Below are 261,283 nucleotides of genomic sequence, written 5' to 3' on the forward strand. Positions count from 1 at the left end.
GCTGGGTCCAGGAGGCAGCCTTGGGTGGGTTCGGGGGGTACTGGCTCCAGGTCCAGGGTGAGAAACAGTTCCTGGCTGTCGGGAAAACCGGTTTCTCCGCTTGCTTGCTGTGAGCTATCTACAACCTCATCATCATCATCATCTTCTTCGTCCCCAAAACCTGCTTCCGTATTGCCTCCATCTCCATTGAAGGAGTCAAACAACACGGCTGGGGTAGTGGTGGCTGAACCCCCTAAAATGGCATGCAGCTCATCATAGAAGCGGCATGTTTGGGGCTCTGACCCGGAGCGGCCGTTCGCCTCTCTGGTTTTCTGGTAGGCTTGCCTCAGCTCCTTCAGTTTCATGCGGCACTGCTTTGGGTCCCTGTTATGGCCTCTGTCCTTCATGCCCTGGGAGATTTTGACAAAGGTTTTGGCATTTCGAAAACTGGAACGGAGTTCTGATAGCACGGATTCCTCTCCCCATACAGCGATCAGATCCCGTACCTCCCGTTCGGTCCATGCTGGAGCTCTTTTGCGATTCTGGGACTCCATCATGGTCACCTCTGCTGATGAGCTCTGCATGGTCACCTGCAGCTTGCCACGCTGGCCAAACAGGAAATGAGATTCAAAAGTTCGCGGTTCTTTTCCTGTCTACCTGGCCAGTGCATCTGAGTTGAGAGTGCTGTCCAGAGCGGTCAAAATGGAGCACTCTGGGATAGCTCCCGGAGGCCAATACCGTCGAATTGTGTCCACAGTACCCCAAATTCGAGCCGGCAAGGCCGATTTAAGCGCTAATCCACTTGTCAGGGGTGGAGTAAGGAAATCGATTTTAAGAGCCCTTTAAGTCGAAATAAAGGGCTTCATCGTGTGGACGGGTGCAGGTTTACATCGATTTAATGCTGCTAAATTCGACCTAAAGTCCTAGTGTAGACCAGGGCTAATACATACACTAATCAAAATCAGCAAGGTTCCCCATCTGAGTTTCTCTGTCAATGTCCAGGGGTCCTTTGTGTTGCTGGGACACCATTCTTAGCTCAGATAAATCTGCAGTGAAGTCAATAATCAATAAGCCCAGTAAACCTAATACAAACGGCCAGAAATGGAGGACATTTGAAAAAGCAGCACTTTAAACCTGGTGACCAAAACGGTAACATTTAAGATGACCAACATTGATTTTGAAGGCAAGGAAGGATAATGATTTAATTCTTAAAATTTCCTTTGGAAAGAAAAACTGATTCTACTCAGACAACTCAGTAATTGTAACCATTTTCACCATAAATACAGGGAATAAATTAATGATCTAAATCCTCTGTATGTCCTAGCTACAAAAAATTGGTTGTGGTCTAAATATTCATTACTGGAGTTTTAAAACATTTCATCTGCAAATAGGAAGTTCAAATTCAGCCCAGAGTAATGGCACCTAAATGTAGATATTCTGATGACTACAAAGTGAATTTTTTGGTTTTAGTCTATTTCCTATTGAACAAGCATACACGTTACAAAAACCCACTACCCCAAACAGTAAGTGGTAACATTGCTCGCAGGAGGAGAAAGGCCAAGGATTGAGTGGGAAACAGGATGACTCCTCATTTCACTTTGAATATCAGATGTGTGACAAAATGTGAAACCCTGAACATATTTTAATAGGCCACAAAGCCAATTTGAAACTTTAAGTGATCCGTTGATCATCAATAATACTTAGCCCTGGTCTACACTATGTGTTTAGATCGAATTTAGCAGCATTAGATCGATTTAACCCTGCACCCGTCCACACAACGAAGCCATTTTTGTCGACTGAATGGGCTCTTAAAAAATCAATTTCTGTACTCCTCCCCGACAAAGGGATTAGCGCTGAAATCAACATTGCAGGGTCGAATTTGGGTTAGTGTGGATGCAATTTGACGGTATTGGCTTCCGGGAGCTATCCCACAGTGCTCCATGGTGACTGCTCTGGAGAGCACTCTCAACTCGGATGCACTGGCCAGATAGACAGGAAAAGTCCTGCGAACTTTTGAATTTCATTTCCTGTTTGGCCAGCATGGCAAGCTGATCAGCACAGGTGACCATGCAGATGTCATCAGCAGAGGTGACCATGGAGTCCCAGAATTGCAAAAGAGCTCCAGCATGGACCGAACAGGAGGTACTGGATCTGATCGCTGTGTGGGGAGACGAATCCGTGCTATCAGAACTCCGTTCCAAAAGACGAAATGCCAAAATATTTGAAAAAAATCTCCAAGGGCATGAAGGACAGAGGCTATAACAGGGAGTAGCAGTGCCGCGTGAAACTTAAGGAACTCAGGCAAGCCTACCAAAAACCCCAAGAGGCAAAGGCCCGCTCGGGGTCAGAACCCCAGACATGCTGCTTCTGTGATGAGCTGCATGCAATTCTAGGGGGTGCCCCTACAGCTACCCCACACCTGTACTTGGACTCCTGCAAGGGAGTCTCAAGCAACAGGGATGAGGATTTTGGGGATGAGGAAGATGATGAGGAGGGGGAGGTTGAAGATCGTTTGCTGGTGTATGCTGAGAAACCATTCTCCCCGACAGCCAGGAACTGTTTATCACCCTGGAGCCAATACCCTCCTAACCCAGGCTCCCAGACCTTGAAGGCGGAGTGAGTGTACCTTTGTAAATATAATACATGGTTTAAAGGCAAGCGTGTTTAATGATTAATTTGCCCTGAAGCCTTGGGATGCCTTCGTGGCCATTACAGCTACTGGAAAAGTCTGTTAACATGTCTGGGGATGGAGCAGAAATCTTCCAGGGACATCTCAATGAAGCTGTCCTAGAGGTACACCCAAAGCCTTTGCAAAAGGTTTCTGGGGAGGGCAGCCTTATTGCGTCCTCCATGGTAGGACACTTTACCACGGCAGGCCAGTAGCACGTAATCGGGAATCATTGCACAACAAAGCATGGCAGCGTGTGGTCTCAGTGTTTGCTGGCATTCAAGCAACATCCATTCTTTATCTCTCTGTGTTATCCTCAGGAGAGTGATATCATTCATGGTCACCTGGTTGAAATAGGGGAATTTTATTAAGGGGACATTCAGAGGTGGCCGTTCCTGCTGGGCTGTTTGCCTGTGGCTGAAAAGAAATCCTCCCCACCGTTAGCCATGAGGTGGGGAGGGGGGGTGAAGCGATCATCCCAGAGAATTGGGTGTGTGGGAAAGTGAAAAAAACGCACTCGCAATGAAAAGTTCTCTGAGCTCATGCAGTCCACTCAAACTAAAAGAGCTCAGCAGAATGTGTGGAGCAGACAAAGGCAGAGTCCAGGAAAGCACAAAATGAACGCAAGGACAGGAGGGACGCGCGAGAGAACAAGTGGTGGGAGCAATAGGAGAGGCGGCAGCATGATGAAAGGAGGCAGGAAGCAATGCTGAGGCTACTGGAGGATCAAACGGATATGCTCCGGCATATAGTTGAGGTGCAGGAAAGCCACAGACCGCCACTGCAGCCCCTGTGTAATCAACCACCCTCCTCCCCAAGTTCCAAAGCCTCCTCACACAGACACCCAAGAACGCGAGGGGTGGGGGGGAGGGGCCTCCGGGCACCCAGCCACTCCACCCCAGAGGACTGCCCAAGCAACAGAAGGCTGGCATTCAATAAGTTTTGAAGTGCTGTGTGGCCTTGTCCTTCCCTCCACCACCACCCCTCCCAGGCTACCTTGGTAGTTATCCCCCTATTTGTGTGACGAATTAATAAAGAATGCATGAATTTGAAACAACAATGACTTTATTGCCTCTGCAAGCGGTGATCGAAGGGGGGAGGGGAGGGCGGTTGGCTTACAGGGAAGTAGAGTGAACCAAGGGGGTGGGTTTTCATCAAGGAGAAACAAACAGAACTGTCACACCATAGCCTGGTCAGCTATGAAACTAGTTTTCAAAGCTTCTCTGATGCGCAGCACACCATGCTGTGCTCTTCTAACCACCCTGGTGTCTGGCTGCGTGTAATCAGCGGCCAGGCGATTTGCCTCAACTTCCCACCCTGCTATAAACATCTCCCCCTTCCTCTCACAGATACTGTGGAGCACACAGCAAGCAGTAATAACAATGGGAATATTGGTTTCTCTAAGGTCTAACCTAGACAGTAAACTGCGCCAACGCACTTTTAAAACATCCAAATGCACATTCTACCACCATTCTGCACTTGCTCAGCCTATAGTTGAACAGGCCCTGACTACTGTCCAGGGTGCCGGTGTATGGCTTCATGAGCCATGGCATTAAGGGATAGGCTGTGTCCCCAAGGATAACTATAGGCATTTCAAGATCCCCAACGGTTATTTTCTGGTCTGGAAAGTAAGTCCCTTGCTGCAGCTGTTCATACAGACCAGAGTTCCTGAAGATGTGAGCGTGATGTACCTTTCCCGGCCATCCCACGCTGATGTTGGTGAAATGTCCCTTGTGATCCACCAGTGCTTGCAGCACCATTGAAAAGTGCCCCTTTCAGTTCATGTACTGGCTGCCTTGGCGATCCGGTCCTAAGATAGGGATATGGGTTCTGTCTATCGCCCCACCACAGTTTGGGAAATATGTAGGTCATAGTGGATGGCTTTGCTCCAATGGGATTCCCTGAGTCACTACCCTTGATAGCAGCAGCTCAGTGATTGCGTTGGCTACTTGGATCACAGCAGTCCCCACAGTAGATTTACCCACTCCAATTGATTCCTGACTGACCAGTAACTGTCTGGTGTTGCAAGCTTCCAGAGGGCTTTTGCCACTCACTTGTGAACTGTGAGGGCTGCTCTCATCTTGGTATTCTTGCACTTCAGGGCAGGGGAAAGCAAGTCACAAAGTTCCATGAAAGTGCCCTTACGCACGCGAAAGTTTCGCAGCCACTGGGAATCATCCCAGACCTGCAACACTATGCGGTCCCACCAGTCTGTGTTTGCTTCATGGGCCCAGAATTGGTGTTCCATGGCATGAGCCTGCCCCATTGCCACCAGGATGGCCAAATTGCCGGGGCCCGTGCTTTGAGAGAAGTCTGTGTCCATGTCCTCATCACTCTCGTCACCGCGCTGCTGTTGCCTCCTTTTGCAGGTTCTGGTTCTGCACATACTGCATGATAATGCGCAAGGTGTTTACAATGCTCACAACTGCCACAGTGATCTGAGCGGGCTTCATGCTTGCTGTGGTATGGCGTCTGCAGAAGAGCAGGACAGCAGAGTTGCAGGTGTAGCGGTGGTTAGATGACCAGTTTTGCAGACCTACTGCACTGCCTGCTGCCAGGACACAACAACTGAGCGGGCTGCACGCTTGCCATGGTATGGCGAGACAAGAGCAGCTGAGCAGTTGCAGCGGAATCGGCCCTGCAAGACCACCAGGAGAGCAGAATGGCAGCAGAAGCGGTGGATGAGGATGGTCATATAGAGGACCTCTGAGGTGGATTCATAGCATCGGGAGAGCAGGAGAGCAGAGTGGCAGTGGCAGCGGAAGCAGTTGTTCGATTACGACGGTTTGCAGACCTACTACACTGTCTGCTGAAAGCAGTATGGCGCCCGCAAGGAAAAAAGGCGTAAAACGATTGTCTGCCATTGCTTTCACAGAGGGAGGGGCGACTGATGACATGTACCCAAAACCACCCGCGACAATGTTTTTGCCCCATCAGGGATTGGTAGCTTAACCCAGCGTTCCAATGGGCGGCAGAGACTGCGGGAACTGTGGGATAGCTACCCACAGTGCAACGCTCCGAAAGTCGACGCTAGCCTCGGTACTGTGGACACACTCCGCTGACTTAATGCGCTTAGTGGGGACACACACAATCGACTGTATAAAATCACTTTCTAAAAAATCAGCTTCTATAAATTTGACCTAATTTTGTAGTGTAGACATGCCCTTAGACTAGGGAAACTTTGAATGCTTCATATAACATCATGTGAGATAGAAAGCAGAGATATGGGGGTTACTGTATGGAAAATAAGATTAACAAATACTTGCCTGGGCTGTTACACTTGAATCTGCACACAGAATTTAAATCATTAGATTTCTTGTACAGCAAGCTGGATCCAATTAGTAAGCTACATGCTCTTAAGTTATACTTTGTATCTGGCAATGAATGGGACAGGGAGATTAATATAAAGAAATGACAAAGTACAAATTGAAATCATTGTGAAAGCAGGTGAATTACGTTTGATATAGAGAATAGGAAGGTACCCCGACAACTACAATAGGTCAAATAATGATTTTTTTTAACTCACTGACATCAGTTAGCTTATTTTTTAAACACATAAAATGCATAAGATTAGTGTCAGCATACAATATTTCTACAAAGATAGCAAAAATAATTTATTTGGGCAGGTGGTCATTAAAAATATTCATTGTCTTGGTGATTATAAAGGAAGATGGAGAAACAGATGCCACAGACAAGTAGCCCATAGCATACAGAGGCATTACTCAGTGAGATGAGAATCACACCAGAACATGTGAGTGGTAAACTTCATGGTAAAACAGGGCATCCATCCAAGCCAAGAGTTTGCAGAACCCATTGAAACACATCCTTATCAGCAGCTTGTAAATCTCTCTGGTATCAGGAATCCTTCAGCAGGCAGCCTCTCTCCACAGTAACTTTTTTTCCTTGAGGCATCCCACCATTATTTTCAGTGGGATAGCCTTACCATGAGTACCAAATATAAATAAGGTGCCAGCTTTTTCTTCACCATGTCCTCCCATGCTGCTTTAACTCATCTATGCATGTGCAACTGTGGTATATAACCTATCATTGAAACCAGCCTCTGTACCACATGGCTGGATGATAGCTAATGTAACACTTTTTTTTTTTTTTTAAAGGGTCCAGAGGCAATTCTGGCAATTACAGACTAGTAAGCTTTATTTCAGTACTAAATAAACTGGTTGAAACTCTAAGAAAGCGCAGAATTATCAGACATAGTTGAACATGATTTGCTGGGGAAGAGTCAACATGGATTCTGTAAGGGGAAAATCATGCCTCATTCATCTATTAGAATTCTTTGAGGAGGTCAAACAAAGAAGGGCAATCCATTGAATACAGTGTACTTGGACTTTCAAAAAGCTTTTAATCAAGTCCCCCACCAAAGGCTCTTAACCAAAGTAGGCAGTGATGGGATAAGAGGGAAGATCCTCCAATGGATCAGTAACTGATGGAAAGATAGGAAACAAACAGTACAAATAAAATGGTCAGTTTTCACACTGAAGAGAAATAAATAGCAGTGTCCCCCAGGAATCTGTATTGGGACCAGTGCAAGATAGAAAAAGAGGTAAACAGTGAGGTGACAATACAGAATTACTTGCGAGTTAAATCCAAAACCAACTGCGAAGAGTTACAAAGGGAATCTCACAAAATGGCAGCTAAAATTCAATGTTGATGAATGTAATGCACATGGAAAACATCATCTCAACGATAAAAACAACCTAATAGGGTCTAAATTAGCCATTACCATTCAATAAAGTGATCTTGAAGGTATCGTGGATAGTTCTGTGAAAACTTTCACTCAATGTACAGGAACAGTCAAAAAAGCTAACAATGTTAGGAAACGGATCAATAAGAGGACAGTAAATATCATGCCATTCTACAAAGCCATGGTACAACCACCCCAGGAATACCGCATGCAGTTCTGGTCGCCACATCTCAAAAAAAGATATTAGAAATGGAAAAGGTACAGAGAAAGGCAACAAAAATTATTAGACAACTGATGAAATAATTACCATATGAGGAAAGATTAAAGACTGGGGCTGTTCAGCTTGGATAAAAGATGGGGGGGGGGCGGAAGAGGGAGATAAGAGATGTCTATAAAACCATGAAAGGTGTGGAGTAAAAAAAAAAAAAAAAAAAAAAAAAAAGCATGTATCCAACCTTCTTTTTATTTAAAGCAGTCTTTATTTCATCTCTCCTGTTCAATTTTGAAATGTATAAGGCTTGTATTATTTTGTATACTGCTGAGAACAACGCACACAAACCCCACTTCACAGGAAGTCATTCAGAAGTCCCTATATCCCTGGTGAAGTAATAGTAAAACCTCCATGTTAAAATTTTAGGGATTCGATAATCAAGTGAGATTCTTCTGAATAGCTTGCCCCTGTAGTGGCTTGGGTCTCAGTTTACCATACTGGAGCAGTTTACCATTTGAATTAAATTAAACCAGTAAACGCCAAATGATTTTGCTTATGGTTGAGGTGTAACATTGCTCTAGTTTGGTAATCAATTTCAGGCTCTGTCAAGGTTCCTCCCCCACTCTGAACTCTAGGGTACAGATGTGGGGACCTGCATGAAAAACCTCCTAAGCTTATCTTTACCAGCTTAGGTCAAAACTTCCCCAAGGTACAAAATATTCCACCCTTTTGTCCTTGGGGAAGTTTTGACCTAAGCTGGTAAAGATAAGCTTAGGAGGTTTTTCATGCAGGTCCCCACATCTGTACCCTAGAGTTCAGAGTGGGGGAGGAACCTTGACATGGTGGCAGAGTGGTGGGATTAACCTGAAATCATTTTGAGATCCAGTTGAGATTTTTTTTTTGAACTAGAAATACAGATTTAAAAAAAAAAAAAGGAAGTCCAGAAGCAGCTGAAACTGAAAGCAGCTTGTTTTTCTCTGCTTTGTGGCCAAGCAGAGACAAAAGGGGATTATCTTTGTGAATTGCAGGTTTTCTTTGCCTGGAGGCAGGGTACTTAAGTCCTGCAGGGAAATTCACAGTCTTCCAACCCAGAGTTTTTTGTTTCCCTAAAAGTAAATAGAAGGAGGGGTGTTCTACCCATTTGCCTGGAGACAAAAGTGGCAGGGTTTTTTTTTTTTTTTTGGATTTTGATTTTTTACAAGGAGCACAAGTTTAAAAAGGAAACTTGTTTTTTCTTTGGGCTGGGTAAACAGGTTTCCAAGTAGTTGGAAGTTTTTGCTTTGATTTGGGCCCAGAGCAGAGACAAGGGAATTGTCTTTTTCTGTAGGCTGACAATCACTATCAGAGAATAGGTATTCTATTCCAGCACAGCAAAATTTTACAGCCAAGTTTTGTTTGTTTATTTCTAAACCTCGGGTGTAAAGTTAGTTAAAAACAGAGAGGTTAGAATGACAAAATCTGCGGCTAGACTACAGCTGGAATTAGCCAAATTTCAGGCTGAGGAAAAACAAAGGGAACATGAAAGACAGATAGAACTCATGCGGCTGGAGAAGGAGGTACAGGAGGCTGCCCACAAGAGGGAAATGGAGGCAAGGAAGCATGTGGAGGAGGAGAAGGAAAAAGAGAGGAAGCATGTGGAGGAGGTAGAGAAGATAAAGGCTCAGCAGAATATACCAACAAACCCTAGCAATCCTTCTCCAGGTACCACTTCCCATCCCAGAAAGTTCCCCACCTACAAGGCAGGTGATGATACTGAGGCCTTCTTAGAAAACTTCGAAAGGGCCTGCCTTGGGTACAGCATCTCTACCGACCAATACATGGTAGAGCTGAGGCCACAGCTCAGTGGACCCTTAGCTGAGGTGGCGGCTGAAATGCCTAGAGAACACATGAATGAGTATGAACTGTTTAAATCCAAGGCGAGAGTCAGAATGGGGATAACACCCGAGCATTCTCGTCGGAGGTTCAGAGCCCTAAGGTGGAAACCAGACGTGTCATTTACCCGACATGCCTACCACATTGTGAAACATTGGGATGCCTGGATATCAGGAGCAAGTGTTGAATCTCCAGTAGATGTGCCCTTCCTAATGCAAATGGAACAGTTCTTAGAGGGTGTTCCTGAAGAAATAGAAAGATACATCCTAGATGGGAAGCCCAAAACTGTAATCGAGGCAGGAGAGATTGGAGCCAGATGGGTGGAGGTGGCAGAGAAGAAAAAAACTGGTCGCAGTTGGAGCGGAGACCAGAAGGGACAACCCCAGACCACACCCTATTACCGGGGGCTGCCCAAAGCCCCACCTACCTCCCAAAGAACCCTCCAGACCCCTTATCGTCCCACCACCCCGTTCTCCAGCAACCCTCCTCGCCCCAGTGACCCATCAGCTGGACGATGTTTTAAATGTAACGAGCTGGGGCATGTAAAGGCCAACTGCCCCAAGAACCCCAACAGATTACAGTTCATTGCACCGGAATCACACCAGAGGTCCACAGGCCCAGATACCTCCCAGATACCCTTGGAGCGGAGGGAAACTGTGAGTGTGGGCGGGAAGAAGGTCACCGCGTGGAGGGACACCGGAGCACAAGTGTCAGCTATCCATGCTTCCTTAGTGGACCCCAATTTAATCAACCCAGAGATCCAAGTGACGATTCAACCCTTCAAGTCCAACTCTTTCGATTTGCCTACAGCCAAGTTGCCTGTCCAGTACAAGGGCTGGTCCGGAACGTGGACTTTTGCAGTCTATGATGATTATCCCATCCCCATGCTGTTGGGGGAAGACTTGGCCAATCATGTGAAGCAGGCCAAGAGGGTGGGAACGGTCACCCGCAGCCAGGCTAAACAAGCCGTGAGGCCTAGCTCTGTTCCGAAAACTTCTATCAGGACCCGGTCAGAGGTGATGGACCCGGACCCCAGACCAATGTCTGCAACAGCAGTAGTGGATCCAGTCCCAGAGACCCAGACGGAACCAGTCCCAGAACCGGAACCAGCCGAACAACCAACACCAACACCAGAGGGCCCCACTGACCCTGAACTGGCAGCAGCCGATAACCCGACACAAGAGGCTCAGCCGGAGCCTGAACCCCAACATAGTACACCAGCGGAGAGCGGTTCACAGTCAACAGAAACAGCTCCATCCCCTATATCGCTTCCAGAGGGACCAAGCCTAGGTCCACAATCCAATGAGGAACTGATGTCTCCAGCATCAAGGGAACAGTTCCAGACCGAACAGGAAGCAGATGAAAGCCTCCAGAGAGCTTGGACGGCGGCACGGAGCAACCCACCGCCTCTCAGCTCTTCTAATCGATCCAGGTTTGTTGTAGAAAGAGGACTTTTATACAAGGAAACTCTTTCTGGTGGACACCAGGAAGACTGGCATCCTCAGAGACAGTTGGTAGTTCCAACTAAATACCGGGCCAAGCTCTTGAGCTTAGCCCATGATCACCCTAGTGGCCATGCTGGGGTGAACAGGACCAAAGACCGTTTGGGGGGGTCATTCCACTGGGAGGGAATGGGCAAGGATGTTTCTACCTATGTCCAGTCTTGTGAGGTGTGCCAAAGAGTGGGAAAGCCCCAAGACCAGGTCAAAGCCCCTCTCCAGCCACTCCCCATCATTGAAGTTCCATTTCAGCGAGTAGCTGTGGATATTCTGGGTCCTTTTCCGAAAAAGACACCCAGAGGAAAGCAGTACATACTGACTTTCATGGATTTTGCCACCCGATGGCCGGAAGCAGTAGCTCTAAGCAACACCAGGGCTAACAGTGTGTGCCAGGCACTAGCAGACATTTTTGCCAGGGTAGGTTGGCCCTCCGACATCCTCACAGATGCAGGGACTAATTTCCTGGCAGGAACTATGAAAAACCTTTGGGAAGCTCATGGGGTAAATCACTTGGTTGCCACTCCTTACCACCATCAAACAAATGGCATGGTGGAGAAGTTTAATGGAACTTTGGGGGCCATGATACGTAAATTCGTAAATGAGCACTCCAATGATTGGGACCTAGTGTTGCAGCAGTTGCTCTTTGCCTACAGAGCTGTACCACACCCCAGTTCAGGGTTTTCCCCATTTGAACTTGTATATGGCCGTGAGGTTAAGGGGCCATTGCAGTTGGTGAAGCAGCAATGGGAGGGATTTACACCTTCACCAGGAACTAACATTCTGGACTTTGTAACCAACCTACAAAACACCCTCCGAACCTCTTTAGCCCTTGCTAAAGAAAACTTACAGGATGCTCAAAAAGAGCAAAAAGCCTGGTATGATAAACATGCCACAGAGCGTTCCTTCAAAGTAGGGGACCAGGTCATGGTCTTAAAGGCGCTCCAGGCCCATAAAATGGAAGCATCGTGGGAAGGGCCGTTCACGGTCCAGGAGCGCCTGGGAGCTGTTAATTATCTCATAGCATTCCCCACCTCCAACCGAAAGCCTAAGGTGTACCATATTAATTCTCTAAAGCCCTTTTATTCCAGAGAATTAAAGGTTTGTCAGTTTACAGCCCAGGGAGGAGACGACGCTGAGTGGCCTGAAGGTGTCTACTACGAAGGGAAATGTGCTGGTGGTGTGGAAGAGGTGAACCTCTCCATGACCCTTGGGCGTATGCAGCGACAGCAGATCCAGGAGCTGTGCACTAGCTACGCGCCAACGTTCTCAGCCACCCCAGGACTGACTGAACGGGCATATCACTCCATTGACACAGGTAATGCTCACCCAATTAGAGTCCAACCTTACCGGGTGTCTCCTCAAGCTAGAACTGCTATAGAACGGGAGATCCGGGATATGTTACAGATGGGTGTAATCCGCCCCTCTGAAAGTGCATGGGCATCTCCAGTGGTTCTAGTTCCCAAACCAGATGGGGAAATACGTTTTTGCGTGGACTACCGTAAGCTAAATGCTGTAACTCGCCCAGACAACTATCCAATGCCACGCACAGATGAACTATTAGAGAAACTGGGACGGGCCCAGTTCATCTCTACCTTGGACTTAACCAAGGGGTACTGGTAGGTACCGCTAGATGAATCTGCCAAGGAAAGGTCAGCCTTCACCACACATCTCGGGCTGTATGAATTTAATGTACTCCCTTTCGGGCTGCGAAATGCACCCGCCACCTTCCAAAGACTTGTAGATGGTCTCCTAGCGGGATTAGGAGAATATGCAGTCGCCTACCTTGACGATGTGGCCATATTTTCGGATTCCTGGGCAGACCACCTGGAACATCTACAAAAAGTCCTTGAGCGCATAAGGGAGGCAGGACTAACTGTTAAGGCTAAGAAGTGTCAAATAGGCCTAAACAGAGTGACTTACCTTGGACACCAGGTGGGTCAAGGAACTATCAGCCCCCTACAGGCCAAAGTGGATGCTATCCAAAGGTGGCCTGTCCCAAAGTCAAAGAAACAGGTTCAATCCTTCTTAGGCTTGGCCGGTTATTACAGACGATTTGTACCGCACTACAGCCAAATCGCCGCCCCACTGACAGACCTAACCAAAAAGAAACAGCCAAATGCTGTTCAGTGGACCGAAAAGTGTCAGAAGGCCTTTAACAAGCTAAAAGCGACCCTCATGTCTGACCCTGTACTAAGGGTCCCAGACTTTGACAAACCGTTCCTAGTAACCACAGATGCGTCCGAGCGTGGTGTGGGAGCAGTTTTAATGCAGAAAGGACCTGATCAAGAATTCCACCCTGTAGTGTTCCTCAGCAAAAAACTGTCTGAGAGGGAAAGCAACTGGTCAATCACTGAAAAAGAATGTTACGCCATTGTCTACGCTCTGGAAAAGCTACGCCCATATGTTTGGGGACGGCGTTTCCACCTGCAAACCAACCACGCTGCACTGAAGTGGCTTCACACCGTCAAAGAAAATAACAAAAAACTTCTTCGGTGGAGTTTAGCTCTCCAAGATTTTGATTTCGACATCCAACACATCTCAGGAGCTTCTAACAAAGTGGCTGATGCACTCTCACGTGAAAGTTTCCCAGACTCAACTGGTTAAAATCGTCCTTGAGATGTGGAAAATATTGTTAGTCTTTATGTACTTGGTAGCATATTTAGAGATGCATGTGTCTTATTAACTCTGTTTTCCTAGAGCTCCAGGAAGAAATCCCAGCCAGTGTTTCACCCTAGCTGAGATTTGGGGGGCGTGTCATAAATAGAAAGGGAAGGGTAAACCCCTTTAAAATCCCTCCTGGCCAGAGGAAATCTCCTCTCACCTGTAAAGGGTTAAGAAGCTAAAGGTAACCTCGCTGGCACCTGACCAAAATGACCAATGAGGAGACAAGATACTTTCAAAAGCTGGTAGGAGGGAGAGAAACAAAGGGTTTGTGCGTCTGTCTACATTTTGTCTTTGCCGGGGGTAGACCAGGAATGAAGCCTTAGAACTTTTAGTAAGTAATCTAGCTAGGTATGTGTTAGATTATGATTTCTTTAAATGGCTGAGAAAAGAATTGTGCTGAATAGAATAACTATTTCTGTCTGTGTATCTTTTTTGTAACTTAAGGTTTTTGCCTAGAGGGGTTCTCTATGTTTTGAATCTAATTACCCTGTAAGGTATTTACCATCCTGATTTTACAGGGGGGATTTCTTATTTCTAATTCTATTTTTATTAAAAGTCTTCTTGTAAGAAAACTGAATGCTTTTTCATTGTTCTCAGATCCAGGGGTTTGGGTCTGTGGTCACCTATGCAAATTGGTGAGGCTTTTTATCCAACATTTCCCAGGAAAGGGAGGGTGCAAGTGTTGGGAGGATTGTTCATTGTTCTTAAGATCCAAGGGTCTGGGTCTGTAGTCACCTAGGCAAATTGGTGAGGCTTTTTACCAAACCTTGTCCAGGAAGTAGGGTGCAAGGTTTTTGGGAAGTATTTTGGGGGGAAAGACGTGTCCAAACAGCTCTTCCCCAGTAACCAGTATTTGTTTGGTGGTGGTAGCGGCCAATCCAAGGACAAAAGGGTGGAATATTTTGTACCTTGGGGAAGTTTTGACCTAAGCTGGTAAAGATAAGCTTAGGAGGTTTTTCATGCAGGTCCCCACATCTGTACCCTAGAGTTCAGAGTGGGGGAGGAACCTTGACAGGCTCCCATCTAGATATGCTCATCTTGTAATTCATACATCTAGACAAGGGTTCATTTCTGGATCAGTAGGTCAGCAACATGTGAAATGTAATCCACACATGATCCAGCTACTGAGTAATTTATATTCTCAGTAGATACATCTGACTGCCCACCTTTTGGTTTCAGTTGTAAATTGTTCAGGTTTGTAATTTATCATGTAGCTTAGGTTTGCTGTCTATTGAGTTGATCTGGTTACAATTAAGTGTTCCATTCAAGGGCAAGAATGAGTCAGCCCTGGCCTCTCTTCCCTTTTCATTTTTAAACACACATGCTAAGATACCTTCCACCCCTATGTAACAAGAAATCAAAAGGGAGAAAACCAGATAAATTGAAGTATGATCAAAATGGTTACCTCACCCAGGGCAAATGCATCCAGCTGTCTTTTCTAGTGTTCCCACAAATGTAAATACTATGGAAAGGTAGTTACAGCTAAATAAAAGCCATTCCTGGAATGGATGTTAGCCATACTTGTAAATGGGACAAAGTCACGGAGTTGTTGCAGAAAAGTCAAAAGTATCACAAAACAGAGATGGGTGAACTGACTGGTTGAGGAGGCTTTCATGATACACAAATAACCTATTCTATAAATAGGAAGCTCCACAAATGTTGAAAAATAAGTATTATTTCCTGATGTGCCAAGATAAAGAAGGGCATATTGCTTTTGAAAGAAGTGTAATTGTGTATTTAAGTTTCTGCAGGACATTAGGGAGGGATATTGGGCAACTCCCGCTTCCTTGCTTCACTCTGCCTTAATAGGATAAAATATATTCACAGATGCAGACATAACTAAATCTTTCAATGTAAGTGACACACAACTCTTACAGAATACAATGGTAGAGATCAACCTCAGGACCCTAGAACAATGACCATGTGATTACTTTTCATCTGGCATAATGAGCTTAGAAAGACATTTGTAGAACTGAAATTTCAGTTTTTAGTTATTCTGAGCAACTCAAAATCAGACTTGCTCATCACTATCCCAGGCACGAAGGATACAAAAATATTGTGCAGTTGTTTTATGGCTTAATATCAATACTAAAACTCCATTTTATATTTGAAGCCAGCTTTATTATGCTGCATTTTCCCCCATTCTGTTTCTAGGGGCATTAAGTTTAATTGAACATTTCAGGTACATACTTGGGGTGGGAAGGCTCCGACACAAGTTTCAGAACTCAGAAATGGAATAATGTTAAAGCATAAAGCACAATATTTTAGGATGTCAAAAGGAATTTAAAAATTAAGTTGTACTGTACAGTTCCAATAGTAGCAAACATTAACCCTTGGCACAAATGTAAGAAAGGTAAACATATTTCAGTACAAAATAGTGTAGGAAACTTTTAAAAAAAAAAGTTCACAGGAAATCAAGGTGGGGGAAAGTTTTCCAACAAACAGCAGCATTTTCTTCACATTTTCTACCATTTGTGCAAATGCAGCATTAAGAAAACACCTTTATTTACAAAACAGAGGTAAGGAGACAGAAGCTAAAGCTCCACTTCCTTTCTTTTGTGACCTTTGCATCCTTCCAGATTCAGCAGTGTTCCATTGCCATAAAAAAAATGAGGTTTTGGTTAATCACAGAAGAGATCTGAGTGTTAAGCTCATGCATTAGTGCTAACATGCAACTCATGCTAGGGTTGTCAGCTTGTCAATTAAATCATCAACAGTGTACACAAGAAGTTTCATGTCATCCTTCTCACTCATTCGGTGCTGACCAACTTTGCGGAGGATCACATCCACATCTGTGCTGACAACATGATCTGCAATTTGCATGGATACCTGCCATGGGACATCTTCATCCTTCATGCCATGGATAAGTTTTATAGGGCAGGTTATAGGAATAGGATTGCTCAAGAGACAGTGGTTTTCTGCTTCTTTAATGAACTCGTATGACAAACAATAAAACCCCTCCTCGTTGTGTTTGGTTGGCAGCTTCCATTCACCCTTTTCTTCTATTTCTTTTTGGACCTATTTAGAAAAGAAAAGGCAAAAGAATATTCCAGACAAGTGTGATTCACTATTAAACAAGGCAACCAGACCCCTTAACTCTGTTTTTAGCACATTATTAAGAGCAAAAAAACCCAAAAAACCCCAAACTCTTACAAACTTATCCTTACCAGTTGAGGTCAGAAGGAGGAAGAGGGGTGTATTTGACCCATTCCTGTAACCCCCCTGACATCTGCAGGAGGGAAACACCCACAGTGAGCCTCAGAAGCCGATCTGTATCTCCCTCCGACAAACTTCAGCTATTCAAGGCTCTCACACAGCAGGCCTCTCAGCCATGACCCAGCCAAAAGACTCAGCAGCTCCCTACAACCGATTTTAGTCCTGGTGAAGTCAACCAAGGCTCTGAAGAGTTCACTAACTGTCAATGAGTGAAATACTCATGGGGAATAGGGGTTTTTCCACTCACTGGCCTCCAAAGGCTTGCCATGAGCTCTCTCCTCTATCACACCTCAGGAGCTCCAAAGAAAGGGAGAGGTGGAAATATTACCTGATCTGCTTTCCCCCATCCAAAGACCCCTGCACCCTCCAATCTCAACTGACTTCCCCCGAGTCTCCAGAGGCTCAGGGCTTCATTCCTTTGGAACTCCCAAAGAAGTCACCAAGGAAGGGGACCCAATGAAGACGGGGGGCTACCAGTGGGGGGGAGGGGAGAGAGAGATGATCTGAGGCCTTCCTTCCTTCCTGGGGAAATTCTTTGAGCGTGCAGGAGTTAAGGCTCACAAAAAAGAGACACATTTAGGAAGCCCATCAAAACCAAACCCTCCCACCCCAAAGCTTTTTGGTGGACATTCCTTCCCTCCACCCTTGAGATCAGGTTATATTATAAGGTATCGCTAGCAAGAGCCAAAAAGCTACTACGCTGGAGTTCTGCACTCAGATGAATACTTCAATAATTACTGTGTCAAATTTAGAGCCCAAATCCAGTTGGTTTCAAATTATGCAGAAAAATCCTACTTCAACCCCAGATCTAACCTACCAAATTTAAGTCAGGTTCAATTGAAAGTTCATTTGCAACCTTAAGAGTAGTTGTCACAACTGTACCTGTATTCCCACTCTGTGCTCCAGCAAGGACACCCATTTTAGTCTCCCAGACCCTCAGCTGTTACCTCTTCCGTTGAGAGACCCGTATCTCTCTTGCTCCTGATAGGGGTATTTCCAGGCTGCACAGCTCCCTGCCTACACTGTGAATTCCCCAGAAAGACAGACTACTTAAACAGGCCTGTGTCTGTGCTTTGCTTTTTCAGAGGCTATAAACAGTGTAATTGCCACAGTTACAAGTTACCACACAGCTTTTTCCTAAGCATGCACATTTACTCTTAAGATGAAAGCATTACAGAAGACCTATTAAAACAATAAAACCTACACGCAGGCTAATAAGCTTACCAGAGATCACCTCCAACTCCAACGAGGGCTCTGGTAAGCTATCGGTCCTTGAAACCCCACCAGAGGGTGTGTGGTTTCAAGTTCAGACAAGCTTTTACTCTGAACAAGCACTCACAGGCATACACCTTTCTTTCACTTGTGTCTTCAGAGACCACGAAAAGGTAATCAGTCAGACAATGGGTCTCCCCTCAGGGCACAGTTTCAAAAAGGTTGGGATAGGAACCTGCATTCACCTCCCCCCACGTACTTCCTAGCAAACCCATTTAACTTGGTTTGTCCCAAAAGTTCCTTTTTGTCTGGCATATCGTTTGAAATAGTCCTTTGAAGCTTATTACACTTCTCCAGGGTTTACACTGGCCCCATATTCTTCCCCAAGAGATGTCACGTACAATCCCACAATAATACATCAACTTTGCATTCATGACACAAAGGATTCCAAAGCTATTTCAACTTAACACAGTAAGATCTTCCAAAGATATTGCAGGAAACTGCCTTATCTGTCACAGTAGTGTTGGTATATGAAGTTACTTTCTAGCCTTTGACATAGAATAGCTACACTTACCTCACTCTTTCCCTCCCCAACTCTTTGCTCAATCATCCTGCCTGTCATTCAGACCCATATCCCAGAAGTCATTTGACTCAGACTTCTCTCTAGGTCCTCAGTCAGGCTCTCCCTTTAGATCTTCTTTCTGCACAACATCTTTAAAAAACAACCTTCGTATCCATCCACGAAGCTAAGACTTATCCAAGCCCTAATCATCTCACGTCTCAATTACTGCAACATTCTTCCCTTTGGCCTTGACAAATGCCATTTTTCCCCATTCATATCCACTCAAGAATGCTTCTTCAAATATCATTTTCTTAGTCTGCTGCTTTGACCACATCACCACTCTTTTCCCATGCCCCTCCCCCCCCCAACCTCCCAGTTCCCTTTTCTCTATCAAATATGAGCTACATGTCTTCACTTTCAAGGCTCTTCACTGCTTATCTCCACCCTACTTATCTCTCATTCACTATTGAAATGTCAATTCCTGCCTCTGATCAGTTCATGTTACCAGCCTCAATGGGCCACTTGTTAAATTTTCAAACCAGCATCTTTTTGCTTTCTCCTTTGCTGCTCCTGGTAATAAGTGCAGAGCTACCTACCTCTTATCCCCCTTCATAACCCTCCTCAGAACTCTTTGCCGTGATGCCTACAAAATCCTGACAATAGTTAGATTGCTGGTGTGATGAGACCACTGCCTATTATGCTGACCAATACTGTCTTTGTACTCCATCCATCTGATGTTTCTTTTTCTTATACTTAGATTTTAAGTTGCTTGGGGCAGGAATTATCTTTTTGTTTTGTGTTTGTACTGTGCCTAACACAATGAGTCCCTGGTCCACAATTAAGGCTCCTATATACGGTGGTTGTAACAAGTCTTCATTTTAACTAATTCTGACAATTTCACTCAGAAATTTCCACTATTTTGCAGGCTGTTAACTCATCAACTTTTACAGTCCATTTAACCATATGACACGAAATGCAAAATTTTCGTAAAGGGATTTCACACCAGTAAGTTTTCAAAATTTGCAAAAACAGAACATTTAAAGCCATTAGCATTTACCTCAAGGGGAAGTTGTTTAAAAGTTGTTACAAGATAGTCTGCAGCTACAGCTACTCCGACTAAAGCAGCCACCTTTTCTGGACGAGCTATTGCTGCATGAAGCATAAGCCATCCACCTAAGCTGGATCCCACTAGAATCTTAAAATAAAATTTGAAAAAAACAAAACAAAAGTCAGTGATTTTTTTAATCTAAAATTTACTTTTTTTTTTATTAAACCAAAATATTTTCAGTTTTGTTTAGCTACTTAACCCTGGGGCATAATCTTGCTGCCCTTACCCAGCAGAACTGCTGTCATTTCCAGTGGGAATTTTGCCCGAATAAGCATCACAAGATCTGGCTTTTAACTACTGTTTTTTGTTCGGTGGGGCAAGTTATTGATTTTTCAGACTGACCCACTGTAAACAAAACGAGAATTGAAATGTAGTTGAGTGTCAAGTACTTTACTTTTTATTTTTCCAGTTGTGGAAGTGCTTTAACATTTGATGTTTCTTTCTTCTCATTAATAAAAGTCAGACAGACAAACACCACACAAAACAAGTTTTAACACATTACAATAGTTCTAATATTCACTCTGAGCTACATTAGAATTACTTAGTAGAACTCCCTCATTAATTTAAACTGAGCTGTATGTAGTATTTGAAAGCGTCCATTGCCATGGTATCTATGCAATGGACAGCTTAACACTGACTTCTTGACTTTATTCTGTTTTGAACTAAAATGGTTTCTCCTCAAATTGTTTCATTACCTAACCTACTTTATTTTACATTTAGTGTTGTTCTACAATGTTATGTCCATTGCTATTAGCTTGTTGATCAGCACCTCCATCCCTGTGTAAGGTACTTCATGACTTACATGTTTTTGTTCCATTTGAAACAACTCAAACCAGAAATGACTATAAAGGTAATTCTTTTCTTTTTTATAGAAGATCATTCACAAGGACCGTTAAACTGTATTTCTGGCTATGTAATGCTTTAAATTGGGAGAACAGTTTCTGCTATATTTAAAAATAAAATATAACCTGTGGTCCATCTGTGAGTTCATCCAGTACAGACAAAACATCCTTCCTCCACTTTCCAACCGTACACTCTTGAAGATTACCATCCGAACTTCCACATCCTGTATAATCAAATCTGCAAGTTAACAGTCAAGATAAAAATTTAATATTACTTACAAAACAAGCTGCATCAGACAGTACCTACACAGAACAGGAACAATACTCTTGACTATTAATCAGAATTAAACAATTGCAATAAAGACAACATACCTCATAATCATCGAGGTTTGCAGAAATTTCAGTTGAGAGAGAAAGTTACTCTCAGACGTCAAATCATATACATAGGGATTTGCGAGCACGAGACAACTAGGAGATGCAGTGCACCCATGCACTAAACTAGCTCGTTAAATCTGCAAATCCAAATTTAACCCGGACATATGGACAGGACTGTCCTTGAAGAACGAGCCAAAGACGTACATGATTTTTTCATTTTTAGATTTTCAAGGCAAGCGTCTCCTTCATATACTATACATGGTTCATAAATGTGTTGTCTAGTACTGAGACTGTACATCCTTATTACATTCTGTACCTTCTTAAACAATGTTTCATCTGTACTATGCAACTCCTTTCACTAGTATACTCCTCTAAACCCACTCAAGATACTTGACCAATAGACACTAATCAGTATTCATAAGATTTAGCAGTGGAGACATCACAAATAGCATTCTATACGAGAGCTAAAACGAGAGCTCTGTTCTAAGGCCCAAATCCCGGGGCTCCAAGCAGGAGTCCACCAACACAGTGCCCCTTGCAGGATAGAGTTTAAGCATGCAGTAACTATTTAATTTATATGTATTAACCATAATATAAGTGAAGATTTCCAATTTCAAAGATTTTTCATTTTTATTCTGATACTCTATTTCATGAAGCATATCACTCAGGTTAGAACAGAGATAATTACAATTTCAATGAGTCATGCAAGTGTGCTGAAAAATTCATTTTACTGATTTAAATAACCTCTGCATAGAAAAGATGAACATATCTCCGAAACAGATTGGCGGTGACACCATCACAAGAAGCAGATATTCTCTTATATTGCATGCTTTCAATCAAAATCTAACAGGCTGAAGTGGGGGAAGAATTTTCAGCATCTTAGACATATTTTCACAGAATTCCTCATTCCTGGCTGCCATACTATAATACATGCTAGTTTCTCTAACCAATCTTCTTGACTGTACCTTACAAAGGCATGACCGAGAGATTTGCAGAAGTCCTCGAGTGCAACTGCTTTCTGCCCATTCATATTTGAATTAAGGCCTGGGAGGAAGACAACACCTGGGTTCTTGCCTTTTATCTTATTATAAGCTAGATTTGGACGATCAGGTCGACTAAGGAAACTGACTGATGACTTCTGTCTGCAAGCTTTAAAAAAAAAAAAAAAAAAAAAAGACATTTTATAAAGAAAATCATCATCAGAAATACTTAAGTACTTGCGGTAAGATACCAGAAAACATCAGAAATCATCTTGAAACAAAATATTTTAGTTTAAGTAAAATAGTCAATCACAACACAGTTTGGCAATTATGTTCAATACTATCTATTTGGACAATTTCAAATCTTCAGGGACCACACAGCTATCCGGATGAAAAAAGCAAGATGATATTCAAGTCATTCAATACTAACAGTTTCACTCTAATCAGAAACGTGATTGACTAACCCTTGCCAGTTTTTAAAAGGGTTTGCACACAACTGAACGTTACTGAATCTTGATTTGTTACTAATTTCATTTTTCCTCAATAAATTTAAACTAACCGGATAACTAAAGTTATTTATTTGTGCTTCCTTATTATTTGCCTCTCTGCTATTCTGAAGTAGGTTTTTCAAAACTAATCTTAAGAAGTGAAGTTATTATTTACAATGGTACCATAGGTGTGGAACAAACTACAATCAAAGGCAATCAATCCTCCACAGAGAACTACAAACCCAGACCATCTCCTGCCCAGAGTCCCACTGTAATCAATGTTAAACAGAATGGGGATAGGTTGGGAGAAGGTGAGAACAATGAAACAAGCTTTGGAATTTTCCAGCATAAGAAAACCAATACATGCAAGTAACATTACTGTACGGAGAGCCCAACAGAAAATCAATAAATAAAAGGTTAGTCAAACTTTAGTAGCGCAACGAACATCATCCCAGTAATGCCAACTTAGTCTGGAGACTACTGCTAGTTATTTTGTTCCTTTTCAATTGATTCTTCAATATTAATGGGGCAATCAGAAATTTGTATGGTAAAACACTTTTTTTTCCCCAAGACTCATAATTCCATCCTAAATTGATGCTACTTATACAGTCTCAACAGTATGTATCAATGAGGAAAAAAATCAAACACATTTTCCTCTTTTTTCAGCTTACTAATCAGAAAAACCTAGAAGTCTCAGAATTTCACGTATTGGAGTCTTGAACACCATGTTCTCAAGTTGCCCAATTTAAAAAAAACAAAACAAAAAAAACCTTAGAACTGACACTTGGTCTTCCTGTCACTTGTAGGTGTACAGACACTGCTGTTTGAAACAACAGGCTTGAGAGTCGATACCAGTGGGTTTTCATTGCTGAGTACAGCTCCTGTGAAATGTCGTTTTCTAAATTTGCTATTCAGTTCTTCATCCACATAACATAGGCTTCTATATCATATAAAAGAAGAAGCTGAAGGTGTGAAATTCTAGCATCTGAAAACAAGACACAAAATCTCTTTTACAGATGGGTAAACATTGTTTTTTTTTTTTTTAAATTATTTATTTTAAACTAAAAAAATTCAAATTCATTTTCTAAAAATAAAACTATTTAAAATTAAATCTGAAATTGACAACCTATATTAAGGCCTAAACTTATTAAAATAACTTAAAATCATTTAAATTAAATACAAAAAAATTGTATTCAGCAGCACATGTTTGCTGCTGAAGTTTTAAAGAAAGTCAAACCACTGAACTGGTGGGAGTCACTGGCTAAGCACCTGGAATCAGCGTTTGTTGAAGGGCTAAACCAGCTTTTGACAGCGGTAGCGCAATGTTCTTCATTTCAATATATCCAATTAGTTCAGTTCAATGACTAATTCCTTCATATAGTTTAAAATAAATAAATAAAAAAAATCAACTGGGAGTTGAAAAAACAGCAACGCTTGTTTTCCTCTTTCAATCTATGCATAAAACTAGTTGCAGATCTCGTTCTCTTATTAATTTTAAAATCTTGAAGGACATGTGGAGACCTGGAACAATAAGTTCCATTTCTCCAAATTTAAATAACACTTGCTTTGCTTAACAAACATATTTATTTTAAATTAAAACATGTTGTGATAAACTTTTTTCTTATCCATCGTTCGTTTTCTAACATCATAAAGCTGAAAATTAACAAGTTCTATATAACTGCTTAAATGAGCGCATACAGATAGTGTGTGCTCGTGGTCAGCAAAAAAATATCAAGTTTAGTATAATGGCTATATTTAGGTGTAAATCAATGTGTTTGAATGGTTATCAACCAATGGAAAAAACCCAACCTTTTTATATGAAAAATAGATAAAATGTATAAATATAAAACACTATTAAAATCAAATGACTTCAATCAAGGTTTCTTGCTTGCTGATTTAAAGAATAATTAAGATCTGTGATTTAAAATCAATCCACCCTGCTTGAAGAAATCATGTAAAAAGTTATAGAAAGTCTTCAGGCAACACTGCTGCTTGCTCTGCTACAGTTGTATTTGGTATTTGAGTCTGGCAAGGCCTAAAGCTATCCCGTGATTTATGGCTCAATCATAAAATGATTAATTTGGCAAAAGCAGCTTTTAGACATTGCTAGAAATATGACCCCTCTGCAAAGTCTGATCAACCATGAGAGTCTGTGCTGATGAGGTAACAACTGTGATTAGGAGTTATTGTTTCATTATCTTTTCACACGTTATCTTGCTAGATACTTTTAGCAAAGGAGATCTATGGAAACTCTAGACATTCTCCTCTCTACCACCTGAGGTTCAGTAAAGGTCTTATTAAGCCAACTCACTTTTGTAAATCTCCTCTGGACTCAGTTACTTCAGTTCCAAACCCCCCTGTCACTACTAAAATCATTTAATAACATCAATGGAGACACTATCTAGTTATTATGCTAAACGCTAAAATGACAGTCACCTGTCTAGGCCGTTTACATAATTGATACAACAAAGATTGCCTGCATCATTTCCCGCCACTGGGCTTTTGATAGTGGCAGGTCTGCTTTGTGCGATCAGAAACCAAGTTTGGCGGACCCTTTCTATCACTCTGAACTTATCAATGGCCAGAAAAAATGCTTGCTATGTATTAATACTACTACTTTTTAAGCTAGATCCCTGAGTTGAGGGGTTTTATTTCAATCAATCAATGTGTATTACAACCTCATGCCTTTTCTTCTGATTCCTCATATGAATTGAGCATGCTCAATGCTGGTCATTTTTCACATTCTCCTTTGTAATTTTAATATTCTGTATCAGTAAAGAACACAATTCAGATCCTTGGACTCCTTGGGAGCATTAAATTTTGAACAGTGATAGCCAAACACCTCATTTCAAATCCTTAAACCTTTCTAGAACCAACAATGAGCTGCTTGTAATTGACTATTCCATCTCATGGCACCTTAGCTAAGTTAACTGTATCTAATGGAAATAACTGTTCAATTACGTTAATTAAGTACAAATACTGACACACAAAATGATGCTTAATTTCGAATTTAAAAAAAGTATACCCCTCTACTAGCAACACTGTAGTTAGACAACCAACCTCTGAAAGGCAAGTTCAAGTACATTTATTGCTCTATGATAACTTCAGTCAGAGAATGAAATCCATCACTTATTTAAGAAGTTACAACAGCAGTTTTTTCTTGATTTAATTTCAAAATTAATAAAATGAAGCTCAGAAAAGCTTCAATGAAAAGACAGAATTGCCACAAGGGCTTTCTAAAAACTAAAATCCTTTATCATAAAAATGTTTCGGTATAAAAGGCTGGCTGAATATTAGAGAAAAATACTCAAGTGGTACAAACCGTCCCCAATGTTGAGAGATAGCACAGATGTACCAGTAAGTAAACAACAGTATGCTCCCATAAACTCACTGTCATTATGCAATTTCAGTAAGTTGACAAATTTGCTGACTCAAAATGAAATGGTTATTTTTGGTGAAAATTTTACCAGATTAATCACAGATACAAAGGCAAAGTTAGTTTCTGGAGATACTGAAGAGTACATACCACTAACATCCTAAAAATATTTTGAAGTCACTGTCATACTTAGAGGAATCAACTTGTTGCCAAACAATTTTAAACTCAGACTGAAGCCAGTCTTCCCCATGAAGTCTCTTAATACAGTAGTTATCTTAATAACAATAAAACAATATTTTCAAGAGTCCCACTGCAGCTAGATAAAGCATCCTCCAAGTAATACTGTAGAAGATATTTCTCCGTTTAGCAGAAAGAACCAATCCCAAACACAACAAGGAAAGTAACTGTTTGAGCTGCTGTTTAGAAGACGATCAAGTTACCAGTTAAATATAAAAGGCTTATGATTAATAGGTAGGGGAAAATTTCAGAGATTTAAAGCCAAATTTTCACATCCTGTTCACTCAAAAGTGAGTGGAAACAAAAACAAAAAAAAGTCAATTTTTAAGTTCAAGAAATGCATTCTAATAAAGGGAACGTTCCCTAGGCCACAGGAATAGGTGTATTCTAAAGGAAGCAAATTTACTCCTGATGGGAGAAGCTTCCTGTGCAGCCCTAACCCCTTCTGGTTATTACTGGACATGGCAATGTTGAGTGAAATGGGGCTGTAGCATGGAGACTAGGGGCAGTTGCAAGAAACTCAAGGGTCCCCGCTCCAAAATGGTGATAAATCATGGACTTAACATTGTGTGTCTAGATATTGCAACAAAGATGAAAAAAGAGACAGACAGTTAAGAACGGGGATCTGGTTCTGATACCATTTTATTAAGTCATAATGACTCCACTACTAGGTATCCCAACCCTATATAATGGGAAGAATAGTTACTTTTCAGCAACTGATGAAATACTGACACAAAGAAACTGGTTCAGGACTGAGCTTCACCCGTAAAAGCAAGGAAACTGAGTGATCAGTTCCTCAATGTCATTTAAATAGTTCTCTAGTTTCAATGCCATCTTTAGAAAGCCCTTATCATGTACCTAAGATGACATGATGGACTATAATGATTCCTTGGAGCCTTTATTTATTGTACAGAACCAGGATGAAACCAGCATTTTAGCTGGAGTTGTTAGATTGATCTTTCAGATAAAGATGACCACATTTGTCATGTCAGCTATAAAAAGCCTAAGCAAAAGTATCTGGTTTTCTCTCTCCACATACCATAAGAGCAAGAAACCAGTTATCAACAAGGATATGTGACAGAGGAGAAACCGAATGCTGTATGTCTGAACTGAAGGCTGCATCTGGAATAACATGTGTGAAAATGCATAGCACAAAAGGCTACCAAATTTGCATGTCATTTCTGTCCAGTAGGATTCTGATAAATTATCATTCCTGCCCTCCTCCAAGCTTTTAAGATGAACACTACCACTATGAACAATGCTGCTTAAAATTCATGGTATACAGTGAAGAGTACTTTTAACATAAGTATCTCTCTGTTGTGGTTGTCTTTTTTTCCTGTCTGTTTTATTCTATTTCTGCTTGGAGGTACAATAACGATAAATTTAATCTGTCAGAAGTGCATTTGCTTGGAAAAGAGTATATGGACACAATTTCTAATGACCATCTGCTAAAGAGGTACAGATTCCTCACTGTGTGATTTGGGGGATTTTTGCCCATACAAACAAATTGTTCTTATAGTTCATGTTGTCCCACTACCCACAAGTTACTGAGGTTTGAAAATTTCCACGGTTTTGCACATATTAGAACAGTTAAATTGGAGGGCCTAGTTAGGGTTAGACAAATCGTCTACATCAGGGGTTTCTCAACCTTTTTCCTTCTGAGCCCCCGCAACATGCTATGAAAATTCCAGGGCCCAGCGGGTGGAAGGGCAGGCTTGGGGCTTTAGTGCTAGCCACTGGGCAAGGGGGCCCTCGGCATAGTTGATTTCTACTTTGGAAGGGAGCAAGGCCTGCCGGGGCTTGGGCCAGCTCTGCACAGCAGGGCCCGGGGAAGGAGCACCACCTTCACTCCCAGACTCACCTCAGCCCACCTTGTCTGGGTTGCAGGGGCCATGCATCCAAAAATTATAACTTGGAGGGGGAGGGAGGGGAGCGCTCAGCTCAAAAAGTTTGAAAACCAATCATGGTGCAGGGAGAGGAGAAGCTAGGGGCAGTATGCAGACACGGGGGTAGCTCAGGGTGCATTCAGGGAGTAGCTAGGGGCTATGTGCCGGGAAGGTTGCGGTCACTGCTCCACAAGGGCTCTGGCCACCCTAGAGCTGTGTCCCCCGACCTGGGCAGCTCTTACTGGCTGCAGGAGCAGCTCCCAACCCCCTTTGACTGAGAAGCAGCCACAGCCCCGGGCAGCAGCTGGAGACGACAGGGGAGTACTGTGGCTGCCCACCCTATGGCACTGCCCCGCACTGCCTGGCTCCCCACCTCCAAGCTGGCCAGGAAGCAGGGCCTGTAGGGGAGGAGGGGTGGTGGGGAGTAGAGGTGGGGGTGTGGAACTGCCCCAGGACTACTCTGCTCTGGCACTGCAGTTTGGGGGGTTGGGGGGGCGCAACATCCCTGGTACCCACCCCTCAACTCCCCTGATGGGCTTGGGGCTTATACCCCACAGGGCATCGGGACTCAGGGCTAGTAGATCCCCTGAACCTGACTCTCAGTCCCATAACGGGCCACATACCCCCAGTTGAGAACCACTGATTTCCACCACATAATTATAAACCAAGTCAGATTTTTATTGGTGTATTGAATAAATAATTGTTAGTTTAGTTAGAGGAACACATACAGGCACACTAATTCAAGATGGCCACACAAGGCTTTTCACTTTTGAAAACACAGACTAGGCTGAAGGCTTCAGTGCCATTCAGCTTGATGCAAATTTATGGCTGAATTAGTTTTACACATTGGAGAGATTAAGAAAATGCTCATATACTGTATACTTCAGAAGACCTCATGGGTTTCTATAATATTTAAAATTAAATCCACTTTTTAGCAGCTTTTCAGTTGTCAACAAAGCAAAGACATTTGGGAACATTTCCCCTCCTATATATGATCTGTGAAATGCTAAGGTGAGTCTGAACCTTTTGACATATTAGCTCAGATTCTTAAAGCTATGTCATAAGCACTATATAATATTGACACATTAATAATGTCCAGTGACCAACCTTTCACTAATGAAAAACAAATGCATACCCAAATAAAATCTGCTGGGCCTCTATAATATTAATTCAAGGTTGACCTAGTGATGTAGTTCAGTAGATACAGAAATGCTAGGCATTAAAACAAGTGGGCCTTGACAGTATCACACCACAGAACTGTCCTGCAGCAACTAAGATCTAGCCTCCTGTTACCCTAAAGGCTATGTTCACAACATCTCCTTTTTACTTATACATGTGCACAAATTATAACTTGCAACAGATACACCATGTTGATAAGTAAGACAGTAAATATTGACCATTGCTCTTTAAAGCTGCTATAGTACTTTGAAGCAAAAAGTTAGTCAGTCATGTTTGAAGAATTGTTTTTTAAAAAAGGTTACTATCACAATGAAAAGCAAAAAACCCTCCACACTTTTTCAGTTCGCACAGTGCATTTAACAGCATTGTCTGTAGTGTGGTATATTATCTTGTTCTGTAGTCGAAAGGGTTGTTTGCACACCAAAGAAGAGACAGTACAAGCTAAAAAAAAAAAAAAAAAAAAATCTAGTGCTATTCTGGGCAGACAGAGAACCTAAAAGCAATGTTCCTCCCTCCATCAATTTTTTTTAAATTGGCCCTGAACCTACAATCTGATCCACCCAAACAGGCAGATACCTGAAAATTTGGAAAGCTAATCTGGGTTTATCAATTTCTGTACAGCAACTTCTATGTTCTCAACAACTCATTCAACTCAGCACAACCATAGAAGAAAGAAAAAAAAAAAAAAGGATCTTTGGGATACAAAACACTGTTCATGGTAAACAGCTTTGAATATATATATAGTTACCACACCTTGAGCCCTTTTTGTCATGACTCCTCCCCTTTACTTTCCTCAAAAGTTGCCCTGACAAATAGTATGAGATGACAACACATGAACCATGTAATTCATACTTTATATGGCTTTTATAAGTGCTTCAAATTACACAACACAAAGTAGAAATGACTGCAATTCAAAGGTGAAAAAGTGGTAAACAGTCAGTATATAGCACAAACACTTATCTATGGGAAAGGAGTGTATAAAACAGGGGAGAGGAAAGGAAAGAATTTTGGCCAAAGGAACATTCCAGTACTCGTACACTCCTTGTCCATACAGTGCTAGAAAAATTGCACCACTTTAACTATACTGGTATGGTTTAGCAGTATAAGTGGGGATGCAGTTACCTCAGTACAAAAGGTGTTTGTATTGGTATTGATAGTACCATGTGGAAAGGGGAATAACTACCAGTAAAAGAGATAAATTTGTTCACAGTTACTGTACATTTTGTAGCTCCAGTTTAAGTGGTATATAACAAATTATTCAAAAATCAAGTACTCTACAGCCTCTATATCTAACAGGCTCAGAGACTGATTTTGCTAAACTGGTTCAGAACTCCGATTCTGCTGAAACAATATGGCTGGATTGCACAGACTAAATTATATTTCAACCGATTTTAGAAACAGTTATACAGGTAACACTCTACTGATGGGTTTCAGAGTAGCAGCCGTGCTAGTCTGTATTTGCAAAAAGAAAAGGAGTACTTAATAAACTGGTTAGTCTCTAAGGTGCCACAAGTACTCTTTTTCTTTTTACTCTACTGATATTGGCTAGATAAATAATTGCACTTAAATGTGAGTTCTGAATTAAATTTAGCTAACTTCAGTTGAGAACAATGTAATTGGGTCTGTCTGTACAGCCTGGTGATAATACTTAAGTAGTAAATAAGCTAAGTCTGTTTCAGATAATTTTGGTGCCATTTTCCTGGAATGACAGATTTGATATATCTCAAGAAACACTATGTGAACAACTTAACATTTCCCCTTTATTGTTTTATTGCAAGGGCTTGCGCACTTTGTTTCAGTGAAGGCATGGACAAAAGCTTCCTAAGGGCTCAAGGCTGCTTTTAATATTTATTAAAGCAATCTACAGTCAGCTGTAACCAGCATACAGTATCTTAGGGGAAGTCTACTCAGATCAAGGTGGAGCATCAAAGGTAGTGGGAAGGCATGGTAAGCCTCACCACACCATGAACAGATGACAAGGCAATGGCAGAATGGGTCAGACCCTAGTTACATGTCAAAACAACAGGGTTTAAAAAACAAAAACAAAAACACAACTAGATAAGTTCATGGAGAATAGGATCATCAATGACTATTAGCAAGGATGGGCAGGACTGGTGTCTCTAGCCTCTATTTGCCAGAAGCTTATAATGGATGACACGGGATGGATCACTTGATGATCGCCTGTTCTGTTCATTCCCTCTGGGGCACTTGGTCACCGTTGGAAGACAGGATACTGGGCTAGATGAACCTTTGGTCTGACCCAGTATGGCCATTCTTATGTTATGTTCTTATATTCTTAAGGCAGGGTGAAGCATTCTCCAAGCTGAGACCTTCCTCATGAGCCCTCCAGCCCTGACATCCCCACCATGCAGCAGCCTGAGAAAGAGCTGCACTTCTGAAAAAGGACACTACACGAATGTATGCCCCTAGAACACCCAGCACGGCGGACCACAAGAAGATCGAGATTAGGGTTACCACCTCTGAGGTGCCACACGCCAGGGCACCCAGGATGACCCTGGAACCCGGGGCAGCTAGTAGTGTGGGCCTACTACTCCACAGACTCCCTCAGGCAGTTACTTCGAGAAAAGAAGCGCTCCTGGGAAAAGCCCGACGGGGGGCAACCCCAGTCTTCACACCAGGGCAAGAAGAACAAGTGACATCCAACCCTGGAGGGCCGAAGGGTGGTAGGGCTCCCCTCCCCCCTAAACAGCAGAGGGGGGTGGGGGGTCCACAGGGATCACGTGCTGACAAAGCTCCTCTAAAGGACCCAGGCCCCCTCCCCGCCCGCGGGCAGAGCGCGCCCAGGCCCCGCCCCCCAGGGCCGCCTGAGCCGGGCTGGGCGCAGGTAACGGCCTGGCCCCGCGCTTACCCGCAGACCGCAGCAGCAGCAGCGAGGCGCGGCCAGCCCCGGACCCCGCGCAGCGGGCAGTGGCCCTGCCCCAGGTCAGTCCCCGCAACCACAGCGCCCAGACCCCGCCGCCCGCCGCTGCCATGGCCCGCCCTCGTCGTTTCCCGGTAGCGTGGGGAAGAACTGAGCATGCGCTGTTACGTTCCCAGCTGAGCGGGTGCCCTCCAACGAGATACAGACGCTGCGTCGGCGCTTAAAAACGAAACTACGAGAAAGTGCGCAGGCGCTTGCGCGTGACCAAAACAGAGGGAGGACTGCGCAGGCGCCTCCTCCTGGAGGCGGACAGGGAAGGGGGAGTACGCGTGCGCCTTGAGGCCGAGCCAGGGGAGCTGACTCATTGGTCCCCTAGGGAGGGAGGGATCCTCATTCCTCGGAGGTGCAGGCGCCAATCAGCGCCAGGGAGAGCTTGGGCCAGCCCCAGGCAGGGAGAGTCCTGCCGTGCCCGGGGGAGGCGGGGCATATGCCTCGTTCCCAGCAGAACAAACCGGCTGCCCCGCCAGGTTGCCAACGTTCTAATGGCAGAAAACGGAACGCCCTGCCCCCCCCCCAGCCCACCCCTCACTTTGCAGCGGGCGGGGGAGTTGGGGCGCAGGCTCCAGCTGGGGGAACGGGCTCCGGGGTGGGGCTGAGGATGAGGGGTTTGGGAGGGGGCTCAGGGCTGGGGCAGGGGGTTGCGGGGCAGGAGGGGGGGTGAGGGTTCCCGCTGGAGGTGCAGGTTCTGGGATGGGTCCCGGGGATGAGGCGTTTGGGGTGCAGGAGGAGGCTCTGGGCTGAGGGGATCAGAGGGCAGGAGGGGGCTGGGGGCTGAAGCGTGAGCGAGGGTACAGGCTGTGGGCTTCAGGAATTGCTGACATCTATGTGGCTGCGGCTCCCAGGAAGCAGGGAGCAGAGGGACTACTGGAGGGGCTCCACGCGCTGCCCCTGCCTGCAAGCGCCGCCCTGAGTGCCGGCTCCCCAGCTGGCCAGCGAAAGCTCTGGACCTGGCACGCAGGGCTGGGGCAGTGCGCAAAGCCCCTCCGGCTGCCCCTCTGCCAAGGAGTTGGAGGAATTGCCATTGCTTCCCAGGAGCCTTGTGGAGCTGCCGGGCCGGGAGCCTGCCTGGCCAGCTGTGGGCGGCCAACCGGATTTTTAATGGCCCGGTCAGCTGTGCCGACCGGAGCTGCCAGGGTCCCTTTTCAGGATTTATATAAAATAAAGGTGGTAGTTTTAGTCCAGCTTTTAGGCGTCCGCAGTACAAAACCCACCACTCTATATTTGCAACCTTATTGGGAGTCTCAGCAGATGAATCAAGGATTACATAGGCCATAGAGACTAAACTAACATCTTTTGCCTTCAGGTCGAGATCAAGCATGGGAAAAAACTTGAACTTCTGCTGTTCCTGTTCTGTGGATAAATAAAAATTAAGGGCTGGCAATTCACAATTCTCAGACTAAGGTTTATTACAAAAAGAAGGAAGGTTAATGAAAGATACGCATATGCGATGTAGGCAGGTAGTATTCTTCAAAAGATAGTTTTTAGGTACAACACACACATATACTATTTTCCACAGTTCTTTTATGGAAAAAATTATTGGATCATCAGATTTCAACTACTTTTTGCATTTGTCAACAATAATAAATATATGCAATGGAAATGATTATAGTGATAAGAAAAGCAAGACTGTTTCATAATGAGAAATCAGGCCAATATTTAAAAATAAAAACAAGCGTTTTTTAAAACATTTATTTAGAAGTCTTAATTGCATCATGCAGGATACAAAAATCATTATTATAAAACTTGTATAACCATACATAAAAGTAAAATTAAGGTACAATCACAGAAAAATATATAATTATATAACTCAAAGCAACTATTTTCTGGTATTGGTTTTAAAATCATTAGATTACAAATTTCTTATAGCTGTAATCTGCACAGAAATTAAAGATAAAAATTATTCCTGGTGATAACAGTTCCATCTTTCCCGATTCATACTGTCAAATCTGTTGCACGTCAAAACAAATAAAATAATTCTAGAGCAATCATGTGACCTGTGCTACCACACCAAAAAAAAAAAATTTCATATCCATTCATGCCAGATATAGGATTTTAAAAGTGCAACATTTTCTGCAAGCATAAAGTATTCTGCTTTCAGATTTTCATTTGTTTAATCAAAAGCCACTTTCTCCTTTGCTTTTAGTGTGGTTTCTTTAATTAAATGGAACAATATGGCACATTCAAATCCAGAATACTAAACTAAGGAACTATTTGGAGATTTGCCTGAAGTCCAGGTTTCATTCAATAATAATTTATTTTTATATAATAGTCAAGGGCTAGAAAGCAGTTTTTAAATGGGAGAACATTTACAAGGAGCATACATTAAAAAATAGGTTTTTGCCGTGTTTGCTACTTAAAAGTTTTTATTTATATTACTGTTTTAATATGTGCTCTCACAACTTGCCTTTCTTTGTGCTCTACCCTATCATACGGCGAAATTCTACACCGATGTATACTTTGAACAGTCTCACTGTCAGAGGTCAATGGGAGTTTTCATGCAGACTTCAATTGGGCAAGGATTTCACCCATTGATTTCAGTGGGGTGTTCAATCAGCACATGTTAACTTTAGACTAGAATCATATCTATGGCAAGACTGAACTCCATACAACAGAAATTGTTACAGGAACCAGAGAGAGAATCAGTTCAATGCTTCCTGCAGAGAGAATGTAGAAAACGTATGGCAAAGTTAAGTTTGCTACTCTTGTCTCCATTCAGTTTTACCTTGTCAGAGAGACCATCTTTGTGAAGCTATTGCTTCTTTGTTGTGCTTTATGTAAATGACTTTATACATGCAGTTTGTACAACTGGTAATTTAAGTGTACAGAATACTGTCGCAATTGAATTATTAAAATTTAGGAAGAATTTTGGCATTGTTCCATTACACAAAGCTAAATCGCAGCTCATAATTTGAGTTCATTCTTACACAGAAATCATGTAAATCTTTGGCTCTGTAGTAATATTTTAAAATACTAAGACAAGAAATACATGTATTGTAGGCTGGTGTGTTTGTTTTTTTCATATTTTTAAATTTTTTTTATAAAATACATAAGTAAAAATTTTTAAAAGCCATCTAATTATCTATAAATGTCAAATACTGCATATTAAAAATATATGCTATTATACCTTTCTGTTCTGTTACTAAAATGTTTGCATACCAATGAGCACACACAAACAATTCTGTAAACTGTTCAGTTTGTATTTTTGAAGACATCTTCTATATAGAATTTGTAAGAAATTACTACTGAATCAATATACCATATTTAAGTTGACTTGATTACCCATGTTAGAACACTATGACACTTTCAATAGCTTTAGTTCTTTTGCTACTATAATGATCAACTAAAAGAAACAAATAGTCTTACTTTCACTTGTGTGTATAAAATCTTTTGATTTTGAGAGTGTGTGTGCACATCACAGGGAGAATTCTTGTGACAGTTACCAATATTGTATATGGCTTTTCAAATTCATTTGCATATGGCTAAATTCATGAATAAGGTTATTGCAATATGCCTTGTGAATGAACTTTTGCACCATTTTATTATAACATGAAGTGGGTGTAGCCTTCTGCTCCCGTAACTATAACATCCATCCATATCCTCATGGCTTCTGGCGTTGGAGCAACCATGTAATATATTCGGTCATGAGTCTTAACACTGAAAGTGAGTAATGGGTTAGGACTCTAAAATAAAAAAGAAGCAGCAAAATCAGTTGTATGACATGAGAGCAGTTTACTGACAGTGAGTAAAATTCTGTACTTGGAGACTGTCAAGGAAAAAGCCAGTTGAGCAATGGCTATTTAACATCTCATCCTTAGTAACTCAGGATTTGCTCAACCCCATCTGCTACCTCCTGCAGGAAACAGTTTGAGAGTACTCAGGCCTAATGCAGACACACTGTATGACTTACTCCTAAACTGAGCAGCAATATGTGAGACCAAACATTGCTTCATCTCTAAACCACAATTTCTCCCGTGCACCTGCTGCAGCAAGTGATCAGATGTCATTTTAATTCTTAAAGTCCACTTCTTGAGGTTGGGTTGAAGCAGCTCACAGTCCTTCCAAAGTGCAGATGCTAGTCAGGGGTACTCCTCCCAGAGCTTCAAAATCAAATCAACTCCCATCTTGGGCTAGAAACACAACTACATCCCCTGATTTAGGTCACCTGTAGCTGCAGATCTAGTAACCTAGGATGAAATCTTGGTCCATTAAAGTCAATGGCATAACACCCATTGACTTCACTGGAGCCAATATTTCACCCCTAAAACACCATATTCAGGAAGAACCTCTGTGTATGTGCCAGCAGACGCATTTTCAGCATCTGGAACTGGTGGCTGATACGAAAGGCTCCATGTGGTCATCTCTCGCCTGCTGAGTCCTCCCTAAACCCTAATGCTGCCAGATACTCTACCACCATCTCTCTCTTTTGAGACCACATCACTTGCCAGGTGGACTACATCTCTTCTGTCTCTTCATAGCTTGTTTTATATATGGAACAAACAAAATTATGTATGAGACACACAAGGTGGGTAAGGTAAGATCTGTTATTGGACCCAATTCTGTTGGTGATGGAGACAAGCTTTCAAGCTTATACAAAGCTCCTCTTCAGGTCTGGGAAATGTACTCAACAGTGTCACTGCTAAATACAAGGTGGAACAGATCGTTTACCATAAATAGTTAACACATCTGTTCCACCTTGTATTTAGCTGAAACACTCTGAATATGTTTTCCAGACCTGAAGAGCTCTGTGTAAGCTGAAAAGCTTGCCTCTCTCACCAACAGAAGTTGGCCCAAAGAAAGATAATCTCACTCACCTGGTCTCTCTAATATCGTGGGACTGACATGGCTACAAGAAGACTGCATATAATGCCAGTCATTGCCCTGGCCAATTCATTGATATGTTCTATGCTTTTCCATGCCTTGTGTGTGTGTGTAAGGGATTTTGGGTTTGGTTTTTTTAGCTCTTTGAGACATGAATTTTATCCTCCTATGTCTGTACAACATCTACCACATTTTGGATGCTATTATAGGATAATTAATAAAAATAACAAAAATGATAATGTTTACCTTATATGCATTCTTTAGATGATCATAATAGACTTCTTCAATGGCTTGGAAATATATTACTCCTTTTAATTTAGTTTCATGCTTGTCTGCAAATGAGAGAGAAACTGGGCTTTGAAAATTGAAACAAACAATCTACCGTAAGGGCTGAAGGGTTAATTGAATTTGCATGTTCACCACTGTATTAATCAAAGACTGCATGCTAGCACTTTTGTTTGCAAAATACCTCATGGAATTTTCAGCCTGCCTTTTCAGTTGGGTAGCATATTTATAGTAGGTAAAATTGCACACAAAGTTAAATGCAGTGTTCACCTTAATGTTTTTTTTATTAGATCATTGTTGCTAAAACATTACAAGAAAACTGGCAAGCTAACAGTGACGTTTCACCCCTCCTCCCCCCCAAAGCTGCCATGAAGACCAAATCTGGCAGACAATTTGATCCGGAGTTTTACTTCAAAACCACATTGTGTGAGGTCTTTTACTGTTTAAAAAAAAAAATAGTTTTCCTGTTACGGTAAACTCTCAGAAGCTGCAAACTAAAATTTAACTTGTTACTCAACAATGGTGCAAGCGGGTCTTTGGCATATTTATAATACTACTGGAGCAATGATGGCATTAAGAGACCAAGGAGAAGTTGACTCAGGGATGGCTTTAATTAGGAGACATTAAAGAGAAAAAGATTATGGACTGAATTTTCCGCACACCCTCCAACTGGCCTCCTGTTTGGGATTGATTCCTGTCATTTATGCAGACATGTTCACCATCTAAGTTCCATTACTTGTGCCTGTAGTTTCTACTTGCAAAGAGGGTAGGCTGCTTTCATCTCCCCCGCCCCTCCAAAGTCTGGCCCTATATGCGCATTTCGCATTTCACTTTAGACGTGAGTAACCATTCTTATCGTTTTGGAAGAAATATTCATACCAAAATATTAATCTGATGATGTAATGTTTAGTGCTTAGACAATGCTTAGTCTTTGTACCAAGAAAGTTCTATATAATTTTCAGGTCAAGAACTAACTACTTGTACATTTTAGTCTTTGTCCTATATTACAGGCTTCGGGGTCAATTCTCTTTCTGCTCAATACACCTGCAATCCTAAGGACATTATACCTTATGTTCAGTTATAGGCCATGTACTCTACATTTATAGCATCAATACTTATCTTGGAGATTTGCTGTATTGTTAAAGTCACACTGACAGTTTCTAATGCAGGGGCGGGCAAAGTTTTTGGCCTGAGGACCGCATCGGGTTTCTGAAATTGTATGGAGGGCTGGTTGGGGAGGGGGTGCCTCCCCAAACAGCCAGGCATGGCCCGGCCCCTGCCCCTATCCGACCCCCCCACTTCTTGCCCCCTGATGGCCTCCCCAGGACTCCTGCCCCATCCAACCCCCCCACCTGTTCCCTGACGGCTCCCTGGGGACCCCTGCCCCATCCACCCCCCTTGCTCTCGGTCCCCTGACCACCCCCGGACTTCCCGCCCCTAACTGCCCCCCGCTGCCCCATCCAACCCCCCCTTTCCTTCCTGACTGCCCCCCCCCGGACTCCGGCCCCATCCACGCCCCCGGTCCCTGTCCCCTGTCCCCTAACACGCTGCCTGAAGCATCGGTGGCTGGCAGTGCGGCTGCACCAGGACAGGCAGCCGCGCAGCACAGAGCACCCGGTCAGGCTGGGCTCTGCAGCCCCGCTGCCCAGAGCATTGCGCCGCGCAGCAGCGTGGCTGCAGGGGACGGGGGGACAGCCTCCTGGGCCAGGAGCTCAGGGGCCGGGCAGGATGGTCCTGCGAGCCGGATGTGGCCCACGGGCCATATTTTGCCCACCTCTGTTCTAATGCATACCAACAGCTGCATTTGTACTCAGCTGGTATGAGGTTTTCATTTAATTTTGTTTGTTGGCTTGAGTCCTGGAGACATTATGAAAAGTTTTATTTGATAATTGACACTACATTAGAGCAGCTGTGCTGAACTCGAAACTGAAACTGGTAACTATTAAAGTAACTATCTTTTAAAAATCAGTACCAGATGGGAGCACTATAGTATTTGTTAAAGGCCTTGCTAATAAACAAACCAGATATGCAGAACAGTAAAAATGAATGTTTCTGTTTAGTTTTTCCCACAACTAATATTGCAAACTATGCTGAAATATTATGGACATTTAGTGACTATAAGTACCAATTTTTCAAAAACATAAAATGGGTAATTTGTAATATATTCCTCTACTACCAATATTCAGCTCCATTCTGCCTGCTTCTAATGTAATGTCACGTGAGGAAATGGAACTGTTCAGTTTTTATATCATATATGTGTTCCTTTGCTTGGTAACAGTTATCACCTAGAGTAAGCCACTGCCTGATTTCTTTTACCAATGGAAGTTATATATTAATTATATTTCTGGGTCCATCCCAACTTTCACATTCAAACAAAAAGCCACATATATGTATAGTAGTACTGCAGATTTTTTGTATTTGCATCCGTTTGTATATTTCCAGTATTTTTATTTAAAACTAGACTATGTAATAAAGCAATTTAAAGCCTGTGATTTTTATCTTCAAAGATGGTAGTAATCTAGATGTAGCTGTTTCTGAAATTTATTTATTGGATTTCCTTAGTCTAGAAATGACAGAAGTTTGGTTGGTCTCTGTTTTAACTGCCTTTAGGAGTATGACAAGTAAAAGCAAGAATCTAGTTCGCATTTATCATTAAATTATGATGATGATCTTCATCATCTCCAGACCACAAGGAACATTGTTAAAATATGATGAGATATTACATTAAAGAAAGTGCGTTACAAAGGCAAATAATTAATCTGATTTTTTTTTAAATAAGTTAACACGAATCAAGTTTTTCTGTGAAGCCTACCAGAAATCAGGCCACCGGTGAGGACTAGGCTATACCAAAGTCAATTGTCACTGATTTTTATTTATTTAATAATTAAATAACACAAAACCATCATGCTGTACAGTAGGAACCTGACAGTCTTATTGTTGTTACCCTCCTCTGCCCTTTTCCCTCCCTTTGTCTGTTGCACTCATTTGTGTCTCATCTCAGATTGCAAACTCTCCAGAACAGGAGAAAGGAAAGAGACTGTGGGTGGGTGGGTGGTATATGTGTGTGTATGTAAATGAAACACCCAGCATAATTGAGCCCCTTTCTGACTGAGGACTTGAAACGCCTCCACAACACCAACAATAGTAAATAAAAATGAATAATAAAGAAAATTGTGTAAATGACACAACATAACAATAGGGTCTATGTGACAAATGCTGGGATGGGTGCACATAAGAATGGTACTGCCACAGAAGGACTCAATCCTGGATGAAGAAATACAACCTACCTGCATAATAAGAAAATGTTCTCTTGCTTCTATCAAAAACAAACCACCGTTTTTTCCATGTTTTAATTTTCCCTCCCATTTTAATCAGAAAGCCTCGACAGGTCTTCTCCGTGAGTGAGATGTGGTAACAGGTCTCTATGTTGTGACCAGCTGTTTCGATGTGACCTCGTAGATCGAAGTCTTCCTTTCTGATTGGCAAGTAGCGAGTCAAGGGGCGGGCCTACCACAGAGCAAAAAGATACTCCATAAATCTTTCATTTTTTTTCTTTCTATTTGTGGTAAGCAGATAAAAAGTACAAGTAGCAGCCATGTTCAAATTATGAAGGTAGCAAAGATTAAATTTGTGAGTTGCAGCCTTGGATTTTCTTAAGAGAACAGACAAATTTTTGCAATATGTACCTATGTAAACTGTTGAATACTGGCATAAAAAAAACCAGATTTTCAGCAGAGAACATAGGTTTCTTAAAATCATCCATTAAGAAACAGAGTTCAAATCACAGAAGAGTTTTTTGGGGGGTTAAAGCACAGACGTGTGTGTCAAAATGTCTGTGGCAGCTTTGGGAAAAGAAGAACTCTGTTTGTGTGAACTTGGACAAGTCACTTAACAGCTCTGTGCCTCAGTTTCTCTATCTATGCAATGGAATGGTATACATCTAACTCGTAAATGTTTTTCAAGTGCTTTGAGACACTTAGTATCACTGCATCCTTCTACATACAATGGTGGCCTTTTGTATTGTGTATATTTGGCACCCTCTGAAATTGTACATCACTATACTGAACAAGCTTGGGGTAGCTTTGGTTTCTGCAGAACATGCTGCTCCTTCCATTGTTTTTGGTGTTTAAATGTCAGGAAACATTGAAAAGAAAAACCCAGAATCCTAAAATTGGGTCTTTCTGGGTAACCAAAAGAAAAACTCATAATTGAAAAAAATATATATATACTGCTCATGAAAGATCAGTTATATCATCATGTCAATCCAATGTCTCTGCTTTGGGATCCATTCACCAAATATGAACTATTGTTTCTTTCATATAATGTTGGCAAAATAAATATTCGTCACTCAGTTGTTTTGAAGAGGCTGTGTATAGGAGGGAAGGGGGGAAATAAAATTCTTCTTTTCTGTTCTTTTCAGCAAAATATTTGGAAGAGGACAACTCACAATCCAAAATGTCCCATATATAAAAGTCATCGTGTACTCTCAGAAATGTCCATTATTCAGCAGAGTTGTGATACAGACTGCACAGTTGGGCCATGAGTGGATTCAGTGACAAACCTTATAGGATTAATACAGTATATTTACAATGCCAATATAAATGGGAAGAGATACCTAAATATTTATTGATTTAGATTTAAATAACTAAAAAGACACCTATCCAAGGCCCTTAACAGACCACTGACAAAATCTTAGAAATATTAAAATAATCAATTCAACAGGCACTCAAGCAACCAGCTACCTACAGAAACTCCTTCCCTTAAACACTGTGAAAAGCTTGCTATATAGCTGTTTCAGTGTGTAGATGGTAGATAGTCAACACACCTGTGCTCTTTGTCTCTCACGTATCTTGACTTCCTTTTCAATTAATTTTTGCCGCTGGCTAGTTTCTTCTTGTAATCTTTTTTCTAGTTGCTCTCTGCGACGCTTTTCTTCTTCCAGGGCTCGTTTTTTGGCTTCCATTTCCCGTTCCTATATACCACAGTGCACATGGAGTTTCAGATATAGGCTATGTAAAACTATACCTGATAAACTTAAAAGTAACCTGATCCCACCCAGAGCTCCTACAAGCCCCTTTATAATTCTCAGGGAGCCAAGAACATATGCAAAGTGGATTGGGAACAGGAATCAGAATCACATTTGAACAAGGTTGTCACAAGCACGGTTTTTCTAATAAACCTGGATAGTTTGGGGGGGGGGGTTGTCTGGGAACCATATCACATCAGAAAACCTAGAATGCTGCAAATAGTAAAGTATCATTGGTTCATTATATAGAGTATGATCTAAGTCAACAGTGAAGTTTATGAGAGGGACCACTGTCTGTTATCTGGAGCAATGGAGAACAGAAAGCATGGTAGTCTACCACACCAGTAGGCTACAAAACAGTTCTCACAATAAAATAAATAAATAAAATCCATGTGCACATTATGTCATGTTAAGTGCACTAACACTATGGTAACAGTATTGGTGTTTAAACACCGCTAGCAGGTTCCAATCCCAGAGTGATCAGGGCCATATTAAATAGAAAGCTAGAAGACAATATATTTTTATACAAAAGTACTGAGTTACATTAAAGCTGCATCTACATAATATAATCTCACCATTCCCCCCTACAAATTGGGGTGTAAACAGTTGTCCACCAACTTGAACAGGGTCTAATTGAGGTCAGTATAGCCAATCCTAGCTTTATCAGGGATTGACCCTCTGTGCCATCTAGTCTTTTAATTTGACTGATTCTGAAGGAAACTCATTGTTAAAGCATTAATATTTTCTTGTAAGAGGGTCAAAATATATTCCTGAATGCAGAACCACCTAGCCACTGTAATATGAAATGAAATACTACTTCTTATCAAACATTTTGCTGACTGGGATTTAAGTGTATTTGTTAACATTAAGAGACTGAAATAGGACTGTAAATCTTTTGTGCCCAATTTAAATGTAAGCAAATATAACTAACATTCACGAATGTCAGTTCTAAAGTGCAGTATTATTTTGTTTCATAGCTAAAGCCTGTTCTTCACTCATGAGTCACTTTAAAATTTGAAAATAGGGCTGATTTTATTTTAAACCATCTAAAATCATTACCTGAATCCAGCAATAGGGACTGGAATACATATACTAGTAGACTAGTGCCGTGCCATTTGAGAGACTTCGGTTCAGTTACAGGGGCTGGTCTCTTGCCTCCTAGGCTAGTAGACTTTAAGCAGCCCCATAAAGATGGGGGTTGTAAGCAAGTACTACTCATCAGCCATCCCTTTAGCAGATGAAGGAGCAACGTTGATTAGCTCTTAAAGGATTTCTGTCCACCTCAGCCACAAAAATGGTAGCTGATGCACAGAGTATCAGGAATGGCAGGATTCCAGTGGGACAAAGTTGGGGAAAGTGGAAAACGAATACTTCAGTGCTGTATTAGGCAACTGCAATTTAGGAATGGCCAAATGAAATGTGTATTATCTGAACAAAGTATCTATTAACCTCTGTCAAACAAATCTTTAGATTACCCTGAATTCAAGCAGTCGTGTCTTTTCAGCATGAGCTTGTTTCAGAAGTCTCTCCATCTCTTCTATTCTTGCAACATTTGAAGTGCTGGCACTGTATACATTAAAAAAAATATAGTTGAAGACTGAAGCCATATTTTACAAACTAACTCTGGAAATTTTTATCAACTCTATTATAAAATTACAGGTCCAATTTAGGGCCAAATACAAATAGTATATTAAGTATAGTATACTCTCAATAAATATAGTCTCTCATCCAGAATTGTCCAAAAATGTAGATCTGAGAGTCATTAGAGTTTGTGGGTTCACTGTGGTTTGCCATCCCTATAACATGTGGGTCGAAAGAGGCCACATAGCCCAAAACATAGCACTCATTTACTTCTCCCCTGCATTGACACCAGTAACCATCTAATTGTAAAACTGAAGTCCCTCTGGCCATGAACTGAGTGTCTTCTTTCAGAGTAGCAGCCATGTTAGTCTGTATCCGCAAAAAGAAAAGGAGTACTTGTGGCACCTTAGAGACTAACAAATTTATTTGAGCAAAAGCTTTTGTGAGCTACAGCTCACTTCATCGGATGCATACAGTGGGGAGATTTTATATACACAGATAACATGAAACAATGGGTGTTACCATTCAGACTGTAACAAGAGTGATCAGGAAAGGTGAGCTATTCCAGCAGGAGAGCTGGGGGGGGGGGGGAGGGAAGGCGGGGGGCTGGGAACCTTTTGTAGTGATAATCAAGGTGGGCCATTTCCAGCAGTTGACAAGAACGTGTGAGGAACGGGGGGGAGGGGGGGGAATAACCACCCTATACCGGAAACGTACTGACCGCTATACTTACCTACATGCCTCCAGCTTTCATCCAGACCACACCACATGATCCATTGTCTACAGCCAAGCTTTACGATACAACTGCATTTGCTCCAACCCCTCAGACAGAGACAAACATCTACAAGATCTCTATCAAGCGTTCTTACAACTACAATACCCACCTGCTGAAGTGAAGAAACAGATTGACAGAGCCAGAAGAGTACCCAGAAGTTACCTACTACAGGACAGGCCCAACAAAGAAAATAACAGAACGCCACTAGCCATCACCTTCAGCCCCCAACTAAAACCTCTCCAGCGCATCATCAAGGATCTACAACCTATCCTGAAGGACGACCCATCACTCTCACAGATCTTGGGAGACAGGCCAGTCCTTGCCTACAGACAGCCCCCCAACCTGAAGCAAATACTCACCAGCAACCACACAATAAAAACACTAACCCAGGAACCTATCCTTGCAACAAAGACCGTTGCCAACTGTGTCCACATATCTATTCAGGGGACACTAATCACATCAGCCACACTATCAGAGGCTCGTTCACCTGCACATCCACCAGTGTGATATATGCCATCATGTGCCAGCAATGCCCCTCTGCCATGTACATTGGCCAAACTGGACAGTCTCTATGTAAAAGAACAAATGGACACAAATCAGAAGTCAATTATAATAACATTCAAAAACCAGTCGGAGAATACTTCAATCTCTTTGGTCACTCGGTTGCAGACCTAGAAGTGGCAATTCTTCAACAAAAAACTTCAAAAACAGACTCCAACGAGAGACTGCTGAATTGGAATTAATTTGCAAACTAGATCAAATTAACTTAGGCTTGAATAGAGACTGGGAGTGGATGGGTCATTACACAAAGTAAAACTATGTCCCCTTGTTTATTTCCCCCCCACCCCCCGCCCGTTCCTCACACGTTCTTGTCAACTGCTGGAAATGGCCCACCTTGATTATCACTACAAAGGGTCCCCCCCACCCCCCGCTCTCCTGCTGGTAATAGCTCACCTTTCCTGATCACTCTTGTTACAGTGGGTATGGTAACACCCATTGTTTCATGTTCTCTGTGTATATAAAATCCCCCCACTGTATGCATCCGATGAAGTGAGCTGTAGCTCACGAAAGCTTATGCTCAAATAAATTTGTTTGTCTCTAAGGTGCCACAAGTACTCCTTTTCTTTTTGAGTGTCTTCTGTATCACTGAACTTGTGATCAGAAATTACCAAATAAAATTAAATCAGAAATTACCTTGTGAACTGTAACCTCTGAACTGTATCACTGAACTTGGCATCAGAAATTACCAAATTAAAATAAAGAGCAGGTAGTAGGGAGTATCAGTAAAAAAACACTGAATGACAGGACACACAATCATATATTCTGAAAGACTTACATTTCAGTACTGAAGAAAGGAGAAAAAGGCTGAAGGCCCTTGTAGTGGGGTGGTCACCCGTTCTCGGCCCAAAGGGGGTTAACAAGCCAGCCCTTGGAGAGGGCCGGGGCTGGGAGCCTTCGGCTGGGCTCATTGGGAGGCAGCCTCAGCTATGGCTACGCCCCAAACAGACTCAGCTGACTCCAAAAAGGGCCTGCTGGGCTGAAGCTCAGGAGACTCTCTCTGGCTTCTGAGAGGGAGGGACCTGGCTGTAGGGACCTAAGCAGAGTACCTAGATTGGAGCTGGGCTGGGGAAGGGCCTGAGGAGCTGGGGAGCTCCAGCCAGGAAAGCCCCAGGCTACAGCCTAGTATTAGGCCCAACAGGCACTGGGGTTGCAGGGGACAGCCCAAGGTTAGACAGAGGCAGCAGGTCCAAACCCAGCCTTGCCTGTGATGAGTGGCTTATACTGCAGTCTGCCCCAGGGCATGAGGGCTAGCTGGTGACTGGCAGTAGCCTAAGACTGAGGTGAGGTAGGGATAGGGGGTGGGGGTTCCCTGGGGATGGGAGACACTGCAAGTGAGGGCTTACTGCCAGGGGGCAGCACCCTGGCGTACAAGGGGCACCGGGCCTGGCGTTAGCGGGACACCGGCCTGCAGAGGGTGCTCCAAGGCTGGAAGTAGAGCCAATTCCTAGGACACCAGCAGGAGGTGCCACAGGGGTGAGTCCCACACACGTACAGCCCTATTGTAATCATTGAGTCCTAGCAGGTCTAGTTTAATTGTATGCCTAACTGGTGGAAAGTGGGTAAAGATTCATGAATTTCCATAATGCCCAGTTATATAAAATGATTTAAGAAAGAATGTAAAGAAGAGACATAAAGGCTGAATTAATTTTAGCAGAGAGAGTCTACTGATAACACAGTCGTGGGGTGGTAAGGAGGAGGAGTAGGGTATTCAAAATGAATACACCAAAAATGGTGCTTTGCAAATTAGGCCTACATGGTGAACAAAATAGTAAGAGGATGACTATTGCACCCATCACCCCTTTTGGGGACCCCTAAAAAGACAATTTAGGGAAGAAAAATAGCTTCTACTATCACTGCAGGTGCAGCAGAAAGATTTCTTATTGTGACAGCTAGACCTTGGCAAATAGTGGGGACACCTGACCGCTGCACCAACAACAAAATGGTGCTAGGCTCTGGTGCAATAGAACATAACTATCCTTCTTGGCCTGTAAAGGTTTCCTTGCTCAGTCTCTGCAGTAGACAAATGCTTGGACTACACTTTAAACTCACTGTGGGAGTGCACTGTTGCACATCGGACTGAGTAACCATGATCATAGCAGCTCCCTGTTCTACAATGATTCCCTATCCAAGGCAATTAACTTTGTTTGTCCCTGCTGATTTTGAAGACCCTTAAAAACGTAAGTCCTATTAGAGATCTTTTTAGAACTTATTTTAAAGCCCAACCCAGACCTGAATCTGAGCCAAGCACAGCCAACCTGAACATGACCCGAGAGTGTCGGGTTGTTTTCAGAACTGACCTCTCCCAAACCTGACACTTCACCCCAAATATTGGGGCTTGGCCTTATGGGGGCTGCCCCATGCCTGGGATCCTTCTCCGGCCACCTTAGGCCCTTGAGGTTGGTGCATCATCAGCTGCTGTCTTGCTGTGTTGTGCATGCTGCCGAGTGAGAGGCACTGCAACTCATCAGCACATTCACTCTGTAGCATATACAGAGTGCAGCGAGATGGTGGCGGTCAGCAGGAGTGGAGCATGCAGCTACCCCGGGGCAAGAGGAGGTAATCGGAGATGACCCAATCCTCCTGAATTCAGATCTGGTTATTTTGAGGTCCAACCCGACCCAATCCCAACACGTGTAGTTGGGTCCTGTCGGGTTCAGATAGGGTTGTAAAGCTCAAGGCTCTACACTCTGATACTTCAACCAGGAAAACTGAAGTTACTAATGGTTCGTGGGACCTCTTATTTTTATAGGCTAATGAACGACCTTTCAAAATTTATACTTCAGTTGTATTTTGAGAACTGTGGGACTTCAGGTATTCCATCAATTAACCTCTCTCCTTATCCCTAAACTAGCTCTTTTGTATATTTTATGTTGTATGTGACTTAGTAAACAGCAATGTTGAATTTTCCCCTAGCACTGGGACATGGCTGGCAATCATTTAAAAATATTCCATATACAGACCACTGTAATTCAACATGCCTAATGGTCCTGGAATCTGTCAAAGAAGAGGAAGACATCTGTCAGCTATGCGCGATCAACAAAAATAAACAAATACCCACCCAAACTTACTTTATCTAGTGAGAAATCATGTGATCCATAAAAGTACTGCATGCATTTGTGTGAGAGTGTGTGTGTGTAAATAACATATTTAGAAATTAGGCTGAGATTTCCAAAAGAACCTGAAGGAATTAGATACTCAAATCCCAGTGAAATTGAACAGGAGTTAGCCACCTAACTCTTTTAGGCATCTTTGAAAATCCCAGCTTTAAGCTTCTATTTGCAAGCTTGTCTGTGGGTAGCCTAGGTGCACGATGCCTGTGTTAAAGAGAATCACAGTGCAATAAGTCAATCACAGCAAAAAGCCAGACTCAGATACCATTACCAAGCTGAATTGTACTGTACAAACCGCATCATTGAGGCGCTGCTCAGCCTGAGTAAGGATATCAGAATCTGGCCAGCAGCCATTGCTTCCCTACATCAATATACATTAGACAGAAAAGTTTAAAATTATATTTGCAACTTAGTGCAACAACACATAATGAAAACACTGTCACAGGATCAACATTTCCTGCTTTGAAAACACAAACTTCTGTTAGGCCTCTACATCTATCTTCTATATTACAGTTGGCTGCTCTAAACAAAACAAGAGGACTGCAGCAAATATTGATCCTGAATATCTATTTCCAACAATTAACCAACTTCTTCATTACATTTAAGTTGGTAATACAATAGAGATATAAGGAGACTATTCCTCAAATTGCTCCATAGCATTAGTAAAAACTCCCAGAGCACTGCCACAATAAAACAGGAGCGCAATGGGCGGATACTCAAGGAGACAGATGCTAGACAAAACACAATATGGCAGCCAAAAAACTTTCCTCATGTTCAGAAGAAGTTCTAATTCTGTGACAATGGTCTATTTCATTGACAGGATTGCTTTCCCAAACTACCCAAACAGGGATTTGGCAGAAATCAAAGTGCTGTCACCACAATGGGATAGTCAGAGAAGAAAGGGTTGTCAACATGCTGTTTTCAGACCCCAGCTGCTGTGCAATTTTGTTTTTAAATAAATACAAGATATTGCTTTTATCTTTAGTGGTTAAATTGATAAGATCCTAAAATAAGAGAAGCATAGCCTAGAGATTAGGGCCCATGTTTGGGAACCAAGAACTCTTTTTTAAATTCTGATTTGGAGAGGGGAGACTAGATTGCTAGCATTATTGGCAAGAGATCCAAAAAGTTCAGCAATCCAAGCCCCTAATGAGGTAACATCTTAGATACAGACAGAGAGTAAACTTAGTTGCTGAATTATGGACTTGACAATGAATATCCTACGTAAGAAGTCTACAGCAATCAGAGAGGCAGTCTTATGCCAAATCCACTAAAACATGCAGAAAGTCAACTCTTCCATAGGTTTAATCCCAGCTGTGACACTGATTCTCTGTGTGACCTTCAACAAGTTACTTAACCTCTCCATACTTTAATTTCCCATCTGCAAAACTCAGGGATGAGATGAGAATTAGTTACATTGATTTGAAAATGAAAAACAGTATCCAAATGCTAAATAGTATTTCTGTCCAATTCTTGCAGATTTTCTTATCCAGCTAGTAAAAGCTTCTATCTTATCTTTCTCACCTTAAAGAGAAGTAATATATTTCAATTGCCCTAGGTATATACAGCTTCAATGATTATAACTTGTTCTAACAGTTTCCATTAAGAAAAAAATATGAGAAGTTAACATTTACCTGGAAATATTATCAGGGGAGCACGCAGATATGCTGGTCTCCATACTGTCAGAACTGTCTAAGCTTAATGTATCAAATGCATAGTCCTTGTAGCTATGATCGGGGTAATGGAAACTATTCAGATACACATTAGATTCAGATGCAGTTCTGCTGTAGAATTCAGGAGATTTCTGCCTTTGTTCTTCACATATATGTTGATGATTATACCCTACAGAGTGCAATCAAAGAAAAGAAAAGTAAGCTTACCTAATTTTTACACTTAAAATTCTCTGAACTAAAAATTAAATGTTTAGAAATAGCTGCAGAAGCATTTTGAACACCATCTTAATCTAAAATTGCACTGTGACCAAAGTAGTAATGTTCTACAGAATTTAATAGAATAATCATAAACATACAGAAGATTTAAGAAAATTGGATTTGCTTGTGACTGACACAAAGGAATTCACTTTCATCACTTGTGAGATTAGTTTACTGGCTAAACTTCATCAACTTTCAAATAATTTTTTTTAATATTTATTTTTTGTATGTGAATTACAGAAACAAAGATGCAAAAGCTACGCCAAAACCCTAAAACTAAGGTGTGACAGATATTGCAACCCCATAAAATATCTTTGGGGTCTATTGTATTAAATTTATGAATGGTTATATATGACTGTGTACTGCTCCATGGAGGAGGGTTATCATAGCTCCTCCAAGAACTAAAAATAGTGGTGAATGATAAAGTGGGTTGCTGAGACTGTAAACCGCTCCAGAGAGGTACCATCCTCTGGCGTGGTTTGCATATACTGATTCAAACTGGGTTTTCCAGAGACTCAAACAAAGAAAGGGCTTGTGGCATAAAAAGTAGAGTTTAAACAGATTTGTGTCTTTCTTTTGACTCAGCAAATAGGCAGGAGGGGACAGAGGGCACCTCCAACCCTTGCTGAAGGGATTGAAAGACTTTGACCTACCAGGGCCCCGGAGGATTGATGGGCAATTTCTGGTACATTCAATAAGCGGGTAGATCTGTTTATTGTTTTTATTATGGTGTCTCTGTAATGCTTTTCTCGTTTCGAGAATAAATGTGCTTGCATAGAAAGAGCTGTGCGGTAACTTGTAACTGCTGGCAATACACAGTTTGTAGTCCTCGGAGAGAAAGCAACACACAGATGCTGGCCATTAGGCAGACGGGCTTGCTGGGGTATCACCTTGTATGACGGGCTGTGAAGCCTTATAACTGCCAGTCAGAAGGGAGTGAGACATAGTTCCCCACCCAGACACTAGTGACAGATAGAGGCCTGAGAACTGACTTGGCATTCCTGGAGTGAACCACAGGCTGGGATGGGATGGGAGGGGGGACTTTAGGGTTGCCAATTTTGGTTGGATGTATTCCTGGAGGTTCATCACAAGACATAATGCTTAATTAAAGATTAATCTTTGTCCTGGACAAAGTCTCCAGGCATTAATTGTGGAGGGTTGGCAACCCTCAGGGCTATAAGCACAGTTACCCTGAAACTGTGACAAAGGGTAGCTAAAGTTAGGCATCTAAATCACCACCTAATTAAAATGCCCTGATTTTCAGTGGTGCCAAGTACCTGCAACTCCCACTAAAGTCAAATTTTGTATTGGCCTTAATGGCAACTGAAGATCAGGCCTTTAGTTTATATGCTGAAAATAAACAGCATATACTTTAAGTAATCCTGATTCACATTACTAAGGTATCTCCCTAAAACTTACTAGTACTACTTGAGATTCCCCTTACAAGACTGAAACAGACTTTTGTAGCCCAATAGCCTCATGAAATACTTCCTTCTGTGTGCATGTTTTTTTTTTTGTTTTAAATACCACTATAAAATCACAAGTAGTTCCTGCTTCCTGTGAGCATCCATCCAGCATGTACAGATGGTAAGCGTGCAAATAGAAACCTTAGTTCTTGCCCCGTGTAAACACACCATTTGTAATGCTTATTTTTTAAAACAAAAAGTCAGGTTAAATGATCATGATTGTGGAAACCGCATGGGTGGATTGGAATTATTCAGTTAAAGCATTTGCCTTCTTGGACACAGACATTTAATCTGTTTTAACCAAATAATTTTGAAAACTTTTGTAAATAAAGCTGCAGCATTTATACAGAGTGCAAGGGATCATGTTCATGTGATCTAGGGGTTTGTCTACATTATACGGCAATGCACACTACAGGGGTGTGAATTCTAAAGTGCAGCAATGTGTTGCACACTAACTGGCCCGTGTAGACCCAGCTGGCATGAACTAAAAATACCCTACTACACATTAAGATAATACTTCATTACTACATTTAACACATGCTAGGGAACTTTAATGCATGCCAGGAAGATCTTCACGGAGCAGTTAAGTGCGCAGCATGTTGGTGCCCTTTAGAATTCATACCCCTCTAATGCACATAGCCGCACCATATAGATAAGCCTTTGATTTATAAGCAGGAGGTGTAAAGGAGCCTGCCAGTTTGGTGCATAAAGATATTCTATAAAATCCCTTTTAATGCTTGTACAGTATTAAGGTATTATATTTGTCCACATTGGGTCAGAGATCACATTCTGTTTGAAACAACCGAAGAACTGCTTGCACTTTGATTCTTAAATACCTCAGACTACATTGTGCATAAACCTGTGATAAAATATGAGCATGAGTTAGACCAGGAGATGAACAGCACCAACTGGAATATATTAAAATCTCTCCTGAATCGAGAAATAATCTACTGATTCATAATTAATCCAGATAATTTTTCCGGGGATTTTGTCACATCATATTTTATATATTTTTTTTATTCGTCACCATTATTAATGACTTGAGAAATACGAATTGGGAATATTTTCCACAGTAATTTTTAGTAACATGCCTTCTTCCTCTGGTATTGTACCTACACATGAGTTGGTTTGGTTCTGGGATAGTTTCTCTGGCATGACAGTAAGCAGAATTCCATTTTAGAGAGCAAACTACTGTCACTGGAGCTTCATCAAAAAAGAGCTACAGTATTCTCGAAAATGTATCTGAATAGTGCATAGCTCACACTGAATCATAAATGGCATTACTTTATTAAGGAAAGCATGAACTCCACACATGTCCAAGACAACATACATTATTTCTCCATTTTAGTCAGTTACTGAATGTTTTCCTATATACAATTAAAGCTGATTTCCAAGATGCCAATAGCATTATACTTGTCATTCACGAAGAGATTAGATTTCAACGGAAGTTCAGCTGAACTAGTTAGTAGAGGAGAACAAAGTGACACATACACACACACTTCAGCTTTGATGGATAATAATAAACACCATGTAACAGTTTCTATAACAGATGTTACTGATTTGTATGTGTAGTTTGTTTTTAATAATAATTATGACAAGTGATGATATTTCCCACATTTGATAAAATTACCTTTAATACTTGTACCTTTGGAATGATTAATTGCTCCTTTAAAAGAGTTTTCAGTTATTCATTATGAAAAGAGAAGGAAACAGAAATTACTGAAAGGAGAAATATTATTCTAATGGGTATATTTTTGAGTCCTAGTTTACTAATATAGATTGCTAAAAAAAACCCTTAATTTTACTTTTAAAATTAAACATTTCCCATATTTCACTGGAAAAAATTAATCCTATTTTTTTTATATCCTGAATATAGTGAATCCTTTGAATCTTGTTGATCGTGAAAAGAGAGGGTTTTAAACTGTTCTTGTGAGAATGCTTTCTGTCACCGATGGTTATCTTCTACCCTCTTCACACGCAGAAAGAATGTAAGATTCATGACAGGTATGAAAACTCACAAAATTGTTTTAAAAATGCCATGCAGAAAAAAGGATAATTTACAACTTTGAATACACATTGAAATAAGCAGAGTATCATTTCCCGCGAAGAAAAATTGCATTATTATAATAATTAAAAAATATTGCTCCTTCAATTGAATTTATGCCAATATAACTCAATGGCAAACTGTATCTCTTTCTAAGTACAGTATGTGTTCACCTGCAGAAAATATAATACCATGTTCTCCTTTTCTCTTTGTGCCTTAGACAGGCAGTTTACTTTATCCCAGTACTAACATAGCTCAGCATCAGCTTTCCAATGGCACCAAAATACAACCTACCTACGTCCATTACAGCCCTTCACTGCTTATCCAGAATCTTTCTGTGAACAGATTTACTCAAGGTATATCTCCCTCTCCACCCCCAATACTGAAGTCAGGATGATAACCAAAGAAACTAAAATAGTCTCTGACAAGGGAGTAATAAGGACCTCAAGCTTATTATTTAATAACAAAATAAAATAAAAATCTGAAGATAGAGTCATGAAGGTGATATCCAGGATCAAAAATCAAGAGAGAAATATATACTACACAGAAAGCATCCATTGCTTACAGACACTTTGGCAATTAAGTTGCTCAACCATAGAGGCTGCTACTAAAAGTAGTAAGTTCCCAGTAAGATGTCACTACAATATTCTGCCCCTTTCCCATCCCTTCCTTGGGGTTTGCAAAAAAGCCTGTAAAAAGCAAACTGTGATATAATAACAAAAGAACAAAATTAAGGTGTTTTTTTAAAAGTAATAAGAACAAAACAAAATAATTTTAGTAACTGCGTAGTTAAGTCAAAGAATGCATATGCAACAACAAAACTAGCTCATTAAACACACCAAGACCAACAGTTGTTAAAAATCCACGAATCTAGTAACTCTGAATAATTGTGAAGTCACAGCTATTACTCAAGTTGCTTTCAAAAGAGACACTGTCAAGTATTTTTAAAAACTGATCTTTTAAAAAACTGTTTCCTTTATCTTCTTAGAAAGTTAAAAATAACATCTCTTTTCCTGTTTTTTTTGTTTGTATGTATGCAACACCTCAGTCATTTTTGTATGGAGCATATACCAAAATAGCACTGTTGGCTTTACTTTCCAGTCATCAGACATAAAACAGCCCAGCTGTGTGAACCTAGTTCTGTTTTTTTGTGCTCCACTTGTTTGGTTCTCAAGCACAGAGCAAAAACATTAGGCTAATGCACAGGCAGCGTCTCTGCAGGTATGAGAACTTTTTAGCTACCCGTGATAGTCATGAGTTTATTTTGAAAAGCTATTTTTTTTAAAAAAGTGGGAATCTGTAGAAGGCTCTACACTGCCTTTCAACAACTTTACAATTTACACAGATTTTGGTCCTGATCTACTTGACAGTGTCACTTTGATCAGTGACTTCAGCAAATACCTCAAGGATCACACAGACAGATAAAAGGGTGTTCTCATACCTTTTTTGGCTTTTCCTGAGTTTGAGAAGAAGAAGAAGAAGAAGAAGAATTAAAAAAAAAAAAATCATATTGTATCCATTTAAGAGGTTTTTGTTTTTTTTTAAACAGTGCCCATTATTCTAAATTAGAATAAGTCATGTCCCAAGGTCTTGCTCTTACAAGAGTGCTTAAATTATGTATCAATTGTACATACAACACAATAGAAATTAGGGATGAAAAAGACCACCTTCATTATCTTGGCAGCTGGTGATGAGTGCTCTCTACACAGCATGTTTTCCAGTGCTTTCCTTTCTTGTTTTTTTAACTCATGAGCAGTGCAGTTTCTACTACTTTCTTTGGGAGACCACTCCATAAATTGGTTAGATTTAATTACGTGGACAAGTCTCATATTCCTACTTTAATGGCTTTTTAGCCACACTACCCAGTATACACAGGCTAAGCCGTACAAGTGCATGGAGTCTCACTGAAGTTGCAAAGGCCCAAGTGTTCACCTTAGCCTTAGCTCCCAATTTTTCCTCAGAACAATCACTTTCTCCTTCTCTTTAGGTGGCTGAAGTTTAAAATCACCTTTACTTGTAGACACCTTAGTTTAAACAGGATATCTTATTTATCTATTGGTAGCTCTTAAATCAATTCTATGTATGCCAGAGTTGTACTTACAACACAATCCTTGAGAAATCTATCAAGAATGACAGCTAAGAAACAGTTTTTCAGTTAATAGTTTATGCCAAAGATATTTAAAATGTGACAAACTGCTCTTAACTCAGAGAATAATTAGCTAAAATAGTATTTGGAAGTCCACAGGGCTGGACTGTGACAGGGCAGGAGTGGAATGCAGCAGGTGCAGACTGGAACCAGAAGGTTGATAAGTGTGTTTGCAGTGTCTGCGGGGGATGCATGGGAAAGAGTTTTGCGACAGTGGCTTCAGGGGACGACGGGCGCGGAGCTGCTCGGTTTGCAGTCCTGGTAGCGCCTGGAGCATGTCCGTTTGGCACTCCATAATGTTTAAGAGCTGCTCTGTGGCTTCGTTCTGGCGCGCCGCGTTCTCCTTTCGGTATCTCTTTTCGCTGTCCTGCCACTCCTTCAATTCATGTTTTTCGACCACCGAGTGCATCATGACATCACACAAAAAGTCCTCTTTAGTTCTTCATGGCTGCTTTCTAATTCTGCGCAACTGTTCAGCCACTGATAATGAAGAGGGAGGCTGGGCTCCCAAGGTCATGTCTGAGAAGCCAAAATGCAACATTTTACACAAGCAGTATTGTTTGCAACACTCAGACCACTGATTTAAAACTCAGCCACTATTCACATACCTGTCCCCTAACTGGCTGACCCCAGGCAAGCACACATGAGCCACAAAACCCCCCAAATGGTGAGTAACTGCAGGGGCTGGGGAAATCAGTGTTCCAGGACTGTACTGTACATTGGGCACATGGCTCTTGGGGAGAGCCAGCCTTGTGTGTGTGTGTGGGGGGAGGGCTTATAATCATTACTGTCCCCACATTTTCCGCAGGCTGTGTTCATTACGAAAGATATTTCACTGCTGAGGGTGAGCAGGGAATCAAGGGAGGGTCTTCAAGACTGCGGCTTCCGCCCTGGCCCTTATGCGGCTCGCCTGTGTGTATCAATGGTGTCCCCCTAGTGACGACAGAGTGGCACGGGAAAGTTACCCTTAATGGGGCAAGAAACAAAGCAGCTCTGCCAAAGAACCTGAGGCAGAGCATTGCCCAGTATCTCCAAGAAAGTTTCCTGGAGATCTCGGAGGGAGATTCCCATGAAGTGCGGGAGTCAATCAACAGCCTGTTCCACCGCTCAGACTAGACATGTGGTGGGAGATAAGACTGCTTTCTGCAACCCTCCTACCCTCAACAACTCACTTCAGCGATTCCCAAATCAGATCCACTTACCAGGGGCCTCCTCTCCTGTTTGCACTTTGCCAACATCCGACTGCTGTGACTGGCTAGGCTCCTCTGGGGTAGAAAAGAGCTCCTGACTGCATGCATCTCTGATCTCCGAATTATCCTCTGCCTCTGGGTCCCCCTCCCACTCCACATCCTCATCCATATTTCCTCCTCCGGGCTCGGTCCACTCTCGACTGGCACGTGAGACATGGAATTATCCACAGTGGCCTTCGCAGTGGAGGTGGGGTTGCCACCGAGAATCGGGTCCAGCCCTTTGTAGAACTGGCAGCTCACGTGCGCAGCACCGGAGCAGCGGTTTGCCTCCTGCACCCTGTGGTAGGCGTTCCACAACTCCTTCACTTAGACCCCATACTGCAGTGTGTCCCAGTCATGGCCCCCTTCTGTCATGCATCATGAAATCTGTCCACAGGTATCACAATTCCTATGGCTGGAGTGCAGCTGGGACTGGACAGCCTCCTCTCCCCAAATGCGGATGGGGTCCAGCAGCTTGGCATTGCTCCAAGCGGGGGCTCACCTGGTGCATGGAGCAGGCATGGTCACCTGGAAAGATGCACTAAGACCACTGCACGTGTCACCGAGCAAACAGGAAAGGGACCTTCAAAATTCCCAAGGAATTTAAGGGCTGGGGATGACGATTGGTCACCTGAGGGCAGGGTAGTAGAGTTCAAACCGATGACCAGAGAGGCGAGAACAGGCATTGTGGGATACCTCCTGGAGGCCAATCACAGCACTGTAATCGACCAGGGTGTCTACACTGGCACCGTGGCATTGTGCCCCAGCGCAGAAAGCTCTACACCTCTCGTCGGGGTGGGTTTTTTTAGAGTGCTGCAACTGCACAGTTTCTGCGCACTAAGTGGCGTGGCAGTGTGTGCACCTCGGGAGTTACAGCACAGGAAGCTGCTTTACTGCGCAGGAATTTGCCAGTGTAGATAAGGCCTTAGTTATTTCCTTGTGAGGTCTAGTTTTCTAAATCAGGTTACTTGTCACTCACACTTTTGGTAGTCTTTGCAAGTAAGTCTATTTAGTATGAATAGATCTGAAAATACTTCCAAATGAAAACCATCGTCCTCTGGTCTTAAATTTATTTGCAGATGAGGCATCAACTGCCCCAGAATCAAGATATGCAAAGTTGCAGTTCCCACATTAAATTTAAGTCAGTCCTCTTGCCTATCTGTTGTGTTTTCTATTCCTGCATAAAGCCAAATAGCTTAACGAATATGCACAACATGGTCAAATTAAAGTGAATTTGAAAATGCTCCATTTCCTGACTTTGGTGACATTAAAATATTCATCTTTAAATTTATATTTTACTTTTTTTGGATTTTCAAATTTACATTTTTTGGGTAAGTGAAGTAGAAATTAGAGAGAAATAATTTTAGGACTATTTAATTTAATACTTCTTTAGAAAAACATTTCTGAATTAGCTTAGCTGTCAATTCCTCCAGAGACAGCTGAATAACTTTCTACAGAATTATACATATGCACACACAGATATCTCTGGCCTAAGAATTTCAGCCCCAAGACAGCTTGTAAGCCACTGGAAACACCATTAACACCTGAGCAGCACTTCAACTCTATTTAATATTGCAGTTTATGTGACACAGTACTATATTTATGGTATATGCTCCAAGCAGCAAGGATAAAAAGGCATTCATCATACAAGACTATAATTCACCACTGGCATAAGCATATATAATGCCAATAAATTGAAAGGGATCGTGCATGCTTATGGAAGCAATAAATTGGAACTATCAGGTCACCCACAATACATCTTCTTCAGCGCAGACACCCACTGGAACGTCAAGCCTTTTTTTAAAGGCCATGTACTTTTTACATATGCTGTACTAACAAAATGAGCTTTCTGGGGGAAGGGCAGGGGATATTAAAGATCAATACATAGTTTTATTGTTTTAACATGTCTAAAGAATTTTATACATGTTTTCTCTTGATCTGTCCACTTAAGCTGAACAGACAGACAATATTTATATCTATCTTTTATTTATTGGGGGGAGGGGGGAAAACAAACTACTTATGTCTGCAAAGCCACACAATATACTGAACAAAGAATTGTGAAGTCCTCTAGCACATTGCAGGATCATGTAAACCAGGAGGGGTGACATCACTTGTCAGATCTAAAATTAGACAAGAGCTATATTTTGGTTTTCACAAATGTCTATATATCACAACCTTATATACCACTATATAAACCTGCCCGCTGTGTGGGCTGTACAAGAATCTTCCCTTCTCTCAATTAATCTTTTCTGGGGTTCAGTGTTATTAAGAGAAATGGGAAAGATGTACAAGATCAACATATCAATCCCCCTACAAGAGTAGCATATAACTTTCCGAGATATTCAACAGCTGTTACTCTTTTTGGTAGCCAAAAGGGCAAGCTTATCTTTCTGATGAATTATGTTTATAAAAATAATGATTTTATTTAGGGGGAGAGCTGGCAAAGAAATAAAGGGATGATAGTAAGGAAAGGAAATCATAGTTATCAGAACTTAGGAAAGAAAGCAGAATAAATTTAACTTCTGCTCACTCCTGATTTGTCTTCATTCTCAACTATGTGTTTGTGAAGTTATGCGGAACTTGGTCCTTAGTTACACTAATCCATCCTCTATGGAATCAACCGGAGCCACATTTAAGAACAGAATTTGACCTGTCCCTAATAACAAATAAACTAAATTAAAAATTATGTTTAAATCGTAGGACATGAGTGAAAATTTTTACCCAATTTTCACTATTCTAAGGCAACACACCTTCTCCATGGATACTATTAAAGAGAATGTAAGTTCTACCGAATGGACTAAATTGTGCCTCTGTATTCACGGTATAGGTCTCCCCACTAAATTCTATTGGAGCCCCATTTGTTCCTGTATTCAAAGGTTTTAGCACTTGCCCCTCAGGTTTCCACACACCGAATGCTTGTTTGATGATGCATTTTTGTATTTCTTCACTGATTTGTTCAACATATAGGAGTATTTAACAAATTGTCTAAAGAAAAGTTTCTGCAAACAATTTAGTTGCCTATTTGTGAGATTAAAGAATTTTCCCCAAACCTTAAGACAATCTAGGAACAGAAAAAAGCAATTATATCCTTCAAACTCCTCCCACAAAAATGAATCTGAGCAAAAAGGTAATAAACATTAAAAATATCCCTAAGGAAGGAGAGTGAAGCAGAGACCGTTCTGCATGTTTTTTTGCATTTATTCCTAGATCCCCTCTGTTTTAATTAAATCTCCCACTTTTTAAAACCTGTGTGAGTGCAAGCAAAGCGTCTATCAACAGCTTTAGTTCCTTATTATGTCTCAACACATCAAATTAGGCCATCAAGAAATTTCCTCTTTCCCAATGAGAATAAACCCAATCCCCTAAACCTCTTCTAATAATTTAGGGTCTGCACACCAGCTATCCTCTCTGCCACCTCTTTTAAGGCAATAATTATCTTCCTGTGATATGGCAATCACAAAAGCACATATTATTCCAGATGGCATAGAAAAAAGCACCTTGCACAGTATCAATATACCTCTTTTTTGTATTCTCCATCTGCTTGAATTAGACTATATATTTTTAGTCTACACCACTACTATACTGACTAATTTCAGTGATTCTCTTCCCCATTCTCTCAGCATTTTCCTGATCTATGTATTAGGCAATTGTTCATATGGCACATATCATAGTTTGGTTGCATGCTGACAAAAGAAATTTGATTGGCAGAGTTTGCAACATAAAAGATGGGCAAGGAATTTCAAAATTAGTGGGTCTATCCTTTCCATAATAGCCAGCATCTTCAATTTGTAAAAAAGTATTTAACAATTCACAGTTGTTTCACATCACCTACTCTAAATGCAGTCTTGAAATAACTTTGCAAAAATCATTCCTATTTTTAAGAATTGTGATCTTCTAACTTAAAAGAATTGCTTAACATTTGTCTCTTACGTTTTGTAAGCCAAATCAAACAAATTATGTCACAAAAAATAGCAAAATCGTATGGGTACAAAATATTGTATTGCAAAATACACAACAGAGAAGCTTTCCAGGCTGACAATAATTAATCTGTTTTTGTGGCTGCTTCTGAAATACTTCAGCGTGGAAGTAACGACAAAAAAAAAATTACAGAAAGTTTGTGCAAGGCCCTCCAGATTACTGAAGCCCTAAGAGGCAAACCCAAAAGTGTGGTTCAATTCTGTAAGGAGACTACGTAAAAATGGTGCAATTTTACTCAGCAAATCTGCTCCATATGTATTCAGTCACCTCTGTTGATTTGGTCGACTACAAGCATTTTCTTAGGCTATAATCATGCTTTTAACACATTAGCCCTGAATAATCAACACAGATATGGGAAACGATCATGGAAAAGTACTGTGGAAAAGTACTACGGGTTCTGTTTTGGCTAATGCACAACTAAGACAATTGTTAAGTAAATTTCTACAGTAGAATATTTATTTTTGGTAATGATGCACATGCCAGAAAGAACTGATATTGATTCTCAGATCCCAGAAATGGTTGAGTTTGCAGAGTTAACAGAATCAAACATATTTTTACTTAAAAAAATTGAGCACGAATGAGCTCAAGCTGAGAGAAAATAAACAGAACCCCAAGGCTTGCAGGGACATGTTTCAGAGCAGTACTGTACACTGGATGCAGAATGGTCATGTCCTTATTCCAGAGTTGCACCAGCACAGCTACAACCATCAATATTTTTAGGCACACACATCTATGATAGATTAAAATGAACTGTAATCTGTTATAAATCTTCATCTTTAAGGGACAATCATAAACCCTAATTATTCCACCCTGGCAAAAGTATCTGCACATGAAGAGTGATTTACAAGATCAAGGCATTAGAGAATGTTCTCACACACACACACACACACACACACACGTCGTATCTTTAATAAGTTGTCTCCAAAAAAAAAAAAAAAAAAAAAAATCACTCAAGATACAGTAGTTGGAGTTACCCAGTTTACCCAACACATATTCTTCAATGCACCTTTCTTGTTTACTACAGCATATGTGAAAATTATGTACTTTCAAATTGAAATGGGAAATGCCAAGGAGCCATTGCCTGTGCTCCTGCAATATAGCTTAATACCATTCATCTTATTTTGCTGAAGTCTAAAAATTGTATATGCAGCTTTTTATTTTCATATTGAAAGGAAAATTATTACTTCAAAGTCCTAATATAATCTACAGCATTTACAAGTACACTGATTTGGGATTTACTTTCCAGAAGAATGAACATTAGATACCCATGAATAGAAAGTACTGGTAAGTGTTTTAAAATAACTTTACCTTTATGCATTCTTCTTGATTCAGACTCTTTGGTTATGGTTGCCAGACAGTGAGGAAGTACACTGCCACAGCTGTTGCTCTGTCCTAGTGGCAAATGACCCTGCATAAAATTTTGTGAACAGATATTTACAAACTGCACACATTATAACTTTGTACATCAGCAATTCCGGACAAAACAAACACCTCAGATGGATTTCATGACAAAGTATCAGCTATAAACTACTTTAGCTGTACACATTCTCAATTTCTGAAATATTTTCAAGTATCTTCTCCTCCTAAAATCACATGAAGGCTCTCGTTGCTCTACAACGATTCATGGTGCCACAATCTAGATACAATTTTCAGTTTCATCTCCACCTTCTAGTAAGACCATGAGGAAAAATCAGAACTCTAAATTTTCTTTAAAAATCAGTTTACTTTAATTTGAAATTGGAATCACTATTATAGAATAATCATAAATTAACTGTTTATGCATGCATGTTTATTGCATGACATCACTACAGGTTTAAATTAAGGTTGTTTTGGTGCCTTTCCATATCTTAACATGTTTGGATTTCCTTTACGTTTAACTCTGAATTTATTGGTTTGTAACATCTAGGTTTATCTACACTGAAAAGTTACATCGGCATGGCTATGTCTCTCAGGGTGCAAAAAAACCCACTGTCCTGGGAGACATAGTTAAGCTGACTTAACAACCGGCATAGACAGCGCTATGATGATGGAAAAATTCTTCAGTCAACCCAGTTAACACCTCTTGGGGGACATGGATTACCTACGCAGATGGGACGATCCCTTCTGTTGCTGTAATAAGGACATGTCTACACTTACCTCCAGAGTGATCGATCCAGCGGGGGTCAATTTATCGCATCTAGCGAAGACGTGATAAATTGACCGCTGAACACTCTCCCGTCGACTCCGGTACTCCACTGGCGTGAGAAGAATAGGCGGAGTCAATGGGGAGTGTCAGCAGTCAACCTACCGCAGCGAAGACACCTCAGTAAATAGATCAAAGTACGTCGACTTCAGCTACATTATTCACGTAGCTGAAGTTGCATAACTTAGATCGGACACCCACCCCTTCCCCAGTGTAGACCAGGCCCAAGTGTCTACACTAAAGCTCTACAGCGGAACAGTTGCAGAGTGTTTTAGAGTGTAGACATAGCCTTAGTTTTGGGATAATTACAACATCCGATGAAGTGAGCTGTCGCTCACGAAAGCTTATGCTCAAATAAATTTGTTAGTCTTTAAGGTGCCACAAGTCCTCCTTTTCTTTTTGCAAATACAGACTAACACAGCTGCTACTCTGAAACATCCTTACGTTACTCAACCTTAGCTCCTTAACTTTTCATAGGGGACAATAGAAATGGAAAAGCTATATATCGGCATATTACTTACTTTAGGAGTAACACTTCGTCCGAGAGTAGCGCTACTGAAGTGTGGCGATACAGAGGGAGTGGTTTTCTTGCGGGGTAGAGTATCACTCAAATATGTGCCCTCCTTGTGCTGTTTCTTTCTTTCTTCCAGATTTCTAAAGTGCTTAAAATATAATTTGCAACACTGTTTTGACAAAATGAACTGAACTGTTTGGTAAATTATGTTTCACACAGAATATAATGAAATCTACAGTCTTGAAATTTCACTGTAAAGAACCTGTCTTGTTTTAAAGCTAAATATTCTGTTTCACATCTTGTCCAGAATTTATTTATATTATTTTATTTTAAAGGCTGCTGCAGTACTAAAAACATATCACTAGTCATAGAAATTTACATGGTGCATGGTAAAACAGTAACCAATTGTCCCCAAAGATAAAAACGATCAACTATTCTCAATTTAGAATAGCATTAAAGACTCTCTGAAGCTTGTGCAGTCCTTAGGGTTCTCATTTAAACACTTATCATTAATGAGTTCTGCCAGTTAAGACATATAAATGGCCAAATAAAAGTGATTTCCAAGATTCAATGGGACATAGAAATACGTTACAAGTTCCATTTCTTTTTATGGAGATTGTGGACCAAATTAATGACAGGGAGATGATTTTAGAAATAAACAACAGTTTTAATTCTTCATCCTTTTAAAACTAAAAATTTGTTTCCATACAGGTGAGTTGTTAAGAGATTCATCTTAAACAAAGCTCTCAAAAGCTATCACACACATAGAATGAAAAATATTTTGTAAACAGAAGGTAAAGCTTAATGTTAAATCATCACCAATTTGAAACTGAATCATACTGTACATAAAAATGGGCCTGTAATTTGACATCAGTACTGACATCTTAATCAGTTGATTAAGAAAACATTGTAAGAAAAGGAACACATTGCTGGCCCTGCACCCAATTATTGTTTTAAAAACACATGGAGTCTAAGGCTCTGTCTACACAGCCAACTGAACGACAAAACTTTTGTTGTTCACAAATGCTTAAAAAAGCCCCCTCCCGAAAGACAAAAGTTTTGTCTTGGCAAATGGCAGTGTAAATGGCTCGTTATTGGAGGAGTGCACTCCTGTTAACAATACGAACCTCGCTCATAGGGGGTGGAAGTATTTTGTTGGCAAAAGTGTCGACAAACTGCGTTTAGACTGTCCGACTTTTAATGACATGGACGTGTTGCTAAAAGCTGTGTAGACAAAGCCTAAGTTTACAAGTGGCATCCTATTAGGCAACAGAAAAATAAACCCCTCCAAATGCTAATGAACTGGTAGTTTAAAGGCAATATATTTTTGAAATCCATTGTTGGACGGTAATAGAAAACCCTCCATTTAAATATGACGTTAGAGCTAACCACTGGCACTTTACTGTTGTAAGAGCTTCCAACAATTAAGATAGCTCTCAAGTGTCAGCATTTTCCACTGTGTTATTCGTTTGTTTTAACAGCAAACAGACATACAATATGTACCGTACCAGGGGCTATTATGAGATCTTTTCTCATCTCATTGTGCATGTCTCTATCACTAAACACATTTACAGACCACCACAAGAAGAGACTATTTATTCGACACCACTCAGTAATAATTCATAAACATTTCAGCAAACCCTTTAAGTACAGAACTCTGCGAGTCTGAATCAATTATGGATTCTTAGATAATCACACCACATGAAAAATTCATGTGTAAATGACTTCATTGCCACCATAAAAAAATCCAAGATGATCAGCTTTTAATTTGTTACCTGTTGTTGCCTGCGATGTTTCTTAGCTGGAAGAGGAGGTGGTGTATCAGATAAAGGAAAAGGATCTACATGTGTAACCATGACCTCAGGCCAATGGACTGATGGAAGTTGAGCAATAGAGCGAGGAGAAAGAGAGTGAGGAAACACAAATCCAGAACAGAGAGATGATCTTAGCTTTATAGGAAAGAGAGAAATTACACACAGAGTTTTGTACTAGGAATTACTCAATACACATGGCACACACAAGCTGCAGTTTATAACAATATTTCATTGAGAGAGTTCTGAATGAAAGTACACATTATACTGGAACTGGTAAGATAAATATTTAAATATTTGAAGCAATGTAAAAATGCTAAATACCAAGTTTATTGGTAAACTATAGCAGCACAAAGATAGGAATTTTTTAGTCATAAAGTTACTCCATTTTTACACAGAGTTGCCTCTCTATTTTTTAAACAATGTAAAGGTTGATATCAAGGCAAAAAGTGACAAACACAGCACAAAAAAGGCCAGAAAGAACAGATTGGAACAACAAAGAAAAGTGAAGGTATCGATCGGTACCCAAAATATTAAAGATAGATATTACTTCTGTATAGATTCACCCCACAAAAATGAGCTACAATAAGATAGGAAATAATGCTTCACCTCCATCATACAAATTATCATTATTATATGACTTGAGTCTACTTTTCCAAAGGATATGCTACCCCTTCCTATTTGAAAGGCAATGATGTCACTTATTTCTGACAGGGGCATTCTTCTTAGCCTCTAAAATCCCAAATCCAAAACCAAACATTTTATAATTGGAGAATTCCTTTGGCCTTTCTATCAGACGAACATCTGACCCTTCATCGCTATGTCTACAGTTCGTTTTAGGGTTAAACTTATTACACTAGAAATTTTTTTAAAAAATAGCTGTGAAAGAATGATGTAAACAAAGGGAAATGTCTCTCAAACAAACCTCTTTATTTTGTGGCTGGCTCGCCAGCACAGCCGTGGAAGGCTCAGTGGCAACAGCGTCAGCATCTGTGGGGGGCTGAGTGGAAGGGGATCTATTCGTGGAATTGCCATACAGCTCACTAATTTCACTTACACTGATATAACCCTAAAAGGAGGAATTCAGAAATTAAACACGAAAAAGGAGTAAAAGCCAAAAGACGTGCAAGAGTGTTAATGTATCCAGTACAATGAAGGTTAGTTTAGAGTGATACAGCCAAATATCTGTGGTCTTATCAAATATTTCATTAAAGCAGTAATAACAATTATATTTTTAAAATACTGAATACTTCAATTTTGAAGAATGTTTTTAGTCATTCTAAATACATTTGTCTTACCAAAAGGCAAATCAACTGTAAGTGAGCAAGACACTTTATCAAAGTAAAGCCATCAGTGCTTCTTGTTTTGTTTTGGTATGTTTAAATTTGAACCACTTAGCTAGAGCTAAACATAACACTAGCATTTCCTCCAAAACAAAAGTCTTATTCATGGATGCTTAATGCTTAGGATTTTCCTCTGTTCACTTTTTTTTTAAAACCCATCCCTATTTATTTCCTGATACATCTTTCAACTAAATTTGTGGGGCCTGGATGGCTCATGGGATTGGTATTATGATGTGGTGGTGTTATTCTGTAAATTACTCTAATAATAGTCCCTTAAATTAGTAGTGTCTTAAAGTTGCTTCCCTCTGATGGCTGTTTGGAGGCTCATGTAAAATGGGTATCAGTCTGGTTCCTAATGGACAAGAGTCCACATCTTAAAAGTAGCCATTGCAATTTGAATCTCTATAAGCAATCTTAGATAAGGAGGGTGCAGGGCTGACTGAAAAAGTATGGAGGCGAGGCACAATGGCAGGACAGTTGATGTACATGTTCTGATGTCAAGAGAAATTCAGTGTCTAGTGCTGTCAAATAAATTCACTTCAAAAATAAAATACAGCTTCAATGCGCTGATTATTAAATCAGTCAAATGCCACAGCTCTTGATCTGTGGAAAAAGGCCATTTTACAGGGGGGAAGTCACTGCTGAATTAGTGTCATAAAAAGTAGACAGAAATATATTTTTTAAAAAATGAAACAGTGAACCACTTTTAAGAGGAACAGGTGGAAAGAATGGAATATGGTTATAAAACTGCACTGAGTCATTAATACATGAAAAGATGTCCTATTTTGGAATTCAGATGATCAGAACAGCTACAACTTATTGCTACCGTAGTTCTGCTTTTAAAAGGGATCTTTAGGAATGAGCAAAAGAATATTTTGGTTGCAGAGAGAAGCATTGCAAAGACGCACTAGAAGATGGAGGATTTTATTCACTTAATCTCAAGCCAGATGTTATTCAGGAAACTCAAGTGTGATTCTAAGTTAAGGAAGCTGCCTTAGAGATCTGACAATTTATTCAAAATGCTAGTATTTTCTGTTTACAACAAACTGCAATCCACAGACACAGAAACTTCATTATGATGAGTTAAGATGATAAACACATTGATTCAGTGTTGCTAAGATATGCACTGGCTGAATCACTACAAAAAATAGGGACTGTAGCTCAGTTTCCTTCGGACTTCTTCCCCAGTTTAAAGGCTGTGGGTTGTGAGGACTCACAATGGTAACCTCAGAGCTTTGGAGCTTCACAAGTGCAGCAAGGTCTAGGTTTTCCTTCACATTACCCCTAACTTACTCAATACCTCAGCCAAAACTTTTGAACCTCTTCCCTTTTGACTGCCAACAATGATTAAATAAATAGAGCTACAACAGCTCAAAGTCTTCAACTCAGTGTTTAAATGATGAAAGGCTGAAATACACATTTATAATGGATTTTTTCTATCCCAAAAAAGGAGAAGTCAGTGGCAAAAAAATGTAAAATATATGATATAAGAGCAAGAACACTAGAACTTAGTCGCACTTGTCCTTAGCTGTTTCTAGATCTCTCTTTTCTTGTGTCAGTTAGGTTCAAGCATTTATTTAGAGAAAAACAGATTCTCTAACAAATGCAAAATGGTAATATATCCAGGGCAAAAGTTTAATGAATGGGAAAAACATCTGTGAAGCAATTTTTTGGCTTAATTTGGATTTCCAGAAGTAACTCAGCTAAGTTTCCTAATCATAGCAAGAACAGAATATTGAAAATCACATGAACCGTGGATTGCATATTTTACAAGATTTGCCAAACTCTAAATCACTATTGCATACAATGTTAATAAACATTAAGCTTACCAGAGGTACAGGAAAAGCTTACCTCTTTTAGACTGCTGGGACAGACAGGAAATCCTTTTCCTCCAGAAAGTCCAGAGTATTTCTTTTCCAGATTACAAAGATTCTCTTTTTCCTGTCAGGAATAGATATTGCATTTATTTCAGAAATGAATATTTATCCACCTAAAATGAATACCAGTTATTTATTTAAAGGGTATAAGGAAACCCTCTGGTGTGGCTAGAATTGCAATAGCAGTTTCAATTTTATTTATTTATAGCAGAACTGAAACTCTCCAACAGTTCCCAACAGACTCCTTTTGGCTTCAGTGAGCTTTGGATCACACCCTATGTGTCCAATCGCAATTGCCAAAGATTGTAAAAAGTGACCAGTGATTTGGGATGTCTGAGTTTTGGGGTTTCCAAGTTGACACAGTAAAGAAGCCTGACTCTTAAGGTCTGTCTCCAGCATACAGGTGAGATCAAGGTGTTCTCAGAGAACAGAATCCAATCCCTCTTTGTGGTCTAAACCAAAATGTAGCCCCCCAGGAGAAAGATACATTTTTTCATTCTAGAATTTTATTAGCCAGAAGCTGGTCATGGCAAGTAGTCTGATTTTGTGGCCAATTACTGACCCATTATATGTTGATGGTTTGGGAGGTGCAGAGGTTGTGCACATTCCCAGATAGCCTTTGATGGGTGAAATGTTGGCATATATATATATATATATAAAATCCTAAGACAGAGGAACAGCTTTTGTTTACTATATTTTTAATGCAGAGACCTTGTTCATTGTGAGGTAATCTTTATAAAACCTCTTATAAGATGAAACACCACTACAGTTTTTAGTTAGGAAACCGGCTGGTAATAATAAGGGTGGTTTTTTTTTTTAATGCTATTGGAAAACAGAAGCCTGTTGAGATAATTTTGTTTTTCCAACTTCCATATAACAGTTGGATTTTTTTATATTGTTGTTTTTTTAAAAAACGTCTTACAAAGAAAAGAAAATGCTTACTCTTTGCAGCATCATTATTAAGTTATTCTTCTCTTTTACAAAATGATCTTGTTCCCTCTGCGACTGCTGGACGATATGATTGGCTTGCTTTTTGAGAGCAGAAATCTTCTCCTAATATATAAATATAATAACCACATTTTACATATTTAAGTTTGAGAGGACAATATATGCAGCATGGATCTTGTTCAGAGAGTGCACATGCTAGCAAATATAACGTATATATTTCATCCATAAACTTGGCAAAACAGAACTGTGATAATTAATAACTATTTCTTAAAGTTAAGACTGTAACTACTGGAAAAGAATTTTTAACTATTAAAAATGTATGAATCCTTAATGTAGTACATGGAAAACTGTTAAAAATGACAAGCTATCACTTCAATTTGTAACGCGTTTCCTGGTCCTGCTTGGAGTCTCTGTAGGGAAGAATGCGATCAATCAATCTGCAGAGAGCCAGCCCAGAGTAAGATGGGTTGAGTTGTGCCTGTTTTTTGGGTTCTTGTGTGTCATTATTCTGAATTCTAAGAAATAAAGTAGTGTTATGTTGCTACCTTCCAGCAAAAGTATTTATGCTCTAACTGCTGTGTGTGTGTGTATGCATATGGAACGTCCCTATCTGTGAAAATAAATAATTGTTTTTTTCTCTTCTCCACCTTACAGTGCTATGCTATGAGGTGTTTTATCACATGAGCAGAGGACTTGGAACCAGGAAATCCTGAATTCTAATTCTGTATCTAACCTCACTTCTTCTGAAGTCTTGGACTCTTAATATCTCTGCCTCCACTGGCCCCTCTGTGAAGTTAGGATAATAATAATACTTGCCTGAGGTTTAATTACTTTAAAATGTTTAAATGCTTTGAAGATGAAATGCACTAAGTGGCAAGTATTATATAGAAAGTAATACAGAACTAACAAAGAAATTTCTAAATGACAGCCAATCGCTCCATTAAATGGGGGGAGGATTCAGTAGGAAACAGACACTATAGAGAGTGGCTCCTTGTAAGTGCCATAGATAGGAGAACAAGGCAAGATCAGCTGGGGCGGGGGCGGGGGGGAGACAGACATTCTCAATCTACTTTATTGTGTTGAAGTAGAACAAGTTATATTCTGCCATGATGCTGACATTTTACTGCATTATTTTCCATTTGTTAAAATACAGATAAGAGATGAGCAAGATTGAAGCAGCAATCAGGTTCATTTATTGAGGTTGCAACAGTCAAACAAAAGCAATGATGGTTTGAAATTTTTTATCTCACTATACTCTAGGTTGTTCCACAATGAAGGGGAAAATTAAAACATAAGATCCTGAACACTACTGCCCTCATTTAAATAAATACTTGTTTCATTACCTGTGCCTTGCCACATTGTTAGCTTATCCAACTCTGGTTTCATCTCCTACACTCCCTACTGCTTCTTATTGTCCACCAAAGATTCTGGCTGCTTCTGTCTCTTAGCCCATCCAGTTTTGTATGTTTGCCAAATAGCTCCATAAAACCATAAAACATCTGAAGACCCACCTGGTGCAATCAAATATTTCAGCATTAACACTGCAACCTCACTCAAATCTATTTCACCTGTTTGCGTCCCTAGGTTGGTAACTTCTTTGGCTTTTACATGCATAGGGCATTCAACTCTTTCTGAGTAGGCACTGTAGTGCACAGAGTAATAACGAACAGCAGTAACCATTAGTGGCTCTTCAACTGGTAAGCATAAAGCTGACATGGGGAAAGAGGGTTTGAATAATTTTTCTACCTTATACAGACAGAGCTGGGGAGGCCTGCATAAAAACATCAAGACAATACACAGTAGATGATCTGGGTCTTGATATATTGTGATTGCACCCCAGTATAAGGCTGATATCAGGGGATGTGTCAGAGGGTGACTGGCTCTTTAAGGGGTGGTGGATCCAGCCCGACCTGCCTCCACAGAAGTACAAAATGAATAATGCCACATGATAGGCAGATCATGTGACTAAAGTCAGGCCTTTGGGGTGCAGATAAAAGAGAAGCCTTTAGAGAGTCAAAGGGAAGAGAAGGGAGACTCCCTGTAGGAAGCCCTGGGAGTCGCTACTCGATAGAGAGCAGGGAGAGATGCAGAGGAATAGGAGGGCTACAGGAGTTGCTTTATATATAAAGACTCTCCCTAGCTCCTAGGCAGAGGGGCTGCAAGCCTGACAACATCGGGAGCCAGATAAGAAGACTGGAGCATGGAGAGCAAGTCTGCTACAGGGAAGTCTTGGCAGGGATAGGACTAAGACCATTGCACAAAGGGTCATGAGCCAGCTACGAAGGCTCTATGGGAGTTCTTGTGTTTTCCTGTGAACTTTGTTAACAAACCCAGACCCCAAGGAGGAGTGTTCATTGACACCTGAAAGTCTGTGTCGAAGTTATTGGGGAATCCAAGAGGGGAAAATGAGGTAGGAGCTAACCCAAAGCCAGACTGGGTAGGTGGTCCTGCTACAGGTAGAAATGCAACTTCTCACCTCTTAGTAAATTTATCTTTAAAGGTAAAGAGTAAAGTTAATAAAGGTGATCATGGTAAAGGTGCTGCTTCTCATCATCATATTATCAGAGAACTTCCTATATAACGTAGCAAGAGTGAATTCCCTAGTGCAGTGGTGGGCAACCTGCGGCCTGCATGCGGCCCAGAGCAAGCTGATTGCAGGCCGTGAGACATTTTGCGGACATTGACCGTCTGCAGGCATGGCCCCCCGCAGCTCCCAGTGACCGCGGTTTGCTGTTCCTGGCCAATGGGAGTTGTGGGAAGCATGGCCGCAGGTTGCCCACCACTATCCTAGAGGATATAATGAATATCTGGCTCTCCTACCTTTTAAGGATATAGCCTTGCTTGGGATATTTTTTGTGGTTGTGGTTATTTGTATTTTTGTTTTATTTTATTTTGGGGGTGAAGATGAGTTTGTATTATAGGACTTTGTTCTTTAGTTTAATTTAATTTTTGGAGGGCAGTGTGATTGGGAAGATGGGGTTGTCATCATTATGAGTGTCATTCTTGCTATGATGCTTTTTGAGAGAAAGGTTTTGTAATGTTTCCTATGGACAGTCTACCCCTGGATTCACCTAAATCCCTTTTATGTGCACCAGCAAAGAAACAGGTAATGGTGAAACAACAGTGCTCTGAATTTAAAAAAAAAAAAACACATCAAGCAAAGAGTTGAGTTTTAATCCTTTTACCTTTCTACTGACAATGCTACGCTGATATTCAGCTACTTCACGCAGGAGCTGCTGTGTCAGGTTCTCTTTCTCCTCATCTAACCTGCTCTCATGTTCAAGTTGCTGAAACTCCAGATCTTCAAAGTGTTTGCTTTCTACATCCAACAGATCAGCATCCTTTAAAGACAGACAAACAAACAAACACACATGCAAAAATTTTGCATTTACAGTGATCAGAGAACAGTTACTTAACAGCATTAAATCTCAGGAAAAACTTCCTAACTGTAAGAACAGTAGGACAATAGAATAGACTGCCTAGGGAGCTCCTTCACTGGAGGTTTTCCAATGGAGGCTGGATAGCCATCTGTTTTGGATGATTTTTTAGACATAACAAATTCTGCATCTTGGCAGAGTGTTAGACTAGATGACCCTTGCAGTCCCTTCTAACTTGGTTCTATGAATCAGTCTAAAATGATTATTCAATTTCATTCCACAAATCTGTCTGAACAAATACAAACTTGATTTCTTTAGTTAGCATTACCATCATCATAAACAGAAGTAAACATGGCTGATCTTTACTTTGGGGTTACTTCGTCAATTACTGCCAACATCCCACTATTACACAGAATTCTATTTCACAGGAATTAAACATGAAAAGATGGAATCACCTGTGCATACACACATTTGAAAGAACTTTCTATTCAGAACAGGTTCTTATAACATGCTCATCACCAGAGTGTCTGAGTGCTTTCCAATAGTGGATTAAACAAAGTGACTGACATCTGTCATGTTTATTCTTTCATCCTCTCCTCAAGGGAAGAAGTGTATGCAGTGGAATGTTTTGTTTTGGATTTTTTACATATAATATATATATATACACACATTGCTATCTATTTGTTTATCTTAGAGAAGGCAAGGTCAAAGAAGTGCACCTTGCACTTGGAATGGAAGGTGGTCAGGTTTATGATGGTTCTTAGTTTTTAGGGAGTTCATTCCACAGTCTTGGACCAGCCCCAGAGAAAACTGCTTCCTGCACAGATAAGCTTTACCCTAATGGCAGAAAGTCCCATTGTCCCAGAGGAGCACAGTTGTTGGCCACAGTCTTCATCCCAGAGCCTCAGTTGATGTTTTAGATATGCTGAGCTCATGCCACGGAACTCCCTGAAGGTAAGGACTGAAACCTTGAATCTGATTTGATAGTCTATGGAAAGACAGTGTTGAGAGCAGAAGACAGGTTTGATGTGCTTGCAGTAGCCAATGCTGTTGAGGAAACATGCTGCAGCATTTTGTTCAAGTTAGAGTTTCCTAAGTGCTGAAAACTTAAAGCCCAGCTATATCACATTGCTGTAGTCCAGCTAAGAGTGAACAACTGAGGCCGAGTCAGCATCCACCAGGAGGGGGCTGAGTCTCCTAGCCCATCAAAGATGACAGAAGGACAGAACATAGTGGCAGTAGTGCACTAACAGCACATTGGTTCATTTTGTCTCACTAACCCTTTCAACAACCACATGTGCCCATTGAATAGAAGATGAAGAAAAACAATTTCCAAATGCTAGCCTCAGAGATCTGAGAGAAAAGAACCCCACAATGCCATTTTTACAGTCTTTTCAGTACCTAACTATACTTTAACTTAGACTGTACTTTAACTTTGTTATGTTACAGGCAATAAAGTCAAGTTAGACTGTGTAAGTGTTGAATAAAATGCAACAGTGCCGCTGCAAAGAATGAAAGAGTAACTCAGATATGTAAATCAATTGTGCAGACACATAACCTCAGGAATGACATTTTCAATGCATGATTCAGATTATAAACTAAATTATGTATTGAAGAAAATAAGTACGCACAACAGCACACAGAGACCAGTTGACAGTGTGGCAAAAAAGCAACAGATAATTGTGTCAAATAGCAATGAGAGTTAAGTGCTAATATAGTTTATCCTAATTACTGAAACCACGTATTTGTCTTTGCTTGTTCAGTTACAAGGTGATGCTCTAATGTCCATCTAAACATCACACTTCTTATCAGCTTTCATATCAGCCAACAGGCGCAGGCTGTTAATTATGTGTGACTGGGCTACAGATTTTAAAATAGTACAAAAAAAATTTTAATCCACTGTTTTGCATTCTACTCAATTGTCACCATGCAACATATTAATTAAGAATGCACTGAAACAAATACTTAACCCTCACAACTAAGCTGCAAAAAGTTTGCAGATGCTTCTTTGCATATGTGAGATAGAAAATATTATAATTAACTTAGCTGTAAAAAAAAAAAAATAAAAAAGGTTGTGCAATCTTGAAACTTGCTACTGACCCTCTTCAGCTGCTGCTGTAACTGTTCCCTCATGGATTCAGGGCAATTATCAAGCTGGGTCTTCTGCTCGGAGTAAAGCTCCTGAAGCCTCTCTAGTTTTTCCCTTTCAGCATCAAGCTTTATTTTTTCCTGAAGTTTGAACCAGAAAATAAAGAACAGAATTACCTTAAAACCCAAGCAGTTGTTAGCAATTATGATAATGAACTCTAAAACTCTAAAAAGCCTCAGCATGTAGTTCAAAGACAGATATTCACTGTTAGTAGAAATTGCAATGATAGGGTGTAAAGTTGACATAAAACAAAAGTTAATCATGACAGTGAAGTAATTAATTCTCTTCCTAGTCCTTGTTCTTTGTGCATAGGAGTTACATTCCTCCCACTCCCATGCTCAAAAGGCATTGGCTAGCCCTGTCCTATCTTTCAAATCTAATCTAAATCTTTCTTATCTAGTAAAAAATGGTTAAGGAAGCAGCAGGCATGTTAGTCTGATAATGATAGAGTGAAGTGAAAAATGTTTTTTGCAAAGAGCAGGGTGAAATATTATATATACTCTGGTTGTACAGGGAAACTGGAACTCTCAAGGTGAGTAAACTACCTGTCTACTTCCTGAGCACAGGTTAGCAAGCAGTAAAAAGGTTAAGTGATGCAGATTACGGTGAAGAAATACGTTTGGGACAGGAAATTCTGTTTCAGTAGCTAAAACATATTGAATCTGTTCAATTAATCCCACAGGAAACTGTACCCTGTTCTCTAGGATGCATATAAGGCTGCTTTACATACTCCTCCCTGAAAACTCCAGCAGCATCCCTAGATATATCTTCTTTTCATCTCTCCAGTGTACATAACATTATTTAAGGTAACTAACTTCAGCACTGGCAAACATAGTTGGTACATTCCCCTAAACATTCTTGTAATGTGTCTGGAAGGAACAGTATGCCTGACATGCCATAGAAAGCGGCTGCCAGAACATGTACGTTCCAGAAACCTTGATAGGGTAAATTAGTCTCTAACAGAGGATACCCATCAAGAACCATCTTCACCTATGAAGACAGCCAGGTTTCTTAACACTATTTTTAGTCAGCTGCTGCTCACAGACTCACTCAAATATTGTTCAATCCCTGCTTCTTCTCTTCCTCTTTGAGCTACACATGGGCTTCTCATTTCCCAGCAGACCTCCATGTCTTCTTGATATTTTAGGTGCCCTAAATGTTCCAGCCTCTTTCTTTGAGCCTTCCAAGGACAGTTGAATTCTGGACTGCTACAATATCCAGTTATTTGTTCTCTTCTCCATCTTCTTTTTCTCTGTCTTCTGAAAACGAGTGCCTCTTTTCAGCAGCTCCTCACACTCAGGTTTTGCGGTCACTGTACATGATTTGAACACCTTGAATAGACACGTCTCTCGCCATACAAGATCTTCTGTTTCATGAGCACTGAATGCTCTTTCATATTCTCTTCATTATTACTAAAACAGTCCTCAAACCTTCACAGTACCATCGAGATGAGGAAGCAAAATTATTTTGTTTGATTAATCTCCTTATATTCTCCTCTCCTCTAAAACGGGGAATATCACTTTCCCAAGACAGGTTGTTGGTTTGTTTTTAATGTTTACAATCAGGTCTTATGTGAATTGAAATGCTCGTTTTGGTCATTTCTCAGGCCATGCTATCAGGCCACCGAATTGCCCAGAAAAATGGACAATTTTCACAAACTCAATAAAAACCGAGAGATTGAACCATCCTATTCAGTCACCTGGACTCCAAACCCTCATCCCTATTCTCAAACAACATAAGCAGAGCTCACTGACAAGTACAGAGCAGTCCCAACTTGACTGAGGTCACACAATGACACAGCAACATATAGTTGAGAGTAGAACCCGGGAGACACGACTCCTAAAGCTCAATCCCTCATCTATTTATTGTCAACTGTTCTGAGATCAAACTCATTCCACACAGGCCACCAAACAGTCATCAAATTACTGCTTTGTCACTACTAGCCCAGAATGAGGCAGACAGTATCTGTCAGGATTTTGACAAGGACAGTCGGGACCGAGGTCAGAGGATGGTCAAACCTGAGGTTGAGAGTAGCAGAGGAGTTTGTAGTCAAGTTCTAGGCTGGAGTTGATATCAAGGATCAGAGTCCAAATCAGGTTTCAGAGTCCGGGTGAAGAAGCGAGGTCCAAATCAAGCTGAGGTTGAAGCCAGGAGTTCAAGAACTGGGAGCAGGAAAGGTCATGACAGCAACAGGAGATCACTGCTGTTGCCCAGACACTTCCCGGAATGCCTCTTGGGTTTACATAGGGTGGGGAGCCAATCAGGAGCCATGAAGCTGCTGCCTGTCAGACCCCTTGAGGCGGAACTTCCCATGGTCTGTATCCACAGTGAGTAGTGGCTCGTGGAGCATGAGCTGGTTATAGCTGCTGCTGGGTGGCAGCATGGTGGTGTCTGCTACCTGGTAGCTATGGAGGCCTAGGTTTGAGACCTGTTGGGCCTTGCAGTGGCTCACATCCTGAGTCAACCCTTCCCCCCAACACAAAAGGGAATCTAAATATTTCACAAATCAATATCCAGGTCTTCAAAACCATAGCTGTCAGTTTCACATTAGTCCGAGACACAATCAGATTGCTCTTCTCTTCCTGATCCCACCCACATAGCAATCTACAGCAACAAGAATTACTGCAACCTTGAGCATAGTTTCATTACTCCAATAATAGCTTCCTGGAGATCCAGGCAACCTAACAATCACACGAGCTCATTCAATAATAGGCAAGTCAATCTAAGTGTGAACAGCTAACATCAGCAAGTATATAACTCACTGAGGACCATACCAGAAATATTATTACTTCCATCAATAAACCAGTAAGGTATTCCTTGAAGACTGAAAGAAAATGATACCCATCTCTTCTATTTATAACTCAGGAAGTTCTAACATCCCAGCAGACTGGTTCACTTGTGCAATCATAGCAGGAAATGTCACCTTAAGCATTTACAGGCATTATACGTTTTGCAGCCCTTTGGTAAATTCCACCAGCACTACTGACTTTGCATTGGTTTAGTTCACACACTGATAATCTGATGAAGAAGTGAACTGAATAATAAGTTATCTGCATTTCAATAGTATCTTCCTCCTAGGATCTGAAAGAGCTTTATAACCATGGATTAAACCTAATGGCCCTGTGAAGTAGGTACTACGGTCCAACATACTGGATGTGATACAGACTGTTTAAGTGAGCCGTCCAACATTACAGTCAGTGACAGAGCTGTCACTAGAACCCATATGTTCTGGCTCCCTGTGCTGCCACATAAACATCCTGACTCTAAAGGATTGCTGAGATTTTAAGAGAAGGTTTGGAAAACTCGTAGGAGAAAGATACAATTTAAAATGGCATTGACCTAGCTAATAAATGTTCTACTGTTATTTTATACACTGTGGTACTCCTCCCACCCTTCCTGTGCTCTACTCCAAAAAATTTATTACAGAGCAAAGTTATAAATGTGAGTTAAAGCTAGCTTCAACAACAGGGAGAGCCACAAAGTCAACTTCTGTCTGTTAAACATCTTCCCCACAATTCCAGCTGCTTTCCAAACTTAAGTCTTCATTCCATAGCAAAATTAGATTCAGATGAGTTGCCCTTTAATCAACACCTATTTCTGCAGGAGAAAAGGAAAACCCAGGAATAAGACGTGTTGCTCTGCCATATTTTCCACTTTGGACCATATTCCACCTTCGGATACAGGTGCTCATCTCCCATTGAATCTAACTGCAGATACATGTAAGTATCTTTGGGGGGGAATTTTGGGCATTTAGGAGCACCCTTGAAACAGATAATTTTGCCCAGTAACCAGTTATGGGATACATAGCGGGTATATTTATTATTTTGAAATGTGAAGCAACCTTGATAATTAAATCTAAAGTATTTGTGATTTGGACACTTATTTACTGGTCTTGCAGGTCATTCAACACAACCTTTCTTAGAAAACTGACCAACAGAAACACCAACATCTGTATGCAAGCTATTACATTTTCTCTATAAATTCAAGATTTAAGAGGACATTGCAATAAGGTTAGTAAGCCAGAACTTCAACCACCAGCTTTGTTTTGGATGGCCACAGCATGACACATTCTGTGCATGATGACTTTGTTCAAGTGAACCAGCAAAGTATTAATAGCACAAACAAAAAAGTGTGTTTGAATACAGGATCCTTAAATAAAAGCTAAATAGGAACAGTACAATATAATTGGCAACCCAAAATTAACCCAGCATTGTGGGTTTGTTAGGAATTGGTCATTTAGGATCACAGCCTGGATTTTGACGTAGTACAGCCTTCTGTTTTGATGATATTAGTGGGGGAAGGGTTTGATCAGTTGTCTTTCCTTGTACCTCGCAATTTGGGGGAGAGGAGAAGGACAAGCTGGGGAGAAATTTTAAAAAATAATGAGTGGAAATTATAAAAAAAATTGCTCAAGGTCATTGTGAAAGGGACTGCATGGTCTGGGTACAAAGGTCTGACTCTGCTACCTTAAAAAAAAAGAAAAAAAAAAAAGAAAATGTTATTTGACATGAGAAACACAACAAAGAAGAAAGAACAAACAGGCAACTCTACATGCAATAATAAACGTACACCAAAGCTCTCCACACAGAGTCAACTCTCCTACTTGAATTACTCCAATGTGAAATACCTCAGGATCTGCATCAGTCAGGAATCCAAACCCACATCCGTTTAACACTGTTCTAAGATAGAAGACTTTATATGAGGATGTCATTCCCATCATACTTATTACCAGTGATGAGCTGCCAAAATCTTAACAACCGCTTCCCTCCTCACCCCATGAGGGGGTCGTGGCCCCGTGCCCGGCCCCAGCTCACCTCACCTCTGCTCCGCCTCCTCCCCTGAACGCACCGCCCGGCTCTGCTTCTCCGCCCTCCTCCCCCAGCTTCCTGCGAATCAGCGGTTCACGCGGGAAGCCTGGGAGGGCTGAGAAGCAGGCGGCAGCTTCGCGCTAAGGCCCAGGTGAGCTGGGGCGGGGAGTGGTTCCCCTGCGCTCCCCCGCCCGGGGTTACCTGCTACGGTGCGGGCGGCCCTCCTCGCGCCCCCCCGCCCCAGCTCACCTCTGCCTTCCTGGGCCTGAGCACGAAGCCGCCGCTTGCTTCTCAGCCCGCCCCGGTTTCCCGCGCGAACAGCCGATTCGTGGGAAGCCGGGGGAGGCGGACAAGCAGAGCAGGGCGGTGCATTCAGGGGAGGAGGCAGAGCGGAGGTGAGCTGGGGCGGGGCGGGGAGCTGCCGGTGGGTGCTCTGCACCCATCAAATTTTCCCCGTGGGTGCTCCTAAGGCACCACTTTTGGCCGGTTGTTAAATTAAGAAGCCCTTTTAGAACCGGTTGTCCCTCACGGGGAACAACCGGTTCTAAAAAGGCTTCTTCATTTAACAACCGGTTCTAGTGAACTGGTGCGAACCAGCTCCAGCTCACCACGGCTTATTACTCTTTCAAATAGACTAGACTATTAAATCACCAGTACTTCCCTAACAAATTCTTCTAGAGCTTTCTGAAAAGCAAGCAAGGACCTAAATGGGTCTTCATTCTGAATAACCTCTACACACATTCCAATTGTTTCCACGTATGGCCAGACAACCGTAACCACATCCCAGAAAAGCCCTCCTAAGCCTACAGTCAGTTAGAAAGATGTCATGAGAACTGGCCAGCAAGCAAAGGAGGAGAAAGACATTTCTTTCAAAAATCAGCGGCTGGCCTGTGTGAGCTGATTCTGGCTCATGGAGCTCAGGTTAAGAGGCTGTTCAATTGCAGTGTAGACATTCCAGCTTGGGCTGGAGCCTGGGCTTTAGGACCGTGAGAGGTAGGAGAGTCCCAGAGCTTGGGCTGCAGCCTGAGCCTGAACGTCTACACTGCAATTAAACAGCCCCTTCGCCTGAGCTCCTTAGCCAGAGTCACCTGGCATGGGCCAGCCATGGGCTTTTAACTGTAGTGTAGACATACCTACTGGTGCCAACTGGCAAAGGTTCGCTATTTTTTACAAGAAACTCCTGTCTTAGACCTAACAAACTCACTATACCTAATAACCATTTTCATGGTATTTACCCATAAAGAGTAGCATTATGAAGTCTCCCTTGAAAACTTGTAATTCAGTGATATTCATAATTATTGAGAGATGTGTGTATGGGTAATATTTAAGAAATACTGTAACTATATTGAAAACTATACCCTTATAGCCTTGGAGCGGAAGTGAGTCACCAGAGAATCAAATGCTCAGTAATGACCCATTCAGACAAGACGGAGCTGTCAACCCTCCCTGGCTAGCTGAATATGTAATGTATTGCACCATTGCAACAACTCAGAAAAACCAATGGAAACCTATCAAAGACACACTATAAACAAGGCTCTATCAAATTCATGTCCATTTGCATAAATTTCACGGTCATAGCATTTTAAAAATCCTGAATTTCAGTTTCAGACAATTAAAGCTTACATTTCACAGGGCTTTAACAAAACAGGAATACATATTTTAAAATAGCATAATATAAACATGTAAAGCCCATGATGACACCCCAAAAAGTGACAACCACCCCATACCATGCCACCCTTACTTCCGTGCTGCTGCTGGCAGCGGTGTTGCCTTCAGAGCTGGGCAGCGGGAGAACGGCAGCTTCTGGCCAGGTGCCCAGCTCTGCCAGCAGCAGCACAGGAATAAGGGTGGCAATACCATACCATTGCAGTCTTTTTTCTGCTCTGCTGCTGGTGGCGGTGCTGCCTTCAGAGTTGGACGCCTGGCCAGCAGCTGCCACTCTCCAGCTGCCCAGCTCTGAAGGCAGTGCAGAAGTAACAGTGGCAATACCGCAACCCCCCTACAATAGCCTGGCAATCCCTTTTTGGGTTGGGACCCCCAGTTTGAGAAATGCTGCTATAGGGTAAAAGTACACAAAAGATTAGACTTCACGGGTGAGACCAGATTTCACAGTCTGTGACATGTTTTTCACGGCTGTGAATTTGGTGAGGCCCTAACTATAAACATCAAAACCACTTGGGAGTTAAAAGGAACAATGTGACAGCGAGGGGCCTGCCCTGGCTAAGAATAAAGACAAGAGACAGATTCGCTATATCACGGTCCGGAGAAGACACTCGGCACTCATTTACTGAGAAGGTACGTCAGTGAGTAGGGGTAGTTTATGAAAGATGAGGTCCTGGTTCCGTGGGGCAGCAAATGCTGCAAAAGACTGAACTTTGGGATGAGAATTGACTCTATTAGGTAAAGAAGGTAATTATTAATAAAGTGTAGGCCTTAGTTCATGTTTTATTATTTTGTTTTGCATGCAACCATTTGTTTCCATCACTTTGCCTTGTTTCTATTTGGATCTCTATTCTTTCTTAAAGAAATTTCTTTTTTTTTTTTTTTTTTTTACTATAATTGAACTCAAATGCTGTGTGTGATTCAGGAGTGGTGGGCTAAGATAAAACTTAGCAAACCGGGCTACATTCTTCCTTTGGGAATGGAGGATCTGGGATTTATCCAGGGGGACACTTTGAAGGGATTCTGGGGCTGGGGTACATCTATTGTCAACCAGCAGGACTGGTCCCAGAGGAGAGTGCCTAAGTGACTGACAGGCTGGTTGTGTTAGGGATGTGACACCCAGGTGGCACAGGCAAGCCTCCCTCATGCAGGAGAAGGGTGTCAACAAGGTGACTGACAGCCTTGGGTGCCCCGAGAAGTGTCACATCACTATATAGACATGTATATGCTCCCAAGGGAATCCTCACCTTGTCCATAAAATAAAATTCTTAGTAGCATTGCATTCTGACTACTTCAATGGAAGGAGGATGCTCTGCTTTTAGTGATTTGCTATCAGTAGAGCTGCAACATCTGTAGGGAATTTGTCAGGATATAGTCCACCCCCCGAAAGTCAGCCTTAGCCCTCCAACTAGACAGCAGGTGGGGAACACACCCCTTGATGGTCAGACAGTAAAGGAGGCTAATGGAATAACTGTGAGATCGGGTTGAATGTCAACCTTTCTAGTGTTTCTAATATATTGCCAGTTTCCCAGAACTGAAAGCACTTGCAACGTTGTGGCTGGATTTCATAAAACAAAGAGGGCTGCCTGACGTTCTGAAAACAAAAAAACAAGGATGGAATGAAGCAGACAAGTTGTTTGTTCTTCCCTCTGTACTTTCCCGTTTCTTTAGGGCCTGTTTCTCACTCTTCTGTCTTACGAGACAAGCACAGCTGTCGATGGAAGCTGGCACAATTTAATTACTAATGGTAAAGTTAAGGTTGCCACTCAGACACGAGCGGTGGGGAATGATAGGTGCCTGCCAGACATGGGGAAAGGAACATGACATGTAAGGGAAAGCCATTTCCTTTTCTTTTCCCAATACTTCTTGTGGTGGAACAAGGGCAGGCTGTTTCTCATGCATACCATAACAGATGACATACATTAGGACATATCATAGGAGGGGCTCTCTTATGAATCAGGAGCTTTCTATCAAATGCTGCAAGCATAAAACAACTACAAAGCTAATCAATTCTGTATTAGACTAAACAATACTTCTGCTTTAAGTACAGCCCCACATTAGCAGACATCAACTTATTTTTTTTTAAAAAACATCAAGTTTTTTTCCAGTTTGTCAGCATTTTAATATTCAGTACACCTTAAGAACTTCATGTCTTCCAAATGCTGCTCAATTTTAAAATAATTTAGCCTAAAATATCCTTAAAGTATTATCCCCATTTCACACATGGAGAAACCGAAAGATGTTGCAACTTGTTGACAGACACACAGCAAGGCAATGAAGAACAGGGTTTCCTAAACTCAAACTCTGAGCATGCTTCCTCACTGATTAAAAAAATCTCTCTTTCTAGAAAACAACACCTCCAACAGCACTGCCAGAACAGAAAAAGGAGCAGTCTTTCCAGCTAACCATAATATCCCCAGCAGCACAAAATGCTGTAAATAAGAAAACTTCAAAATATTGGACAATCTTAACAGATACTGCTTGATGACAAGAGGATACAAAATGAACAGGTATCTTTCTAGCAGTACAACCCACTGTTCAATTTACTTTCTTCATAACTGTCTCAGAATGAACTTGAGGTTTCCAATTATCCATTATCACCTATAATGATCCTTTTCCTATAAGGATCCTCATTGCTGCAGGATCCTATTCACAGCCTTTATGGACTTCAGCATGTTTATCACTTGTAGGTGGTAACCAGTACCCTGGACTTCAATGAAATTACTCAACTGCTTAAAATTATACATATACTTAACTATCTTGCTAAACTGAGGCCTTAGTAGGGAAGATGTAAAAATGTATGGAGTTATTAATCTGCCTGATTCTTTAGGCTTTACACATTTTCACTGCAGCACAAAAACAGTAACCTGAATTTTAGATCCAGACTCAAACCATTAGAACAACCAATGTGTATAATTTTGTTTCTTGGAGTCCCTTTTAAAAGATTGGCAGACTGGCATCCTTTCCTTGACTCAATTTCCGCAATCCTTACAGGACAGATTTGGCTCCGTAGAGCCAAGTTTCAAGTATCCTGGCAAATGTGAGATGTTCTGTTTTTTATTCCCAAAATACTTTTACAAAATAAAATGTAAGGCAGGAAGGCGCGTTATCCTCTGCCAACCACTGCCTGACTTCTGTATGGAATTTGCTCTTGAGGAGATGGACAGGAAACACTATGGATAAAAGACATCATTTCAGCAAGACATGAGAGGGGTCCTACAGAGGAAGGATAACTCTTCACTCCTAAAATTTAGGTTAAAGCCTCTGGGCCAATTATTTCCAGGCAGGTAAACCTTTCTGCCACAACTTCTATTAATCTGTGCCAAAGTTCACGAGCACTGTCCTTTTGTCATGTCCACATATTCATTATTTCATTTTCTTTTTCACGAATTTTCATCCCTATTTTTTTCAAAATGCTTTAACTTGGTTATGCATAAACCAAGTCGATGATGGTATTCAGCTACATATGACAAAATTTATTTCCACATCTGGATATTTAACATGGATAAATATACTTTTATACAACTTTCATAAAGACAAAAATCACTCGTGGACTGAGATAGAGTATGGCAGGTCTCCATCTCAAAGTGTAATTCTTAGGACGCCGTCATTGAAAATAGCGCAATGGTACAGAGGTGCTAATTCAGCTGTCACAAATGTGTCACTACCACATAGAATGCATACATGGTCCTTCCAGTAAACAGCAAGTTGGGGAAGCGAGACAGGGCGGGGGGGAGGCAGGAACAGGGAATGTTTATTTTTTGTACTTGTACAGTTTGGTTCTATCCAAAGAAGGCAGGTTAAAATCATTTTGTCAAAATCTGTAGTAAAGTTCTTTCCCAGGAAGCGTGAAGCTACAACCAAGTATCAAATTGAATTAGCACTGAATTATTTCTGGTGCTGCTTCTGCCAAACTAGAGCATACAATCAATAGCTTGCTATTGAAGTCTGAGCAATTCCATAACTGAAGTGTTTATATGCTAGATTAGGCTTCAGCTGGTTAGGCTTCAGAGTGTTATCATTCCCCCCGTGGATGATAACGAATATGCACAAAATGGCACTGTCTTTTCAATCACATGAACGCTTAAGGTAAAAATGCTTCTCGTTATTACAAGAATGGGAAGATTGCAAGCTGTGGTAAAATTGCTTTCTTCATCTACAACCTTTGTGGTAGCTTGGAGGCAAAAACAATTTCCACATATGCAAAAAAAGTCACACCTTGCTATGTAAGCTAACATGGTCTAAAATTCCACTGAACACTCAAAAAAAACCCAAGTAGAAATTCTGCTCCATAGCCTGGTTACCAGAGGCTACCTAATAGCACTAGAAACAATCAACCAAAACCTCTGTAACTTTCATCTTGGGAGAATCTTGGCTCCGTTGGCCCATCTACTTTCAGCAAGTTCCTACACACGTTACAGCAATGGTGCAGTAACAGCACCAGGCACTAGTACCAGAAAAGGTTTTCATGGCATGGCATTAAACACACTGTCTAGACTAGTGATTTGCACTGGTGCTAGCAGAGGTGCAATCGCACCACTGTCACAATCTGGGTACATGTTTTTCTAGTGTAGACCAAGGCCTAAAAGTGGATTGGTATGTACCAGACTGCAGCAATAGTGCAGTTGCACCTCTGCTAGCACCAGTGCAAATCACATCCCCTCTCTCTCTCTCTCTCTCTAAAAATCCTTCCTGTGAAAATACCATTACACCAGTGATGAAGAATGGGGGAAATTAGATTTATTTCAGAGTGTTGCATTTTTTATAAGTTCAAATGCAAGGCACTGAAGTCTACAATAATGTTAATGACAAGGGGATGGGTTTTTTTCTTTTTTTTTTTTAGGAGGTGTGAGCAAAGAGCTTTATTTAAAAAATACTATTTTCTCCCCCTAGCCCCACACAAAAAAATGTGAGGGAATATTTGCAAGACTAAGAGAACTGGCTGTTTAACCAACCATGAGAGAGTATATTATGCAAGATTTGTGCCCCATTGCCTTTCAATCCTGCCTTGTATTACAGTAGATTGGAGCCCTATTGTGCCAGACAATGTACAAAAACTCTATAGGAAACAGTCCTGATTTACAGGTGAGAAACAGGAGAAGAGAGAGATTAAATCCACACAAGCAACTCCACAGCCATGCCAAGAATCAAACTCAGATTCCCCAGTCCACGTCCAGGGCCCAAATCACAATGCCATCCTTTCCTCTCTTCTCCCCTGCTCATCTAATTTCAGTCCTGGGTTTCTCCCAGGCCAAGACAGTTCCAGGTCTCTTTCTTTGTCATCGGTGGGTAATGGACATTTTACATTCTGGAGCACTAGCATTACTTGAAGCCTCACAAGAAGATAGCCAAGTAGTCAGAGAGTATCTGTGTTGGCCAGATTTCTAACACATATGCTCTGGGAGGCAAAAAAAAAAAAGGCACGGAATCTTTAATGATTACAAGGGGTCAACAGATGGCACCGGCAAGCACCCAACTGAGCCCTGACACTATTTAATTTAATTTAATACTGCCTCAGAGGAAATATGCTGAATCATCAGCATCACTTTAGGCAGCATTTGGGAGGAGAGGGGAGGGAAGGGAAGGGGGGGGGCAGAGAAGGGGAAGGGTGTTTCCCATCCTATTGCAGGATAGGCAAGAACTTGCTTAGCTCATGAGATATGCAGAAAGTATAATCTTACATAAACAGCACTATTAAACAAGATACTGAAAATTATTTCTCTCAGCTAGCTAAAGAATGATATTTATTTGCATTACATGCCCAATCTTTTTTGTTAACGTTTCCTTCCTCCTCCAGAATATTACAGCTATGATTTTATGACATTTTACTTCACAATTTGCATGATGCAATATTTTTTTTTGTTTTTTAAAAAACTTTCTATTTTCTTTAAGCCTCCCAGGGCACTACTGGAGGAGATTTGTATTCTCTCACTTACATATTTTGTTTTTAATATAAAAAACTTCAGATTTTGGCAAAGCCATAAGTATGAGTAGTGAAAGCATTCTGAAAAGATTTTTTTTTTTTAATCTATTTATAAAGGTACACTCAAGACAAAACTAATTAAAATATTTTAACCTATATTACTAACACCATCTTGCATTGTAAAAAACAAGTATTTTAAATAAATTTACTTTTCAAATAAGAAAGGTCTCTTTAGGCAGCTTGTTTACTTTCTGCTTTGCACTCAGCTGGAAAATTAAACTAGACTTGCCATTTTCATTTGCTGATTAGCATATACAAGTGCAATGCTGCTATGTTTTGATTCACAGCTCTGTCAGGGAATATTTAAAAGTGCTCCAAAAAGTGTTAAAATGTCGAAAAAAATAAGGATTAATTTCCATTTGTCATAAAGTTTGAGATTAAAATAGAACAAGTACGAGAGAGAGAAAGAAAACATCACTCAGACATTCAATTTCTATCTACTTATCCAAATATTTAAGGGGCTCACACCACACAGTCTGAGAATCTCAACTGCCTGATAGCATCCCTTTAAACCATTTCACCTGAAGCCTGGACAGTGACCAGCTTTAGACTGGTCTTTGACCAATAAGAAAAATAAAACCTATTAAACTGATTTCATGCTCAGGTTAAAAATGTGACTAAAGAATCTGCAAGTTGAGCATTATTGATAGTTGCAGCAACACTGATATATAAAGTGAATGCAGGCCTGAGGAAGGAAACAGGTAGGGAAGCCTAATAAAGTTTAAGCATATTTACATGTGTCATTTCATAGAACAAGGAGGCAACAGGACTACTCTGTGCAGCTTTAGTGAACATGCAGCTGGAATGTAGAGTTCAGGCTCAATACATGAGAGACAGCAATGATGTGGAAAGAGTTCAGAGAAAATCAACAAAAGTTATTAGGGGCTGTAGGCTTGACTTAGAAGGAAAGTTTACAAGAACTAAAAATGTGTCGCTTGTCTAAGCCACACAAGGGGATGGTGAAAGGTTCATGGAATAAATGCAATGAAGCCTGTTTCAGGCGACCATCCAAGGAACAAAATCTAAAACCAAAGGAACTGAACACCAGTCAAGTGACTAAAGGATGGAGAAGAATTATTTAGAGTAGTTCCAGGGAGACAGTTTTAAACCATGAGTTCTGGGATGAAATTAAGAAAAGAACAGTTATTGGCTGAATATCCAGAAAAACCTCCTGACAGTGGGATATAACAGGCTGTGGAATGGTCTTCCAAGAAAAGATATGCGGACTTGGAAACACACTAGACAATAGGTTAGAGGAAACAATTATTCTCTGGCTTGATGGGGACTAATAGGTCTTTTCCATTTTGGGTGTCTAAGATTTGTATTCAAGTTAAGTCAGTATTTCACAGAAGTAACTGCATTAAAAAACAATTGAAAGTTATGACTACACATACTAGAGAACTAATTATTTAATTTGTACACGTTTAGAAAATTCTTTGTAGATTCCCAAAATTTAAAAAGTTAACAATTTCCAAATTGAATGAACCTGCATAATTGTATTAAAAGTGTACATTATTAATTTACTTGGACAGGTGTCTTATTTATCATTCTGCATAGTGTATGTTGTGTATTTTGTAAGTGAAGTCTGAATAAAGTCAAACTGCAGCAATCTGCTCTTACATTTCTTTGCTGAAAAGGAAAAATATCCTTGGATTTTTTGAGAGAATTAGTGAGGGTCTAATGTGAATACATTTTAAAACAAATAACTGACGATGGAAGGCTGTGGAAAAGTCAAATGAATACCACCTTTTTTAACAATAGATAACATAACCACAATAGGACATTGTAGTCCAAGATACATGTTGTGATAATTGGTGTATTGTGACTGCACACCCAGCGTTCACTCTGCTTTACTTGGCATTTAACGCACCCAAAGTATCCCACATACCTTTTCAACAAATTAGGTTTTTCTACTTTATCACTTCATGTTGCTAATCAAAGATATCTCATAAAACAAGTGCATTCTAAAGGTGAAGTTCTTGAGATAATTATTTTCTACCATATATAAATCAAGTAACCCGCCTATCGCCAGTGCATGTTACAGAACTCCTCCTTTATGTTAATTATTTGAATATATTTTGAAGATCAAGGACTAAATAGCACAAAATTAGTGAAGATAACTTTATTTACCTTTGTCTTTTCACCAATAACATTTCTCTCCAGCTCAGCTATTTTCCTGTTCAGATGATCCAATATTTCCTTCTCTTTCAGAAGTTCAGTTGTTTCAGATTTCTGTTCCCCATCCAAAAGAGCACATTCCATATCCAGCTAGGAACACAAAACATTTCTCAAAAGCAGTCCAGCTTATAAAGAAATCTTCGTACACTTTTTTTGTTACATTTTAAAAAGCAGTGTTGATGCCACCAAGCATGAGCTTCTACATGTTACAAGGAGATCACAGATATGTAAAAAGGAAAACCTCACCATAAAATATTGTAACAAACCAACGTTTAAATATTATTTGTTCAGCACTTATTTTCTAACTCTCCTCTTCTTTCCTTCCTTCTGTATGATACCGTACCTACTACTTGCGCCAGCCTCTGCACTAACCACTTTTGGAACAGCTGCTTCTTTCCTGTTGTTACTAATTAGAGACAGGACAACTTTAAGGTCCACACAGCTTGGTTTGCAAGTGTGAGATTCCAGAAACCAACAGTGCTTCATAGTCTTGCCAGCACAAGGGTGAGGAGTTTTAAAAAGAAATTATCTCACATCCTTACCCTTTAAATGGCTACATGAGATACAATACTCCCAAGTGAGACAAGATTCTCAGATGAATCCATCAACCATTCAATAATCAGTACTATTCTAATTACATTTAGGGGCATAGTAGTTAGAACTAGAAAAGGACAAATAGATCCAGCCTCCTGCAAGGGAAGAAAATAGTCCCCATAGTACGGAAATATCAGTTAATATGATACTGCACTTAATTTTGGCCAAAAGGCAGAGGATTTAAAGGCTATGTGGATGCATGAGACTCCTGTATAATTTATATATATAAATACACATACACACACACACCACAAGATACATGCATATATTCAATTTTAGCTATTTAATGAGCATGACATTTAAAATCAAAACGTGAAAAGAAACAGGAGACCTCATTTCTTGATACCTCTCTTGAAGATTCATCCATCTGGTCATTTAATTCTTTGATCTTCTGTTCAAGTTCCTCTAAGTTATTTAGTATTGCTATGTGTTCTTCCTCCAGCCGACCAAGCTCCTGCCCTCTTTGCTCATCACTTGTGCATTCTGGTGTCTGCAATTAGTCATTAGGCGGTGTTTATTAATAAAATTCCAAAGAAGTACATTTTTCTCCTTCCTCTCACTCTGTGTTCAACTATTTTACATAACTGTTGCATTGCCAAGAGTTCTGCTTGTATGCCTGCTAATTGACACTTCACTTGTAAGCATTGGGTACCGAACTTCATACTATCCAATGAAGTGAGCTGTAGCTCACGAAAGCTTATGCTCAAATAAACTTGTTAGTCTCTAAGGTGCCACAAGTCCTCCTTTTCTTTTTGCGGATGCAGACTAACACAGCTGCTACTCTGAAACCATTCATCAAGTCTTTTCTCATTAACTCTTCTTGTTAGCTGTATTCTTCAGACACTTCATACATTGTGTTATTTTGGTTGTAATAATCCAACATTCTCTCTTCCTAAGTAAAACAGATATAGGAAGATAAATTTCTCCTTTTAAAAAGTATACTTCAGTTCTATATATAACAAAAACCGGGATGATACAGCATTTCATAAGCAAGTGTCAAAATGAGTGGCTTTTGTAAGATGGATGCACAATTAGCATGGCAAACAATCTTTAAAATCCCTCTCTCCTGCCTCAATTATTTATTGGACAATTATGACAGATATAAAAAGCAATGTTAAAAGATATTTTGGGAGTTTATTTTACCCAGGAAAGCCTCGTTCCAAAACAGCAGCTAGTTTTTAAAGTGTTCCTGCAAATTATCCTGTTTTCTAAAGGCTGAAGCAATAGGGTCAAATTACTTTTTAAGGTCTCTCATTCATTGTCTCCAGACAGAATTAGAATCAGATCCTGTCTCTCAGTCCCTTGCTTTAAGTGCTATACCATATGGCCCTCTTCAAAACCCAGTGAAACTCAACTACCTAATTACTATTCTGAGGGCAGACATTTTAACAAGAGATCATGTGCAAATCTGACCTTGATATTTGAGAACAATGAACTGCATTTCATTAACACTCAGGTGCCTGTTACTGCTCTTCTCTTCCTTTAGCAGAACACACTTTACCATGAATGAATGGTATTCCTTACTTACTAGTGCTAGTAATCCTAGCAGGAAAGCCTCTTTTTGTCCGGTATCCTGTTTGGCTAATGCTGACATAACATCTTCAATTTCAATTTCCCAATAGAGATTAAAAATAGGAACTTTCATTTATGGAAAGAAAGTAAGTAACAGTCATGAGCATGGAAGGGTTTCAAGAGCATAATAACTTGCACATGAAGTGTTTCAATGTAAATTTCAGATAAAGAAAGGAGAGAATCAATATTTTAAGGTGTAGATACAGGGAACTGGTTTCTGCTTAAAATACGCTTATTTCTAAAGGCTCGTCAGAAAGAGTTCTAGAGGAGCATCCCTCTCTTTTTTTCTTTAAAGTAAATGATATCCCCTTTTACCCATATATGCACAAAACCAAGTCAAATAGAAGATACCCTTAAACATGAATTATATTTGAATGCAATGAAGCTAATGTAGCCCTTACTACAAAGGGGTAAGGAGAGAGATAGAAAATACATGAAAGCTACCATCAAATACTGGAGCCACCATCAAGCAGACAATGTGAAAAATCCCCTACTATGAGGTGATGACTAAGATGACAAAACTGAAGAGTTGTGCCTTGACCTCTCCTTTATTTTGAAAGTCCTTAAACGGTTAGCATTGAAATGGATTAGCTGCTGAAATAACAAAATGATGATCTAGTTATATGGTAACTGATTAGATATTCCTGTTGCAACCTGATGTAATCTATCTCAGCGTCTCTCAAACTGGGGTCCGTGGATCCATGGGGGTCTGTGAGGTTACTCCAGAGTGTCCGCAAGTCATGTCCGGGCCCACTGGCCCCGCTGATCAACTCCTCCTCCTCCCCCCAATGCTTCCTTCATGCTGTGGAATGACTCCTTCCCCTCCCTCCCAGTGCCTCCTGCACGCTGTGCAACAGCTGTTCAGTGGCATGCAGGAGGCGCTAGGAGGGAGGGGGAGGAGCGGGGATGGGGCGCACTGGGGAAGGGGGTGAAAAGAGGGGGGGAAGAGGAGGGGTAGGGGTGCAACGGGGAGGGAAGAGGTGGAGTGGGGGTGGGGAAGGGTCGTAGCCATGGGTGGGCCGTGGCCAACCCACTTAGCATCCAGGCCTACACCCCAACCCCAGCTCTGCTCTGGCCCCAGCACTTGCCCAGCTCCATCCACCTGCCCAGAGCTCCTGCTGGGGAGCGGAGTTAGGGCATGGAGGCTTGTCCTGCTCCACCCTCCCGATGCTCCTGTCAGGCAGTGGAGTCGAGATGCGCGGGCTTGCCCTGCTCTGCCCACCCCGTGCTCCAGCCGGGGCATGGGGTCAGGGTGCAGGGGATTGCCCCATTCCACCTGCCCGCCCACCTGGTGCTCCTGCTGGGGCCGGGTGGGTGGAGCAGGGTAAGCCCCCGGACCCCGCTTAAAAATTTGAGGCCAACAGAAACATTTCCATTACGGTGGATATTTTAGGGAGGAAGGAATGAAGGACGATTCCAGTTCTTTCCTCTTCTTCTGGCCACAGACCTGATTGCTTGAACTATGAAAACAAAGCTCGCTGGGAATGTTTCCACTAAACATTTTTTGATCAGAAAACTCTAATTCATCAAAACCAAAATGTTTCATGGAAATGTTTCAGTTTCAATGAACTTTTCTTGATAGACAGGCAGGGGTCTGACAGAACCAGGGCTCTCAGGGCTTCCAGGCTTCCTGTTCCATGGCAGAAACTCCCACAACTCCAAAGTCTGGAGGGGAGGCCCCTGGAGTCTGAGGCTGAAGGAGGATGGCACTTGTGATTTCATTTAAAAATAAAACGAACAGAAAAACTTTGATTTTTCTGAAACAATTTTTTTTTAAATTTCCTTTCTGCAGGAAATTTTTCAAAATGGCGGAATTTTCCATGGAATGGAAGTTCTGAATTTCAACCGGCTCTACATGAAAATTATTCTAAATTATTTGCTCATTCCATGCAAACTGGTCACAGGACCACTGAAAGTTACAACATATATTCAGTGCAAAGGAACTTACAAGTAAAACTAACCACAACACAAAAATGTAGAAGATTAGCCTATCACTGTTCCATCTGAAGAAAAGCTCCCCAAAAGGTAAACAGACATAATGAATAGCAAAATATGAATTTGATTTTTGAAGCGTTAGCTATTAATAACATCACTAAGGAATTAATTTTATTAAAAGGAGCACCCCCTTTAACTTACAAGACTGCACTGTGAAATGAATGGGGAATATTCGGTAGCAGTTTCTTAAGGAGCAGTAGGTGTTTAATGGAGAAGATCCTTGGACAGATTTGGTGGTGTGTGAATAGGTCAACTGTCCCAGTACACTTCACAAGAGGCAGCATGTTGATTGACGCAATGGCTTTGTTCAAAATAAGAAAAAGGGATGGGGGAGTAAATTCAGCCAGGCGATTCTTTTCTGCTCCCTTTAAAACTATTCTAGTTAGCTGGTCAGAAAAAATCTGGTGATCTTAGAGCAGGCAGAAATCTCAGTCAAGGGGAGGAGAAAAGTTATGTGATTTCCTCCTCTTCTGGCAACAGGCCTGAATACTTAAAACGGTAAGTCTCCACCTGACAACAATTATACATTAATTTGCTCATAAAACTCGAGCTGTCTACAGGACGTTTGAAACGCTGCTTATTTAAATCATTTTATACTGTTATTTACCAAACTCCCTCCTCCTGAACTGTTTATCACTTGGGAAAGGTACGTAAAATAAATAGCTTTCACAGCAAACAAAATCACCAACATTTCAACTAATACTGGACCAAAACAGATGTACTGTCTCACTGAAACTTATCTTTAAGCCTTTTTCTTTGTGATTTCCGCCATAAAACCTGAATTCAGCTGGAAGACTTCAACCAAGGGTTCCCAATATGTGATGTTCACTTCTCAAGAATCTTACCTTTGGTATGATACTTAGGTAAGAAGACTCGTTGGAACCCTTCAAGAAGGCAGAAGATGCTAAAGCTGGAGTCTTCATATTGTCACTTAAGTGTTCATCAGCTCTAATCCCTCTAGAGGTAAGGAAAGTGGCAACACTTCGATTGAGATTACTACACTCTGAGAAATCAGAATCACTTGCTGACGATTTCAAGTGGTTTCTAAATCTTGTTTCTGGATTCATTTGAGAATCTTCAAATACAGAATCTTCATCTGACAGCTGAAGTTTTTCCAGTTCTTTATTAATTTTTTGAACATCAGCAACAGTGGTAGCAGCAACAGGATCGCTATCAGGTTTGGAATATTCAGCACACAGGTTGAGGATGGTCTCCAGCCGCTGTCGCTCCTAGTAATTGAAACAGACAGTGCTGAACTTAACATACAAATTTCAAGCAAAGAAAATGTCAAAACTACACAGAGGTTCACTTTTTTTAATGTAAATTTTTAAAGTCATTAAATTTCCTTATGTGCCTTTACCAATCTAGGGATAAAGTATTATATATGTTTATACATATACCTAAAATTATGGTGTGGCAGAGGAAACGAAAGTTAATGAGGCAAGAAATCCTAAAAATGGGAAATAATTTCTGTAGAAAAGAGTTTAATGTAAAATTAGTGTAATAATTTAATGCTATAATATATATGTAAATATCATATAAAAAGGGATTTATAAAGCAACTGAGTCAAAAGTGAGTTGTAAGATAGAGAACATAGAAGCTGTTCTCCATAAAAGATTATGATCCCACATTCAAGATTCAAATTTCCCTTTTCACCACAGAAAAAGATTATAATTATTATTTATTTCCAAAAGCACCCAAACGTGAATGGTCATGCCCAACACAGCTTACCACCTAAAAGATATGTCAACCTCCTTGGACTTTTGGCGATGCTCCTGGCAGAGATTAAACGATTACGCTGATTTTACACAGAACCAATTTACACAGAAATCATTCCCCTTTTTTAGGATTTCCTGTTTCATTAACTTTCATTTCCCCCTTTTTCTCCACACTCCCCCACCAATTTTGTAAGTTGCTTTACATCTTGAGACTTCCACTTTTGATCCTTAGGAGGTTAAGATGGAAAATAATATGTCAGAACCAAAAGTTGACTAAAATGGAACAGAACCTAAAACAGGTGGTTATTGCTTTGCCAGCAAACTGTTAAGTTATAAAAGCTCACACCATTTTCTTAACATTGAGAATATGAACAACTATGACAGACTTCAAGAGGTCATGGCTCAAGCTATTGTAGAAACATTTAATTCCTCAGAAGTTTTGAACAGCTCTGCAGTATTTTTAAAAATTATTAGAAAGCAAAACCAGATTTGTTATGTTACACATAATTTCTTTTAACATAACATTCAGAACAAAGTTATTAGATTTTTAAAAATATACTATAACTTAAGTTCATGTTCCTTTTGTTAAAAAAAAGAGAAAAAAAAAATTAATTGGAAAACTGCTTACCATAAGCCTACTTAAAGATATTACTGGAAAAAACCTCATTAAGACAGCTTCATGTTTTGCATTAATACCAACACTAATGAATAAGGTTTTTGTAAATTTTTCATCTTATCTCTAGGAAACACTTCTAGACTATCACTCAGGAGATTTAAAAACAACAGCAGCAGCAGCAATGTCTCCTCTGAACCTCTCTCCTGCCAGAACCACTACAGGCTTATTCAGTTTCCAAATTCTACCTGGCAGTAAATCCAAAATCAGATTTTGCAAGAGAGCTAACTTCTTGTAATCCTATCTCACTTGAGTCAGCAGCAATTAGAAACAAGAACCAAGTAGAAGAGTTAGAGCAAGACATTCTTTCTGGTTTCCCTGAAGCAAGTCATGAGCGTAATAAAACTTAACACAAATTAACAAGTACTTAGCTTTTAATAGGATTCAGTGAAGGACTACAAAGTTACATGGATGAGAGCATCCACAGTTATTGTTAAAGAGAACAGATGTATGTATTTTTAAAAAAAGATCTAAACCTTCCTGTTTCAGGGCATAAGCAACAGGCATGAGACAGAAATGTCCCCTTTGGGTAGCTTATTCCACGTTGTCCACGATGGAGTTTCTTGCACCGTCCTCTGAAGCCTCTGGTACTGGGACCATTGTCAGAGACAAGCTGTTGGACTATATGGTCTGCTCGCCTGATCTGATACGGTAATTTTTATCCATTCTTCCATAAAGCATATGGCAGATTTAGCAGACAGACGTCAACTCCAAACCTATGACACACACACACACACACGCACGCGCACGCACGCACGCCCCAGTCTCCAACGAGCAATCTAGTCTATGCAACTATCCCCAACCTTCTAAGCCTCTCCTTATTTCCGTAAAAGGTTCATCTTCCTTTCCTCCTAGCTCCTACCTTTAGGGCAGGCAACCCAGTCCCTAAAATACTGCGCAACGGCTGGCCAGGAACTCCAGCATTTATGTATCTCTTGCTGTTGCCACTGAGTGAGGCCTGGCCCTTTGATACTATTGTCATAAGAGACAGCAATGAGACAGACAATATTAGAACATACAGTCCCATCCCCCCCCTTCAGTGACAGGATATATTTCTGGTCTCCCACCTCGTCAATACAGGACATACCTGATTTTAAACCACAACTACATTTTATCTTCGTTAAAAGGCTTATGGGAGCAATGATAAACTACCACTTTGTCAGCGGATGGGAGGGAGAGTTATTTTAGGTATCTTTACAAGTCTTAGCAATGCAGAAAGCTCTTTCTAGCACAGAGGTGGGCAAACTACGGCCCGCAGGCCACGTCCTGCCCGTGGGACCCTCCTGCCCAGCCCCTGAGCTCCTGGCCCAGGAGGCTAGCCCCCTGCCCCTCCCCTGTTGTTCCCCCTCCCCCGCAGCTTCAGCTCACTGTGCCGCTAGCCCAATGCTCGGTGCGGTGGGGCAGCAAGCTTTTGCCGGGCAGCACAGCTGCAGAGCCGCGGCCTGACCTGGTGCTCTGTGCTGCGCGGTGGTGTGGCTGGCTCCAGCCGGGCGGCGTGGCTGCCTGTCCTGGTGCTCTGGGTGGTGCGGCTGTAGCATCACCAGCCACTGGTGCTCCAGGCAGCGCAGTAAGGGGGCAGGGAGCAGGGGGGGTTGGATATAGGGCAGGGGAGTTCGGGGTGGTCGTCAGGGGGCAGGGGTGTGGATAGGGGTCGGGGCGGTCAAAGGGTGGGGAACAGGGGGGTTGAATGGGGGCAGGGGTCCCGGGGTGGCAGTCAGGAAAGAGAGGGGGAGTTGGATGGGGTGGCAGGGGGCAGTCAGGGGCAGGGAGATCCAGGGGCAGTCAGGGGACAGGGAGGGGTGGATGGGGCAGGAGTCCCAGGGGGGCCGGCAGGGGACAAAAAGCAGGGGGGTCAGATAGGGGACCAGGGATGGGCCACACCTGGCTGTTTGGGGAGGCACAGCCTCCCCTAACCGGCCCTCCATACAATTTTGGAAATCCGATGTGGCCCTCAGGCCAAAAAGTTTGCCCGCCCCTGCTCTACCACTTGGGGAAAAAACACAAATTAGGGCAAAAATCTCTCTCACTTTTCAGAAAGTTTCTGATGAACTTCTATATTTGAGGACATGTTATAGAAATGCCTATGTCCAGTACCAAAAATAGTGTCTTTTGCTGTCCTCACTACTAAGAGGGGAATAAGTTATCTCACTTCTATTTCAAAATGCGCAGCAGTGTATTAAGAGGCTTACACAGAGGAAGTTCTGTCTAATGCTATTTCGTGTAGTCTATTTTCATCACTTTGTTTGCAGCCAACTTCTTCTAGTTCCAACACACCTGCATTCACCAGTTCAAGCCATAAATTTTTAAATCAACTGGCAAGCCAAGAAAATATCCCAGCAACTGATGAGATAAAGAAGGTGGTATGTGGATAAAAATATATTAAACTAAATTATGCAAGGAATGTATCATACTAGTTTTCAGGTTACACACTCCAGAAAATATAAAATATGTCAAATTGGGTTGTGCTGTTTTATGTTCGGTGCATGAGGCTTCGAATCAAGACTTTTAAGCCTTTTTTCAGTACATTTTCCTTTTTAAATTTCCTTTCTACTACTGTACACCATTTGCCTGTGTTTTTAACCACCATGCCTACAGCGCTGCGTGGATATAAAATGTATATCAACGATGTGGATACCCGCGGATATAAAGCAGATATCCGCAGAGTTGCAGGGCTCTAGCCACGGCCAGTGACTGGGCCAGGAATCACAGTGGCAGAAGCAGCAGCATGTTGGGCCGCCGCTCGTAGGAGCCAGCAAGCAGCAGTGCTGCTTTTACTGCTGCGGTTCTCGGCCTGGTCTCTGATCATGGCCCTGTCAGTCTTCCTCATTGTCGCTAGAGCCCTGCAATTCCATGGATATCCACAAATATAAATTTTGTACCTGCGCAGGGCTCTAACCATGCCATCTGCTGTGAAAAGTGATAGGTACAACTCTAGTGCCTATATTACACTAACACTCACACCATTGATAGCACTGATGAAGCACTGGATAGTGGGAAGGCACGGCCTCCACTTCAACTACTCCTCTTTTCTGTGCATCTCATTTACATGCCAGGTGTATGAATTATGTAAATGCAAAATGGTGATGCTAGATCAAGATATCAGGGCAGGACTTGAAAAATCCACTTGATGAGTCATCTGTAGCAAGTAGGAAGCTTTTCAGGGAAAGAGGCATTAGGAGAACCTAAGATTCCATTAATAAAATATATGGAAATGGAGTCTCTACCCCTAATTATTGTCAAGTTAACATGAACCAGATATAATCAATGCAACAATGCCTACCGCTGTTAGCAGGCAAGATTGCTCCAATGCCTCTGATATGGCTCAGTGCTTTGCCAAGCAGCAGCAGAAGACTGAAAACTGACCAGAGTTTCCACCACTACTCTTCAGAATCTTGTGAGTAGCAAACAAACTAACAAGAAACTTATCAGCTTCATGGTGCATCAAGCAGCAACAGTATGTGCACTGGAGCTATTCAAAGGGGAGAAAGACTCAAAAAGAGAGACTGAGACAGGGGTAGAGTAGTAGAGAGACACCCCCTCCTCCCAATCACAGATCCAGGAGTTTATGGGAAACAGAAGACAGAAAGAGCAAAGGCTTCTTTAATAGAATTCTAGAAATGTAGGGCTGGAAGGGACCTCAAGAGGTTATCTAGTCCAGCTCCCTGTGCTCAGCCAAGAACAAGTAAATCTAGATTGTCCCCTGACAGGCGTTTTTCCCGCCTGTTCTTAAAAACCTCCAATGATGGGGATTCCTCAATTGGAAGTCTATTCCAGAGCTTAGCTATCCTTGTAGTTAGAAAATTTTCCTAATATCTAATCCCCTTGCTTCAGATTAAGCTTCTCAATTCTTGTCCTACCTTCAGTGGACATGGTGAACAACTGATCACCATCCTCTTTATAACAGCCCTTAATATATCTGAAGCCTTACCAAGTCCTCTATCCCCCTCACTAATATTTTCTCAAGAGTAAGCATGCCAAGGTTTTTACACCATCCCCCATAGGTCAGCTTTTACTAAACCTTTTATCATTTTTGTTTTTCTCCTCTGGATTCTCTCCAGTTTGTCTGTATCTTTCATAAAGTGTGGCAGCCAGAACGAGATACCCTACTCCAAATGAGGCCTCATCAGTGCTGAGCAGAGCAGGGCAATTACCTCCCATGTATTACATACAATGCTCCTGTTAATATACCCCAAAGTTATATTAGCCTTTTTCACACCTCCATCACATTGTTGACTTACATTGAATTTGTGACCCACTATAACCCCCAGATCCTTTTCAGCAGTACTACCACCTAGCCAGTTATTCCCCATTTTGTAGTTGTGCATGTGATTTTTCCTTCCTAAGTGAAGTACTTTGCAATTGTCTTTTTTGAATTTCACCTTGTTGAATTCAGACCAATTATCTAATTTGTCAAGGCCATTTGAATTCCAGTCCTGCCCTCTTAAGCGCTTGCAACCACTCCCAGCTTGGTGTCACCTTCAGATTTTATAAGCATCTCTCCTCCCTACATTATCCAAGTAATGAATAAAAATATTGAATAGGACCGGACAGGACTGAACCTTGTGGGACCCCATTTGATAGACCTTCCCAGTCTGACAACAAACCTTTCATAACTACTCTTTTAGTATCATTCTTTCAACCAGTGGTGCACCCACCTTACAGTAATTTCATCTAGGCCACATTTCCCTAGCTTGCTTTTCTTCCAGTATTAAAGAGAAGGAGATGTGGGCTGGGCTTCACATATACCCAAGATAATAGACAAAGGGGCTTGGGGGGCGTTACGGGAAGGCTTCAGAACCAGAGCTCCATACCAAGTTGTGACAGATTTTTGTTACTAATTTGCCTCAGGCCACAGTTGATTATGCTGGGGCCATAGGATCTCTTTGGGGAGGAGATGACGAGGCACACTAAGTGTTTAAATTTTAAAGCTTTATTAATAAAATAATAAAACAGCAGAGAGTGTTGCGAATGCTTTTATGTTACTTAAGGGAAGAAAGAAAGTCTTAATGCCCCAAGCCCTAACCCACTTTTATACTTACATATGCATGACCTAGACTAGCCAAGTCTGGGTGTAACGTTAGAAGAAGGGTGGGGGGGAAGGTGGACGGGAGTGCTGTTTTGGGCCTAGGCTGTTTAAGGATTTGCTGCGCTTTTTGAATTGCTTTAGCTTTTAGGAGGGTTTTAAGTTTTGGGCTTTTGGGGGGGTGTTTTATTTTGCGACTTTTCTTTTTGGTGCTTTTTGTACCAGTTTAAACCAGGTATTTTGGGGGGGGGGTGTTAACACTTTGGCTTTAGGGACGCCTGGCTTGGCTTTTTTTGTTGTTGCTTTGTGTTTTTAGATTTTGCAGCTTTGGGCTTTTTTTTTTTTCCTGGTTTTGCTGTTTTGAAGTGCATGTTTGTGCAGTTGGATTTTATTTATTTTTTTTTATGGCTGCTTGGGCAATTTTTCAGCCCTTGGTTTTTTTGGCTTACAGCCAAATATTGGCTGTGAGCTGCGATCTTGGGCTGGCTGGGGCCAGCGTTTTATTTTTGGATTGAGCTAGCTGAAGTATTGAATTAATTTTTTTTTTTGCTTTTTTTTTTTTTGGCCTCTTGTACTCTGTAAAGGAAACTTCCACTCCCAACTTGCACAGCTTTGACCCTCCTCAAAATGCTTTGCGAGCAATATACAGTGCTGATCTGCCTTCCCAGGGGACTCCCTGATGGAGGGGGTGGCCATTGGGGTGTGATATTCCCCCCCCTTGAACCCCGAATCAACATTTTGTCGTGACGGGTCACTAATTAGGGTTTTGTTGGTTTTTTGATACAGTGGCTAGGGTTACTGTTGGCTTTTTATATAAACAGCAATATAACTGTTTATATAAAATTGTAAATTTATATAAAAGTTTATATAAAATTGTGTAATTTACACAAAATTGTTAGGGCAGCAACAATTGCATACATTAGCCAGTAGTGGCTTTTGGCTTTATTAGTAATATAACATAACGTTTTTTTGTTGGCATAGATGCCCCGTCCGAATGGCGGTTGTAAATGCAGCTTTTTTTTTTGGTTAAAGGTGTGCTGTAACACCGGGAAGGAGGAGGCATTAGCCTGGAACACAGTTAGTTGTTTTTGGGTGTGCCCCAAGGGCAGGAAAACATTGGGTGCAATTTATGAAATATTAAACACTACATAGTGAGAGATATTAACCATACTTTGCATAACTGCAGGCCAATGAACTGAAAAATTTTGTGCCTGAGACAGTAATAGCAAATTAAGAGGCACCTTAGGGTTGGTGGGTTTTTAAACACATGGGCTTTAGTGGGGGTCTATTTTGATGCCTTTTTTTCCCAGCAGATGTGTTGATTTACCTTGTAAAAGTGGCCTGGCATTACTTTTTTTTTTTTTAATATATTATTGGGGGGGCTTTATAGGCTGTAATTGCTAGGTGTTGCTTTTTGCAATTTATATGTGCTGATGGTTAGTGGCCGTGGTCAGCACATAGTGCTTAATTGTGTTATTGGGAGGAGCCATTTTGAGATTAGTAATTGCTTTTGATTGCTAAAGGGCTTTTTATTTTATTTTAGGCCACCACAAGAGGAACAGGGTTTGTTTTTATGGGATTTAGGGGAGGTCTGAGGCCACCCACCAGGTATTTTGCGGTGGCCCTGCTGTGTCTAGTCGGACTATGCACTGTTTTTAAGGCACCCCCCCTCCAGCCTCCTGCCACACTGCGGCTCTGGCCTTTTTGGCCACTTGAGCTAGGGAGAGCCTTTAGAGGTATTTTTAATTATGATTATTTAGATAATTTTATGGACAGCTGAAAACCCGGATGGTTTAGGCAGGTGGCTGGTTTATAACTGAGGCCCATGACGTCATGACCAGAAACCTAGGGGGAAGCATATGTTTTGAGCTGATTGGCATGTTTCCATTTGAATTTACCAGGTAGCTGAAGCTGGTACACTACCAGGGAGATGCGGTTTACGATGGAGGACGGACCCACCCACTTGGCGTTTAGATTGTGGGTCGCCTTTCTCAGCTTTTGTAGTATTATTTTGTTTTTAATTTGCTATTTTTAGATGTTTTTAATGATGATTTTTTTATGCTTGGCTTTTTTTTATTTAAAGCAGTTTTTATGGCTTTGCGGGTTTTAAAAAGCTTTTTTTTATTGGTCAAAGCTGAGACTTTTGGTTGTGGCAAACAGTAAATGTGATTATTGGTAAACACAGTATTTACATTACATTTACATTTGTTTACTAGCAGGTTGCTAACATTTTAATTTTTTTTAAACTTTTTTTTTTTAGGAATTAACACATACATATTGCCCATTATATAATATTTTGGTTTTATTATTTAATTTATTTTACATACAGAATTTTAGTGAAATGTTTTTAACAGGGCTTTGCAGCAACAGGCAAGGATAAGCACACCCACTTTTGAGGAGTCCACTCAGTACAACCTCTGGTGTTTAATTGGTTTTTTTTTTTTTTGGTTTTTTTTTTTTTTAAGTTTACTGGCTCGAGTTCCGGGGTAGCCAGAAGGATCCCATGTGCAATATGGGGAGTGGGCTAACTTTATATATTTTTGCCTTTAGAGCTTGTTGGTGTGAGATTTTAACAATAATTTTTTTTAATTAAAAGGTTTGGCCTTACTATGCTAAAAACATACTGCATTTATTTGTATTGATAAGTATTAAAAGTGATTTTTTTTTGCTTTAGCACATGTTAAAGCCTTAGTATTTTTTGATATTTCTTAAAACATTTTGTGTTTTAAGGTGAACAAAACAAGTATTTGCATTTTAGTACATTTTATAGATATAGCAGTATGTTTTCTTAATTTTTATTTGTTTTTGTATTTGCCTGTCCTGTAGCTGGGACAGAGAGCTTAATTTATTTTTAATTATTTTTAGGTTTATAGTATTTATAATTTTTGCTTTAAAACCATTTTTTTTTAAATACGGTGTTTGCTATTTGAGGAAGTTTTTTTGCAGCATTTGGTACATAACAATGCTAGCAATGAGACAAACACCACCAAAAGACAAAACATAGAACATAAAAAACAATTTTTATTGTGACAGTAGATTTATGGTATTTTGGGTTGCTTTTTAGCTGGCATTGGCTTTTTTTTGTTGTTTTGAAAGACAAGAAAAACATATTTTTATTTTTTGGGGGGTGGCAGATTATTGTTTAATTTTTATTTATTTTTATTTTTTTTTATAAATACCCTTGCTGGTTGCAGGCATAACAGAGGAATTACCCCCATATTTTTTTGTGTTTGTTTTATAGGCAGGCCAGGTTTTAATGGCTTTTACTTTTATTAGTTAGGTAATTTGCATTAACAAGGTGCTTTTTGGCTTGCTTTTGGATTCAAAGCCATTAGCTGCTTAGAGACTTTGTTTTAAAAGGGACACAATTAACTTTTACTAGAGTTTTGATTACTGTTTACTTTTAATTTTTGCTTTTAAAATATATAAAAATTTGAAAAAGAAAATACAACCTACTGTGGCTTCCTTTGGAGCCCTAATAGGATTGTAATGAAGTAGCATGGTATATTTGCATTTTTTTTGTAATATATATTGCTTTGTTTTTCTATAGCCGTATATAAATTACATTTTTAAAATATATTTAGGGCAGTTAAGTTTTAATAGAACCCTTTTATATATATATATATTAGCAAATTTGGCTAAATTGTTTATAGTTTTGTTCTGGGCATAGGTTTGTGTTGCAGCGTGGTTCGTAATTTGCGTTTTTAGTTGCTTTATTTTTACCAGCTATTGGGTTCACACCTTTTTTTTTTTTAAAAAGCTGCCCCTAGATTTTTATTTTTTTGCTTTTTATACTTGGCATACAGGTTTAATAAATTCTGCCACGTATGCACACTTTTTTGATGCTTCGCCACAGAACCCCGGGGATTGTATTTTACCTTGGTGAGAGCGCTCTCCAGCTGGGAGAGGTTTTTACCCTCCTTTGAAAGAGGCAACAGGGTCCCATCCCTCTTTGCTGCCTCCCCCGTGGCTCGGGCATCAGGTTCACCTGCCTTCCGAGACGCCAGCTGACCACGCAGCCGGACTACCATGTTTGCGCTTCCTAATGCCCCCCTTTTTGGCCTCTTCTACCCTGTAAAAGAAACTTCCACTCCCCACTTGCACACCTTTGACGCTCCCCAAAATGCTTTGCAATGCTTGCAACAGCGTTAGCAACATACAGTGCTGATCTGCCTTCCCAGGGGACACCCTGAGAGAGCGGGGGGCCATTGGGGTGTGACAAAGTTGCAACTTCAAAGCACTGTCTGCACAGTGTTTTTAGAGCGCTAGCACAAACACCACCAAGTCTGTTGACCTGAGCTGGGAGGCTTACTCCTCAGGTTCCAAAACGCTGTGTAGACATACCCACACACACAGAGACTCTCAAGGTGGAGGGGGGAAAGGTTAGTTAAACGGAAGAGGGCTACATGGGGAAATTGACCAGAACAGCTATGGCAGAATAAACTATTCCAGAAGAGATCTCCATGTGGACACTATTCCAGAATAAATCACTTTATTCCAGAATAATCAGTACACTTTGTGAGCACACTATTTATTCCAAAATAAAGTGATTTGGGGGGAAGGGATAGCTCAGTGGTTTGAGCATTGGCCTGCTAAACCCAAGGTTCTGAGTTCAATCCTTGAGGGGGCCATTTAGGGAGTGGAGCAAAAATTGGGGATTGGTCCTGCTTTGAGCAGGGGGTTGGACTAGATAACCTCCTGAGGTCCCTTCCAACCCTGATATTCTATGATTTTTATTTTGGAATAGCGTATCCACATGGGGAGCTATTTGGGAAGAGCTATTGTTTATTCCATAATAGCTATTCTGGTCAATTTCCCAGTGTAGACAAACCCAGAGAGAAAGCTCTTTTTCTCTTCCAGCAGCCAGGAAAAGGGTGGGGAAATTGGGGAGCTTTGAATTGATCAAACACCAGCTTCCCAGCAAACATAAAGCCCCTGAGCAGAAAGTACACTTGCTAGGAATCCTAGTAGTCTCACCCTCCCCACCTTTTTTCTTTTTTTAAAGCATTTTCAGGCAGGGGCTGAGGTTTTCACCAGAATATTGCATTTTGCTCAGACTGGTGCCTTCCTTCCCTAACCATAAACACACACTTGTACTTATTTTTCATATCACATTCAGGCTAGTAGGAGTCCAAAATTATTGAAGCCCTCATATGGTTCCATATTCTAAGCTTTGTGTAAAAACAGAGTAACTCCATTGAAATTGATTTCTATTCTGGCCTATAGTGCACCTTCTAATTAAATACAAGGCTGGAGAAATTAAGTTAAGTGTGTGTGCATGTGTATATATAAAGTTAGAGAGAGAGAGCAGGAAAAAATAAAGTTAACCGCTTACATTTATTTAGGTCTGTTGGAAGAGATCTAGTTGGAAGAGATCTAAAGTAAGGTCCTCCTTAACACTTCTGATCATTAAAGATTCTACAGTGCTATTTTGCAAAAATAGGGGTGTTACCTAAGATGGAAATTCACCAGGATACCAGGGTTAATTACATCCTGTATATCTAAAGCATCTAGTGGCTTCAACCTGATGTGTGCTATTTGTTCCTGTATTAAATTCAACTGCTCTTAAACAGCTGCCCTGTAACACCGCAAAGATTGCTAAATATAAACAGTGGGAGAAATTATCTATATTTAGCCTTCAACTACCTCACAGGGCTGTTTGCAAAACTTAATTAGCTAATGTTTTTTACATAGTGCTTCGATACCCTAAGTGATAAATTTAAAAAAAGTGATTGAGATTTCAAGCAGTATGGAAGACTGAGCAGACATCGTCTATAAAATTTAATTGTAAAATTAATTACAATTATTTTTAATGGATGATATGTGGGTCAATCCCCTGTACTGCTTTCAGAATCCTACCTATGTTTATTTCTTTTTAACTCACATGAACATGCCACACATAACTATGATGATGACACAAGCTTTCTATATTCAACCTAATTTTGTATTATTTCCTGCTTACAGAATAAACTTTGACCATGTTTAAATATTCAGCAAACTGAGAGAAACAAGTCTCTTAAAATATGTTCTCCTCCAAGTCCATATTCATAACACTTGTTAATTCATTGCTCATTTAAATTAAAATCTCTCATGAATACATTCCTCATTTCCAGAAAGGCTGCTTGACCGATAAAAGTATGCTTTACAGATCCATACCAAGAGATGGGCTGTGGACAATATTTTACATAATTCCAAATAGTAATTTTTAAATATGTGGCTCCACCTACAGGTAAAATATTGTACTGCCTTTAAAACAGCACTAGACAATCTCCAACAAGGTTGTGACTATTTGACAGCACCTAAGTATCAACTTGCCTAGATTGGCCTTAATATTTATCCAACTTGTCTCCGTCAGCTTGTGTACAATTCCTTACCACAGTCATTATTTCAATCAATACTGCTATTCATCCCCTTGATTTTCTTAGATTCAGATGATTAATTGTATTCGAACTTCAATATGTATTGGGGTTTATATCATACTCAAACATGTGAGGTTTAGCCAAGTATTTTATGAATGTTTATTTGTCTCATAGGTCTTCCCTTTAAATATTCATAAACTACATAGTTATAAGGGGGAGATGTGTTGAAAAACATGGGCTAAGTTCAGCCAGAATTTACAATGGCTTCTGATGGTAAAAATTCTGAAATAACCTCCCCACACTCCACTCCTCCAAGATGCAAAGTCCAATCAGCCTATCTCCTCAGCAACCTTGATCAGCATAGCTCTTATGGAATTCTGGCCATAACCCTAAAGCTGTCTTCCCTGCCCTGCAGCTCATGACACACATACTCATACCCATTACAGAAAATCCAGAGAGGAGGAGAAGATCAGGGACGTAGCCAGTGTCATGAGACAGGGAAACAGGCTGGCACAGGAACGTTTGATTGACACCTCCATGTACCAGTTTGGACTCTGGCCCATGGATACATATATTTTTTAAAAAGAGAGAAAGAACACCAAACCTTGCTCTTAAAAAGCAAATTACTTTGTCACATGGGTAACAAAATTAGAATTACATTACTGAAGCTGAAATTATTCCAGAAATTGAAATGGACAGTTCACAGTTTGTGCTGTTCATTTACTTTGGTGTTTTACTCTCTGTGAACAGTAAAAGCAGACCAGTTAGTTTCATATTCAGGGACTAACAAAGGCTGCAGTTTCAACATTCTCCACCAGCCTGTGCAAGTTAAAAGCAAGCAAACAAACACAAAAAGCAGTTTCACAGATAAAAGAACAGGAGTACTTGTGGCACCTTAGAGACTAACAAATTTATCTGAGCATAAGCTTTCATGGGCTACAGTCCACTTCATCGGATACACAGAAGGGAACATATAGTAAGAAGATATATATATAGATATAGATAGATAGATATATACACACACACACACATACAGAGAAGGTGGAAGTTGCCATACAACCTGTAAGAGGCTAATTAATTAAGATGAGCTATTATCATCAGGAGAAAAAAAACTTTTGTAGTGATAATCAAGATGACCCATTTAGAGAGTTGACAAGAAGATGTGAGGATACTTAACTTAGGGAAATAGATTCAATATGTGTAATGACCCAGCCACTCCCAGTCTCTACTCAAACCCAAGTTAATGGTATCTAGTTTGCATATTAATTCAAGCTCAGCAGTTTCTCCTTGGAGTCTGTTTTTGAAGCTTTTCTGTTGCAAAATTGCCACCTTTAGATTATCACTACAAAAGTTTTTTTCTCATGCTGATAATAGCTCATCTTAATTAATTAGCTTCTTACAGTTTGTATGGCAACTTCCACCTTCTCTGTATGTGTGTGTGTATATATATATCTTCTTACAATATGTTCCATTCTATGCATCCGATGAAGTGGGCTGTAGCCCACAAAAGCTTATGCTCTAATAAATTTGTTAGTCTCTAAGGTGCCACAAGTACTCCTGTTCTTTTTGTGCATACAGACTCACACGGCTGCTACTCTGAAACCTGTCATTATGCAAGTTTCACAGATTTTTTTAAAAAAATCATAAAGATAAAAAGAGAAGAAAATAATGGGTTAGTTCAAAGGAAAATGGTGGGCCAAACTACACTGACTCTTTAAAAGTATTATAATGCCTGAAAAGCAAGCTACTGTTTCAAAACAGATGTTTGCATTTCCAGAATCTCTCTCAACACATTCTATCTGGCTTACCTGACAATTTTAAAAGGTCAAATATTTGGACAAAAACCGACTTCCCCAAATCATTTCTCTTCAAGCCATTCAACCCACACTTCTACACACTACTTTGAAACCACGCATTTTTGGATATCTATCATCTTTTCCACAGGAAACATGCTATACAAATCCACATTCCATCAAGCAGGAAGAAGAAGGGTTAAGTACATTTAGCAGGTCTTCAAACTCAAGCTAAAAGTAAAGAAGTCCCAAGGAGCTGTGGGTTCTCAGCCCATTCGAAAAAATCAGTCTCTGAATGCATGGAGACCCAACACTGACTTTTATATACAGGGTATAAAGAAATGGTATTTTTACAAACATATACTTCCTGCCAGGGCTCAGCTAACTAATTATAGTCGTTACTCAAGCTCTCAAATCCCTGAAAAAATGCATTGTTCTAATTTCCAATCCTTAACTGGATAACTTCAAAAAGTAATACATAGCAGGATGCTGAAGAGAAGACTAAATCAAGAAGGAGCAAATTCCTTCATGTGTAAGTCATACAGCACCTAAAACAGTCACTCTTTCACACATTTTAACACGTTGAGAAAACATTAGGCTAATTCTCCTTTTATAGGTCCGGTACTCTGGGGAAGTATTGAGCTGGGAGAAACAAATGCTAAATAAAAGGAAAGATTTAGTCATCTCATCTAGAAACAGAATCAGAACATATCTTTAGATTGGCATTTTACTTTCAAGAGAACAGCAGTACTAACTGTAGAAGCATTCCCCCCAAAATCCAAGTTTTTCCTCTTAAAAATACAAAACCACTACACCATACTTGGTTTGAATTTTTCAGAGACGGAGTACCTCCCTCTTGCAAGCTGGTAGCATTGTTCACTGGAATGTACTCCAGTATTAGGAGTCAATGGTTCTAACACAGTAAAAATGTTAAACCAAAATTTTCCACATTGGACACTTCAAGTCTGGCACCAAAATAAGTCACCACATTATCAGAAGCACTGAAAACTCATACCTAAAGCTGGTAACAAAATGGGAGACAATACTTATTTCAAAAAGGATTTCAGTAAAAATTTGATTAAAATGGTGATCTTCCCTCCCTCCCCAACTTGTCGATCTAACTCTATTTGCAGCACTCACTGACTTTAATGAAAATCAAAGGCCCTCAAAATCTCTGAAAATCTAGCTAGTTTCATTTAGAAATCCAACTATTGATTTAGGTACCTTACTTTAAGCACCCAACTTTGAAAATGTTTGCTTTGGTTTTTAAAATAATAATAATAGACTTTAGCTCTGAGTATACTATTACAATATAATATGTTCAGAGTCTCTAAATAGCTAACAATGGTGAAATTAATGCCTCTCTACTGGTATGAATCTCATGTAAATGAGGTTGGGGCCGGGAGTGGGGGTGAGGAATACACAGGATTTAGGGGCAAGAATTAAACAGAATCCAGTCCTCAACCAGAGACCGCTCTCAACTTGGCCTAGATCGGGGGTCTGAAACATGCGGCCCACGGAGTTATTTCCTGCAGCCCGCCATAGATAGAATGGAGATGATTCCCCTCCTCCTGCCTTGTGACCATTAGAAAGACCAACAAGTAGAGAAATCAATGCTTTGATGAAGATACTCAGGAGGCAAAGTCTTGACCAAGCAAGGCAAATGGTGCTCACTAGACACGGTGACATACAGCATCAGGTTATTTTGTTGTTTGATTCTTTGTTGCTTATTGAAGCATGACCCTGAAGTCTTATAGTGGAGACATAGATTTGGTTTTGGTTTTTTTTTTTTTAACCTAGTGTTTACCACAAAACAGTGCCATCAACTTGGAAAAAAAAAAATGAAAAGAGTGTTAGATCCCTGCCAGGCAATTTGTGGGTTTTATGTACATAGATATTTTGGCGGAACCCACAGATTGAACTACCATAATTTCTGTGAGTTTCCTACATTTTTTTCAGATGGTTGAATGATACCATCTGAGATGTTGATGCAGCATACTATATATCCATTAACTTTAGAGACTGACATAGTAAACAAGCCCCAGCGCACAAGGTCATGTATTTGAATTTCAAAACACAGGCGCAGATGTTTTGCATCTACGGTATAGTCTTAACAGTTTGCTTTGAAAAAGTTAGTTTTGCAAGCATTAAACACTGGTGAAAACTAAAAGGAAAAGAAAAATTACCAGTCGTTCCATCTCCTGCTCTCTAAGCCTCTCTTCCCTTTGTCTCCTGTGATAGTCCATTAGGTCATCTCTTCCAGAAATTGAACTAATACTGTTCTTTCTCTCCCGTAAGGTAGGTGTCTGTCTGAAGCTTTCCAGGTCAGTTTCATCAAACTCCATGGAACTAGTGGAAATGTTTCTTCTGACAGAGAATGTTCTGTCAAGATCCACAGGGGAAAAAGAATTACTGGGGCTTGTCCCTGAGAGTCCAAATCTATCAAAATCATCAGAAACATGGGAGAAGGAAGATGCTAAAAGCATTTTCCTGGCCATTCGGGGGCTTGCAGGAACACTAAAAGTTGAACTAACATAGGAATTACTGTCAGACACAGAATTTGTATATGGTGACACCCCTGAGCTGCAAGAAGAAAAATTAAGGTAATTATCAGCATCTGATGCACTTTGAGGTAGATCTTTTTCTCCGTGTTTTTTTCTTTTGGAATTACCAAGAGAGTTTCTTGGAGGCAAACTTAATGGCATCAGCTGGCTTTCTGTCGATTTGTACAGCCTGGGCAGAGAACGACTATAAACTCCCATATGACCCAGTGACCCACCAGAATACTTCCTAGTTCTTGAACCCAGAGTCTCAGGCATGGCCTCCTTATGCTTAACTGGTCTTGAATGAAGAGTTAGGTGGTCTTGAATATTCATCCTCCTGCCTTGTTTTGGGCTGGAGGGCATGCTTGCGGCCCCTGAACTGCTAACAGGTGAAAGAATTATTTCACTACCTGAGCTTCCATTCCACATTGCAAGAAGAGAGCCTGAGTTCTTCTTCCCATCCAGCACTGCTGGGAAGAAGACATTGTCATACGATTTATTTTTTTGACTATATTTTGAACAGTGAAACTTATCCACATGTCCAAAGAGTTTTTCATTTTCTCTGTTGGCATGAATATCAAAGTCTGTCCTTGCTAGGCTGTACCCACTGGAGGATGGAGAAGTGGAACCTATATGCTTTACGGAGACACTTTTATCTGAAAGATAAGGGCTCTCGCAAGAAAAGGGTTTACATCCTTGAATTTTGGTAGCGGAGTGTATATTTTTAACACTAGATGAAGGGCTGGGTTTAGCTGGCACAGGTTGTGATAGCGTTAAATAGGAACCAGAGGAGTCCCCATTTGTTTTAAATTTAAGGCTCGATGAATATTTCTTCTGGTTGAGGCTATCCATAATATCCTGGAGATCATTTTCAAAGGAATTCATCACAGAGCTTTTTCCTAAACTAGTATTTTGTAATTCCAGCTGGTTTTGTATGTGGCTGTACTCTGCCATAATCTTACTGGAATCTGTGAGAGAGAGGAAAAAAGGGGAAAAAATTAGTTTTCAGCAAATACATGAGAAAGCCTCACCCCGCAATTAGTTAAAAATAATCGTATATACTTAATCATGGAAAAATAACTTGTTTCTAATAATATAATTACATATCTTAGAACACTTTACAAAAGTGGGTGGGTAAATTTTATAATCCCAATTTGACAGAGAGGGAAATTGAGTCAGAGGGCAGTCAAGCGATTTCCCCAAGGTTACATAGCATATCAGTGACATAGATGGGAAAAGAATTAACATCCCTTGACACCTGTTCTGGTGCCCTACCCACTAGAAATACTGACTCTAGTTTTTCAGACCAGGTTTCAGAGTGGTAGCCATGTTAGTCTGTATCAGCAAAAACAAGGAGTCCTTGTGGAACCTTAGAGACTAACAAACGTATTTGGGCATAACCTTTTGTGGGCTAAAACCCACTTCATCAGATGCATGGCTGATGAAGTGGGTTTTAGCCCACGAAAGGTTATGCCCAAATAAATTTGTTAGTCTCTAAGGTGCCACAAGGACTCCTCATTGTTTAGAACAGGGTTTCTCAATCCGTGGGTCGGGACCTAAAACTGGATTGTCGGAATGTTTCAAAGGATTGTGGGGCAGCTCCAGTGGCTACTGTCCAATAGGGCGGGCTGGGCTCACCTCCCTGCTGTCTCGCAGATCCCAGAACCACTTGGTAGCAAGTGTGAAAAATTAGGACCTGGGGGGTGTGTGTGGGGGGGGGGGCGGGGAATAGGTGCCTACATAAGAAAAAGCCCCAAATATCGGGACTGTCCCTATAAAATTGGGACACCTGGTCACTCTAAGTACCACTCAGGTTTAGCCCAGCCATTATGATGACGGGAATCCGGGTAGGCCATATTTGAGTGTCTGGCACTGCAACCCCATGAGCCAAGTCACAACTCCACTCACACAAATTTGGTCCAGTTGGAGACTGGGGCCAAACTTGAGCGGTGCTGCAACCATGGAGGTTGCAACACCCGAACTGGAGATCCAATCCCAGCCAGCCCCACAGCACAGGGGCTACAGGAGATACCACTGTGGGGTGAGTGCTGGGCAGGACCCAACTCTCTGGGGGTCAGTATCTGACTGAAACCACCCCAGGGCCTCCACCCAAGACTATTTACTGGGTGGAAACAGGCCACGAACATTTACAAATGGGTCCTGAGCCCAAAAAGGTGGAGAACTGGTTTACAACACATGAGAAGGAGACACAAACTCATGAATTCTAGTCCTACCCCTATCTATCTATGTTAGGTAGATATATAGCCCCCATCACTACAGAATCTGCGCAACTCACAATCTTTCATTTATGTATCCTCTCAAAACTCCTGTGAGGTTGGAAAGTGAAATTAATCCCATTTTACAGACATAGAACTGAGACACAGAGATACTAAGTGCAACCTATTAACTATGTGCTTGGTCCATACTCAAGTCAATGAGAGTGCTTCCATTTGCTTCAGTGGGCTTTGTACCAAGGTCCTATATAAATGTGGACAAATCACCCCTTGCCTCAGTTTCCCCCACTGTAAAATGAGAATACAACCTATTTTTCAAGGGTATTATGGCTTAGTTCTTTGATGTTTGTAGAGCACTTGAAAGATGAAAAGCTCTCTATAAGCACTATCGTCTTTAAGATGTAAAAAAAATATGAAGTTAGCCACCTTGCCTTCATTAAAGGGGAATCCAAGGTTGTTATAAATACAGAAAGCTGTTTAAGATCCCATGTCCGTGGTAGAACAATAGTTCAGAATTACAAACTATAAATACATAGATCATGAGATGAAAAATCACTTTTTGTTCAGTTACGTATCAAGATCCAAATTTCAGCCCAAGAGTTCTGAGTTTCCCCTGTTAGAAAGCAAATCACTGGTACTTAAAGCAATGAAAGGAATGCAGTTCCTGCTCTCCTTCTGTCAATGATAGCAACAACCACTGCCAGAAACACACAAAATGCTGAAGGGGCTTGAACTCAGGCCTTGACTGATGTAAAACATCTCACTAAACCTTTAAAGCAGCTCTTTGGCAGGCTAAATCAAGGAATTAGCCGTGTATTTTAAGTTAAGGAAGCAATTATCCTTCGGAGCAACCAAGGTCTTGTGGTGAGAGCATGTTGGATCATATTAAAGAAGTTCTGTATTAAAATCACAAATGAGTTTGATTCCCCATAGTTTAAATTCCAGGGTATTACTAATTAAGAGGTCTCTTGGTTTTTGGTACTGTTTCTCTCCCTCTATGTGTGAAACCTGCAAGCTGCTAATTGCGTTAGTACATTCTAAGACAGAGTCTGTTCTCAAAGCAATTCACACAGAGAGAGACTCAAAGCAATACTCTGTAACAACAGAAACAGCACCCAGAGACTCCCCGCCCTTTTGTTGTATTAACAATTGTGATTAAAATAGAGATAGAGGATGTATGTGGATGGATGCTTGGTGTGGATAATAACTGAATGATCAGGGAGGTGCCAGCCTAAGAATCCAGTGTCCATCGGCTGAAGAAGGCGTCAAGTGGAAATAACCAGAGGACCCCCGGAGGGCAGACTGGAATCCACCCAACAGCCTCAAAGATGGGAGAACCAAAGAACAAGATAACATCTGGCAGCACGGAGCCGTCAGGAATGTGCTATCTGCTGATTGATTCAGCAACAGCATGATGAAGCAATTCCCATAGACTGGCATAGGAAGAAATTCCTATAAAAATGGACTCTAGAAAGTGAGAACTTTGGGGTCTGATTCTGCAAACCAACTTCCAGGAGCATCAGATGAGCATCTGAAAAGGCCCTGCTTCCTCCTCATGTCCAGGCCACCTGGCCAGTGGCTTGGCATGAGCAACTCTAAGGCTGGTAACTATGATAACAACCTTGCAGAACCTGTGTGTGTGTGTGGCTTGGCATGAGCAACTCTAAGGCTGGTAACTATGATAACAACCTTGCAGAACCTGTGTGTGTGTGTGTGTGTATGAATGAATGTGTGAATAAATATGAGATTGAATGAAATATTATAGCTATAACTAACTGCTTACTATGATTCTTTCTGTATTCACAATAAATGTGGCATTTTGCCTTTTTCCCTTTAATAAGATCCTGCTGGTTTTTAATTTATTGGTATAACAAGCACAGGACTGGTCATAGGCCCGATTTTCTGAGAAGTTGAGTACCTGCAGTTCCAACTGAAATCAATGAACTGGAAAGGGTTATCTCATCCCTATTCATCATGTGCACACAGTGCAGTCTGTTTTCTTATTGCTAAAGTTATGGTCTCATCTAGTGGTTAAAAACATAAGAATGGCCATATTGGGTCTGACCAATGGCCCATCTTTCCCAATACCCTGTCTCCAACAGTGGCCAGTACCAGAGCTTCGGGGGGAGTGTACAGAATAGAGCAGTTGGAATGATCCACCCCCGTTAGTCCCTCCCAGCTTCTGGCAATCAGAGGCTAGGGTCCTCCCAAGCATGGGGTTGCATTCCTAACCACCTTGGTTAATAGCCATTGATGGACCTATCCTCCATGAACTTATCTAATTCTTTTTAGAACCTAGTAATACTTTTGGCCATCACAACACACCATGGCAATGAGTTCCACAGGTTAACTGTGCACTGTGTGAAAAAGTACCTCCTCTTGTTTGTATTAAACCTGCTGCCTATTAACTTCATTGGGTGACCCCTAGTTTTTGTATTTGGGAAAGGGTAAATAACATTTCTCCATTCACTTTTTCCACAGCATTCGTGATTTTATAGATGTCTATCATATCCCCATCCTTAGTCAACTCTCTTCTAAGATGAATAGCCCTAATCTGTTTAGTCTCTCCTCGTATGGAAACCATTCCATACCCTTGATCATCTTTGTTGCCTTTCTCTATATAGTACCTTTTCCAAATCTAATATATCTTTTTTGAGATGGGCAGACCAGAACTGCACACAGTATTCAAGGTGTGGGCGTACCATGGATTTACATGGTGGCATGATTATATTTTCAGTCATATTTTCTATCCATTTCCTCACCTTGTTAGGCTTTTTTGACCACTGCTGCTCACTGAGCTGAAGTTTTTCAGAGAACTATCCATGATGACTCCAAGTAACAGCAAATGTAGAACCCATTATTATATATGTATAGCTGGGATTATTTTTTCCAATGTGCATTACTTTGCATTTATCAGTGTTGAGTTTCATCTGCCATTTTGTTGCCCAATCAACCAGTTTTCTGAGATCCCTTTATAACTCTTCACAATCAGCTTTGGACTTAACTATCTTGAATAATTTTGTATCATCTGCAAACTTTGCCACTTCACCGTTCACTCCTTTTTTCAAATAATTTAAGAATATGTTGAATTGCACAGGTACCAGTACAATTCCTTGGGGGACCCCACCTCTCTCCATTGTGTTTATCTCTCTCCATTGTGATAAATGACCATTAATTCCTACCATTTGTTACCTATCTTTTAACCATTTACTGATCCATGAAAGGATCTTCCCTGTTATGCCAGTTGAAGACTCTATCTGCAGCTTCAGACCTGAACCCAAGAGTATGACATCACATACCCTTTCATGCTGTAACATGTAGGTCCCTGGAAAGTAGACAACACCACCAACTCATTTCACAGGGTCAATCAGCATTGAATGTTAATGACTTTTAAATACTAATTAAACTTGGCTGGATTTGAGGCAGTGAGTTTAGTGATGAAAGGCTTCATATCTCACTGTTGGTACTTTGAGCCACACAGTTCCTTATAATGTGAAATTTTAGTTAGAAAACTTCAATAGGACTTCTACAAGTTTTATTTAGTGGTGACAATCAAGTTCAAATTGACAAAAAGAAAAAAAAAACATTTGTGTTCTGGTAAAACAAAACAAAACCAGCTGAAAAAGATAAAGCACTATGAGTGGTGTTTAGAAGTTCAGAACCCAAAGACCAAAAACGTGAAAGTTATTTGTGATTGTGAGAGCTTATTCTTCATATCCACCCCTCCATTCTTAATAGTACTTAACAACCTCACCCCTCCATTCCAAATCTCTCTCTCACACACTTTCAATTAATCTCGCATCAAATACTAACCATTCAAAACAAGATCATGATGCAACTAGACTAAATTAGCGTCAAAAGTTACCCTATTTTTGGCATAATTTCCACTGACTCCTGTACAGAAATATGTTCAGGCACAGTAATGTAATGTTAGGGACTGTTTCATTACTACCCTTCAACACTGAAGGGGCTCATTTAATCTTATGAAAAATAAAGCTTTTTGCCAAACAAGTAAACTCATGAAAATTATCACGCTTCTTCATCAGAGCAATGAAGGGTTCATTGTACTTCATATGTCAAAAAGCAAAACAAACAAAAGTCAGAAATACCTCTATGCAGCTGCTTGAATTTAACTGTTCCATACTTTACCTTATGTCAATTCCTCAGCACATCAGCCTCAAAGAAGCAAAGCACTTAAATCAAGAGGGCTTCTGCACATGCTTAACTGAATCTAGCTGACTGTCCGCAAACCAGATCTTTGGTGGAGTTTTTTAAAGTTATTGTTTCAGTAATGACTCTCCGAATGTATCATGACTCCTTAGATACTCTTGCTGGCACTCCATACACATGTACTCATGAAGACTAGAGGCAGGGTGTGCTTGGTAATGTGTAAGGAATTCATTCCTTCTGGAGGTCAGCCAGAGCTCTAATTGGTTAACCTTCGGTGCACAGTGCAAGGATCATCTTTTAAGCCAAGTATTTGCTGGAGAGAGTTATAAAGAGGCAGCATCTTCTCTTTTCTTCCTTGTCTGGTTTTTCTGTCTAGGTGGTTAATCAGAGGGTCAGCTCTGCTACTCACTGAGGACAGACATAAAACTGAAATTTGTTCTTGTTTGTGATGCACCCAGATGCTATGGCAATAGGTCCCTCTCAGTTAGTAAAATAAATTATGATGATAACAAGAGCAGAGAACTAACAATTTACAGAGCAAACAAAATTACAGCACCAAAACCAATGAAGTCTTCAGTAAAGTTACAAAACGTGCTTTCTGCATTTCATACCTGATGCAATGCTCTGGAAGGAGGAAAGGTTACCTCTGTTTGGCATCATGTTTTTTCTTCTATAGCATGGTTAAGACAAAGCTAGTTTGAATCAGCCAGGTAAATTTTGACCTGCAAGTAACAGAAGGAAAAAATATTTTAATAATGCAGAAACTTTTTTAAAAGGCATTTCTTAAAATGCACAGCTGAAATGAGTTTTTCACAATATTCTCCTGATTGACAGGAACACTACCAACAGCTGGAACAGAAATGGTACAAAGATGTTTGAATGGATATATCAAATATACGAAATAGGGGTCATCAACATTTTGGTTTATTGTTAGGCTTCTTTTGTCAATCTGAAAGTCCATGTAACTTTTTTATGGTTTTCTCCTGTTCACACAAAGAAATGTGAAATCTCTTTTTCCTTTAAAAGAGAGAATATGCCTAGTCAGTAGACGGGACTCCTGGGTTCTATTTGCAGCCCCGTCTATCTTTCCTTCAGAAATCGTAAAAATTGTGAATACTTACCTCACCAAGGCTCTTTTTGAAACATTTAATGCATGAGTCTTCATAAAACTCTGAGACAGATGGGAAAAGTGCTATAACAGCATTATCAGTTGTGACAGGGCAAGGCCAGATGGCTATAGAAAAGTAGTGGGAGATAGATATATTAGCTCCAGACTAAACAAATCCCTGGTACCAGGTTAAGTGAAATGGAAGATGCTCCAGGTCAATTAAGACACCTGGGGCCAATTAAGAACTTTCCAGAAGGCAGGGAGAATGCTAGGTTGATTGGGACACCTGAAGCCAATCAGGGGCTGGCTGAAACTAGTTAAAAGCCTCCCAGACAGTCAGGTGGGGGTGCCTGTCAGGAGCTTTGGGAGGAAGTTGTGCTGTTGGAGAGGCTGAGTAGTACACACCATACCAGGCACAAGGAAGGAGGCCCTGAGGTAAGGGTGAAGTGGAGCTTGAGGAAGTGAGGGCTGCTGTGGGGGAAGTAGCCCAGGGAATTGTACATGTCATGTTTCTAAAAGGTCAGCTACCATAGCTGATACTATTAGGGTCCCTGGGTTGGAGCCCAGAGTAGAGGGTGGGCCTGGGGTTCCCCCCCCACCTTTGCCCCCTGATTAATCACTGAGACTGGGAGACAACAGAGACTGTGCAAGGAAGGATAACTTCTCCTCACCTCCCTTGCTGGCTTATGATGAAAATGGCTCAGTAGACTGTGACCCTTGTCTCTAGAGAAAGAAGGGTTACATGGAGGGTCACAGTGAGCCTCTGAGGCTAGCGAAATCTGCCATGAAACGCGGGACCCACGAAGGCAAGGACAGAGCTTTGTCACACAGTATAAAAATAAACTTGAACAAACTTTTATGCCAGCAGCCCTGCAATCACACACAAACATATATCAAAACAGGGTGCACAAGCCAAGATATAGAAAATATTTTAGGAAGGACAAATTTCCATCTCAAGCTTCTAAAGGAATTAAACCATAGGGGAACAACAAAGACTGTTTCCTTTTTTTTTTTTTTTTTTTTTTTTAAATCTCTGGATATGGTTAGGGTGACCATATGTCCCATTCTGGCCAGGACAGTCCTGTTTTTAAGCTCTGTCCTGGCAAATCCTGACTTTTTTGAGGAAAAATGGGCATTTGCCCCATTTGCTCTTCCCAACTGATCAGCTGGCAAGAGCAAACAAAGAAATGCCCAGTTTACCTAAAAAGTTTGACGCACCCCTCCCCCCCAGTGGGGGCGTGGAGGAACATTGAGGGAGGGTAGCAACGCGAGGTGCTGGGCATGAAGCTCTGGGGGAGGGGAGGGTGTCAGTCCCAGTCACTGGTGGTGCGGAGCTCGGGGGCATCAGCCACTACTGCGGGCAGCAGGGGGCTCAGGGGCTCAGCCCCAGCCGCGGGTGGCAGGGGCACAGAGCTCAAGGGAGGTCAGTCCCAGTGGCTGATGGTGCGGAGCTTGTGGGGGATCAGCCGCTACCATGGGCAGTAGGGATCTCAGGGGCACAGAGCAGTGGCATGGGGCACAGAGCAGTGGGGGGTGGCTCTGGCTAGCCCTGCAGGTGGGGGTACGGGGGGCAGCTTGGGCCCGGCTGTCCCATTTTTACTTTAGGAAGTATGGTCACCCTAGATATGGTTACAAAAAACCCACAAAACCCCCAACTTTTAACAGGAGATTTCCAGTGTGCAATCCTTACCATTAATTAGAGATCTAAAAATAAACCAAAATTAATATGGGAAGTGTCAAGTAGGCCCTTGTGTAATACGGAAATGATAATAAAATGTCTTTTTTCAATTAATGCAACTGTGATTACAAATGAGTGAAATAAAATCCTTTAAAATACTTAAGAACATAAGAATGGCCCTACTGGGTCAGACCAAAGGTCCATCTTGCCCACTATCCTGTCTTCCGACAGTGGCCAGTGCCAGGCGCCCCAGAGAGAATGAACAGAACAAGTAATCATCAAGTGATCCATCCCCTGTCGCTCATTCCCAGCTTCTGGCAAACAGAGGCTAGGGACACCATTTATGCCCACTAAATGACAATATGAATGTTGATTGGTTTTACGTTTCTGCCATTTAAAAAAAAAAAAGGGTTGCAGGAGACAAGCAAAGAATAGAGGCAGCTGTGTAATGTTCTCTATAGACAGGCAACCTGTCCAACTTTAAGTCACAAAATATGGTGTCTCAGTTGTCTTTGTACAGTATTTGCTTGTCATTCTTTCGTACATTATCTTCCTGGCAGTGAAGCACAGCAAGCAATCCACGGCCTTCCACAGAGGTCTTTGTCTTCTCCTACCTTCTATCATGTTGCCCCATACACTTGGAATATTCTCTCCCTTCTTGTACACCCAGTCCCCTTCCCTCTCCTCTGTCATAGCCCCTTTTCTAAAACTCACTTCTGTGACTCATTCCTGTGCTGACCCCACTGATGATGCTTTTTCTTTAGTGAGTCACCTCCCACCCCTTCTGCGGGTGGAGAGTTTTTGCTCCATCATAGATCTCTCACTGTGCTGAGGAGGGAGCTGCCATCCTGCTGTTTTCTTAAAAAAACTACCAGCTTTGTTGCTTCAGGGATCAAATGATGGAAGAGATAGCCTTGTACCCCCGTAAATGAGTGCCCTCCCCAGTCTTCCAGAGAGCGCTTAAGCCTGGGTTTTAAACTTAATACATTAGCTTGTGTTATTGTGCCACTGAGAGTTTACTGTCACATTCACCCCTCTGCGACCTCTCCAGGGGTTCTTAAAGGAATAGAAAGGATTTTTCTCCATTGCCTCTATCTCCCAGCTCCCTCAGCATCCCCCTTCCGTTAACTGTCCTTACTCAAACTGTCCATGTTGCAGACGCTCGTCTTCCAGCAGGAAAAGGGTTGACCTTGCTACATCTGCACCCCATCAATCTTTCAGTCTCTCGGGGAGCTAACAGAGTATCATGTGCAGTGCTCCCAAGCCCCTACCAACTGCCTGAGAACAAAGCAGAAGACTAAGCATTCAGTCCCATTCTCCATGGCAACATGTAATCACTGTTGATTTTTAGCTGGCTAGTTTTCTAGTTAAGAGAGAGGGTCAATTTTTAACTATTACTAAAACATACTGTAAGCCAATTAGTCTCCACACAGTTCTCCTTACTAGTGCAAGAACTTTCCCTGCTACTGCTCCTACAGCCTTCAGTATCACTCTCCATTTCCTTAAGCATCTCAGCCGAAAACTTGTCTTAACCCTTGCCCCAACGTTTAAATCCTATTTAGCTCTGTAATTGCATTAATATCTTGGGGCACTGTTTGTAGGAAAGGCAGTATTAACAAAACTTTATTCCACTGTAAATATACCTTCTGTAAAGAAACAAGTTCTCTCAGCATATACAAGCTAACCACATTTTAAGAACCTGTGGTATGGGCAAATAGTCCTTTCTTTTCCAATGGCCATACAAATTACAAGCATATCACAAGCCAAGGAGAACTGGCAGTGATGGAAAACTCAAAAAACTAACATATGGTGCACATCTGATGCTCACACAACAGTGAAAGCAATGGGTATTTTAACTTCCCAGTATGTGTTCAATTTCTGATCAAAGAGCAGAATTACATACATTTATGACAATATTTTACCACCCAAAAAATATAATTTATATTTATCAATCAGTAAAAGGAAAAGATGGAAAACTAATAGTGGAGTAGGGGACAGAAGCACTACAGTTGTGGGGGGGGGGGGTGTTGGGTTTTTTTGGGGAGGGTTAAGAACGATTTTAAGTCACAACTGCTTATACATTCTAAAATATCTCTAGTGCAGAATTTAAAAGGTAAACTGAAAAGGAAAACAACATAAGTGAGCTTGTTCCTATTTTAGCTGCTTTGTGATGTATGAAATCAGCTGATACGACTTTTGTTAAAAACAAAGAAAAATCTGCTTGTTTTTATATTGGAAGTTCTGGTCTTACTTCCCATGAAGACTCTATGACAATCTTGTAACCAATAAAAATTGTATATGACAAGAGATTGAACACTGAGCAACCAAGAGGGGAAGTGTTTTCAACTGTTTGAATGAAACAGTTGAAAACATTTTTTGTTTATTTTTGTGAATACCTAATTTATTTCCACTGCCTAATAAACAAGCAAGAGAAAGAATGTAATGTCTTTGTTAAAAATTAGTTTCACACTATCTCAATTCAGGTTTGAGAGTTCTCAACACACATCTGTGTTATCACCTCCCTCAAGAAGACCTCTAACAAAATCAGATAACCCAAACTTGACATTTCTGCTATTTCTAGTGTAAAAGCACAAACTAGAAAAATTAAAAACAAAACTCTTCAGGCCTGCTTAATAAAAAAGTAAAAAAAAAAAAAAAAAGCACAATTATAAAAAAATCTTTTGCATGTCATCTTTAAGGATTTCATTGTGTTCACTGTTTGTATAGAAATTACAACGGAGAATAAAATAAAAATTCACTTTTTAGAGTTAGTATTAGTAATTAGTATAGATATAGCTATATCACCTGATTAAACCTGTCTTTTTCAAACTTATTTTATGTTACAAATCAGGTAATGCTGCGAAATATAAACTTCTGGGAAAATAATTAAATGAATAGGTCAAGAAGCATAGTTTATTGAATACAGTCATCCACACATACTCAGATTCGTTATTTACAGCCTGATCCAACTTCCATATAAGTCAGTGGGAGTCCAACTACCATTAATGAGCATACAGTGCACTCTGCCTTGTTTGTTAGGAGACAAAGTGATTTCATCTGGGATTTACAAAGTCATCTGAAGTGCACAGAATCAGCTTTAGGACTGAACTCTCATCTTTACATTTCCCAGGCCAAACTTTTAAGTTTTGTTTTATTAACAATCCTCAAATGCAATGATTCACTACTCAAACAGGCTCTTACTCTAACAAAACAGTCCAGTTATAATTAGGGTGACCAGATGTCCTGATTTTATAGGGACAGTCCCGATATTTGGTGCTTTGTCTTATATAAGTGTCTCTTACCCCTGCCCCCATCCTGATTTTTCACCCTTGCTATCTGGTCATCCTAGTTATAATACAAGTATTACTTCACATTTAAAAACTAGTTTATAAATTGTATACCAATATTCCTGCACACCAATTCCACCAATCCACAGAAATGGCTTTATCCCACCCTCAGTTTACAAAACACACAGATTTGGGATGGTATCCTCTCTCCACATGTGCTGTTCTTCCTCTCATTTACACTGACTGTTTAGCCTCGGAGCAGCTTGTCATGGCTATGACACAGTCTGCTTTTCCAGAGAGTGGAAAGTTTAGTCTTTTATTAACAAATGAATCACAAAGACAAGTCCAAATAAATCTGACAGGGATATCTCATACCGTAGATGCACATTTACTAAGCAAGTAATCTTATGAAACAAAAGCCCTCAAATTTGACTATCTACTCCAGAGGTGGGCAAACTATGGCCCACAGGCCACATCTGGCCCACGGGACCGTCCTGCCCAGCCCCTGAGCTCCTGGCCAGGGAAGCTAGTCCCCGGCCCCTCCCCTGCTGTTCCCCCTCTCCCGCAGCCTCAGCGTGCTGCGCCACCAGCTCTCTGACCCGCCACTCCTGCCTGGCTGCATGGAGGCGTGGCTGGCTCCAGCATGGTAAGGGGGCGGGAAGCGGGGGGTTCTGGCGGGCAGTCAGGGGACAGGGAGCAGTTGGATGGGGCGGAGGTTCTGGTGGGGGTGGGGGGACAGTGGTGTGGATGGGGGCGGGGCAGTCAGGGAACAGGGAGCAGTGGGGGTTGGATGGGGGTGGGAGTCCCAGGGGGTTTGTCAGGGTGCGGGAGTGTGGATAGGGGTTGGGGCAGTCAGGGGCAGGGTGGGTTGGATAGGCGTGGGAGTCCCAGGGGGTCTGTCAGGGGGCTGAGGTGTGGATAGAGGTCAGGGAAGCCAGGGGATAGGGAGAAGGGGCGGTTGAATAGGCAGTGGGGTCCCGGGTAGCGGTTAGGGGCGGGGGTCCCGGGAGGGGGCGGTTAGGGGAGAAGGTGCAGGGGGGGTTGGATGGGTCGGGGTTCTAAGGGGGGCAGTCAGGGAGCAGGAAGTGTGGGGGGTGATAGGGGTTGGGGGCCAGGCTGTTTGTGGAGACACAGCCTTCCCTACCCGGCCCTCCATATAGTTTTGCAACCCCGATGTGGTCCTCGGTTCAAAAAGTTTGCTCACCCATGACCTACTCTAAGACTTTGCTGAATTCAATTACTTTCTCACAAAGTACAGTAACTCTCTGGAAAAGATAGGTACCCCACTTTCTTCTCATCCAAGTGCTCAGTGTAGCTTCAAAGAGTCTCTTTTATCAGCAGAAGATGGTCCAATAAAAGATATTACCTTACCTACCTTGTTTCTCTCAAGATTCCAGACCAGCTTACACTAAAGCCATGGTCTGCTGTAAGCAAAGACAAAAACTTTAGCTTTTCTATCCCTGCCTTCTAAGATAGCCACACATCATCACTGCAGTTCAACGTGTTCTAACATGTATGGGTTTCTGAATTATTAGACCCATCTCATGGAGAAGACTCTGATTCAGGGTGACAAAGAAGAACTTTCCTGTTCTATAAACATGAAGGATTACTCAGCTAGAAGTCTGGCTACATCGTGAGCAGAGAATATGACTGTCTTGGTTGCAGGGCTTGTTGAAGTACTCTCTCTCTCTCTCTCTGTGCAACCTCTCAGGTGTCAGGCTTCAAGACTTCATATCTCATAGAATTCCACAGTCCTCCCACTCTGAGACTGGGCCCTGGTCTACGGCACCCTGTGTATCAATTGTGCTTTCCCAGAAGGTCTAACTGGATCTGTACGTCTGTGTTTTTTCCCTTTGGGACTCAGTCATAGAAGCACAGCACTGGAAGGGACCTTATGATGGGGCGGCCGCCCCTCACTGGGATGTAAGGGGTTAAAGCAACCCGGGGGGGGGGGGGGCGCTGGGCGCTGCATGGGACACAGCAAATAAGGAAAAGGCTTGTAGTGCCAGCCAATTAGAGGAAGGTTTATTGGAGGAGCCAATCAGGGCCAGGTTGGCCCATATAAAATGGGACTGCTGAGCAGAGGAGGAAGCAGTAACTCCCTGGAGTTTGAGGGAGGAGGGCTGCTTTGCTTGCTTGCTTGCTTGCTTGCTTGCTTGCTTGCTTGCTTGCTTGCTTGCTTGCTTGCTTGCTTGCTTGCTTGCTTGCTTGCTTGCTTGCTTGCTTGGAGCACCATGGACAGAGCAGTGCTGGGCAGGGTCAGCAGAGTAGGAGAAAGCTCCAGGCTGATGGCTGCCAAACTGAGGTCCTGATACAAGGGCAGAGACAGTGCTGGGACCATGGGAGAAGTGGCCCAGGAAAGAGTTGGAGGAGGGACAGTAACTGGCTGCTGGCAACAGGGACCTGGGTCAGGGCCTGGAGTAGTGGGTGGGCCCAGGCTCCCCCCACCTCTCCCTTGCCCACACTGGCCACTGAGGGAAGTGGCCTGTGCATAGACTGCAGTCTGCCACTGAGATGAGTGGCTAGAACCTGGACTTCAGATTGCCATTGAGGCAAGTGGTTGGACTGAGGACTGTCAGTCCCCTGGAAGTGGGGAAAGAACCCGAGTGGGGCACAGCTGAAGGGCTGTGTCCAGAAGAGGATGACACGGTCTGGGGTGCGACATGGGTCCTGCATGTGAGACAGGAGTGACAACGGGTGAGACTCCACCTGAGGAGGGCGCACTGGCAACCTCAGCTAATTCCCATGATGGCCAGCAGGAGGTGCCACGGTGGTGAGTGACACGCCCAGTTACAGACTTTGAGAATTCATCTAGTCCAGTCCCCTGTCTGTGATCAGTAGAGAATATAGTGACCAAACAGCTTCTTTAAAGTATTATTTATTTTAACAGTAAGAATAAGTCTGCATACATCTACCTTGATCACATTTATAATGTGCAAACAGAATAAAGTCTAGATCAAGAATATATATATAATTGGTGCTCTAAAGGGGCCACTTTCAGAAAGCTGAAAACAATTATAAGCCATATCAGCTGGGAGGTACAATTTAATCAGAAACATGTGAACGATAATTGGGAATTGTTTAAGATGGCTCTACTAGATGCCCAAAAAGCCACAACTGAGGAAGGCCCTACTGGTTAAAAAAAAGCTTGGTTTACAGAAGTGAAAGCAACTCTAAAATAAAATATAACAAATGGAAGAAAGGCGAAGTTGATAGTAATGAATATAAATCAGAAGCTAGGAATTGTAGAAAATTGATAAGTGAAGCAAAGGGACACAAGAGAACTTCATGGCCAGTAAAAACAACGAGGAGTCCTTGTGGCACCTTAGAGACTACCAAATTTATTTGGGCATAAGCTTTCATGGACTAAAACCCTCTTTATCAGATGCATGGAGTGAAAAATACAGTAAGCAGTATATATATTACAGCACATGAAAAGATGTGCCTTACCAAGTGGGGGGGTCAGTGCTAACGCGGCCAATTCAATTAAGGTGGAAGTGGTCTATTCTCAACAATTGACAAGCAGGGGTGAATATCAGCGGGAAAATTACCTTTGTAGTGACCATCCGCTCCCAGTCTTTATTCAGGCCTAATTTGATGGTGTCCAGTTTGCAAATTAATTCCAGTTCTGCAGTTTCTTGTTGGAGTCTGTTTTTTGAAGTTTTTTTGTTGAATGGCGACTTTTAAGTCTGTTATTGGTATCCGGGAAGACTAAAGTGCTCTCCTACTGGTTTTTTAATGTTACAATTCTTGCTGTGTGATTTGTGTCCATTTATTCTTTTGCGTAGAGACTGTCCAGTTTGGCCAGTGTATGTGGCCAGTGTAATTAAAGACAATAAGGAGTCTTTCAAGTATATTAGGAACAAAACAAAATCGTAACAATGGTGTTGGTCCATTATTAGATGGTAGAATTATCAATAATGCAGAAAAAGCATATTTACAATGAATATTTGTGTTATATATTTGGGGGGAGAAACAGATATAGTGCTTTAATAATTGGGCCTAATTGTGAGCTCAACCATGAAAAATGAATGAAAGTTCATAAAATGTCACAATAACCTATGATTACAAGTGTTGAACAGAAAAGATGCAAAAGGGTGACAGGAAAACTGAATTAGTCTAAACAAAAATGCCTTGTGATTTAATTCAAAGACTGTATTAGTCATAGCTAGTAAATAAGAGAAATGTGGGACCAAATATCAGTGGACCAAACTTGGTATGTCAGAAGTTAGATGGTGAACAATATAAGGAGGGGATGAGCTACTCCACACACCATTCTCTTTGGGGGGGTCTTTGTTTTTTTTATTAAAAACACAACAACTTTGTCGGGAAAATATGGATGAACAGATAGGAGATCAGGAAGGAGAGAGCTTCACCGTGATGGCTGCCACCTAACTATCTCCTGAGACCCTTGTATCTACCATAACACCAGTGGGCCTTTGTTATCCTGATCCCAAGGGATGTCCTTAGCCGACTGGGCCAGAGACAGAGATCCAGATAACACTGCCACTCCACAGGCTCTGGCCAAATCCTGAACACCGTCTGGGATGTGAGACTTCATCATACCACCTTCCCCTTTGTGTGTACTTTCCCTTTCCCCTTTATTTCTTCTTTCCTATCCCTCTCCTTTTTCCTTCTGTCTAATAAAGAGTTTGGCTTAGCCAGCCAAGACTGTATATTTTACAACACTGCTCTAAGCCTGTGACAATAGAGGCAGCTAAATACAATGCCTTAAATAGCAACACTGGAACAAGTTTACCAGGTCTCAAAGTGGCTAATAAGACCACGTGCCAGGCCTGTGTTTTTCCAGCATGATTCTTGCAAGTGAGCATCAACACCAGAGACAAAAAATGAACTTTCTTATCTTTGCTGTTCTTTTCTTTTCATTCTCTCTGTTTGTCTTGTTTTTTCTTCTAGGAAATATAATGGGATTTTAACAGCAAAAACAGCTCCAGCCAATCTCAACTAACGTCTCTTCTCCCCAAAAGGACAGTAATTACTATCTTTACCATCTAAGACTGTCAAAGAGGGGTGGGAAGGGTGTCTTCTAGTGACTCTTTCCAGCTAAAGGGAATAAAGAATGATCTTAAAATGAAAGCCTTGCTTAACATTTTACATTTCAAATACTATAAATGTTGTCCCCTTTTTTCTGTATCTTTCATAAAAGGTTAAGAAGGATTTTTAGTAATGTATGGTACTGACCAGGCTGAGGTTTCTGCATACCAAACCCCAATCCTTGTTTAATATTGGACAGCGACAAGGTCATATTAACACATTTAACTCTTTGGGCCTATTTATGCCATCTACGTTAATCAATAGTAGTGATAGCTGATGATGATGATGATGATAATACTTCTTCCATTCTATTAGTACCTTAGGAGGATATTCAACAGCAGCTACTAAAGTTAGATATTTTTAAATCCGCAGTTCCGGATAACTTGCATCTAAGATTTTGATTACAAAACTAGAATGGTATAAAATTAACATGACACACATTAAATGGACTAAAAACTAGCTAATGGATAGGTCTCAAAATGTAATTGTCAAATGGGAAATCATCATCAAATGGGTGTGTTTCTATTGGAGTCCCATTGGGATCAGTTCTTGGCCCAATGCAGTTCAACATTTTTATCAAAGACCTAGAAGAAAACACAAAATCATTGCTATTAAAGTTTTCAACTGACACAAAAGTGCGGAAGAGATAAATAACAGAGGACAGCTCACTGGTACAGAGCTATGTGAATCACTCCTTGAACTGAGTGCAAGCAAACAATATGTGTTTTACTATGGGTAAATTTATACATCTAGGAACAAAGAATGTAGGCCATATTTACACAGTGGGAGGCTCTGTCCTGGGAAGGAGTGACTGAAAAAAGATTTTGGGGTCATGGTGGATAATCAGCTGAACACAAACTCCCAGACAGTGCAATGCTGTGGCCAAAAAGGATAAACAGATCCTTGGACGCATAAATGGAGGAATCTTGAGGAGGAGAGAAGTTATTTGACCTCTGTATTTGGCCCTAGTGTGACCGCAGCTGGAACACTATGTCCAGTTCAGCATCCACCCTTCAAGAAGGATGTTGATAAATGGCACAGTGTTCAGAGAAGAGCCCCGAGAATGATAAAAGGTTTAGATAACAGCCCTTATAGTGACAGACGCAGGGGGCTCAATCTATTTAGCTTAACAAAGTGAAGGTCAAGGGGTGACTTGATTGCAGTCTGTATGCACTTACATGTGGAAGAAATAATTGATAATGGGCTCTTCAATCTAGCAGAGAAAGGGGTAACATGATGCAATCACTGGAAGTTGAAGCTAGACAAATTCAGACTGGAAATAAGTCATATTTTTTAACAGTGAGGATAAATAAGCAACGGAACAATTTATCAAATTTCCATCACTGGCAATTTGTAAATCAAGATTTGTTTCCCCCCACCCCCAAAAGATATGCTTTAGGAATTATTCTGGGGAAGTTCTATGGCCTGTGTTATATAAGAGGTCAGACTACATGATCACGTTGGTTCCTTCAAGCCTTGAAATCTATTAATCTTACCAAACAGCTTATGCTGATGGTAGCTAGAAAGGCCTACTTTCTTCAGACATCCTTGCAGGTCCTGTATGTCAGACTGGTTCCCCCCGCCCGCCCCCACAAACAGCTTCCCAAAAAGTACTTCCTCTATTGAGGGTTCCTCTTTAAACCAATCAAAGTTCCTCTGTTCTTGTCAGTTCCTAGGCTTTGGATCTTCTGCACAAAACCAGTCCGATTGGCTCAGCAGAAAGTGAGGCCAGCCTCCTTGGAACCAATAGCCCTGCCATTGTTCTGTAGCAACCCTCATGTGTTTGCTCAGGGGTAGCTTATCTTGAGCTATTCTTCTTCCTCTTCCTGCTTGTTTTTCCTTACAGTCTGGTATTAAACTAAACCAATATACTCATATAGTAAACATCCAAAAAATCAGGTAATCCATATATTGTTAAAAGCTGCAACTATGGCTACAACTTGAACAGAGAACACGACCACCCCTTTAGAAGAAAACTGCAAGGCTGGTACCTAAAAATCCATCCAAACTCTTCTCCACTCCCCTTTTCCCCTTCACACTCCCACAAAAAAAAAAAAACCCACAATAGACTAGAACCTTGAGCGACATCAAATGCCCAGATACAATCAGAAGTTTCCTGGAAATGCTCAGTCCTTAGCTTTCTAGGATACAGACTGATTTTTACATCTGCCTCTGTGGTACTAATGAGCACAAAGTCTAATTATGTGAGCACAAAGTCTAATTATGTGAGGAGAGAGGTTTTTGGTCTCCAAACCTGGCAATTTGGCACCTTTTGCAAACCCTCAATTAATTCAAAGTATTTTTCAAACCGTAAAGTCAAGCATCCATTTGGTTTTGTGTTAATCAGATTTGCCACTGTAGAGTCCTTCCCTGGCAATCCTACAGGTTTCCTGATGTGGAACAGGGAGTGGCAGAGGAAGCACCCTTTTTCCTCTAAGGAAATGGCATGTGAGATATGGGAGAAGGCGCCCTGTAGAGACAAAAAGGAACAGCGAGTGGCAGAGGAAGCACCCTTTTTCCTCTAAGGAAATGGCATGTGAGATATGGGAGAAGGCGCCCTGTAGAGACAAAAAGGAACAGCACAATTTTTCACCCAGCTAGGCTTGTCTGCCTAAAGAAACCACTTTTGGATCACATCTGTTTTATCAGAAGTATGGCTTTAGCCATTCCAAAAAGGTGCCCCCAAATTAGGCTTTTTATTTTTCTCTCTTTATTTTTATGAAAGAAATTGTGCACAAGCATCACACTTTTTGCCAGAAAAAAAAAAAAATTAGAGCACACTACTTCATAAGAATTGGTGGTGTCGTGTCAGTTGGTTCTGCTATTTCTGGTACACTGAAGAAATACAAACCACATATTAAATTTAATCAGTTCCATGAAAGATGAGAATTTTAAATGTGCTTTGGAAAAGGAGTACGTGAATTTCCTCTGGATATTATGGTTCGGTGACTATAAAATTGGATGTTTAAACGTTGACATAAGAGAAATCTTTGTCCGCTGAGGGTGTCCAATTGAAAACTGTCTGTGGCAAAAAGCTAAAGATTTACTAAATAATTAGTAAAAAGAAAAGGAGGACTTGTGGCACCTTAGAGACTAACAAATTTATTTGAGCATAAGCTTTCGTGAGCTACAGCTGTCTCTAAGGTGCCACAAGTACTCCTGGTTTTTTGCGGATACAGACTAACACGGCTGCTACTCTGAAACCTGTCAATAAATAATTAGTGGGATTCATAGGATAAAGTTAGAATTTAAGGATTTTCTAACTAATATATTCCAAGGGCTCCCAATCTCAACCTTCTTAAGGATTCCATACACCCTGAATATGAAAGCAATAGATTAAAATATTAAATAATACAATGTGTATGCAAATAACAGATTTCATTTCCTCCCTAATTTGAAGTCATATAAGCCATTGTTTCCCCTGTGCTACTTTAGGTGATTGAGGCCATATGGAGACTTTACATCTCCAGCTGGATATAGTTAATTCATTTTGCACAAGCACAAAACCACCACTAACAAAAATAATACCTTTTAAAAAAACCACAATCAAATCCAACTTCTCATGGAGCAAAATGGGGGTGAAAGAGAAGGGCAAGGAATCCCCCAAGTTAAGTTTTATCTTCTTCTCCATTTTGGAAGGATTAGTTCCCCATCAGATAATTGAAATTAAGAATCCACAATTATCACTATGACTTTCACAACCCACCCCAACAATAATATGCTCCCACTGTATTCCTGTGACACTGTTCCATTACATATTTTCCTGTTAAAACTTTGGGTACAGTGGAAAAGCTTGTAAATCAAGGCTTCAAAAATACACCTACCAGTGGCAAGTGGAAGGCTTTTTGTGTTGACTATAGGCCTAAGTCCATTTCTGCCAAGTTCCCACAAAAAAAGAAAATGTACACCTCTAGTCCTGATGGTTGTGAAAGAACAAAAATAGACTGAACCTATTTGAGTCTTATTCCTTACTCTTCTGGAAGATATACTAGAAAAAGACAGGGAAGCCAACACTAGATAGATATTCGTAATACTTTTAAGGTAAACTACGGAGGGAAAGGAGGGGGACTTTTGGAAAACAAAATAAATTGTGAATCCAACTTTATACATCATAAAATAAAAAAATAAAAGTTTATCCCTTTACATCCTATCTTAACTGACACCAATAAAGACATTTAAATTCTCCTTTAGGAGTTATATGCATGTGCCTACCAGGTTTAATGAGAGTTTGCCACACAAAGAAGTTGAATAAACCCCAGAATGTATACGCTAATCACAACAGCTCCAAGCGTTTTCTGCTCTTATTTTTTTTTTTTTATCATCAGATGTTCTTGACATTTTCCCCCGTCTATTACATTGTTCCTCTTCCCACTGTCTCTTATGCACTCTTTATCCTTAATCTAGTTTTCTTTGCTCCTATGTCTTTTACTGCCACTTTGCATCTGTCAGTTTCTTTTCATTGATCAGTTTCCTTCAGCCTCCACTTATCCTAAGAAAATTTCCCTCTTTTATTTTCTTTACCCATTCTCCTAATTTTGTCTCTTTTTTTATTATTATTGTCCCATTTATCTGAGTGCCCCCTCTAGTTTTTATTCCTTATTAATTTTCCAGCATTTTTAGAGCAGCTTACACAGTCCCCCATTAAATGCTTTTCATCAAAAGAGCTTTACAAGCCAGATTACTATAGTTACAGTGATAATGGCTTGAAATTGACAAAATGCACTTTTGCTATTGTGCTCCTTAACCGTGATACAGGTCAATCTTAATGAATACAGCTACATTTTACAAAGGGGTCAGGAGGTTTTTCTGTTAACACACATCCAGCAGGGCAGATGACCATCATGCCAGTAATTACACCATTTGAAATATTTATGGCAGGTAAGAAAACAGTTCAATGCAAATCTCATTCCACCTACAAAGGTCGTTTGGGCAGGAAAAAAAGGAGTTCAGCTTGACCAAGTTTACATTTTAAGGCTCCAGTCCTGCTTTGCAGTCCATGTGGGCAGAAAACAGTGTGGTTTCAGAGGGAATGATACCCTTCGTTTTGAGGGGACTTTGTGTGGGCACATCTATCCAGATCAGAACTCAGGATCAGGGCTCTCAAGCAGTACCTGGTCTGAATCCCACTGTACAGGGTATCAATTTAGAGCTCTTAGTCTTAAATAAAGGGAATCATAGTTGGTTTGAAGGCAGGTATGCTGTAAGTGTTGCCAGTGCACAGCAGAAGTAACTGCTTGTACTGACAAATTAAAATGGAACAAACAAGTATATTGTACTTGCATTAAACACAATAGTGAGTCTTACACCATCACCAGCACATTTTCCACACCTCTTTTCTTGGGATCCTCAAGTGGAAAAGAAACAGCCATGATCTGCAAAGTGACTTGTACTCCCCACCCTACATTCTTTGCTTCATTATCCCAGTCTCTGATTTCAAGGTGGACTCCCTATATACATCTGACCCACCCTCTGTTTCTCTCCCCCTAAAGCCCCATTCCCAACTCCTTCTGGTGGACTTTGCTCCTTCCCTTCAGTGTCCAAGCAGTATCTTGTATTCCCTTGTCCTTAAAAAAAACAAAACACAACACCTTGACCTTTTCAGCTACTGTTGTTTCTCCTTACTCTATTTTCCCTCTAAGCTCCTTGATAATACTCCTCCTCTAACCACTCCCACTATTTCTTCTCATATTTCCTTAAGATTCACTTGTAGCTTAGATTTTACCTTCTTTCTATTAAAACAAGGGACTCCTCACAAAAATCCCCGGGGCATTTCTTTGTAATTAAGTCTAAGGCCCTCTTCATCTTCATCCTCCTTTATTCTTCTGTCACCTTTCCCACAATCCATCACTCCACTGCTCTTGATTTGTTTTTCTCACTTGATTTCTAGGACCCTTATTTCCATGGCAGTTCCTCCACCTCTTGTCCTTCAGGTTCCCCCATCAACGGGCAACCTCAACTAATGATTTCAGCTGTAATTCACCTCACCACTTCCGTTATCATAATTTGTATTTATATTACAGTAACACTTAGAGGAACCAACCAACCATTCCGAGGCATTGTACAAACCCCCACCTCCAAAGAACTTGCAATCTAACTAGAAAAGACAGACAAATAGCGGGAAGGGAACCAGCAGTGAAGTGATTTGCTCAAGTTCACACAACATGCCATCCTGACTCCTCGTCCACTGGAGTATCCACTAGGACAAATTGCCTCTCTAGCCACTATCACGCTTACCTTTCTGATGTGTATCTCGGATGTTTCACCAACTCAACAGGGCAAAAACTGAGCTCATCTTTACTTTACCGTAACATCACCCTCTCTGCCTCCTCTTTCAGAGTTATTGACAAGACCACAACATTCAGTCACTCAACTTTGTAACCTTGTTATTATTTTCAACCCCTCCTCCTGTTCCCACATAGGCAGGTGGTCACCAGATCCTGTTACTTCTTTCTCCATAACATTTTGAAAATATCCATCCATTCTTCTCTCTCTCCCCACCACCAATACTTGCCTTGGTTACCTCCTCCTTTTTTATCTCCCTGGTTCCCTTGTCACTCTCTTTCAGTGTACCCATAACCTAAAAGCTGAAAGACATCTTCCTTGTCTGCCATTCCACACTGCTTTGCCAGTGCCCTTTAATTAACACCTACAAGACACTACTGTTTTAGGCTTGGCTCTTCTTTAAGAAGTACCAAGTGTGAGGAATTGGACCATGATCAGTGGTCATAAGAGCATGAAGAAGAAGAAACTGGAGTAAGATCTTAAAGTCCATGTTCACCTGTGACACATCAACATTTTTACTCCAGCCTTCAAAATTAAAAGCTCTACAAACTCATTGCATCACCTGACTGCCCCCACTTTCTCTGCATATACCACTTTAAATAATTGAGGTTTTCAGCTAATATTGGTTTAAACTGTGATAACTACCTCTTGCACATATGTCCCTCGCCTAGTCCTCATAAGGATCCTTTTTAATTTCAAGATGTATTTACACAGTTGAGCATAACACTATCAGGTAGGTAGCTTTCTATCAAGTGTGAAATTACTTAAATGCACATTTACTAAACATATAGCCCTGAAATCCTCAGCACATAAGGTTTACATCCTCCAAGTAGCTTTGAATACCAGTAGGACATCCTCCTATTTCTTTCATGTGGCTGACAAAACAGAAACATATTGTGCTAAAAAGAAATGTGCAGTATACAGATATACACTGCACTTCAGAAAGGACAGTCTGTCAGTCAGTCAGCATCAAGCTGGATACAGAGCATTACCCTTGCCATTCCTTCCCCCCCCCAGTCATCACCATGCTGAAGCACGGATGGGGACCTAAACAGAGAAGCAAGTAAGGGCCAAGTTTGGAAACAGGTAAAATTGTCTGCCTCCTACCCCTCTCCCCCTGAAACAGAGCATACACGTGCCAAAAGCGGATCATTACATGTTCACCCACGTTCTGAATGGCAATATTACACAGCTGCCCTTGAAGCGGAATAATATATTTGTGTAAGGGGTTCTGCTTCGAAACCATTGCCAAGTCAGAGAGTGTAAGTGCAGTCCACACCTCTGACACTCCACAGCACCAGCCACAAAGAAATTTCTCAGAGCATGTTAGAGTAGCATCCTGTGCTTCTTTTGCTAGTGGGTAATCTTATGGAAGGGGGCTGGGCTACAAACATAATCTCTGAGGCTGCATCTCCATGGGGACAGTTTAGAACTCACCACAGCCTTCACCATTACCACTAGCAGAGGTACAACAATGGTGAATTGGGAGTCCGAAATTTGACAGTGAAGATCCAGTTTAAAAGTCATGATTAATTCAAGACAATCAGATTTCATGCTGGATTCACATTCTTTACTATAACTGTGCCTAAGTAGAACCGCTCACCAACTGAAACCCCCTGCCATGGCCATAAACAGCAGAATGGCTTTGAAGGGTTACTGCCACACTGGAGGAAACTTGAAAAAACCAACAGTAAAAAACCAAAGAGTCATTGACTTAGTCTTGCTCTCTGCCATCCCTGCTAATAGGTATGGTACGATATCAGTGATTGAATAAAGCCTATTTCCTTCCTTCACATCCCAGCTTTGCGTTTCTGCTGGATTGTACAATCAAGACTCCAGCCTCGGTTTATAGCATCCGAGTCTGTTGCTGATAGCACAGATGTAACCGTCTGGATTCACCACACACTAGGATGAGATGGGGGGAAGCGAGGGGGGAAGCTTTGTTTAGTAAAAGGAAAGTCGCAACAATTTGTATTATCCAGCAGAAGAGGAAAAACACACAAACAAGAGAGGAAAAGATTACTTCAGTTTAAAGGGCCAATGAGAGGGAAAGGAAGCTACTTTTTATTTATAGTATTGTCATAAACATTTATAAAACCAGAACCTATCACACAATCTCTAAACAACAGGGGTCATCCTCCCCAACCAAAGTACCAGCGAAAGATCCTGTTCAGCTCAGTCACTAGTCCTCAGAGCACAGGCAGAAAGCAAACCTTAGTCCATTTTCATAGTGGAGGCACTGCCCACAATTTAATGGGTCCCTTTGAGGGCACATGTGACCTTTAAATCAAATGCACCACAAATTATGAGAGGAAAAAGTGGGGACCAGACAGCAGAAAGAGACAAGAGCCTGCCTAAGGACAAACTCCTCAAATCCAGTGGCAGGGGGGCATTTGGAAAGATCTGAGTTTTTAAGGAGGTTTTTTCCCCCCAACAGGAAATCTCCCCTTAGCACCCCTTCCCCAACCCCCTCCCCCCAAAAAACCTTAAAAGGGCGCTTGGAGTCTCCTCACTTTGTTTTGGGCAAAGCCCCTTTAGGGGGTGTTTGAATGTATGGGGGGGGTGGTGGAAAACAACTAAACTGGCAACTCTGCGAAACTAGCTGTCCACCGGGGGAGGGGGGGGGGATGACGGAGTTTGGGGGGTAGGGAAATCCCTGACCCAAACACAAGTATCTCCCTCTGCCCTATAGTCTCTGCTCCCCCCAACCTCTCACCCCCCACCCCCACCCTTTCGTCCCCAGTTCCCCCGCCACACACACACACACACACAGAGCTCCCAGCTCCTCAGACCCACCAGCAGCAGCAGCAGCAGCGCACCCCGGGGTGAACGTGCCACACTCACCTCCTCCTGCAGCGGCTGCCCCCGGCGCATCCCTCTCCCTCTCCTTCCCCCGCCTCGCCGCCAACCCCCAGCCGCCGGGGATCCGCCTCCCAGCCCTGCGGCCAGCACCGCCCCGCGCAGCGCCCGGCCCCCAGCACGGCCTCCCCCGAGCTCGGGGGCTGCCTCGTGCCCGCCCGGCCGCCCGCGCCCGGGCCCGGGCCGGAGGGGATGGGCTCCCCTTCTGCCCGGCCCTGAAGCCGCCTGCGAGCTGGGGCTGGCACACGGGAGACGGCGGAAGGGGAGGGAGGGATTGGAAAAGAAATCAAGGCAGAGAGGGAAATGAGGGAAAGAAAAGAAGGAGAAAAGAAGAAAAGGGAGGCCAGCAAAAGAGGCGACGAGGCAAACAAAGGAGGGAAGGAAAGGGGAGGGGGGTTGTGCTGCTGAAATAATGGCTCCCGTATCAAGCCCCGAGGGCGCAGTGCTTTGGGACACCGAGAAACTTCTCGCTGAGGGAATTCCAGTCGCGTGAGCCAAGAGGCGGGCTGCAATTTGGGCGGGGATGCGCCTCTTTGTGTCCGCCATCTGCTGGGCTCCTGGCGCCCAGTGACATTAGAGGGGACACAACATGAACCCTTACACTCCCCCCCCCATGAAAGTTTGAGGACGCTGCCTATGGAAGTAGCTCCCTGGGGGGAGGGGGGAGCGATTTGGAGGTTGTGCAATTTGACCATGAGACATGCTTAATCAAACTTCCAGCGAGATTCAGCCAAGAGCCGCCTGTCGGCGCTTAAATCACAAACAATAAAAATGAGTCAGTTTCCTATCTTGAGAGTTGGAGAGAGTTGATTGCTATGAAAACGCATGGCAGATTTTCTCTGAATTGGGAGTGGAGTCAGACCTACAGGAAAAGGATGTGTGCGCGGCAGCCCGGATTGCACAGGAACCCGGCTTGTGTTTATCTGCCCTGCTTTCCACAGTAACTTGAGGACACTGAGTCAGTCTGTTTTGCATGCACTAAGGCTTCAGAAAAAAGCAGCTTTCCCGATGCTTCAAGAGGCACAGCACTGCTGTAACAGCTGTATAGTCTGCTGCTGCTAGGTTTGGCCAGCTAGGCTACTAACTGGTGGAAAGCTCAGTTGCTTGAACTACTAGCTGGAGAAAACACAAGCCAGGGTCCCAAATTGAGGCCTCCCCTAAGGTAACATTACACAAAGTGAGGCTAGTGACTGGATTGTGGCCATTGCCAAAGAAAACTCAGTTGATACATTGTCAGGTTCACAAGTATCCTGAATTCTGATCTTGGTCCTTGCTGTGCGGCCTTGTCACTTAGCCTTTCACTGTTTGTTCCCCAATGAATAAAGAGGGGATAGTCACATTACCTACCACACATTTTGGCGGGGGGGAGGGGGTAAGGAATGACTGTGAGGATTAGTGGATTTTTATACAGTATTTTGCAGATGTAAAACAGTGTATAAAAGTGCTCACCATTACTATCATTTGCTGGAAATAGTGTTAGTTATGATCTAGCTCATGCCTTGCAATGTACAAAGGATATTTTATTTGGCTAAGACCATTACTATACCATAATATAAACTTTAAAAATCACTCCTAATGCCTTGAGTCTAGACTATGTACAATAGGAATGCCCAACGCACAATCCAAGGAGTCCTAAATGTGGCCCACAGCCGTGCTGAAGTTCACTGGAGTTTATATAAAATGTAAGCCTTTTGAGATTGATTTCAACGAGCCAGAGCCCAAATCTGCTATTCCTCTCTGAGGTTCCTGTGAATGCCTGCTGGATGCTTTTTTTCCCTCCATTGGTGTTGAACTTGGCCCACAGTTTTTGCTCATCTGTCAAACAAGAAAGTAGTATAAGTGATTAAAATAATAAAAACATGCTGTAAGCGGTGCTGCACACTCCATTGTGCCCCCTTGTGTCAGGGCATGGCACTGCCTCAGGGCAGGGCAGCCTATGCTGTGAACTCAGTGTACAAATGTGTAAATGGTTGAAAATTAACCAACTCAGAATCCGGCCATTCACATCTTTGAACAAACAAACAAACATAAAAGGCAGCTGTGCTTTAAGCCCAGGCCATAGCCTGGCCCTGGGTTAGCACTGAGTCACAGACTCTCACCCAGCACGATTTTCTCTGAAAAAGCAGGCAAGGCTTCTTAACTGGCCTGTTGGATCCCTACTGGTCAGTGTCATTTCCTGTCCCTTCCAGGCCTCTGGCAGACTAAATTGTGCTCGTATCCCAGCGTGAGTGGGTTTTCCTTAAGCAAGGAATGTGCCAATGTCTTCAGCAGGGGGCTAAGATGGCCTGATAGACCCTACCATCATGTAATATGGACAAGGGCATGCAGGCTACTAGAATCAATACGAATATTAATGTTGTCACATTCACAGGCTAATGCACCTATAGGCTTTCTTTCATTCTCACAAATTGGTTCTTTTTAAAAAAAAAAAAAAAGCACCAGAAGTCTGTTTCTTGGTGGCAGAAGAGGGAGACAGTGAAAAATGTATGTTTTTTAAAGTAATGGCTAGTGCTCAGCTACTGTATCGGAAAGGGCCATCATAGTGGACAGATAGGTTTTAGGGTCCAGGGGTACATTTTAAAATCAATATTTATTTGGACTTTTGAAAAAAAAATCAATAATGAATAAACTAACAGAGCTTCAAATATTTAATCTAGTTTGAAAAGTGAACCCAAAGTACTGCTGTTTTGAGGAGGGGGAGGAAGGCTTGAATCAGAACTATACATTTAAAGTTCTAAATGGACCCAAGAGTCACTCCAGCTCCTCGTTAATCTCTTACCTGCTTTTGTTTCAGTTGTGATTTGGAAAGTTCTGTCTCGGTGCTGTGTCAACAGCAACATCCTATTCATTACTATGTGCACTCCCACTGTGAGTGCCCGCACACGTGTATTTAAAATTCACTATCCCTGAGTATGCAACTGTCATAAATATAAAGGGAAGGGTAAACCCCTTTAAAATCCCTCCTGGCCAGAGGAAATCTCCTCTCACCTGTAAAGGGTTAAGAAGCTAAAGGTAGCCTCGCTGGCACCTGACCAAAATGACCAATGAAGAGACAAGATACTTTCAAAAGCTGGGAGGAGGGAGAGAAACAAAGGGTCTGTGGGTCTGTCTATATTCTGTCTTTGCCGGGGATAGACCAGGAATGAAGCCTTAGAACTTTTAGTAAGTAATCTAGCTAGGTACGTGTTAGATTATGATTTCTTTAAATGGCTGAGAAAAGAATTGTGCTGAATAGAATAACTATTTCTGTCTGTGTATCTTTTTTGTAACTTAAGGTTTTGCCTAGAGGGGTTCTCTATGTTTTGAATCTAATTACCCTGTAAGGTATCTACCATCCTGATTTTACAGGGGGGATTTCTTATTTCTAATTACTTCTATTTTTATTAAAAGTCTTCTTGTAAGAAAACTGAATGCTTTTTCATTGTTCTCAGATCCAAGGGTTTGGGTCTGTGGTCACCTATGCAAATTGGTGAGGCTTTTTATCCAACATTTCCCAGGAAAGAGGGGGTGCAAGTGTTGGGAGGATTGTTCATTGTTCTTAGGATCCAAGGGTCTGGGTCTGTAGTCACCTAGGCAAATTGGTGAGGCTTTTTACCAAACCTTGTCCAGAAAGTGGGGTGCAAGGTTTGGGGAAGTATTTTGGGGGGAAAGACGTGTCCAAACAGCTCTTCCCCAGTAACCAGTATTTGTTTGGTGGTGGTAGCGGCCAATCCAAGGACAAAGGGTGGAATATTTTGTACCTTGGGGAAGTTTTGATCTAAGCTGGTAAAGATAAGCTTAGGAGGTTTTTCATGCAGGTCCCCACATCTGTACCCTAGAGTTCAGAGTGGGGGAGGAACCTTGACAGCAACTGTTCCCAGTAAAAGTTTACTTTCCATTATAATTCATGCAAGTAAAACTTAAGGGGCTGCAATGTTTGCAGAAAGTGTACACTACAGGGGAGCAATTACAGCCTAAGTGAGTTTATAGTGAACATTCATGAAAGATGTTTTATTCAGTCATTTCTAACATTCTAGCTCATCTTTCTTCCAAGCATTAAGGAAACTTCTTGATACTTTTGTTGTAAATAAGGGTAATAGAGGGATCACTTACAACCATCTCTGGAGTGAAACATAGCATCTGTTAACCAATGGAGATTAATAATATACAAGCGCTTAGTTCATGAAACAATGAAAACTGTACATAATGGATACTTCAGGTGGAACTTTGAGGCAAAATATGATTCTTCTATGGGAATTTATCCAAGACACTTGTCTACACTGCCCTGCCATTGGACAATCGAAGTGTGATTATCAGTGTGGACCTAAGTGCTTCTCTGTAACTCTCCCATGTGAACTCTGCGGCCGCGAACTAAAATGTCTGTACTCCATTTTAATGGTGTGTTCCTCACACAGGACTATATTAAGGCAAAGTAGGAACCTTTTCATTCTTGCCCACAGCATCCACACTGGAGAGTTATAGTGCAGCACTGCTAATCACACCAACATAGAACTGTGGAGCAGTTTAGACACAGCCTGAGTGCTTGTCTTTAGAGGGGCACAACCAGAGATGTGACTGCAGCATGTGTACATTACCTGAGGTAGCTTTGATCTAGCTTGTTACCAGATGGGCCTGTTACTTTCGGGTATACTCATTTATTCGGGTTACTCTTCGGGGGAGAGGGGGAAGAGAAGGGTGCTGTAATTCTATTAACGTGCTGCTTATGTCACTTGTGTGTTCATATGGAGCTCTACTCCTTCCTTCTGCAAGTCCCCCCCCCCCCCCCAATGGCGCTATCCTGCAGGCCCTAGGTTCCCTGGGGCTGGGTTCCTCCAGCCCTAGAACTAGATGAACCTACGCACGCCCGCACCACAAGTCTGAGCAGACTGGGTCAATCAGCACTCTTCAGCTGATCCCCTCATATGTCCTTGTGCTCAGTGAGCTGCGTTAAGAAGCACTTTTCAAGCTGATACCCTTATGTGCTCCTGGTCTCAATGGGCTGAGTTGAGCAGCACTCTCAGCTGCCCCCCACTTAGTGCTCCAATTTTAGCATGTCCCTATCCCACTTTCACATTATAATTGTACTGGTAGTAACCAACTTGATGAGCAAACGCCACAGTATTTTTGGGCACTACAGGGATCTTTTAGCTTAAGTAAAAGAAGCGTTGCTGAAGAGTAAACAGGAGAAGCTAAAGACACAAACGAGTAAAATTCAGAGAGAGAGAAACACCCAACTTAACCATAAGGGTTATTTATTGAATAATAATGATAACCATACAGGGAGAGACTAAACCAACATAACATCCATTATTAAAGGGTAATACCTGAGGCAGAAAGGAAAACGGGGTGGGGGGGGGGGAGATCTCATCACTCCATGAAGCGTGAACTGGTCAGGGTTCCCAGGTGATGGTAGCAGCTCAGGGTCCTGAAGATAGGAGACTGGCAGAGCCCCCAGCACAATCAGTCAGGTGATGGAGTCCCAGTGGAACAGATGCAGAGTTTGAGTCAGAACCCTGACTGGAGGGTGAGTAGGGATTTTTGTAGAGAAAATACAATGGTTCCAGGGAGAACACTAGATTTGTTTATAGGTAAACTGATGACTCAAGGGTTTTCTTTAGGCTAGACAAAAGGAGCTGATTACTCTTGGCTCTGGGTGTTTTCTTCCAGGGAGCTCACAATGCAACTAGGCTGCTTCAGTATTTTGGATATTAGTTGGGTGTGCGCAGGCATAGGTTCATTAACATCTGGAGCAGAGATTCCCATGATGCAGTGCGTCCCTGCTTTTCTGGTCCCAGAGTTCAGTGCGGTTCTCCGTTCTCCATTCTGTATGCAAATTGAGATGTCTCCCTGTCCCATCTTTCATGCAGATGAGGCTAGGGGAGTTGTCTCTGTTTTCCATTCTGTATGCTAATTGAGATTTCTTAATCTTGTCACCCTTGTCAGGAGAGGTCTAGGTGTGTCTCCCATCCGCTCCTCCTTGCTCTCTGCAAGCTTTTTCTCTGATGAGTTTTGGTTTAAACAAAGGCTGGGGGTGTCTTTCATGAGTCAGACAAGCTGGATACTGCACCCCGGTTCCCCAAGAACACAGAGCTAACTGGTATCAAGCTAGCTCAAGTAACAAAAGCAGTGAGTGAAGTCATGGCAAGCCAGTCTGGGACCATGGGTATATAGCTTGTGTTGTGTGGTTTCACTGCTATTGTTATTCGAACTAGCTAGGTCAAAGCTAGCTCAAGCTGCAGTCACACCTCTGATTACAGTGCAGACATACCTGGAAAGTTAAAAGAAAAGGAGGAGTACTCGTGGCACCTTAGAGACTAACCAATTTATTTGAGCATAAGCTTTCGTGAGCTACAGCTCACTTCATTGGATAGCATGAAGTTCGGTACCCAATGCTTACAAGTGAAGTGTCAATTAGCAGGCATACAAGCAGAACTCTTGGCAATGCAACAGTTGCGAATGCAGACTAACACGGCTGTTACTCTGAAACCTGGAAAGTTAAGGTGAATCAACTAAAGGAGTGGTTCTTAAAACTATATGGCGGACCTTCTAAGGGAGGGGCAGGAGGAAATGTGTCAAGGGAGGTCCAAGCTGTGTGCTTTTTTTAAGATCTGTGGCTGTGAGCCATGGGTGGCTGGGGTTCATGCAGAAGGGCTATGTACACCCAGGAGGCGGGGATAAAAGGGAGAGGGAGAGCCAGAGCCCTGCCACCTAGGCTCAGGTTCTCCACGCACACCCACACTCCCTCATGGGGAAGTATCAGGCTCCAGCTGTCAGCCCCAGGCTAGCAGCAGCAGCGCAAAAGGGTGGCAATAAGGGGCTATGTCTGCTGTGAAGAGTGATATTGACAAATAAAACTTTTTACATTGCCACCCTTATTTCTGTGCTCCTGCTGGCGCGGTGCTGCCTTCAGAGCTGGGTGTCGGCTGGCAGCTGCTGCTTTCCACTCTGCCTTCAGAGCTGATGGCGGCATAGGTACTTGTAGGGTGGGGGCTTAGATGACTACAGACACAAAGAAGGGGCGGGGGGGGCAGGATCAAATAAGTTTGAGCACCACTGAGCTAAAGTTATGAAGTAAATGAACATAAATGAAAGAGCGTTAACACCACCCCAGATATTTCCCAAGTGGATGTTTTCATTCAAGAGTAAAGTGGCCTTAGTTCATTGTAACTTTATCAGTCTGTGCCTTGGAGATGGATTGAGTGACTTGCTGCCTCACAGTCCCCTGCTCACACTCTTAGACAACACGCACACATAGCAAAGCAAAAATCATCCCTAGGACTTCTGTTTTGAAATAGAATTTACACACAGAAAGGAAATAAGTGAGTGCATTTACTTGATATTGTAGATCTAAGTAGGGCATCATGTATAAAAAAAATCTAGCTGTCAACTACTCTCAGATTATACACTGTATAAGTATTCCAGAATGAGAATGTCCACACATGGAATCAATCAGGAATATTTAAATCAGGAATAATTCCATGTGTAAACAAGCTTTAAGAATTGACTTTTCTTGAAGCATCAAATACCTTCAGTCTCTCACCTTTGTAGCCTTTTGCGTCCCATCCTCAGCGTCTCTACACTACGCAGTCAGTCCCATGTAACACTGATGACAGATTCACAAAGTCATGACCCCTTCAGTTAGCACCACACAGGAGAGCTGGATTGGAGAGCAAACATTCACTATATACTCTTAGTTACTGAAACACGTTAGAATATTTTACGGCTCTTCATGACTGTTTGCTGAGAAAAAGTCTGCATTCCTTCTCCAGTACTTCAAGTTTGGAGTACCACTGTATTTAATAGGACCTTTCTGCTGACAAAAGCACTCACAAATTACACTGGTCATGGCGAGCTAAATAAAAACACCCAATAATTTATGTCATAATACAACAAAGTTTTATCAAGCAACAAGAAAAACAATCTAAATTTAAGTTCAAATCAATAGATGTGTCCCTGTAACTTGGGCTGAATCTTCCTCAATTTGTTACAAGAAAGCTACTGAAGTAAGTTAAGGGTAATCAAATATCATGCTGCAGGAGTCGAGAAAGGAATTCCATCCACCTCTTCTGGTGTACAGCTTTACACAATTAACTAGGTCTAGGTCCCCCCTTACTGCAAGGTAGGGAGGTGGTATTGTTTTACATTCCTGTGAATCATCAGGTGTTGGCCACTTCTGGAGATGAATTCTGAACTTGAAGGCCAGTGTGTGGTCTGTTATGGCAAATCCTACCTTCCACTCCCATGAAGTTTTGTTCAGCTTCACAAAGCAATTATAGTGTCAATTCTTCTTCTACCAACTGCTCAGCTGGTAAAGTTTAGCTTTATTACGGAATCATTCTGATAGAGATTTGATTCGTTAACCAGTTAATTCACTTTCTGTCAATACTAAGTGGTTACATCAAAGTGTCTCCATCAAGATAAATAACTCATAATTATTTACCACAATGATCAGTGATCAAAGGAATTTCTGCTAACATTTAGGCTGGAAATTGGTCCTCTTGAGTCACCAGATAGTTGATCCATTAATTTGGATATGGGTATCAGGGTTTCTTAATCAGATTAAGAACTCCATCCCACACCTTCCAGAATGAGCATGCTTCCATGTATGGGAGTGGGCAGATCTTAGGGCTAAGATTTTGTTATGGATATTTTTAGTAAAAGCCATGGACAGGTCACAGGCAATAAAGAAAAATTAATGGAAGCCCGTGATCTGTCCCTCACTTTTACCAAAAATATCCATTACAAAATGGGAAGCCTTTGGGCCGCTGCAAGGTGGCTGGGAGCTTCAGGGTCCCCCCTCCACCCAGACTGGGAGCTCTGGGGGTCCCCCTGCCCCCAACGGAGGGGGTGGGGGAACTGCGGCAATCCTCCTGCTGCCCATGGTGGTGGGGAGCTGCAAGGATCCCCCTGCCGCCTGTGGCAGAGGAGGGCAGCAGGGAGCTGTGGGGGTCCCGTTGCTGCTGTGGCGGCAGGGAGCTACCAGGTACCCACGCAGCCTGCAGGCGGCAAGGAGTTGCAGGGGTACCCTTGCCGCCACAGCTCCCAGCCGCCATGGAGGTCTTCCGCTTCCTTCCTGACAAAAGCCTTGTAGCCTTACTGATGGTTCAATTAATCAAGCTTTGATACTGTACCTAACCTCACTGCAGGGTGTCACTAAGTTTTGTTGTACATGAGTATCTTTTAGATATTTGGTATCATGAACTGCCAGCTTGTAGGCACTCCAGGGACGGGGCTCCACAAACAGGTCTTTGGTCAACAATCACTCATGTCTAGGAAGTATGAATTTTCTTTGCTAGGACCAGCAGAAAAAGAAGTGGTTCAAATATAGTAATTACAATGGCTCAGAAAGATTAACTCAGTTATTCTTAATTCCAAATCCAATATATGGGCACAAGGTCAACCTTTGGCCCATTGGTAATCTTCTAGTCCATCAATCTACTAGAGTGCAATGAAATATAGGTCCACAGGTCTCACCAGGCCGCGTTCAGCCATGTCAGTGGTCTTATTGGAGGCCCCTCTGTATTGTATGTCTCTTCCAGCTGTGGCAGTTTTCTGGACCCCTGGCTTGTAACTATCACTATAGTATCAAAGTGCATCACAATCTTTAATGTATTTTATCATCACACTAGGTAGAGAAACACTCCTACAGAGTATCTGAGGCACCGATTAAGTGATTTGCCCAAGGTCACATATGAAGTCTAGGGAGAGCTAGGAGTTGAACCCAGGTGTTTTGAGGATAGGCTACTGTCCTAGCCATTTGACCATCATTCCTCTATCAGTTTTGCAACCAGCTCCCAGGAGGCTGCCTCCTCTTCCCCATTCTCTCCCTGTGCCTCATTTTCTCTGGTCCCAAGATCACACTTCTATTTTCTAACCATTTTATGTAACACAGAGCCCTATATTAGGTTAGATACTGATCTGCGTTCCTGCCTATGCAGAAATTACTTGTGACTCATTCCTTTCCCTCCCTCTAGCTCATTCAGGTGAAATTGGGAGTAAGTTAATCAGTAAGGAGTCAAGAGGCATGACACAATATGCAACATGCCTCCATTGGGAAGCAGAAAAGATCATCACTAAACACTTCATCCTCTTTGTTTTGAGCGTTTTGTGTTTTAATTGAAGTGAAAATAAAAGTCCCTCTAGAATGTCTATTGATGTGCACCATCCTACAGATCAGCTGAGGTGCTTTTGCTGACAGCCTTTAAATGTGCACTCATGAGGGAGGGTGGGAGGTCTCGGTAGATGGTCCCCCAAAGTGAAATTTGTTCCCTCTGGTAATTCAGATTGGTTCACTTTCAGAACCTTTTGCAAGATTCTTATTTCAGAAAGCCTGAAGTCTGGCAGCATCTAAACTTTGGAGTCATGTTCCAATCTTAGGCATCTTGTTTCTTCTCTGATAGAGGTCATTAAAAACAAATACATAAATCACTCACCTCCACCACTCTTGGTGCTTTCACAAACATCCAATGTATTAAAAAGCCAAGGACAAACACCCAGAATACACACAAGTGTCCCATGTAAAACTAACTAAGACTAAAACAACACTCGGCCAAGGTAATAACCACCCACCATCTAATTACCTCCCAGGTCTCAGCCCACCTCCTCAACAAAAGCCTGAAACAAATGCAGGCTCTGCCAGACCATATGGGGGAAGAGGGAAAGGAGGAGGAGCATTTTCTGCCAGCTTTCTAACTAGTTAGGGCTGGGGGGGAGAAGCCAGCTTCTAACCTCTGCCCATTCTTTAACCAATTGAAGGACAAGGCCAACTTCTGCAACTGGCATCCTGCTGGCATGTGAAGGGAAGACACTGCATGTAAAGCTCCTTTCCTGAACATACCTGTCACCAGGGAAACCTAGTGCCAGGCTCAGATGGATCCTGTTCTTCTCTTCCTCTGTTCAGGGCCCTTCCTGCTCTGAGCATGTGGGACACTGAGACCCATTCCAGGTATAATGGAGTTATACAAGAGCCATTTATTTCACTGTTGTGGTTCCCACAATAACCGTGGGAATACAATGCAGTTTCCCATTCAATACTATTATATAAAACACCTTTGCAACATTGTCAGGGATGCACCCTGGATAACTGGTCCTTCCTTTAGCACTACTGCATCACTTGGTTATTGGGAACCCCCATCTGTGAGAGCAACAGGGTGTCCCTAGATCCTCATCTTGCACCCACAAGGATGAGGCCTGTTATCAAAGGGAAATCAGCGCTTACTGCAGGGTGTTTCAGCTTATTACTAGTGAATATGCTAAGGAACTTACCTCCAGGGACTTACAGAGACTAGCTTTTCTTACTCTCCACTTTGTTCAATAGTTGAGGCTTTAAGTGGCAACATGTCAGCACACTCCAGTGAATGATCATCTAGGGTCTACTTGCAGGCTGTGCAGATTGTGTACACAGGAAGTCAGTATATTCTTTCTGATCCAGTTCATACCAAGGGCCATGATTCTACACACTGTAAATGAAATTCTCACCGCCTAACGTAGAATTCAGCCTAAAGGAAGCAATAAAATAATCCAGAATATCACAAGAAATTAAGACATGGCAACTTTTAACCAATAAGATTTTTTAATATATACAATGTTGTACAATTTTTACTTTAAAGGACACCGAAATCTGAAAAGGGAAGCCATGAATGGCTTCTCTTCCTTTCTTCGGACCTGGTTGCAAAATTGCATGTATATTTTTCCTAACCTGACTAGTTTTTGTTCCTCGAAACATTAACTCAGCACTCGTGAGCAACCTTACAACACCACAGCCGAGCACCAAGCATGTGTGCATGCCGGGGTGGGGGTGGGGGTGGGGGGCGGGGGGAAGAGCACAGGGGAGAGAACTGGTAAGAAAACCATTTCAAACTCCCTGAAGTTTATTCTAAGCAGTGAAAAAACAAATCCTTTGAAAATGATGAGAAATAAATTATCTTGGCAATGCTAAAAGTATATATATTTTCAGCAGCTATGTGAAATCAGCCCCACTAAAAGTAGTAGTTGCCAGTGTAAGCCAAATGATTAGGAAATATAAAAAGGAAAAAGGTCAGTAGTGGATCCATATGGTAACTTTACTTCTGAGTTATTTAATTGTTAACTTGCTTTGAGGACTTACAAGTTTAATGGAGGAAAAAAGTGTACATGTACGTCGAATGCTTCAGCTTTACAGCTCTCTTCTTCTCCAAGTGGAAGCTCCAGCCCCCACACACCTCCTTCTAGATAGGCTGCCAAGATTTCTGAAAGTTAAAATGCAGCAAGGTTCTGTTAAACATTACTTCATGTGTCTGGCATTAATGTAATAGAGGTCTGCATTGGGACAAGAGGGAGAAGGAATGAAAGCTGACTTCCTGGCATGCAGTGGAAATCCTGAGAAAATTGAGATCTGCCACTAATTTTAACAGCTGCATGACTGCTTCGCTCTATATAAATACATAGTTATACAGCTCCTTATTATACCAAGAGGAAAACACAGACGCTTCAAGAGGCAAAAAAACCTAATTCCGCCAAAGGTTTGCTGCTGTAAAGATCCCAGTTTACTACACAGTCCAACTGATGTGGATGCAGTGGCAAAATGAGGCCAGTCACATACATGAAATTAAGCAGCAGTGGGCTGCAACTTTTATTAAAACTTTAGTACAAGGGAGAGGGTGCTACTTACCCATCACCCATCCTGTCCTATACCAAGCATTTAATTGGTTCCAGTGCCAGGGGTGCTGGAACAATTTTTTAGTGGGGGTGCTGAGAGCCATTGAACCAAACTGTAAACCCTGTATATCAGTGATTCTCAAACTTTTGTACTAGTGACCCCTTTCACATAGCAAGTCTGAGTGCAACCCTCCTTATGAATTAAATACATTTAAAAAGTGTTTAACACCATTATAAATGCTGGGGCAAAGCAGGGTTTGGGGTGGAAGGTGGCAGCTCGCGACCCCCCATGTAATAACCTCATCACCCCCTGAGGGGTCCCAATCCCCAGTTTGAGAACCTCTGCTGTTTATAATGGGAACCACTTCAAGCCAGCAGGTGCAGCAGCACCCCAAGTTCCAGCACCTATGCTCCTTGCCATACAACCCTTAATTCAGCATGGGTTATTCTCAGTCTACCCCCAGGACTCAGCACTTTGAGTCCTAGCAACCTCCCCATATTCCCCCTGCAAGGGGGACAGAGGGTGCTGAGAAGTGAGGACCTTGGCCTCCAACGGCCACAGGATCTGACCTCAACTTGCAAAGGCCACAAGGTCTCACCCTATCCTGTTGGATCATATTAAAGACGTTCTGTATTAAAATCACAAATGAGTGTGATTCCCCATAGTTTAAATTCCAGGGTATTACTAATTAAGAGGTCTCTTGGTTTTTGGTACCGTTCCTCTCCCTCTGTGTGTGAAACTTGCAAGCTCCTAATTGTGTTAGTACATTCTACGACAGAGTCTGTTACAAAGAATTGCTTTGAGAACAACAACAACTACTCACACAGAGAGAGACTCAAAGCAATACTCTGTAACAACAGAAACAGCACCCAGAGACTCCCCACCCTTTTGTTGTAGTCATCTCGCTTTGTTAACAATTGTGATTAAAATCGAGAGAGAGGATGTATGTGGATGGATGCTTGGTGTGGATAATAACTGAATGATCAGGGAGGTGCCAGCCTAAGAATCCAGTGTCCATCGGCTGAAGAAGGCGTCAAGTGGAAATAACCAGAGGACCCCCGGAGGGCAGACTGGAATCCACCCAACAGCCTCAAAGATGGGAGAACCAAAGAACAAGATAACATCTGGCAGCACGGAGCCATCAGGAATGTGCCGTCTGCTGATTGATTCAGCAACAGCATGATGAAGCAATTCCCATAGACTGGCATAGGAAGAAATTCCTATAAAAATGGACTCTAGAAAGTGAGAACTTTGGGGTCTGATTCTGCAAACCAACTTCCAGGAGCATCAGATGAGCATCTGACAAGGCTCTGCTTCCTCCTCATGTCCAGGCCACCTGGCCAGTGGCTTGGCATGAGCAACTCTAAAGGCTGGTAACTATGATAACCTTGCAGAACATGTGTGTGTGTGTATGAATGAATGTGTGAATAAATATGAAATTGAATGGAATGTTATCGCTATAACTAACTGCTTACTATGATTCTTTCTGTATTCACAAAAAAATGTGGCATTTTGCCTTTTCCCCTTTAATAAGTTCCTGCTGGTTTTTATTTTATTGGTATAACAATCCTCGGTGCCCAAGGCCCATCACCAAAATCCCAGGTCTTTTACCTCTGGGAACTGTTCATTTTAACCTTTTAATTGCACAGGCAACTGGCCCCAAGTCAGGTTGAATTGTTAATTCATCACAAGTACCCCAGTTAGGTACAAAGCACGTTCCTACTTAACCCACTGTGACTCAAAGGTGCTGCAAGAAAGGTGTAAAACTCCCTGGTCCTCTGCCAATTGGACTATGAAAGAAAAAAATCCTTCCTGACCCCACCACAACAGGCTATTGGTTAGACCCACAGCATCTGTCAGGCCAGGTTCTCATTCCTAGTTCAGGGTGGGGCTTCTGGAATGGAGCCGGAAGAGGCTCCACCTGGTTCCCACTGCAGGTTAAATCCTGGGAGCTGGGGAACGCTGGCCAATCAGCACCCTCTTCCCCCTAGCTAGTCAATGGGTACCAGAGACTCTGGTGAGAGAGGAGCTACCTGGTGTTCCTCAGTGAGTGTCTCCTTCTCTAGCTGCTGGGACTGTTCCCTTTCATCACTGGCCTAATCAAGTTCCCCCACCTGTTGAGGCATGTGGGTGGCATTTAGCAAAGCTGGAGATGTCAGTACAGGTCATTAAGGTTGGGTAAATACCTAAACAAACTATTCTGTATACTCAGTTAAATAAAGCCAAAAAGCCTCTTTCGCAGAATTTGCAACCTCTTGTATTCAATTTCTGCGAATGTCATTTGTAGTAATGTTCATGGAAACAGAAAGCAAATATGTGAACAAATATTTACTAAGGAGGTGATACAGTAACCACTCTGAAAGCTCTAAGTGAGCATAGGAATCATGCAATCAGGGAACAGAAATGATAGTATGTGATTTAGGTCAGGGGTTCTCAACCTTTCCAGAGTACTGTGCCCATTTCAGGAATCTGATTTGTCTTCACCTTTCTTTCACCTCCACTTAAACTACTTGTTCAATATCTTCATAAATGATCTGGAGGATGGTGTGGATTGCACTCTCAGCAAATTTGCGGATGATACTAAACTGGGAGGAGTGGTAGATACGCTGGAGGGGAGGGATAGGATACAGAAGGACCTAGACAAATTGGAGGATTGGGCCAAAAGAAATCTGATGAGGTTCAATAAGGATAAGTGCAGGGTCCTGCACTTAGGATGGAAGAATCCAATGCACCGCTACAGACTAGGGACCGAATGGCTAGGCAGCAGTTCTGCAGAAAAGGATCTAGGGGTGACAGTGGACGAGAAGCTGGATATGAGTCAACAGTGTGCCCTTGTTGCCAAGAAGGCCAATGGCATTTTGGGATGTATAAGTAGGGGCATAGCGAGCAGATCGAGGGACGTGATCGTTCCCCTCTGTTCGACACTGGTGAGGCCTCATCTGGAGCACTGTGTCCAGTTTTGGGCCCCACACTACAAGAAGGATGTGGATAAATTGGAGAGAGTCCAGCGAAGGGCAACAAAAATGATTAGGGGTCTAGAGCACATGACTTATGAAGAGAGGCTGAGGGAGCTGGGATTGTTTAGTCTGCAGAAGAGAAGAATGAGGGGGGATTTGATAGCTGCTTTCAACTACCTGAAAGGGGGTTCCAAAGAGGATGGCTCTAGACTGTTCTCAATGGTAGCAGATGACAGAACGAGGAGTAATGGTCTCAAGTTGCAATGGGGGAGGTTTAGATTGGATATTAGGAAAAACTTTTTCACTAAGAGGGTGGTGAAACACTGGAATGCGTTACCTAGGGAGGTGGTAGAATCTCCTTCCTTAGGAGGTTTTTAAGGTCAGGCTTGACAAAGCCCTGGCTGGGATGATTTAACTGGGAATTGGTCCTGCTTCGAGCAGGGGGTTGGACTAGATGACCTTCTGGGGTCCCTTCCAACCCTGATATTCTATGATTCTATGATACTTGCTTACAAAATCAGACATAAAAATACAAATGTGTCACAGCACACTAGTACTAAAAAATTGCTTACTTTCTCATTCTCTCTGTATGAAATTTAGGTTGTACTGACTTCACTAGTGTTTTTTATATAGCCTGTTGTGTAAAACTAGGCAAATATCTAGATGAGTTGATGTACCCCCCTGGAAGAGCTCTGTGTACCTTGACGGGTATGCATACCCCTGGTTGAGAACCAGTGATTTAGATGACAACTCACAGCACAAATGACAGATAGTGAATACTTGGAAGTCCCTATGACAGCAAATAGTTCTTTAGCATTTAATAAGAAAATATGGTTCCATGAACCATACACTGAATAATTATCAGTAACACATTTATAAAGAGCAGAGTCTGTTTGTGGATAAACAAACATTTTTAAAAGGCTACATTCACTGAGTGAATTGTTCACTGTGAATAGTTTGCCCAGCGCTGCTGCTGATAATGGCTGGTATGACAATGTTCACGTACGTCGTTCTTTACTCTAAACGTTAAAAAAAAACCCACAATTGTTCCCCTCTTTTCTCATTTTATGCCAATCTGTGTTCCACCTGGTTCTCAGACACCATATGGCCCAAATCACAAGTCATGTTGCAGTAGCCAAGATTCTTACGTATTGATGCAAAGGAAGGGAAAAATGGTGCTTGTACTTTAGCTTGAACCCTGTTTTTCTGTATAATAGATTACTGGCTGATGTTTCCATAGGGTAACCAATAGGTGCTAGGAAACTCATTTTGGAACCCCAAATTCCGATGTTTCTATTTTGGCAAATCATCTGAATCTCCAGAGAGTCTTTCCTAGTCTCAAGGATTGATTGCCTATTGGTGCACGGGACCAACAGAGTGAAGACAGCAGCTTATTTTCTGTCATGTTATCTTCAGTCAACTATTAGTGGATGTGTTATGCTGGAAAGTGTGAATGGTTGCCATCAGTCACAGACATGGTTGAAGTAGATACGTGTATTAAGTTCCTTTAATTCAGGCTAAATGGAAGGAGCAATTAAATGCCCTTTTATGTCACAATAGCTTAAACAATAGAAGCCACCATCCCTGAAGGCACTAGCCAGCATGGTCAGGCCTCAGCAGAATCTAAGGTATGTGGACTGAAAGGTTTCCCTGGGCACTGACTGCAAATACAGAGACTGGAGCATTGATTGATTATACCTCTGTGTGTCTGTGTGAGAGACAGAAAGCAACCAGAAAGCAAGGAGAATGCTTCCAGACAGGAAGAGATACAATGATGAACAAGTCCTTGGAAGGAAAATGAAAGCCAGAGCTACTTCTGGGCACAGTACTCACTGGAAAGGCAGACTTGGATTTCTGGACAAGGAAACTGCTTCCTATGTTTTACTTCTGAGTTCAGGGAAAGGGACTATTTATATGTAAATATAAATGTATATGTAAATTAATGGGATTGCACCAAAAAGGAGACCTGACACCTGTCATGAATTTCTCCTCCTAATGGAAACAACCCAGCAGGGCCTTAAATATTGGAGAACTATTTGGGACAAAAAAGGGACAGTAATATAATTAACTACACTTTTGGCCACACAGTGATTTGCTGCTTTTTAATTACAAAGCCAGGGCCTTTCTTCTATCAGTTATCTCCCACTACTAAGTTCTGCACTTTTTCTACATTTAGTATTAACTTCAATAGGATCAGAGGCTCTGCTTTCAGCTTCTCCTAATTTTCCATTGTAATTGGCTAGACAGGATGTGTATGTATTTAGAATTACAGGAATATAGATTTTAGCATTTTGCATAGATTTTTGAATAAAGGATGAGCTTCAAGATAGCCAGGTACTGGATGGCTGTGGGGAAAGACCGGTCTTCCCCCTTTGAGAGAATCTCCTTTTTAAAAACAATGATGTCCTATGATTTTTAGAATATTGACAAATGCTACCAACTTTTTTTCCATATGCCTGACTACATGGAAGCGGAGAGGGGGCCGTGGTTAGGTGTATCTGGACTGGCAAAAAGCCTCAGGAACTGGTTAAGAAAACCGCAAAGTAGTAAATCCAGAGAAGCGTCCTCACATTTTATAATCTTCCTGTCACAAGGAATCTTAGAGGCTGCTACTAGAAAGGCCTCTAATTTCAGTTTTTTACAGATTGAATTTTTACTTACGCCATTTCTTACCTTTTTGTGGTCTTCTGTAATTAACCCATCTATACCAATCCTGGTGTGGCCCAAGAACTTCTTAATGCCAATTTACAAGCTGATGTAGAGCTGTACAGGTATCTTCCGATTCTGTTATGTACATTCTGGTTCACCAGAGACTGGCCTGTGAGGTCTCAAATGAAAGCCAGTGTAACACAGGTCATCAATATCATTGTGAAATGTATGTACAGGTAGTAAGTTATGTATCTGTACCAAAAAATGTTGTTCTTGAGCATATAAGGTAAAAGCAGGTCATCAAAAGATGATATGCCTTAGACCAGCTCCTCCAGAACAGAGGTATGAAAATTCTCTCTCTTGTTGGCATGTATATTAATCATTGTAAGCTAACACAATGGTTGCCCAAGGACTTGGGGGTTGGTGTATGCTTGTCGCTACCTACACAGAGAGAGCAAGGCCTGTGGAGGCCTGGAAGGCAGCGTTTTTCCTGCTAGAGGCTGGTGGTTTCAGGCAGCTAAGCCACAGCAGGCAAGACAAGACTCCTTCATGCTAAGGGCAAGTAGTGTTGAGGTGCCTCACAATGCTGGGTACCCCTGGGGAGCATCTCACATGGTCAGTAGCAGCCTGGTGCTTTTGTGCAGAAATTGAGACCTGGCGGAAGCTTATTTAGCATCTGGGGCCTGATTCTGGTCTCACATCAATTAATGGATTTTGTGACAAAGTTCCTCCTCTGCCTTGGTGGGTCCTGCACTTATTGGTGGATTTGCTCGCCTCAGAGATTCACAGCCACCCTCAGTTTGGCTACTTTTGCTAGTGGCTCAAACCTGCCATTCACTCAGCTAACCTCATCACTGGCCAGCATGGGGAAAGGGAGGAGAACAATCCCCGCAGTCTCTGCTGACCCAACGAGTGGGTTGGGGGAATAGGCCAGGGACCTTCCCCTCTGATGTGACCCACAGTCCAGGTCACCTCCTCTTGTCTCAAATAGGGAGTTGAGGAGGATGGGGGGGAACCCGGGCCCACCCTCTACTCCAGGTTCCAGCCCAGGGCCCTGTGGATTGCAACTGTCTACAGTGTCTTTTGTAACAGCTGCGTGACAGCTACAACTCCCTGGGCTACTTCCCCATGGCCTCCTCCCAACACCTTCTTTACCCTCACCTCAGGCGCTTCTTCCTGAAGCCTGATCACATTTGTACTCCTCAGTCCTCCAACAGCATGCCTTCTCACTCCTTGCACACCCTCCCCTAACTGATGGGAGGTCCTTTTTAAACCAGGTGTCCTGATTAGTCTGCCTGCCATAATTGATTCTAGTATGTTCTTAATTGGCTCCAGGTGTCTTAATTAGCTTGCCTGTCTTAATTGGTTCTAGCAGGTTCTTGATTGCTGTAGTGCAGCCCCTGCTCTGGTCACTCAGGGAACAGAAAACTGTTCATCCAGTGGCCAGTATATTTGTCTTCTACCAGACTCCTGTATCCCACTGGTCTGGGTCTGTCACAATTTACACTACCCTATAACTAGCATGTGTGGTAAGAGAATCAAGTCCCTGCTGCTAAACTGAGCCCACAATTGCATCACTGAGTATTTACCAAGATTCCAAGATCAAATGAACAAGACCAGGAATGATAAATGTTTCAAATAATTATCAGGTTTACTTTGACTTGAAATCAAAGAAACAGCAGCCACAAAGCCATGAACACATTTAAGGGCCCTAAAGCAATTTAACACTTATTCTGGCTGCCTGACATACAAAACTTCTAATTATGATTTTTATGTTTATTTTGAGGAGCAGTGCTCAGTATTTTAAAAAATGAAGAACAGTAATGACATTCAACAGGAGACATAACATTAAGTACTACGATTATGTAGCTGAAAATGGGGCTCATTCAATAACTGGACAGGAGTGTGCTGTATTTTAAAACATAACATTTATATTTGTGGCAGGGTCCCCAGGGTGCAACGTGAACTGTGGGACCACTGAGCCTTCCAAACTCACCAGCCTGGGTTGTCCCTCACATTGTGATGTTAATGTAAAGCTACAAGCCCCTGACAAGCACTTACACAGCCATCCACAGGCAGGGACACACCCAACTGAGTTACACAAATGATCTCCCCGCCACGTATGAACCAACAATAGAGAGGCTCCAGCCAGTTCCCTCAAGCTTCAGCCCTACACCCCAGAACTGTACCATCTTACCTTTCTCAAGGATCCCTTGGGCAGCGCAAGTTCATTAATTAGTTCACCACTCCCTCAGTGTGGAATGGACACACACTAGCTTTTGAAACCTGAGCTGACATTTCCCAAGCACTTCAACTGAAACCACACTGTTTTAGGTAAAATATCAAACAGATTTATTAACTACAGAAAGATAGATTGTAAATGATTATAAGTAGTAGGCATAGAGATCAGAGTTGGTTACCTAAGAAATAAAAATAAATTAGCAGTCTAAACTCTTACTTAAACAGACTAAGCAAGATTTGAATCAAACAGTCTTCCACCTTAATACATGGAACAAGCAGTTTAGAGTTCCTTAATACAAAGACCGGACCTCCCTCCAGCCTGGGACCAAACTCCCTCATTCAAAGGTTTTGTCTTCCAGATGATCTTCCAGGTGTTGAGGTGGGGGGAGGGAGGCAACTGATGATGTCACTGTCTCTTTTTTTATACCTTCTTCCAGCTGCTAGACAGACCCTTGCTGTGGTGTGGAGGTCAGGCAGTCCAACCATTGGTCAAGCAGTCTCCATTGCATATGTGCCTTCTCTAAGGAGCCTCTGGGTTAGTGGATTCTTTCTGATAAGCCATCAATGCCTGTCAGGCCCTCCTTTTTGCAAATGAAAGGCTGGCTGTGGGTATCTTCCAATCTCACAACATATTTCAATAGCACATAAAGCTCTACTTCATAACTTCACATACAATGATAGCACATACAAATCAACAGGAAATTAATGTTCAGCAGATCAAGACTTTTAAAATGATACCTCACAAGGCATTGCATCGTACAAAATACATCATAATCATAGGACAGTGGTGAATATGGGGATTTCAGGATGCTATTCTGAGGTACAGAATGCCACAATATTCATCTTATTTCTCGTGGCAAATCTCTTCCCTAGCATGAAAATAGGACAATGTAAAGCAAGAGGAAGCTCCTCTTTCTGCTTCTTTTTTTAAAATCAGTTCTATGGGGATTTACCTCTTCTCATTTTGGATTTCCTGCCTTGTACTCTGGGGAAGCAATAAGCCATGAGAAATAGCAGATGCTTCCTTGCTGACTTGTTTTTATATCAATAGGCCACATTCAGTCCTGGCGTAACACTGTTTAAGTCACTGTCTCATTCCCCTGCCATCAGCAAGATGTAGTTTTAGACTTGTCACAAGACATTTAATACTCACCCCATTAGTGTAAGTGAAACCCCTTTCATCTGATATTACCGTTCTGGAACAAATTAAAGAGGGTTAGATTAGCCCACGTTTTATTATGGAACTCTTTTTCTAGTTTCTTTAGCCAGGACCCTTGCGTTGGGTTTTTCTTTTCAGCGTGACTGGGAAAAGGAGTCAAGAAGTGAAGGGAAGTGGATGACTGTGTTCAGAAAAAATAGGAACTGAGTTGAAACTTTTCCTCAAATTAAAACCAAATCCAAAACATTTTTAGACATTTGAAAACATCTCTCTTTTAAATGTGTTTTTGCATACCCTGCAAGCCAAGACTGGAATAAGAAACAGCACAGTCCACCTTCAGTGACCATTCATGGGACCATCCAAAATCAGTTGCTTAGTAGCTAGGACCATTAACTAAAGGTGGAATGAAATTGTGCTGGAAACCACATTATACCAAGGGGATACATTAATGTGAGAGGAGCTGTCTATGGAAGGCATGATTTGATTGTCTTTGTTGAGTTGGAATATTTGGTCAAAAAATGTTCCTGCAATTATTGAGACCTAGCCAGCTACTACTGGAATTCCGTTGAGATCCTCTTTTTAACAGACTGTACAGAACCTACCTCTCAAATAGGTCCAGATTCTGCCCTGACTTATAGTTTAACAACCCTACTGATTAGGTGAAAGTTAAGGCAGAATTTAGCTAATTGGGGGGAACACTGTGCCACAATCTGTTGATTTTCTCATGCAAAGAGAGAAAGTGGTGGTAGCATTTAATGAGGTAGGGCTCAGTGTAGTGATAAGAGTGTGCAGGAAACTTTGTGAAAAGTAGCTCCCTGGTAATCTAAGAGCTGGGCCGAGATTAGTGGTAGTCAAATTGACTGAGCAACCTGAAGAAAAAGCAAACCTCCAAACCAAAGTATCAAGACTGGCTGTCCCAAATTCAGCCAAGAGAGTAACACCCACTTCTTGCAAGGCTGGATTGTAGTATTGGGTTTTATCCTGACTAGGCCATTGCATTTAGTTGAAATCAATTTTCCTTTACCTCTTCTGGTGTGAAAAAACTCTGCCTGTGGAAGGCTCACTTGTTGGAATGTGGGTGGAAACAGAAATGCTACCATTACAGCATTGGGGAGAACAATAATATTGTTATCCCTGAGCAGTTAGCAGATGTTCAAGGCCTTGCGGGTCGTTTCTGTTCAGAGGAGAAATTGATGGATGGAGTCAGGTAATTCTTTAATACAATTCAGTTTATTTGGAAAGAATGTACAAAGTACTGTTTTGCTGAACACAGTAAGAATCAAACAACTGGGCACTCTTCCTTTGCTTAAAGTTCAAAGGTTCTTTTTAGCCCGTTCCTTATCCAAAAGCTTGTGCTCTCAGCTTTTTCTCAAGGTCACGCTACAAGTGCTTCTCTGCCTGTCCCTGAGGTTTCCTTGCTGTTTTACCTAGCCTCCCTGTGTTTGCATTCAGCCACAGTTAAACCCTTCCACTCACATGCCTCACATATCTATCCTGCCTTGCATGTGGCCTGTAGTTTGGGCGGTGGCTTCTAATGTTTCTGCTATCTATTCCATAAAGGGGTTTAATAGCTTTTTACGTTCATCTTAAATGAAGGGTGGCTATTGCGCTTTCCATCTTCAACAAGTTTTCATTCAACATGCAGCATGATGTTTAACAAAAATCTATTCCAGACATGCATTTTGGTGTCCAGACAAACAAGTGTGATTATGTACCTTAAAACTGCTTTAACAATGAAGAAACTAACTAATGTCCACAGATTAACAAATTTCCCCCCAAACACAGAAACTGATTCCATATAGTTGATAGCACAACAGAAGAAGTCCATTTGGAGTTGTGAACCCTCCCCCTCTACCTTCATGGAAGAAAGAGGCCCTGCATTGAAAAGCTCCAGGGCCCTGCTTCTTCTGACAGATTTCCTTTTAAATAGTCCTCTTTTCCTTAAATCTGCTAACAGCCTCTTCTCTCAAATGCCTGACTAGTCTAGGTGTGCGCCCCCATGAAGTCCAAACCCCATGTTACACAATCAGCCCAGACTGATACCTAAAATGGTTTGGGGGAAATGGGCTAACAGCTCTCACAAAAACATCCTCCTATCTTGTATTTTTCCTGTGCAGTTTCCAGGCCACAGGGTTTTGGATAAACTTCAGATAAGCAGTTGAACTTTTTGATGCTTATCTGAACCACAGCCAAGCCTCCCACAAGTGCTAAGGTTCTCTCATTGTCACTACTTTTCAGGCAGAAAATTAAATGGGGTTCAGGGTGGAACATTGTCCTTTGTGGAGGTAAGCAACAGTTATTCTGAGCACATTAAGAAAAGTGGTTTGCCTGGGTTTGTTTATGGACAGGAAACATCTGCTCTTTAATGGATGGCTCCCCACGAACATTCTGCACTTTCTGGCAGTCTCACTTCGTTCAGCTTTTCCTGATGCTGGAGAATCTTTATACATATACAGATTTATCATCATATGATCTAGTTTCAAGATCACTGAGCAATCCTTGTTTACACAAAGATCTGCAAGGAACAATTGCAGATATCAGCCTGAACTGGAACAGGGATGACCTTTCATTCACCCATGTGGCATGGCAAACTTGTGGGTTTCTCTACACTTTGAAACATGCATTTGGCAAGCCAGCTGGGGCTTTGCCATGCAAAATAAGGACAGAGACTTGTTTTAATGCTCTCGGCCAAGACTGCTTGTGTGACGGAACAAGTTGTCATTCGATTACATGATGGGGACAGCATCCTCCTGCTTGATGGACTTGCTCCTGTTCTCTGTTGACAGGACATCTCTGCTGTAACCAACTTGGTCATACTGGTTACCCTGTGGCACCACAGGATATCACAGTTCAGGAGAACTGCACCTGTATTTCCTTGCAGTGGTCCAGCAAGGGCACCTGCTCTCAAGCTTCTAGCTCTTCAGTCGTTGCCTCTCTTTGGTGGAGACCTGTGTCTCACTCAACTCTGACTATGGTATGTCCAGGCTGCATAGTAACTTCTCTTCACTGTGTATTTCCCAGCACAGACCGGCTGCCTAAATCTCTTCATAGACTGATAACAGAGTGATTGCTACAGATATAAGTTACCACACCGTTCTTTCTAAGCAAGCCCATTTTTATTCCTAGGGTAAAAGCACTACAGAGAAAGCATATTTAAAACAATAAAAGAAACTACATGCAGGCTAATAAGCTTACCAAGCTCACCTCCTCCCCATGGGTGTCTTTGTAGTTAAAAGTTCATCAGAGCTTCAGCTTAGAACGAGCATCCAGTCTTATGAGGCCTCAGGAAGTCAAGTCCTTCGAATCCCCCCTCTAAGGAATGTGGCACTCTGTGGACCGGGGAGTCCTGTCCATTTCCTGGATCAGGAAGAAGGCCCTGAGTTAGTCTAATCCCTGGTTATTTATCCCAAAGTCCTTTCTTTGTCTCTTGGACCCTGGAGAGCCCAGTCTGAACTAATATATGCAAACATTTCCAGGGGATAGTTTCAAAGGTTGGCTTTGGAAGGTGAGAATTAGCATTCCTCTGACACAAGTATTTCCTAAGGAAATCCACTTCACACATATTGTTCCAATAAAACCTTTGAAATTCCCCATAGCTTAGAGAGATTACATTAATCTTGTCTTCCTGCTAAATAAATTCCATGGAATCTCACAATAGTACATAAACATTTGCATTTTCAATACAGTGAACTCCAAAGATGCAGAATTTAATTCAGTAACATTTAACTTAAATCAGTGAGGTTTTTCCAGGATGTCACAAAATAGTGTCAGTCTGTCACACAGCGTTTCCAACAGACGTAGGTCAACTGTCCACCCTAGAAAGGAAAATATTGGGGGATTTCAGTACACATGGAGATTGAAACTCTGAAGCACAAGACGTGGATCTGTGTCATAATGCATATGCACAAGGGGGCTAAATGAAGCTTGCACAGGCACCTTAATTCTGGCATTTCCTAACTTTTGAGTGCTTGACTTTACAACTTTAACTTTCTTCTAACAAGGTTTATTATAATATAATTTACTATTATTTCTTTTTAAAAGAAGTTGAAAAATCAGAAATTTTATCATGTGGAACCATATTGACATGCAACATCAATCATCAAAGTACTCCACTTAGGAAGGAACAATCAGTTGTACACATACCAAATGGGAAATGACTGCCTAGGAAGGAGTATTGCGGAAAGGGATCTGGAGGTCAAAGTGGACCACAAGCTAAATATGAGTCAAGAGTGTAAACACTGGTGCAAAAAAAGTGAACATCATTCTGGGATGTATTAGCAGGAGTATTGTAAGCAAGAAATGAGAAGTAATTCGTCCACTCTACTCCACACTGATTAGGCCTCATCTGGAGTATTGTGTCTAGTTCTGGGTGCCACATTTCAGGAAAGATGTGGACATATTGGAGAAGGTCCAGAGAAGAGCAACAAACATGATTAAAGGTCTAGAAAACATGACCTATGAGGGAAGATAGAAAAAATTGGGTTTGTTTAATCTAGAAAAGAGAAGACTGAGAGGGGACATGACAACAATTTTCAAGTACATAAAAGGTTGTTACAAGGAGGAGGGAGAAAAAAATGTGTTTCTTAATCTCTGAGGATAGGACAAGCAATGGGCTTAAATTGCAGCAAGGGCGGTTTAGGTTGGACATTAGGAAAAACTTCTTGTCATGGTGGTTAAGCACTGGAATAAATTGCCTAGGGAGGTTGTGGAATCTCTGTCATTGGAGATTTTTAAGAGCAGGTGTTCCTCCTCTGCCTTGGTGGGTCCTGCGCTTATTGGCGGATTTGCTCGCCTCAGAGATTCACAGCATCCCTCAGTTTGACCATTTTTGCTAGTGGCTCAAACCTGCCGTCCACTCAGCTAACCTCATCACTGGCCAGCATGGGAAAAAGGAAGGAGAACAATCCCAGCAGTCTCTGCTGGCCCACCTAGTGGGTCGGGAGACAGGCCAGGGACCTTCCCCTCTGGTGGGACCCACAGTCCAGGTCAACTCCTCCTGTATCCAATGGGGAGTTGGGGGCATAGGGGTTCCAGCCCAGGGCACTGTGGATCACAGCTGTCTACAGTGTTTCTTGTAACAGCTGTGTGACAGCTACAACTCCCTGGACTACTTCCACATGGCCTCCTCCCAACACCTTCTTTATCCTCACCACAGGACCCTCCTCCTGATGTCTGATAATGCTTGTACTCCTCAGTCCTCCAGCAGTACGCCTTCTTGCTCCCAGTTCCTCGCACATGCCTAACTGAAGAGAGGTCCTTTTTAAACCAGGTGCCCTGATTAGTCTGCCTGTCCTAATTGATTCTAGTAGCGTCTTAATTGGTTCCAGGTGTCCTAACTAGCCTGCCTGCCATAACTGGTTCCAGCAACTTCCTGATTGTTCTGGAACAGCCCATTATCTTACTCAGGGAAAAGGGACCTGCTTAATCTAGGGTTAATGTATCTCCCTTCTAGCACTCTCCTGTAGCCATCTGGCCTGACCCTGTCACACAGGTTAGACAAATACCTGTCAGGAATGGTCTAGATAATACTTAGTCCTGCCATGAGTGAAGGTAGGCCTGGACTAGATGACCTCTCGAGGTCCCTTCCAGTCCTATGATTCTATGATCATCAGGGTTGGAACCTTTAGATCATAGCCCAGACCTCTACCCACTTGAGCTAATTGAGTAACAGATACCAGTAGCAGGCTGTTATCTTTGACATAGACAACCCACTTGGGGTGATGGTGGTGGGACATACATATTGCTAATGGGTTTCACAGCTACTTTCTAGACAGCAGAGCAATGTTAAGATGCAGGAATCAGAACTCTGTTCCAGATTCTGTCTACTCTTGTGGTTACAACCTGCCAAACCCCCCTCCCCCACCAGCCTGTTTCTGCTCCCAAAACCCTCAAACCCTGCAGTCTGTTTCTCCCTCACCCTACCACCTTACTCCTCATCCCATTGCATTCCAATAAAGCTATTTCCTGAATCTTTAGCACATCTGGCACATAAATATCTTGCAATGCCAGTGCCATGCGAACACCAGTTCTCACTTTCAGGTGACACTGTAAACAAGCAGCAGACAGCATTATCTCCTGCAAATGTAAACAAACTTGTTTGTCTGAACAATTGTCTGAACATAAAGTAAGACTGAGTGGACTTGCAGGCTCTAAAGTTTTACATTGTTTTATTTTTGAATACAGTATTTTTTGTACATAATTCTACATTTGTAATTTCAACTTTCATGATAAAGAGATTGCATTACAGTACTTGTAATGGGGGAATTGAAAAATACTATTTTTTTTACAGTGCAAATATTTGTAATAAAAAAATAAATCTAAAGTACATTTTGTATTCTGTGTTGTAACTGAAGTCAATATATTTGAAAATGTAGAAAATACCCAAAAATATTTAAATAAATGGTATTCTATTATTGTTTAACAGTGCAATTAATTGCGATTAATTTTTTTTAATTGCTTGACAGCCCTAATATGAACTCACCTCCCCGTGGGTTGTATAGATTCATAGACTTTAAGGCCAGAAGGGACCATCGTGATCATCTAGTCTGACCTCCTGCACATTGCAGGCCACAAAACCTCACCCACCTGCTCTGGTAATAGACCCATAACCTCTGGCTGAGTTACTAAAGTCCTCAAACCACGCTTTAAAGATTTCAGGTTTCAAAAGAATCCACAATTTACTCTAGTTTAAACCAGCATCAAGTAACCCTTTATCAAGAATCCCTGTCCTCAAAATTAACAGTTATTTTGTTAGGCCTGACATCAGAGAACCAAATACTTTATCAATAGAGGTGTCAAGACTGCTTAAGTTCTGGAGTCAAAGCAGAAACTGAAGCCATTGGAAGGTGGAATGATTATACACCAATTTCCCAGTCACACTGTGGTGGCATGAGTGTATTTGGATGCTTGGCCTCCATCAGCATATAAATGAAGCAGTGCTCAAGTACTAAAAAAAGAAGTACTAGAACACAGTTCTGGTACTATAAGCAAAAGTACCAGATGTACTGGAACGGTGCTCTAGCTCCCCCGCAAAATGCTGGAATGTCATTCTGGCCCCTCCAAAAACTGCTGGCACAATTCAAGGCCTGAAATTAAGGGTTACACACAGTTGTGGCAATTGCCAGAAAATAAGGCAGAACAGTCTCTCTGGCTTGACTGTTCTTGGGCCCACATTGTATGTGAATTAAGAGCCAGGTGCTCCTCTCAAGCTAAGGTGGCTCATTGACAACTCACAGCCAATTGACTTTACATTGGCCACAGGTCTTGGAAAGCTGCAAGCCAAGCCAGCACTTTTACCAACTGTTATATTTAGTTTCTATTGAGGAATAGTGACTTTAAATACTCTGATTATAAATTCCTATAGAAATGTAGCATTTCAACTATTATATAATTAGTACATGACAAGAACTGTATGATATGTCCAATAAAGAATTTTTTCTTAACATAGTGCTTAATTTTATGCAGAGCAAAAGAAAGGGAGATGAAGTTTTTAGGGAGAAATAGCTTGGGCGGGGGGAGAGATGAGGCTGGCTCCTCTGTATGTTTGTATTCAGAAGTTTTCCTATACTATAGACGTTGGTTAGGGTATAAATAAATCAAGGATTTTTTAAAAAATCAGTGCACAAAAATGTACAGAAGAAAGTACTTGCATCTGTTTGCATAGTGTTTGTCAAGGTTCCTTCCCCACTCTGAACTCTAGGGTACAGATGTGGGGACCTGCATGAAAAACCCCTAAGCTTATTTTTACCAGCTTAGGTTAAAACTTCCCCAAGGTACAAACTATTTTACCTTTTGCCCTTGGACTTTATTGCTGACACCACCAAGTGTCTAACAAATATATAACAGGGAAAGAACTTGCTTGGAAATGTTTTCCCCCCCAAAAATCCTCCCCAAACCCTACACCTCCTTTCCTGGGGAACGCTTGATAAATCCTAACAATTTGCATAGGTGGATCTTAAGAACCCTTGGATCTTAAGAACAATGAAAAAACAATCAGGTTCTTAAAAGAAGAATTTTAATAGAAGAAAAGGTGAAAGAATCACCTCTGTAAAATCAGGATGGTGAATACCTTACAAGGTAATCAGATTCAAAACATAGAGAATCCCCCTAGGCAAAACCTTAAGTTACAAAAAGACACAAAAACAGGAATATAAATTCCATTCAGCACAGCTTATTTTATCAGCCATTTAAACAAAACAGAATCTAACGCATATCTAGCTAGATTACTTACTAAGTTCTAAGACTCCATTCCTTTTCTGTTCCCGGCAAAAGCATCACACAGACAGAGAGAACCTTTGTTTCTCCCCCCTCCAGCTTTGAAAGTATCTTGTCTCCTCATTGGTCATTTTGGTCAGGTGCCAGTGAGGTTATCCTAGCTTCTTAACCCTTTACAGGTGAAAGAGTTTTTCCTCTGGCCAGGAGGCATTTTAAAGGTGTTTACCCTTCCCTATATATTTATGACAGTGTTGCAATCCATTTAAGATATTATTTCAACCAAGAGAGAAAAGGAGGCCTAAGTTTTTATGCAAGTGCTTTTAATGTCTACCGCCCTCCCCATACACATACACACTTTCCTCTTTAAATATTTTTCTTAGTGTCAGGTACTTGACAGACTCATGGAAATCTAAGCACTAAGACAAGGAACTTTTCCCAAGAGCATGACATCTGGACAAGGGTCACTTCTGTGGGATGGGGGAAAAAAATCAAGATTTAAGCACAGGTAAAAGGAAAATGACAAAAACTGTGCCAGACTCAAATGATCTAATAATTCCCTTCAAACAATTTAACACTGTTTAAATCTATTGACTTGAAGGGAGTCACTCCTTATTTACATCAATGTAACAGATCAGCATCTGGGTCAAGGCTGAATATAGTTGCATCTCCAGCTACTTATCTTGGGCCAACTGCATCTCTAAAGTAACAAACCCTATTGAAACTACATTAGAGATTAACCTGCTTTCTTGATTCCATGAAAGATTCTGTGGGGTAATGATATTAGCACCTGATCTCTTGACCTCAAACCAATTCAAAAATTTTGTCCCAGAAAATAAAGACATCCATGATGCACTGATTAAAAGAAAATATATTTTATTAAATGCTTCTTAGCCAGAAGAGATGCCCAGCACGGAATGTCCCTGGACACTGAACTCTGCTCTGCTATCCCCAGACCAAGGCTGAGGTGGTGTGTGGGAAGCTTGCACTGCTGTGTTATTTCTAGGGATGAATTAATAGCCTTCAGTCACAAGAGCTCTCAGTCCATTAACTTTGAACTGCATTAATTTCAGTCTAAAAATAAAATATATTCAGGAACAGTGGAAAACCAGTTTGAGGCAATTCATGCTCATGGAAGTCACAGTGTTTTGCAGAAATAGACTCCATTTATTGTTCAGAAAAGGAATTCACAGAAGCTGAATTCTAAACGCTTTAAAATGAGCTGTGCTATATGAACATGAGTTTAAGAATTGTTGGGAGGAAGTTAAAAAAGTGACAAAGATTCAAAGGCATAGGATAAATGATGAGCTGGTGGGAAGTAAGAGCAGTGAGAGAAAGAGGATGGAATTGGAAGAGAAACTTTTTAAACCTGCCAAATCACTCATTTGGGATTAGTTTTAGAGCAGTTTTTTTCTTAAAATCATCCCAATGTACTGCCCATTCAAATACTGCTCCTAAATGTACCTGGGCTTGTTGTTTTCACTGTATAATCGTTTCTTTGTCCTTCCACTGGCTCCTGCTTCATCTGTGCATCAAACAAATGTCTTGCTTTTTCTTGTAAGATTTAATCTAGCCCTGCCACACCATGCCCTAGAATGCTGCAATGTATAGCCCTGTCACCTACTGCCTTCTCTCTGCCAAAGCTCCAGTCCCAGCCTGTATTGCTTGCCAGTCAGCTCCTCCCTCCAGCACCTCCAAACTTTGCATGAGAAAAGCTCCCCAAAATTTTTTTATAAAGCTAATACCTTGACCGCCAGACAATACTTCCTCAAGACCCACCTCTGCTGTGAAACCTGCAAAATCCTGCTTGGCTAGGCTAGTGAAGGGCTCTGACTGTCCCTATTCTCCTTCCTTCCTCTTACTAACGCCCCCACTCTTGTAAATCCTTCTCACCAATACAAAAACCTAACAAAATCCTTATCAATGACTCAACTGTGCCAGTTTATCACTGTACTCATTTGCTTATAACATTATATCCCCATGCCCAGCACTTCATTTGTTTACCTCTGTTAGGTTGTAAACCTCTAGGGGCTGGATTGTCTCTTATCTGTGTTTGTACAGCATCCAGGCATAAAAGAAAGCTGACTCTCATGTCGTGTGGCTCATTTTGCAGGCATCCCTTCTCTTCCAGAAGAAAGCATACCCAGCACTCTCCTCAGTCAATCCTCTTCAGCAAACAGCATCTTGCTAAGTGCTGCAGTGTTGATACAGTATCTTCAAGCTTTCGAGCATCAGAGCGGTCCACTAGCAGGACGGTCAGTTTGATTTGGACAATCAAGGAATGTATGGACAGTCCATGCCGTAACATTGAGACAAAAGGAAGCCTTTTGAGTCCTGCTTAAATTTCAACCACGTGACGGGACACACTTCAGCCTTAGTAAGCGGGTTAGGCTGTATGGGATACACAATTTTTAGCCCCCCTCCTCAATCAGTCTGCTGTGCTGTCCCTGAATAGAGCAGCCAAGTCGGTCAAGATACTGCTGAACTACAGTGTCACCCCAAGTCAACACAGAGCTACCAAAGTCTTGACTCACCTACACATAGGTTAATGACTATGAATCCTAGCAGTGTCCATCTCCTGTCATTTTTGCCATTCCCCGATCACCACAGCACTTAGTGGATCATCAAAGGCTGTGCGGGAATTCATTTAAAGTCAACAAGCAGTTGCGCATCAACATGCACACACTCTCAGACAGCAAAATTTCAAATGGCAGGGTAAAACCAAGACCACTGAAGGACTTGCTGGCTGCAGGTTCGTTTCTGTAGTGACCATCTGTCATAAATATAAAGAGAAGGGTAAACACCTTTAAAATCCCTCCTGGCCAGAGGAAAAACACTTTCACCTGTAAAGGGTTAAGAAGCTAGGTAACCTCGCTGGCACCTGACCAAAATGACCAATGAGGAGACAAGATACTTTCAAAAGCTGGGGGGAGGGAGAAACAAAGCCTCTCTCTCTCTCTCTGTCTGTGTGATGCTTTTGCCAGGGACGGAACAGGAATGGAGTTTTAGAACTTAGTAAGTAATCTAGCTAGATATGCGTTAGATTCTGTTTTGTTTAAATGGCTGATAAAATAAGCTGTGCTGAATGGAATGGATATTCCTGTTTTTGTGTCTTTTTGTAACTTAAGGTTTTGCCTAGAGGGATTCTCTATGTTCTGAATCTAATTACCCTGTAAGGTATTCACCATCCTGATTTTACAGAGGTGATTCTTTTACTTTTTCTTCTATTAAAATTTTTCTTTTAAGAACCTGATTGCTTTTTCATTGTTCTTAAGATCCAAGGGTTTGCGTCTGTGTTCACCTATGCAAATTGGTGAGGATTTTTATCAAACCTTCCCCAGGAAAGGGGGTATAGGGTTTGGGAGGATTTTGGGGGGAAAGACGTTTCCAAACGGGCTCTTTCCTGGTTATATATCTGTTAGACGTTTGGTGGTGTCAGCGATAAAGGCCAAGGGCAAAAGGTAAAATAGTTTGTACCTTGGGGAAGTTTTAACCTAAGCTGGTAAAAGTAAGCTTAGGCGGTTTTCATGAAGGTCCCCACATCTGTACCCTAGAGTTCACAGTGGGGAAGGAACCTTGACACCATCTCTTACACCAGTTGCCCTATTACTAGGCTAACAAACCTGGTCTGTCCAGCCAGAGCCCAGTAGCCAGGGTGTTTCAGACAAGATCCCTGCTATAGCAGCCTGAAGAGACTAGCTCGCCAAATATACTACATCCTAAAATTTCTCTACCTCCCACAAGTCCAACCCTCCTCCACATGGTGGGATGGTGGAAACAGGGTGAGTAGCTGATTGCCTTGTAACACCCAGCAAAATGGGTCCGTAAATACTAACTGAGGCCTTTGGGCACTACCATATAAATTACAAACAAGAAAACGTATGTTAGTAGTAGAGCTGAGCAAACAGTGGATTTTTTAGTTCAGAGGCTGAACAGAAAAATCCAAAAGAAAAGTCTTGTTCAATCTGAAATGAGTTTTTCAGTAAAGTTTTAGGTATTTTTCATCTCAAATTTTAAATTTGGCTACATTTTGAAAAGTAATAGCATTTACTTTCAAAATGTTGAAACATTTCATGTTGAAATTGTTGAAACAAAATTGAAAAATTTAATTTACAACATGCTCAGTAGAGACCTACCAGAGTTGAACAGCTAAAATCCCTGAAACTTCTGTCCTCACTGACCATGCTGCATCCCACAACACTCCTGCTTGTGACTGTACTACACACGCTCTATCCCTACAGAGCAACTGAGCTCCAGCACAGGATTATGGGGACATACTAGGACTATAATTGCTGCTCCAGGCTGGGGTGGGTCTGGCCACCAGAACTGAGAGCAGGGAGCCTCTCTCTTCTGTGCTCCCCATGCTCCCACCTGTTGGGAGGAAGAAGCCATCAGACTCAAATGCAAAGGGGGCGAAAGCAGAAGCAGAAGGGAGGAAAAGGAGTAGCCTTGGGTGAGGAGCCTGGTGATACCCATGAAGGGATGCGTATGAGAGAGAGAAACCATGCAACTGGCTGGGCAAGGAGACTGGGACAAGGAGCCCACAGGAGAAGGGGACACTGGGATGGAGAGCTGGGGGAGTAGAGAAAGGATGCCTGTACTGGTTAGGCTAGATTCCAGTAAAGACTGGGGGGGGGGGGGGGGGTGTCAGCAAATATCTGACTGTCCATCCTGCACACTGAAAGAGGCCTGGCCCTACGGCAAAAATAGCAAGTCATCATGTAATTAAAGACTGGCTCACAATGAATATGCACACAGGGGACTGAATTAAGGTTGCACAGGCAACCTAACTTCTGGCATTTCTTAACTTTGCAACTTTAATAATATTCTTTTAACTTGAGGTGGGCAATTTTTTTTTTTTTTTTTTGGCAAACAGTAAAAATTGCCCCCCCCCCCCCCAAAAAAAAAAAAATGTTTCTGGACAGCAAAACAATTTGTGGATGTGGCTGAAAACCCTCTGGAAATGTCAAAACCTGATGTTCAACATTACATGTAAGGGATATAACTTGGCCATATTTGGATGAACTTCCATGAAGAATGGCAAAAGGCATACATACACCTGACACAAAGGACACCCCCCACTACACCAAATTTCAAGCCCCTGCTCCAAAGGTAGCTGGTGCTAGAGCTGTTCAAAAGAAAGGCTGCCAAAATTTTTAACATGGGTCAAAACAGCATATTTTTTATTAGCCTGATACTTGGAAATGGCTGAGCTGTTTTGGCTGAAGTTTTAATAAAATAATAAAGCATGAGGCAGATACCTGGCATGGAACATTTCAGCCTAAACAATTACAGTTTGGTGAAGTATAAACAACTATAAACAAGGTCTTATAAAAGCAAGTGTCGGGTTCCTCTAATATTAACAAGTGCAATATAGTGCAGTGAAACATTCAGAATCTCAGTTCAGTCTGAAAGCTTTGTACGAATGTTTACAGGAAGCTCAGAAATAGATAATCCTTGACAAGTGTCACTTGTCTATTTTCCTTGACGTTACCCTGGCACCATTCAGGCTGTTGCCCTTGTTAGCTGGGTTTGACAAAGCCAGAATTTTGAGGGTGGATTTTGATTTTGTGCTCTGGAAAACGTCCAGTTCAACTTTCAACAGAAAAAAAAAGTATTTTATTGGGAGGTTGGTGTTCCCAGCTCCCTCACAAAAATGGCTCAAGGACAATGAAGCCAACACAGAATGAAATAATCTGAACACAAAGGGTTGAACTGGAGTTATGTCAATTTATCAGTGCCTCCAAGGTTACCTCTGTTCAAAGTAGAGGACAGGAACAGCTCTGATCTTGTTAGATCTTGAATAATCCAACAATGAGGCCTGAACTGGAGCAGTGACATGATTCTGCATGTGTCTCCAAGGTAACCTTTGTTGCAACCAGAGCCCATGAGCGGTTCTGACAAAAAACCCCTATAGGGATCATGAAATAAAGCCAAGTGGCTCTGTCCTTTTTTCAGACCTCTGAATGAGGCATGGTTCAATTTAAACAAGGGTGAGCTACACTGACAAATAGAAATTTATCATGAAGCATGAGAATCTAACAAAAGAGGTCCAGAAAGATTACCTCTATTTAAACGGAGTGTAACTTCCTCCCACTGAAATTGAACTCAGTGAAGCAGTGCCCTGCTTGTAATAATGACAATTATGCAGGAGCTTTTGTATGGTTTTTATTACCTCAGCAGTGCAAGGCCCGCAGCTCTATTCACAGTTTATGCAATAGGAATGTTCAGTTGATCTCCTGCTCTGTTTGGCTGAGCACTTCTCAGTGCTCTATAATAAAGCTAGACCAAGCAATACAAACATTCCCTTATAGGCATAAGCTACCTGTTTTGAAAGTATTATGTAATAAGCTACAACAGGAAGAGTGTTACTGAGCTATGGGTCCATTATGGAATGTGTGATCAAGGACCTGCATAAAGAAATGACCCAGGAATAAACATCCTGCCGTGGTTCATTGCTATTACATTATGGCCATACTCCACACTAGCGTCTCCCTTCTCTTTCACTCTCTCCTCCCACCCCCTTCATTCCTTTCTTCACCCTACCCCATGAACTGGGAACAGCCTCTAAGTGGGCAAAAGTTGAAGTGAGCTGTTTGCAAACAACCTATAACCTGGAAACTACTTGTCCAAACTATTCATTGGTAATAATGTATAATAATTACAGTAAGATCATGGGAATGAGTCACTAACCAGAGCAGAGCCCAAATTTTCATTGAATATTAATTTATAACTTTTGAGAAGTTATTCTTGTATACATTGTTTGTGAAAATAGTTTGTCAGATTTCAGCATGAAAGGCATAGAAAAGTCTATAAAAGTACAGATAAAGTCCCTGATTCAACAAGGACCCAACATACAAGACCTGGTTATGGATTTCAAACAAACCAAACATCATGATGTTCAGATCTTGCATTACAAATCTAGAGGGCCAGCTGCAAAATTAAGATCAGGATTAAGGTTACAAATACAATAACTCCTCGCTTAACGTAGTTATGTTCCTGAAAAATGCTACTTTAAGAGAATGTTAAGCGAATCCAATTTCCCCATAAGAATTCATGTAAATGGGGGGGTTAGGTTCCAGGAACATTTTTTTTGTCAGACAAAAGACTGCACGCACACACATACAGTATAAGTTTTAAACAATATAATACTGTACACAGCAGTGATGATTGTGAAGCTTGGTTGAGATGAAGTCAGAGGGTGGGATATTTCCCAGGGAATGTCTTACTGCTAAATGATGAACTAGCACTTGGCTGAGCCCTCAAGGGTTAACACATTGTTGTTAATGTAGCCTCACACTCTACAAGGCAGCAGGAATGGAGGGAGGGGAGACAGCATGGCAGAGAGTGACAGAGACACACACCGTGTGTGTGAGAGAGACGCGCATTTCCCCTTTAAGTATGCTGACCACACTCCAAGTACATTGCCTTTTTAAGTACATCAGCAAGTTGAGACAGCAGCTGCTGCCAGCAAGTTCCCTCCATCCTGAGCCCTGTCCTGTATCCACAGCTGCTCTGTGGACGGGGTAAAGGAGCGGGGCGGGGAGGGATGGGGAGGGACACCCTGACATTAGCACCCCTTCCCCCCCACCTTGCACAGCAAGCAGGAGGCTCCCAGGAGCAGCTCCAAGGCAGAGGGCAGGAGCAGCATGGGGCAGTGGGGGGAGGGACAGCTGAACTGCCCGGCAACTGATAGCCTGCTGGGCGGCTGCCGCACAGGGAACTTAGGGGAGCTGAGAGGGGGGCTGCCGGTCCACCCTGGTTCCAAGCCCCCCCCCCAACAGCTAGCGCAACCGGCTGCTCTTCCTGCAAGCAATGGACAAAGCAGGCAGCTGCCAAACAACATTATAAGGGACATTGCACAACTTTAAACAAGCATGTTCTCTAACAGATCAGTAATGTAACAATGAAACAAGGTTAACCGGGAGACTTTAAGTGAGTGTTACTGTACCCCAAATTTCCAGACAGGCTGATTTCTATTTCAGTCAAGTTATTTACACTGCTGGGAAAATGCTATTTCTGAAGCATAAGAAGTGAAGAAGGAAGTCCAATTCATGCTGTCAGGAGAAGCCTCACTTCTGAACTCAGGGCAGTCTGTAAAATTAACATTCCACAACCCCACAATCCTGGAGTGCCTCCAAGGAGCCACACATTTTAACAAAAGATCACATAATTCAACCATAAGAATATGTTCATCTGGTTATTTAAAGTTATTTTCCTGTCCTTAAATGAACACTCCATCTGTTTTTCATTTCCTGACTGGGGGTGGGGAAAAAAACACAAAGGTCTAGAAGCTACTGACCAAGGTAAACAGGGTGTTCTATATTTAGCAATAAAATAACAACAACAACAACAAAACGTATAGAGAAAGAGAAAGGAAAAATACTCTCCAGACTGGAGGAGGCACTGAGCATTAAGAGCTGGAGAACAGATTATTTATAGTGGTAGGGGTTAAGAAGGGGTAATTTACTTGCAGCTGTAATTCCTGTGAAGCTTCAGCACAAGGGTTCATATATTAAATTGGAACATTTCCCTTTGCTGCTTGCTGTAGGTGGTGAAAGTGCATAGTGAAGTGAGGGCAGCTCTAATCATAGCAGGCATCTAAATGAAAATATGTGGTATTGATCAGTTTTATCCAGGGCAGAATTTGACGGTTTCTGCCATTCAATGTGACATTGTTGTGAAAACTGGCAAACCTGTGAATTTTATACACATTGGCCTCAATCTGCTATTTGATGAAAAAAATTGCCATTTATTTATTTCAAACAGTTTTGTCTCCCAACAGACTAGTTTCACATGAGAATTTGTCTTTCATATTCAGTTGATGTCCCCTCTCTCCCCACCAAAAAATTGTAGGCAAGAACAAAAAAGTTTTTTGGGGGGAGGAGGGGGAAGAGAAGGGGCATTAACTGTTTTTCATTAAACTCTCCAGCATATGGTTATTAATTGAATGGTCTGGAAATTAGACTTTTATCCAAATGTGAAGAGGTATCTACAGGTTTTACTGACTAGGAGAACATTCAAATAATTCTCAAACACTCATGGCTCCGAATACAAGCAGATCAAATGATTCCCTCACGTCACAACAGTATGGCACAGTTAGGGGTATAATAGAGGTTTTACTCCTTCCTTTATTGGCCCCTTCTGTAGACAAGATCCTGAGCTATATGGGGCACTGGTCTGTGATATTGGACTACATGGACATTAACATGGCAGTTTTTAGGCAATGAAGGCCAGTTCCAGGGTCTTTTTTTTTCTTTGTCTTACTAGATGCAGCAGTAAAATAAAATAATAATAATAATAATTAAATGGAACAACTGCTTTGGATAAACATTTTCTGTAAGTCATTCTGAACTCCAGCCATTTCAAAAGCCAGCCAGGAAAGCAGGCCTACCCTGCTAATAAACCTGCATTTCTTGTTCAGAAAACTGCTGGGAGTCATCACACTGTAAATTCTGTGGACGATAGTTTTATAACTTCAGTTTTCATTTTAGCTGTCAGCAAATACTGGACCTGACAACTCAAAGTGCTGGCCACCCTCTGACCATATTGTAATCTGTGGACTGGGCCCCTACTAATCAAAATGAGGAGGGCTAAAAGGCACTTCCTCCTTTAGTAGCAGCTAGAAGATATTTTGTATTTTATTTGCTCTGGACATACTTTGTTTTAAGTAGCATGTTTCTGCTTCTCAGGACCCTATAATGATCTATCAATAAAAGTAAGACTGCTCTAAATAGCCTTATTTTAAAGAACATTCACCTCTCATTGCTGCTGAGAGCAGCAAGCTTTTCTCTCACACAGGAATGTCTGATGTAAATCAGGTCTGCAAAAGCCTTCGACTTTGTATGTTCCAGTATCCAGTATCATTGGCAGAAGAGGTCAAAACACAAACTAAGAGTCCAGATGTCTTGGGGTTTTAAATGGCTGTATAAGTGCTGACAAACCTCATTGGGCCATGAAAAAAATCTCTGTTTTTGCTTCCTGACCACCATTCCTTCTTCTGCATTGTTAGGTGATTATTTCAAAAGCCAGATTATCCTCTGACGTGTTTTCCTTCTCTGAAACAAACATGCATAAAGCCACACAGAAGTAATCACACAGATTTATTACTATCGTTACTAAGTTAGAGAATGCAGAACAAGGATCCTTAACATAATTCCTAGCAAGGTAATTTGTTACTACTTTGTCACTTTGATCATGTTGTGATTTAGCAGATTCCTTTAAAATTGGATCAAGCTAATATTTAAACCCTAATCTTTTCTCCCCGTGCCTGTGCTTCTTGATTTCTCTCTTTCCCTTGTATGTTATTAGCCTCATGACTGAGTACATTAATCTATTCACCATACAGTTACTTTATCTTCCTGTTTCTGTAATTTATACCATACCACATTGAATCTCCATGTAGACAAGCCCTAAGAAAGATATTGTTAGATTAAATATTCTCCTCAGGTCTTTCTACCTCAGGATTAGAGCTGACAGATTTTTTTTTTTCCAAGCAAAAAGTAAATGAACTGAAAAACAAATTTTCTGGGGAACCAGAAATATTTGCCAAACCCAATAACTCAGTTATTTGCTCAGTCCTGCTTGAGATGGCTTGGCCCCAACACAAGATCTCCTTTCCCCAGAAAGCCTCTCCCATCTCCCTACTAACCAGATAAGATAATGTTCTATCTGCCCCAATGAATCAACAAAATCCACTTAATCCTTTCCAAGCAGAATCAACAGCTAATCACAAGATGGATTGTTTCAAACAAACACTGCCAGCCTATTATAAGTGGATAAATAAATAATAATCAACTATGAGGGCATTAGGGAAGACTGAGATGGAGATATAATTACCTGTGGACACTAATTACTCCATGATGCATGAATGTGTTTTCCGATCACAATGTTTTCTTGCTTGTTAACCACATCATACAATACTACTCGAAGATCATGACTTCTTTTATAATCCATTGACTTATTTACCACCCAGGGTTTCAGAAATGGAGCAGTCTAAAATAAGGGCACTTTAAAACTAGTCTTCTATGGGGTTGTTATATTTTGTTCCTGAAATGATCTATTAAGTTAAACTATTGCTTTAGAGGAAGAGCAGTTGCACGCGTCATCACCAACCCTGAATTTAACGAAGAAGCCTTTAAGGCCGTTATGGCTGGTTATGTAACAGCTTACTCACACACAGCCCCAAAAGTAGAATTCATCCTGAAATGTCTGTCATATGGGGCTAAACAAAGCAACTACTGCATGGTTAGTGGCATTTTTCTTACATGGGAAGATGCTTCAAGTAGTGCTGACCCTCCAAGAAGAACAGAGAGAATCTCCGAGGGGTAAGTGAGGAAGAAATCAAGCTGAACACTGTCATACTATAGCAGAAAGAAAAGGAGTACTTGTGGCATCTTAGAGACTAACCAATTTATTTGAGCATAAGCTTTCGTGAGCTACAGCTCACTTCATCGGATGCATACTGTGGAGTACCCTTAGTCTCTAAGATGCCACAAGTACTCCTTTTCTTTTTGCGAATACAGACTGACACGGCTGTTACTCTGAATACTATAGCAGGGAAGAGTTAAGGTATATAATTATCTGCCTAACTGTACAATTTGTTCCTTAAATGTAGTAAACCTTTTTCCTGCACTATCTGGGGGGAGAGAGAGAGAGAGAGATCCATCTGCTTAGATTATACATTCCATTCTAGATTCAGCATGAGATATATTATGCTCTTCTACATCAGACATTTCCAAAACACTGTGAAAGCTGTACAAATATCCAAAAGGCTTGGGCAGGGTAAAGTTGCATTTTATTGGCAAATACTCTGAGGCTGAGTTTTCATTCTCGGGTCAGAACAGGGTAGGATCCAGCTGCATCACCCAAAGTATAATTGCTATGGGCTATTAAAAGGTTTAAGCTTGATTAAGAATGCTGTTTGGTTGGAATTTCAAATATTTAACCTTCAATTTTCAAAGCACGGCACAACCACCGAGTCAACATTACAGGAAGTTAAGTGACTAAAATCCATGCCCAATGTTGAACCTGTATCTCTCCTTGTCTCCACTCTTAAAAAGTTCCACTTGACTGATCATTAAGGTTCACTGCCTCCCACCCCAAGAAGTAATGCTGTAAACAAGGAGTTCTCTTATACCTTAGCTCTTGTGAGAATTTAAGAGCTGTCAATTCCTTGAGGCTGAATGAGAGGTTGAGGGCCACGTTCCAGCTGCAGGGCCATAATCCAGTATGGCCAGCTGGAGATCTAGAGCTGTGTTGCAGGATCCAAGAGAGTCCAGCTAAAGATCCAACACCAAAATCCGGAGTTAAGAGATTCAGAGCTGGGGAAGTTCAGCCAGAGTTGCAGCATTAAAAGGCAGGTGTTATGTTACAAGGTGTTAATGGTTGCCATCAAGTGTGTCTATGGGCAATCACAGACCTTATTCAAGCTGAGGAGTGTGCTAGCTCTGACCCTAAGCACCCTGCATTCACTCCCTACACAGTGTTGTAATCACCTTTGTACAAAATATTGCCTCATGAGGTATCATTTGAAAATTCATCCCTTGCTGATCATGATGTGTATATTAATAGTTATAGATATAAGCTGGAATTATGACAAAAATGTGTTTAAACCAGGCATGTCAGGGAGAGTTGGTAAACAGATCTGCCTTGGACAAAGGAATGTGTATTTGATTCTCTGTCCAGCCTGGTCTTCAGGCAAAGACAGTGAAGGTCCATTTTTATGTATTAGGTAAACAAAGCTATTAAGCTATCAAGGGGGAAGAAAAAGCATGGAGCTTCCTTCACCACCAGATTCCATGTCACCTTCCTCACAGCTTGAATAAACTTTACGTCGAGGGCAAACTTGAGAAGAATCCATTCAAAGGTTCACTGGACTATAAAAGAAAGGGGCAGAAAGAACACAAAGAAATCAATACTTTGGGCTCCTGAAGGAGATCCTGACTGAAGGGAAAGTAAACCATTTTGCTGGAAGACTGTGGGGGATAAAAAGTGTCTTGAACAAAGGCTGTATGTTGCTAGTTTAAGTTTTAGTTGCTAGCAGGCATTTCACTTTAATTTGCTAATAACCATTCTAACTTTATCTCTTATACTTGAACTCACTTAAAATCCTACCTTCTTTGGTTAATAAACCTGTTTCACCTTTCATCAAACAATGTTGTGTTTGAATTAAAGTGAATGTTAACTCCAGTTAATGTGGCAAATTGTTGGGTTTTGTCTCTTTAAAGGCGCGGACCGACTGTATTATTTCTCTGAACATTGCAGGAGAGGGTTGGACATTACAGAGCAGATAGGTTTGGGAAGGTTCAGGACTGGGGGTGTGTTGGGGTCACCTAACATTAACCAAGTCTGGGGAAGATAAGAGTGGGTCTGTGATAACTGCTGGCAGGCTGCTGTATTTAAAGGGGTTGAGCCAGAGCTGTACAGAATACAGAACGTGAGTGCATGCGGGTTGCTGGCTGTGTACGTGTGTGTCCCCAGCTGGGAGCCACAGGCAGCTGAAGCATTTTGAGGCACTCAGGGTTATAATATGAGCAGTGACACAACCTCTTACTGGTCTGAATCGCACCGTGAAGTGTGACACTAACCATCTTCACTCAGACTCAATGGAAGAAATAGTAAAGTTCCTTTGTGGAGTAAGATAGCTGGAGATAACCGAGACCACCATCCAAGGCACTGGACTGCATGCTAGGCCAATCAGTAGCTAAGCCACATGGGCTGAGGGTTTCCCCAGGGACTAGGGCTGCAAGTTTTGGTTGGATGTATTCCCGGAATTTTCATCACATGACAATCTTAAATTAAAGATTAATCTTTAATTCATGGGGACTCCAGGACAGTCCTGGAGGGTTGGCAAACCTCCAGGGACTGATTATAAATGGAGGTGCTGGGACATTGATTTGGCTGTAGATGAATGTGAAAAGAAACAGAAAGGAAGAGAAAGCTAACAAAAAGCCAGAGGAGCAGTCATGAGCATGGCCCTGAGAGGGAGCAGAGACAGAACTCCTCAGGGCACGTGACTAGCTGGAAAAGCAGGCTTGGAAACTGTAAGCAAGGCAGAAGGAAATTGCCTTATGTTTGTTCCTACTATTTTCAGAGAAATGGGACTTTGTGTATATTCCTAGTAAATAAACATGATTGCACCAAAGAAATACCTAAAAAACTAAATCAAAGTGGGGAAGGGGAGAGACAATAAAAAGCACTGCTGTGAGGAAGGGATTACTTCCTATTCCCAACAGAGTAGCAGACAAGCAAATGAAAAATAATTCATTATACATATTATCAAGCAAAACAAATTGGAAATTTTTCTCCCTCCCCTCCCCCCACTGTCACTGTGGCAGGGATTGTTAAGAGGAGGTGGAAGAGGAAAATATTTGTCTTTATATTCCAAGCACATGCAACAATTGCTGCCAAACCCTTCTACCCATAGTCCTATATTAAACATTAGAACATCATCTTTATGTTAAGGGGAAAATATCTCCACTCTGTCGCTACCACTAATGTTTAAAGGGACACTGCCAAGGTTGACATACTTCAGATATGCACACAAATTCATTAGAGTATAAAGGGACCTGTACTCTATCTAATCCATCCTTCATTTATTACTGGACATTATTCATACTGCAGTACTGAATCACTTCAGGTAGGTGGAGACCCATTGTGCTAGGTGCTGCACACCTACAAAGTAGAAGACAGCCCCTGCTCCGAAGAGCTCACAGTCTTGTTGAATAACACTTTCAACTTATGATTTAATATAAATGAAACTCTCTAGAGAAAGTAAGTCATTTGGTATAGTTGTGATGGTAGTGCGGGAATTTAGAGACTGTCTATAAGTTAATTGTGATATTTTAAAAAATGAAGGCATCTCATTGGGTTTGAATTCATTCGTAGGATCATATATTTAGTTATTTGCAAATATTTGGACAGCTGCCAGATATTCAGGGAAATGGTTGGGCATCTCAAAAGGTTAAGAACTTTATGCGAAAATTTGTTAAAGTGCATTTTTCACTATCCTCTAATGTTCGTTTTAAAGTATTTGAATAATAGAGTTAGGGAATAGAAACTCCAGAACATAAATACAAAGCAGTTAAAAGAGAAGCCTTTTCAAACAATCCAAAGGATAAAAATTATTCATCCAAATGATTAAACAACAAATACATCTGAAGACAATGAAGGTCAGTTTGCAATAATTTGCAAACCAAAACAGGGCTAACTTCATAATGAACATTATTTGTGATGATGAGCTGTAAGAGCACTCAAAAGAGATGACCGTTTTTGAATGATAATTTGTTAGCTGTCGCTGCAGCTCTGCATAATTATTTCCATTATTTCTCTGCATCACATTCCCAAGTCTTACAGAGACATTGCCTAATATGTAAATATAAATTGCTGCTTTTCTTACTGTCTCTTCCTTTTCCAAACCACATATATCTCCTGTACGCAGCATATTATTAAACCTTCTAGGAAGGCAAAAGTTAATAACTAGTTTCTCTATAGGAATACATTTTATTGTACCAGGGGATTTATTATCTGAAGTCAGACAGGCTGCAAAGTTGCGGATGAGAAATAACCCTTCTGTTATAGTAAACAGTTTTGCCAACTGTTAGGTACATGTGACTATAGATTTGAAATAATTTGCACAAAAACTAAATAGTTTTCAAATTAACAGCTTTATCCCATTAGAGTCAATGCTAAAACTGCCATTAACCTTTGTCATGATTCTCACTGAATTGATGTTTAAAACCATTTTGTTCCTATCTGTGCTTACGATTTAACACTCCCCCCCCCCCATTATAAACATTTCTCCTATTAAAAAGATGACTAATAGGTAATGCAATACTAAGCCTCCACACCACCAGTTTAAAAGCAGCATAGGACACTAATGACTTGCAGTTGTTGACACCAGATGGCTGGCCATTATGAAATGACTTCATTGTTTCAGTCCTCGTGGACACTTCAGTGATCACTACCATAACTAGCAGGCTCAGCAGAGAGGCTAGGGATTCAATTGGTCCTGAAAAGACAATTGTGCTCACTCCTAGAGCAAGTCCTTGCAGGCGACAGTTGAGAACATTTTGGAGCAAGCACATTCTGTGTATGTTTGGGAATCAATGGAGGATTTCAGTCTTTGCTGCTGGCAAACCAGTTCTAAGACAGATTTGACATTAATCATTTTTAAAAGCTTTAATGAAATCTCACTAGTTAGCCAAGTGTTTGTCCAACTGTCAAGTGCTCAAAGGGATGGGGGGGGGGGGGAAGAGAGGTTTATGTGTCACCCAATTTTGATTGTGAACTCTATTCCTGCTGAAAGAAGTGCCATTATACAATACAGTACATGAAAAAGTATCAAAACCAAAAACCCAACACAATTTTTAGAGGCTAATTTTGGTAAGTCCCTGGAGAGGAAAAAATGAAAGGTTTATGCTTTAACGCCTTTGTTTTGTTCCAACTTTATGGCTAGGTGGACAATGTGACAGACTGACAACATCCTGGACAAACCTTACGGAATTAAATATTACTGAATTAGGATTAATACCTTTGGGGTCCATTGTATTAAAAATGCAACTGTGTATGGATTATTGTGAAATTGTATGTAACTCCTCTAGGAAGAGGGAGATGCTAATGTAATTGCTCTGGTTACCAGACCTTGGAAGCCACCCCCTGGAAAGTTTTGCATACATTAGTTCAAATGGGATTCTCCAGGGACCAAAAGACAAAAAGGATTTTTTTGAATAAATAGCCTGATTTGAAATAGGCTCATTCTTCTTCCTGGTCCAGCAAACGGACAGGATCCTTGGCCCATGGAAGGCCACAGTCCTTAGGGAAGCTTTGGAACGACTGGGCGTACTGAGACCCATAAGAATGGGTACTTATTCTGAGTTGAAGCTGTGATGAACTTGAAACCACAAGGCAGCTTCTTGGGTGAAGTTTTGAAGGATTGCCAGAGCCTACGTTAAAGTTGGGGTGACCTCTGGTAAGGTTATTAGCATGTATATAGATTCTTTTATTGTTTTGAATATCTTTTCTCTGTAGTGCTTTTACCTTAGGAATAAAATAGGCTTGCATAGGAAATGCTGTCTGGTACCTTATAACTGTGGGAAATTACCCTGTTATTGGTCTCTGAAGAGAAAGTAAGCAGGCCTGCTTAGGCAGAGTCACTTGCTGGGATATTACAGTATACTCAGAGGACTGTGCGGCCTGGAAGTAAGTCCGGTCAGAAGGGTGTTAGACGCATGTCTCCACTCATGAGAGGTGACAGCTAGGGGAGACTGAAGCCGAGAAGCCCTGGCTGGACCACACGGAGTACAGGCTCATTTACCCTCAACCATGACACACAGAAACATAATTTTCTGCTCAGCTAGACTAAAAGGAGATCCACACTGAAGGCTAAATCCTAGATTTCTTCCTATGTGAGTTTGCTTGAGCACAGACTGTGTGTAATATGACTACGAGTCTCCAAGGTTTGGCCTCCTCTCTGGATTTAATTTGTATGACCTGGCTTGTCGGTGCTTTGTGTGCTGCAGTGTCTACCCATGTCTAGAGGGTGAATTATTAAGCAAGCAGGGTCATAGATTAGTTGGTTTGTTTCCATGAGTTGTGTCTCCCTAATTTTCTGAAGCTGTTGGCACCGCACATAACTTTGCAATGATTCTTTTGATCCAGCAGAGCAACTATACCACCACCTGTAAGAAGCTGTAGTGCACAGCCATGATATTAAGTGAGAGCTTGATGGCACCCACTAGACTTCAGCTGGCTTTGTTTACATGTATCAACCTGAAACAAATCAAATCAAGTTTGGCATGGTTTGGGGTTTCTTTGTGCAATGCTCGCACCGCTCAAATGACCATACTGAATCCAAGAAAAGAGTTAGAGATCTTGCCAGCAATGATCTGAGTTTCACAACTGCTTAGACGTCAATTGTCCATGTTAGGAGAACAATAAAGCCAGCCACATTTTCTATTAACTGCCACTGGAATTGTTTCTTGATAAGAGAGACAGATTTTGCAAGCCAACCCAGAGTCAGCACACACTTGTGTACTTATTTTTGCATGCACAGTTGTTGCCATTTCATTCAGAAATGGTTTAAAATAGAGAAGCATTGTGGTCTAGCCAATACGTTACTCTCCCTCTGACCTTTGTCTGTTTAGAGCAGGGTCTCTTACAATTTATTTGGATAAACCTAGCACAAAGGGGCTTCTAGGCATACTGTTACACAAATAATACTTATTTGCATGCACCAATTCCTAATGTGAACATACAGGCCTGCTAAATACTTGTGCCAAAGTAGGCACATTTTAAATGTACAAAGACATCAGGCCTCACTATAAAATAATCTTACCCACTGAATTAAACAGTAGATAAAGGGCTTGGCACTGGTCTCCTTGGAGTGTAAGCTGTAGGCACAATCAGGAAGCTAGACATTTGAGGGTTAAAAAGACCTGCAAATGCAAAAATGCCCCCACAGTTATTCACACCTATAATGTTGTACCCACAAATAGCTGAGCTACCCGGTAATGCTGGACTGAAAGTTAGACCTAAAGTATCTGAGGGATTTTATCAATAATGTCTTGGCTCTGTATGAAGTCTGACAGCATGTAAGTTAAACACTCATTTTCAGGGTTGTTTTCATCCAAGAATTATTTGACTTCTGGTTTAAGGAAAGGTACCGGCGCATCACTCAGTTGGCCTCCATTACAAAGAACTTTGTACATCCTAGACCTATACTAATCTCTGCTCAGTAGAACCCTAGTGTTTTCAACTACTAACATTTAATTTCGGGAGGGGGGGGGGAAGAGAGAGGGTTGAAAGAAAGCTGTATTTATGCATACATACATGCGAAAGAAACTTTTTGTGTGTGTGTGTGTGTGTGTGTGTGTGTGTCCATCTGTCCATCCCTCCTATTGCAGTTTTGTCTCTCATCCGAGCTGCAGCACTGAGTCTTTCCTCACTGCTCCCTAATTCAAACATTGGACAAGGCTAATCACATTTCATGCTTCATGGTGTAATCCGATCAACAGAGGGGTTGGTAAAGAAACTCTTTCCCCTCTTCCACATGTACAACATCAAGCCATGGGATGGATTCATTAGAGGAGTTTTTCCACTGTTCTCTAACGATTTGACTATTAACCACCCCTGGAGGCAGGATTCTGGACTTAGACTCATGTCTAATGTGGTTCAGCAAAGCCTATGTTACTTTGTTTCCCCTAGATTTAAGCTGACACAAAAGTACAAACCAATAGGACAGTTACATTGTCTTGCCTTAAGCTGAACTTGCTCAGCCAGAAGTGTATTCAAACTAACAGTTCAGTTCTTTAAAAGAGTGTCTGCTGGTTTTTTTGAAAATTAATGACCTCTTGTCACAGATCTAGTTGTGCTCCCCCTCTTGGGCTCTCACCAGACTGCTGTGAGGGGATCCAAACACTGAATTCCCCATGAGCTTTAAGCATTCAGAGTCTGAACAGAGCCCAGGCACTGCACGAGGCTTCCGGTGAAAATGGCAAAAGACCCCACATAGATCCAGGGCCGGCTCCAGCATTTTTGCGGCCGAGCATGAAATGCCGCTGCCTTCCTGCCACCCCAGGCACCTGCTTGGTTCACTGGTGCCTGGAGCTGGCCCTGCATAGATCAGCTCCTGACATTTTATAACCTTCCGGTCCCTCTGTCATGTGACTCCTAGATCAGCCTCTGCAGGTGATTCCAGACCCTTGGAAGATGACATCATTGCTATGTGACCTCTTCCTTGCAATTCAGTTCCCCCAGGTGGGAGCCAACCTATTCTCTAGGATGTTTGTATTTGAATGGAGGACCATTCAGATTTAATGATTCTGCTAGCTGTGGATCACTACCCTTTGAAAGAATATCAATCCAACACCGGAGGTAAAAGGAGAACAGAGAAGGCAAAAGGCTGCATATTCAAAATGAGGCCTGTGATCGACACAAAGAGATTTAATAATCTCACATACAATTCAGAAGTTATACGGACAGATTCCCCAAACTGTCTCACCTCCATTGGCCAGAATGCACTAGGAGAGACGCTTTGACCACCCTAGCAACTCTTGAAAATGCTTTTCTTGTACATGGATTTTAGAGCATTTCAGATTATGATTTGGCAATCCTTTTAGGACATTTTAGCCTTTGCCCTGTGCTTTTGGATTCAAGTTCTTTCAGCCATTGGCTTTTGACAGATGCACTGTAACATTTTCTCTCCAGAGGCCATTCCCCCTCCACCTCCTGCTCCTTTTCTATCACAAGAGTGATTTAGATGCTTTTAAAACTGTTATTGTGGAAACAGAAAGTTCTGTTTTTAGAAACATGACTGTACAGTGTCCTATACCACCCAAAATACCTGCCATAGCCGCTGGCCCTCGACAGCTCTGAGAGACTCTGTGGGTCAGCAACTCCGGAAGCTCTCTGGTCTGAGGGAGTACTTCCCCATCAATACAGTGTGGAATGTCTCCATGGCTTTAGGAGACTGTGCAACACCCATTCAAAATGGCAATAGCTCTTCAGCTGTTGCCAGTTAGGCTGCAGTTGTAACAATAGCAAAGCATTCTATTCATATGGCAGCTGATGTGAATAATTATATAACATATGCTCATCTATGCCGACATGGAGGGAAGGATTTGGCAGGAAAGTTCAAGCTTAGGCAATTCCTATGTTAGTGCATCACAGAACTGGAAGATGGGAAAGGCCTGTTATGTCATCTAGTCCCCCCACCCCGACAGTGCATTATTGGTTCCTGTAATGTAGTCTTCACTGCTCCATCTAGTCTAGTTTTAAATGGTCTCTGAAAACAAAGCTGACATAATTTCCCTTGAGCAACCACTCCACAGCCTAGGGCATTCTTCCTGATATCCTACCTAAATAATCTTTTGCTCACTTTCATCCCATTATTGCGAATGATCTCACTTCACATTCACCCTTCATATCTTCCTCTCCTTCCAAATCAGCTCCTTCAGTCGTCGTTGGTGTTGTGTTTGTTGCTCTTCTCTCACTTTGTTGCAGTTTTTGCCATCTTTCTGTTACCTTTGGAGATAGCACATAAATTCCACACAATAGGATTACCAGGATTCATTCGCCATGAAATTTATGTGCTGCCTCCACAGAGCATATCTAATTTTGCTACTTAAATCCTAGCACATAATTGATTTTCATGCCAAAGTTTCTTGGCCTCAGTGAGCATTTATGCTCTGGAGAGCCCTTTATAACCAAATAACTAAACAAATCACTTCAGATTGCTCTGTTCTGAACAGTCCATTGTTACCACTATTATTCTTTATCTTGAGGTGGCACCCAAAGGCTCCAGTCACAATCAGATTCCCATTGTGCTAGATGCTATATGAACACACAGGTAGCTGTGGTCCTGCCCCAATACAGTTTACAATCTAATAAGCCATGACAACAAGTAGACACAACAAACAACAGGAGGGAGGGGAGATGAAGGGGAGGGATGAGGGAGATGTGAAGCAAGTATTCGTGGGAAGATCACATTTGCATTGGCTAGGTACTTCCACAACTTGATGGTTCCAAGTCAACTGAAAGGTGTGCTGCTCTTTCATAAAGACAAGTGAATACATTCACACTGGCTTCTACCTTTAAGGCGGATGTAAACTACTCAAGTATTGAGAAGAAATGCCCAGTGCTGCCCTGCCAGTAGCAACAACAGAGAGTGGGCATGCTGTAGCATCCTCAGCTAAAGATATTGGGCTTAACAGGCCAGGAATCCTCAGCATGGATGAGGGAGGTGCACTTTGCTGCTCCTCTAAAGAAGAACAAATATGTCTCTATCTGGTTCTTTTGGCTGATGGCAGATATGGCCTCTAGGTCACAATTAAGTGGACACCCTACCTCACTCACACCTCATGCTCACAGTGTGCCTGATGCACAGGCTGGTCCGTTAGCCGCCAACCATCTAACCTAGAATTCAATATCCTGCCCAATATCCTGTGTAACTGCTATGCAATTAACTGCCTGGTAGGCAACACTTGACCATGGTGGAAAGAAGTGGTTTATATTCTCCATCCCTCTGCCTTGTGTACCAGGGCAGGATTTAGTCCATACATTTAAAATAAGAGCATCCATTTAGATTAAACAGAGTTCCACCTCCTACCGGACAGGCTCAAGTATCTAGCACTCTGCTTGCTTAAGCTCTAAGGAGCCATAATGTTTGTTGTGTTTGTCCTGCACACACCGCATAGGGACCCCTGACAAGAGGGGGCTGAGTTCCATGCACAGTCTTAGTGGCGACCTCAGCCTATTCCAGCTCCTCCCCAATGTGGCAAAAGTGATGCTAACAGGATGGGGGAATCTCTAGAAGTACAGAGGTGAAAGCTAGATTTTCCCCATAATTCCTAAAAAGGACACTGAATATAAAAGTCATGTATATAATTCCTCTCCCCCACCAACCAGGTTGCAGGTACGGCGAGTACCTGGAGAAATGGAAATTGAAACGAAATGTTCTTTTGAGGGTGGGACCACCAGTTACAAAATGCATGGGAGGCAGGTACAGTAGCATATGAGGACTTTGGCTGCATTCAAGTGTGTTGGATTTTTTTAACTGTGTGGTCTCAGCTCACTCCTTCACTGATGCTACCACCTGTTTATATAGCAATCCCCTAGTTTACTAAAAACTCTGATTAAAAATTCATTTTTGTCATTATTGATGGTGTTTGTTTACTTTTTGTATTTCACAGGCAATGAAACCAGGCTAGTCCTTTTGACTCTTGCTTACAGTCTTTTTCACTTTGTGGGTGTGCTGTACAAAGTCAATGTTGATTTGTTTAGGTATCCAGTGTTAAAGGGGTATGTTCAAAAAAGCGGGGGTGGGGGGTGGGAAATGAATAGAAAACCATTTCTAGTCATATGAAGGTTCATAACCCCAAATCTCCCTTTTTCAAATTAAGCCTCAGTTTTGGACCTATACAGTAATAACTAACGCAAAAACAGAAAGCTGGCACATGTGAAATATGCAATATTGTCTGGCATTCAAGTGGCCAGAGATTGGCTCCAATTCAAGCATTTTTACGCAAGATGAGAATAGAGGGAGGAAAGTAGCTCTCAAACTCCATTGGAGAAATATGCCCTTTCTCAGGCCCTAATGTTTTTTTCTCCACACTCATAATCCCAGAATATTTTTCTAGTCTCCTGGGGGCTGATCCACTGGCAGTTGTGGGTGCTCAGCACCTCTCGGGAACTGGCTCCTAGTTATTATAAAATTAGGTATGTAGGTCAATGAGCTCTGATTCCCACTTCAATTCTCATCTCTCACTATTAATTTCCCAGCAGAAATATGTTAATTATTTAATCTTCTAATCTCCTGATTTTTCCATCCATTAAGACATTCCTCCAGCACCAGTTCACTCATGTTCTACTTGTATTTTAAGCAAGTTGAGCATAAACTGAGGAGGATTGTGAATTAGAAGGAACCACTAATAATAAAAAAAAAGATTACATCCATTTTGCCATGGTGCTAATTATTTACTGTTTAAAGGCCAGAGCTTGGAAAACGCCAGTACATGCGTATATGCCACACCATCACCTCTCCATAGCTATTTTTGTTCTCCAGAGTCTCAACTATCATTTTAAAAAAGTCTCTAGCTGTTAAAGTTGCAAAGAAACACACTCCCTCCCCCATCAAAAAAGGTGAACCAGGTGTCACCAACCTACAGCGGAGCCTGCAGAAACAAGAACTCCGAGAAGAGTGAACTGTTGCATTTTTCTCAGAGAAAAGTTTATTCTGAGGCCCAGTGATGATTATTTAAATGTTAACATGGCTAACCATTTCATTCCTCATATAAGAAGGGAGGGGGAGGGTCACAGCTCTGCACAATTCACTGTGAGTGACATCTCCATTTGGTTCTGCAAGAGGGTGGTGTGTGTAAGATACCGCCACTTATTTCCTCCCCACCCCAATTCAGAGGTGAAACAAACCTAAGGAGTCTAGAAGAGCCCTTGGGCATATGAATCTCCACTGAGGTGGAACAGAGCCCAAGGAGCCTAGGAGAACCAAGCATCAAGACAGTCCTGTTTTAAGTATTGGCACAAGATACAGTGAGCAGCATCAAATTTTCATCACTCAGATGGGCAGAGCACATTCAGTGGGTGGAACTTGGGTGAGTCCCACCGCTATCCCCCACCCCACCTGACCCCATCAAAGGCTAAAAGTGCTTTATCATAAGATTAACATGTCACTATCCTTGTCTTCAGACATCTTCTCTGGCTCCCTTAGTATTGCATTTTTTCATGTTTCTTTAGGCAAAACTGCCATGTCTGACCCTTACAATTAAAAAAACCCCAAGACACTGAATGAACTTCTTATATTAGACATGGAGATTCCCTCATAACTAGAGCTGGCCAGAAACCTGTATTTTAATAGAATCATAGAATACCAGAGTTGCAAGGGACCTCAGGAGGTCATCTAGTCCAACCCCCTGCTCAAAGCAGGAGCAATCCCCAATTTTTGCCCCAGATCCCAAATGGCCCCCTCAAGGATTGAACTCACAACCCTGGGTTTAGCAGGCCAATGCTCAAACCACTGAGCTATCCCTCCCCCCATTTGCTTTGGTCCTATCAAAACATCTTGAGTAGATAATGTCAAATAATTTCATTTCAATAAAAATGATGTCATTTTGATAAAGCAAAACATTGTTTCAACATCATTTTGGCTTTTCTGTGATATTCAAATACTATTATATTTTTTGTTTTAATATAGTAAAAGTCAAGAAATTGACACGACAAAGTCAAAATGAAAGGTTTTACCTTATCAAAATGACATTATTGAAATGAAATATTTTTTATCTTATCAAAGCAACTTGATCTGACATTATCAAGAAGAATTGAGACCGTGTAAATGAATCATTCTCTTTTCCCGTAAAATATTTCACTGGAAGAGACACCTTCCCATGAACTATTTCAATTTTGACACAACTACACTTTTTTGGACAAATCTGCTCCATCAAACTTTTTTCCGTCAGCTGTAGCTGTAACCATAGTTAATGTGCCACCATTAACTTGGTGTTGCTCCAGTGCCGTATTCATAGTTGCCACTTGAGGCCAGTGGCGTGGAAGCCAGGTTTGTTTCAGAACCTCGAGCATTGTGAGTTTTGTCCCTTACTCTGTAGCTATGTCTACATTACACAGCTTTCAGCGACTTGGCTGCATCGCCAGAGCCGGGCCGCTAGAAGTCACGCAGTGTAGCTGCTGTTCGTTGGCTCTCCTGCCAACAAAAAACTTCTACCCCCTGACGAGCAGCGTTTGTGTTGTCGGCAGGAGAGCGCTCCTGCCGACAATGCGCTGTTCACGCTGGCACTTGTCGCTGCAAAACTTTTGTCTTTTGGGGGTTTTCTTTTTTAACACCTCTGAAACACAAAAGTTTTATTGTTCAATTGCCAGTGTAGACATTAGACTATGAGTGCAGCTGACTGATGGCTATTGTGTCTGACTAAATATAGCCACAGTCTGATATTCCTAAATCTGTATTATTGTTTCCAAGGAGAAAGCATGTTTCCCCCTCCTTCTGCTCATTTCCTGTGTCCATCTCTCTCAATTTCAAAAATCCCTATAAGGCATTGTCCACATGAAGCTATTCTAGAAAAGTTATTCCACTTCAAATTCACACTCTACCATTAATCTGAACTAACTTTTATGCATAGACAAGCCCTAATTCCCTTCCCCAATCTACTTCCCACCCTGTAAGACCCCACACTGTAGCAATCCTCCTTCCATCAGATAATTCCTTCAGCTTCATTCCAATTGTTTCTCCCATTGTGGTGCTTTCTGCTGTAGCTCTCTGAGGAGCATACTGATAACTCAATCTGGATTTCTTTCTCTCCAGTGTCATCCTTTGGCCTATATCAAGTCGCACTGATGGGCTGTGGGGATGGAACTGCTCCCATCACTCCATTAGATGGAGGGCATGTAGAAGGATAATAGATACAGGATACCTATTAAGACTGCCTATAATTAGCAGCAGTGCTGCTAAAACAAAACACTGAGACTTGACTTGAAGGGATTTGAACCAGGGCTCAGCAAGGACATTTATGTCCAATGATTTTGTATGAAAGCTTCAGTGTTTTTTTGCTAATAAATATATTAAATGACAGTAAAGAAGCTTGCATGTTATAAAGGAGCATTGACAACGTATCATACAAAACCTCTGGGCTATAGATGAACACCCTTTCCCATTTTCTCCTAAAACAAATGCTTCAAACATAGCTTCTCATCATAGGTCAAATGTTGAAAGGGAGGCACATTCCACCCCCTAAATATTTTAGCTGTTAAGGCACACGTTTATCAGAGGCAGAGAGGCCCTTTGGTCTGCAAGTGCTTTCTCCAAACAAATTCAGAGGAGGAGTGGGTTTGATGGCATGCCTTAAACATTCCAGAAATGAATCCAAGCATTGTCTCACTGCATCTCAATATGTGGGCACAGCCAGGCTGCATGGAGAAAGCCTGGCTAAGTGTCTCCAGATACTGAGAATGTGGGTTGTGCTCACAAACAGAAAAGAGGCAGCACATATGGAGAAACTGAAATTCCAGAGAGGAATGTAAGGTTGTCTCTGGATGGAATGGGTAGTTGGGGGACCAAAAAAAAAAAAAAAAGCGAACTTCACAACAGCAGGAGGAAGCCTTTCAGTACTGGATGCATGATGAAAGTTTTAAAGATGAAAATCCAAGGCTCTTTCAAACTGCACACTTAGGGCATTCTCACCTTCAACCATCCAATGCTCTTATCTAAATCTGGCCCAGGCTAGAACACATATTTCAAGTTAGCAATTGCTGTGGTGTATGGTGACACCTGTCCTAAGCAGCTACCCATTTGTAATAGCAATTTGCCTTCAGATGACAAAAGGAATAATGGGAGCACCAGACATGCCATGAAATTTAGGCGAAAATTTCCAAAAGCAGTCATTGATTCTACATGCACAACTTAAAATGCCTGGAGTATCATTTTTAGCAAGAGCTGAACCATACATAATTCAATTTGAAATCATTTAGAACTTCAGATGTTCAGCAACCCCCAAAAATCAGGTGTGGCAAAGTTGGGCACCTAAAATCATGGCCACTTCTGAAAATGTCTCATTTGCCTGCCAAAGTCAACATATTAGTAATAGAATCATAGAACTGGAAGGGACCTCGAGAGTGCTTAACCACTCTGGAATAAATTGCCTAGGGAGGTTGTGGAATCTTCATCATTGGGGATTTTCAAGAGCACGTTAGACAAACACCTGTCTGGGATGGTTTAGATAATACTTAGTCCTGCCTTGAGTGCTGGGGACTGGACTAGATGACCTCTTGAGGTCTCTTCCAGTTCTGTGATTCTATTACTAATATGTCTCATTTGCATGCCAAAGTCAAAATAGATATTATACAGAGCTTTTCATCTGTATATCTCAAAGCAATTTATAAAGGAGGCTTAGTACCATTAACAGTCAAAATAATAACATCTTTGTAGTGCTTTATATTTTCAAAAAATTTTGACATGATATTTGAATTTAAAAAAGTTCATTTCAAAATGAATTTTTCATTTGGTTTCATTTCTGTTCTTGGAAATATGGGTTCTCTGCCCCAACCCTTTATTTGTTTTTCCTCCCCTTCCTTTTTTCAAAGGAAAAGGTGGGGAAACAATTTTTTAAATGAGAAAGTGAGGAAAAACAAACATTTTATTTGCAAAAATTTCAGAGCTCTCTGTGGAAACTCACTGTTTCCCTCAACTTCTATTTTTCAAACTTAAGTTAGCTGTTTACATTTTAAACATTTAAAAAGTAATATGATCAAAGTAACCAGTTAATAATAAAAGTCTGATTATTTGGTTTGTCCAGTCTAGCTTTAAATCTTCCTTTTATATAACAGGTTTCAGAGTAACAGCCGTGTTAGTCTGTATTCGCAAAAAGAAAAGGAGTACTTGTGGCACCTTAGAGACTAACCAATTTATTTGAGCATGAGCTTTCGTGAGCTACAGCTCACTTCATCGGATGCATATCTCCTGCTGGCAATAGCTCATCCAAACTGACCAATCTCCCCACAATGCATGCACATTGTGGGGAGAGTGGTCAGTCTGGATGAGCTATTGCCAGCAGGAGATATGCATCCGATGAAGTGAGCTGTAGCTCACGAAAGCTCATGCTCAAATAAATTGGTTAGTCTCTAAGGTGCCACAAGTACTCCTTTTCCTTTTATATAATTGTATCAGCCTTTGGCCCAAACCTGGTCTCACTGAAGTCAACCACAGCTTTGCCATTGATGTGAACAGCATAGGCCCCCCGTTTTGGATATAATTGCTCTCTGGTTACCTAGTTTGACACAGAAGAGCTGCTGCCTTTCTTAACTTACGAGACATTGGAAAACTGTATGCAACTCTGCCAGAAAACTGATTCATTTGTTATTAACGCAGCCCATATTTAGCAATGTGTCTAAGACATAGAAAGCATTTACTTTCTTCTCAACACAGCTCAACCCCAGTACAGCTGAATCCCCGGGGATGCTGGATTCCATTTTGTATGTCCAAATAAGGGAAAGCAAGAATTTTAAAAATGCAAACCTGGCCTGAAATCCCCCCAGCTCCAAGAAGCTATTTTTAGATTTTGAAAAACCTTTTGTTGTACATCTGAGGATGCTGCAAACCTTTGATTTTATTACTCTCCCCTGCATACCCAACCTCCAATATATACTGTAGCATGTGTCTGAATTTTATCCAGTCTGTTGGGATGCATAGGGTTGGGGATAGGGAACAATAATGAAAATTGTAAGATCATACAAATCAGTGGTGCAACCACCCTACCTGTAACTCAGTTACCATGTTGCATTCTGGTCTCCCTATATTAAAAAAAATGAATAAATAAATTCAGAGGGACTGGTTCACAGGCAGGTGTTGAGTGATTTGAGGCATAGACATCTTTCATATGGAAATAGCTTGAGAAGATTAGGAGTGCTTAGCTTAGAAAGAGTCAAATCAGAGGGGGACACGACAAAATGTTTATCAGTTGTGTTATCATAGTACCTAGGCACCCCAGTCATGGACCAGGCCACATTGTGCTAGGAGCTGTACAAACAGAACAAAAAGATGGTCCCTACCCCAAGGGACTAACATCCATTTCAGAATTTTATGCTGCTGCCCATCCTAGTATCTTCAGCGCCTCCATGTAAAAATAAATAGCAATTGCCAAGTTCCTAGTGGTCTCCACGGAGTATCCCTTTTTGGGGTAAAAACTCTGCTTGGGATTGGGCTTTTGATTTTTGAGATTTTATTTCATTCTTTTGGTGTGTGTTTATTGGCTAGAAGGCATGATGGGAAGGCTTTCTGGAAGAGAAAGGTTTTGCAGCACTTCCTAAAGGCGGTCAGACATTGGATTCACCTGATCTCCTTGGGAAGTTTGTTTCATACCTGGATCCCCTCAACCAAGAGTGGCTTATCCCTAGTTCTCAGGCACTTCATCCTGGGCTCTGTGATCAGCATTGTCCCAGAGGAGCACAGCTGTCGCAGTGGGTCATAGATCAAAATTTGGTCTTTAACGTAGCTGGGGCTTGAGTCATTTATTGCTTTGAAAATTAGAACCAAGTCCTTAAAATGGCATCAGAAACTCCCTGGCAGCCAATGAAGGGACTCCTGAGCACAAGCCTGATGTGCTCACAGAGGCCTGAGACATGGATGAAGTGAGCAGCTATATTCTGTATGAACTGGAGCCTCTGCATTGCCTCGACATTCAGCTTTAGACACAGTAAATTGCAGTAATTCAGCCTGATGGTGATGAATGTATTGTGACTGTGCCCAGGTCTTCATCTGTGAAGAAGGGACCAAGTTTCCAGCAAGCTGGAGGTGAAAGGCGCATTTAGAAACCAGTGCTACCTGGTGGATCTCAAAGCTTCCCACCACTTTCATGGATGGGGGCTGTACACTTTCAGTGGGAGAGGGACATAAGGTCTCAACCAATCCTTCAAAGGGTTTCCCCTTTCCAGCCAGCACAACTTGAGTCTTGGGTTCAGTATGAGCCAGCTTTGAGCCACTCTTCATCCAAGATCTAATTTGCTGTACGCGTTTTGACATTTTAGTCGTCTCACTTTCTTTCTCTGACTGGTCTCACGTAGTTATTGAAAAGAAGCAGGAATAGTACTGATCCCTGCAGGACCTGGCAGGTGAGGACCTTTGGAGAGAAAGAAAAATTACCCATCTTTGCAATCTCAGTTATGCTGAAAAGGAACAACTGCAGCCATCCTGTAGCATTGGGCCATCCTCTCCTGCTGTGTCCTGGTAGCAGACATGTTAGCCGTACCTTGTGATCCACTTGGTCAATGTGGATGGTACAGGGAAAGAGCATGAGCACTTCTTTTCACCTCTCAAAATAAATAACAAGTTCAAGTTCAGTGAAAAAGAAGGGTAACAAATTTAAATATGACAGGGAAACAGCCCTTTCCACATAATGCACAATTAGCCTGTGGAACTGTTTGTCACAAGGTATCATTGAGGCCAAGAGTTTAGAAAGCAGTTGGATAAGTATATGGACAAATCAGAACATCCAGTGTTACAGAGATTCAAAACCCAAACTGAAAAACCTTCAGCCAAAGCCATGAAAGGAACTACACATTGCTGCTTCATGGCATACGTTCTAACTAATGGGAATTAGGAAGAAACGTCCCATGTGTGTTCTCTACGGACTCCTGAATTTTGTGGTGGTCTCCCAAATCCAAACATAGTTTTGGATTTGAATGGTGCCAGTAGCACTATAATGAACACAAGAGCTGCCATTCTGAGTCAGACTATGGTCCGCTTGCCCGGTATCCTGCCTCCAGCAGTGGTCCATTTAGGGGAGCGTATTGAACAAAGCAGTTGATTCAAGGGGAAGATAGAGGTGGATCACTTCAAGCCAAGTTTTGCACCACCTTCCTGAACTTGGGGAGTGTGATGGGGACTCACATTGCTTGTAGTCATTTCCAAACTCCCACTACTTGCTTTGGTGTGGGGTTCCATCTGACAGACTTTGGGGAGGCAGGAATTCACCCAGAAATCATTCCTTTTTCTGTGAAGAAGTGAGAGCAGTGTTGTGTCCTTGCAGCATCAGCACCAAATGTCCTTTCTGGCAGCCTGCAGTCCCTTCTTGAATTGCAAACCCATTGTCCAGCAGGGAGAACTGGCAGCAGGAAATAGGGGCAGGATTTCCTGTTTGCTTTCTGGCCATCCAGGGATTTAGACAAGTAGAGAGGCCAACTTCTCCTGTCTGCCCATCCCCAGACATTCTCAGCTCTGCTGCTGATCTGTGGAGTGGGAGCTGCACAGGGCAGGTTAAAATACATACCTCCGTGCGTGGCTTGTGTCCATTTTTAGCCAAAGGAATAGAAAACATGAGTATTTCATGTAAATTAAAATGTGCAAAACTTAATGTGAAAGGAACAGAACAAGAGGCATCTCCTCCCTTCTGTCCCAAAGTATGTGGATGAGGGGGTGTGTTACTAAAGCTGTGATCCGTGTTTGTTTGAAACTAAACTTGAAACCACACAAAACTCCCCTGGGTTTTGTTACAAAATTTTGAACTCTCATCAAGGTCATGTGAAGATTCATAAGCAGCCTGGTACAATGTATGCCTTTGTATCAAACCTACATGAAACTTAAGGCTTGAATGAAGTTTTGCTTTGTGATTTTAGGTTTGTGTAAGCCCTAACTCAAAGCAAAACTCAGGGGTTGAATTGAAACAGACATCGCTGTGAAATGGGTTTTACACAGCTTTAGTCATTCCAGCCACTGTTATCTGAGGTGTTATCTTGGTTTTTGAAATTGGGTTGTCTGGGAAGTAATAAGTCATGCCAATAAGTCTAGCCCACGACTTAAAATTGCCCTGTGTGGCAATTCTAGTCCATATTTAGATTTGATGTGTGAGAACCAGAAGAATTATAGGGTCCTATCTGTGACCAACAGGCTCCTCAGCTTCAAAGACCTAAACAGGGTTGGCCCAGGTTACCTGAGGTACCACTTCACCACATGTGATCATGACCTCCCACATCAGCTGCTTCCTGCATAACAATGCAACTGCTAGCGTAGAGCGAAACCGGCATGGACAGCAGATAGAACTCTCTCTTCAACTGGCCCAATCTGGAACAGGTAAAGGCAACAGTGACCCTCAGCTCCTTCACAGCAAATTACCAAACCCCTTCTTTGACCTAGATTTCTCATGAGAACACCACAGAACAACAATGAATGAACCTCCAAGGAAACCAAACCAAACCCAAAATACAAGAACAACAACAAACCAGACCTAACCCTGCTGGCTGGAGAAAAAGCAGATAAATATATCTTTGTCCACACTTTATAATTTTGGGAGGTGCTCAGATACTACAGTGACACTGGCTATGTCAAAACTTAGAAACAAATAAACCTTTTAAAAACTTGTTATGGCAGAGCCCTAGTCTCGTCGCCCCATGAAGGCCACGAGTGGCAATATTGGTTTATTGGTTTGCAGCCAACAGCTTAAATACGTGTTTAACAGTAAGCAGATGCTTAGGTGCTTCACTGAGTAGGGGTAGGATTAGGTTCCAGCTGAGCATGTGCTGAAGTACCTGAGCATAAAGTGCTTTGACTTTCTGTGAAGTATCACGGTCTGGCAGAGATCTGGCCTTCCTCCAATCACTCATTATATTCAAAAGCAGCGCGGCATGCTCTTCAGCCATGTCACCAGGATGAACCAAAAACCCCAGCACATCCCGCTCTCAAATTCTTCATCGATGCACAAAGGGATGCATGCCCTTATCCAGCTTGGCACCATCCATGGGGCTGCCTCAGAGATTAATGGATTCTCAGGACAGAGCCAGAGCTGGGAACTTCATTACATAATGTCTAAGGCAACACCATCAACCATGGTCACTCTGGCTGGCACAATGGCACCCAATAGACTATGTGTGTTCGATGATGAAGTACTTAGCTAAATCAGAGCTTTGACAAAATTCCCCCCATTAAAATGGCTTATATTCTTGTGCCATCTGTGTTCAACTAGGGCCTAAACACAGAATCCAATCCAGCTCTCAAGTTACCCAGAGTCAGAGAGTGATCAGACGTAGGTTTTTGGTTTGAACATTACAGAGGAGATAGTGTCCAAGGTGAACCTCAATATGTTGGAATTGATGACTTTGCTATGGGCCCCTCTCTACTTTGCACATATCTAATGGAGGCTAGTCATCCCCTATCTCTAGACTTGATTCCCTCTAGCTCCTCCCATTCCTTCTCTGCCATATTAAGCCTTCTAGTTTGGAATTTTCACTGGACACTGGGGTAACCTTCCCATTGCTTCCCTTCCCTTGTAGCATAGTCACTCTCATATTCCAGTTCTTAAAAAGAGACAGGGCGTGAGATGAAAGTATCAGTGGAAACCGCTAAAAAAGCATGTAACGTGGAAAAATTCCAACTATATAACATTGTAGTCAAGACACACCAAGAGAAAGGAAATCAGTGAGAGAAACAGGAAAGAAAGAATAGAATAAAACCTAAAGGAGACTGATGTTTAGTTTTATAAAAGGTTTGTTTTTAATGACTTAATGAGGGTTTAGTTGTTCCTGGCAAAGAACAGCTCAGAGCTTTTCTAGCTTTGGATTTGGAGGAGATGATAACCCTCTCTCCAAACCTGTATGCCATGGGATGTTATAGATAGATCACTCTTGTTCTCTTTTTGAAAAGCTGACAGGTATACTTATCTGCTTCTGTTTACTGGGCCTCCCAGCTTGCTTGCAGCTTAATCAGTACACACTAGCTAGTTGCAAAATATATATATACACACATTTTTACAGTTTCCAACAAAGCTATGACACTTTCAAAAGAACATTTCTGCAGTTTCAACCCGTAAAGAATTTTTTTTTAAAGTTGCAATTGAGAGCTTCCTCATCCAAGTGTGGTCACTTCTGCCAAGTCAACACAAAATATACAATTTACATTTAAGATATTTTGCACCATAGCTTTGGTTTCAGAATTTTAAAATGAAATGCTGGATGTTGGATTCAAAATAAGAAAACAAAGCACATTTTCATGGTTAGCTGCAAAGATGAAGGAGAATATTACTTTGCATCTTACCTGAATCTGCCCTACAAAATCATCGGACAGGCATTTTATCAACCACTGAGCATTCTGTTCTCATGGCTTTGGAATGTGCATGAGGGTTGTTGAAATCATTTGTTTGTTCTTACTGCTATATTGAACACTGTAGCACTCTCTTCTGGGATTTGCTGAGATTATGTATAACATTTGTTAGTTTTTCATTCTCAGGATAAATACCACAGTTAAGGAAAAACAAAATTTGAAACAAAGTAGTAATAAATAATGGCGTTTACTGAGCTGTCCTAAATGTTTGTAAGGGGAAACTCATTAGTCAAATAAAAATAAAAACACTATATAGCTGGCAAGTGCTGTTATTTATATTCAAACTGCTTTGTGAAGCCTCATCACACCCCTGTGAGGTAAGTACGTACTAAACCCACTTTGAAAATGGCAAACACACAGGTGAAATGACTTGCCCATGACCCCACAGTGAGCCATTGCCAGAGCGGGGATCAGAATCCAAGCTGAATCTGAATCTCTGTGTTCCAACCATTAGATAACATTGACATTCTCCTAACTCTTTTAGGAGGTATACATTCAAGGGTAGGTGAAAAAAAGGATAACCAGCTAGATCTTGTAAATATCTTCTGGAGACACTGATAAAATTCCATGAACTGCGTTACACACAGGGTCAGAGTCTCTAATCGTAATGACCCTTCTTGGCCTTAACAACTATCCATCAGTCTTTGACTCTAAGGTCATAATACCAACCAGCACAATGGCCCAAATAACAAAGCCACTTGTAGTTTCTCTATCTCCCCCAGGTGCTTGTCCAGACAATATGGGAGAAGCTTCAGCCTCTAAGACGCAATCTGCCACCTGTCACCAACCAGCACTTAAATCTCTTAACAAAACACCCATTTCCCAAAGCTGCATTTTTTGAAGATGTATGTTTGGATCCCTTTTCAATTAGTTTTTATCCCCTCTATTTTCCCCTCTAAAAGGTTTTATTGGGGCAGATGTAGCCTCCCTATTCAATGGGTGCACTACACACCAAACACTTCTTAAACATGATTATAAGTTGTCGTCAAGCGGGACACCAACCACCTACAACAGCAACCTCTGCTCCAGCAACCCTAATCCTGGCCCATGAGGAGGAGAGGCCTTGGGAGGGAGCCCACTACTCACTCATCCTGCCTTGGCAGCTCCTGCCCGATTGGGCTGGGCCCAACTGCCCGCTTTGGGTGCTGCGACTTGGCACATGGAGTTGTAGCACCACTCAAGTTTGGCACCTTTTTTTTCATGATTTCTGCAGGTGAAACTGAATCCATGAGAAAGCCACGTCTGGGTTTTGTGAACCTTTTCTATCCAGTTCAGTGCTTAGAAGTTCTTTGGGTCAAAACCTGAGTCCCCAAAAGCTGTCTGTCTGCTGAGCTATTCTAGAAAATGGCTAACAATGGGCTCCACTGCACCCTTAGGATCAACACATGAAGGGTACCCTCTCTGCAGAATCGTTCTTCTCCGTTCTTAGAAGTGGTCAGACTCTTCTCTCCACACTCATCAGCAAGCTGTCTAGGGGTCTGGTGAACCTCCACTGGGAACTGGGTGGGAGGAGTATTCATCTTTCCATCCAGGAGCCAAGAGTTGGTCCCGGTGTAACAGAGGGAAAAATCTGAAGAAAACAAGCGTCATGGGGCTAATTTGGGCGATGGGAACACTATTACTGATAAGAATGCATGGGACAGGAATAACCCAGTGGAAGGCCAGCTTGAATTAGCAGGGTTTGCAGTCAATAGATATACACACATTATAAATTATATATCCCTTAAACTAAGCACATTGTACTGAAATCATGGAAAACCCATGAGATTGATTTTTTTTTTTTACTGACCCTTTTCTGAACTTCATGAGTTTGTTTTTAATTGGAAAAAGCCTGTCTGCCCATAAGTGGAATAAGTTACTCCATACTGCTCCACACCCTGCCCAGCTTTGACCAGGAGAGAACAGTTTTGATGGTGAGAAGAGAATTCTGTCACAATGGGCTTTATAATCCTTGGCCTCCCTGTTTACCCCAACAACATGAGTGTCTATTATTATGATTAGCACCATTTGTTAAGTTGCTTAGGCATTAAACACTGACTAAGCAAGCCATTCTGCTTTGGACTGTTGTATAGGAAGCATTACTTTTTTTTAAATGAGCTCATCTTTTAAAGCTTTATAAACTGTCCCAGCTGATCCACTCCTCAAGTGGAGCAAATCCAAGATGGTGGCTGGATTTCAGCCTTCTAAAACCCTTCAAATATGCTCCACTTAGTGACCCGGCTGCTTCTAAAGCAATCGCACTGAAGTCAACGTGCGGGTGGCAGGGGGATAGTGAACCTCCCACGTGTAACAGAGGGTGCCTCAATGTTCGAAGACATCCCCAGCTTTTCCAAATTGGGTTCAACCAGGCCTCAAAATTACCATCCAAGGCTCAGTTCCTTGCAAAGCCTTAGCTGCTGCTGCCGCTGCTAAGTCAACACACTTCAAGTGACTCATCACAAGGAGCATTTAAAATGGAGGATGCTTTTTGTTCCCTGTGCCTGCAATCTTGAATAGCGCTTCAGTGTGCAGGCCAGCTAAGGTATGTCCAAACCAGATAAGCTAATAGCCTAGGGTCACAAATGGAATTTAACAAATATCAACTCTTTTTTTTTTTTGATAGCAGATTGGAAGATAATGAAAGTCTGGAATATCTGACCTAGGATTGCTAGCAAACCAAATAAGTGGATGTTTGCCCCTCAGGGAAAGTATACTATGAAGGGAAAAGTCGTTCAGATGCTGCCTTTTCACTCCCAGGTACTTGCAATAAAAGTAGCATGAGTCTTTGCATTTTCTACCGCCGCCCCCCTTTTAAACTGAATTTTAGTGCCGGTGAAAGGTGCTGGCTTGACATCCCAAGAGACTGAGGTACTCTATCCATAGAAAAGCACAGGGAGCAACAGTGCATATTATGCCCCCAGGTACTCCACCAATGTGCCCCATCTCTAGGAGGAAGCACCTTCACTTCTGTGAAGCTGCAAAATGTCATCTGAAGTGAACAATCAACAAAACCAAAAATTGGGGGTGGGGTAGGGGGAAGAGAGAGAGAGAGAGAGAATGTGAAAGTCTGTGGATTCAAATGAAATTCACCTCTGCTGTGTCCTGACAAGGCTAATTATTTAGTGGGCTGGTAGAAATGCTTTTGGAACTAATAAACCATTTTATCCATTGGTCCTGGACCAGTGAACAATGAAAAAATAATCAGCCACTGAAAGATTGTCTCAGTCTGGAGGCTGAACATGTAACTGACTTTATTAGAATGTTCCAGGGAATGTGTCCGCACATGCCAGCTTCCCCTGAGACGGGAAAACATCAAGTGCAATGCAGTAATGACCACCACTGGGCAAAGGAATAGGTAGGCACCTCCGGGCTGGTGCTGAGAGACCATCAGCCAGAAACTAAAGGAAAAGGCTAAAGTCCAGCAATTGCTCTGGAATGGGATTATGAACAAGGAAAACCTCCTTCTAGTAAACTTCCTTCTGTCATATCAGGGACAGAATTAGTTTAAACCTTCTAGCAAAGAAGAATTAGGTGGGCTGCCTTTGAATGTTGTACATGGCAATAACTCCCAGCAGACAGCATCTTTAACTTACACCTAGGATGCAACGTTCCCCAGAGTGACAATCAGGGTCCAGGCACCTCAAAAGTTTACTGGACTATAAGGAGGGGAAGAGAAACCCTTAGTTATCCATCTGTAACGGGGTCCCTGCAGGGCTCTCCTGGCTCCTGCCCCCGCTGGGCTCAAAAAGTCACATAGAGACCTTCTGGTGCAGTGCTCACCTGGTGCTTTTATTTACAGGGTGTGTTCCCACCACCTTTCCACCATACACATAGTCCCCTTCTTACACGTAGTCCACCGGCCCGAGAGAGGGGGCCAGCTATCTCTCTCTGCTTCCCCTCACTGCCTTTCCTCTACTGCAGCATCCCTCTTTCCAGCTCCTTCCCGGGGGCTCTTATCCAGCCCCAGCCTGATGAGACAGCAGCTGTTCCAACTTCCCCAGTCAGTGCCAGGTGATCTACCCAGCTCCAATTCACCTCCCTTAATTGGAGCTGGAGTGACAGAAGGTTGGCTAAGCAGTTTTCTGCTTAGCACCTTGTCACAGCATCACTGAGGAGCAGAGGGGAAAGCACCCTTTGAGCCTGTGAAAGTTGGATTCCCTATTCTGGAGGGCTAGGGATACTATAACCTAATGTAAATAAGAAGAGTGCTTAGGCAAAAGGTTGTCACTTGCTAAGATTAAGTTTTAGTCACTGGCAATAGTTTCTAACCATCAGAGGAGTGAAGTTTTGGAATAGCCTTCCAAGGGAAGCAGTGGGGCAAAAGACCTATCTGGCTTTAAGATTAAACTCGATAAGTTTATGGAGGAGATGGTATGATGGGATAACATGATTTTGGCAATTAATTAATCTTTAAATATTCATTGTAAATAGTCCCAATGGCCTGTGATGGGATGGTAGATGGGGTGGGATCTGAGTTACTACGGAGAATTCTTTCCTGGGTATCTGGCTGGTGAATCTTGCCCATATGCTCAGGGTTTAGCTGATCACCATATCTGGGGTCAGAGGAAATTTTTCGCCTTCCTCTGTAGCATGGGGCACAGGTCACTTGCTGGAGGATTCTCTGCTCCTTGAAGTCTTTAAACCACGATTTGAGGACTTCAATAGCTCAGACATAGGTGAGAGGTTTTTCGCAGGAGTGGGTGGATGAGATTCTGTGGCCTGTGTTCTGCTGGAGGTCGGACCTTTAAAACCTATGAAGAGTGTTCTGGTTTGTTTTTGGGTTTTTTTGGTAACCATAACTGTCTCTTTTTCTTTTGCTTAGTATCACTTAAATCTCCATGCTTTATTAATAATAATAATTTTCATTTATTTATTATTTAACAATAATTATTTGTTTTATTATAAAACCATCTCAGTGCTGTGTCTTAAAATGAAGTGTGAATCTTCAGCTACCCTAGCAGTCTGATCAAATCCACACAGACATACCCCTAGAACCTTGAGCAGGGGTATTCTATCTGCTACTCTAGATCCATAAACCTGGAAATCCTGGATGCCTCATCATCTCAGGCATTGGTACCCTGACAGCAGGATTGTCTGGCTATGTAGACTCCTTCCTCAGGCCCTATGCTACCAGCACTCCCAGCTTTCTTCGAGACACCACTGATTTCCTGAGGAAACTACAATCCATCAGTGATCTTCCTGAAAACACCATCCTAGCCACTATGAATGTAGAAGCCCTCTACACCAGCATTCCACACAAAGATGGACTACAAGCCGTCAGGAACAGTATGCCCGATAATGTCATGGCAAACCTGGTGGCTGAACTTTGTGACTTTGTCCTCACCCATAACTGTTTTACATTTGGGGACAATGTTTACCTTCAAATCAGTGTCACTGCTATGGGTACCCGCATGGCCCCACAGTATGCCAACGTTTTTATGGCTGACTTAGAACAACGCTTCCTCAGCTCTTGTCCCCTAATGCTCCTACTCTACTTGCGCTACATTGATGACATATTCATCATCTGGACCCATGGAAAAGAAGCCCTTGAGGAATTCTACCATGATTTCAACAATTTCCATCCCACCATCAACCTCAGCCTGGACCAGTCCAGACAAGAGATCCACTTCCTGGACACTATGGTGCTAATAAGCAATGGTCTCATAAACACCACCCTATACCAGAAACCTACTGACCGCTATACTTACCTACATGCCTCCAGCTTTCATCCAGACCACACAACATGATCCATTGTCTACAGCCAAGCTCTACGATACAACCGCATTTGCTCCAACCCCTCAGACAGAGACAAACACCTACAAGATCTCTATCAAACGTTCTTACAACCACAGTACCCACCCGCTGAAGTGAAGAAACAGATTGACAGAGCCAGAAGAGTACCCAGAAGTTACCTACTACAGGACAGGGCCAACAAAGAAAATAATAGAACGCCACTAGCCATCACCTTCAGCCCCCAACTAAAACCTCTCCAGTGCATCATCAAGGATCTACAACCTATCCTGAAGGATGACCCATCACTCTCACAGATCTTGGGAGACAGGCCAGTCCTTGCTTACAGACAGCCCCCCAACCTGAAGCAAATACTCACCAGCAACCACACACCACACAACAAAAACACTAACCCAGGAACCTATCCTTGCAACAAAGCCTGTTGCCAACTGTGTCCACATATCTATTCAGGAGACACCATCATAGGGCCTAATCATATCAGCCACACTATCAGAGGCTCATTCACCTGCGCATCTACCAGTGTGATATATGCCCTCATGTGCCAGCAATGCCCCTCTGCCATGTACATTGGCCAAACTGGACAGTCTCTACGTAAAAGAATAAATGGACACAAATCAGACGTCAATTATAACAACATTCAAAAACCAGTTGGAGAACACTTCAGTCTCTTTGGTTACTTGATTGCAGACCTAAAAGTGGCAATTCTTCAACAACAAACTTCAAAAACAGACTCCAATGAGAGACTGCTGAATTGGAATTAATTTGCAAACTGGATAAAATTAACTTAGGCTTGAATAAAGACTGGGAGTGGATGTGTCATTACACAAAGTAAAACTATTTCCCCTTGTTTATTTCCCCCCCTACTGTTCCTCACAGATTCTTGTCAACTGCTGGAAATGGCCCACCTTGATTATCACTACAAAAGGTTTTCCTCCTCCCCCTCCTGCTCCGGGCTCTCCTGCTGGTAACAGCTCACCTTACCTGATCACTCTTGTTACATTGTGTATGGTAACACCCATTGTTTCATGTTCTCTGTGTATATAAAATCTCCCCACTGTATTTTCTACTGCATGCATCTGATGAAGTGAGCTATAGCTCACGAAAGCTTATGCTCAAATAAATTTGTTAGTCTCTAAGATGCCACAAGTACTCCTTTTCTTTTTGATCTAGACTCTGTCTCATTTGGAGGTAGCAAACTTGGTGATTCTTTGAGTGTCCAGTGAGAGGGACTTGACACTACAGGGAGATGTCTCTGGGGAACTCGGGAACTAGGTTCACTGATTGTTACCTGCAAGACAAGGTTTGGACTGGAAGTCTTGAAGAGTTTGCTGGCAAGACAGATGAGCAAGACAGATTAGCAGCAGAAAAGCTCTCATCTAGTGAGGCTGAGAGGGGTAACATGGTGGCTCACAATTTTGGGTACCCCAGGCAGGACGTCACACCCAGAGAGGTGTGTTCCATTTGCACACAGAGAAAGGGTATGGCAGTGGAAGACCAGTGTCAGTAGATAGCTAAATATTCCTATACCCCTCATCACCACAGTATCTGAGCATCTGTCAAGCATTAACGAACAACAACCTGGTGAGCTGGGCAAGTAAGTTATCCCCATTTTGTTTTTAACAGACAGGGACCGGGTCAGATGTACCTCTAAACATGACGACACCCTATCTAGCTCAGTTTACAGCATCAAAACCTTTGCATGGCTGCACATCTCCTCCTCCTCGTCCTTCTCCTGGAAAGAGCAAATCCTGCCTGCCAACTCCACAGGCACAACTAATGTGGTTCCACTGAACTGGTATGAGGGAGGCAGGATGCTGGGAGCACAGGTGGGGGCCTCCACCTTCTGGGACCTTCAGACCATAGGGCTCCTTCTACACCATGCAGGAGCGTAAAGGGCCTAGGGAAGTGCATCTGTGAGCATGTAGATCCACTGGCCTGAAGAGGATGAGCATAGCATAGCAGACTAGCGGAGGGAAGAGGATTTCACGCCCCTCCAGCCTGTGTCTCCTATAGAGCACGCTGGCAAACAGCCAGAACTGGGGGCTGAAGTCTTCAGGCTCATCTCTCATGAGCTATCTACATTAGCACTATTTGCAAAAACTTAACACTGGTGTTGCCACTGAGTTGGGGCCGTACCAAATACAAGGCTCTGGCAGCTGCTTGTCAGAAGGTTTAACTAACTCTATGTTAAATAATCACTGGAAGCCAGTGAAGCCTTCTTTGCACAAAGACTCCCATCCACTCTAGAACCAGTGGGCCTCAGTCTCAGCCTGAGCAGAGTAAATGTCCACTTAGCTGCACGGAATACATTTAGACTTTCACATCACTTCTCAGTAAGCAGAGTTTCGCTATAACAGAGTTCACTATCAACTGATTTCATGGTGCATAAAGATAATCTATTTAACCCACATACATTATCCTTCAACCCTGGAATGGAAACAATCAGCCCCAAGCCAAGTGAAGGAGATAAATGACAGCAAAAAAACAAAAACAAAAAAAACAAAGAAAGACTGAAAAACATAAGATGAGAATCAGTACTGGAGATCATTCTCTTTTTGTATTTAAAGTCTCTAACAAGTACTTTTGAATTGTCTGAATTCCAGAATAAGTTTCCAGATATCCCAAATCATTGTACATGGAATCCTGATTTTACCAAAAATACTCCTTTCAGACACAGTATTGCTAAAGCTATTTCCTGGTGACAGTTTTTTGAATCTGTAAAACCATATCGAATACTGTTAGAGCTCAGTATTGCTTTCACGTGCCTTTTAAAGAGCTGGGGAGAACAGTGAGGAAGGAACCCAGGGCACTTTGTGGAAATAGTCAACTATGCATGTGGAGTGAGGAAAATAGTTTTCCATCTGATTGGAAATGCAGTGGAGCTAAAAGGATGTTTTCAGCACACTTAGGCTCAGTTCTGTTTTTACTCTGAAACTTGAAGCTGGGCAAGATTTGCCTGTTTCCAGGTTTGGTTGTCAACATTTCTCACAGCTCTCCAGTGATTATATCCACATGTGCTTATTTGTCCAGCACACCAGGATGAAGGCATCTTCAGAAATAGAAAAACCTGTCACTGCATAAATATGCTTGTGGTGTGATGTTGCAGCTAGTGTGGTGAAAGAGTATGTTTCATTCATTCTCAGACAATCTTGTTACTAATAACTAACTAATCATTTTCTTCCACAATTACTTTTGGAGGGCAAACATGTCAAGTTTTAGCCTACAAGGAATCTATCTTATAGTTGAGGGGCACAAAGTGGCCATTTGAAATCCAAAGTTAGTAGGGCCAGGGTAAGTGAGATGGGTCATCCAGTTTGTCTTTTGTTACGAATTACATTCCTTAACACTTTTAATTACAGATCGTGCAGAGCAACCCAAAAGCTCATTCCCACTAATCTAGCCTTAGAGCTTCTACTTGAGTGTAACAAAAATTGAAGCTAAATAAATTTACAGCTGTGTGTCTGTGAGTGATGGCTGAGCAAACTGGACACAATTAACTTAGGCTTGAATAAAGACTGGGAGTGGATGTGTCATTACACAAAGTAAAACTATTTCCCCATGTTTATTCCCCCCACCCCCCACTGTTCCTCACACGTTCTTGTCAACTGCTAGAAATGGCCCACCTTGATTATCACTACAAAAGGTTCTAAAAACCCCCCCCCCCCACTCTTCTGCTGGTAATAGCTCACCTTACCTGATCACTCTGGTTACAGTGTGTATGGTAACACCCATTGTTTCATGTTCTCTGTGTATATAAAATCTCCCCACTGTATTTTCCACTGCATGCATCCAATGAAGTGAGCTGTAGCTCACGAAAGCTTATGCTCAAATAAATTTGTTAGTCTCTAAGGTGCCACAAATACTCCTTTTCTTTTTGTGGATAAGACTAACACGGCTGCTATTCTGAAACCTGCTAATTAAACAGTGTTCACTCATACTGACCAATGTATATTCATAGATTCCAAGGTCCAAAGGGATCATTGTGATCATCTAGTCTGACCTCCTGTTTAACACAGGCCATAGAAATTGCCCCATATCATTCCTCGAGTCTGTGTAGAAGACACCATGCATGTTTCATATGTATTACTCGAATTTTAAATGCCATGTCAGCGACAGTTGCAAGTCTTTGCACGTACACCTTACCTCTGTGCACTAACTCATTCCATGTAGACTTTCTGACTCACTAGACCTGAATCAAAAGGTATGTGCAGTATGTGGCAACAAAGGCATTGGACTCACATATAGAATGAGCCTGTAAATTGGTGTTGTGTTATACAGCAGCCTCTCTTTCGCAATCATCATCTGACTAACCACAATCGTCATAAAAGTTCTTAAGGTGTGTTCATCATTTCCCTTCTTTCACGTACAGACTTCTTGCCTAAGGACAGAAAATAAAAAACAGCCCCAGAGTAGCAATGGAAGAGACACCCTGTATCAGTTTTGTGTTTAAATAGGGTCTAATGTTATTTCATTTCATAACAATGTTATTTCAAAACAGTAAGTCAACCAGGCTGGTTGTGTTATTCATCTAATATTTGTTTCATAAAAAGTACTACTGGGTATTAACTCAACATTCAAGTTGATAAATCATGCTCTGAATTTTTAGCAAATGCCCAAGTGTGGTTGAAATTTCCTCCTAATTTAGGAGACCTGGATTCTACTCACAAGTCTTCTATGTGAGTCCATGTGGACAACTCTCCACCTCTGTTCCTCATCTAATAATGGGGATAACAATAATGCCTACGCATTTGTGTTAAGTTCTCTTAACTCTATGGATGTAAATGTATAAATACTAATATACCTAGGTATTTACCCAATAATTCATTCTCTCTCACCTGAACACCTTGCATTGTGCTATTGTGCTTCTATTAAGTATCTCCATGTGCTTTATAAGCATTATTCAATTAAACATAATGTACTGTTATCCCCACTTTCAGATGGAGAAAATGAAGTACAGAGAGGGGAAATGACTTGCTCAGGTTACCTAACAAGTGGCAGCTCAGGGGACAGAAGCCAGGAGCCCTGACTCCCAGTTCTCTGCTCTAACCACACTAACACACAGCTTTACAGATAAAGTAAACCTTTTTAATTTCAGAGCATGGGATAATTAAATTTAAAATCAACCTTCTTTTAGAACAAGTCTGTGAGCCAGTAACTTTTTGACTATCCTGATCATTCTTCTCAACTGTTCCTGAATATAGATACAAGTTCACCTCCACTTGATGCAGACACACTTTGTTACACATAGTGTGGAGCAGAAATGCATGTTCATGAAACTCAGGTAACTGATAAGCATATGCAGGTTTAGATTAGGTAACTAATCCCACATGGTAACATGTAACTAAATCCCACGTGCTTTAATTTTTTTTTCTTGTGCTGCCCTTCGTTTTGGACCCTGGCAAAATGAGATGTCTGTTCCCTATTACTCCATTTCAGCTCTCGGTTAGGTTTCAATCAAAAAGCCCAGTCTCATGTGAATGGTTGACCTCTCTGTCACCTGACAGCTATTGGAAGAATCACTAACAGTAAGTGTTAGTCAACTTCAGAGATATCCAATATTTTTCTTACCTCCAGGCTACATGTGGAATGAGAACAGCTGGCATTCACACCCCAGGTTTCAAGTTGGCTTTCCTTCAGACAACATGAAGTGTGTACCCGCCCCAGCTAAGGCCTGTGTGCTACAACCTATCTTAAGTGGCAAGTATTTCAGCCATGTGTAATTCAGGAATGTGGTCATGTTTAAACAGCCAACCACAGGTTTATGGCAACAGCAAAACCTTTTTCCTCAAGGTAAATATAATTTCTTACAGAACAAACAACTTTTTTGTAGGTTGGTTATATTCTTAGTAAAGTTTATCTATATTTTTCTGACAGGTGTGTGAATTTAGAGCTGCTGAACTGTGTCAATCTGACAGGCACAGAAAGCCATGTCTACTGTCCATCCACAGAAGAGGTACAGGCATCTGCAGGGCAAGTTCTTCCCACCAGTGTGCCTCAAAAACCCATTCTGGAGGAACACCTTTAGAAGTGAAAATATAATTAGGTTGCCATGGGCTATTCAGTGACTGACGTCTCTGCTTAGAAGTGGCTAATGCGATACATGGTGATCTCACTTGACATGGGCACCCATTCAGTGAAAATTAGATTAAGAATGCCCCTCCCCACCAATTTCATTTCAGACAGGCCTCTGTAGCAATCTATTCAGTCACTATTAACCCATCCTGGACTGTAACCACGTACCACAAGGTAATAGGCTCTAGATAATAATACTTTTTTATTCCCCAGTCATTTAATCCCTTCCCCCCCTCTCCATCTTCTATATACTTAGTTTTATTAAAATCCGGAAACTGCAAGCTACTGGTAAAGTACCTAGAACAGGGGTGGGCAAAATTTTTGGCCTGAGAGCCACATCTGGGTATGGAAATTGTATGGCGGGGCATGAATGCTCACGAAATTGGGGGTTGGGGTGCAGCTGGGGGTGTGGGCTCTGGCTTGGGGCTGAAGATGAAGGGTTGGGGGTGCAGGAGGGTGCTCTGGGCTGGGACTAAGGGGTTCAGAGGGCGGGAGGGGTTGGGGTGCAGGAGGGGGTCAGGGGTGCAGGTTCCAGGTGGTGCTTACCTTAAGCACCTCCCAGAAGCAGCGGCATGTCCCCACTCTGGCTCCTACACGGAGGCGCAGCCAGGCATGGCCAATGCCTTGGCTGCCCCTATGCGTAGGAGCTGGAGGGGGGACATACCACTGCTTCTGGGAGCCATGCAGAATGGGGCAAGGCCCTGACCCCACTTCCCAGCTGGAGCACCAGAATGGGGCAAGCCCTGGACCCCGCTCCCCGGAAGGAGGTCGAGGGCCGGATTAAAACATCTGGAGGGCCGGATGCGGCTCCCGTGACGTAGTTTTCCCACCCTGAACTAGAACAAAAGAACAGCCATACTGGGTCAGACCAGCAGTCCATCTAGCCCAGTATCCTGTCCTTCAGTAGTGGCCAATGCCAGGTGCTTCAGAAGGAATGAATGGAACAGGCAATCAAGTGATCCATCCCATCATCCACTCCCAGTTCCTGGCAGACACCTGCAGATACTGAAAACAAACTTGTGGGGAAGCTGGTTTATTCCACACACTGAATACCTCCCACAAGTTCAGAATGGGTGAGCAGAATCTAGATCACTAAGGGCTAGTCTACACTGGCAATGCTAAAGCGCTGCCACGGCAGCTCTTTAACGTGGCTTGTGCAATCATGGCAGAGCACTGGGAGAGAGCTCTCCCAGCGCTCCAAAAAAACCCATCTCCACGAGGGGCATGGCTCCCAGCGCTGGGGCACTGTCTACACTGGCACTTTACAGCACTGAAACTTGCTGCGCTCAGGGGAGTGTTTTTTCAGACCCCTGAGCGAGAAAGTTGCAGTGCTGTAAAGTGCCAGCGTAGAAAAGCCATAAGACTATCATAGAGGGTATCAGTAGGGGGCTCCTTCAGATCAACCAGGGCCCAAGTTTCAGAGTCATTATCATTTCATTTTCAACTGGAGTATGAGCATGGTGTTTTCTTACCCGTGCTCCAGCAGCTGAAGCTACCTGAATCTTCAACCAAGAAGCCAAATGGGAAAAATGATCCTGCTTCAATTCCAAACAGTACCTGGAGTTCATGCATTGGCGCACAGTTCTTTCTAAGACCCAAGTTTAATTGAAAATGGTTATTATAAATGTAAGCACATGTTAACTGAAGATTGAGCAGATAAATGCTCACACACCACCCGCAGGCCAGAAGGTATTGGGTTTTCAATAATGACCAGCTAATTACTGGTAGATAATGTGGTACAGCACATCTAATACACAGGCCTCTGAAATCACTTGGGTTGTTTTCTGCTTATCTTACATTAATATTTTATATAAAAGGAAGCTAGGAAACTAAAATCTTTATATCATTCCGTGCAAAAAAAAAAACACAAAAAAAACAACCCCAAACAAAAAACACCAAACAAAGCAATCAAAACTCAGAAAATTGATTCAAAGCTCGATCTCTTGTGGGTCAAAATAATAAACTACACTGGCCACACAGTAAGATTATTAACTAGATGAAGTTGCCAAAGTTTATTTTCAGGGTAAAACCTCCAATCCAACAATGATAATTTTTGAGTAAAATTAAAAAAAAAAACAAAAACAGCTGTCAGCCCAAAATTTATTTGCTCAGTTAAAATGAGGCATTAATGGTTTTACAACACACACGATTGAATTAGGCAGATGGGTAAGGTCCATGGTGCCAAAAGAGAAGGAGAAGAGAAATTGCATAAAACACTCACAGAAGAAAAGAATGAAATAATTATTTTTTTCTTGGAAGATTTAAACAAAATATATTTACAAAAAATGACTAGAAAATGCATTTTATACCAAGCAGAATCCAGGCTCTGCCAAAAGTATCCCTGTTAGACACAAACAATACTTGAATGTTCCATAATATATTGTTTTTAATAAGACAGAAAATGTAGCAGTTCAATTTCAGAGAGATGCAGACAGCAAAGAAATATATCAGAAGGCTGACAATAAATAAGAGAAGCACAATGACAATGGATAAAATACAGTACACAATTTCACTAGCTTGTTCTGAAGTTTATGTTACTGGTCTGGTCCCTAAGGTCTATATTTTCTGTCAAAATATGTGAATATGTGTGGATAGCTAAATATGTGTACTTCCCCCTCCCCTCCCCCCAAATCTCTTCTTTCTCAATGTGGTAGGGAGTTAAAATAGGGAGCTAATAGTCCTAGGGCATCACTGGAAGGTATTAAAGTACACAGTTCTGTATACTATGCTCTAGGTTTATGGGGAAAACCTTCATTTCTGTTTGACTAATCGTGATAGCATGTATCATGTTCTGCCGTTTTTTTTTTTTTTTTAAAGTAAATCAGAATTTGCAGGCAGGCCCAGTTGCTCAGTGAATATAGCTGCCCACTTCCTTGACCCTTCATGCAGCATCACAGATGCCAGGCTCAGTCTCTGAAGAGAAATACATTTTTCATTGCTCTTACATGCCCCCTAGTGATAACTAATTTGAGACAGAAGTTAACACAACCCTCTTGTCAACAGCCAAATTCTGTAAATAACGACCACGCAACAGAAGGGGGCTTAAATAAGGGGAAATGGAGGCCTGGAAGGAGGCAGGACTAAGTGGTGTAAGCATTTAGTAGTCTTATGCACATTTCATTTGTCTGAAAATAGGGCTGGGAATCTCACAAGCACAAAAGTTTCTCAGATTTCCAACAGTTTCAGGTTTAGATTGCCAGATTACTGAACAAAGAAAAGGAGGACTTGTGGCACCTTAGAGACTAACAAATTTATTTGAGCATAAGCTTTCATGAGCTACAGCTCACTTCATTGAATGCTGCAAGTCCTCCTTTTCTTTTTGCGGATACAGACTAACACGGCTGCTACTCTGAAACCAGATTACTGTACAGTATTTCACTTCTCACCCAAACCAGAAAAGGCAGAAATGAGAATTTCCTTCTTCTTCTTCCCCTCCCAAAAAAACCCCAACCAAACAAGTTTTAACTGAGTTCAAATTTTGGGTAAAGTTTTAGGTTATTTCTTATTTTGTCCAAATCAGTTCATCTGTTCCTGCTAAAAACTCCACTCAAAATTGCCCTAACTTTTGCCTTGGGGACTGATCCCTTGGTAAAAGTCTTTGGTTGAGTTAGGACAAGAAAGAGTAAACTCATATTCCGATACCTGAGTCTCAGTAAAAATAAATAGAAATATACATTCTGTATAGCAAGGTGACAAGTCTGATTCTAATACACACACAACACACTCTCCTATCAATTTTCATTTGTAGTCTATTACCAAACTAAGTATTTATGTCTATAGTTACACACTAACAATCCCAAAGCGTCTCCTGTTTGTTACAACGTGTATAGGCTATCCCTACCTGTAACACACATATGTATAGAAAATAAATACATGACAACACTAGACAGGAAGAAAATCCAACTTTGGATCTAGACCCAGATTCAGTCTCTATTATGGGCCAAACCAAAATCCTGGATCCAAAACATCCTTTAGCTTTGCTACTCAGGCCCATCTCTAATATGTACACACTCTGACACATTAATAAAGTGCCTCAGGTGTGACATCCCAGGTGCCTATTGTCTGTGACTAACATGGCATCTGTCTTTATGAGTAACCCCTGAGTGACACAGCCATGAATGATTTAGGGCAGTTGTTCCCAAACTGTGGGCCATGGAACACTGGTGGGTCTGCAAGAGCTAGTTAATCCCATGGCGCTAACTCTCCTTGTTTCCACTTGTGGACCCACCTTAAGAAGAACCTCAAATATATACTTTCATAATATTTCTTTTCCTTATATGTAAATGCTGTCAATGCTTCAGGCATGTTAATAGGGAGGTGGTCTGCGCCATCAAGAAATGCCAGGAGAGAGGTGACCTATGTCTTAAACAAGTTAATAAACTTTGACTAAAGTCTCACCTCATGAAGACAGTGATAATAATATGTCTATCTATGTACAAGTACATTGCTTTTGAGGGTTTTGTTACACAGATTCTTATTCTTTAAAAACTGCATTTCATTGAAATATTATACCCCACACAGCTGCCAGTAACATTCTATGCAACTTTTTATACATAGTTCTGAACAGAAGAATAAGTCAAACACAAAACACTATTCAGTCCCTTTGTGCCACTGCCTCTCCATTGTTTGCAATTAACATTCACAACCCAGTTCAGGCATGAAGTGATTGAAATAATAAGGTAGTTAATGGAAGACTTATGCACAAACATGCACACACAGCCTTGTGGAGCTTCTTTTCTGCGCTCGGCTGCTCCCTGAGCACCCACACCGTTGTCATGGTGGCAGCTTTCGCAGCAGTTCTCTTGTGATCATGCTGATGTTGTACCTTTTTACTAGTGAATTTTAGTGCTTTGTAAAGATGCAGGATTAGAAAAGATGCAGCCCTGTACTTGACAGCTATATATCCACTAAAACACATACACAACACAGGCAACGGGGGTGCAGGCTTCCCCCACACTGCCCCACCAGCATGCCTCAACCCACTTCCAGGGAGGCAGTCTCAGTGTTCAGCCAAGGGTTTACTGTCAGCTGTGATAGTGGGTTTTACCACGTGAAGACCTATCCCCTGGAAACTGTGCTGAGACCACCCAATCCCTCCACATGGGGCCAAACATCAGCCAGATATTAGTGACATTTCTATCACCATGGATTCAAATAATTTTCCATTTAAAGTTTCTTTTTGCCATGCTACCATCCTTATGCCTACACTCTCAGTAGTGCTTCGTACCCTGTATGTCAACACAGAGCAGCCAATAGCACATAAATCCAAAAGTTTCTTGAATATATTAAAAACAAACAACCAGAACCTTTGGTTCCCATCATCCACTTTTCTATTTAAATAAATACATTAGGAGGGCTAATAACACAGATCCATTACTCTGAATACTCTATAAAAATATTACCTATCTAAGCCTGATAATTCTCTTTTGAGGTAGTTACATACAGTACAACAGATTAGCAGATTAAGAACTAACACAAATACAAGGTTATACATATGCCTGTGTGCAGGGCTTAAATTCAGCCAGAGCTGTCCAGACCAGAGCTCTAGTAAGTATTTTCAAACCCCCTTGGAGTTTTTATAGCATGTGAGGAGGGGAATGGGAGTTGGGAAGAGGGGGTGGGGGAGGGGGGGAGAAGAGCCTCTGGGAAATACTCTGAGAATTTAAACCCTGCCTATGTGTAATTCAGTCATTTAGTGATCATGCAAATATTTTCTTCATTCCTGTTTCATTTGCATTCACTCTGCATGAGTTTTGCTTTGAGTTCTGTGCTCAGACAATCTAGAAGTGGGCATAAGCCACAAAGTATAGACCCCAAAGTTTGCTCTGATTGTGGGGTTTTGACTTGATCTACAAGAGAATTTGGGCTAGCTGCAAAATTCAAATCTCTAAGTGAAACTCAATTGAAGCCATCATTCTGCATATGACTTGGCATTAAAAGTAGGGCTGGTCAAAAGACATATTTTCTACAAAACATTTAAAGGAAACAAAATATTTCTTTTGTTTGAACGATTTGTGCAATTGTTTTAGCTAAACAAAACCTTAAATTTGTGGATTTTGTTTAAAAAAAATATTTACGCCGTCTTCTCTCACTTTTTTTCCCCACTAGAAAATGAGGAAAAAGACATGGTGATGGTGGGCGGCAGGGGAAGACACAAAAAGTCAACCTTTCAGTTTTTCATAAGAAAGGTTTAGCTGGAAAAAACATTTTGAACAGCACTAATTAAAACCATGCAACACAAACAGATAAATCATATTAAAGCTTGATAAGAACTTGACCAAAGTTCCCATGTGGAAGGTTTGCAAACCTCTAGGTGAACCCAACTCTATGTGGTTTAGGGCATTAAGTATAGAGCCACCACCATGAGAGAAACAGCATGGAAAAAGCTGCAGCTACTATCCGACTGGGTGAGGGAGCCAGAGGTTGAGGGGATGGTTAGGTTGATAATTTTTTCCTAAACTGTTTGTAAAAACAACCACTTTTCTTATAAACAAAATAAACTTAAGTCTTAACAGTCGTTCTTAACCCCGCTGATAATTAGTTCACTAGCAGCAGTTTGTAGAAAGGTGACTGAACAGCAGATGAGCCATCAATTGCCCAGTTATTTTGGGGGTAAAGGACAACTCTCGGAAAGACTGTAAGAGTGCATCAGCTTCATGGGATAATCAAAGTGCTGAATTTATTTTGGACATCCATGCTGCAAAAGAGTAACCTCCTCATGCACAATTACACAATGTTTTGAACTGTAGATCAGAGGCTTGAGTCTTAAGCTTTCCAGACTACTGTACCCCTTTCAGGAGTCTGATTTGTCTTGCATACCCCCAAGTTACACCTCACTTAAAAACTACTTGCTTACAAAATCAGACATAAAAATACAAAAGTGTCACACAACACACTGCTACTGAAGAATTGCTTGCTTTCTCATTTTTACCATATAATTATAAAATAAATCAATTGGGATATAAATATTGTATTTACATTTTGGGGTATAGTATATAGAGCAGTATAAACAAATCATTGTCTGCATGAAATTTTAGTCTGTACTGACATTGCTAGTGCTTTTTATGTAGCCAGTTGTAACACTAGGCAAATATCTAGATGAGTTGATGTGGCCCCTGAAAGACCTGTGTGTACCCCTAGCGGTACATGTACCCCTGTTGAGAACCACTGCTGTAGATTAACATGCCCTGACAATGCAACAATGTGAAGATACAAACTTTGCGATGTATCATCATAGAATCACCCAACCCTCCAGCTGTTTTATTTGTCTGGATTTGTCTTGAAAGAAGCAAGTCTTTGTGCATAAGTAGAGTACTACTGTGGCCATAATGAAAGCTTTGCCCGTTGCTACTTAATGCCCAAACCTTAGGGTTTCTAGTCTACTGCCAATGGAAAGTAGTTACTCTTAACATGAAGTGTGCTAACAGAGCCCTCAATGTGCAGTTGAATTGTTCAAAGTTTTCATTACAGATTGAGCCAGTGAGCCAACACATTTCCCTGTTGCTCTAGAATCTAGTCCTTCATTTTCAAATGTCTCTAGCCCTCATGGCTCAAAAGATAACCTTTACATTATGAGCTGAGTGCGAATTTATCCAGTGATGTCTGCCTGACTCAACAGAGAGCCTGAGATGTCTCCTCTCAAATCTGTTAACTTTCCCTAATTCATCAGTGGAGTGTCAATGCTGAAACATAATTTAAAAATATAAATTGTCAACATTTTGCTGCCGATCAAAACAAACAATTAAAAAAACATGTATGATCATGTAATGAGGATCAGCACAATTTGTGAGCTGCATCTTATTCTGCCATCATAAGTGGGTGCAGCTTGGGAGAATTCTATCAGTTATTCCCACCCCTCCACTCCCTGCATCCCAATTTGCCTTGCAGAGGAAACTCAGGTTAGGAACTCAATGTCTCAAGTAAGCTACAAACCTCACAGTGACTTTAGGGTGCATTTTGAGCAAACTTGGGTAGGTTCAAGTTTTTGGGCACAAAAGGATGTGAAAAACGACCAGATGCCAAACAAAAAATAGCAATTTTTGCGGTTCCCCCCCCAAATGAAGCCTAGGGAATGAAAAACCAAGTGAATTGAAATTGAGGTAGGAGGTAAGGTCCACACGAATGAAACCACCAAAGTTTTGACTAAACTCCATTTTACAGTTTGCTACACTGTGTCTCAAAGCTACATACAATGAACAAAGCCTGCTGTGTAACTAATGTGCACATAGCAGCCTTTTGTGCAGAGCTTCCTCCCACCCACAACCTTTCAAGAAAACTCAACAGATTTTTTTCCCCCAAACTTAAGTAAAGTGCATCTGCATCCTGCTCTAATGGAAGTCCCTTAAAATAAGAGAGAGACTGAAAACAAAACTTTGGAGTCAAAAACCCCTGAGAGTTATAAGTTTAAATCCAATCTCCGCACCTCGGGCTCATCTCTATTTAAACCACTGAACACAGTGTAAAAGCTTTCCTCTGAGGTAGCTTCCAGTATGGCATAAGAGATACAATAGCAACTGGTAGCTGAGACCAGCACAGCTCTGAGTTATGTAGCAAAGTGGAGGATCGTTTTTGGCTGGTCTGGTAGAACTGCTCCCGAGGATCAACCCCAATTCTTAGCCTGACGCACAGGATGAACACCCACAGGGAGTCTAGTTGCCGGGGGAGACACCGCTGCCAATTGGTTACATCTGCTGTAGTGTCCGGCCTCCTTCTGCCAGGCAGACAACAGCTTGCTGTACTGCAGCAGATGTGTGCATAACAGAGTCAGCGGCACTCGGACACTGCTTAGTGTTCAGGTCAGATCCATGCAGCAATGGATCCTGATGTGAATGATTTTCAGCACGTTTTCCTCAGAAGCTAGGTTTTTGTTTCTTAAAAAACAAAACCCAAAACACCTAAATTGAGATTTACGTTGAAAAGCTGTTGACATGGATGAAAGACTCCAAATCCTCCTCTCAGTGGATGAGCGCTGATCTTATAGTGACAGAACAGTCAGGATTTAGTCACAGCTCGGTGGCCTTCTAAAAGGAGGTCGTTTAATGCAATAACAGTGGCAGCAAAGTCAACCAGCTCCACAAAGTCTGATGTAATTATGTTAACGCCCATAACGCCTGGCTTCTGTCTCTTTACCCAGTTCAAAATCATAGGCAGGTTCCTAAAGAAAAAAGAGGGATAAATATGTTGACCAATATAACACACTGGTATGGAAGCACCTTGATTTTGCTCTACATGTAACATTTTGTCTATGAATAGCATGTTTGCACAGTATCTTTTAACCCCAAAGTAGCAAACTAAATATATACTGCATCCTTAAAATGCAGCCACCTCTGGGGAGAAGGGTAGCAGAAAACAGCACACTGCACAACCATTTTGGGGGCAGGGGGTGGGGGTGGGGAATAGAAATATTGGCCAAAATCACCAGTGCAAACCACTGCTCTTACAAGACATACTATAGGATTCTTAAAAAGAAAAGGAGGACTTGTGGCGCCTTAGAGACTAACCAATTTATTTGAGCATAAGCTTTCGTGAGCTACAGCTCACTTCATCTTATGCGCTAATAAACTGGTTAGTCTCTAAGGTGCCACAAGTCCTCCTTTTCTTTTTACGGATACAGACTGACACGGCTGCTACTCTGAAACCTGTCATTATGTATAGGATTCTTCATGACTTCACTGAACAATTAGGACCTCAGAATTTAAGGTCCTGTAATGGTTTCTTTGTTCTTGTTCTGTCTGAGTATATACACCAATCTGAAGGCTTAATTCATAGCAATAGTTTTTGCATTATTACTTAAATCATAATAATTAGAGATGCATGAAATGATTTGGATTACTAAGAAGTGAAAATATTTCCAGTCATTCCTTGAAAAGAACTTGAACCAAGGGTTTGCAGAAGTTTTTGTTCTCCTCTAACCCTACAGCAATGAGGTTTCCAAAGGACAGAAGACAGAAGTAACTAATCCCCTGAGTGCCATAGCGTGCCTGTTGTTTTACAAGCAGATAGAAAGACAAGCTGTCTGCCCCTTGGCGCTAGCAATCCCAAGAATAAAAACAACAACCCACAAAGGAAGTTATCCGTAAACAAAAAGAAAGAGATAAAGGCAAAAGAGTAGGTATTCTCATGAAAAGCCAGTCATTTGTAAATCATTGTTGATTAATTTCAAATGTTTTTTCCCCATTAGTTAGAACTTAATGGTTTAATACTCATGTTTAGAGCCAGCATCATCAGAATCAGAAGGCAGAGGTCCATACAAAGTTGTACAGCCAAAATTGAATGTACAGAACAGGCAGTTCCCATTCAACTGTGTATAAACACTGTGCATGTGGTTGCAAGCAGGCTTTAACTTGGGAAGTATCTGGACTCTGTTTTTAACTGCGTATCATTTCAAGCCTTCAGTGTTTAAGCAGAACGTCTCAGTGACTTCCTTAGAAAGTTGTGCTTAAAACCTGATGACACGTTATGGATCTGTATTTGAATTATTGTTGGAACAGATTTTAATATTTGAATTATTGTTGGAAGGCCTCAGGGAAGTAACTAATTTTAAGGAGGGATTTGCTCCATATGAAACAGACATTATTAAAGCTCCTGGAAATGATTTGAAAATTAATTTACTGATGTTTGTGAAGTGTTTTGAGGATGAGAAGGGTCATGTGAGTTTTGAGACATTCTTATAATACTGCACATTTAATATATACTATAGAAGAACCACATTGTATCCATGCGAATTAAACACTCTATTAAGTATCTTCAGTTAAGATTAAGAAACAATTTTAAATTTGTAGAGCTTTATTCCTTAAAACACATGCCTCTCTTAAAAAAGCAAGGTGGGTGAGGTGATCTCTTTTCTTGGACCAACTTCTGTTGGTGAGAAAGACAAGCTTTCGCGCTTACACAGAGGCCTGTCTTCACATACAGCGCTGCAGTGGCGCAGATGTACGGATGCAGCTGCACGGCTGTAGCACGGAGGTTGTCTACACTGTGCACCTTACAATGGCAACAAAATAAAACCACCTCCGGTCTGCACTGGCACTTTTAGTCGTTAAAACGTTTTATCATTCAGGGCGTGTTTTTTCACACCCCTGAGCAACGAAAGTTTTAACGACAAAAGTGCCAGTGTAGACAAAGCCTTAGCGAAGACACTACCTATGATGAGGGTGAGGGGTTTTCTCCCATCAGCACAGGTACTCCACCTCCCTGAGAGGTGGCAGCTATGTCACCGGGAGAAACTCTCATGTTGACATCATTCAATTGAACTGGTGGAGACAGCACGATGTCAACGTGAGAGGGGGACAGTAATACCAACTTTAGTCTGTAGTGTAGACTAAGCCAGAGGTCTTCTTCAGGTCTGGGAAATGTACTCAGAATGTCACAGCTAAATAGAAGATGGAACAGATTGTTTAGCACAAATAGTTGACACTCAAGGGACCACTCAAGGTGAAGTGGCTTGTTACCCCTCTAGTCATAGGGAGGAAGGAGAAACAGCTGGGGTGGCGGTGTTTGTTGGTGGGTTATAGGTTGTTGTGATATGATTTTTAGTGTCAAGCAAAGTTATGAATTTAAGGTCCCAGGCTCATCCTTTTTGTGAAAAGTGTTCACCCATAGGTGATGTGATGTTTTTGTCTTTTATCATTTTCCTGTGCGAGTTCATTCAAGAGACAACACACCTTTCAAGATCCATGGGTCCTACACATGCCTATCACAATATGTGGTGTACCTCATCCAGTGCACGAAATGCCACAGTAGCAAGTACGTGGGTGAAACCTGACAATCACTATGCTCTCAAATGTTCCACCTTGTATGTACTTGCAACACTCTGAGTAAGTTTCCCAGACCTGAAGAAGAGCTCTGTGTAAGCTCGAAAACTTTTCTCTCTCACCAACAAAGGTTGGTCCAAGAAAAGATATCATTCACCCAACTTGTTTTTTTTAAGTGTCATGTGTTTTCAGGAGTAAAGCTATACAAATTTAAAATTGTTTCTTAATCTTAAAGATATTATCTCACCCACCTTGTCTCTCTAATATCCTGGGTCTGACAGTGCTACACATACTCTTAAAGAAAGCATTTTAGCACCATCTAGTGTTTAATGTAGAAAAACCAAACTGCAATCTTGGAAAACAGAGGAGGTTCAAAATATTTGGATCAGATTACTTGTATACTAACATTATTTCATTATTTGGCTTTAGACATTATTCCGTCAGACTAAATTCTGTGGAGAGGCAAGAGACTGGAACTCCACGTCCTAACTTCAACCATAGGAACTTCAGAATTTCTATTATGTGGATGTTTTAGATTCCAATCCTCTGGGCCTTTGAGGAGGGTTTTTAAGAAACAGAATCACAGAATTGTAGGACTGGAAGGGGCCTCAAGAGGTTTTCTAGTCCAGTCCCCTGCACTCAAGGCAGGACTAAGTATTATCTAGACCAGGAGTGGGCAAACTACTTTTTAAGCCAGCCCACGAGCTCCTGCACCCCCAGAGCCCACACCCTCAGACGGAACCTTCACCCCTTCCCGCACCCCTACCCTAGCCCTGATTCCCCTCCCGCCCTCTGAACCCCTCGGTCCTCACCCAGAGCACCCTCCTACACCCCAAACTCCTCTTCCCCAACCCCACCCCAGAGCCCACACCCCCAGCCAGAGCCCTTACCCCATCCTGCACCCCAACCCCAATTTTGTGAACATTCATGGCCCACCATACAATTTCTATTCCCCGATGTGGCCTTCAGGCCAAAAAGTTTGCCCACCCCTGATCTAGACCATCCCTGACAGGTGTTTGTCTAACCTATTCTAAAATACTTATAATTATGGAGATTCCACAACCTCCCTGGGCAATTTATTCCAGTGCTTAACCACCCTGACAGCTAGGAAGTTTTTCCTAATGTGCAACCTAAACTTCCCTTGCTGCAATTTAAGCCCATTGCTTCTTGTCCTATCCACAGAGATTAACTAGAATAATTTTTCTCTCTCTCCTCTTTCAAACCACCTTTTATGTACTTGAAAACTGTTAAGTCCCCCCGCAGTCTTCTCTTCCCCAGACTGAACAAAGCCAATTTTTTCAATCTTTCCCGATAGGTCATGTTTTCTAGACCGTTAATCATTTTTGTTGCTCTCCTCTAGACTTTCTCCAATTTGTCCACCTCTTTCCTGAAATGTGGCGTGCAGAACTGGGCACAATACTCCAGTTAAGTCTGTATCAGTGTGGAGTAGAGCAGAAGAATTACTTCCCATGTCTTGCTTACAACACTCCTGCTAATCCATCACAGAATTATGTTTACCTTTTTTTTCCCCCAACAATGTTACACTGTTGACTATATTTAGTTTGTGATCCATTATGACCCCCAGATCCCTTTCCACAGTACTCCTTCCTAGCAGTCATTTCCCATTTTGTAGGTGCGCAATTGATTGTTCCTTCCCAGGAGGAGTACTTTGCATTTGTCCTTACTGAATTTCACCCTATTTACTTCAGACCATTTCTCCAGTTTGTCCAGAGCATTTTGAATTTTAATCCTATCTTCCAAAGCAGTTGCAATCCCACCCAGTTTGGTATCATCTCCGAACTTCATAAGTGTACTCTTGATGCCATTATCTAAATCAGTGTTTCTCAAACAGGTCCGCGAGGGCACTCCAGGGGGTACATGGGCCCTGCTGATCAACTCCTCCCCCTCCCTCCCAGTGCCTTTGCAAGCCGGGGAACAGCTGTTCAATGGTGTGCAGGAGGTGCTGGAAGGGAGACGGAGGAGTCAGGATGGGGCACACTCAGGGGAGGGCGCGGAATCATGTCTGGGGCCACTGGCCACACTGATCAACTCCTCCCCCATCTCTCCCAGCACCTCTTGCATGCTGGAAACAGCTGATCAGGGGCATGCAGGAGATGCTGGGGCAGAAGGGTAGCGGGGGGCACTCGATGGAGAAGGCAGAAAGAGGAGGGGCATGGGTGGAGCGGTGGTGGGAAGAGGTGGGGCGGGAGTGTGGGCTTGGGGGAAGGGGTGGAGTCTGGGGCTGAGCAGAGGGGCTTGGGGGGTCTGCAAAAATTTTAAAATGAAAACGGGGGTCCTCGGGTTGCTAAAGTTTCAGAACCGCTGATCTAAATTATTTTTGAAGATATTGAACAGAACTGGACCCATGACCGATCCCTGTGTGACCCCACTTGATACAGCCATACAGCTTGACTGTGAACCACTGATAAACCATACCCAGAAAGTAGTTTCTAACCAGTTATGCACCCACCTTATAGTAGCCCCATCGAGGTTGTATTGCCCTAGTTTGTTTATGAGAACGTCATGCAAGACGGTATCAAAAGCCTTACAAAAGTCAAGATATACCACATCTTCTGCTTCCTCCCTAAGGCTTGTTACCCTGTCAAAGAAAGCTATTAGGTTGATTTGACATTATTTTATCTTGACAAATCCATGCTGTTACTCATCACCTTATCTTCTAGGTGTTTGCTTGCTTGCTTATTTGTTCCATTATCTTTCTGGGTACTGAAGTTAAGGTGACTGATCGGTAATGCCCCAGGTTGTCACTGTTCCCCTTTTTAGAGACTGACATTACATTTGGCCTCTTCCAGTCCTCTGGAATCACTCCTGTCTTCCATGAATTTTTGAAGATAATTGTTAATGGCTCAGTTATCTCCCTGGATTTATTTTATCAGGCCCTGGTGACTTGAAGCCATCTAACTTGTCTAAGTAATTTTTACCTTGTTCTTTCCCTATTTTAATTGATGTGGCAAGGGGGTGTTTTAGGAAAAAAGCAGTAAGTACCACTAGAAGAAACAGCGATTTTTCCCAAAAGATTTAGAATCTGGGTGTTATGAACTTGGGACGGAAGATTCAACGACAGTTTTCCAGAAAATATAGGCTATACAATGTTAATATCACACAGCAGAATCATTTGGGTCCGATCCTGGGAAATGAGGGGCCCTGTACCCGCCTTTTAAGTCATTATGAGTTACAAGGGTGCAGCAATTTTCAGGATCAGGCCCTTTATTAGTTATCTTATTTATGGATAAACCATGTAGCCACAATCAAAACTGTATTCATCTCCCTCCTATTATTCATCTCCCTCTTTTTTTTTTGGTCTGGAGAAGCAAGACACATTTAAGGCCAAATCTTGTCCTATGAGCGTGCAAGTGTTATGGAAATCACTGAGGTTGGTATGCATATAACCCAGAGCAGATTTTAGTCCACAGAAAATGAAATCTGATTTTCATGTAAGAGATAAGCCTTGTTTTTCCTTCTCACTTTAAATCAAGAAGAGTTGAGGGTACTTATTTTCTCTAGAGACACCACTTCAAATTGCTCTCTGCTCACAAAAGAACATGAATTTGGTCTTGCATTTTGTCAGCCAAATGACTAAAAAGCTTTGCACTTATGCTTGATATATAAATCATGAACCGTTTCCCCAGCATCCTTTGTACTTATGCTAAAATAAATTGTATTAGTAGCGTGTATGAACTCTGTCCTTGGGTATATGTAGGAGCTGTCAGGAATCAGATGCATGTTTTGTTAAGGCCTACCAAGTTGCACCAGGTGCTGGTACTGAGGAATAAGGATGGTTGATATGAGGTCTTTGTGACCTGAAAACTAAGTTCAAAACAAGATAAGAAACTGGTAAGAACTGGGTGTACCCTACTTTTGTCGTAAACAAGGGCATTATATGAGCGAAGTGAGTCCATACTTCCGGAGCAGATTGACTGCTGTGAGACACTGCTTCCCAGATTGGATTGGTAAAGTATTAACCCTTTCCCTGGTGCGTTGTGCTGTATGGTCTTCGACTAATAAAGCTGGCTGAGCCTTATTTGACATCTCATCAATCCTCTAAATTTGAACCCTACCAACATGTTCTCTGTGGGTATTTACACGTAAAGGGATGGTTTATGTTTTAGCTTAACTGCAGGGAGTGAGATGCTTGCAGTCATCAAATATAAGTAACAATATATCCTGAAAAATCAGCTATTGGTATGGTGTTAATAATTCAAGCACAGGCCTGGTAGTTACTTGCTTATTCATTGTAACTTCAAGGTAAAAAGTTTCAAACAACGAGCTGTGGAACCAAGACAAATCCTTACCTGTGAACAAGCGTATTTTTTAGGCCACGGATTAGGTGCCGTGCAATAGTTTTGACCCTGGGTGTGAGAATAGCTTGAGAAACATGAAAAGTTCCATGTTGAGCCCGCTCCCCAAGAGTGGTCTCTAAGAACTGTAATAGCTTGTGCACGTTCGTTGTGTTTGCCCAAGGTGCTGGCATTTTATTCCCAGGCCACAGGAAGGGATATTCCTGATACAGAGGGTAGTGGTAGAAAATGAGAACCTAAATAATGGAGAGAAAGATAGAAAAGGATGCAAATTAAACTGAATCACGATGTTTTGGAACCAAATTTTGCACTTACATATACCCATGCAGTCCCTTTGAAATCTGAGTACACCTGTGTATAATCTGGTGAGAATATGGCCTCCTGTCTTTAAACTAGTACACTAAATACAATTAATTCACTGGAGTGTTGCCATAAAGGATAAAATCATTTTGATTAGTTGCAAATTCAGGACTGTGTAGCGTTTCAAGTGTCACTAGAGAAAAAAGAGAATTTACAGTATGAAACTGAAATCACATTCCAAAATGTTTTACTTAAACAACATTCCTCTAATCTTACTCTTAATATTTGTCAGACAGCATTGCCAGAATTACTTTGGTCTCAGGAAAAGGATGGTGGCAAGTTAGGAACTAAAATACTGTGTAACTCAATTCAAATTAACTTGCTGTGATATACTGGGCTGGCTCATATACTGGCGTTCCACTGCCATTTACTGGATGGAACACCAAAGACAAAGACCAATCTCATTGTCTGCTATAACCTGCGCTGTGCCTTCTGGAGCTGAGATATGTTTTATTCCTGGTGTTATATGAAGTAGCAGTTTATGAGAGTCCTGTGAATATCTGGGAAAGGTCTTCAGATCCAGAGTTAAATATTACTTTGGATTCTGCATTCTAGTTCAGGCCATAAGGGAGTTTCAAGGCAGATACGTGCTGTTTGTTTCTATATCTGGATCTGAACATCCTAGAAGTTTATAAAGAAAGTGGATCTTGAGCCATCTCTAGCAAATCTAGATACCGAGTGTTACATCCCAGTCTGTTTGTTTCAAAGTGTCACATGATTTATTGAGAGCTAAAACAGAACACCTTTCATTATCTGATTTGATAAGGGGTTCTTTGCCTTAATCAGGTAGAATCCTGGAAGCAGACTGAAGAGGACTTGCTCAGAGGAATTCCTCAAAGCATGACTGCACACACACGACTTTATAGTTTTGGAATTAAATGGAAGCCCTGGGAGCCTTTTGCTTCAAGACTGCGCATTAGAGAGCTGCATTCAACAGACACCATAGTCACCAACTAAAGCTCACTCATGCACTAACATGGATAGAACCCAGACTGGTTGCTCCTAAAACACAGATGAGATAAGAGACTATGCATTAGCTTTCTACAGAATTAAAGTTTTTATTCTTTGTGTGGGCTAGTTACTGGAGGACAATGTGTCCTCACAAACACCAAGCCAACACTTTATAAAAGATCAACTACATTATGCAAGCTTGTATCTTTGTTGCTTATTTGTGAATTCCTGCATAATAGAGCCCTGACCCCTAGATGCCACCATAATATAAAAAATACAATACAATAAAATAAATAATAATAATAATAATATGCTTGGAACCCTAGTCAGATACTCTTTATAATTCAAATTGTAACATTTTGGGCTTAGACTCATTACATGTCCTTTCCCCACCTGCTGACTCTTCTCCCAAAGATATTGCAAGGTCACATTTTCTACATATTCCATTGTGCAAAGTTTTGATCCAAATGCTTCCCGGATCCTGTTAATCAGATATATGTGGTGCTGGTCTTCCATGGCATAGAAGTGATTGAAATCCAAGAAGATGGCTTCTTTGGGGTGCTGTGTGAGAAAGGTGTTTATCTCCATCAGTCCATCCCATACTTTGATGCCAAACAAGCCATGTATGAAGTAGATCTCCTGTCCCACTTCTCCCGGTTTGGAAGATACGCGCAGATCAAAGTAGCGGATCCCACCTTCCAGCTGCTCTTTGAAGGTCAGGTTTTGAGTCACTGACCATTTTTTCATTAGCTTTTTCACCAAAGAAATTTTAGCCAAACGTTTGATTGCCATGGCTTGATCAGGTCCCACAGGAGATTTCTCATCAACCCAGTAGCTGAAAGAATCATGTGATCCTAGAGATAAAAAAAAAAAAGTCATTTTAATGTTATAGCATTGAAAATAATATTTCATGTGTCCTGTATGGAAAAAAGGTCTGGACAGGGATTCAGGAGATTTGGGGTCATCTCTTGGCTCTGACACAGGACGTCTTGTGTTACCTTGGGCAAGCCACTTCATGTTTAAGTCTCAGTTTCCCCCATCCATAAAATGGGAAGACCACTTCTTTTGTCTTATCTATTCATGTCTGGGAGTTTAGGGTTACAACTGTCTCTTAAGATGTGTTTGTACAGTTCCTAGCATAATGCAGTTTAGATGCTAATAGAATGTAAATAATAAATAGCCATAGTAAGGAGACTCCTCTGTCCCATTATCCTCTCGTGTGTTCATACTCCTCTGCCCATCAAAGGAACAAGCAAGCTACCTTCACAGTGCTTCCACTGTGCTGGCACAGGGGTTTGAATCTGGTCTTGTGCTTGTTGACGAAGACAGCACTGAGCACTAGAATGAACCGAGATTCTCTTTTTATACTCTATTTATTCCTTGCCTTACTATCATAACTCTCTACAGTTACTTAAAATTACACTTGACTGTGGGGAAACAAGCTAAGACACCAGAGCTCTTGGTTAACCTATGGGACAGAGACCTCAGACTGTGGCTGGGTGAAAATCCTTGCAATACACTGCCAATGAGTCTTCGCTCTGACCATGATGAGTCGTTTCCAGGCATCAGATGACTGAATTGTCTCCATGCTCAGCTAGTCCTTGGCCTTTCTGCTGACACTGACAGGGACCAGGTCGTGTCAGTTGTAATGATATTGTTTTGTGTGTGTGGATACCTCTATTCCAGGAACAGGACTGAGAGTAAGTTCATTTCAAACAGGCCACTACACAGGCTTTCTACTAGCAATGACTTTGGGTCACTACTGACCTTGTAATGCAGGTAGGTGACTAAGAAATGAAAGAGTCCCTCTCTCATCATCAATCACCAGACCACCTGAGCCATCATCCTGCTGCCCCGCCCAGTATCTGCCCGAGAGATGGCAATGTACCTGTGACACAGGATGTCAGCCTTATGGACACATGACGGAACCTGGCAGGTAAGTCATGCACAAAATAATGCTCATGAATAAAGCTCCACCCGTCTAATAAAAAGGTACCAAAAAAGAACCTAGTAAGGAAGAATCAAGAAAAGCCCATTGTGGATTATGTCTCCCTAGTTACTGCTTGCAGGACATACAAGAGAAGAGTAGCTGGGAGCCCCTGAAGAAGTCCTGACTTGATGGCAGTGTGAAGCACCCAAGGGCAGGAAGGATGATCTTAATTGGAGCAGTAACTTTGAGGGGAGGTGGGGCCAAGAACGTAGTCCTTAGAGGAGACCCTGGAGTCCCCAGTCAGAGGCAACATTAAGCAGAACTGGGGATAGAAGTCTGCCTGCTAAGACTCCAGGTTTAGCTAGATTTCCAACATCCATCCCAGGGAGCTCTATCCTGGCCAACATGCTAGAGATTTGCAGACAATCTTTCCTCTGTAGTCCCATCCCGGAAAACAACTAAGGGGCTCTAGCCTCTCCTCTCCCTGGCTCCTTCTACTTTCCCAATTAACAGCTTGCAGCTTCTCTGCTGGGCTTCACCCACTAGCCATTTTCCTGGAGGAGACAGAAATTCCTACTCTTAGGGCAGGAATTGAAGGAGCAAGCTACATCCAAATAGCCCTGCTCCGACTGCCAGTCTGAATCTCAGGGGATGCTGCCCTACAATGCTAGCTCCGTCAGCTCCTGCTGTCCATTTTGCTGAAATATAGGGAGCATACACTGACTCCACCAGACTACATAATATTCTAGCATATTACAGGTGCCAACATCCCCTTACCTCCCATCTCTCCCCTCCCTGAAAATCCAACAATTCCCCTGCCATCTCCCTGAATACTCCTACACAATCTCCTTGTCTTTTTTTCCTTCCTCTCTATCTGTACTCTGTAAAAATCGAATTAAGGTTCGAAATTTGTTTTTACAAAGACCCCTCATGTGCCCTATTTATTAGATAAGCATCCCTTGTGTGTGTGCGCGTGTGCTCACTTGAAGACTAATAGGTTTCCTGTCATGCTGCAGCATCAGAGCTGTAAATGAGATTATGATCTCAACAGGATTACCTTGTTAGGGTTATTAAATCCATGTGGAAGCACATACTGTTCACAAGTCAAACATCAGTTTGCAAGATTCTAATGCACGCCAACAGTAATAAGTGTGAGAGGTTCCCCTGCATTATGTAACTCCACACACAGGTGTGTGTGCAAGAGGGGGAGGAATCTCTCCTCCCCCATCAGCGTGGTGGCATAAGGGAGAAGAGAAGCACGTCATAATTTCGCAGTTTCAAGAAAACAAACCTATTTTGCTTTGCATCCCCTGAAGAGTGAAAGGTTGTTCCCCACAAGTCTGATCATATATTTTATAGTTACAAGACCTTTATCCCATTGCAGTACTTAACAGGATAAATGCAACTAGTGCAAGATAAAGGGGTGTTTCCCATAACTGGAGATAAGTAATGGCATCAGAATTATGTGTTTTTCAGTCTACCTCCATGCATGATGGAGGTGTAAACATGGAGTTGCCTCATGTTTCATAAAGCACAGGAGCATCTAATCCAATCCAATCCAGTGCAAGCACTCATATACACCTACAAACACATTACTAAACAAGGGAATTCTGTTGAAGGCTGGCAAGTATGTTCACAATTAAAAAAAGTCAGTATAGGAAATATTGAAAACTTTTTAATGATTTTTCCATACACGCTTCAGAGACTGGATTCTCCCAACAGCTAAGACGGTGAACTGGAGAAGATTTCCCTATAGTAAAAGAAGTTCTTTCATGTCACTACGTTAAAAGTTCCTATGTCTATGACTTAATGAATGCTAGTAAATGCTTTGAGACTGTGGATAAAAGACCCTCAAGTATAAATTATTTTATACATAAAAAAATTAAATAGGATAATAATACCTACCTCAACCTATAGATCTCAAAGTGCTGTACTAAGGAGCTAAGTATTATTATGATCCCCATTTTACAGATGGGAAAAATGAGGCACAAAAAGGACAAGAGACTTGCCCAAAGTCTTTCTGCAGACCAGAAGCATAGTAGAGAACAGAACCCAGGCCTCCTGAATCTCAAATCACTACTCCCTCCCCTGTACTGTACTGGAGAAATACTCTCCTTGTGAAGCATTTTGTGACACCAGATGTTGTTAGTTAGTATTCCGATTACAACAATATTATAACTGCTTTGGTGCTGCAGCTTTAATGACAGCCTCATTGCCAACTACCCCTAGATGTCAAGACTTAATTTGGAATCATAGGAATGCATAGGTTATGAAATACAATACTGGAACAAACCATTTAATCATCTTTCTAGTCCAGATTCCTGTCTCTCCACCATCAAAGGTTGGATATGTCAGGGAAAGCTATACCCCCTCCCCGGTCTGCCCGGGCATTCAAATTCCTTCCTGACACCAGATTGTTACTCTGATAGATAGACAGCTCTTGTAATTTTATCCTAGCAAGTGCAACTGTAGAGTCATGAACCCTTTTTCACTTCGACTATGCCAATTCCCAGGTTAATTGTGTGTTAAATCTATTGCCTTTATTATCTTTCGTTATTCAAGAATGTTTTTGTTCTATTTTCTTTGTTTCAGTTGTTAAGAAGCAGCTTTTTCGCTTCACATCTGGAACTTTTTGTAAAGTGCCAATTCCTTACATTTTTCACGTTCCTTAAAATCGTGGGGTCAAATTACTTAGTCAAATCAAGCGAATGCAGTAACATTACAAAAATTTGGCATTTTGTCTTGGACTTAATTTTTATTTTCACTGTTTTGTGTGGATTATCAAGAATTGGACTTTAATTATTCATTTTTCTTGTTACTGCATAAGAGTGATAAGAAGAGAATATTGTAGAATGGTTAGAACGTGGTCTCTGAAAGCAAGAATTCTGGGTCCTATTCTATTAATGACTTCCTGTGTGACCTCAAGCATGTCATTTAACTAATCTGTACTTTACCCTAACAGGGATGTTGTGAAGATTACTGTGTGTGCAAAAGGCTTTGAAATCTTCCAATGTAAAAGTACAAAATATATTGTCTACAAACTGAAAGAGATATAAAATACCCTTCCCTAGACAAAAGCATATCTAACGTCATCCCTACTAATCTAGTTTTCCCGGCAGTGAGATATGTTAGGCTGTGGACTAGTCTAAATAAGTGATGGAAACCCCTTTTCTTAGGACTTTTAGAACCAGGCTGGACTTAAACGCCAGACAATACTGAAGGGGAACAGTGTTGCATTTTCAGGTGAATGGACTGGATCAGCAGAAGGATTTTTCTCATTGCTGACATACAAGGTATGATTACTGAAAATTAAAGAACTTTATGTGTAACATTTCAATGTGTAGCTGGCTGGGTCCACAAATGGGTCCATCGGCATATTAACAGCATTAAAATGTCAATTGTGGACTCTGGCGTTACACTCCAGGATTACCTTAGCTGCAATGATGCCAAACTTCTTAGAGCAAGATTTTTCTCTCCACCTAAACTACATTTGCCATTTATAAATCAAGAAAATATAGATTCAGCACAAAACACAATAAAAAACAAAAGCATCTGGAAATACACCAATCAGGCTTAAAAAGTAACAGGTCTGGGAGCATCATGGAAAAGCTACCCTAGAAGCAGCCAAGGAAAGAACAACATTCCGCTATTTTGCAAGGGCCAGCTCTGCTTTGTGCCGGCCATCAGGTATATTGAATGAGACAGAAGCACTCCTGACAAACCCCAAAGGCTTCTGGATACAGGTCATTAACAATCCAGATTTTCTAATCAAAAGATTAGCATCTTAAAACATCTTTACTAATCCACACTGAATAGCACATTTGACTTGCTTATTACCTCCCTCCCCTTCTCTTGCCTGGTAACAACTGCCATCGCCATGATATGATCCATATGAACTATCTAGATAAGCAGGTCCGTTTTTGAATAGTATTCTAACAAATTCCTTAGTTAATTGTAATACAGCAATTAAACGGGGAACATACAGTCTAGTAACTTAAAGCTTCCTAGAAATGTGTAATTTCAGTATCAGGCATAAGGTATTATAATTAGGGGGGGAAAGGTGTTGAAAAAATAGTTGTCCAAGACACAATACTGTATGTTAGCTTTCTTTTCTACCACACCAGCTCAAATCCAGTCCACTGTTATTGGCTGTCAGCTGTTGGATGGCCTGTGCCAAATTGATTTGGTGATCCTGGTCTAGTACTTAGTGTATTGCTGTAGCATCACAAAAACCACCACCACAACTGGCTGTCTCAGCAGAGCAGAGCAGGACATGGAGGCTACATGACCTTAAACATGGACTGAGGTTCAGTAGGGAAGTGGTTTGCAAAAAAACACTGTTGTACTTGTTTGGTGAGTGAACAGAGGACTTGAATCTTGGAGTATTTTTGGCCCTGGATTCTCCTTGGAAAACACAGTATCTGTGTCTTGTTAGCCTAGGCCAGAGTTTGAAAAAACTCCACTTGCCTCTCCAGTGTATCAGTTCTTTTCATTGCAACAGGAGAAAATGGAATATTTGGTACCTGTGTGGTTAATATCTTCCCCTGTTCGTGAACTCTGGGCGGTGCCTTCGCCTGCATGGAACTCAGAGAAAGCTCAACTTTGTTGCTAGGGAATATTAGGGTCAAGCCATGTCCCTCACTTGTGCCCACCAGCCCAGTTCATTCTATGATTTAGAAATACTTCAGCCAAGCACTAGTAACTTTTAACTCACAACTTTGTCTGTGGGCAGATTGTCCCACAGGTGAAGTTAAGTGAGAAATCCAATAACGTCCTGACTCCCAGTTAGAATAGTGGAAACAGAAATGCCAGGAAACTACAGGATTTCCACACTGGATTGTAACATCTCTCCACACTCTGTGGTGGGAAATAATGAACAGTAAGCACTGAAGTTGGAATGAAAAAGAAGGCGGGGAAGATTAATTTGTGATAGAATTAACCCTTCTCCCTAGGAAATCATCTGATATACTAAAAAATTTGCTAGGGAACCACCATGTACAGCACTTTCTTACTAAACGGACCCTCCGGGAACAGTCCGCAGTGGTCAGTAACTATGCCGATAGGGGATTAGTTGGCTGCTTTACGTATTATGCTTCCTGTAGTCAGAGCTCTTTGTGCCCAAGATGCTTCTAAGCAGTGTGTGGTGCTGGGTTCTTATTCTCTCCAGAGCTTGCCTGTTACATACTTTGGTTATACAGCTTTTTATTTACCGGGTCAGGAATACCTTATGCTGCAAGGTCTGGACCCTGTTGAAAAGAAACCAAGATGAATGCTGACTCTCTTTGTTTCAGTGTGTTTCACATAGCATTTAAGGTGCTGTGTGCCCATTTACCTTGCAGTTAAGTCTCTTTTTGGGGTCCTGAGATGCTGAACACAAGGAAGTATTATTTCCAGAGAGACATAGGGAAAGTAGAATTTACTTTCATGAGGAAAGCCTGTAATGTTCTGGGGATGACCTTGTCTTTATATAAATTGCAACAGGACATCTGTACTGAAAGAGCCACCAACTTCTGACACTTGCTTTTGGGATTCCTGAGTGGCACCATCGCCAGGAGTCAGCCAATGGCTCTTGTGACCCATGTTGCCAGCAGAGATTTTGGGCTGGTGGATTTTTCTGCTTCTGACTACTTATTAAGAGGTGTTAGGCCTTAGAGCAAGGGACCTGATTTTCATCCTAAGACAATGGGTGACCGTGCAATATGTGACCTGCATTTCTACAGAGGCTAAGACACAGTTAAGACCTATTGGGGGTATGGCCGGGGGGGGGGGGGGGGGGGGAAGAGAGAAGAAACACTGGACTACTTGGAAGAGGTGTTTTTGCACAGGGGAGATTTTTCAAAGACTTACTTCTGAGCTGGTTGAGGTAGGTTTTCATCCTCTTGTGAGACCCTTTGGTCTGTATTAATTTTGTCCACTGAGTCACCACACTGTTCAGTGGAAAGGGACGTGTATGAAGAGACATTGCACTGATCCAACTTTGTGCTCTGACACAGTGAGGGCCAGCAGGCTGTGATCAGGCATGGCAGAGTCTACCCTACCTCAGATACATAACAGCACTAAGAAGTTCCACAGTTCTTTCCAGGCAGTTCTGCCACTTTGTGGTAGCCTACAAGGGAGGTACTACACCCCAGGGCCCAGGGAAAACAGCCTCTCCTTGTTTTGATGCTCCACAGAAAGAGAGGAAGAGCTAGTATAACATCTTACCATTGCCCTCCAAAAAGAGTAAAGGCAGAGTTGAAAAGTAAGGTGGGAGAAAGCAGAAGCATTGAACTTTTTTTTTTTTATTATTATTTCTAGCAGGGGGACTTCTTACACCTGGTGTTTCTTAGTAGCAACAATGCTGTCCTCCTGCCTCAGACTTCCAATTAGACCAAAGCAGTGTCCATCACTGACAAGCTGGAGGTGATGTTATGATCCAGAGATCCTCGCTTTCACTGACTACTTTCTCATGAGCACGCATTTTTTTGTCAGTTTTTCTACCCTATTTTTCAATGCTTCATGTAATCTGTGTAGCTTAACACACTAATTTATACTCAGTCAGAAAGAGAAAAGGAGTACTTGTGGCACCTTAGAGACTAACCAATTTATTTGAGCATAAGCTTTCGTGAGCTACAGCTCAAGCTTATGCTCAAATTAATTGGTTAGTTTCTAAGGTGCCACAAGTACTCCTTTTCTTTTTGCAAATACAGACTAACACGGCTGCTACTCTGAAATCAGTCAGAAAGGTCTCATCAGCATGGGAATTGACACACTGGATCAGACTAATAGCCCCGTTAGTCCAATAACCTGTCTCCAACTGCAGCCAATATTAGCTGCTAATAGAGAAAAGTGCAGGAAACCCCAAAGTAAGCAGTTATGGAATACCCTGGCTACTAGGAAAGGCTCTTTTTAAGACCTACTAATCAGAAGCTGGTGTCCAGCATTTCATATCAGGTTTTCATCACTGCTGCGAGATTATTTTCCTCTAATGGATGATGCATCATTGCTTGGTGAATGTCCACTGAGTTGGGCAGGAAGCCAAGGAATGGGGATTTAAGAAGTTAGCCTTACATCCGCTATTTTTAAGTTTTTTTTTCAATCTCATATGCTTCACCTGTCACACGAGTCCAAACTTTAACCCAACAGATGGCCAGCTCAGCTGTCTATGCACTGATTCAATGACATGATCCCCTCAGTCAGCAGCCTATTCCATGAGGACTCCTATAGAGACCCGCTGCAGTTTCAAGTTGCTCCCTCCTTGCATGGGGCCACAAAGTGAAGGCCACCCACTTCTCTTTGGGTGCCAAATTTTCATGGGGCATGAAAGGTCTCATAAATGAAATAGGGAAACTGACAGAGAAAGTGACTTGCCCCAGGTCACAAAGACAGAACCCAAATCACCTGTCTCCAAGTTTTCACCCTAAAAATTTAACCTGGCTTCCTCTTAACTAACACTTTCATTTAACTTAGCCAGTTAAGACACAAGCCACCCAGGCAACTTTTGGTCAGCAATTACACAGGCATCAAAATAATCTTGGCTACACCCACCTTTGGGAGGTGCTGAAATAGTTGTGCACAGTTGCACCCATTTAAGGTATGTCATGCACATCTCATTCTGTGAGCAGCATATGAAACTGCGACCTCTTTTTCATGATTTCATACATTCAGAATTTGAAACTATTTCCCCTTAGCAGCTTCTTGTGTATTCAATAAACCAAAGTACAGCCCTTCATGTTCTGTGTAATAGATACTCACTTTATTATATGTGGGGCTGGTAATATTGCCTATTAAGGTTGCTTGACACTTTCCCCATTGTAAGACCGTTCATAATATTGCCACACTTTAATTGTTGAGGCTCGGTTGTCTATATCAGGTTGAACATTTTTTGGAAAATTTCAGCCAAAATTGTTCAGCCACTTCTAAGAATGCAGCTAGGGAAAAATACATAGTTTTGCGCATGTTAAAAGATTCCAGATTTCCCTCTAATACTCCAGTGCACCTGTAATGGGGTGTATTCAGCCTTTGTGAATCCCTGATAAGGCCCTCACGGTCCTACTATACCCCACTGGAAGAAGTAGTGAGGAAAAGAGCAGTAAAAGTCGGTCCTCCAAGTTTGCTGAGAGAGGACTCTCTGGAGAAACCATTTTGGAAGGTAGAGAGACCTGGCCTGCCAAGGGCTAGAGGGACTAGCAACAGCCAATCAGGGCTCTGCTGGCCCAAATAAAAGGAGCTGCCAGGCCTTAACCACGCAGTTGTTAGCTGGGATCAGGGACATGAAGAAGAAAGCTCTGGCCAAAGGAGACCAACCATCAGACAGAGTTAATGGTTCGCTGAATTTACACAGCTGTGATTGCAGAGAGAAAAGGACCTGAGGAGTCAGCCCTGAGCTAGGGTTGGCGCTAGAAGCACCTGGGAGGAAGAGGCCCACGGAAATAGCAATGAAGGCTTGAGGTGGCTGCCGTGTGCAGAGTCCCTGAGTTGGAACCTGGGAAGTAGGCAGGTCTGGGTTTTGCCCTGCCACAGGTGAAGTGGCAAAAACCCCTAAAAGGGGATAGGGTTTATTTGGGCACCTGAACAAAGGGCCTGAAGACCCTAGCGAGGGAAAATAGCTTGTTTATTTATTGGACTCTTTAATAGCCTGGAAGGGGTTCACTTGGACTTTGTGAGTTGGCCAGAAGGCTAAGCCACTGAAGACCCACAAAGGTTGACCGGCAGCCTGAAGGGAGTACCAGGGGCGAGAGGATGACTGTGGTACTGTCCCCCGTTGCTAGGAGGCACTCAAGAGCATCCCTGCTAGAGAAGCCATAATTTGATTTAGAAAGCAGGTAAATAATTATCAGGAATGTAATTTTTAGGTTAAAATTCTACCAGTGCAATAGAAAAAGATACTGCAGTTAATGATCACAGTGGAATTGGGCTAAGGGCACAGTAGCTCTTTCCCATTTGTAATTTCTATGAAACCAAGTCTACCTGCTATGAATGTCACATTTCTGAGCCAAAGCATACTAGCTGGAACACAGTTAATGCCCTAGTGCCTCGTTCTCTAGTCTAAGCTATCACCCAAACTCAATGAATCCCCCAATCTAAGGAACGAAACAGTCAACGCTTTTGCTCATTACCACGATCCAATGTGTGGAAGGCTGGACGAACCAACTAATCAATAATATTTCAAGTGAACATCTGCCAGCTTGCTTTGCTGGCTCCTTGAACAATGGGGACAGCAGTTTATCATGATATGAATGAGTGTTTAGGACGGCAGGGGAAGAGAGTAGTGAGCGTCAGGGAATAAACAGAAAGTTCAGCCTGTCCTAATAAAAAGAATTGGGTCAGTCTGATGAAACTGGGAAGCAATGCTATAGCCAGCTAAACCAGGGGTGGGCAAACTGTGGTCCGCGGGCCGGATCCGGCCTCTCAGGGCTTTGGATCCGACCCGCAGGATTGCCCCCCGGGGTGCCGCAGGCCCCGCGTCACTCTCAGAGGTGGCCGGCACCACGTCCCTGTGCCCAAGGGGTGGGGGTTGCAGAGGGTTCCGTGCATTGCCCTTGTCTCCAGGCACCGCCCCCCACAGCTCCCATTGGCCAGGAACGGGGAACTGTGGCCAATGGGAGCTTCGGGGGAGGTACCTGGAGGCACAGCAAGGGCAGTGCGCAGAGCCCCGTACCCCCCCAGAGGCCACGCAGGGATGTGATGCCGGCCACTTCCCGGAGCAGAGCGGCACAGGGCCAGGGCAGGCAAGGAACTGCAACCCCTCCCGCACCCCTCCTACACCCCAACTCCCTGCCCTGAGCCCCCTTCCGCACCTCTCCTGCACCCCAACCCCCTGCCCTGAGCCCCGTCCTATACTCCGCACCCCTCCTGCACCCCAACCCCCTTCCCTGATCCCCCTCATAGACCCCGCACCCCTCCTCTGCTCCAATCCCTTGCCCTGAGCCTGTTCCTGCACACTGAACCCCTCCCACACCCTGCACTCCCTCCCGCACCCCAACCCTGCATACAATTTCCCCACCCAGATGTGGCCTTTGGCCCAAAAAGTTTGCCCACCGCTGAGCTAAACCATTCCACTTATGCCCTGAAGCAACACGGTTAATCCACCTTAAACCTCTTCTATTTTTAAAGATAGTATTTATTGTTAAAACTCCGGATATTTTGTGTTCTGTATAAATGTCTAATCCTTTTTTGAATACTGTCAAGTATCTGAGAATTGAGCTCCACTGTTTAACTGTGTGTAAAAGTATTTATTTTTATACATTCTGAATGTTCCAGTTATCAGTTTAATTAAACATTCCCTTGTTCTTGTCAAAAATTTCCATCTACTTTCTCTAAAACGCTGAAAACAAGCAGTCCCAAAAGCTAGGGTGTTGGGGGGGAAGGAGCAAATGCACTCAAATTAGGTACCCCCTTGATTTAAAAAAAAAATCAATGAATTTCTGGTAGCATGTACTCCATGAAGAGCCCTGGACTTTACTGTTTGGCTTGATTTCTTTCTAGAAGTATGCTTGTGAGTGTAAATATGATATAACTGGAATATGTTTTATGCTAGATATGCCACGTAACATATCTTTGCAAAGGTTATGATCTACTGAATATATTCATCCTATTTGTATGCACGTATCATTTTTATATCTGAAGTTATGAGCGTTGGCGTTGGTATATTTAAAGCGTTTGCTGTAGGAAGCACATAAGACAGATTTGATCACCATCGTGAAAAGGGGTTATTCAAGTAATTGGGAGTACTTAACTAACAATGGACTTTGAGAGACGCCAATCCAAATCTGAGCTTTCCTGGGAACTTTCAAACTAACATGTAAACAATGACGTCGGTCTGCAAAAAGCTGAATCATTCATAGACATGTGACTTGCCCATGTGGCTAGAGACCCCATCTTGTGGCTGTGATGTTGCACAAGAGAAAGACTATATAAGGCCCTAGAAGCCTCTCCATGTTGTCTTCAGCTGACTCAAAAGATAGCCTCTCCACACCAAAGAGATGCCCGAAAGAAACTGGAACATAGAACAGTAACTACGGGGGTGTGAGTGTTTGCTGGACCCAGACTAGGAGGAAGTCTAGTCTGTAAAAGAAGCTTATTGGAACATCTCTGAGGGTGAGATTTACCTGCATTTAGTTTCCTACTGTATTAGGATTGGACTTGCGTGTTTTATTTTATTTTGCTTGGTAACTTACTTTGTTCTGTCTATTATTACTCGGAACCACTTAAATCCTACTTTTTTATATTTAATAAAATCACATTTTACTTATTAATTAACCCAGAGCAAGTAATTTATTCCTGGGGGAGAAAACAGCTGTGCATCTCTATCAGCGTTATACAGAGCAAACAATTTATGAGTTTACCCTGTATAAGCTTTATACAGAGTAAAATGGATTTATTTGGCGTTTGGATCCCATTGGGAACTGGGTATCTGGGTGTTGGAAACAGGAGCACTTCTTAAGCTGTTTTCAGTTAAGCCTGCAGCTTCTGGGGGACGTGGTTCGGACCTGGGCCTGTGTTTGTAGCAGGCTAGTGTGTCTGGCTCAACAAGGCAAGATACTGAAGTCCCAAGCTGCCAGGGAAAATGGGCTCAGAGGTAGTCCCAGCACACCAGCTGGCAGTTCACAAGGGGATCTTTGTGACCCAACCTGTCACACCCTGTCCCCATCTCTCCAAAAAGAGGAATGGGCAACTGATTTTTCCAGTCAAAGGAGAGTTACTCTTCCAAGGCAGCTATTCCTCAGCAGCAGCACATGGAACAGAAATATGTATTTCTCATATAGATTAATAAAGCCCCCCTCAATGTCAATATTAGTCAATATTCCTTAATGAACCCAGTCATTGCTGTCAACTGCTGGAATGTTGATCCATGAAGTGATCCTTTTCTTACATGCTGCTGTTGACTTGCCTTGGCTCCTTTAAAGATGATTACACCAAAACTCTATTTCACACAAAAGTTTGGTAGGATGGAAATGGAAACAACCATTTGTCAAGTGTTGCTGTCCATTTGCATTTTCAACTCTTCCCTTCCCTTCACACTCCTTCCCACTCTTCTGTATTCACAGGGTACATGACAAGCAACTGTGTCTGTCTATCAACTTTTGCCATCACGAAATCTACAGTGTGAAGGTTGCAAGAAAGACAGAAAGTCTGTCTTATGATCAGGAAACGTACGGCGTGTTGGGATTTCCAAGCCTACCATCATTAATTTTTCTGGTTCCTCTGCTGCAACTACCATGCTGCCAATATCCATTCACAACACTTGACTGAAATTAATAGACAGTTATGACGTATCCGATACACTGATTAGCGCAGCACTTGTGCCTGCCAAAGGTTGCAGGCAGGATGTGCACGTGCCAAACACATCAAAGCAGCATCTTCATTGTTGTTAGTATTATTATCGTGTATTACCACTGCTACAGCTGGTTAAAAATTAGAGTTTCTGTCTCCTGAGAAATTTCTAAATTTATTTTTGTCACATACTGGGGTGAAAATTTTGGGGACAAGATTTGTGGAATGGAAAATTCCAGAGAATATGGATTTGGAAGTGTCAAAATATTTTGTTTGGAGGTTTTTGATAAAATGACACATTTTGGTTCTTGATTGTCACAATGTTTTGTTTTGGGCCAGTTCATCAGTGAACTGCATCTATCTGAGCTGCTCTGGTGCTTCATGGGAGTTGCAGTTAGGTGCCTCATGTCCCAGTGGCTTGAGACTCCATGGGTTTGCATCTCCCAGAGCATACACCAAGGGCTTCCCACGAAAACGTCTAGAACTTCAATGAATTTGCCACAATATACATACCGGAGAAATTATAATAGCTTTACGAGACTATTGCAAGGAACTTGAGAGTGCTGCACTTGAGCAGAGTCCAAAAATGTAATATCGTAAGGAAAACCTATACCACTAAAATCTTCACAGCAGATGTTTGCAGGTAATAAATGTGGCTGAAAGGCTCTCCATACTCAGTGCAGCCTAGTGGATAGAGTACTGGACTGTGTCTTAGGGGACTTGGGCTCAACTCCTGGCTCTGCCATTGGCCTGCTGGGTGACCTTGGACAAGTCACTTTCCTTCCTTGAACCTCAGTTTCTCCCTCTGTAAAATGGGGAAATTGATTCTGACCTGCTTTGTAAAGTGCTGTGGCATCTACAGATGAAAGGTGCTATATAAGAGCTGTATTATTAAGCACAATGAGACTGTGCAATTGTAAAATAGGAATAAGAGACGATATTTTAATGGCAACCACTATACTTGAGTCTGCTGAATATAAAAATTGAGCTGACTTACAATTACATTGTGACCTTTGCTCTACAGAACAACATAAGTAGTCTCTACTATAAAGCATTCATATTGAATGACTAATTAATATATGCAGTAGGGATGATTTTTACATTACTCATCAGTATTGCCCATGGCTAAGCACAGCATAAGCATTAATAATTAAGTATCACCCCAGCCTGCTTCCAGCCCTACTTAGCAACATGAGAAACATCTTTCAAAAGTAACATTAAAGGTAAGGGTATGGGAGCAGAAAGGGCAGGCAGTACAGATAAATACCAATTCTTCCAGAGCTTGTATCTCTGTTTGAAATTCACACCTGTTCCCATATCTGAAACAGATATCAATACTAGAATTCACCTTTACAAAACCTGACTTGATTAAATATTTGGACTCCATTTTAGACATTGCCAGTACTATAAAGGTTTAGTTCCTGAATGTGTTGTTTACTATTATTTCTTTCTCGATTTTTTCCCATCTGTTTTACAAACAGAATCCATCTACAACACCTCTCGCTTGGACTAGAGAAGATGACTAGCTTGGCTAGGAAGATGACAGATGCACTGTTTACATAAACGGCTAAGCACTAGTTCACTGTAACAGATGGGGTTATATTACTTGTCATTCAGAGGTATTTGCACAGCCACCAAGCATCACTGAAAATGTTTTTCAATTCCAGGTTTCATTATTTTTAGCATGAATGATTAATTCATTTGAAAAATACTTCACAAAAGTAAATTATTAGTTGTTCTCTGTTTTAAAAGCTTTCAGATCATTCGGGAACAGAAATACTAACTTGTGACTTAGGCAGCCAAACACACAATATGAATAGTGGAAGCAAGTGTTGTATGACCTCATATGTAAGCCTAAAGTTATTTGGACCAAATGTCTGGCCAGTACTTATGAATGACTGATAAATTTGAAGAAAGCCAGGATTGACTAATGAACTCTTCACAAAACTAGAAGGGATTAAGTTCAGACTGAGATTTCTGAAACAGTTTAAGGGAGCTTGCCTCCTGCCAAATCTCACTGAATTTCCACAGGATCCGAGCACCCAACCAGAGTGCTGCACAGGACTATTTCTTTAAAATCCCATTCCCATCCCGCCCTGCAATACTCACTCCCACCCATGCCCACATTGTTCCTTGCATTTTTATCCTGCACCCTCCTGCAAAAACCTTAGATCCCGCAAATCCCACCAGACAGATAGATTCCCCTGTGCTACTTTTAAAAAGTCAGTTAGTGTGTGTGTATATATATATATATATATATACACACATACACACACACACACACACACACACACACACAAAAAAACCCACAGAATTCAGACACACTTTTACAACCAAAAGAAAAAAAAATCTTGCTAAAACCATGTAAAAATATAACTCCTGTTATAATAGACATCAAATCTCTTTCTATCCCTTGCTTAAATTTAAGTATTAAAACCTTTATTTAAAACAGAAAAACTTGCTTTACATTGCTGAAATTCTATTTCTGAAAACTGAGGAGAGATTTAGTGTTTTCCTGCAAATTACTGCAGGTTTCCCCCTCAAGCCCACCCGCACATAGTACATTTTACTTGGATAACAAGAACATCCCAGAATTGTCATAATAAATATCAGAACAACAAATAATGTTGCAAGTGATACAAACTCATTCTTCAGGGCATAAACCAACTTCTACCTATTGGGGGGGATTGGAGTAAACTTTCTGTGAGGGCATGTTACTATATGATAATCCTCTGAAGCAGGTGGTACTGGCTATGGTCAGCAATAAGTACTAGACTTGATGGCACAGTAGTCTCAACAATTCCTATATAGCGTTCAGTAGAAAGACTTAAGTGCTAGACTGTTTCATTCCTGTTTTACTACCTATAGATGAGAAGTAGATCCCAAACTGAATGTCAATTTATCGCAGAGATTAAGGGTTCCTCAATTCCGGAAGGTGTTCAGACACAGGCATTACCCGAGCAGAACAATGATTCATATAGTCTAGCACCCTGGCTCCACCAGCGCTGGATGCTTCCCAGGGAAGGTCACTCCCTCTTCAATAATTTACCCTCTTGTGTAATAATACACCATAGAGGTGCGTGGGAGGAGAGAATGTTTCTTGACCTCCTCTGGTGATCAGCTGACCCCGCCTCCCAGCAGAAGATGGTAAATAACCCCGGAAATTAAATTTTACCCTAGCTAATCACACACCTTGCAGTCAGTGGCAACCAACGCTGGCAATGGTTGTTTCAAACCAAACAAAATAAAAAAACCCCAACAAACAGAAACAACCCCAGCCCAGCCTAGAGAAGGTAATTTGGGGGTACTACTCAGATCTCCTAGAGCTGGGTGATGAAAGCAGAGTCACTCGCACAGGAGCTTTGTCTTGGGGTGAGCCCCCCAAAAGAATCGGCTGCCCTCCCGCAACCCGCAGGTGCGTTCACACCGCCCCCTCCCAGCGCCCAGCCCCGAGGCTTGGAAAGTGTTTCTTTTTAACCAACCAGCGCAGGCACCGAAACTTGTCCCGAGAGGAACAGCAAACCCCCCACCCCACCCGGAACCCCGTGCGCTGAGCAGTTCCCAGCCAGTCCCGGGCAGGGCACAGCGGGAGGCGAAGAGCCGCGTGCCGGGCGGGGAAGGGGCGCCCCCCTGTGCAGCACCGAGCGCGCCCCAGGACCGACAGCCCTGTCCAAGGGCAGCATCTCCCCTGCAATGCCCCCGGCCCGGGCACGCGTGGCGGGCTGGCTAGCGCGGGACATTGGCACGACACTGACGGGGGCGGGGGGGCCTTAACCCGCGCCCTGTCCCTCCCGGGGCACCTCACGCCCCTGGCTGCAGCGGGGGGCGGCTCATCCCCACGCCGAGCTGCCCTGGCCCCCGGCGGCGGCGGCGCGCAGAGAGGACGCGTTACCTGGGATGGCCAGATGGGCCAGCGGGAAGGTGCTGAGGGCGGGGGCGAGGGAGCCCATCCAGTCCGCGTTGCTGCCCTCTGCCCTCTTCCCGCCGCTTCGCCGGGGCTGCGAGCTCGCCGCCAGCCTGCTGCCCGCCATCAGCTCCCGCCGCGCCGCCCACCCTTCGCCTCTCCCGGGGCGGCCTCCGGCTCCTGCCGCCGCCGCGCTGGCTGCGCGCAACTTCGCACCGCCCGGCCCCGGAGGAGCCCGGGGACATGCCCTGCCCGCGCCTCCCCGCCGGCAGAGGAATCACGCGGCGGAGGGGCCGGCTCCCGGCTTGTGTGACAGGTGCTCTGCCCCGCGCCGGGGCCAGGTGGAAAGCCGCCGGGCCCGCTGCCAGCGCCCAACCCCACGGGCAAACATCCTCCAGCTCGGCCCCGGCCCCGGCCCCGGCCCCGCCCCAGCGAGAAGGCGTGAGCAGCCTCGCTGCCCTCGCCGAGATCCGCGTTGCAGGACAAGTTGGCCGGCGATTTGTCAAGGTCGGACTGAACGGCAGGGGGGAGATTTGCCTCCGCCCCGCGGCTGGAGGGCCTGAGGCGTGGCGGCGGGTCCCCCTGTCTTTTTAAAAGCACCAACCGGTTGTCGATCAACCAACAAGTACAAGCGCGGGCTTTAAGGAAGAACGGGGGAAAAAAGTGGCTCTGGCAGCACAACTTCACTTCTGATAAAAACATCTTGGTAAGAAATCTCCAAACCTAGGAGAACCTGCCCCGGGGAAGACATGAGCAGAGCGGTCCTGGGGGTGGGCATCAGAAAAATGCTTTATTGGTCAGTGCTGCAACCATGGGTGTCTGAATGTCTCAATTTCAATCAATCTTTTTCGTTTCTAGGCGGGAGGAAAGGGGAAATGTTTCTCAGGTACAGGCTGGCATTTCTGGGAAAAAGAAAGAACCCCCCCCCAAAAAACACCTCCCTTCCACCCCCCCCAAAGAATAGCCAATAGCCCATGATTAGGACACTCAGCTAGGCTGTGGGAGAAGGAGTTTCAAGTCCCTTGTGTGCCTGATTGAGTAACACAACCACTGGGCTATCCAGAGTCAGGCTCTGTTTGGTTGTTTATACAAAGTGGAACAGCTCCAACAGGAGAGAGAGACACCAACTAGTCAATGCCACCAGTTAGGGGCTGGAACAGCATTCTGGCACTTATGCATCATGAAGAACACCATTTTGCTCTCAAAAATAGCAGGGATTACACCACTGGTCAATACCCAGTGGTTAGAGAACTCACAGGGGGTAGGAGGAGGAAGGATAGAGACTCAAGCTCAGTTCCCTGGTGTGAAGCAGGGATTTGAGCCTGGATCTCCAACCTCCCATATGAGTGGCCTAACCCCTGAGTGATTGGCTATTCAGGGATGGGTTGGTTTTTTCTCCCTCCCTCCCTCATTTTTTCATTACAAACTTCAAGAGGGCTTTCTTTAATCCCATTGCAGAAAGAAAAAATATTTGGAATCTCAGATTTTTGCAGGATAGGAAATCTTGCCCAGCTCTCTTCATAACAAGGGAAAAGAAATTACATGGTCCCATGTCAAATTGTACGTTCGCTGCACAGTTTCAAATAATAAAGTATTAATCCTTCTTTTAAATAGTGAAATAGATGCAGACACATTCAAGGTACAAACTGAAGTGAGCATATCCACCTAGCTCATGGAAGAGCATCTGATACAGCTTCACATTCCTTTTGGAGTTAAACTTCCCAATCCACAGTGGGCATAGCCACAGGCTGCCATAATGCAAATACCTATTGATACTGACATTAGGATCAGAATCACTTACATGTACTATATGCCAAGGGCCTTTGGTCCATCATTCACCAAAAGCTTCATCCCTTTATCGTCATTCCCCCCCAGTGCAGTAATTATTCTCTGAATATTCAACCGTGAAACCCACTCAACTATCTGAGGAGTCCAAAAACCTAATACAGATGGAATAAATGTGCATAGATCAACGTACTAGGGAGGAAATAGTCCATCTAATATAAAATTCAAATGTACTATATTCAGATATCAAACAGGTACATTGGTACATATGTGCAGTAATAGGGCTATTTGGACTATCATTTTGTAGCTTCAGGAGAATGGGAATGAATGAGGCAAGACCACCCCGTCTTACACACAACAGTTATTTAATGCAGCCATAGCCCTCACACAGCAGTACCTGCATCCTCGAGATCAGAGTTGGTTACAGGCAGCCCCACACTCAATAACATTGCCTTCCACACTTTCCATTTGCGGAGCCTCTCTCAAACCACACTCACCTGCTACACAGCTGGGTGGGGGAATGGGAAACCTATAAGAGAAAGCACATAGCAAATCATTTTATAGAATTTCTATAGGCTTGTCCTCAGTACAAAATTTTATATGGTTACAACACAACTGTGCAAAGTTGAATCAACCTGCATGATACTGATCAGGACTCTGTGGTCAGCATAGAGTAGGCTAACTTGTGTTTAGTATGATGCAGCACAACTAGCTGACAACACTGTCTACAGTGCCAAAGTCATGATCAGCATTGTGTTGGCTAACTCAACTCTTCATAATTGTTTACTAACAGCATACATTTTTAATAATGAAAACAAGGCTTATATGGTCACAGGCCTCCATGTCCGTTTCAAGCCCCACCTCAGCCACAATAAATCTTTTCAGACTTCAAGAAAGCCTTCATTTCTGTGGGCACAATTAAACATACCTCCAGAATAACTCGTATCATAGTGGAATCAGTTAAAGCACTGCTAAATTTAAATCCTTAGCAATTTTCTTAGCAGCTGTTAATATGAGTCTGTGTTAAAGAGTATTGTGCTGTATAAGCTGGGTAACAAAGAAATATCTTTCTTGTTAGCCATCCTGCTTGGCTTTCTCATTTTCAGATCCAACTGAGTTATTGCAACATGTCTTAGATACCCTTCCTGGCTGTCCTCCCAGGTCATCTTCCAGAGCCTCTCTTGGGCCCGTGATAAAGCAAACTATTTCCAAAAAAAGAGGCAAATCCTAAATATTGTATTATTCCTCAATATCCAGGGCATCTAAGTAGACTCTTGCTCTCCCCTCAAGAACTTATCCTTTAGTCAAATTGGAAGCAGCATAGCCTCCAGGGAACAAGCACAGTCTAGAATTCACCGATTGTTGACCCTAATGCCTTTTCTACCATCCCACCGATGTATGACCTCAGTCAAGTCACAGTTTTCTGCGCCTGTATCATTGATATAGTGCGTACCTAGCCATTATCATGGGATGGAGTTGAGGTTCACTTAAAAATACTTACATAATGTTTCACACTCTCTATATTCCGGACACTAGGCCAATCCTGCAGTTCCTCCACTTAATACTTGTAACTTTTGAGATCTGTCACCATTTCTTCTTCGTAGTCTCTCATGTTGCCACAGAGGCTCCTAAAAAGCCTCATGTAGCCTGAATTCTGAAATCTGATCCCCAAGGATTACATTTTTTTCATTGGTGCTAGTCATGGCATCTTGGAGGTCAGCCAGGTGCCTGTTTTCTGTAGAGTACTTGCACTCTGCTTCATCATCTCCGCCTTTGTATTTATTTATTTATTGCTGTATGCATATTTGGCAAATCTGCGTAGAGATGCACATTTGGCATATCTGACAGATTTAACTCCTCATGCAGCAGGACCCAGACGCTCGAGCGAGTATGTTGTAGGACTTCTTTTTCTGAAGGGCGCTGTGCAAACAGCAGGAACAAAATAGAAGTCAGATCCCACAGTTCAGAGTCCCAAACTCTTCTCCTGCAAAGATGGCTTGTAAAAACGGGCCTAATCGGGCAGCAGTAGAAAGCAGGACCTTTCTTTCTGGATCAAAGTTGCGTTTTGCACAACTTAAACTTGTTTTATATAAGTTTTACAGTGATTGTTACTATTATTTGGTCTCTTAGTAAAGTAGTGCACAACATGCCTGCTTCTCCTTACTGTTTGATTCCTCCTCCTGTCCCAGTGGTAGCGGAGGCCTAAATAAAAAGAAGTCATTCTTCTGTAGTACATTTTAACATCTGCGTGTTTTTCTGACCATCCAGCTATTGTAATGTCAATCAGCAAGGGGAACAGTTGCATGCGAAAAAAAGCTGACCCCACACAGCGTTGCCCACGACTGGTCAAATAATGCCCGGATAGTATAGCAATAGGAATAAGCAACACTTTGGTTCCTCTTTTGCATCGGCTCAGCAACAGAACTGGAACAAGAACCATCATTATCTGGGCATTGGCTGGGCCAAAGAGGGAGTGGTGATCAAATCAGGGAGGATGTCAGCAGAGTCAGATGTAATCTTACCCCAACTGACACCAAATAAGAATTCTAGATTTCCACTGCCATTAAATTTAAAATCTACTGAGCCAACTGTGAACTTCTGCATGCTCCCAAGGCCTGCAATTATCACATTACAGCTTCTTGTATGCTTGCTCATACACCACACCTGTTGTGTGTGCATGCATATAAACACATACACTGGATTCCATCTGTATCCACAAAAAAGCAATGGCCCTGAATCAGATCTTACTCACACTGTTGTAATTCTATTCAATGGAGTTACCCCAACATACAGCAAAATGACAGCAGAATCAGTCCTTACATTACTGCTGCATTAAGGTTGTGTAGTTAAGCATTCATAAATCAGGAAATGTGAACAGTAAGATTGCAGCTGTCAATTTACTCTGCCCCCTTGTCCACAGACATTACGATATAGGGTAAAATTTAGGGTACAGCTACATTTCAAGCTAGATGTATAATTCCCATCTCAAGGAGAGACGTACTCATACTAGCATGATAAAAATAGAGTGTAGCTGTATCAGTGCAAGCAGCAGGAGGGGCTAGCTGCCCCGAGTACAGGCCTAAAGTCTCAGATAGGTATGCAGCCAGGGTGGCTAGCTTCTCACGCTGGTACAACTGCACTCTGTTTCTGGTGTCCTAGCTTGACCAGAGCCAGCAGAGGTATTTCTCCTCAAGTTGGAAATCACATCTCCAGGTGTCAGCTAGTCAGTACAACTGTGTAGAAATTGGTGCAGTTTCCACACCAAGGGAGAGTAAAGGAATAACAGTATAAACCAACTAACATGAGAGGCTAAAGAGTAAGGGCATGTCTACACTGGCAGAGCTACAGCACTGGGAGTTACCGCGCCGCTCGGAGAGTGCTGATTGGGAACCACTGTTGTGTGTTCTCGCTGTCAGCTGCCTGAGCAATAGCGTGTTCACACTTGCGACACTTGCAGTGATATTTGGAGTGGTGCACTCTGGGCAGCTATCCCGCAGAGCACCTCTTTCTCTTCTGCTGCTAAGAGTTGTGGGAAGACTGAAGAGGTAGTGGGCCATCCTGGGTCCTGTCCCAATGCCCCGTGATGCATTGCTTCGCATCCCAGCAATCCCTCTGCTTCCATCCGCATTTGGCACCATCTTTCAACAGTTTGTGTATTGCGCGCCCTGCCTCTTCAGGCTGCAGGAATAGATCCCGAACTGTTGTGCAGTATGCTGCTCGCTCTGACCAACACGTCACGAGTGGCAGCGGAGTTATTCCTTAAACTACAAAGGCAAGAGGAGTGTGACATTGATCTCGCCATGTGTAGTAACTATGGCACGAGATTGCTTGTGGCATTCACAGAGGTGCTGACCACTGTGGAATGCCGCTTTTGGGCTTGGGAAACAAGCACTGAGTGGTGGGATCACATAGTCATGCATGTCTGGGTTGATGAGCAGTGGCTGCAAAACTTTTGGATGAGGAAAGCCACATTCATGGGACTGTGTGATGAGCTTGCCCCAGCCCTGCGGCTCAAGGACATGAGCATGAAAGCTGCCCTGCCATTGGAGAAGTGTGTGGTGATTGCACTGGGGAAGCTGGCTACTCCAGACTGCTATCAATCAGTCGCTATTCAGTTCGGAGTGGGAAAGTCGACCGTTGGACTCGTGTTGACAGAAGTCTGCAGGGCCATTAATCGCATCTTGCGCTGAAAGACTGACTCTGGGCAACATGCGTGCTTAACATTGTGCATGGCTTTGCACAAATGGGGTTCCCTAACTGCGGAGGGGCGATAGATGGCATGCACATTCCAATTCTGGCACCAGACCACCTAGCCACCGAGTACATTAATCGCAAGGGGTGTTTCTCAATGGTTCTCCAGGTGCTTGTAGATCACTGTGGGTGTTTCACGGACATTAACGCAGGCTGGTCCAGAAAGGTGCATGACACACGCACCTTTCAGAAAACTGGTCTGTTTAGGAAGCTGCAAGCAGGGATTTTCTTCCCGACCAGAAGATCACCGTAAGGGAAGTCGAAATGCTCATTATGATCTTGGGAGACCCGGCCTACCCCTTAATGCCGTGGCTTATGAAGCCATACATGGGGCAACTTGACAGCAGCAAGGAGCGGTTCAACAACAGGCTGAGCAACTGTAGAATGACTGTTGAGTGTGCTTTTGGCCTTTTAAAAGCCCGCTGGCACTGCCTGTATGAGAAGCTGGACTTGGCCGATGACAATATTCCTATGCTTATAGCCACATGCTGTACGCTTCATATTTCTGAAGGGAAGGGTGAAAGTTTCACTCAGGGCTGGACCACAGAGGCTGAGTTTGACCAGGGCTATTAGAGGGGCACAGCGCGGGGCCATAAGGATCAGGGATGCCTTGGGGCAGCAATTTGAAGTTGAAAGCCTCTAATATTTGTTGCTATGCTCGGGAGGTGCAGTGCTTGTAATGCTAGGAGGTGATTGGTGCAGACGATGCAATACGTGGGTTTAACATAATTGTATGCTGCTTTGCAGGGCTCTTTTTGCTTTCAGTTAATAGAATAAAGATTGCTTTCAAACCAACACAATTATTTTATTAAAAAAGAACAACTGGAGGAGAGAGTCAAACAAACAAAACAGTAGTGAGGGGGATGGGGGAAGGGAAGGTCCCGGGAGGAGGAGGGGTTCCAGGACAGCTGAAGATTTGTGTATGTCCAGGGATCATATCCAGCCTTTTCCTTTGGAGTATAATGCAGCAGATACTGTGCTTCACCAGGGCCAAACTGCAGAGGGATGGGTGTTGAGTGCAGTGGGTAGTGGGAGTCCGCAGGGCTGGACTGTGACAGGGCAGGAGTGGAATGCAGCGAGTATAGACTGGAGCCAAGAGGTTGATAAGAGTGTGTTGGCAGTGTCTGGGGGGAGCATGGGAAAGAGTTTTGCGACAGCGGCTGCAGGGGAGGGAAGGCATGGAGCTGCTCGGTTTGAAGAGCTAGTACAGTATTGCCTGGAGCTTGTCTGCTTGGCGCTTCATAATGTTTAAGAGCCGCTCCGTGGCTTTGTTCTGGTGCGCTGCATTCTCCATTCATCTTCTCGCTGTCCCGACACTCCTTCAATTCTTGTTTTTCGGCTGCGGAAAGCATCATGACATCACACAGACAGTCCTCCTTAGTGCTTCTTGGCCGCTTTCTAATTCTGCGCAGCCTTTCAGCCGGCGATAACAAAGAGGGAAGCTGGGCTCCCAAGGTCATCTCTGTGAAGTTTAAATGCAACATTTCAAAGAAGCAGTGTTGTTTGCAAACACAGAGAACACTGATTCAGTGATTTAAAACACAGCCAGTAGTCTGACCCCAGGCAAGCACAAATGAGCCACAAGACCCCCAAAATGGTGAATAGCTGCAGGGGCAGGGGAAATCACTCTTCCCAGTCTCTGCTGTTCACTGGGCACGTGGCTCTTGGGGAGAGCCAGCCCTGGGTGGGTGGGTTGGGCGGGTGGATGATAATCATTCCTGTCCCTACACTTTTCACAGGATGTGATCATTATGGAAGATATCTTGCTGCTGAGGGTGAGCAGGGAATCTAGGGAGGGTCTTCTCTAAGACTGCGGCTTCCACCCTGGCCTTTATGTGGCTCACCTGTGTGCAGCAGTGGCCCCCCCCGCCCGCACGATGGCACAGTGGTGTGGGAAAGTTACTGTTAATGGGGCAAAAAACAAAGGAGCTCTGCCAAAGAACCTGCGGCAGAGCATTGCCCAGTATCTTCACGAGAGTTTCCTGGAGATCTCGGAGGGAGATTCCCATGAACTGAAGGAGTCAACCAACTGCCTGTTCCACCGCTCAGACTAGGCACGCGGTGGGAGACGAGCCGGCTTTCTGCCACCCTCCTGCCCCCCACCAACTCGCTTCAGCGATTCCCCAAATCAAATCCACTTACCAGGGGCCTCCTCTCCTGATTGCGTGTCGCCAACTTCCGACAGCTGTGACGGGCTAGGCTCCTCCAGGGTCCAGAAGAGCAGCTGCATGCATCTCTGACCTCCGAGTCATCCTCTGCCTCTGGGTCCCCCTCCCCCTCCACATCCTCATCCAAGATTTCCTCCTCCGGGCTTGGTCCACTCTCGACTGGCACGTGAGCCCCCGAAGTATCCACAGGGGTCTTCGCAGTGGAGGTGGGGTCACCGCTGAGTATCGCGTCCAGCTCTTTGTAGAACTGGCAGCTCATGGGCGCAGCACCGGAGCAGCGGTTTGCCTCCTGCGCCCTGTGGTAGGCGTTCTGCAGCTCCTTCACTTTGACCCTGCACTACAGTGTGTCATGGCCCCTTTCTGTCATGCATCGTGAAATCTGTCCATAGGTATCATAATTCCTATGGCTGGAGCGCAGCTGGGACAGGACAGCCTCCACTCCCCCAATGCTGATGAGGTCCAGCAGCTCGGCATTGCTCCAAGTAGGGGATCTCCTGGTGCATGGAGCAGGCATGGCCACCTGGAAAGATGCACTGAGACCACTGCACGCGTCACCAAGCAAACAGGAAAGGGACTTTCAAAATTCCCAAGGAATTTAAGGGGTGGGGATGACGGTTGGTCATGTGAATGCAGGGCAGTAGAGTTCAAGCCAATGACCAGAGAGGCGAGATCAGGCATTGTGGGACACCACCTGGAGGCCAGTTGCAGCGCTGTAATCGACCAAGGTGTCCACACCTGCACCGCAGTGCTGTAGCCCCTGTGCAGAAAGCTGTACACCTCTTGGCATGTTTTTTTTTTTTTTTTACGGTGCTACAACTGCGCAGTTTCAGCACACTAAGTGGCTTGGCAGTTTGTACACCTCGGGAGTTACAGCACAGAAAGCTGCTTCACTGTGCAGAAATTTTCCAGTGTAGCCAGGACCTAAGATAGACCACTTTATTTTATATCTGCATAGTCTGTGGCACTTCTTGCAACATCTTGCCCCTTCCACTTGCTCAGGATGCAAGATTACCAACCTATGTTCACTCATTACTTTAGCACTTACTTCACCTTTGTCTTTGGCTCTAAGAATATGTCTACACTATAGAAACAATAGCAGCATAGCTAGGTCACTGTAGTTACGCCAGCATTGGCCTGTGAAGTAGACTTAGCCTATACGAATGGAAGGGGTTTTTCCATTGGTGTTGGAACACCACCTCCCCAAATGACTCATACTTCCATTGATATAGCTGCATCTACACTGGTGGTTAAATCAGCATAGCTACATCAGTCTGGGGTGTGGACTTTTAAATTAAGAACAAGCCAAAGTCTCTAATTGGGTGATCAAGCACTGTCTGTAATAGAATTTGTGAACTTCATAGGCCTAGTCTACACTTAAAATTTAGGTCAACAGTTAGATTGGTCAGGGTGTGAAAAATCCATACCCCTGCCCAAGATAGCTTTTCCAACATAACCCCAGTGTAGATGCGGCTAGGTTGATGGAAGAATGCTTCTGCTGAACCAGACACTATTAATCTGGGAGGTGGTATTCCTACACCAAAGGAAAAACCCCTTCCATCAGTATAGGGTGCGTGTACACTGTGGGATTATGCCAGCATAACTACAGGGACGCAACTATGCTAGTATCGTCCCTGTAGTGTAGATATACCCTAAGATTCAAATGTGTAGCTTCTTCCAATATACTTTTTTCAACATCTTAACAGCACATTCTATCTTTCAGGGCTTACACTTTGTGGGCAAGTTCTTCCTTTATAAAGAATAGTGCTTTGTCACATATGAACACACATCTTATACAAATATGCACACAATTTTTCCCCTTAGGGCTACTGTAAATTGAAAAGTGTTGCTCCATCAAATATCCTTCTAGAATCAGAGTACATTAATACTGTAAATTTCAAAGTTTCCTTAATTTTGTATCTTTTTAAAAAGTACAGTATATATGTTTATATATGTATTTTTCATTTGACAGGTTCTCAAACTCTTACTTAAATTCAAGCACCCTGCATAGAGTACTTCATACACTTCCTTTTATATATCATAAAACTTATTTTAATTGCATATAAGAATTTGTTGTTTACAAATCAATCCCTTCTAGCAGAATATTTCCACAATCATTTATTATCATAAGTCTACACCAAGGGAATGTGTCTTCCAATGATAAGGAGCGTATCAAAGCCTAGATGGAAATTCCAGAAGCCATGTGCGGGCTCCTTTACAGAGTATTTAGAATGGAGTGTTATAACCATCCCATTAATCATCATCTCCGTGGAAGATGCAAACTACCGTTTCTGTTGTGACATTGTTAAAGCTGCAAGTACAACAATTCTATGCGGCTTCCGACCAGTGTAGATTCCATGTTTGAACGATGATCGTGCAGACTTGCTGAGGCAGTATGAGCAGTCAGGTGATCCGGAGATTTTGGACCATTTTATAGAATTGTTGGATGCCACTTGCTGGCCTCGATGGGAGGAAGTGACAGTCGCGCTTGACTTTACATGGTCAAGCAAGAAGAGCTGGAGCTTAATTCGTTGACTAAGTGTGGCTCAACGTCCATGTGCACAAAGCAGGCTGAAGGTTACTCCAAATCAGATTGCCAATCATCTGTTGAAGGTCACCAAAGCCCCTGTTGACAGAGTTGTCAAATGACAGATACATGACAAGTGGTGGCGTTTCCTAAGGAGAAATCCAGTTGATAGTATGATGGAGCCATTCACTAGTCTGGAATTGGTTAAAGTGCTGAATGATTTGAAAATGGGTACAGCTCCCAGATATGATAGAATTATAACTGAATTCATGAAACTTCTGGGTCCTCATGCTCAGGAATGGCTCGTTCGGTTTTTCGACAGAGTTCTGCGAGAATCCAGACTGCCTAGAATCTGGTGCCAAGCGAAGGTCATTGCCTTGCTGAAACCTAGGAAAGACCCACACTTGCCTACTACCTACAGACCAATTTCACTTCTAAGTGTATGTTTTAAGGTTCTTGAGGGTCTGATTTTGCAAAGAATTTTACCATCTGTGGAAGGCATGCCGGCACCAAAGCAAGCTGGTTTTTGCTGCAGCCATAGTACATATGATCAAGTGCTGGCAATTACAACTTTCATCGAAAATGGATTCCAACATAAGCTGCAGACTGATTCAGTTTTCC

At 42.1% G+C, this 261,283-nt stretch overlaps 3 protein-coding genes and 1 long non-coding RNA gene across 7 annotated transcripts; all 4 read right to left on the reverse strand.

Moving 5' to 3' along the window:
- Window positions 1-15,711: 15,711 nt before the first annotated feature.
- ABHD10 (abhydrolase domain containing 10, depalmitoylase) lies at window positions 15,712-32,083 on the reverse strand. Its single transcript, XM_074972640.1, has 5 exons — window positions 31,926-32,083; window positions 21,876-22,059; window positions 20,662-20,773; window positions 19,643-19,780; window positions 15,712-16,613 (listed from the first exon to the last, which is right to left on the reverse strand). The coding sequence occupies exons 1-5, from the start codon at window positions 32,047-32,049 to the stop codon at window positions 16,272-16,274; spliced, it is 900 nt and encodes a 299-aa protein (XP_074828741.1). The 5' UTR covers window positions 32,050-32,083; the 3' UTR covers window positions 15,712-16,271.
- A 1,841-nt stretch (window positions 32,084-33,924) lies between these two features.
- Window positions 33,925-138,698, reverse strand: PHLDB2 (pleckstrin homology like domain family B member 2). Of its 4 annotated transcripts, XM_074972654.1 has the most exons (20): window positions 138,660-138,698; window positions 119,065-119,175; window positions 111,693-113,017; window positions 94,786-95,169; window positions 90,720-90,863; window positions 89,732-89,869; window positions 75,100-75,228; window positions 72,808-72,963; window positions 69,617-69,727; window positions 68,649-68,738; window positions 66,380-66,523; window positions 65,419-65,592; window positions 63,651-63,791; window positions 62,256-62,355; window positions 49,788-49,995; window positions 43,602-43,692; window positions 41,926-42,072; window positions 40,388-40,607; window positions 37,062-37,147; window positions 33,925-35,677 (listed from the first exon to the last, which is right to left on the reverse strand). In XM_074972654.1, exons 2-20 carry the CDS (start codon window positions 119,111-119,113, stop codon window positions 35,537-35,539), a joined length of 3,978 nt encoding a protein of 1,325 aa, XP_074828755.1. In that variant the 5' UTR covers window positions 119,114-119,175; window positions 138,660-138,698; the 3' UTR covers window positions 33,925-35,536. The 4 variants fall into 4 exon arrangements, with proteins under 4 accessions (XP_074828755.1, XP_074828764.1, XP_074828771.1 ...); XM_074972663.1 differs by lacking the exon at window positions 65,419-65,592 and having other exon boundaries at window positions 138,660-138,696; XM_074972670.1 differs by lacking the exons at window positions 65,419-65,592; window positions 75,100-75,228 and having other exon boundaries at window positions 138,660-138,697.
- A 5,359-nt stretch (window positions 138,699-144,057) lies between these two features.
- LOC141984131 (uncharacterized) lies at window positions 144,058-168,680 on the reverse strand. Its single transcript, XR_012638661.1, has 7 exons — window positions 168,575-168,680; window positions 163,540-164,159; window positions 156,969-157,122; window positions 150,808-150,928; window positions 149,967-150,199; window positions 146,242-146,358; window positions 144,058-144,969 (listed from the first exon to the last, which is right to left on the reverse strand). It is a non-coding gene; the product is annotated as an uncharacterized LOC141984131 (long non-coding RNA).
- A 54,776-nt stretch (window positions 168,681-223,456) lies between these two features.
- On the reverse strand, window positions 223,457-250,061 carry PLCXD2 (phosphatidylinositol specific phospholipase C X domain containing 2). Its single transcript, XM_074947102.1, has 4 exons — window positions 249,923-250,061; window positions 232,239-232,699; window positions 230,529-230,770; window positions 223,457-223,619 (listed from the first exon to the last, which is right to left on the reverse strand). The coding sequence occupies exons 1-4, from the start codon at window positions 250,059-250,061 to the stop codon at window positions 223,457-223,459; spliced, it is 1,005 nt and encodes a 334-aa protein (XP_074803203.1).
- Between the last annotated feature and the right edge of the window lie 11,222 nt (window positions 250,062-261,283).

The sequence above is a fragment of the Natator depressus genome, chromosome 1 (genome assembly GCF_965152275.1).
Source record: "Natator depressus isolate rNatDep1 chromosome 1, rNatDep2.hap1, whole genome shotgun sequence".
NCBI classification, from domain to species: Eukaryota; Metazoa; Chordata; order Testudines; family Cheloniidae; genus Natator; species Natator depressus.

Excerpts from the sequence above, each read along its gene's own strand:
- PHLDB2 (XM_074972654.1), bottom strand. The coding sequence starts at position 119,113 with ATGATGCCAAACAGAGGTAACCTTTCCTCCTTCCAGAGCATTGCATCA. Across the intron at positions 49,996-62,255 it reads ATCAAGAAGAATGCATAAAG|GGTATAATCATCAACATATA; the intron begins GTAAAGTTATTT and ends TGCACTCTGTAG. Across the intron at positions 42,073-43,601 it reads CACGACTGCTTGAATTCAGG|GAACGGGAAATGGAAGCCAA; the intron begins GTAATCTAAAGA and ends TGTGGTATATAG.
- PLCXD2 (XM_074947102.1), bottom strand. The coding sequence starts at position 250,061 with ATGGCGGGCAGCAGGCTGGCGGCGAGCTCGCAGCCCCGGCGAAGCGGC. Across the intron at positions 232,700-249,922 it reads GGCCCATCTGGCCATCCCAG|GATCACATGATTCTTTCAGC; the intron begins GTAACGCGTCCT and ends TTTTATCTCTAG. Across the intron at positions 230,771-232,238 it reads TTTGGGAGAAGAGTCAGCAG|GTTCTCATTTTCTACCACTA; the intron begins GTGGGGAAAGGA and ends TCCATTATTTAG.
- ABHD10 (XM_074972640.1), bottom strand. The coding sequence starts at position 32,049 with ATGGCAGCGGCGGGCGGCGGGGTCTGGGCGCTGTGGTTGCGGGGACTG. Across the intron at positions 22,060-31,925 it reads GCTGCTGCTGCGGTCTGCGG|CTTGCAGACAGAAGTCATCA; the intron begins GTAAGCGCGGGG and ends TTTTTTTTAAAG. Across the intron at positions 16,614-19,642 it reads TTAAACAACTTCCCCTTGAG|GTCCAAAAAGAAATAGAAGA; the intron begins GTAAATGCTAAT and ends TTTTCTAAATAG.